This window comes from Chlamydotis macqueenii, chromosome 19 (genome assembly GCF_036417535.1).
Source record: "Chlamydotis macqueenii isolate bChlMac1 chromosome 19, bChlMac1.mat, whole genome shotgun sequence".
In the NCBI taxonomy this organism is placed as follows: domain Eukaryota; kingdom Metazoa; phylum Chordata; class Aves; order Otidiformes; family Otididae; genus Chlamydotis; species Chlamydotis macqueenii.
In genome coordinates, this window is record NC_141574.1 from 1,409,798 (window position 1) to 1,669,435 (window position 259,638).

Here is a 259,638-nt window from a genome sequence, read left to right on the forward strand (position 1 = left end):
AGCTTTTACGGTATGTGATGTGTCCGGTGCCATTAAGTGCTGGAAAGCCCTCTGGAAAGCAAGCCAGGAGGATTAAATTGTGTATTTGTGCGTGCCTTCTTCAGGATTGCTGGTGTTCTTTTCTTTCTTTGAAATAATTTCATTTTGCTGCAGTGCCTTTTCTCAGGCAGTAGCATACAGTTACCTGCCAGCCCCGGGAAGAGCTGAGGCTCAGCGCGTCCCTGTGCCACTCACGCGAGGTGTTCAATCTGGTCTGCAAGCCCTGGGAAGCTGGAAAGGTGGATGTGTAACGGTGAGCCAGGAGCAGCGCTGGGAACTGCAGGGTCCTGCATGTCTGCCCCCCTCCTGCTCTGTCCTCGGCACCAGTCTGAGTCAGTGCTTCTGCATTTGTTTTTGTTAAGAACTTGGGAATTGAGTACCTGGGAACAGCCAAACCCCAAGAGAGGTATAGAGAAGGATGGAGTGTGTGTTGTTAACTGCATTTAACAACTACTGCTCGTGTGCAAGCTGCTCAGCTGTGCAGCCTTCCCAGCCAGGATTTGCATCCTTCACCTTCGTGTCACGTGTTTACAGAAATCCCCTGCACCCCCCAAGGAAGATGGAGCTCCTGTCCCTGGAGGCAAGAGCAGGGCTGAAGCATCTGCGCCAGGGGAGGGTGGTGCCTGCTCCCTGCTGTGGGGTGCTGGGGCCGTGACACTGGTACTGCTGCCATTACTGATCCTTCGGGGTCACAGACGGGGCCTGGTTTAGGGGAAAAGGGAGCAAAGAGCAGAGGCAGCAGTAACCTGCACACACCTGTGTGTATCCACCACCTTGCACCACACTGTAAAGAAACCAATAAATAAAGCCCCTAAAATAGTTTAAAAAGCTTTTAATGGACTGAAAGACACTAGTTAAAGAAAAATCTTGTAGGAAAGATGCACTGTAGTAATTTATTGATTGCTTTCCAGGAAATAGAATTTTTCTAATCGGAGCAAGTTCTTTAGTGGTAAAGACTCCTCCTGCTTTGTCGCCTCTCCCACCTCAGAGGCTGCTCCCCCTCCTGTTCCCCCCCAGGAGTTACAAACACCTGCAATGCAGTACAGGAACCAAGGGTACAGAGCACAGTGACAGCACTTGTTCTCCAACGGTCAGTAAAAGAAGCAACGCAGATTAGCACAGGGCACTACCCATGACAAACGCGCAAGGGACTGGGCTCCTCTGTCAGCACAGGGCGGTGTGGACTCTGCACCAGGAGCTGTTCCACAGCTTAAGCTGCTTGGGAAGGACATTCAACTGTCGGCCACCTCTTACGTGCTCTGTGACCAGCCCCGGCCAGGGAGCAGGCGCTGGTCACTGCCAGCCACCACGGGACGTGGCTGACAGGAACGGGGCAGAGGATTTGTTTGGTGGCATCTGCCATCAGTAACATCCATTGCCAGCAATGGAAGCTCCCCTGGCAACAATCTCAACCAGCGTGCAAAAAAGTAAGTTAGGAAGGTATTAGGCATTGGTTTCAGTGCAGTGGGAATTTTAGCTTTTATTTAAAACCCCACCCAGGTGCCCAGTAATTTCAGGTTCTGGGAAACCTGTGATTCCAATCTGGTTCAACTTGCCCATGAGGTTAAAGTGCCTCAGCTCTGTGGTGCTGCTGCTGCTGCAAATGAGACCACGTCCCTGGTTCTGACTTTTCCTCCCCCCTTAACAGAGCCACCAGTTCCTGCTACCGCACTTTAGTCCAGAGCTCATGTGGTGCCATCGCCAGTCTCGCCTAGGCACTGGGATTTCCATTGTAATGGAAGTTTGTGCGCTTTTTTAAACATCAAGCCCTCGCTCTTTGGATACAGTATCCTAAGTTACTCAGCTGCAAGCAGAGCAGAGAGGTGGAACTGTGAGTATCATATATATATATATATCTCTCTCTATCTATATCTTTACCTTGAAAATTAGAATGTGAATGTTACAAAACCCCACTGCATTGCCAAACTGCCAACCAAAAGTAGAAAAAATGGTTGAAGGAAGCCAATGGCTCTCTCCTGATGTAGAAAACGCTGTACATTCCCCCGCGTACACACACACTGCAGGCTCCAGTCATCTGAGCAACACAGATACGGCTGCTTCATCTTCCTTAGCACAAACTGGGAGAGTGATGGGGGGAAAATAAATCTTTTGGCTTGGAATCCACATTTTACAAGAATGCTGAGCAGTGGCTGGGGCTGGTTTCATACTGTTTTAGCAAAGCAGTGTCCTTAGTCAACATAAAAATGACCTGAGAAATGTTACATACCTCAAGACAGTTCATTTGGAATTCATATGTACAAAGTAGAAATAACTGCCGACATGCGCACACACAACACGTACACACACAGGCACGAGCCTCGGCTGCGCTCACCTAGGATGGGTCTCGTATGCTGCTGCATCCCGGCCACCTTCCCCTTCGCGTGGCAGACACAAGCTCAGTCAGACAGACTACATTTCTCAGATTTCTCTCTTTGCATTGTGTATTAATTGTACCAGTGCAATAACATTGTCAAAAAAGGAGGAGCTGCTCCAGGGGAGTCCGAGACCCTGGGTCAGATTCAGAAAAGGGTGGTTTAAACTTTTTTTTTTTTTTTTAAGCGAGGTGCACATTAAGCAGAGCTCTGTGTTAAGGGGATTGCAGCAGAAGGCATGCTTGGCTCAGCCTCTTTCTCCTCCACAGCTTTGTCCTCTGGTTCCAGCTGTTCACCACTCTTTATGCTTTCCTGGAGCTGCTGGCGTCGCTGCACCTCTGCTTTCAGGTTCTCCAAGTCTTTTTGGCTGAGGGGGGAACCAGGAAGGGTACAAACATTAGACAGCTTTAGGAACAGTGTGAAGCACATGTCCAGGCAGCCTCCAGTGGCTTCTGGTGAGTTTTCAGCATCAGTGATTATTCACAGCATTAGAAGAATTGAGTCTCAGCTCATCTTTTCCCACCGCCACCCCAATCAAATTTTCAACTTAAAAGTCTAAGAGTCAATTTATAATAAAAGGAAAAAAAACCAAACCAAACAACAAAACCACCCAAAAAAAACCCCACAACCAAACATTGAGAGTACTGCTGTTTAGAGTGGCCTTAAAGATGCTGATGGCAAGCAGGGCTAGTATTAGGGGCACTGAATCCTGCTGCTGGGGCGACAGGCTGAGGCGATGCCAGCTCCTGGCTGCTTGCTGAGTGACCTATGGGGCAACTCCCACCAGTGTGGCACTGCCTGCTGGTGTGTCAGCGCTCCAGGACGCTTGCCTGACTTCCTTGATCTTCACGGAGCAGTGTGGGGCTTTATGAGATCAGATTGCTGCAACAAGCTCAAGGTTACAGTTTTGAAAGAGACCCTGACATTTCATGCAACATTCCTGCACCCAGGAGCTTTCTAGCGCCGCTAAGGACTGCCCAGGGATCCCACGGAGCATCCCTCTGCAAGTGTTCAGGAGGGGCCGCAGGGGATGCAGTGCCTTCAAAAGAGGTTTTATGCAGAAGTGACAATTTCTGCCATTATTTGCCTAGCACTGCCTGAAGGGAAGGGGTACCTACGCTCACTGGAAACTCCACATTTTGGGTCAGTGACTCCTAATGCAGAGGGAAGCGTTGGGTTTCTGCTATCTCAGGAACAGAGATCACACAAAAACACTACTTGATTTCTAGGCGTACACCACACAGAGGTATCACTCTACCTTAGTGGAATGAAGAGAATTCCATTGATAATGTTGAGCTGCTCCAGGACACTGGCCATACTGGGAGCTGTGAACTACAGCATAAGAGGAAAAAAGTTTTTAAAGTCAAAACGCAGACAGAACAACCCAGAGTTCCTAAGCAAGTCCAGACACCATTTACAAACAGCTGAGAAAGAGCTGGGTCTCATGACACAGCTGTAAGGTGGCATCATTTATATTTTTTACCTCTTTATGCCTGTAAGTTGAAAAGCAGCATCTAGAGGCCCCCAGTTACTGTGAGCAACCCCCCCCAAACTCCACAGGGCTTCCGTTAAATACAGTGTATATGCGAGTTCAAAGTGCGCTGTGGAGTTTCTGTCTCCCTCACGTGTTGTAAAACAAGGGTAAAATGTTCATTACCATCTCTTACAGGTTTGAGCCTCTTCACTGGGCGCTATTTCTTGACCACTCACCCGCTTCAAGGTCCTCACGCTCAAATTACTGCGCCACAAACTCCTCGGTTCTGTACCCAGTTCTTTGCAGGGGGAATAGAACCCAAGCACTATCCTGCTCTGCCCTTCTACTGGGAGGGTCTCGCAGCCAGAAGCCTCTTTCCCAGCCTGCTGGCTCACAGTCCTCTGGCAGCCACTGGTGCTGGCGGGGAGAGCACCCAGCGCCCAAGTCAGTCTGCTCCCCTGCACACACCACAGACAGGCTGGTGCCGTGTGCCAGCTGCGCAGGCAGGTAACGGCAGCTGGGTTGGCCCAAGAGGCCAAGCCCTTCCTGCTCCATGTAAGGCCAGGCAGGCAGGTCCCGACGCTCCGCTCTGCTGCCCAGCCTCCCTACACTACAAAATCCTTGGAAGGAGAACAAAGCACCTGATGAAAGCTGACACCTTTTTTTAGGATGAGGAAACTGAAGTACTTTGGGATTGAGCAACCTGCCTGCAGCCAGTGAGTCAGCAGAGGGGCAGGTTGTGCGTAGGCGTCCCAGGCTCCCACACTGTGAGCTGCCCAGCACATCCTTACCAGTTTCCCTGGCTGCCCTGCAACGCAGTCAGCTGTGCTGAGCTGCCTGAGCTCAGGAGAAAGAGCCAGAGCCCAGAACAGCTCTGTTCAGAGGAGAGGGGACAAATGCTCACACTGTGCTGTGTCTGAGCCTCTGCCTTTGCAGGGACCTCCTGCCCGTGAAGGGTCTGCAGCTGGCACAGCTGTTGCCCCTCCTGCTCAGGCACACTCTGCACACGCGCCCTCAGCGACCTTCAGGAGCAGCTAAACGCAGCTCTGCGCCTTCCCAGCGAGTACTCGTGATGGCTCTCCTTGCGCGAGGTTACCTTCAGTGGCATGATGTTCGCGTTGGAGCCATTCTTGTAAATCTCGTTCATTGTGCGTTGAAGAGCGACTGCTTGCTGAGTCAGGTATTTCAAGTACTCAGAGCTCTCTTTGGTCTTTTCATGGTGTTCTCCAAGCTAACAGAAAAAGGAAAAAAAAAGGCCGAACATTACACATCAGAACAGGACCCGAACCAGGGTGCACTCCGAGTCTCTGCTAGCTCAACATCCTCACAGAAACTCATCACAACTGGATTGCACTCGCCTTGGCATTCAAAAAGCAAACAAACAAAATTCCTCAGGGAGCCTTATTATCAACATTACACACTTCCATCAAGTCGGAGCACGTTTGCAGGGTGAGCGGCATTCCCTGCGCCAAGCTGTGCTTCCAGCCGGTGAGATGGCGCTGAGTCACCGCGTGCAACCGCAGGCGAGCTCAGACAGAGCCTGGCCCGGCCCGCCCCGCAGCTTCACTGTGCATCAGCAAGGGCTGTGAGCAGGAGACAGTGCTGCCCACGGAACAGCGACTACCAAACCAGCTTGGACCTGGTATTGAAAAGACAAATTGTGCAAAGGACCGACCAGCTCTTTTAGTGCCCTGCCACAACGCGGGGCCGTGCCACCAACAGAAGCTTCTGCCCAGTGGCAGGGGTAGAGCAAGAACAAGCTTGCAGGAAGTCTGTTCAAAGACTTTTGGCATAAAAGTGGTCAGTTACTGTGCAGGGCAGCAATTCTGCCTCATCCCTCGAAAGAAGATCCCCTGGCACTGCTCGGAGCTGTAAGAAAGGCCTCCCCAAGCTGCGGCGCTGTCTGGCAGCGGTGCTGCTGTTCCTGGCAGGACAGCAGTCTGACACAGACGAGCAGCGCACGCTCCTTACCTGGTTTTTGTAGATGGTGTACCCTTCCTTCTCATGCTGCAGAGCAGACCGGAATTCTGCCTTGCTCTCGTACACCCGGGCTACCAAGTGGTGGCTGAGGGAAGGAAAAGGGGTTAGAGGTACTTCCATGAAACTTCTGCACTACAGCGAGCGAGACTTTCACAGAACAACGTCTGGGCCAGGAGTCCAAATACCCGTGTCACAGGAGGGACACAGCACCCTGGCAGTTACTTCTCCCCATCCTGTTTGGGGCTGAATATAACACACGGATTTGAGTTGGATTTTTGTGGAAATGCCAAGAAGTGACCTGCAGAAGTAAAGGAACTGGGGATTTCTCCATCCTGCACCCAGGAAAGGTGAAGGCCACAGCGGGGAACTGAATGGAGGCAGCACATCCACACAACTTCTCAGGGCTAGATTTGTTAACCAGAGAAGAAGGAAGCAGCCATACACCCTTACCCTTCAAAAAGGGTCTTTTTGTTTCTTAGAAAGCAAAGGTGTGAATTACTTAATTATTCACAGCCAAAAGTAAAATAAAAATAAAAATTCTTCCAACACAGAACCAACCAGCATAACAGTAGCAGAGCTGGGACCAAGACACCTGGGCTCTCTCCAGTTGGGAGAGCTGCCTTGGCTTGGACTTTGCTTCCTCAGTGTTTCTGGAATGCAAAAAGATTCCTGTTTCTGGCAGTATTAGTCTGTGGGATGTGATGAATCTCATCAAGCAGCCCAGTGCTACTAAGGGAAGGCAAGATGCTTTCTACAGAACGCATATCCATCAACTGCTGGAAAACAAATCAGACTCTTGTGGGTGCTTACTAAGATTTATTTTCACCCTGACGAAGAACAGATGGGTTGCAATGTGGTCGTAGTAATTAGAAGTGGGCCACTGCTTGGTTGATAGCGAGCCAGTTTTGCATTCAAGGACAATGCAGACAGTGCTGAAGAGCAGTGGGTACCTAGAGCAGGTCCCAACCGTGCTGACCGCTCACAGCTCCCTCGGAAACACAAGGGAGCCACTCATTATTTTATTCAAATACAAAGCTTTATAGTAAAGGACAAAAGCAAGTTATATGCTTCTCAAAGACAGCTCCCCGAGGGCTGAAACAATTAAATACAAGTGTTTACATATCATCCCAGTCTCACAGTGTAATTACATTAGCCTTGCTCTCCACCCTTCGCTTGCCACATACGTTTTTCTACTGAGAGTCCACAATGACCAGGGTAATCTTGACAGATTTTGGGGGCAACGAGCATCACAGCAGATCCCACAATGAACTTTAAGAACAAGGGATCTCTGTCTTTCGAGACAACAAACTTGGATGTTGCACTCTGACCTTGACTCAAGCAGCCCAGCAGTCCCAAGGAGCTTGACAGCTGGGACGAGACCAAATCTGGAATTTAACAGGATACAGCTGGGCACAGCCGGATCAGATCCCTCCCGCGTGAGCACGTGGTGAACGTACTCACTCTAACAGCACAGTGACCCAGCCCAGCACTGCACCATGCCTCACCTCAGTGCAACTTTCAAAGACTTGGAGCCGTGATACTTGGAGCTGATGGCCAGCGCGTTCTCCAGGAACCGGAGGGACAGGTCATACTCCATAACCCCATGGAGCACCAAGCCAATGTTGTTCTGCACAAAGAATTTAAGCAGGCATTCAGAAAGCAAATTCGAACTGCACATTTATTGCTTCGTAAATACCAAGACCACACAGGTGTTTCACAGCGGAAAAGGCTGCAGCTGCCACAAGTCCCCAGCGTGTATCTCTGTAGCACACAACACGGGACAGGAGACCGCTCTCCCCCTTGGGAGCTCAGTCCAAACAAGCCAGACAAAAGAGAGATAAGGAACTCTCTCCATTCTATGGAAGGGCAACAAGAACAGGCTAAATTAAGGAATTTGCCCAAGGGTTACAGGTGCTCAAACCCATGTCTCCAGTGTCTCAGTGCACAGCTCCAGCCACAGAAGGCCAGCCTTCCCAGCTAGAGTCAAACTCCTTTTTTCCCTTCTAACAGCACTAACTGGTAGTAACCCAGGAAGGAAAAAGTAGTGCCTAAGTTTATTTTAAATATCCAACACTACAGGCATTTTAAAAGCCAAGGTTTCTTGGAAATTAGAAGCTTGAAGACTCTAGAAGATTACTTACATCCAAGAGCGCCATTTCTGGGTGATCCTCCCCAAACACCAGCAGCATGAGGTAGCGTGCGCGGTACAGCAAGTTCAGCGCTGTAGAGAGCTGGCTGTTTGCAAAGCAGTACAGAGCAAGGTGCATCTAGAACAGAAGTAGTAACCCAGCATTCATGGTTTTTACTTCCCACTCTGTAAAGCAAACTCATCTCTCCTTTCTCCTCCTTTCCTCTGCTGCACACAAATAAAAAGCTCTTCCTTTATGGTTAAAAAGGATTTCAACCCCTCAGGAAAGTCCCAGTCTGCTGGCTGATTTACAGCTCCACTGAGGCACGGCACTGAGGAAGCTGTGGAGCTGTTTCATTCAGTTCCTTTTATACACCTCAAGGAATATTTCAAAACTGACCTGTATGTATACGGTATTCTAATTGCACTTTTTGGGCAATTCTTGCTCTTTCTTCATTTTTGACATAAGCCCAGGGCAAAAGCCAGCAGAATTAATAAAAATATATATTCAGTAGACAAACTCCCCCAGATTATAAATTAAGACAAATACTGACCATGCAGGAGGCTTATAACGCAAACATTTCAGTATTTGGTTCACAAAATCGTAAGATATAAAACTTATGATGAAAGTGGAAGATTCTGGGAAGAACATCACAGCAGGAAGGAGAACTGCAACTGTTTTCTAGATGCAGAAACAGATTGAGGCTCACAGACTCCAGGAGGACACACGAGGTGCTGCTTCTCCCCCAGCACCTTGTACTTACGTATTCTTGAATCGTGTTGGGATGTTCAATACCCAGGACTCTCTCGCTCATTAGCACCGCTTTCTGCTGATTACTTAAGGCCTAAACAGAACAGAAAGACCCACGAGCAAGTCACACAATGCCATTCACTTGAGCAAGCACGCACAGGGAAGAGCGAGAGGACTAAACCGACGCTATGCGAGCCCTTGCTCACCTCTGAATAATCTCCCATGATATAGTTGAGACGAGCTAGCAGCCTCAGGCAGGCACAGATTTCTACATGCATAGCACCATACACATTGTTGAACAAGTTTAAGGCTTCATTGATGAGCTCACAGCCCTCCTTCAAGAAACCTGAAAAAAAAATTAATATATGTATGTTAATAACCCCTAATACTACTGGAGAAGTGCGCTGCCCATGAAGTGAAAACTGCACTGGGACGTGTAGCCGCAGGTCACTGCCTTGTGTAAGGACTAAAGCCTAGGAGAGGAAATGATGCCGTACATCCATCGTGTTCATCGTTGGTAACTTCATAGCACATGTGTATGTCAGATGGTCTTGGAGACCACGATCTTCCACCACAGCAGGGTGGGTGGGGGTGTACCAGTGGAGGGCAGCAGGCTATGCCACACAGACCCTGGTCTTAGCAGCAGCCACCTCAAGAGGCAGTGACATGTTGGGTCTGTACCTTGCTGAACCTTTGCTTGCCCGCTCTGGAAGAAGTGGAAAGCATCTGAGGCTTTGGGGTTTACATGCTTCACTACAGGGAAGATGTTGAGAATATCTTCTTCTGTGAAGGTGGGCTTGTGCCTGTTGTCAAAATTGTACTCCTTCAGCAGGATCTGGAGGAACCGAAAAGAGCAGAGGTCATGGTCGCCACTTTCACAGGTCTTGGCAAGAAAAGAGGGGAAAACGAGCCTTGAATTCCACATGCAGATTCACAGTCAAAACATGCCGTTATCTGAAAACTCTGTCCCCAGGTATAGGAAGGTGCCGTGTAGGCATGCACCACCACTCCTGGGTTGCGAAATCACACTGCACTGCCAAGGCATGGTCATGCCGGTACCGGAACCCCAACAGGGAAACCCATCCAGCCAAACTCCCGCACCCCAGAGGAGGGAGACAGCAGAGCTGTGGGGAACAAAATCCCCTGCTCTTCAAGCAAAGGCAACCCCAAAGTCCTGCTCCGCTCAGCCAAAGAGCTGCTTCTCTTTGCATGGGGAGTATGCGTGTGCATGAACTGCAGATGTAACTTTGGTTTGCTAGACAGAGCAAGCTACGGGAATTGTACTCAGGCTGGCTGATCTGCCAAGGGAGATGCACAGCAAGTTCACCCTAAAAGGGAACTGGGTTGGAAATCTCCTTCCTCAGGACTGGAATCTGCATTCCAACATTACCACCACAAAGAGCTTTATGGGTTCACGCTGTCTGAAAGGCTGTCCCTGCAAAGCAGTTCACACCTACTCTTCACATTTCTCAGGCTAGAACATCACAGGGAAGGGAGGGAAGATATGGATCTTACTTGGACTCCAGTTTTGAGGGAGATTTCACGAAGTAAGGTGATTTTCTGCAGATTATACACTTCAGCTGCTTGGTCAGCATTCTCACTGCAAAAAACACACACAAGCTTCAGCTCTGAGGTAAGTTTCTGCTCAGGACATCCCTGCACTGTGGTGTAGCTGAAGCACAAGTCCCCGTCCAGCTAGGTGCTAACTGAAACCAGTGCCTACCATTACAGTGGTTGCTGATGATCTATTAAAGCTTACAGAGAGGCACAACAGTACTTTTTACTGAAATCCTTCTCTTCAAAGCTCACTGCAGAGTTTAGGCAAGAGTCTGAAGGCTTTCAGCTCCGGGTAAAGAGCAAGCTGTCCCTGACATGAAGGGATGATCACTGATCTACCCAACTAGTCACGGCTTTTCTCTTGGGCCACTTTGCTTGTACTTCCAGTTTAACACTCGCTATCTGCACCTGCCAGCAGCCTTATTCACCACCTCTGTTTCAGACCCAGCAGCAGCTGTCCTCGTTTTTGGAACATAAGCTCCCTCCAGCCTATGTCACCATCTATATAGACAAGTATCTTCTGACTACACTACTTCAGCTTCTTGCCTTCTGCTGCCCTCGGCACCACTAAGGAGAGACTTCCCTTCCTCCTCTGGTTTTCCTAGCTGCCTTTGCCTTATAAATTTCATCTTATTTCAGATGTCAGTTACACTTCCCTCTGTTGCTCTTTGCCCAATTTCTTTCCACTATAAGCCTGTAAAACTCCTTCAAGAGTGTAAATTTCTGTTCCAACAGAAAACAAGTCAAAAAGGCAGGTCCTATTAAAAACAGTAAGAGCTACAAACATTTAGTGAGAGCCCAGGCACAAGCGAGGGTAATTCGCTCTGCTTACCATTCAAGACTAAAATCGAAGTAGTTCTTTGCTTCTGAACAAATATTCTTCCACAGCTCTTGAGGGGTCATGCTGGCCCACGCAGTGTTATCAGCATTTCCAAGGTTTCTGTTTTTCCTTTTCTTATTCTTTTTCTTGGACACCAGCTCATCAGCTGGAAGATGGGCAATGGGATTTGGAAAGGAGCTTAGAAAGCAGTTGAGGAAGTGGCTGATGGCTGCTGATAAACCTGACAGCTCCACGCCCTACAGCAAGACACCAAAATCAGTCCAGGAAGACACCTGCCATCACACAGGCACTACTCTGACCCTGAGCCTCACACAAATCCAGTCCTACCAGAAACAGAAAGCCTTCCAGGAGAGGGAGGCAATATTTGCAAGTGGAACTAGCACAAACAGAACTATGTAGATGTAAGAGGTAAGTATATATCTCTACACACAGAAACACAAATACAGAGTTCCATTTCGGGCTGCTACCTGGGACAGAGAAACTAGAGAGCGTAAAGAAGATTTTGACACTGGAATAAAGCCAGGCATATTGCTATGCTATGTACGGACAGGTAGGAGGATGCACTACTGTCCGTGCAATTAAAAGAGCTTGTTAGAAGGGCAAAAGCAACACTGTTTAAGAGGAAAAGGTATTACAAGGAATATAAGCTGTGATTTCAGTTTTAAAAGCCTTAAACACTATGAGTAAGAACCTGGGAAAGAAAAGCATGAATGATTACTCTCCGGGAAAGCTATCTCCAAGTGGGAACTGGTTTTCCCTTACATGCAGGCCTGTACCTATTTTAGCACTAATGAGATTGTACTTTCTGTTGCTAAGCAACCCCCACGAACTGCCTAACAAGAGCAGAGACTCAAACAGCTCTCTATTTGTGGAAAAAGAGTCGTTAGAGAAGACACACAAGGCAAGAGGTTAGACTGCAGGTCATACCTGGAGGTACGTCTTGAAGATGTGTTTAGCCGATCGAGTGATCAATTCACTGATTCCTATTTTCTACCCAAAGGAATAAAGAAAAGAGACTAAGAGTCAGTTTGCAACAACAGTGAAAAACACACTTTGCTTTTGAAGTGGGCTTTTATTGAGGGCTGCAGAAGAGGCATTCCCCAGTCCTCATCCTACAGCTCAGAACTGTTTTGCATTTGACAGCCAGCGAAGAGCCCCAGCACATCCACACACGGTGACCACAAGCCACGCGGTGAGGCACAGCTCAGCTCTAACAGCGCGTCCAGAGCGACCACAGCACCAGCCCTGCGCGTGCTTGCAGGCTGCCGCGCTCACAGCACTCTCCAGTTTGATCCAAAGCCCTGACGGATCTTAGAGCCTTAAGAAATGTATGGCTTAAAATTCAATTGTGTGTCACCTGCTATCACACTTGGGATTCCCTGAAGCACTTCTCCATCCCAAAGGACACTTAAGTTCCCTAACGTTATGAAAGCCATTAAGGATTTGGCAGCAAAACTCCCCACCCACCGCTTACAGGTCCTTCTCTCTCCTTCTCTATTTTTGAAGCTGTTTATTTTTACAGAGAAAACAATTGGCCAAGCTGAAATCTCCACAGGGCAAACCATGCCAGGGCTGTTTTAGCTGACAGTGTGAAGTTAAGGCTGACACTTACAAAGATATGATCCAGCTGAGCGCGGCCAGGGGTCTTGGTGATGAAGTTGATCACTTTGCCTAGATAACGCATGTTGATGCCCCTCTGGTGCATGGCCTCTGCTAAGGTAGCCCCATCCATTGGGAGCACCGTGTGATCCAGGCAGTCTTTGACCTGCAGGGTACATACAAACTTCAGTTATAGAGAGCAAACATGAAGGAAAGAATCTCAATTTTTAAAAAATTAAAAATTAAAATAAAAGGTATCTGGCTGGGGAGGGGAAAAGGCGTTGTCTGACAGAGAAGGCAGTTTTTCCAGGGATGAGATTTAAGTTACCACCCCAGCAAGAACTGGCCAATACAGAGCACTGATCGGCCAGAGCCAGAGCTGCCAGCTGCTCCCAGGCTCAGGCCGCAGGCTCCACGGCGGGCAAGGCAGATAAATTCAGCCTGGAGAGACTTCTCAGGAGCTCTGCTTAGTGACTCCTTGGCTCTGCTTCTGGGCTGGGACTGCTGCTCTGGGATCCAGCACACAGACGACTTGCAGCAGGCAGCCCAAAGCAGTTTGCGTGTGCTCCTTGCCACCTCTACCATTTTTACTCTTATGTCTCAGTGGAGAATGAGCAGCACCATGCACTCCCAACAGGCACTGGGCAGCTGAGGTGTGGAGAGATCAACTGTCACAGTGAATCAGCTCAGGCTTCACCCAATTCCCTGTGCAAAACAAGCAGAGGCAAAAGCCCCGCAGAGGATCATAATCAAGTGCTGAGCATGCAGCCTTTCGAGCAGCCCAAGGAGACCAGCAAGGGTGTCCAGCTTCCAGCGGTTTGCCCGAGGCCTCGCAGGAACTCAGCAGCAGAGTAAGGACTCCGGGGACTCCCGTGGCTCAGGCAATAAGAACCACTTTCCCCCTGGCATGGATTATTTAACCAATGCTTGTGGAACCAGCAGGCTAACCCTCCTTTAAGGGCCTCACAGTCACTAACCAAAACCATTTCCAACTAAAACACTGAGTTGTATGCACTTTGCTGATAAGTGAAAATGGCACTTGCATTTTAAGTTGTGTTGCAGTGCTGATAAAGAGTCACTTAATTCACGTCAAAGAGTAACACCAGTTATTCTCCGATACGCAGAGTACGGAGGACTGCCGGCCCATAACTAGCCCTCACACATGCTTGCGCAGCATTTTGGGTTTATACACTAGTGTATCAATTATCTTGTAACACAACAGTCACCAAGCCCTTTTCTGATTCACTCTTCCTCCTTTTTAATATGAAGGCTGACTAGCTGGTCTTAAAGGTTACGCTGACTACAAAACCAGTGGATTTAGAGTTCAGAAGAAACTTTCCAGCAAGGAAAATCCCCTCCTACATAAGACCAACAATTCCTGAACCTCTTGGAGTGGAGATCATCAATTCTGCCCTCCTAGTTACAGTGCCTGCTGCAACAAATGCATTAGTGGTCAATTTAGAGAGCGTCTTGAGAAGGGAAAAGCCGGTATTTCTTATCTAGCCAGGTGCATGCGTAAGCATACAAAATGCTTAAGACTCACAGAGGGAGTTTTTACAATAGATATTAGTAAGAACAATTTCCCAGTTCACTCCAAATTGTTAGTCACCAATTGAGTCACAATCAGGGTCAGATAATGCAATAAGTTGTGCAGGATGCCCAGGGCAAGGGAGGATGGCTTACGTGGTCTTTATTGTCCCAAACTCCTAGCAATAGCTGTTAATTACTAGTGTCAAGAATTCTTTGTTGGATCGAGGTGGGAAAATCGTGCCACAAGGTAAGACAGGAAATGGAAAACCCCTCTTCACTTGCACCAGAGATGCTTGCGCTGTTCACTACTGCTGACAGAACTCATCTGCCAGCAGGAGAACGCAGCGCTTGCTCGGGAGGAAAAGCTGACGTACCGCTGTGTCAGTACTTGCTCAGAGCGGCCAGGCTTCAGGCAAGCTTTCAGAGAGGACATTACTGCTGGCCCTCAGCTCCTTACCAAACCTGGGATCTGGCACGACAGCAAGAACGCAGCAGCATCCTTCAGCAACTGCTTCTGATCCTGCACCTCCTCTTTGCTAGACTCAGGAAAACGAACACCTAGCAGAACAAGAGGGAAAAAAACAAAATACATCAACTCGAAGAAACAAGTCATACATAGAAGCGTACAGTAATAGCAGGTAAAAAGTTAAAGGGATTCTGTCTCCCTGGAATCAAAGATAATGCCTCAAAAACTCATCTACTCTACAGCCCATTTCAATGGAAAGAGCATTAACTGCTCTGCGCTGCTAGGTTAGTGGCTGTGCTGCTCTTGCCCACTCATTAACTCTTAATGCAGCTTTTAAAAGCCCAAATTCTGCTCTTTATCTGGTCCATTCTACCTATTTCAAAGTGCTGTGTACACGGCCAGTGCAAAAGAGTCAGCTGGCTAGACTGGAGTGGGAACACTTCAGCAAATACTGCAACTGCAAGAAACTCAGAGCCTTTTGCTTTTGCATACCAAACTTAAAAGAAGGTTTTAAGTTCTGGCAGCAAAGTCAGCACCACAGCACTGATCCTCACCACCCTTAGAAGATTCTGGGGCATTTCAAAACACATGCTGCTTCTGACACATTTATTCCAAGTTAAATTCAACTATATGGCCATTCCCCTGCAATCTGCATGCATACCGCCTCAGTGTTGACCCCCACTAACACTGAGAGCTTCCTCTGTATTTCCAAATTGAAAAATACCAATTCTAGCCATGGAAATCTATGTACAAGGCCTGCGACTGATGCATGCATTTGAACGGGCGCTGTGACCTGCTTACCGTAGTGTTACTGAAACAAACCCTGCTCTTCACAGAGAATGCAACATCAGTCATTGAACTGCAACTGTTGGCTTTTTGTGTAAACTACTACATTAGGATCAAATTTTTGCCCCTCTCTGTTTCTTTTCATGTGGTTTAGCAGCTGGGATGCTAGACAATTGCAAGAAGATTCTTGGCAGCAATCTGCAGACCTCCCCCGAGCGCAGCGGTGGGAGACAGCTTACTGCCTGCATTTGGTAGTTCCAGCATTACAATCAATTACACTCCCTTCTCTTTTCTGTATCTTTGTGCTTCACAAAGAATCCTGCACCATGCCCAGCCAGCAGCATTCTCAGCTAGAGATCACAATTTTTTGTCTGTAGTTGGTTGGACACAGCAATCCTCTGAAGGAGGACTAAAACCAGCTCTTCATACACATACCTGGTGAGAAAATATCTGGGTTAAACCGAATGTCAAACGACGTGTCACTAATGGAGCCTACAGCCTTGCAAGCATTTCGAATCACTTCTCTGCTTTTGGGATCCACTGGAGCAGGAAGAAAAATAGAATACAAATGAATGTATTTCAGAAAATGACAAGCCTAGCCATTAAATGAAGAGTTTTGTTACTAAAAGCAGCAACGATGGCACATTCTATAGAAATCCATTATAAAAACAATAATTGTAAGATGTTTGGAAAGGACGATGGCTGCAAAATGCAGAGTCTGAACAAAAGCACAGAAGATGACCCAGAAAACACAAGGACCCCACACCCCAAGCACAGATACTCAGAAATCCAAGCCTGGGAATCCCAGAGGTGCCTGCGCATTGCACGCCTCCCAGCCCTGCCACTGCGCGCTCCCCACACCTGCACTAAGCCTCTGGCAGCCCAACTCTGGCTGCTGGCCCCGCAGCCAGGCTCTTGCTCCCTGCGCCAGGGCTGATGGGCTTGCTGCATTCGTTCAGAGACCCTCGCCCACCTAACCAACCGGCCCCCAGGGTGATTGATTCACTAGTGTGCGAAAAGCTCTGCGCAAAGAGCTAAGACAACATTGACAGGAGCAGCCAGTGCTTGTCCTGTTTAACAACAAATAATCCCCGACCACCCCCAGGCTGGCACAGCTCCTGCCAGTGACACAGCCCACCAGCTAGGGCAGGAGGCGCTGAGGACAAAATACCTGTTCCATCATCAGATGCAATGGTCTCAGCAAGCTCTTTCACCTGATCAAGTCCAGTCACGTTATCGTCTACTTTACCATCCTCTGACTCAGGCTTCTCGCTGTCTGCAGTACCGTTCTCCGGAGAGGCGCCATTTTCCAGCACACCGGAGCTCTCCTGCTTGTTTGCTTTCTGCTGCATCAGCTGCAGCGCAGCAAGCTTCATGAATAAGAGATACCTACAGTAAAGGAAAAGAGGAATTCAGCACAGCAGAGAATCCAAGAGGGTCACACTGCTCTGTGAGGAAAAGCCTCACGAAGCGAGCATTACAGACCATACAGCTTCCCTGTGGAAAGGCAGGGTGTACACCCTCTTCCCATGAGCTTTTCAAAATCAAAGGAGTGCACATTAGTTTATCAGAAGAAGCAGAAAAAGGGGGTTTTCACTACCCATCACAATGGGAAACTAATCTTGGAGTGGTTACAAATTGCTTTCCACAGGCAGCATCGGCAGAGAGCTCGCAAAGGGTCTCACTGCCAGATGCACAGGAGTAGTCAAACACAAACCAGCAGCGATTCTGCCCGACCTTAGCAGGGAGAGGCCCAGCCTCTGCTAGCCAAGGAGCAGCAGCAGCACCCTACAGCCACGGTCCTGCATGCTGCTGGTCTGGAAGCTCTCCAGGGAGCAAAGCCTGCCTGCAGGCAAATGGCAGAACTGGGAAGGGCGCTGGCTGCAGAACTGGTTGCTCAGCAGGCAGGGCTCCTCCCTCAGCAACTGGAGGGCTCGTCTTCCCAGCAAGTGAAGCACAGGCTCCTGACCACCTGTGACAGCAGAGCACCCACAGCCTCTCACATCAGAAGCAGGACCGTTAACATCCCCACCACCACACAACTTCAACATGTCCTGCTCCCAGAGCTCCTACTTCCTCCCCTGCACGAAGCAAGCCCAAATATCAACACATCTCAACACAAAAGTGCCTACAGCAGCTCCCATAGGTATTTTTTTTCAGTCTCTAGTAAAAAAAAAGTTAGCATTCAAGATGTCTGGAGAGCCTTAAAAAGATGCATAAATCCTTCCCATTCCCTCGCCATCAGACACGCACCGGATATCCGCAGGGAAAGAAGAACTTGTGTTTGGACAGGAAACAACAAAACCAGATCTGGAGACTAAAAAGCAAACCTCCTCTTTCCCTGGCTCCCTCTAATCCTGTCAGAATCCCTACTCTTTTCAGCTCTCGTTAACAAAGTTTCTATAATTGTGCTTGTATGGCCAAGCAATGGGGAAGCTGGCTGCCCATTTCTGGGAGCTCTGGTGTGATGTCCCTGGGAACACGCTGGGACTGGGACTGTTACCAGTTGCAGATGGAGGAAGGGGGGAGCACAGCTCACCTGTGTTCTACAAAGGCATCAACAAGCTCTTGCCGGAGACAGCAAAGCTTGTGTCTGTGCTGCTTGGGGAACCCCATTTTCTTACATTCCTCTGGCATCTCCTCCCCTTCAACAGGCAGGAAGTTCAGATCTGGAGGGAAAGTGCGCAGCAGGTCCAGGATGTAGTGACGCCCATCGTTGCCAATAATGCCTTTGCATTCCACTGAGGAACACAGCTCCACCTCCTCATTCTTGTCATTGAGGACTTTGTGCTTCTGGATTTTAAGTGGCCTGCTGGTCTTCTCCAGCAGCTCCAGGTACTTGGGGTGCGAGACAACTGTCTTGCCAAAGTCTATTGACCCATAGATGACACTCTGTTCCTGCTCCCGTTCCAAGATGCCAGGAATAATAGACTGAGCTGTCACCCTGTAACCTCTGTAATCCACCACTACAGTCCCCAGCGTGTACAGCCCTTCTACATCCACAGCATTATAGGTCCGCACACCATTGAGATCATTGGTAGGAGCTACGTAAGCAGCAACATCTCCGCCAAAGTCCTTGTAGTGGTCACGGACATCAAAGCCCAGGCTGAAGAAAATGTTGTTCCAGATGAACATCTGCATCTTGGTCTCTTCACTGGGGTTGATGGCCATGACGTTGCCATCAATGACAGCCATAGCACCTCTTGTTGCTGCTGCAGTGAAGTCGCTGTGAACCTGGAGGTGGGTGGAGAGAAAGCTGGGTAAGAAAGGGCTCCCACCCTCCCAGCACTTTGCTCTCAAAGCTCCCTGCAAACTTCTCCTTCATTCCTCTCCTACAGCTTTCCAGCAGGCAGGTCAGCTAGCTTGTATTTCTGCAAGCCTGGCTGGTGGCTTGGATACAAGCTCCAGGAGCCAGAACACGGGATCAGCACGGCTCAGACTCATTAGCTCTCTGCAGGGTAGGGCTCAGGTGTAAGTGTGTCCCCACAGCCACCCAAAGGGGGACAGATCAGACAGAACAGCAGAGGACTAAGAGCAGGCTGCCTTGGGTTCAGCGGGGAGACATGGGGCCAAGGAGCACAATTCTTTCCCGTGGGGCTGGGAGCAGAAGGCAGATATGCAAGACAGAACAGACCGCTTAGCTTACAAACAGGGACCCTCCTCTCGCCGTGTCTAAAGGGTAGCCCGGGTGAAGCGCCCAGCTGCAATACAGGCAGCAGAGAAGGGGCTGTGTGAGGAGCTGCCTGCACATCCCAAAGTTACCTTGAAAATGGCTCGTTCTCTCAGCAGCCTCTCAGGCAGATTCTTGCGTGGCAGCTCTCGTGTGGTCTGCAACTCCTCGTTCCAGTCTCTGGTCTGAAAAGAGTCAAAGTCTTGTGGGAAGCAATGCGTTGTGTAGGAAGGGGCTGGCAAATCAGTGGTTCTGCTTTACGAGGTGTTTTGGGAGAGAAGGGAGGGGAAGGGGCACAAATTCAGGCTGCTGTGGAGTTCAGAGGAAGTGAATTAGCAGCAGGAATGGACACTCCTCAGGAGTGGACTTTATTCAACAGCAGTTTGGGGTACATCTTACATTAAACTGCGGTGCATAAGCTGGGCTAACCGAAACAAAGCTTGCTAGCTCTGAAGGAGCACGGTGCAGGTTTCCTTAGCCAGCACACTGCAATGCGGTCACAGCGCAGGGTTGTTGCAGCCCTGCACTGCTCACAGCCTGCAAGATTTTATGCCACAAAGCTGCAGCTGAAGCATTTGGAATCATTTGCTCAGAGACACAAGAGCCATTCCAGGCCTGACTGGCACAGAGGAGTGCTCTGCCTTCTGCACGGTGGCACTCAGAGCGAGGACACGGGATTTAAAAACACCCGAGCAGAAGTTGCTCCTCTCAGACCTTTATGTGCTCAGGGAGCCACAGCCTGAGCAGCACAGCCCCTGTAGTCAAGCCCTTGTCAACAACAAGGCCACTCACAAGTTCTCCCTTGACAAGCAAAACCCTTCCACAAATACCAGAGGGCTACTCGTCAAAAGTTAACTGGTCCCCAGCGCAGCTGGCAGCAAAACTCTTGTCAGTGTTCCCAGGCAGAGCAAGACTAATACCTGTCCAGGTATGTGCTCTTCATAGCCCAGTCTAGAAGTGTAGGCATCTTCTGCCCGGACACAGTCCATGGCATGCTCTGCTTGCGGCGCTGTCCAGCTGTACACCTGGAAAGGGGTGGCTATCCTTTCAAAAGGGTGTCTCTGAACCCTAGTGTGGGAGGGAAAACAGAGACATTTTCAAAAGGAAGATTTCTTTCTATTCCAACAGAATCTTTTCTCTGCTGCAACATCAGCTTCTGACAAACAACAGAACAAGACCAAGCCTCACGAGCAGCACAGTGGACTTTCATTTTATGAGTACTACAGCCCAGGATGACTGACTGGCGCAGGCAGCATCCCTCGGCAGCAGGATACAGAATTACCCGGGCTCTCCCCATCCCCTTTTCCCCAGGTTTATCTTCAGTTGTACCTCTGGAGATTCCCCACCACCCTCTGCATTCAGAGGCAGAGAATGCCCATTCCCACCCAGCCACCCCTCTCAGACTGGCCCTCAGCTTTCACACCAGTCCATACAGGTTGCATTATAAAACCGGTCTACAGCACACATCCACTAATGAAGTGAAAACCAAGCTTCGCTACCGACCGCTTGTGTAATCTGTCTGCTCCCAGCAGGTGCTGGAGTCTCATCTGTATTTACCTCTGGCCCAAGCAGCAATACGGTGTAATGGTTTTTAAATGGCCAGTCACAGTGGTGGCTGGAGGCCACTGCTAATTTCCAGTCCCTTTCTAGTGTCACTTTCATCTTCTTAATGAGAGCAGAAGCAGAGCTCCTGAAAGCCACACAATGTGCCTGTCAATTTGCACCCTGCTGAGCTGAGACAGTTCATTAAGTGGACTCTAAAGAATGACAGGCTTTTGTGCAGGACCCACTGTCCTGGAGAATAAATGGTCCCTGCAGCAAGGGCAGGAGAACAAAACAATACATTATTGGTTTTTTATTATTCTTGGAGCTAGAGGAAATTAGAGAAAATTAACGTGCACAGATATGTTCAAAATAATTATTTTCTCCACCATAAGCCTACCCAAAGCCCTGATGTGTTACTTTCCCTGATATTTTATGCTTGTCTCTTCTTTGGATTCAGGGAAGAAGTACATACTGATGAGGTTACCAGCCCAGTCACTGTTGTAGCATGTGGCCATGCTTCACCTTAACTCTTTGCTGCCTGGCTAGGACATCATCAGGTCTCCCACAGGGCATGCAGCCACCACTCAGCAGGGGCAGAGCGCACTCAATTCCAGGTAAGCTCCGTACCTGATACACCCCTGGCAATAGAAAGCTGTTGTCCCCTCACTCTTTGCTTCAGGCAGAGCCAAAATCCATAAATCTACATGCTGTGAACAAGAGTCATCTGGGAGTGGCAGCCAAGAGAAACCATCCAGTGGATAAAGACTGGGACTCTGAGCTTCCACTGGCCGCTGTTACTGTCGTGCTGACCAAGAGCAGACAAGTCACGTCAGCTCCGACAGCTCCGTCTTCCAAGCAAGGGAAAGCCAGATACATCAGGGTGCTGCCATGGCATTCAGTCAGGGGTTCCGTGGTCCTTGCTGCATGGGCTCGCATGTCCCAACCACTCCACCCCTACGCGAGCTCAGGGAAAGCAGGCACTGCCATTCGTGCTATCCCAGTGGCATCCAGTTCCCACAGAACCAGCCACCTATCTGAGTCTCACCAAGTGACTTAACAACAGACTAAACGCAACCAGAAAGGAAAAAGTGCTTCTACCTTTTCTTCTGCAGAGCGGAAAAGTTTTTTTTGAAGGTAGGGCTGATCTGGTTAAGTAGTTCCACCAAGGAATGACTGAGAAAACTGGGGTTTGCAGGTTTGGGATTGAAGTTGTATGCAGTAGACCTGCAAGAGGAAAAGACACAGACACGAGTGAGAACTTTCCATGTAAGCACTGCAGGAAAGGCCTGCACAGTGTGCCCTTGCCTGCAAAACAGACCACGTGGCACACGGGGAGATGGGCTGTGAGAGCCCTCTCCAGTCTCTCCATCAGACAGACACAGTTAGGAACCCCGTACGTGAGCCCTGATGGATTGCACAGTAAATTTAACTTAGACCTTCTTCAGCCACCACCAGGCTCAAGAGAGGCTTATATTTTATTTTTACAGCTGGGAAGGACTGATTTCAGAGAGCTTCCAAAACACACCAAAAGGGCCTTTGCTTAACAGAGAACCCAGCAGTAATAGCACCAACTACAGCAGACAGTTGGTGCCCTCTCAAGATACCGCGTCTCTGGGCTGGAAGGCTGAGCCCTAGACCTGCCAGGAACACACCGACAGGTCCCCCTCTCCAGATCTCATTTTGCCAAACTCCAAAAGGCCACTTGTTTCATGTTCATTGTGCCCCTTGGTCTCCTGGGACCCACACTCAGATGTATACCCTTAGACTCATTACTTTTACCATTTTTATAGACCTAGGGGGAAACAATGGACTACAAAGTATTTCTTCCACAAGCCAGTTTAACACGGAGCACTTCCACTTCATAATGGGACAGAAGGTGGAAATGTGCCTTGAATTGTATCTTATTTTAAGCTCGCCTTCTCTTCAGGCAACTTCATTCTCCCTTCTGTAAATTATAACCTCGTATTTCAAACACACAGTTATGGTTGCCCAGGCAATTATCTGTATTGCAGGATCAAGGCCACCCAGAGATGTTTCTGAGCTGATGGCTGCTCAGGTACAGCAGGGTTTGTTGCTCCGAATTTCTCTCCTGCCCACCCTCAACTCAAGGGGTCTCTGTTACAGGGTACTGGGCTGGATGGACCCTGCACCTCCCTCAGTACAGCCACTCTGACAGGCACAGCCGCTTTAATAGTCTCTCACAGTCACTATTTAAAGAAAAAAAATAAATAAAAAAATCTAGTCAAATCTGTGCCCAGTTCAGGAAGTTCTGACAGGCTGTGCTTTTGCTTTAGGGCAAAATGAGATAGTTGCAATGGTCAGGAAGGAATTCCCTTTTAACTCAAAATGCTCTAATTAGCTGATGACATGGGATATTTAAACTTTCCCTAAAGCATCAGGCATTTATCCTCTGTGGAGAAATGGTACCAGACATAACTGAACAGCCCAATCCAGTAGAGCAACTCCTACAAACCCATGTGAGCAGCAAATTAGAACAGGCTATTCTCCACTTTAAAAAAAAAAAAAAAAAGAAAGCAGTAATTTTTTGTTTATGGCTTCTTTTCCAGTTGGCTATCCCAAGCTCCCTGCTGCAGGGCAGGGCAGGAATTTTAGTTACTCACTGGTTCAAGTAAAATCCTCGAGTGGACGCAGTGATACTGACGTGCCGATCCTCCACTGTGATGACATACAAGTACATGAGGTCTCCATGCATTTTCCGGTTTCCAGGGGGAGGGTTCCAGCCACTCATCGTCAATACCTTTAGGCACTGCAAAGGCTGCAGAAGAACACAACAGAACTCCAGTCAACAGGAATTAATTCTCTTGAGTTAGAGCCATCCGACATACATGTCAGATTCCTTTTACCTGCTGCCCTCACGTGGTTCCAGAAACCGAACTTACAAAAAAAAAAAAAAAAGGACATAAAACCACAAAGCACGCTGGTCTCAAGAGCATAGCCTTCCTCAAGCCGTTCGCAGCCCGCTAGTTTGCCTCTGTTTGCTGCCTTTCACACCGTAAGACACCAGTAAAAACAGACACCCTGGGCCTCTGGGCTGCAGAAGGCACGGATTTCTTGCTGTACTGGTTTTCACACGGCAGCTTCTAAAGCAGAATCCAAGTGGGAGGGCATGGGAAAGCTAAGGGTAATTTGTAGTGATCTGCAGATCCTGCCTCCAGGACTTTGCAGGGAAGTGCAGTTCTCTCTTCCTGGCCACCCCTCCCAACAAGACTGGCCATTTTACACTCCAGATGTCCATGCTCAGTGTCCAGTGTTTTGCACACAAGCTCCTGGACTTTATTCCTTTGGCTAAGCAGTGCTATTCCAGCACTCATTAAGCACCAAGCAGAGCAAATCCCAAAGTCCACTTCAGTGCAGCTTTCAATCCCTGACCACCCATTTGCTGCAAGGAACGTGCTGATAGGTGTTTAAAAACACAGGAGAACTCTACCTTCCAGTCTCTGTTCTGGGGCTGAAGGGCACACAGGGGTCTCTCTTTGCTACCTGGCAGGATATGTTCAGGAGGGGTGCAGTCAATTTGTTCCATTTCTGTACCTTTCTTCTTCCGTTTTCCACTGTCTAGAACAGACAGAGATAGAAATCAGTGCTGACAAACGCAGCATTCCCTCCTCCAGTAATGATTCAGGGAGGAATGCAGAAGCGCTCCGAGTGTTTCTCGGCACTCCTGAATGACGTGGGACAGCTGATTGTTACTGTGTGTTTTAACGAAGCAAGGAGTCAGGAGAGTGAAACACTGACCCACCACGGAAGCCTTTGTGCCCCATACCTCCCAGGTCTCCTTCAGTGAAGACACTCAGAAAGGACAGCGAATTGCAGTCCACACCATTGAAAGCATCTGATGGGTCAAGACTCTTCAGAAGGTCCCGAATGTGACGCACATGTATCCTGGCTTCTCGCACTGTGTATGGCTCTGACGAGCAAAAAGGGAGGAAAGAAACTGGAATTACACAGTTGCTTAGTCCTTTGGCACACAGGTCTCAAAAAGGAACCTCAGGAAAAGGCTGCCAGGTGACAAAAACCACTCCCTGCGAGAACCCTCACTCAATTCCCTCCCGAAGTCTGAAAGAACTTGCCTTCCACCACTTTCAGTAGTGAGCCCTCCTGCAGTCCTTCAATAGTTTTCAGCTCAGCAAAGTTATCGAGGACATTGCCATCCAGCTGCAGAGAGAAGCAAGTTCGATGGCAGGTATCCTCGCGGTCCATCAAAACTTGGTGGATCTCTTGCACCATCTCTTGAGGAGAGACCTTGAGAAGGGAAGAACCCAGACAGTTATTCTCAATCCGCACACGTGTTCCTGCCAAATTTTGTCCCTCTGCTGCAAAATATAACACCTCCTGTACCTTTCCAGGCTTGGAAAGGCAGACTTTAGCTCTTCCCTCCCAGGAACATCATTTCTGTCCCTGCTGGGAGGGCACTGCCACCTCTGGGAGCGTCAGCCACCCCCAGTTCCAGCCCACACGGCTTGGCATGCAGAGGTGTCACAGCCTGGTGCTGTGCCAAGCACTCAGCATGGGACAGAGGTGGCAGAGAGGGCAGTGAGGGAAAGAGGGGGCTCTTCCCTTATCCACTCACATTGCGCATTTGTGGGGAGGCTTTGAACGATGCACACGGAAAACAGACCATTTCCTCCACTCGATCTGCTGCAGTACCCACAGCGCGGTGTGGTGTCTACGTGCCAGTGCCACAACTCCAGGGCACGCCGCCTGCAAGCGTGCAGCTCCTATGACGCAAGAAACTGCCCCAGCTTGTGCACCAGGGCTGCTCTCCCACCTCCCAGCTCTGGCGCCAGCCCCACTGACACTGCTCTCAAGCTAGGAGGACTCTGGGCAGTTTACATAAGCTGCTGTAAACACCACGGCCTGCTATTATTAGCCTATTAAAGCTAACAGCCAAGGGGATTTAAAGGAGAAAAAAACTTGGTTGAGACACTGCTAGTTCCATGGGGGAGGTGATGTCACTGCACTCTCTGCTGGTCTTGGGGAGGTAAGACTTCCCACTGGGTTCAGACTCCAGACACCTCCTCCTGAAACTAGAGACACTTCATCCAAACAGCTTCCAGTGAAGTATCCAGCTAAATCGGAATATCAGCTGGGCATGTCGAAGCCCATCCTGACCCAGCAGCACGCCCCACTGTCCACATGACACACATGGAGCTCTCTGTGCAGAGGTGAAGTGGGGACTGCATCGTTCCTGGATCTTCAGGCTGGTGCTTGAGTTCCCTGAGCTGTGCTAGTGCCTGTCGCTGTACCAAACCCACGTTAGCCTGAAGGAGCACCATGCCAAAACCGCTGAACAAGCAAGGAATTTTCCCTTCCTGAGATCAGACCCAGAAATCATGTTTCCACATCCCTCCTTTAAAACAGCCCGGAAGTGGGAAGGCCATCTGCCCCATGCTCAGCTCCACGCCTGAGCCCCTCTGCGATGGACAAAAGGAGCTACACCTCAGCTAATTCCCCCTCTCCTTGCTCCACACCTGGAATCCAGAACAAAACACCCTCCCCACCCTTGCAAAGCCTAGGCAGGCCTGTGCCAGACAGCCTGTTGCTCAGGACTCTTCTCCCTGCCTTTTTCCCTAGAAGCAGGTCACACAGCTTCTATCCTGCACCTTCCACGCTTTGCTGCCTTCACCCCCATTTAATCCCCTCAGAGGATGGACAACTTGGGGAGCCCCTCCTCCTTCTCCAGCCCCACCTCCGTTCCCTTCCCAGCCGGCAAAGGGAGGTACCTGCAGGGAAAAGGGCTCTATCCCTGGCGCACAGATCTTGACGGTAAATCCCGTGTCCTGTATGACAATGACCTCCTGGTCATTCCCATCTTCTCCTGGGTCAGCCTCCTCGTGGCCATTCTGCCTGGCATCCTTCTCGCCCTTGAGGCTCTCGTGCGGGCTGCTGCCATTCATCAGTGCCACACCAGACGGGTGCTCTGTGCGGGAAGAGAGGGACAGACAAGGTATGAGCAAAAGGACAGTCCTCTCCGAGTGGCTGGAAAGACCGACTGGGACACCGCCACCGTCCTCCGGCCACCCCGAGCGAACCAGGGGTTAAAAGGCAGCAAGGGTTTTATTCTGCACTTGGTATTTACTAGACATAGGTGTGCCAGGCCCTTCCCTCCCTCCGCCTCGCAGCATAATTAACACATGCTTGCTTGCCCGCGGGGTTTGCATCTTCTACAAACTGTGCCCAGAGAGAGGAGGGAAGGAGAGCAGGAAGGATGGGTCAGCGTACAACACATCCAGATTAGTCTTAAGCAGCCTCTTAATTAAAAGCAATGGGTGTGTGGTGCTCTGCGGCCTGGAGGCAGCTGTAACCTCTGCACCAACACGTTACGCAGCTCCTAACATACCTCCTGGTACGCTACCGCTCAGCCAGGAGCGGAGGGAGGGGAAGGGACGGCAGTTGCATCGCTAAGCTGTGCATCATGTGGCAGTCAGGTTAATCCACAGGCACACAAACAGCTCCCACACCCCTGCCTGCATCTGGCCACCCTCCGCATTTCCAAAATACTCCGCAGCGATCCCATGGTGCCAGGGCGAGGCCTTGTCTGAGCAATTTTATTCAAGGAAAAGGTGACGACATTTTAAGTGCTCATTTAGACAGATGCATCACAGAGGGCCAGGGAGCTCTCTGCACCTTCATCACTCCCACAGCGGTTTGTTTTCTTTTCCAATGAGGCAGGTACTGTCAGAGAGCCAAAAAGGATCTCGGAAGGTGCAGGTCTCCTAGCGCAGCCTGCACCCACCAAACTGGGCTGGGGACCATGCTAAAGGGTGGTCTCTCCAGGGGAGGTGGCAGCTCAACCTCCCTCATTTCTGAAACGCAGACTGGTGCTGTGGCTTGCAGACCTAAAGCTATCACAGCTAGTTCTCGCCTCAGTCCCAGCTGCTCTGGCAGCCCAGAAAAGGCATCCAGCCTTCACCAGGTGTAAGAGGAAGGATGGAAAGGCTACATCCCCTGCACGCCTCCGGAGCACAGTGCCAGGCTGCAGCAACAAGCCTTGAGGCATCCCCGCAGGGTCACAGTCCTGCTCCAGACTACAACTGCCAACAGCAGACCAGCCTCAGAGACCCCTGCCAAGGCTCAACTAGGACACAGCGAAAGAGACAGAAACACGAGGAAAGCAGACCCGTTCCAAAAGGCAGCAGGTAACAGAGCCACCTTAAGCAGCCTCTGCTGCCTTCAACATCTCACGGCTGCTGCTCATGTTCCCTGTCATTCTGCGTATGTCCCTAACACGAGCTGCTCATTTCTCTGACAGGTGAAACCACGGGCAAGCCAGCTGAGAAGCCTGGCTCCGGTAAGCTGCAGTCATGCTAGAAAGGAGGAAGAGAAGCTCCACGCAAGAGCACCTCAAGAGATGTGGTTTCAGAAAAACCATGCCATGAGGGCTGGGGAGAGCCCCTTGTCACACCCTACAGCCAGCACAGCCACGGTCCTCCTGGACTGCCCGAACACGTGGGGGGGGACAAGGAGGGAGACAGCAAAGCTGCGGCAGAAATGCTACACCCAGGGCTACCAGCACCGCAGAGAGGACGACCCACCAGGCTCCAGAGTCAGCCTTGCTCCAGCGCCTGCCCACCCAAACAGGGACAGGCTTCACACGAGAGCTAACCCATGCACACGCTGGTCTCGAGCACAACAAATTCCTTCAGCTGCAAAACAAAGCAAGACAGGGAAAGCCCACGCGCAGCAAGGAAAAGCTACCAGCCAGGACTACACTTCCGCTTCTCGCTACTCAGTGGTATCAGACCCCAAACCACCGATTACTTCAGAAGTCAGAATACTGTGTTTTGTCTGCAGAAATACAACATATTTGCACTTTGCATCCCTCTCCCCCTGCTTGAGCAAAGATGGGGCTGGTACAGCTCTGCGCTTTACGACAGAGGAGACATGTAGAGGCAACACCTTCATGTCTTCTTATGCCAGAAGATCCAGCTCCAGCCAGCACTGTCTAGAAACAGAAGTTAAGCCTGGACTAAGAAAGACCAGCTGCCCAGTAGGTTAACGCTCTGATTTAAGGCCAGCAAAGGCTCTCTAGCGGGGTTTTTACAGAACGGGTATGTTTCCATGAGAAGAGCACATTTCATTTCAATCCCGGCTGGCAGCAGCGCAGGTGAGCTTGCCTGGGGGACGCGCTGCCTGCCGAGTGCTGACTCACCGCATGTGCGCTCCCAGCAGGGAAGCGGAGCTTCACCCGCCTGCCTTAAAGTGGGTCACCGGTTCCCACCGCCCGCTGCAGACCGGCTGCACCGCGGCCTCAGCAGCGCCGGCAGGGAGAGCGAGGCAAGAGCACGGGGCACTTGATTTCACCGTGCTCCCGATGGCAGGAGGTGACACGGACCCCCGACAGACACCTGCACAGACCTCTCTGCTGCCGCTCCTTGTCAGTTCCAGCCCCAAATGGGCCAGCAGCCGTGTTTAGTGCAAGCTCTCACCCGCAGGAGAAAGCGCCACGCGATGCACTCCGAATGGTTTCGCGAAAGGCGGCTGAGTCACAGGGAAGCGGTCCCACCCGCTCCAGGGGCACTACCCAGCCGCTCCTCCCGCTTACTGCCCTGCGCACGCTGCTGGAGACAAGCAGATCCCTCCTGGTACGCAGCGGCCTCAAGACACAGTTTCGCAGTCTCGAACAAAGGCCGTGACCTCCAGTCTCCCCTGTCACTGCAAGGGATGCACCAGCGTCCCAACAAGGACCCTCCTCCTTGCAGCCCTGGGTTTGTACCCGCGGGCGCGTCGCAGGCTGCTAAGCTCCAGCCTGTGCTGGCTGGCAGGCGAGCTGTAACACGATGTTCTCATCGCTGCTCCAGAGCACGGAGCGAACAAACCCCGAGCACATGCAAGACTAGAGCGTCAGGAGAACAGGCAAAGCAAAACACTGAAGCGGGGAGGAGGTGGCACAGGCATCACCTCACAGGAGAAGCCGACTGCAACTCGGATCAGTAAAAGGATTAAGTTTCATCTTTGCACTTGGGCCATGAGAACGCACACCAAGGCGACAGCCCCGGTTTTCATCACGCTGCTGCTTACAGCGAGCCTGCAGAGAAGGCAGGAACGCGAGCGGTTAGGATCCCGCAGTGAGAGGGTGCACACCTGAACATCGCTGGCTGCGCACAGTAACAGACAGCACACATCATGGAAGTGTTAGTAACTAATTAACGTTCAAACTAATCTTCTAAACCAAAGTCAGTCACTAATCCCTTTCTTAGATTATCAGCTCAAAAAGACGGCAACATTACGTCGCTGTGAGTTAGCCTGCTCTGGAGGGACGGCTCTGCAGACAAGCAGCTTCCTTCCCTGTATTTAGTAACAGCGGGGATTATCAGAGGCGCAAAAACTGGAAATTAAACCCCTGCCTTTCCATCACTGCATTTAGGAGTGCATTTCTTATTATCGGCTCCACTGTCGCTCTGAGGGCCCAAATTCTGTCTTTCCCTCCCTCCTCAGAGAGAGGAATTTCAAATTCTGAGCACTGCAAGACAGTTACCCAACCAGCTGTGCCCGCAGCCTAACGCCAGCCGCTGGCAGGCACGACAGGCACGTGGAAAGCAAACAAGGCGCTAAACCAGAAACCAAGCAGCCAGCTCGGGTCGGGTCAGTCACCCTACAGACATCCGGGTGCCACCAGGCACACCAAAAGACAACACCCAAGAGCAAAATGCAGTCACTGCCCAGGGACTGAGCAAAACCAAAATATGGTGATAGAAAAGTAGAATGCAACCTTCAGATGTAAAAAAAAAAAAAAAAAAGTTTCTCATATCCTTGAGGTCCTGGTGCGGGCAAAAGCCACTCCAGCTGAGTCACCATTTGGTGTCACATCAGAGCCGTGCTGTGCCAGTTCATGAAGTGGAAGAGGAGGAAAGCAAGATGCAGCCGAGCGGCTGCTCCCCTCCCACGCTGCAGCACCTGGCTGGGGCCCCGCTGTACCTGCAGCGCTGGAAAGATGCACTAGGCGAAGCAGGAACATCCTGCTCCTGCGCGCAGGGCGGCCGTGGAGCTGCTCCGTCCCTGCAGCTCGGGCATCTCCTCCCACCCCGCCCGTCAAAGGCTCCGAGCAAGAGCAAACGCCGCCGCGGTCCCTCACCACCCCGCTCCTCTCCGCACTGCTGCAGGCCAGGTCCGGCACAGCCACTCCCATCCCTTACAAAGGCCACGTTTGCAGCCACAAACAAGAGAAGGATTGGCCTTATGAATTAAGAAAAAAAGATAAGCAAAACCCCCTTATGTTTGTTTTGCTAGCACAGACAAGGCCCAGGCAGGTCTCTCTGGTGCACACCGCAGGTGGAATATCTCACCACCTCCCTCCTTTTCCTGCTGCCACCTTGCCTCCTCTCTCCCTCGTCCTGCCCCGTCCCACAGGCACAGGGCCATGCGCCCCCGTTACGGGCACACAGCGTTTTGCCTACACAAAGCACGACAGAGTGCCACGCTGCTGAGCACCTAGAAGTGCGAGCTTCTTTTTCTTCCTCCTCTTCTTCTGCTGGTGCTGCTTTGAGGGCAGCACCTGCGCCCGAGAGTCAGGATCACAGCCTGACCTGCCGCCGGGGCAGGCAGCAGGGTCCACCGCTGCAAAACCAGCGCTTGCATCCCAAGCCTTAGCTGACAGCTTGCCGGGGGGGAACGGTGGCATGACTGTCCTTTGGGCCGGTGGGGTTTTCCCCACGCTTGCTGACGGAGCAGAGGAAGGTGTCTCAGGGCTCCCCAGGGAGGGAGCAGCACCTTCACGTTTCGGCACACTCTCCGGGTCCACTAAGGCTGTATCTAAATGCAAGGCTGCTCGTCCCTCACCGCAGCCCTGGCCGGTGGGACGTGCTCCAGGGGCCACATCCCCCCTGTCAGCTGCTGCCACGTGCTCGTCCCAGCGGCAGGATCTATGGGCTACACTGCTGTCCTCAAGTTTCACGCAGCTCTGGCAGGCCTCAAGTGACTGAGCATGATCAACCAGCCCTGCCGGCCCTTCCCCAAGGTCGGCGGGAAGGACAGCCACCACTTGGTATGCCTCTGCCTGCTGGAGCGGGCCGGCAGTGCCGACACAGGGTCTCAAACAGCTCTTATCACAGACCATCACCATTCCGTCTTCATCCTTGGCTTCAAATAGGTCTTGGGTGTATTCGGTGCACTTCTGCAGGCTTCCAGTCACGGCCTTGCTGGGGATGATGTCTGGATACAGCCCAGCATACTGGGCAGCTTCTGGTACCTCCGGGCAGACGGCGCAGCTCGTGGGAGGCTTTGGTAAGAGGGGTGACCTCTCATCAGGTGAGTTAAAGCTGTGCGTCTGGAAGATTAGATCGGTGACATGCCTGCAGCAGTTAGCAAAGAGGCTGTTCCCCATGATCACAAGCAGCCTGGCTCATACAGCACTGGATTAGGAAGTTAGTTTTGCTTGCAAACCTCTTGTGTGCACACATATATTGACGCCCCCACAAGGCAAACTCCTATGCAGCAGCCCTTGTCCTCCGCAGCTGGGACCTGCTCGCCTTCTCATGCAGTCGGTCGCCTTCTCCAAAGAAAGTCCCTGCTTGGCCCCAGAGTGGTGAGAGGCAGAGGACCAGCAGCCAACTCCGCGTGGTGTCCTGCGGACCCTGAGCTCACGTCCCGCGTGCTCGCCAGAATCAGATGCTGGGCTTGTGGCAATTCTCCCAAAGTCGCTGCCCAGCAACCTTCATCCACCCTGCACCCCTCTCCCCGACCGCCACGCTCACAGCGCCACAATATCCACGAGGCAAAAAGCAGCTCCCAGCAGCTGAAGGTCTCCTCTCCCCGCTGCGGCAGAACAAAACCAGACGCGTATCTAACGGGTTCTCCAGGCGCGCTGGCGGAGGGATGCCGGCCCGACCGCCCCAGCCCGGCGGCAGTTATAAATAGCCCGACGGAGCGCTGCACCAGTGCAGCATGGGACGGGTGCTAGAGTGCTCACAGGTTTGGCAGCGCTGAAGCAGTGAGATGCCTTGAATGACAAGGCGCGGGCAGTTACTATGGCACGCCCGGGCCCCGGCACAGCCATCCATACTAAGCAGGCGGGCACAAAACAGCCAGGCAGTGAACCAGTAAGCAGTTTCCAGATGAATTTTCTGTCCTCTCACCCTGCTCTGCCACATCAAACGCAAACAAACCACAAAACCACACATGCAACACCCTAACACCACTCCTCCCTCTGTGCTAATTTAAGAAATCTCAGCAACTGAAGCAGGGATTACGGAGCCGAGATCCCTGCACGCACCAGGTGCCCTGGGGAGGCCGGAGCCGAGCAGGCCGCAGCATGCCTCCAGAGAGGCCTCGTCGCAGCCGCCTGCTCCTTGCCTTCCCCCGGCGACACGAGCCAGGCATCAGGGCCCCTCCGCGTGCCGGCACCATCCCAGACCGACACACACACAGCGCTCGACATTCAGCCACTTGGGTCCCCTCGGCGGTCTCTATTTCCTGGGACACGTGCGAAGAGCGGGATCTTTCAGACGCGATGTGCTGTGCAAGAGCTGCAGCCTGAACCGACCAGCCTTGGATCCACCCAGGAAAGCCTTTGCGTTTGGTGAGCAAACCTGACAACCCCCTCGACTCCTGGGCAGCTCGAGTTTCAGCACAGGCTTCCCCAAAAGTCTCCCGAGTGCTTGACACAGCTTCGCATACAGGAAGGGGCCCAACTCTGCACTGAGCAGAAGAAAAATACATGCCACGTCCCTAGTACAAAAAAAAAAAATCTCAAAACTAGAACAAAGTCAAGACCACACAGCTCACATGAGCGCTTGCTCAAGGCCAACACAACACACACAGAGGAAGGACAATCCCTTCTTCAAAGAAGGCCCTGGGAACGCCCAGAGCAGCCCCCAGAGCCTGCGTGCCAGCAAGGCACCTGCCAGGAGAAAGGCAGACCCCAGGTGAAAAACAGACCAAAAGCTCTCCACAGGAGACCCTGGCTAGCTTCTGTTTTCTTATTAAAGAGAGGAATGAGAAGAACAGTCACTCCCAGCCGTTCCAGCTCCTGCCCCAATAAGCAAGGAGCTCTAAGCACCCCCATGGCTGCTCCTTTGTCCAGGAGCCGCTGGGCTGCGGAGCTCTGAGACGAGGCTCCCCTCGAGCTCAGGAGCCAGCACCAACTTTCAAATTGTATCAGCACCTGTAACTCATGTTATTTCGGTGATTTCTGAGGGAGTTTAAATCTCTTCACAGCTTCAACTCTTCCTCCTTGTCAAGAGAGCTCTGGGAAGAGGCGAAATCTCCCCCCAGAGAAGTACCTGGTCAGGAGGTCTCACGAACCTGGGCAGCACTTCAGCTCAGGCCAAAGCCAGTTCAGAGCAGCCGGTATGTGCTAGCTTTAGCATGTGAAGGCTGGTGTCAGTATAGCAAATGCAAATTAAATTTCAGCTGAAAAATAAATTAAGCAAAATAAATAGTTTAATGAATGTAAATAAATTGACTAAATGAATAGGCATGAGCTCCAGAGACGGCCCTAGTGCAAACATTTCTGCAGGACAGCCCGTCAGGGGACGGAGGTGCCTCCTTCACCTCCCCAGCGGAAACCACAGCTTCCCAGAAACTCTCAGCACTGGAGGTGCAACAAGCACTTCTTTTAATAAAGGCCCACAGTGAAACGGCAGAGCTGCTCTGCTGCAGTCATTAAACTCAAATTGGTTATAACCCATCTGTGGGTAGCGGTATAAGCACGGCATTTATTTTTCAGCAGCCTCACACCACCAGGGACTGACGCGCACGGAGAGGCGGCAGGGCTGCAGCGTGCGGCTGTCTCGACAAGGCCCTCGGCTGGCTGGCCTCGTGCTTTGCATTCCGCACCCTGAGATACCCACGCTGTGCTCTCCACATCTGGGAGCCATGTTTAAACCCATTTGTAAACTTTCTATCTGGCCAAAACTTTGGCAACTCGGTCCTGAAACTGGCTGGCAGGGTGACCCTGCTGCAACAACGTGCAATTCAAACATCACAGACACCGGGAGCAAAGAGTAGGCCCTAAGGCAAAGTGCAAAGATCAACACCAACAAAAACATCAACTGTGGCTGGAAGAGCATGTTTCTCAAATTTCAGGAGACCAGAGCCGGAGCAAGGAATCGCATTTCAGACAGATATCAAAACCAGTCAATAATCCTCCAAGTACATGTATTTTACTCTGGCACGTACCTTCGTTTCGGAAAGCTACGGAGACAGGGAGAGCCCAAGACCGAACTATCCCGTTAGACCGCGTGCAGCAGGACAGCAGGCTTGCAGACAGAAGCTGCCACGCTGGGAGGCAACAGCCACAGCTCCACAGCGTCGCAGGGAAGATTGCAGCTTCATCCCACACTACCGCTGATGCCCGTCACCACAGCGGCTCTGGAGAAAACTCCACACAGCACAAGCCTGGAAAGACCAACTCTGCTGGTCCGGAGAGCCCTACGTGAACCTTAACGTGGCCAAGAGCCCCAAGACCCGCAGAGGCGACGGCGGGGAGCTCAGGGTAGGGTTTGCAGGGGACATCCACTGCTGCGATGCATCCTCAGCAGCTCCCGCCGCCTTCCCACAACCTGCGGCAGAGATGTGCCGATTAGCCCGCAGCTGCCCAGCCAGCCAGCCCTGCGCCAGCGGCCACCCCAGGCCTGCTCAGGGCCACACAGCCCCAGGCAAAGAGGCTGGGTGGCTGCTCCCCACGGCCCTTCGAGAGGGTGCTGCAGGCAGGAGCCTGGGAAACTCACCCGCCCCGCAGAAACCCCTCTGCCAGGGACATCGAGCACCCACCCTACCTCACACAGCGCCATAACCCGAGCCGGCACCAGAGCCCACCTTGCCCTGCACGCGGAGCTGCCAGGCCGGCGGAGGCTTCGCAGGCTTCAGCGCTGCTGACAGTGAAGATGGAGTCTTACCCCCAGCGCCTGCCCACATTACCACCTCCAGCTTCACCCAGCCGCGACGGCGTGAGGTTAGCTAGTGGACAGCCCGGGAAGGAGGGCTGGCGGCAGGCTAATCTGAGGCACAGGAGCTCTGGGACAGCAGGGCAAGAGTCACGATCCTGCAGTTTCACGCTGTTGGACAGTAGCCATACAAAACCCCTCTAAGCCTGCAGCTTTGTCAAAGGGTTGCAGTAGAGCTTTTCTCTTTAAGGTGAAAAGGAAAGGCAAACTAAGAAAACTTTTTTTTTTTTTAAAAAAAAAAAAAGTGCCATTACTCTAATGTCCCTTAGCTGCAGGGAACCTCACTTCAGGGGATTTTTCCCTCAGGACCAGTCAAGCAGCTGGTGAGTACCACAGCAGTTATTTCTTCAGCTTGAGAAAAGAGCTTACTTCTGCGAGCGTGGATCTATTTTCCCACCAGAGAGGGAAGGTTTGTCACCTGTCTACGTGTCTCTATGCCAATTTGTCAGGAGACTGCCAGATAACCACTCGTCCCAGACTCAATAACATCAAAAGGTAGAATGGAACAGAAAGCTCAACTGCCAAACAGGCACGCGTGAGCTCCGTTGCACCAACCACACGCTTGCGCGAGGCGAGAACCAAGCGCTAACCCTGAGACAGCCTTGCTACTACTGGCAAAAACCCGACCTGCTTCCAAAATCCAACGGCCACCGCCATGACGGCAGTAGCCACACTGATTTTCATCTTTCACACTCCGTCCAAGCACTGCCCTGTGGACTGGTTTTACTTCTCAAATGCAAATTTAAAAAAAAAAAAAGCATGAACTTTAGACCTTTAAAGGTTCTGGAAATAACAACTTTCTAGTACAACCAACGGAGCGCGACGCAAGGAAGCAAAGTGAGCACTGGGAAGCTGCGCCAGGAGAGGGGTGCGCTGCCAAGTTCAGTCATTTACAGACGACGAAGGCAAACACAGGACTCTGCAACACAACGCGTTTTTTACCGCGCACGAGGCAGTTCTGCGTCTGCGGGTGGATTTATCTAGGTGCATGTTCCTGACCTACTTACTTCTGCTTTCCAGCTGGGAAACCCACGAGTAAGGTTGCTCAGGCAGAGCAGCGAGCTTCCAGTGGGAGCGTGACTCTTATCCCTATGGCAGAACCGCTCCGGACACGATTCCCCGGGTTCCCATCCCCCATCTTGCCACACAGATGCTGTGTTACCACACACATCTTAACCTTGTAGCGGTGATCAGATTTCTTTTGCACAATATTCCTCTGGTTCTCCCCCAAGAGTCTGCTAAAACTGCATATAAAAAAAAAAACCTTGACTGCCAGCAATTCAGCCCTTTCCAGAGCACCAGCAAACCTCCAAGGTCGGGCGACAGACAGCGATAGCAGATCCCGAGATTAAGAATCAGTCTTCTGACCTTGTTACTAATGCACAGCTACACTTGCCTCCACAGCACTTTTCCATCAACACCTGCACTCTCCTCTTTTTTAACAGAGGACATGGCTGAAGATATGGGTGGCCTGGAAGAATAGGGACAGAGGAGAACAGGGACCTAGCTAGAAAAAGTAAATCTTTGAGCAAGGCGAGGTTGAAAAGCATTTTTTTTTATCTTAACACTGCTAAACTTACACATAAAACAAACTTGTTTAAGGCAGTGACAACTGTAGGAACAAAAATAATCCAAGAAATGCTGCACACAGTGGCTGCCTCTTGATCCTGCGCTAGCTAATAAGAAAGGTAAGTTAACCTATAACTGCCCCCACCAGCAATCGTTACAGGAGCCCCAGCTGCCCAGGCTTTTGTGCATTTCTGCACTCAGAAGGATGGAGAAGCCCCAGCAGTTTTATCTAGCTTGGAGGTAGAGAGCAGCAGTCATCAGCCCTCTCGCCTTTCAGAGGCACAGAAAACAAGCCCCAGGTCTCGCTGCCTGGCAGAGGGGGGCATTTCCTCCGCGAGGAGCCGGCTCAGAGCCTGCCCACCACGCAGCAGTACCAACAGCCTCCTTCAGACAGAGCGGGCACCTGAGGTGGGTGCTCCATGAGGAGCGCTGGGTACGCAAGAGCCAAGGCCGATTTTCCCCGGCAGAAAGAGAGGCCTGGGACCCAAAGCTCGTAACACTGCCGATGCCAAGGCGGGCAGGCTGCCCCCAGCTCACCGCAGCACGGCATGTCTGCCTGGGAGCCATGCGGCCAGAGGCACCGCCTCAGCCCCAGGCTCCCAGACAGGCCAAGAGCCTTCCTCCTCCTCTCCAGACCCACAGGGTGCCTGAGCAGTCGTGCCGTGCCAAAACACGTGGAGGGTTTTTCCACCTCCTTCAGCAACCAGCTCGTGCCCTGAGAGGCAGGGATCACACAGCGTAACTTTTTAACCCAGTTGCTGGCACTGCAGGCCTGACCCTGCTTTAAAAACCAGCGTGTGGCGGGAGGGGCCCGCTTTGAGCACCACGCTCCCCACTCTTGAACTGCGGCCAGCCTGCTCCAGCACCAAACGCCAATGAACTTTGCTTTAGGTGACAAACTTCAAAAATTCACCTTGCCACCATAAAATCAGAGGAGGGAGGAAGTGGCGGGCCACTCGCTCAGAGGACACGAGTGCCTCAGGACGAAGGCCGGCCGCAATCCACCTCTTCCACCCTTTTTTCCTGTATGTTAAAGACCAGAGGAAAAGGCTGAACCTGAAATGAGCACTCAGGACCGCAACCTCTTGAAGATACAACGCACTAAACTCAGAAAAACCCAGAGGGGGGGCAGCCTCGCAGGGTCTGCGCGCAGAGGCCCGGGGCAGGCGCTGGGGACGGTCGGAGCGGGGCTGCACCTCGTCCCTGGCCTGAGCTCCCCGGGCTTCGAGCTAACGCCAGAGCAGCCAGCAAATAACTTGTTAAAACACGTAATTTCCAGCCGAGGTCTCCAACACGCCATCTGCCCTTCCCGGGAAAAGCCAAGTTCTCGCATGTGAGCATTTCCTAACGCGCCGATGGATCCCGTACCCCACGCTCCCGGGACGGCCCGGCCCGCTCCCGCCCACCGCGGCAGAAACACCAGTGCCCGTACCGCCCGGGGTGCACTCTGCGGCCTGGCCGCCGCTCCCGTCGCGCCCGGCCCCACCGGCGGCGGCCCCGCAGCCGGGGCGCGGGCACCGGCCGAGCCAGCCGCACGGATCCGCCGCCCCGGCCCGCACCGCCGCTCGGGCTGCGGCGGGGACGGCCGGGAGAGCGCGCGGGGCCCCGCAGCGGCCCTCCCCCCCGCGGCCGCGCGGTGGTGCGGCCCGGTGAAGGTGACCTTCACCGGGGCCCGGGGCTCCCCGCTCCGCCGGGATGGGACGGTCCCCCGCCGCTTCCCCGGGCGCCTTCCCTCGGCTCGGCCTCACCGGGACGCGGACGAGCGGCGGGAATCACGCGTCCCGGCCCCGCTGCGAGCGCCGCGGCTCCCGGCCCCGGCAGCCAGCGCCTCCCCGGGGACGCGGCAGCCCCGCGGCGGGCTGCGCGGAGCCTCCCCGAGCCGCGGAGCGGGCGGCGGGCCCCGGCACGGCTTCCCTGCGAGCAATGGTGGCCCCAGGGCCGAGGGGGCCCGGAAGCCCGACGGCACGGCGGGGCAGGCGGGCCGGGCCCAGGCCACTCCGGCGGCGTCTGCCCCGGCGGGACCGAGCAGCCCAAGCTGGCAGAAGCGCCCCGGCTGCCCGCCGCGGCCCCGGCCCCCGTTCCCCCGGCATCCCGCGGCCTCCCCGGCGGGCCCCGGCCGCCCCGGCGCCGGAAGGGGGCGGCGGGCCCGCACCACCGTGGCGGGCACCCCCGGGGCGGGCACCCCGGCCCCGCCAGGCCCGGCCCGCGCCCGACCGCAGGCCCCGTCCCCGGCGCCCCCTTACCGGGGCGCTGCTGGCTCTCCGCCGGCCTCCTGCCGCGCGGGCCCGGCTCCTGCTGCTCGCCGCCCTGCGCGGCGGCCGGCACGGCGGCCGGCGGCATCTCGTCCGCTTTAATGACCATGGGGCCGCGCCGAGCCCCGCGCCCGCCCGCCCGCCGCGAAGGACAGCGCCGCTCCGGCCCCACGTGGTGCCGCGGCTCTGCGCGCCGCTACGGCGCGCCGCCCGGGACCAACCTCCGCAACCCGGCGGCAACGCCTTAAAGGGCTAGCGGCGCGCGGCCGGCTCGCCCTGCGCCAGTCGCCCCTCCGGGCCGCCCCCGCCGCACTTGGGACGGGGCCACCGGCGGGGGCACGGCCCAGGGAGGCCCCGCGGGCCAGGGGAAGGGCACCGACTGCCTCAGCTCCCGCTTGGACGCCTCTGACCTTCCCGGAGGCTGCAAGGTCGCCGGCCGGGCGGGCCGCGCCCGAGGCGGGGGGTGACAGCGCCCGGGCTGCCCCGGCCGCGGGCCTGGCCCCCGCCTCGGGAGGGCCCGGCGGGGAGCCGGTGCCGCGGGGCCTGTGCGCCCTGTCCCGCACGGCCACCTCTGCCCCCGCACCTGCCGGAGCTCCGGGACCGGCCCCGGGCCCGCGGGGCGTTGGGGGTTCCCCAGGGCAGCGGGGAACCGGCGGACACGGACGGAGGCCTTTAAAACCGGGCACCTGCCCTGCGCTGGGGTCTCGGGGACAGGAGGGCTGCGGGGCGCAGGCGGGACAGGCGGACAGGGCACGGACCTGGCACCGCGCAACAACGTGCGGCCCAGCAGTTCATAGAATAGGTCACAAAATGGTTTGGGTTGGAAGGCACCCTACAGCTCACCCAGTTTAGGGACCAGTTTGGGTTGTTTAGGGACTCTAAAGCTCACCCAGTCCCCGGCAGGGACCCCTTCCACCAGCCCAGGGCGCTCACAGCCCCGTCCAGCCCGGCCTTGGGCACGGCCAGGGATGGGGCACCCACAGCTCCTCTGGGCACCCTGGGCCGGGTCCCACCGCCCTCACAGGGAAGGGTTTCTTCCTTACGTCTCATCTAAATCCACCCTCTCCCAGTTTAACGCCATCGCCCCTCGTCCTGTCCCCCCCATCTTTCCCGTAGTCTCCCATTAAGGACTGGAGGCCGCTATGAGGCCTCCCCAGAGTTGTGGAGGGGCTCTGGGAGCTGAGGCCCCCCAGCCCTAAGAGGGAAGCACAGGTGGTCACGGTTGGTGGCTGGAGGTCCCGGGCGCCGAGGCAGGACATGGCAACGCTCTGCAGGTTTCAATCTCTTTATTAACAAAAAGGCGTATTACAACGACTCCTAAAGTACAGCTCCATACTCTAGTCTCTGGGTAGTAACACATTTTGAAAAGCACTTGGTTAAAAAGCAAAGTCGACATTAACATCATCCTGGCCAATAATATCATGTAGCAAAATGAACATTCAAATAAAGCAGAGCAGTGTCAAACCTTTGGCATCTGTCCCACTGCAATGGCTCTCCCCAGCACGAGGCACAGGCTTTTATTGTTCCCAGCTGAGCTTCGCAAACTCAGCCAAGCAGAATATTTTTGCTCCGACGAAGCCACAGCTGCTCTGGGAGCAGCAGAGCTGTACCCAGGGGTGCTTCCTTCCTATTCCCTCTACCAGAGCCTTCCCCAGGGTCCGGAGCACAGCTCTGGCCGGGCAGAGGCGATGTTACAGCCATGGCAAGGAGTGGGATGACAGCGACCTTCTGCATGACCTTGAAACACCGGAGCAAATACAGACGGTGCTCGGCCCTGCAGGGCCGAGGGGCTGCGGCTCAGCACCTTACCCACGTCCCCGGGGGAGAAAGGGCCTGTTTTTTCAGACATGTAAAGATTTAAGGGATTCCCATGGCCTGATGGTCTCATTCCTGCTGTAATTGCAATGGCAGGAAAGGGGATTTTTTCTGGAAGCCACAAGATCAGTGAAATCTACTGGAAAGAGGCGGGAGGCATCACCACACTCCACGGAGGACCAGGTGCCGCCTGGGTTTGTGTTGGGTGCCCTCCTCGCGCTCACACCCGCAGCTTCACCACCCTGTTCCTGCCCAAAGGCCCGAGGGGAGGGAGGGGGAAAGGAAGGGATCTGATAAGGTGCCAGTACCGAATACCGCGCTCTGTGTCCCCCTGCCCACAGGCGCCGGCCCCTCGTGTGCCCGCGGCCGGGACGGCAGCGTCCCTGCAGGGCCAGCCCTCGGGCAGCGCTGGCAGAGAGGAGACAGTGGCCTTGGGGAGCAAACGGCAGCTTTAACCAGCGAGGAGATGCGGCGCTTTCATCTTTGTGCTTTTACAGGCCACGCCGTCTGGCGGGATCCTCCGTGGCTGCTGCGCTCCTCGGTCCCAGGTTTCTCTGGCTCACCCAGCCCTGGCACGCCAGCACTGCTGATCTTATCCACAGCGTGAGGCAACCTAGGGCGTAAGGGAGTTTTCTCTCCCCTCCTATTGCGTTTCCCGTCGGATTTGGCAGCCAGGCACCGACAGTGCAAGAGGGTGACAAGAACAGACGTGCAGTGAGGCGGCTGCAGTGTCACCGCGGCTGGACTGGCTCGTCAGAGCTGCTGGGAAGCGAGGGCTGGCATTCCTGCAGAAGGGCAGGACACCGCGGTTTTGCTGGGGCAGCAGGAGCCACTGCACAAGGCTGCACACGAGGACCCCAAAGTGTTTGCCCAGGTCCCAAAAAATGAAAGTCCATCAGCGTGTTGCTGGTGGGTGAGCTAGCCAGGCACCGCTGCGGTGCTGCCACTCCTCTGCCTCCCGGGAGCTGATTTTGGGGAACTCGTGCTCTGTGTGGAGCAGAGCAATCCCTGAGCACTGCTGGCTCCTGCTCTCCACCCACTTCAGGCGGGACGTTTCTAGCTGCGTCGCTGCCAGCTTTCCTGGGCATCCAGGAGCGACCACCCCTGACCCGTTGGCGGCAGCCGCCCCTCTAACACCCCTCAGCTGTGCCCTGCGCCTGCACCAAGGCCGTTTACGGAAAGCCTTGGCTTTGCCTCACGCAAAGCCTCCCCAAGGCAGCCGGATGAGGCCCCGCTGCGGACAGGTCTCTGGGCAGTGCCCAGCAGCAGCGGGGCAGGTCCCGCAGCCTCCCCAGGGGGTTTTTGGGGGCGGCTGTGCTATTCAGGGCCTCGCAAGGGGATGGGAAGGATGCAGCCAGGAGCACTTAGATCAGCCCCAGCAAGCACATTCAGAAAATATGGCTTTTTAATTAACAGCGTCAGGAGGGAGAGCTTCCTGAGCGGTCTGCCCAAAGTTAAGGTCCAGGGGAGCATGCACCGAGTCGCCAGGACTGGCTCTGCCTCCCGGTGCCGCTGGCTCCAGCACGGGTGCAGCCGGAGCGCGTGGAGCAGGCACATCTCCTCCCCACCCGCCGCTCGCCCCGCGCCTGCTGCAAGGCGGCACAATTTGAAACCTCGCTTTAGCATTAGGAAAAACAATAAGGAAAAGAGAGATCAGCAAACCCAACATATCAAATCCACGGGCCCCTGCGGAACGAAAGGGGGCTGCAGAGGAGAGCAGCCCAGCTGTTGTTCCGTCCGCAGAGAGCTCTGCACGTTGTGGTTTACACACACAGGACATCGTTTAAGAACCGAGCGTTATTGCTATGCATCCATTTCCAGTCCAATCATTAAGCTTTACGAGCCGACATGAAACACTGCTTGTTCCGAACAGAGCTGGTGGGTGTCAGCGGTTACGCTCCTGCCCCACGCGCGTCAGGCACGCGGCGTGGGTCGAAGCTGCGTGCGTCCTCTGGGCTCCGGCAGCGCTGAACGCGGAGCCCCGTTACACCACCCAGGCCACGGGCCGATCTACGCCCCGAGCGCGGGGGTCTGCAGGGGCCCCACGCCCAGGGAGGGCAGGGCAGGCACTGCCCGGGCTCCGGCCGCTCCCTGGGGCTCATGGCAGCCCACCCACTGAAAAATAGGGACACTGTCTTTTTGTTCTTTTTTTTTTTTTGGATCATTTTGATCTCTTTGATCATTTTATATAAATACAAAGATTAAAATAATTTATCTCAACATCATTTCTATTACAATCATTCCCTTCAAAACAAGTGCGTGTATGTATATATATAAGTGTATATAGAGTATCTCTAGAGCTTCCCCCCCTCAAGAAAAGCAGCAGTGACTGAAGCAGGTACAGCGCACAGGAGCTGATCTTTCCCGCTCGGGGGCAAGGGTGCCCCGGGAAAAGCGCAACGCTTGCCCCGACAGCTCATTTCCAAGCACGCCAATCGGCACGACGGGGGAACCGGGGGTGGTCCCGCTCCATCCCTTTGGGAAGCAGCCCCCCTCGCCGGAGGCGGCTCCGCCTGCACGTCCAGGGGCCGTGGGGCTCGGGGCCTGCCCAGCCACCCGCAAGCACTGGGATCACCATAAGCAGGGAGAAGCAACCAGGGCACTGGAAACGAGATCGATTCCTTGAGCAAGCTGCTAATTAATTAGTGGTTAAGGGAAAGATCCTGCAGCTCAGACAGGGTTGCTTCATTTACATACTAGGCACTAAAAATGATGATTGCTAGGAAGGTATTTACAGAGAAGAAGGATTCTACCCCTCCCTCCCCTTTCCAGTGCTCAGGCCAGTCGTGAACAGCATGATTTTATCAAGGATTTTGTAATAAAAATGCCACATACTCTGTTTATCAGGATTGTCTGGGAAGGAGAGAGGAGAGTAGCTGTGCACACCACAGCGAAGGAACGGCCAAGCAGCGCGGAGCCAAGCGTTACCCTCTCGGGGTTCTCGAAAGAGAACAGAGACAAATCCTCAGCAGAACCTCTCTGAACCTGAGAGAAACTATGGTTTCCAGAGGCCCAACGGTGCCTCACCCGCACGGCCCCACCGGGAACCGGGTGGCTGCGATGCTGCAGCCCTGGGTGCTGCTTGCGCAGTGCGGCACGAACCGCCCTCACTGCCCTGCTCTGCCTCCGCAGGGTGGGTGACAGCGGGACCCCCTGCTCACCCGAGAGCTGGGGCCTGGGCAGAGCCTGCCCTTAATCACGCTGCAACGGGAAACGGGGGAAGCATCCCGCAGCCGGCAGCTCCAGACGCATCAGGGGCAGGGAGGAGCAGGAGGGGTCTTGCCCTCGGAAGCCTGACGATTTCAGGGAACAGTTTCACATCACAGCCAAAGAAAAGGCAGAAAAGCTGCTCATTTCTGTCCTGCTAGTGCAGCTCGTATGCTTGGGGGGTTGCTTTTACCAAAGAGCTGGCCTAGGGACTGTAGCCGAGAATCTCATAAAAGCATTTTAATATAGCGTATAAATATGGAACTACAAAAATAGACACCTCTGCATGGGCACGCTGCGGGTGAGCTCGGGCAGGCTGAGCCCGACTGGTCTACGAGGGCAACATTTTTGAAGAGGTTTCAAAGCGAATTGGAAGGAAATGGGGTCCGGTCGCAGCCCGTGGCTTCCCCCCGCCTGTGACAGCCGCGAAGGCAGCGGGGGTCCCGCGGGAGGTGGCCGGGCAGGGCGCTGACTGCGGGCAGGGGCCAGGGCTCCCAGCTGGGCATCGCCTCCCCAGCACACCTGCACTGGCAGCCCAACTGCCAGGGCAAAACCTGCCCCTCCGTATTGCCCCGAGCAGCGCAGGCATCGCTGGCGCCCCAGCAGCGAGACCTTCGCCCTGCCCGGTGGCGGGAGCCCACCGCTCCTCTCCCTGTTTCTGCTGTTTCAAAACATCCAGGGAACAGATGTATGGGTTAGGTTTGGAGACTGGGCAAGGCTGCCTCGGCGGGGCGAAGGTTGTGCGCTGTACGGCCGCTGTGCCGGGAGGGACTGGGATGCGGTGGGAGAGGACTGGAGGGCCCAGCAGCGGCTCAGCCCTGGGGGACGTGGCGAGGGACGTGGATGAAGTGGCTTTTCCAGCCTCTGCTCCCCATGGAAGCGGAGCCCGGGGCTGGTTTGGCCCCAGCAGAGTTTCTGTGTATCCTGGTGCTCACTCCCCTGCGGGAAACCCAGACCTGGCCATGGACGCGACCGAGAACCGAAATGCTGGTGCCGAGGTGAGACCCGCCCAGCACAGGGGGCACGAGTCACAGCCCTGCTCCAGCGGCACGTGGGGCAAGGCTGTGGCAGGCGAGAAGCCGTGCGGGATGGCCACCTTGTCCGAGTCCTGCGTGTAGGGAAATGCACGTCAGAGGCAGCCAAACCGCTGTGCAGGAGAGCGGGGGCCTAGCACCTGGCACGCACGGCTGCACCGTTCCCGTGGAGGGGGCATCCCTCCTGCACCCGTGGCACCGGCTGCCGTCCAGCTGCCTGCGTCCCGGAGGACCCTCCTGGTGACGGCTGGGGCCCTCTGGCCCCGGTGCCGGTGATGCCGAGGGCTGGAGGCGCGGCTGAGCTCATCCCGCTGTACCGAGCCGCGTGCCGCACAGCCGTCGCCTGCAGCTGCACACCCACCTCCCAGTACCCACTCCGAGGGGCGGCAGCAGGAAGATCTCATTGCAGAAGTGCTGATTTTCTTTCTTTTTCTCGCTCTCTTTCTTCCTTTCTTTCTTTCTTTCCTTGGAAGCTCTGGGCAGCCGCTCAGCCGTTTCCCCTCTGCAGACGCCGCGCTGGGCTGCCCGCCTGCCCCGCAGCGCTGCCGGCGGCACCCCCGGCTCAGACCCTCGAGCAAGGGGGCTCGTCCGCGGCTGCCTGCGGGCAGGAGGTGCGAGCAGGGGATCCGCTTTCCGCTGCCCCTTCCCCTCCGAGGGGACGGGGGAAAGCAACCTCAGCCGGCGCCCACCCCGGTGCCGCCGGGCTCACACCTTCCCGGCCGGTTGGGCCATGCCATCCCTCTCGCCACCTACTCCTGGGCCCGGGGGGCACCGTGGGGACTGGATCCCTGCCTCTTGCTGGGCTCGCCCTTAGCTGACCTGGCCCTCGACGCCGGCTCCTGTGCAGGCTGCCGAGGGGGCCTCTGCACCCGGGGGGCCGTGGCAGTAGTGGCCTGGGCGGGGGGCTCCGGCGGTGGGTGCTGAGGGGCATGCGGCCGCGTCGTGTAGAGGAAGAGGGCCGGGTCGGGCATGGCGTCGAGCTCCTCCTGCGCGGGGTCCCTGGGGTGGCCGCCATCCCCAGGCAGGCGCCGGGGATGCGCCCTGTGGCTGCGACGCCGGGGCCTGCCCTCAGCCGGGGGGCCGGTGGGGGGCTGCTCCCGGGGCAGCCGCCTGCTCGCCCGGGGCCCCGGCAGCCGCTGGGCAGTGGCGTGCAGCTGCAGGGAGAGGTAGGCGGCCGCCTCCGTCTGCTTCTGCAGCTCGGTGTCGAGGATGGTGACGCGGTGGCTCCGCCGCTTCAGCTCCTCCAGGAACCGGCGCTCCTTGTTGCGGAGGCTGGACCGCAGCGCGGCCACCAGCGTCTCCTTGTGCCGCAGCTCCTTGCGCAGCTCCAGGTTGTCTTTCTCCTTCTCCTGCAGCTGGGCCTCCATCGCCCGGCACTTCTCCTCCAGCTCCCGGTCCAGGACGTCTGCGGGGGCAAGGCACACAAGGGGGTCAGGGGAGGCAGTGGGGGCTCAGCCTGGCACCGTGGCCTCAGCCCACTGCTCCCAGCGGGTCCCTGCACGCTCCCAACGCGGCTCTGGGGCAGGGGTGAAAGCAAAGGCAGTTTGAGTGGAGGATGCCGTTGCCATGGAACTTGCCACCTCTGCCTCACTGGAGCCTTGTGCTGCAGTTTTTAAATTTCCCTGGGTAACTAGTTTTTCACCCTAAAAGTGACTTTGACTGTGTGCAGAGGGCACGGGGGAGCATACGGGCTGGGACAGAAAAGGAAACGGCGACAGTGAAACCATCAGCCCAACTTAGGAGCAGTTGTCAACCTCAAGTCCCGAGATGCCACAGCCCGATTAGCGAGGACGGAGGTGCTGACCCACGATTACAGAGGAGCTGGGCTCTGCTGCGCAGGGAAGGAACCTCCACCCCGGGCAGGAGGAATGGGCTCAGGTCCTGGGGCCAGGATGGCCAGGCAGCCCCTCCTCGGCTGCTGCGTGCTCACCATGCCGTCACCGCTGGTTTCTAATGCCTGACCTGCTCATCTTTCTGCTCCTGCCAGCAGCCGACTGCCAGCGATAGGGTGTGGACAGGGCTTGTTAAAACAGAGCCGCTGCATCGAGCGGCAGGTTCCCCACGGCTCCCACCGCCCTCCCTGCCCTTCCCACACCTCAGCGGGTGATGGACACCCTCCCTGCCCTGGCCCTTCTGAATCACACCACAGGCGTGACACACCAAGGGTGACTTCCCGTGGAGCCCTGCACACTGCTCCTGCACAGCCTGCACCGCTCCGGCCAGCCCGCCTGGGCTCCCGTCCACTGCCCGCAGGCAGATAACACCTGCCTGACACCCATCCCACCATTCATCCCATCATCCATCCCACCATCCATCCATCCCGCCATCCATCCCACCATCCATCCATCCCATCATCCATCCCACCATCCATCCATCCCATCCATCCCACCTGCCATGGTGGCATCAGGAGACTGCACTGAGTAAAGCGGGTCCTTGGGGACCCACTTCTGTGCACCAGGGGAGGTGGCCCCACGTCCCAGCAGGACAGGGCTGGCCCAAGCACACCCCCCGAGCAAGCACTGCTGCAGGCTGGCGCGGCCGGGAGCCCGGTGTGCTGGGGGCCCGCAGTCCTGCGCGGGTGGTGGCCTTGCACTCGGGACAGTGAAACTGTCTTGTGGGTGATGCATCGGGAAGGATGCTCCGGAACGGGAAGGAGGAGACTGGAGTGTCAGTGGCAGCCGGATTTCACATCCTCCCCGCACCTCTGTGTCCCCCTGGGTGGGAGGGAGCGGGGGCGGTGGCTCAAAACGCTCTGTCCTCGGCCAAAAGCATTGTCACCTCTGAACGGAAAGGCACGCCGCTCGCGGGGGCTGGGACCCGGGGGACCTGGCCCAGGCACAGATTTCCACCTGCGGCTGCTGCCAGCTCGTGACCGGCTGCATGGCCTGCGTTCAGCCCTGCGAGGTGTTTGGGGACGGGGGCTGCCCGGGGACGTGACGTGTCCTTCCCGGGGGTGCGAGGTTGCAACCGGCACGGGGGATTCGCACCCGTGGGGTGAGCAGGCCGCACCCAGCGGGAGGGCTGGGCTGTGCGGGCACGCCGTGAGCCTGGCACGGGGGCGCGGGGGACTGGACCACCCCGGGGAACCCTCCCTGCCCGCGCCCGGACCCCCGTCCCGGCAGCCGCGGCTGCCAGCTCCCACATGCAGCCCTCGGCGGGGCGCAGGTTGGGGAGTCAGCGCGGCTCCCGCCTGCGCTCCCCACTGCCTGCCCAGGCCTGCCCCGCCGCCTGCCATCATCTCTGCTTTGTACGATGCGATTTGAACGACCCCGCAGCCTCAGCTCCTAATGCCTTCTGTGCTCCCTGGCACACATGGTCCGCGTCCCCGCTGCACAGCCCCCATGGGCCCCGCACACAGCCCACCACCCCCGCGCCCGCTCCTCCTTATCTCATCTCCCGCACCGACCGGCGCTCTTACCTTGCTGGCGGGCCTCCAGCTCTTTGATTTCCAGGTCGTGGGTGAGCTCTGGAAGAGAAATCGAACAGGAGTGAGGAGGTGCGGCCTGGGGCAGCTGCCGGCGCCCTGGCAATCACCGCGGCTGCCGCGCTGCCTCTGCCCGCCAAGGGTGTCAGCCCGGTCGACCCAGAGCACCAGCCACAGGATGAGCCAAAAATAGACAATTCTGGCAATCGGTATGGTATTGAGCGGCCTCGAGGTGTGACACCCGCCATGGCGCTTGCCCCTGCGACGTGGCCGAGGCAGCGCCTACAGGTCCTGCCCCGCGGCGGGGGGAAAGCCTCCGTTTCTCCGGCAATGCCTTTTCTTTTCCTAAAAGAGTTGCTGAACCACTTTTGTTGCCTTAAATCAGGACAAAGAGCAGAGCAACGGACTGAAAATAGACCAAAGTGTAGGCTGCCGCCTGAAGTATTTCACCATTTGCTGCTTCCAGGCCGACCTCTGCCCCTGCACGTGATGCAGGCGGGATGCCTGCTCCCCGCACGCTGTGCCCTCGGCAGGGTGCTGCCCTGCAGCAGGGGCAATGCGTGCCCTCCAAATCCCTGCTCAGCCTGCCGCAGGGCGCTGCAGGTGCTGCAGGTATCGCCCCGGGCAGAGGGGCCACAGCCGCGGCAGCGCTGGAGAGGAGCTGCTGTTTGCGGGACACGGCCCCAGCCTCCCAGGGGAGGCAGCTGGATGCAGACGTCCCACCATGGGATGCGGGCTGCAGACCTCGGGCGCCACAACGTGTCCCTGCAACTGTCCCACCTCCTGCTGCCGCGGGCCCAGGGCAGGGCGGCGGTGCTGTGGGTCCGGAGTCGGGGCGCAGGCAGAGCTGCCCATGCCGCACCTGGGAGCAGCAGCAGCAGCGTGGGCAGTGTCCTGCAGGGATGAGCCCATCACAGGGCTGCGGACCCCGCCCCAACGCGCTGCATGCACCCTGCCTGCGCCCTGCCCACCCCCAGGCTACAGAGCCAGCTCACAAGGGCAGGCAGGGAGCTCAGGGACTTTCTGGAGCTCACTTTAGCCTGCACACCCTTACGGACAGTCTCTTCTGAATTATCACAGCCCACTGAACGCCAGCAGCTCTGAGGGGAGAGGGGCAGCAGCAGTATTTGGTTGTTTGGGGGCTTTTTTCCCCCTGAAAAATGAGCCCAAATGGTTAATCTTTGCCCTACATTTTCCTTTTAATCTGCTTTCCTGTTGACTCTAATCCTCACAACTGCCATCCTTCTGAAACGAAACGCCTGGCTCAGGCTGCTCTGCCCGTCTGTCTTGGAAAACAAATCTGCGGCGAGAAGGCAGAAGTAACTGGGAACGTAATGCAGCTTCTGGAAAGCTTTCGGCGCTCCCGACTGCCCCACTGGAAATCAATGGCAACTGTGTTATTGTTCTGAAGCTAAAATAACAGGTTTGGAGCCTCAGACACATTTCAGATGAAAACTAAAGCAGTTGCCCGTTTCCAAAGAAGACATCGTCCGGCTGAGCGAGTGCAGGGCTTGGGGATGATGCCCGACCCCGGGTCCCTGCTCCTGTGCCGGAGCCACGGGGGCTGGTGGGAACCTGCCCCGGTACCGGGGTAGTCCCACGGGGCACAGCCGGGGCAGAGCACCCCGCAGGGCTCTGGGGTGCTCCCGGCCCCTGCGGGATGGACCCGGCTTGCAGGCAAGCCAGAAATGGGTTTATTTCTGACACGGCTTCTCTCAACGTGTCAGCCTTCCCCCTTCACTGCCCCGGAGGACCGTCCCGCCGCCCCGCCGCCTTCAGGGATTGCCCCCGCGCCCTGCTCCACTCCCGGCACCAGCCTGCCCTCCGCCTGCCAACACCGTGGAGCCGGCCAACCACCACTGCAAGGCTTGAGCTTCCAGTAAAAGGAGGAACAGAAGGGTCAGAGGAATCCATCGCTATTTCTGCCGTGTTTATACCTTGCACACAGAGCGGGGGTGGGAGGGGAGCCAACTCTCCTGGTTCCAAGAAATGAATCGCAGCACGGGGCTCTGGGCTGTGTTACCTTCCTACAGCCTCCGACCAGGAGTGCAAGGGGCTCATTCCTGCCCCCCCAGCCCGATTTTGGCATGAGAACTCTGCTGTCTCGCCGATCTGGAGAGGCCGTAGGCGAAGGCATTAAAACGATGAAAGAGAACAGCAAAAGCTCGGAAAGGACAGGGGAAAATGGACGATGTTATCAGTGCAGACATGTCTCTGTTTCCCAGGAATCAGGGAGGACGAGAGGCTGGAAGACAAGGAGTAATTAGCTACGGCTGAATTATTGATGAGAGCGACAGCCCAAGCTGGAATGAGTTTCGGTGGCGAGCAGGAGGCGGGGAGCTGTCGCTCTCACGAGGCTGGCTGGTGGGGAGGGAGGCGACACCGCAGGGCCACAGATCAGGGGGCTGGTGGCTGTGTGCCCCGCAGCCGGGCACGTCCCCAGGCCCTGCACCGGGCTCAGGGCTGCACGTCCCGGGGCCAGGCAGAGCCCAGCCGGCCGCTGCAGGGGCTGCTGTGACCCCGGGGAGCAGCTCGCCCCCTTCCCGAGGGGCCAGGCTCCTGCTGACAGCCCCCGACCCTTCTGAGGTCCCGTTACCAACAGCGTTCAACCCTCCCTTCCCCGGTCTACTGGCACCTGGGGGAAGTGATGAACTACCTTTACATTTTCACAATGAAAACACCTTTGTGGGCACAGATCGCGGGAGGAAAAGGCAGGACGTTGCTGGCTAACGCTGGGTTTTCCCTCCCTGACACCGGTGAGTCCCTGGGGGCAGCGAGCGCTGCAGCCAAACTACTGCAAGGTGTGGGAGCACGCAGCTACCAGGGCTAATCTGCGTTCCGAAGCGTGCCCCGAGCAGGGCGTGAAAACAAAGGCGGGGGGTTTTAATGATGGATTATCAGCAGACTCCCGTCTTATCACTCGCCCGGCCAGCTGATGCGCAGAATAAAACTCGCTCTGGCTCTCCAGTGCTGCAGCTGGAGGAAACTGCTGGCACCCATCTGCAGAGCAGCAATTTCAGAGGGTTTCACCCGCACCAGATTTGGTGGCCACGCAGCGTAGCCTGGGGAAGGGCTGGTGGCACCCAGGCCAGGGGTGCAAGCGGGAGGCAGAAGGGGATGGGGATCCCCTGACCCCACAGCAAGCAGGATGCCCTGCGGCTTGGCGCTCGCCTCCTCCGCATCCTGCCGGGCACCAGCTCCCGCGCGGGACCGGCTCTGGGCCCCCGGGGTGCCTGGAGGGTCACTCCCGGCCAAGGTGCTCCGCAGGCACGCAGCCCCACACGCCGCGGCCACCCCAGCGCTCACCTGAGCAGTGCTTCTGCAAGCGGAGGATCTCCAAGTGCAGGTCGTGGAGCAGCTCCATCTGCTCCTTCTTCAGGAAAGCGATGTGCCGCTGCACACTCTGGATCTGGTGCTCCAGGGACACGGTCTCCATCGCAACCAAATTCACAGTCCAGGCCTGCGGGGAGCAGAGATGGCTCGTGATCAGACCCGCAGCAGCACACAGAGCTCGTGAGCCCCGTCCCCAGAGCCCGTGCGAGGGGCAGAACCCGGCGGGTGCAAGGCGGGCGACGGCTCTCATCTACCCCGACCCGGGGACGTGGCTGTGGGTGAGGCCGCTCTGCTCGGAAGATCCCTGGGGAATGGCACCCACACCATCCCACCAGCCCGGCGCCTCTCGGGGCCGGTTCCCATCCCACCTGCGCTCGGGCTGGGAAGCTCAGAGACTGAAGCACGAGCAGGAACTGCTGCTGCACCAACCCTGGCGTCGGAACGGCTCGTTTCTATTTTGAATGTGGCCCTAGGAAATGTTTTAGCACTGAGCAGGATTACATCTGGGCCAGGATTGCTCCCTGCAGTCCCAGGTGGGAGCTGCACCGGAGACAGTTTTGGCTCTTGCTTGACAAGGCGCGTATCACGAAGCGGTGACTGCAGCGAGAGATCCAACACATGAAAACACGGCGTGCTCCAGCTAACCCGATCGGCGTTACGTGGCAAGGGGAGTTGTGTTCTCCTCCAGGAGAAGCCACATCTTCCCTGGCGACTCGCCTGGCAGACAGGAGCTCTGCCAGTGCCAGGCCGGGCGCTCAGCCCGCGCGGGGTCCATCACCACATGTTAATTAACAGCTTCAGCAAAGCAGCGGCGCGAGCTGCCGACCTGCGCCACCACACCGGGGAGATCAAAATAAACCCCTGAAAGAACCCTGCATCCTGGGAAACGCCACTTCGGACGGATGTGGAGCCCGTCCCCCCTCCCCGCGCCCAGCACAGGAGGGAAGGCTACGGCAAAGCGTGGTGACAGCGGCAGACGTTGTGGCAGCAAGGCCGAGGGACAGCGGGCACCGTCCTGTCCCTGGGAAGCGGCTTCCCTTCCCTCCTTCGTCCCTGAGTTCAGTTTTCTTTCTACAGAAACTTCAGAACTAAGCAAGCGCCTTGGCTCGTGCTGCCGGCACGCCCAGCTCGGCAATGTAGCGCATTTGAAGATAATTCCCCCAACCAAAATCGAATCAAACTGCATTTACACTTGATTCCACAGCAAGCGATCTTGGTAGTGCCCCGAGTTCAAAGCCTGGCTCTTGCCAAAGCCCCTCCTGATCTGGGAAATCCGCAAAGTCAGGTCTCCGTACTCCTGCCCTTCCACGGGAGGGGACGGGGTGCAGTGAGGGTCCGATGCTAACGGGTTTGGGATGTTTCCTGCCGTGCCCCGCTGCCACAGCATTGCCCCACACCGGCCCCAGCCCGTCCCCGGTTCCCAGCACCCGTGTGACCCTTCCCGCCAGTGACGCGGCCACTCCGCTGACCCCTCTCGCGTGGCCGCAGGAGAGGACAGGAGAGCTGGCATCTGTTCTTTGTATGGTGAGAGCTGGAAATGTGGGGGTTCCTTGAAGGCGGTGGGAGGGTATTTACCGTGCCAGCAACAGTTATGGAAGTTACTGGGTGTCTGCCCTTGGCCAGGAACACAACCCATGTGAGGAAGACCACAAACCACGCGAGGAACACAAAGCACGCGAGGGCACAGAGCCTCCCGGCAGCCCGAGCGCGGTGTGGGGGGCGCTGGAGCACTTCCCCACCCGAGCTGTGGCACCGCGTCTCGGGAAACCTCTGAAAGTAGGTTGGACGAGGCCCGGGGGATAGATAGTGCTATTTTCAAACACTTTATTCTGTCTAGTTGAGATGTCTTTAGTAGAAATGGCTGCAAATTTTCCAGTGAACTTTCCCTCCTCCCTTTAAGTGGGAAATTACTCTTTTTTTTACCAATGAAAATGTTTTCCTTTAAAAATAAGTAGTTGATAAATACCAAGCTGTAAAGAAAGTCAAAGAAAAAAAATCTGGAACTGAGATTTGTTTGTTTTCTCTGCCTGGGAAGATGAAAAGCCTGCATAATTTACCCGTGGGGGAGGGGGAAGGTCTGTTCTCAGCATTGCTAGGGGAAATCCCTAGTGGGTTGGGATCCGCTTTTCTACCCAGCGTGCCTTTCCCCGGCTCCCTCGAGGAGCGGCTCCCAGCTCACGGCAGGACCGTCGGCAGTATCGCGCCTGGGGGAGAGCATCTCGTTTGCCCACACATGGAGCAGCAGGGGCAGGAGCTGCCTGCACGCGCAGACGGGGACATGGCCGCTGCCAGTGACGGTCGCGCTGCTGCCTGAGAGCAAAGATGGGGAGATGTCTCCTGGGGCTCCTGTGCAACAGGAGCCGGGGGGCAGCGGGCGGTGAGGCTGCCACCGCTTCACCCGGAGGCAAAGGGGGAATGAGCCATTCTGCCCCACAGCCGTTGGATGGCGTAGCGCAGGCAGGGATGCAAGAGCCAAGAGCAACTAAAGAGGCTGCAGGCGAGTCCCGAGGTGTCGGTGGCATCGGCCAGCCCTGCGAGCGCCTCTAACGTCACCCGAAGGCGGTGGAGGAACTGTCGCCTTCGCTGAGGGTTTCAGCACAGAATTCTCAACAACCCATACCTTCCCTCCGTTGCTTCTGGAGTCAAGTGGAGGTGGCAGCAGCACTGCGAGCCCACAGTTTGATGTGTGCCTTTGGTCATTTCACACCGCAAAATCACTTGGGGTGCTGGGAGCTAACAGGGGTTAGCTGGCTGACAACACTTCAGGGGCCATGGCACCTCCCAGCCAATAACGCCAAAGCTCTCCTGCCGTGCTCAGCTGCCCCTGCCCGCGCCACCCGGCCCGGTCCCCGGGCAGCGGCTCTCCAAGCCCACACCACTTTCCTCACGCCTTCTCTTTTCACTGTGCAACTGTAGCCTTTGGGACAAACGTGCTGGGAGTCCTGATCTCAGCTGTGTGTTTCAACGTGCTATCAGAAAACCTCAGTGAGATTCGCAATTTCATGCTAATTTATCCAAATTCTTCTTTCTCAGAAACCACAGTGACTGAAGCAACGCCTCGCAGCAGCCACAATGACTGATTTGGTTGCAAGTCTAAGAGCTGGTTTCCTCTGCACAGAGATTGTCTGAGAATTTGCTTCCAGGGCAAAACCATACTGAAGTCTGTTTACTGCCAACCAGAATCCCAAAACTTTGACCCAAGAAAAAAATTCAGTTCCTGGTGCTGCATTCAAAAGGCAGACACGGTATTGCACGTACACGTACCCCAGCACAAAAACCATCACAGCAGGATCTGGCCCTTATTTGCGTAATCATCTTTCCCCACAAATGGCAAACTAACGGGGCACACACAGAGGGCACACACAAGGTTTGCAGGAACATGTCGATAATCTATCCTGCTGCGCTTGCCAGCAACCCCCTCTCCACCGCATTAAAACATGTGCAGGGATGAATGCTGACACCCGTTAGCAATCTAAACCGCTCGGTATTTACGAGCTCAAAGGACGCGCACACAAACTTTGCAACAATGCCATGAAGCGAGTGTGTCTTCAAGCGTAAGGAAAAGGAGGCGGCGGGGAGCTGAGGAGCTCGCAGAAGGTTACAGAGGGAGCGGTGACACCGGGAACAGGAGCTAGAGGTGAAATTCCAGCCTCGGGAAAGTCAGTGGGAAGCCTTCCTTGATCCCAGAAGCGGCAGAACTGCCCTGGAGCCCTATTTGCTGTTCGCTATCTACTGCTATCTATTTAAAGACAAAATCGATGCGAACGCAGATGACGAAGGACGGCGTTTTCTCGCAATTCTCCGGACGCAGCCGCCTGACCGACGGCCAAGGCCGACGCTGGGGCGGCGGGCGCCGAGGGTGAGGCCGGGTGTCCCCCCGGGAGCCCCCCGCGGGTCCAGCCCCCTCAGCAGCGGCGTGGCCCGCCGCCCGCGCCCCGAGCCGCCGCGAGTGGGGCCCTCCCGCGCTCCGGGAGTTTGGGAGCGACGCTGTCCGGTCCGCGGCCGGGTCGGCTGCGGGGGACAGAGGGCAGAGCCCCGGAGCCGCTCTCCACGGGGGGGCAGCAGGGCCCGGCGCTGCAGGCAGCCCCGCACCCCGGCCCCGCGTCCCCCCCGGGGCCGCCGCCGTCCGCCCCACCGCACCCCCCCCGCGCCAGTCCCTTACCTGCGGGGAGCGGCGGGACCCGGCGGGGCGCCCGCTGGGCGTCATGGGGCGGGGGCCGGGGCCGGGGCCGGGGCCGGGGCTCCCGCGCTGCCCGCGCTGCCTGTGGCGGCCCCGCCTCGCCCGGCCCGGCCCGGCCCCGCCGCCCGCCGCGCCGTAAACAGGCGGCAACGTGACCGGAACTGGGGAGCTCCGCGCGGCGAGGGCGGGCAGGCGGGGGCCGCGGGGCCGGGACGGGCGCCTGCGGGGCCCCCCCGCCCCGGGGCTCGGCTCCCCCGGTGGGACCCGCGTTGGGCCCGGGGCTCCGTTCCCCAGCCCTTCCCCAGCCCAGGGCCGCGCTCCCCCGGTCCCCTCAGCCCCCCCCCAGCCCGGGGCTCCGCTCCGGCGGCCCCGCGTCTGGCCCGGGCCGCCCCCCTCCCCCGCCGCTGTCCGCGGTGCTGAAGCCGCCGGCGCGGAGCCGCCGCCCGCGGAGCGGCCCCGGGGCGCGGGGGGCCGGGGGCTCGGGACCCGCTGGCGGCCCCTGCGGGGTCTGCGCCGCTCTGAGGGGGAGGGGGGGGGATGCCCGCCGGGTGGGGGGCAGGGCCCGCTGCGGCGAGGAAGCCGGCGGGAGGAGTGAGCCAAAAGGGAGCTTCCCGGAGGCGGGGGTGGGGGAGCGGGCGGGGGGACGCTGTTCAGTCGTGGGGCTCCTGACTCTTGACGCCCCGCTGTCCGTGAGGCCCGGCTGCGGCCCCGCTTCAAAGGTGACCGCATTCACTGCGCCTCCGTTACAGCAGGGGAGCTCGGGCGTTCTGGCCTGTTCCATCGTGCGTACCGGAGAAATGGTGGCGTCCTCCCCGTCAGCTGACAGCCTGCCGGCTCCCGGGCCCTGAGACCGACACCTACGGAGAGCGCAGTCCTCCCGGTCTGTTGCGCGGCTGGGTTGTGCTGCTGTCCTCGCATTCTAACTGTTCTGCTGTTGTGCGTGTGTCAGCCCTCCGCACACAAACAGCATGAGAGCGTGTTGTAAGGCAGCGCACAGGGTGTGGTTTGAGGTGTCGTTTTGTCATCCCACACATCCTTATAGAACCACAGCATCCCAGAACGGTTTGGGCTGGAAGAAACCTTAAAGCTCACCCAGTCCCACCCTCTGTCCCGGGCAGGGACCCCTTCCACCAGCCCAGGGCGCTCACAGCCCCGTCCAGCCCGGCCTTGGGCACGGACAGGGATGGGGCACCCACAGCTCCTCTGGGCACCCTGGGCCGGGTCCCACCGCCCTCACAGGGAAGGGTTTCTTCCTTACGTCTCATCTAAATCCACCCTCTCCCAGTTTAACGCCATTGCCTCTCATCCGATCTTCTGCTTGGATGTTCCAAACCTCTGACAGAGCGCCTGTGCCTTGCAAAGCCGTTGAGGGAGTGCTGTGGGAGATAGCCCTGGCCAGTGCCTGTGAGGGCGGGTGGAGAGGAGCATAGCCTGGGTGCGGTACGGTGGGTTTGTAATGTCCCTGAGCCCTGACAGCCGAAGAGTGGACCCTCACCTGATGCCAAGCGGTGTGGTACAGCGTGGTGGGGGAGGCTGGCCTTGGGGTCAGGGCTCTTCTACGGAGAGTGAGCTTAACTCACGCTAAACGAGAGATCTTTTCATCAGGACGAAAGGTGACCAGTGAGGTCTGAAGGTCTGCACATGCACATGCAAGCTGCCAATTTGCAATGAATTACTCAGACACCTCCGCTTAAGGTCCCAGCCAGAGCTTCAGAGCTTCCTAACGCTCACCCAGCCACGCTGACCCCTGCGTGGGCCTCCTCCCTGCTTGTTTGATCTCAAAAAAAGAGTTCTGCCTGCAATGACAAGTTACAAGGAGGTGAAGGATTTTTCTGTGAACGAGGACAGCACAGACTTTCTTATTCAGAGAAGTGCTCTCTCTTTGGGAGCACCTCTCGCCCGTGTGTAGCCACCAGGGCAGCGCCTGCCAGGGCCCCATTTGTCCCTCTGGGTGCGGTTTGCTGCCTTTGGGGGGCTGTTTCAGGGTCTCACTGCATCTTCCCCAAACTCCTCTGCTACCCTGAGCAGTGGTGAATTGCAGATGGGGAGGCGGGGGGAAGAGGCAGGAGGGATTTCTGGGTGCACCATGTTTCACCCGGTTTGCACCATTTTCATCGATTTTCCACCGAACAAAAGACAAGCCTGCAACGGCCAAGGTCAGGCGCTCGGGGATGGCGGGCTGCCGCTCTAAACCAGGGCATCGCTCCAGGGAAGTGAGGGAAGGCAGTGGAGCACAGCGCATCCCCAGCACCCTGCATGGCGCGGGATGAAGCCGGCTGGCTCCACGGCGATGGCCTGGCAGCTTGGCTTCAGCCACAACGCGCACACGCTGTCAGTACTTCCCATCGCCTCTCGCGCTCGCTGCTGCACCGTGAGCCTGTGGAACGTGCCCTGCACCACGGTTACGCTGCGACCCTTCCCCACTCCCGCCTTGTCCTGAGAGCCAGATACGGCTTCTCCGACGGCCAGGAGTGGTTTGTGATCAACGTGACGAGCGAAAAGGGGCACAAGTGCTGTCCCAGCCTCGAGAGGGGCTACGGGACCCCTGCCGCCAGCCCGGGCGCGTGACCAAGCCCCAGAGGCTGCGGGGCTGAGCCAGCCTGCTCCTCGCCTGCTGCACACGGGTGGGGAGACACCCAAGGGAAAGAGGGGACCAGCAGCACCCGCCATCTGTGACCCCGCGGACACGGCAGGCGCCCGAGCGCTGGGTGCAACGGGCCGCTGGCAGAGGCGACCGACACCAGGACGAACCAGCTGCTTCCTGAGGGAGCCCGCACCTCGGCGTGTGCTGAAGTGAAACCTGCATCCTGCGCCTTCCTGGCTAGCTCAGTGGAGTGCCTTTAGACCACCGCTTTCCCCTCCGCCCCGCCTTATCATCATCAGGGGAACTTTTGCATTTAGCTTAAAAACGAGTTTAACTTTGCCTCAAGTATTATTTTTCAACCTAATTGAAACGTAGCGTGTGTGCGTGTCTTCTAATCGCTTTGAAGAACCTAATGAGAAGCTCCTTAAAGTGATGGAGCGCTAAAAGCTAGAGGGGTTTGAAAAATTTAACATTAGCTTACTATTTCCACAGGGATTTGGAAATATCAGACTTGTAAGGATATTTGCTTGAGCTAAGTAATGCAATTTGTCCTTCCTCAAAGCACCGTTGCTGTGCCGGAGGGCCGCACGTGTCCCAGGGAGGGAGGGAGGGGAGCGCAGCCCGATCATGCCCAGCTGAACGCGACAACACGTTGGGAAGTGACCAGACAAATCTGCCAGCCCGGCTCTGGGGCGTGGGCCTGGAGAGGCACCCAGCTGGGATTGGCACGGCTCTGGGAGCACAGAGCGGGGCGTGGACGATGCTGGATGCATTAGCGTGTATGTGCTGTGCGAGTACTCCACTTCTTAAAATTTCTTGTTATTTTAGAACTTTTTTCAATTTTTTTTATTAATAAAAAATGGTTTGATTTTTAGATCTCCCACGTCTGCAGAAACCGGCGTGCTGAAACCAGTGGCTCAGTTCCCAGCTCTGGGGGCAGAAGGGAGAGCCTCCGTGTACAAGCGTGAAATTCAGCACAGCTGTCGGGCTCTGTAGGGTGGGTGTCGGATTTTTCGTCTGCCCTTGGCTCTCAATCTGATGGTGAGCGGTGCTGATCCAGGCAGAGCTGGTGCCTGGCGGTAGGCAGCTGATAACGGGGCCTCGCTTGCCGCCCGGTGCATTAAAATGGGATGATTTAGATATCAGCAATTTCCTGGCCACATTTTCAGCCGAAGCATCCAACTGAGGACCAAGTGACCAGCCCCCCGCAGCGGCCACAGCCTCTCTGGGTGGGCTGGTTCCCAGTAAGAGGTGTTGGCCCTTCCACGGGGCAGGTCACAGCCCAGAATTTGGGAGCTCCCAGCTGAATCCCTTTGTGCGACCCTGGCAAGGCACAGCCTCTCTGTTTGGCGTGGCAGAGCCTGGCAAGGGGCAGCTGGACCGGGGACGTAACGCCTCGCACATGTGCTGGAGCCCTGCGAGAGTGGGACTCTGGGGTTACCAGTAACGGGTACTGACTTGAGTAATTAGTGTTATTTAATTTAAGTGAAGCTGTTGGGCTGCGGGTGTGATGGTTGGGAGTGCTGAGTTGTGAAATTAGGTGCTCAAAGATTGGAAAAGTTACAGATCTGAGGCCAGAACATCACTTTTGAGAAGACGCCTTGGGTGTGGTTTGAAGCCTGTCCCAGTAACACCTAGGCATGCTCCCAGCTTGTTCCCCAAGCACTGTGGGTCACTGGTTGCTGGGCGCACCCCACGGCTTTGGGGGGGACGCCCCACGGCTTCAGGGAGATGCCCCACTTGGGCACGCTTCAGCTTAGAACTCACACGAGAACAATCGCTCCCCGGCGCCCCCGGGCCCGTTGTGGGGGAGTCCTGCAGGGCCGTGGGTTTATTTGGGGGGGGGGGGGGGGGGCAAGGACGGGAGACAGAGCCAGGGCCGGGAGTGGGCTCCAGCCCCCAGCCTCGGCCGTGGGGACGGGGTGGAGGCGGAGGGGGGCTGTCCGGGGGGCCCCTTTCCGCAGGTGGGATCCCCCCCCGCGGGGTCTGCAGAGCGGGGGTCCGGCGCAGCTTTGCGCTCCCCCCGCGGCTGCCCGGCTTTGTGGCGCGGTGCGGGGACCCCCCCACCGGTTCCCCCCGGTGCCGGAGGGGGCGGGAGCGCGCAGGAGCCGGCGCAGTCGCCCCAGCCCCGCGGGGACCGTGCGCGAGCTCCGGTGCGGGTCTGCCGGCGGGGCCCCTTCCCCGGCCCCGGCATCGCCCCCGGCCCCGGCCCCGGCATGGCCTCGGGCAAGGCGGCGGGGGAGCGGCGGTGGGAGCTGGTGCGCTGGTGAGAGCGGGGCCGGGGGGGGGTCCGGTCCGGTCCTGGGCTGGGGCTGGGCTGGAGGGGTCGGGTCCGGGTCCGGGTCCGGTCCTGGGCTGAGGGGTTTTGGCGGCTGGAGGGTCCAGTCCTGGGCTGTGGCTGGGGGGGGGGGGTCTGGGCGCTGTGGCTGGGGGGGGAGGGTCTGGGGGGCGTCTAGCCCTGAGCTGGGGCTGGGGTAGGGGTCAGGTTCTGGGCTGAGGGAGTCCGGGGGCTGGAGGGTCCGGTCCTGGGCCGGGGCGGTCCCGGCAGGCTCGGGGAGAGGGGACCCAGGCGAGCGGTCGGGGGCGGGGGGTGAGTTTGCAGGGGGATCCCGGCTTTGCTGTGGGGAGGGGTGGGGTGAGGGAGTCCTGGCTGCTGAGCGGGGAGGGGGGCGAAGAGGGGAATCCCAGCCGGGGAGGGCTCCAGGTGGGTTTTGAGGGAGGGGGCTGTGGCGGCGTAGCCCCCGCACCCTGGGGCCCTCGGGGGCACCCAAGGAGGGCAGCGTGGTCCCAGGTGTGGGGCTGTGGTGGATCTCCGCGTGGGGAGCACAGGCTGTGGGGCGGCAGCTGCTGCGGGGCGGTCTCTGGCATTTGGGGTCTAGGGGAGGCAGAAGAGCGGGATCCCAGAGCGAGCCCCCGCTCCTGGGAACGGCACGGGAGAGCGCGGGGAGCAGCCGCGTCCTGGCCCCGGGCCGTGCTTGGCCCGGTCCCTGCCAGCGGGGAGGCTCTGGGACACACGGGACGCTTGGGGGCCACCCCGGCCACTTTCCTGGGGGGCTCAGGCTGCTCCGGGCTTGGGGACACGGGGACACGCTTCTTGCAGCTGGGGAGGGGGTGCTTGCGGTGGCCGGGGCGGCTGGGACGGGCTGACATTGAAAACAGGCTTTCTCTGTATTTTTTTTTTATTTTTAATTGTGTAGTGTGTGACGTCCGAGGCTTGTGACTTTTGAGCAGGGCGCTGCAGCGATGCCAGGCTGTGACGGGGTGACTCCGGTGACGGCGCGGTGCTGCCGCTGCGGGAGCTGGAGCGGGCCCAGGGCTCGTCCCGCGTCCTAGCGCCGGCCGGGAGCAGAGCCAGGCTGGGGGCCGGGGCTGCCGGGCGGGGATGGGGTCCCCGCAAACCCGGCTGCGCAGCCGGAGTGCAAATGGCCAGAGGACTACTCTACGCTTGTGAAACTTCTTTTTTTTTTTTTCCCCGCTCCCCAGCAGCCTGGGGCGCTTTTTTCTTGCACACTCAGACCCGAGCTGTTACGATGGCCCCTCGGCTGGGCCGTTCTGCCATCCCCTCTGCCTCGCCCCCTCGTCCTTCCCAAAAGTCCTTCGGGCTCGCCTGCCGCTGCGGGTAACGGTGGGCACGCACCCAGCGTCTGCATGCAGAGGAGGGGGCCGCGAGCTCGCCCCAGCCCTGGCCGGGCCGTCACGGATGCCGCAGCTGCGTGTGCCTGCGTGTGGCTCCCGCCAGCTCTACAGAGGCTTTAAATAATTAACCTCTTGCTGATGAAATGTCGTGCTCAGAGGAGGGGGTGTGACGTGTAGCTGGCCATTGGGATGGAGGAAGGCAGCAGAATTGTTCTAAAAGACGGGAACAACTGCGGTAACCGACATCTTGCTTGCGTAATGGAGAGCCCGAATATCTCTAATCGAAATAATAACCACCATCGCTTGAATATTATTTAATAAGCCTCAACATCTAGCCTGGCACTCGAAATAACGTTGGAATGGTGTTAGGCTGGCCTTGGAGCCGGTGGAAATGTTTGCTCTGCGCTCTTCTGCGTGTGGGGGTTATGGGGGTCCCACATTCTCTGTAGTGCTCTGCGCTGGCGGTTGGGGCGGCCGCTGCGGTGGTGGGGGTGAGGGTGGCCGAGGGGTCACCGTCCCCTCCCCACGGGACACCCCAGAAGGGATCCCGGTCCCAGCCGCGGCTGCGTGCCCGCGGGAGCATCCGCTGGTGGGCAGGGAAGGATGGGGACAGCGCGGGGATGCGATGGACGGGGCTGCGATGTTGTTTTGCTGCTCCCACCCAGGAAGGCGCTGGTGTCGGTGCTGCCAGACTCGCAGCCCCGCGCAGCACTGCTGAGCCAGCCGCCCGCCGCGTCCTGCAGCTTGCTCTCCGCAATCCTGCGCTAATAAATATTTCAGCCTTTCTCGCTGTTATTTTTAGGTATGTGAGAGAAGGCCGATTTCGGATCGAGGAGCGGACGCTGACGGCTTTCCAGTGGCTGTACTCGCCCCACCAGCACCGCATCGTCAGCCGGGCAGACCTGGGCTCGCCCAGCAGGTAAGGGGGGCTTGGGGCTGCAGGGAGCACCGGTGCATCCCCCACCAGTGCCACCAGCAGCCTGTCATGCTGGGGGACCTGCCCGGTCCTCCCGTCACAAGCCCCTCCGGTTTTGCTGTGGGTCTCCTGAGCCTCAGGCTGTCTCTGGAGCCCTGCAGATATCCCAGCGCCTTGGGGCTTGCTTTGGTGTGAGGCTCCGGACGCAGCGGTCGCAGCCAGGGGCTGGGAGCGTCACATAAGCACCCCTCTGGTTTAAAGCTTGGAAAGGACAAATTACTGACTGCCCCCCAAACTCTCCTTGTTAAACCCCGTGCGTTTGGTCAAGTATGCAATCTTTTGAGGAGCTGCTTTATGCATGGATTGAGATTTACTCAACAAACGCACTGGGAGCCGGGGCTGCGTAGCTCCCAACCATAAGGGATCTCTGGAAAAGGTTTGTTCTGATCCCCCAATTTCCTTCCGCTCTAACTCTCCCTTCTTGGCTCACCAAGGCGTGGCTGGTTGCCCCGTCCCTGGCACATGCCATGCTGATGCGCATGCAGCGCTGCCCGTTCAGATTGCAATGCTTGGTGATGAAACGCCGTTGATACAGGAGCCTGCACGCATCAAGACACGCGTGGCGCAGCGTCTGCTTCCCTGCCTGTTAAGAGCATGGAGACGCCCCGAGTCGCAGGTGGCTGCGCGGCTGAAAGCTTTTCCCTCTTTATTCTAGCAGCAGTTGTGTGCGAGAGCCCTTACAGCCCTGCGGTACTTATCCCCCCGGAATCGCGTGTACTGGAACGGCAGCAGGAGGGAGGGGGTGCCCAAAACGCGGGGAGCAGGGGCTGCACAGGCTGGCAAAGGGCTGCGGGGGCACCCTGTGGGGTGTGGGTCCTGGGGGTCCCCAGGAGGGCCCTGCCGTGCTGTGGGGAGCCGGAGGGGAGGCTGCATCTGGACTCAGAGATTTGCAGGAGCAGGAGGTAGGTGCCCCACGTTCCTTGGCAGGAGCTGTGGGGTGTGTGCTGCTTCCTGGGATGGCGATTCCTCCGCCTGCAGCCAGAGGCTTTCCAAAAACTGGAATTACTGTGCTGGTTATTGATTTTAATGGATTTTTGCAAGTTGCTATCAAAGGCTGTGTTAATCTCACCTCTGATGCACTTAGATCATGCAGCACGTGGAACTTAAATGTGTGCAATGTCATTTATTATTGATGATAAGCACCACTGGGTTTAATTCCACTGGACTCATTTGATTTCCCAGTGCACTGGTAGAGCGTGTGGGACATCAGCGGCCGGTTACAAGTGGTGCCCGCATCCATCTGAAAGGGCTAAAATCTTTACCTGGATTGCTGCTGGGGCTGTGGCGCAGGGCAAAGCCCAGCTCAGCAAGGCCCAGGTTTGTCTGACGCCGACTGTGCACGCGGAGAGCAGAGCAGCTCGTTCGGGCAGTGCCTGCAGCTGGGCAGCGGAGCCGCTGGCCCCGCTCGGGATGCAAAGATGTGCCGTGCCATGCCGTGCTGTGCCATCTGCGTCAGCGGCTGCTCTGTGGGGCAGGGGTGGGAGGAAGCTCTGTGAGGGACGCGTTGCCGGCTTTAGGCCCTCGTTTGGTACAGGCAGCGGCGAGGCGTCCTGCACTGCTGGCGGGCGAGGGACGGGCACGGGGAGCAGGTGTTGCTGCGGAGGCTTCGGCTGGGGACCGTGTTAGTGCCTCGGGTGGCATGCTGACACCTGGACGCTCTGTGGCATTTCAGGCTGACACGTTTTCTCTGTCACTAATCAGATCACTGCCTCTGTTCTGCACTCGATGCTTTGTCTCTGCACAGTGGCAGTGCCACAGCTGAGCGAGGGGATGGTTGAGCTGCGGGAGGGGTTGGTGCCACAGGTGTATTGTATTGTTTTTATTATTTCCACACCTTAACGTACTCGTTAGTCCTGCTTGAGTGGACCAGGGTGCGTGGAGGCAGCTGGCTGGGGGAGCAGCTCAGTTCTGAGCCTACTTGGATGTTTTAGGGCTGTTAAACTGGTTTTGGGGCCACCAAAAAAGGGAATTGCACTGGTTTTGCTGGATCCCTGTAGGAGCCAGCAGGCCTAGAGCGATGCAGCTTTGCGGTGAGTGGGCTGAGCTCTGTGGCGCAGCTCATCCGTTGGGCTCGGCTGGGTGACGGCGGTGCGGGGTGGGCGCGGGTGCCCTGTGAGCTGTGGGGAAAGGGACATTTTGCTTTCCCTTCCAGTGGGTCTGGATTTTGGCCCTGGAAGCTGCTCTTTAGTCTGGTCCGGCCTGCGTCATCTTTAATTCTGCTGTCCCGGGGGAAGGGGCTCACACGCAGGACTAAAGGCTGCTGCCAAGCTGAGTCCAAGGGGCTCGCTCCATTTTCTGTCCCAAACCAACCCATCGCTCCAGCAATGCCGGGTGTGTTTACTGGGCGGGGTGCTGGGCTTTGGCTGCGGGCATCGCTCAGGCCGGGGTGCCCCCCGCCCGATCCCCCTCACCCGGGGGCCCCTCGCGCCTCCGGCCTCCCGTGCTTTCCTCGTGTCCCCCCACCCCGGGACCCAGCCCCACTGTCCCCCCTCCCTTTGCCCGTGGGGGGGGCCGTGCGGAGAGAGGCGCGCGGGTGCGCAGCGGCCCGCGCACGCTCCGCGCAGCGCGGGGAGGCGGCGGCTGCGTGGCCGGGGCTCCGCGTCCCCCGCCCCCGCCCCCGCGTCCGGGCGTGCGGCGGCTGCGGGCTCCAGGCAGGGCGGGCGCGGCGACCGGCGGCGTCCACGGCGAGCGGGCAGCGGGGCGGCCGCCCGCCCAGGGTGAGGGGTTCGAACCCGCCTTTGTCCTTGGCGTGTCCGCCTTGGGGGCCGGGGGTCCGTGGGCCGGGGGGGCGAGCAGCGCGCTCGTTACACGTTGACAAATCAAGGCGGCGGCTTCGGCAGGGGCTTTGCGGGGCTCTGTCCCTGCGCCTGGGGGCGGGGAGGCGTCGGTGCGCACCGCGGGGTCGCGGTCCCGGTCCCGCCGGTTTGCGTTTTTTTTTTTTTTTTTTTTTTTTTTTTTTTTTTTTTTGGGTAGAAGCCGGGGGAGGGAGGAGGGTGCGTGAGGCCGCGTGCGGGGTGACCTCGGCCCCACGCCCCCGCTGGGGGGTGGTGGCTCCCACGCAGGTTCGGGGCAGGGCCGTTGCCCTCGTCCCGCTCGCCTCCGCGGGCGGGGCACCGGCTGGCCGGGGTGCGGGATCCCACCCTCGTCCCCGGTGCGTGCGGGATGCCGGGCGGACCCTGCCGACTGCGGCCGTGTTTCCCTGTCCCCCGGGCCCTGCCGGTGTGCTTGGCCCGGTCCCCCGGCAGCCCGAGGAGCACCACGTCCGTCTGCCCGCACCGCGGGGTCTGCGGGGGCTGGGAACGCGCCGCGGGGTCCAAATGCGGGTGCGGCACGAAGCCTCGTCCCAGCCAGCGGGCTCACGCTCCGCACACCGGCTTTAACAGCCACGTCCTTCCTCTGCTGGTCCCCCCCGAAGGGTGGCTCGCGCTGACCGCAGCGGCCAAACTGCCCTTTCTTTTTGCTGACATTTGTTTTGTCATCCATCCTTCCTTGTGTCCGTGTGGGAGCGGGGTCCTGGGGGCTGCTCCCAGCCCCTCTGCTGTACCCAGAGTCGGACGCTCTGGTTGTTGTTAGCGGCTGCTGTGGAAACAGGAACAGGACTTCAGCAGCAGCGGTGGGAAGAGACATCTTTTCCAGGAGCTAAAAACAGCTCGCTCTCCCCAGACCTCTCCAGTTTCGTGGGGGTAGATGAATCCCTGCTGAGAGTTAACATCTGCCTCCGTGCTGGGTGCCAAACCAGAGCTGTTTCTTGCTTCTGATCTGAATCTAGCCCTGCTCCTTCAAAACCTGCCCAAAATGGTGGAAAAACACAGGTGGTGTTGGCAAGAGGTAGCAGGGGTCTGAGAAGCCGGAGTCCAAATTCTGCGTGTCTTGTTTGCAGTGTTTAGATGGAACCACGTACGAGCTTGGCCTTGAGTCTGAGCCCTGACTGCTGCCTAAATCTGGTCCCGCGCCGGCGCGTCCTGGCTGCGGGCGGTCGCTGCGTGGCCGTGAGCTCCTGAGGGGCCAGGGTGGAGAAGCCTTCGCGCAAGGTGCACACTGGTCTCCGAGCCCAGCTACCCTCGTCTGCAGGCACTGTCTCCTGTAAGGTCTTCACACAGGCGTGAGCGGCTGTTAGGGTTTTTTTTTCCTTTGCTCCTGTTGTTAGGAACCTGTTCCAGAGACTGGTGCTGGTAGCGGTCAGAAGCCTCCTGGTTTCCAGCTGGGGCGTGTTCAGGTCTATCTGGTACCCGTGCTTTCCTCCTGCCCCCGCGTTTCGCCAGCCCTGGTTTTTAGTTTAAGCTGTTCTCTTTCTGTCCGCTGCAGTTTCTTCACGGGCTGCAGTCGCACTCCCCCATGCTTGCGGTGTGATCTGGGCCAAATGCTCTTGGGTTCCTCTCTCCGGCTGCATGCCGGCCCCAGCCTGCGCCCCATCTGTGGGACCCTCCGGCCCTTGGGGCAGGCGTGCGGCAGGCTCGCTCCCCGGGCTGGGGGTGACCAGACACGTAGGTGACAACCAGCGGGAACGGGGTTTTGTTGGTTTTTGCCTGATGCGTCCTCCCTCCCAGCCCCTGCCGTGCCTGGGCGCATAGGCTCTGATGTGACCAGGGGACAGTGGGGTGACACGCACGGCAGAGGTGCAGGTGGCTGTGGTGACCGTGCCAGGACCGTGGCGCCGGGCACGGCCCGCTGCCTGCAGCAGGGCTGTCCCGGGTGCGGGATGGGGCAAGCTGTGGCACAGCGCGGCGCTGCCTGGGGAGCGTCCTGAGCAGGGCACGCCGCATGTGTCACAGCGCACGCAGAGAAACCTTGGTGTGGGGCCTGGAGGGAGGCGCGGTGTGGGCTTGTCTGAAGCATCTGTGCTCAGGCTCAACCTGCTTGGGAAGAGATGGTTGGGAAGAGATGATTGGGAGAGGTGGGGAAAACAGGAACTCTGTGTGCTTGAGCAGGTGCTTCCCAAAGAGAGAGCCTCTCTAGGGAGTTTCACTCCCACGCTGGCAAGAAAGAGCCCTAAAACGGAAGAACCTGAGAAAACAAGGAACTCTGTACGTTAAGTTCATCGTGGGCTGGGAAGAGCGTAACGAGCCTGGAAGGCTGTGCGCTGACTGTGCGTGGTGCTGCCATCAGAGAAGGTCTGTGTCCCTCCACCGTGAAGAGCTGGGTGATGCTGGGAGAAACCAGCTGCTAAGGTGTGTCCAGCTAGGCAGAGAGCACATCCGTGTCCAAAATGTGAGTGCTGCCGACCTTCTCTATGCCACAGGGTGCTTGGCAAGCCCTGTTCCTGCCAGGAAGCCCGAAGGTGGCAGCTGGGGACCCAGCAGTTTGTGTCCGACTTCCTGACGCCAGAGGGATGGGAGCCGCTTGCTCCGCGTGGCAGCGAGCGGGGTTTGCTCCAGAACGCGCAGCCCGGACCGGGCTTTCCTCACCTCCGCTCTGCGCTGCCTGGAAGCAGCGGGATCGATAGTGCAAAGAAAAGACCAATTAACATCGGTGGACTTCAGACTCATCAACAGTTAAACACATTGATTTCCGCTGGTGCTTTTCTCCCGAACCAGCCCAGGCTCCGCGGAGCGTGGCCTTGCTTCCCCTGCAGCCGTCCCGCAGAGGTGTTTGCCCAGAGCCCCGCTCCCGGCTGCTGCCAGCGCTCAGGGGACGTGCGTGACGGGGGGCTCAGGGACAGCCCCTTCTGTGGTCGCTGGCTTGGCCCATCAGAGATTGCTGGTTTCGATGAGCCGCCTGTTTGGGGGATGGAGTTTAGCGAGTGGCTCAGCTGCCAGCTGTCCCGGGGCTGCTGGAGGGAGGCGGTCAGGGTCCCCTGCCACGAGCAGCCCCGAGACCGACGGAGGTTCAGTATGGTCTCTGGATGCTCTCTGCGGCTTTACTGGCCGTCGGCTGAAGCTCGCCCTTGGGTGTGGAGCGGCGTGCCCCCTGCCCGGCGCGGCAGCCGGTGGGTGCTGCAGGCGTTGCTGTGGGGCAGCGAGCGGCCACGCGAGCTGGGCTTGGTGGGAAGCTGCTGGTCAAGGCACCGAGTTTCTTGCTTCGCTGCAGCAGCACCATAAAGGGCAGAAAATGCTGTTAAAAATATTCCGTGCGCTGACTCAGAATTAATTCGGACACTGTTTTCCTTTACCTTGTACGTCGAGGCTGATGATATGCACAGCGTGTTCTTCCTGCCAGGACAAAATCTAATATTTCTGGGTGCCTGCAGCCTTCCTTGGAATCATAATGGGAAGATGAATACCCTCAGCGTGCCGCATGCAATATTAAAGCCCTAATGATGCAATCAGTCTCTCTTAGCCCCAGTAACAAAGGAAAGAATTACGCTGCCCTTCCTGGGCACGGTTCTGCTCTGCGGCGTGGGCGCTGAGTGCCGGGGAGACGGCCGCGTACCGCGCCCGCTGCTCGTCCCTCAGCGGGGGCTCGTGCGCCACGCCGGAGCCCCTCACGAGCAGTTCCCCTCTCTGCCTGCCCAAATTGCCAGGCTGCCGCCGGAGCGTGGTGCAGTCCCCGGGACCAGAGCAGCGGGTAGCACCAGTGCTGGGCCAGCGAAGGGCATGGTGCCGCAGGGAGCAGGGGGCTGTGCCCGGGGCCGGTGGCCTGGCTGACCCGTCCTGTGCTGTGGGCTCGTGGACCGGGCTGCAGCCCCAGCCGCGGGGAAGGAGGGTGCCTTTGGCCCCTCTTTTCTTCTGCGTTCGCCAGAGCTGTTGGCAGGGACCTTCGGGTGCCCTGGTTTCGGTGGTCTCGCTGGCAGCCGCGGGTGTGGTGTTGGGGCGACTGGAGCCCCGGTGACCCCCTGGTAGGTGATGGGAGAGCTCCGGGACGGGCTGCGAGCGCCCGGTGCTCCTGCAGAGTTTGGCTTTATTAACGGGCTCGTTATGGTGCCGCTCGTTGTGCCGCAGCCCCTGCCCGGTGTTCCGGGGGGCTGGGGCCGCTCACCGCGGAGGGGAGTGCGGCTGGGCGACGGGCACTCCAGGCTCTGGCGGGAGCTGCTGGGAAATGTTCATTTTGTCTGGTGCAGCTGGTGCCAAGGGGGCATCCACCCCCGGCCTTTGCTTCTTAATTCGGGCTGATCGGCTCTGATCTGGCTGCGCCTGCTCTGAAGTGAGGAGGCTTTTTTTTTTTTTCTTTTAGTTTTTGAGCCCAACTGTGTGAAATACCTCAGGGGGAAGCGGGGAAGCGAGAAGATGTCATTGCAGACAAACTATTTTAGGATACGCTCCTGTGCGGGCGCGGCAGCACTGAGCAGGCGCTGCCGTCGTACCCTGGAGCGGAGGGAGGCTGGGGGCCTCCAGGGAGCGGGGTCCTTGGTGTCGTTTTGACCTTTCCCTGGTTCGGATGCTGTTTGTTCTCCGTGTCGGTGGTGTTGATGCGGTCCCGGGGGGCTGCATGGGGATGGGGAGCGGGGGGGGCTCCGCTTGTGCCCCTGCCAGCACAGGCGTCCCTGGGCACCCGCCCTGTGGGTGCGGGGTGAGGTGGGCTTGGGGCGGGGGCCACGTCAAGGGCTCCCAAACACGGGGAGGTGTGTGGATCACTCTCAGTGCTCTGGTGGGACCGTCGTGCCAGGCAAGCGTGCGGAAGACCTGCTGGGGCAATGGTGACCCGGTGACTGATGGCCCCCCGTGGAAGGGGAGCCTGGCCCTGCCTCGCTGCGCATCTCCCCGTCACCCTTCCTGCTTCCACGTGGGGCCCGGCAGCTCCGAGCCAGCGGGATCGCGTCAGGGCTGGAGCGGCAGAACGCGGCGCGGTAATTGGCGCTGGCGGCGCTGCAGGAGTACACGTTTGGATGATGAGCTGCTGTCCTCCTGCGCCTCGCCGGGCTGTTCCCGGGGCGATGCTGGCCGCGGGCTGATGCTTCCCGTGGCTGCCGTCGGTACCTGCCAGCACCTCTGCGCGCAGCGCTGCACTGGGGCCGCGGTGGCTGGGCCGCGTTGTGATGCGCTGCAGAGCTCCCTGCCTTTGTTGTCAGGAGTGTAAATCCCGAGCTGCTTGGTAGAGCCCGGCGGAAATCAACTGGTACGAGCGAAGGGAAGGCATGACCCGGGGGAAGATGGAGCGAGAGGATAGCGTCGCACTGCTGCCGATGCAGAGCTTTAGCACGGAGCGCGCAGGCCGGAGACAACTGCGCTCCAAGCAAACGTCTGCTCTAGACGTTTCATGGTACCTGAATTACGGCTTTCAAGCCTGCGGCATGTTTGGGATTTTTTTTTTTTTTTTTTAATTCATGTCCTTAAGAGCTGTAGAGTGCAAAGGATTTCCATCGTTTTGTCCCTCTAAGGAGAGGTGGCTGTGGGCAGAAAAGCAGGAGCTGAAGTAGCTGGATTGTCATCCACGCTTTTTCCCTGGAGTGCAGTGATTTCTCTCTCCAGCTCCTGTCCCCCCACTTCTTTCACACATCAGACAGAATCCAAATGTCTCTCTATTTAAAGCTTTTGGGTGCTTGGATGAGGATCTGACTCCCGCCCGTGCCAAGCGCTGCGCTCAGAGCTGCCTCGAGGAGCCGGTGGGCGGCCGGGGGGCACCGTGCCCGGCCCCTGGCACGGGCTGCGTCCCCGTGGGCCCTGCTGCGCCCTGCGGTGTCCCAAGGCTGTGCGGGGGGACGTGGCCTCTTTCCTTGGGACTTTGTGGTTGGTGGGTGGAAGCCCAGCGTTGCCGTTGAAGTGGGGTTTCTGAGGCCGGGCTGTGAGGGGCGGCGGGTTTTTGGTGGTGGTCGGGCTGCACGCTTCAGTGTTACCGAGCTGCCAAGGAACCGGAGCTGCCTGGGGACCGGGATGCGGGAGGTGCCTCGCTGGGCTGTGGGGCGCCCGGGGAGCTGGTTACTGTGAGAGGTGAGGTGATGGGGCTTCGCTTGCTGAGGTTTAACGCTGTCGGTGAGCCGCCCGTGCGATGCTCCAGAGGGTCCCCTAGCAGGGAGCCAGGCTGGCGCGGGGACCGCAGCCGTGCCATTTCCAGGATGGTCCCGGGAAAAGGGAGACCTCGGCACTGCCTCCGGTGATCCTCTGGGCGGGGGCAGCCCCACGGCACCGCGCTTGCGGGCGACGCCATGCCCGCCGCCTCGACGCCCACGCTGCCCACGGCTCCTGTCATTAGGAGAAATACGATATTTGCAGTATAGGGTTGTGGAAAGCCTGAGGCCACAAAAAAAAAAAAAAAAAGGAAATGACTTTTCTTGTGTTTGTATGTGAGCGAGTGTGCATGCGCTTCTGTGCTCGGGGCAGCTGACCGCGAGGCGCTGCGTCCCCCGCCCCGGCACAGCGCTGTGCGCGCCGCCAAGGAAGCACCGGCCACCGCCTGCCCTGTGGCTGGCACGCGGTGCTGCCGGCCCTGTCGCCGCGTCGCGCCATGGCCGGAGTGCCCTGGCAGCACCCAGCCGCCACCATGTTCCAGAGGAAGCGCAGCGTCTCCTTCGGCGGCTACGGCTGGTGGGTGCCTTTCCTTTCTCCCCCCGCTTTGCTACCCAGAGCACGGTGCTGCATGAGGAGCTTTTCTTCTGTGGCTTCAAAGGAGGAAGCACTGCGTGCTGCCCTTCTGGCACAGCCCTTCCTGCTGCCCCATGCCAACTGGGACGTGTGGAGGTCAGGAGGACCTTCTTTCCCCGCGGCCGCGGGGAATCCTGGTGCAGCTCTGTTGGGCGAGTGCTGCCGTGCCCCGGTGAAGCCCCTCGGCCTCACCACTGCCAGGCAGTGAGGGGACCTCCCGGGGGCTCGTGGTGGGCTCTCACGAGCACGTTGCCTGCAGGAGCATCCCAGGAGGACCCGCTGCCCACTCCTCCTCCGCCCGGGCAGCGGTGCTTGCAGCCACCCTCAGCACGTCATGGCACGTGTGGTGAGGTCCCACCTGGGCCACGGCAGGTTCCCGCGGCGTTGGCACGTCCCTGCGTCGTCCCTGCACCGTCCAGCCGTGGCAGAGCACCGCGGCTGCCACCTGCACCCTGGGCTCAGCGGGTCTGTGTGCCTCTCCTGTCCCAGCCCCCGAGATGCGTTCATCCGCAGGGAAACTGCTTTCACAAAGGCACTGCGCTCCCTCTGCCCTTCCCCAGCCCTCTCTCCAGGGTGTTTTATTCCCGTTCCAGTCTGTGCAGTGTGACTGGGATCAGGCTGCGGGAGCCGATGGCCGAACGGGAATTCTGCGATGGCTTTGGCGCTGGGGCGGAGGGTTGCGCGGCCGTCCCCTCACCGTGCCGCGCTGGCTGGGCCCCCGGGAGCCACGGCGGCTTTGGGACCAGTGGGCCGGTGGGCTCGGAGCTGATGAAACGCGCCGGGGGAAACGCCGAGTGCTGGAGACAGCTGTGGGAGCACAGCAGACCCGTCAGAATCTCCTGGGAGCAGGAGCGCATGCTTAGCGAAGGCAAGCGTTTTGTCTCAGTTGGATATTTTTGTTCTTTACCCAGAAATGGGAAGGAAGCACTCCGATAAACTTCTGTACAAATAAGTTTTGCGAAACACAGGCTCATTCTGTGGCAGGGAGAAGTTGCAGCTCTGGGGCAGCTTTGCCCCCCGACCGTGCCGGGTACATCCTGGCGCTGCCGGAGTTGTGATGGCGTGGCCGGGCGCGAACAGAGCTGTTACCCCGCTTTGCCGGGGCGTTCGGGGCCGTCCGGGCGTCGCTCGCTGGTTTTCTTTCTGCGCTTCTGCAGTTGGAAGGAAAGATAACCACGAGCCGGAGAGTCACGCAGGAAAAGTGCGGTCTGCCGGCTGTGACGGGGCTGTGCCCGGGCTGGGGGGAGCGGGGTGCAGGCTGCGGGAGCGAGGTGCAGGCTTTCCGTTAGATATCAACGTTGGCTTGGTGGGGAGGAAGATGAGGGGTGCAGGGAGGGCGAGACCCCCTCGCAGTGGTGTCTGGCCCGGCGAGCAGCAGGCGCAGCTGGGAAAGCGCCTCCCTGGGCGTTTACGGGAACGGAAGGGACCTGCTGCAGCCCCGTACCCACACCTGCGCCTTCTCGTCACCGACCCACCCTTCCTGTGGGCACCGCGCACGGGGTGGCCCGGCACACCCAGCCGCTCGCCGTAGCTGCTGTCACCGTTTCCATCACTGCGCTGCAGTGGAAATCGGGTTTTTTGTTCTGCTGGCTGCATCGCTTTTTTCTGTCTACTGGCTGCACCTGCATCCTACAAGGCCCTGGGAGCAGCGCGCTGGCCCTGGGGCAGTGGACGTGCTGCCACTGCTCTGGGATGCAGGGATGCACGTCGTGGGCGATGCAGAGCCCCACCCATGCCCCTGTCCTGGCTTGCCGAACCCGGTGACCGGTGTGGGTGCCGGCCTCGCGCCCTCTCCTCCCGGGCCGTTGGCACCCAGCTGGCACTAGCCGCTCCTTTCCCGGGCGCTGATCGTGGGAGCAGGGGATGAATCCCCCGTTGCTGGCGCTGCCGGGGCGTGGGGAGGAGATGGGCTGGGGCGTGGGGTGTTTCACTTCACCCCACCCTGGCTGGTGTGCGGGAGGGTGACAGAGCGGCTTTCGTAGCTTAGTCACATTGCAACTGCGGTTTCCTTGTGGAGGCTTTTTCTTGCCGGTTTCTTTTTGTTGTTGCCCTTTTTTTTTTTTTTTCCCCTCTCTCCAAGAGGCCAAATAGCAGCAACTGATTTTTTTCACAGTGCAAAACAAGTGGGGCTTGGGGGGAGTATTTTGGTGTTTGTTTTTTTTTAAGCGCTGCGGGATTAATTCCATGTGCTTTTGCAATGACTGCCAAAAGACATCGTTTTGCATTTTGAGACATTACTCTGATTTGCATTAATGAATACTAATGTGACTTTAACCACAGTGACTCTGTGGAGACAGGCAATTATTGACGGTGCCAAATAAATAAGTGAAGTGACCGGGGCTCCCAGCCCCACATGAGCGGCCGGCACTGGGAGCGATGGGGTGGCTCTGTGCTCCCTCCGTGCGGGGGGCTCGGTGCGGGCACTCGCGGACGGGCGAGGGGGGTACGTAAAAGGGTGAATCGGTGGCTGGCGCGTGGCGGGGGCGGCTCAGCCCCGCGGGGTTGGACCTGAGCCCACGCGGCGAGGCAGCGACCGGCCAGGCGTGGAGATCCTGCACCTCGCCGTCCCCTCGTTCCTGCCCCGTGGGACCCGGCTTCTCGTGAGGCCGCGGGAGGGGTCTGGCGATGTCCCCGGCGCGCCAGGTCTGTCGCGGGTCCGTCGTTTGCGGAGTTGTTCTGTGGGAGGCGGAACGGTGCTTTGGGGAGGGCTTGGAGACGGGTAACGTCCTCCTCTGCGCCCGGTTCCCCGCTGGCGTTTCAGGTGAGGAGGCAGCAGCTCTCCTTCCGTCACCTCTGGGGAATAACTGGGGGTTTGTTTAACTTGCTGCCAGGCTTCTCTTCGGGTTAAATTTGGGTTGATTTTGTTTTCTGGTCGAGTCTTTCTGCTGTGGTTGTCGTGTCAGCCAGACCCACGGCACCTCCAAAGGAGATGCGGGGCTGGGGTACGGGTGTGGGGAGGAGGGTCAGCCCCCTGCCTGTGCCCGCAGTAACGCATTCCTCTGCTTTCTCCCCAGGATCGACAAGACTATGCTCGCCAGCCTGAAGATCAAGTGAGTACCCCCGCCCTTCTCTTGCGTGAGGTGATCTCCCTGCGAGATGTGGTGCTGGGAGATGGGTTTGTGCGCAGGGGACCCTTCCCGTGGGCTGGACTGTCTCCCCCGTGCAGCGGGTCGCACCTCGCCCTGCCATCGCACCTTGCCCTGCCGTCGCACCTCGCCCTGCCATTGCGCCGCGTTGCCTCTGCTCGCTGGGCGCTGCCAGGCTGCTCCCTGCGGTGGGCTGGGGGGTGGACGGCAGCCCAGCCCCCTCAGCCCCGCAGCCGTGTTCGTGGGGTCAGCACCCGCGCTGGGAAATGCTGTCAGCTGGATGGGAAGAGAAAGCAGGAAAGGGCTGGGAACGGCGGTACCTGTGCTCTGTTCCCCGGTGCTCGCGGCTGTCCGGGACCTGCCGCCCGTTCCCGCTGGACCTCGTCCTGCTGGCCATGCGACTGGGGCCACCGATCCCTTCCCTCCCGCCGCGGCGCATCCTCCCCTCTCCCCGGTTTCCAGATGTGCTCCCTGCGTTGGTGGGTTTCCGCGCGAGCATGTGTGCGGCTCCGGCGCTGGCAGCGTCACCGTGTGCTAACACAGAAACATTCCGGCCGAGCCTGGCCTGAGCAGGGTGGTGCGTGTGGGTACCAGCTCACGTGGTTTCCACTGTAATCATTACCTGGGCAAATTACTCATTAACGGGAACGTCTGCGGCAGCCCCGGGGGAACCTGCTGCCGAGTGAGCCTGCCGGTGCCCCTGGTAAACGGCACGGCAGAAACGCTGCTGCCTGGCCCGTCCCGCGGGGTTTTGCTGGAGTGATGAGAAGTTTAGATCAGTGTTTACCGCTTTTGGGAGCGGGGGGAAATGTCAGACTTCGCTCTTCCCAAGGAGCTGAGGATTTAACTGCTCCCTGTGCACTGCCCTGTGCTGTGCCCTGGTTTTGTGTCGGGGCCCGTGCAGCAATTCTGCTGCGGAAATACCGTCCCACCCCTGCCCGCCGTGCCGGCGCCGTGGGGTGTGCTGCCGCGCTCCTGCCCGCGCCGGGGCGAGGGTCTGGGGCCACGTTTCCCTCTCGGTCCCTCGTGCCCCAGCCGGAGGTGAGGGTTTGCTTGGGGCGGCCGATGAGCATCACTGGAGTTGTTTTATCCTCGCTGTTGGCAGCTGATGCTTTCCACTGCTCGTAACGCTTCTGGTGTGTGGACAGATTGCTTCGTTAAATGGTTCTGTAATTGGGGCCCAGCCAGAGCCACATTAGATATTTGTAAAAGCTTTTAAATATATAGATATAAAAAATAGTTTTGATTTTCTAACGCCCTCTTATTATTGCTGCAGCCTTCTGGCCACGATACTGGGCGTAGGCAACTGTCTTTGACTGCGCGACTCGTTAACGAAAAGCCAAGCGGCTTTCTGCACACCGGGGAGCCCCTCGCGCCGCGAACATCAACATTGGCGTGCAGAAACCTGGCAGGGGAGGAGCAGCACGCGGCCGCAGGTGCAGCCCTGAGCTCTTGGCTGTGAAGAGGGGGTCCAGTGTGGCTGGGAGGCTGCTGGAACCCCCTCCTGAGGCAGCCCCTCCGTCCGGATGGGCTGGCGGGGGTGAGGGTGCAGGCTGGGCCCTGTGTGAGGCGGGTGTGGGGTGGAACGGAGCGCTGGAGCGGAGGGTGTGAGCACGAAGCTGGGCGGCGGGACGCTCCCCTGCCCGCTGCTCTCGTCCTTCGTCATAATGAACTGGCGCACGCAGGTGGCACCAGAGCATCAGAGCGGTTTTCTCTCTGCCTGTATCTCCTTTCTCCTTTTCAATTTGGGTTTCATTAGTTCCTATGGTAACCATGAATATGTCTGAGGGACTCGAAACCGGAGGGAGTGAGTAGACGTTGCGGAGTGGGAGTGTCGGAGGAGAGGCGATGGATGGGGAGCTCTGGCGTCGCGGTCAGGGGCTCGGCTGGCCCCTTCGGTGACGGCCAGCGCCGGGAGGTGCCGGGCCGCAGGCGGGGAAGGTGCAGCGGAGGAGCGAGCCAGCACTCTCTGCTCGGACTCCGAAATGCCCAGGAAGCTCTGGTGAGTCTGGGCCTGGCTCTGCCTTTGGGCGCCGTGCCGTGTTGGGGCAGAAGAGCCCAAGTGCATTGGCTCTGCAGTTGGGGAGCTCGTGTGCCCAGTCCCCCTGGCTTTAGGTTTGAACTTGCAGCTGGCAACGGGCCGTCCCTGGCTCCCAAAACCCGCGGCTGTGGGGCAGGACAGAGCCCGGTTCCCGGCTGGCGGGGGGAGCCGTGGGCTGCTCCCTCCTGGCGTGGCGGGGTCCCCTCTTGGGAAGCGTCACAAAGCGCCCACGGGCCGCATATGGGGCCAGGGGGTCTGGGAGAGGGGCTGGAAATACCTGCTCACCGCTTTTGGGGGGTGGCAGCGGGAGCTGGTGCTGGGGGGCTCGGGTGTGGGAGAGGGGCTGGCCCCAGGGTGCTGCGCGATGGAGACCGAGGCACATGTGCCGTGATCGGGACTTGGCGCGTGCGGGCTTGGGATTTCAGCACAGACCAATTCTGTCACAATCCTTGGTTTTCTGTGAAGTTTTTTTTATTCCTTACCCGCTTCCTGGGAAAGCGCTGGGGGCAGGTGAAGCCCCCAGGCTGGCAGAGGAGGCATCGCCTCCAGAAGCAGCCTCCAAACCTCAGCTTGGTGCCAGTGTTTTCTTGCATCCGTGAAGTCTCTGCAGAGAGCTAGCAGCGTCTTGGGGATCGCGAGGCACCCGGAGAGCCCTGAGGGCTCCGTGGGGCACGGCTTCGCGCAGAACCCCTGGAATGTGGCGGAGCTCGGGGTCAGGCCGTGCTGCCAGGGGAGGGAAGCGCTGAACCCCCTTCCTGAGGGAGGGTCACCCTGGAGGAGACCGGCCTGTCGAGGGATCTCCGCATACCAAAAATCCGCCCCAGCCGATCAGTTTGCGCAGTTTGTTTGCTTCTCCCGGCCGCCCTGTGCTGGCCCTGAGTGGCAGAGCAAGTGTGGGGGTCCCGGGGGCCAGGCAGCCACCCCGAGCATCCTCTGCCTTGGGAGATCCTTTGCTGGGGCCGTGGGGATGGAGACTCCTCTGATGGGGATGAACCTGTGGGACCATCCTCCTCCTCCAGCCGGACTCCTCGGAAACGAGCCGGCCGGGTGATGTCTCGCGCGGGAGCTTAGCCAGCCCTTTGCCTGCCGGTGGCCCCGCAGCCCTCCGCGTGCTGGTTGTTTTCTCCTTGGTATCATCATGGGGATGTACTGAGAAACCGTTAAGTATTTAAAATAATAATTTTTAAAAAATCAATAAAAATTAAGTCACTCCTTCAGGCAAAGAGTCACCTCTCGCTTCAGCCTTGTAAAGCAGAAATAGCGATGAAATAATCACATCCCTGTGGAACAGAGCAGCCTTGTACACCAGTTACTGAGAGTCAGCACGCGTGCAGCTCAGATACTCACAGAACGGCGCGTGGTGCTCGTCTGGTGGTGGGGCAGTGGTGCAAGATGAAGGTGGGAAGAGAGGAGATGAAGGATTTACCTGACCTTTGCAAAAGGAGCTGTGCCCAGGCTTGAGGTTTGTATTTGATGGGCCGGAGCCGAGTTAACGGGAAGATGTGGGACGGTTTTGCTCCTCGGCGGCAGCTGCGCCGGCTGTTGAGGTGATCCCGGAGGTTTGTGCTTGGGTCTTGTGAGGACCAGGTCTGGAGAGCAGGTCGTGGCTGAGGAAATTCCTCTGAGGTTATTGGCATCTTTAAAATCGGGTAATTGCAGGCACTGTGCCCCCGTACCCCCGCAGGTATGCTGCAGCGCTGGGGGTGCGCGCCTTACACTGCACAGCAGAACGCTGTCAAAGCCATCGCAGCACAGCCGGCGCAGCAGACGGGGGGGCGGGCAGGCTTCCGATTTTGTTGGATTCGTAAGCACGTACCTGCGGGGCTGCCGAGCCGGGTGAGCCCCCCGCAGCGACCCGCTTTGCGCCGGGGCAGCCGTTACCTCGATGCTGGCGCGGAAACGCAGGAGACGAGCTGTGCGAGGGGTGCCCCGGACCCGGGGAGGCTTCGGCAGGTGCCGGCGCGCTCTGCTCTGCCTTTTGAGGCTCGTCCCCGTCCCGGCTCCCAGCCGAGTGCCGGGCAGGGTCTCTAAACGGGGCTGCGTGCAGAGCAGCGCTAATTGGGTGCCCAGCCGAGGCGCAGGCTGTTTAATAGGCGTCGTCCCGCCGGCTCGGACGCTCCTCTCGCCTCGTGGCGATGCTCTCCCTCTCCGATGTTGCTGTTGTCACCCATGTTAATTTTTATCGATGTGCGCGTGGCTCATCTAATCACAGCAGTTTCTTCGGAGCAATTCCTACGCCAGCTCTCTCTGTCCCCTGACTCTAATCTCACCTGGATTTTTTTCTAATTTTGCTGGAAACGTAAACTGTCCATGATGGGTCGTGAACCAGCCGTCCCCTCACAGGCGTCAGGCGGGCTCCCGCAGCGTTTCCCCTGTGTTCATGCGGTGGCGAGGAGGCAGAGCCACCCTGGCAATGGCACGGTCCCTTCCAAGTGACGGCATAAAGCCGATTTTACCTCGTTTAATGTTTCCCCAGTGAAGCTGCGGCTCTGCCCCTTCTCCGGGGAGATCCGTGTTGCGCAGTGGCAGCTTGGAGACACATGGCCGGACGCGGCATCCCAGGCAGGACGAGTCGCAGTGTCCCTGCTGCCCGTGTCCCTGCTGGGACAAAGCCCCTCGCCAGTGCCGGGGAGGCCGCAGGCCAGCGGCCAGGGACGGTGACACATCCCCGCTGCTGCCGCGGGCGCTGGCTGCTGCCGTCCCGCTCGCCGTCTGCTGCCTGACAGCCGCCTCCCGCGCTGCTGGGCCAGCCCTCGCCAGCGCCGGGGGCTCGAGGGTGCGCAGATGGACGGCAGCCGTCGTAGCGCGGGCGCGGGGTGACAGCCCTGCCTGGCAGGGGCAGGTTCTTCACCAGTTCAGTGATGTTTTTTTTTTTTTGGAGTGGGGTTGGTTGGAGGCTTTTTGCTGTTGTTTAAAAAGAAACAAGCTCCCCTCTGACCGGGTCCGGGCGTGTATCCAGACACAGGCGGTGCGGTTTGTCCTCCTCTGGAGGAGGAGATGGGCGCGTGGGACAGCGTTTCCGCGTCCTCCTTTATTTGCAGCGCAGATGTGAACACGCGAGGTGAGGTGGTGGGGTCCGTGGTGTGGGACCTGCCTTTCAGAAGCCCCTTCCCAGCCTGGCTGCAGCCTGCGGGCGCTCGGCCGGGGCTGTCGATGCCAGGGCTCCTGCCTGGCCCCCCATCCCTGCCAGCGCTGCCCGGGCGTGCCAGGAGTTGGCATACGAGTGCTCGGCTTTTGCTGCCGCTCGTTCCTGCTGCGAGTGGGTCAAAGCGAGGGGAGCCCGGGTGGGGGTCCTGCTGCTGTGCGGCCGTATGGGGGTGGCTCTGCCTCCCTTCGAGGGGCTCTCTGTCTGGAGGTGACGAGGCTGCTGCGGGTCCTGTCCTCCCAGGTCCCACCGGTGGTCACCCCTCACCTCTCACTGCTGCTGCTTTATTTGCTTTATATGCAAAGAAATCAGTCTGTCAGCCACGTTTCGTTGGCGGTTTGGGGTCCGGTGGCCTGTGGCCCAGCCGGCGCTGCCGCGGGTGCCGGTGGGCAGGCAGGCGGTGACGGGGCTGCTGACCGAGCCCCAGCCGCAGCGTGGCGGTGGTGCTGATGCCTCGGTCACCGCAGAGCTGGGCCGAGGGGTCCCACTGCCTCGGGAAGGACCCGTCCCAGCCCCGGCCGCTTCTGTGAAATCTGGGTTTCGCCCTCGTGGCAGCCGCTGGCTGCTGGGCTGAGATAGGGACGGTCCTGTCCTGCGCGGGCACCGTGCCGGGGTGTGCCCTGCCCTGCGCTGCGCGGGTCACAGAGACACACCTCACAGCCCCGAAACACCCTTTGCTGCTGGGCCTCCACTGCCAGAGCCACGCGCTCACGGGGCCGCGCTCATGGGTTTGGGGTGGCCGCAGTCACTGATGCTGGGGGTTCTGCCTGCTCCTCTGTCGGGACAGAAATGGATACTGGGGTTTACTTTGTTTTAGTGCTTTGTTTTTTTTTTTTTCCTGATATCTCACTTTTGTGACTAAAGATAAGCCCAGGCAGGGCGTGTGCCGGGGCAGGTTGTGTCTGCCCCGCGCCCGTGGGGTGAGGGGAAAGGGGCTTTGCCCACCGAGGGCTGACGCAGCGCCAGCGCTTGGACGCTGCGGCTCTCCCGGGGCGATTCGCGGGCTGGGGTCCGTGGCTGGTGGAGCTCAAACAGCCGAGCATCCCGCTGACACCACATTCAGGTGCACAACTGCCCAGAAAAATCGCATCTGTTTGCTAGAGGGGGAAAACCAGCCTGGGAGAGAGGAGCCTTAATGATGCCCTGTTTGCTTTATGGACAGAAATGAATTTAAAAGGGCACAAGGGTTATTCTTTTTGCTGAGGCACCCTATAATTTTAAGAAGAAAGATAGGGAAGGATCTGAGGAGGTTTGGCAGGGTCTGGTTGAGAGGTGCAGCACAGCACAGTGCCCGCCTTCTCCCCGTGCCCCCGCGCCACCCCGGGGCTGGGGCGCAGTCAGCCCTGCCCTGGCCGGCCCTGGGGCTGGCCGGGGATTTACAAAATCTAGCCAGCCCCAACGTCTCCCCTCTATCTCTGGCGAGCAGGCGGGAGTGCTTCCCTCTTCGGGGAAGGGCGGTTATCGCCCCAGAGACACCCACCCCGCGCCGCGTCCTCGCCGCACGTCTCAAAGCCTGTGGGGCAGACGGAGCTTTCCTGCGAGGAGAGGGGTGCTGGCAGCTGTGCGGACTCGCGGTGTTTCAGCCGTTTAACCTGGGAAGCCCCGTCGGTATGGAATTGCCAGGTGGGTACTGACAGAGCTCCGCCGATGCTGCTGCTGCGGGTATCTTGGGGTTTAGGACTGTGGACACCCCCGCTGTAAAGGGGAGGCAGTGGGCTGGGATTGGGCGATGCACACGCTGCTTCCCGGCGACGTTGGAGGTGGCGCAGCGGCACGTTCTGCCCGCATGCTGCCCGGTCCCATGTGGTAAATAGAACGCTGCTGTTGCTGTCAAAACAGCCTGGATGTGCTTAGAGCTGGATTATCCGTGGCTACATCTGCCCAGAGGACTTAGCAACCCCGCGTGGGTCTATTTTTAGCTCTGTTCCAGGACTAATAACCGCGCCGGTTTGTATACCTCTCTCCTCCCGCGGTTATAGCCTGTCGGAATAGGGGCTGTTTGCCGAAAGCCAGAGGGCAGCTGCTGAGAGAGCAGCAGCCTTCTGAAAGCAAATATTGCTGTGGCAGGGGCAGGGAGCCGCGATGGCCGGAGCGGCAGAGCCACCATCTGTGCACGCTCCCAGATATCCGGGTGCGCAGGAGGACGGTGTCGTCTGCGGAGCCGCGGGCGCAGCTGGGGCTGCTGTGGGGCTCAGCTGGGGCAGGGGCCAGGTTTGGGGGTTTTACCCTGCTCAGCGTGCCTGCTGGCCTTCCCTTGGCCACGGCCGTGCCTCCGCTTGCCGCTGGGGTGATGGTGATTTGGGGAGCGTGAGCGGCCCCGGCTCTGCGGAGCCCAGAGCGGGGCAGGGAGCCCAGCATGGGAGTGCAGGCGCTGCGCCAGAGCCTGTGGTTTGTTCCTGACGGTAATTTTGTTAATTACTGTACCGCTCCCGCCGGCTGTCGCTTTTCCTTCTGGTTGGCAGGGTCCTGTCCTCCCGATGATGACTGGCACCAGCGAGCCCCGCGGCGTGGTGGGCACGGGCGGCCGCTGGCACGGTGCCGTGCCGTGGGATGGTTTGCTGCTGGCGGGGCCTGTGGTCCCTGTCCCTGACGCGCCTGGAAACGGCCCCCTCCATCTCCGGTGTTTCATGTCCCGCGGGGCTCAGGGTGCTGTTAGCAGCCTCTGCGCTCGGTTAGCAAACACCGACGTTGAACCCGAACGGTATCCCAGCACCTGGCATCTTCCAGAGGCTGTTGTAAAAGCCTGGCTCCTCTCCAACGCCCGCCCAGAGCAGACGTGCAGGGGCTTGGCAGGCACTCGAGTAGGGCCGGGCCACCTTCTGAGGTCTGCGGACTCAAAGGTCACCCCGTTCAGACGCCATCCCCGTTCAGACGCCATCCTCTCTCGTTCCTCTAAAACATCAGCAGCGTCACGCCAGGGACTGCGACAGATCCTTCCTCCTACAAGCAGTTTGGTGTTAACCCCCTCCAGTTTGGAAAGCAGAGCTGGATGTTCTCCCCCGTGAGATGACGCGGGCTGCAGCGCTCGGTGACGCGGGGGTGATAGTTGGGGGCTCGGACGCAGGGCAGGGTTTCCGTCAGGCCTTCAGCGGAGCTCCAGAGATCCAGTGCAACTGTGCTGGCAGAGCGGATTGCTCTTTGCCGGCACGGTAAGCGTGGGGACGGGGAGGTGTGCTGGGCAGAGGTATGGGATCGGACCAGGGGGAGTGCCGGTGCTCAGGAAAAGACTGAGAAGCGGGGATGTAGGTTGTGTCCTGGCATCTAAGATGCTATCTCAGTCCCCCCACGGGCTCTCCACAGCCCAGAGGGGAAAGGAGAGCTTTTCTGTTGACTATTTCTACCATTGCCCGTGACTGCTGCTGCAGCTGGACGTGGTCATGGCGGCTGGACGTGGTCTCAGCAGCTGCTTGCCGTGCGTACAAGAGATGCTGCCTTGCCCGGGGCTCTCCCGTGCTGCCGCAGGCACGTCTCCTAGAGAGGACGAGCGACCCTCCGGAGACCCTGTCGCCATACGGGCAGTGTGCCCGCGGAGCTGAGTCGGAGCAGGAGCCCCTCTGCCCGGCCTGCCCACCTGCGTGCTGCCAGGCGCAGCTCCTGCCCGCGGGCGCTGTGCCCTCCGCGTCCCAGAGCCCCAGCACGCGTGGCTCGGTCTCTGTTCCTGACTGTTGATGAGGCTGCACAGCAGGAGGTGATTTAATGAGGAAGATGCTGAGTTTCCAGCTAACGACTGCATCATTTTCTGTCTTTTTGATCTGGAGCAAGAGGGAAGGGAAAAACTGTGGAGCAATAGAAACCCATTTCTGAACGTGATTGACTTCAGTACTTTCCCCGTTGCACGGATGTGTCACTGAGATAATACCCATGTTTTAGCTCCACAAATTACACGTCTCTTGACGCCCTCACATCAAACAAGGTGTCGGAGGGAGTCGGGTGATCGAGACGGCGTCTGCTTCCCAGGGAGCCGCTGAGGGCTGGGGAGCTGCTGGGCCCGGCTGCGGCCCCCCGCCACCCCGGGATGCGTTCCCGCACGAACCGATGACCGCCCCTTGCAGTTCGCTATCGACGTGCGCGGCAAAGCTGGGCGTTGATCTCCCCCTGAGGTTTCTGGAGGTAAAAAGTGTTTTTCCCGTCTGCGGCGCTGCCTGGGTGCGGGTGCTGCGCGTTGCAGCGCGGATTCGCAGAGGCAGCTACGATCCGCCCGCCCCGTCACCACAACACCCCAGCATCGAGGGAAATCAATGCCCGGAGACATCATGGGATTTTTCCAGGGCTGCTGTGGACGCCCACAGGCATGCCCGCCCTGCTGCCCCCTCCCCTGCCTGGGGTCCCCGTGTCCCTCGCAGCATCCTGGGGAAGGGGCATCCCTTGGTCGCAGTTGAAGTTTGGATCTAATCCTGAGTTTCCCGGCGGGATGCCGATGGCGATGGGTTGGAATAACGGCTTCAGGGACGGTCTGTGTCCTGCCCGGGGGCTAAGGAGGAACCGAGGGCCGCGCAGGGCGCTGGTGGCGCTGGAAGCGTCGGGCGTGTGGCTGATGTTGCGGTGCTGTGCATCCTGAGTCTGGCTTTGTTAGCGATGTTAATGATAAACGATGACATTTCGTCCACTGATTTGCTAGTAAAAGTCAAAGGATCTGCTCAAACTGCAAAGACTTATTTCCTCTGCTGATTTGATCTAGTTTAATTGAATGCTGAAATCTTGGAACTCATCTCTTCGCAAGGCCTGTGTTCGCAGGGAAAAATACCCAGATTACCAAGAATACAATTTCCATTTGATTGTGCTGCTGTCAGGGGCGTGACTACCCTGTTCTGTGTGCAGCCAGCAGAAGTGACACGGTCGCTCCAGGGACCAAACCGGGATGGGGCTGATGCTGCACCCGGGTCCCGGGGCTCCCTGCCCACGGCAGCGGCGTGACGCGTGCTGGCTTTCTCCTCTCTGTCCTGGTTCACTGCCCGGCCTTTGCTTCATCTCCCCAGGCCACTGTTTTCCTGTCCGCAGAATGGCTGTGGTCTATCACGGTGCTTGCTGGCCCCGTGATGTGCCGAGGAGCCGGGGCCGGCGCTGAGGGGTGGGCTCGGCACCAAAAGGCGATGCTTGTTTTGGAGTCCCAGATGCGTGGGATGGGAAGGCGCTTCCTAAGATCTTCGTAGCAAAGCTGTGTCTGTCCGGAGGCTGCTGAAGGAGGGGTGGTTCCAAAAATAAAACCGTGAGAACCTACAAGCAGACGTATAGACGCATGTAGGTAGGTGTCTGTAGGTGTGCAGGCAGGCAGGTACCTGTCCATCTCCAGATCCGGCTGTCGGAGCCCTCTGCGCTGTCAGCGATGGTTTTGTACCCAGCACAGACCAAAAACTGAACGCTCCCGTCTGACCCCGGAGCGTTTGATCTCCAAAGCCTGGCTGCAGGAGCCCGGGATGAGGAGCGTTGCCCTCGTTTGTGTGGCCTCGCTTGGCTGGCAAGGTTTTCTTTGCACGTCCCGCTTTGGTAACCTTCCTGGGCTGGCGAACCCTTAATGCCACGGGTCACCGCCACCCTGGGGCGGCGATGCCGGCTGCGGGCGCCTGAGAGCCCCCGGAGAGGTGGGACGTGGGGTGATGGCACAGGTCACAGGAGGCTTTTACTGCTGCTGGGGGATGCCGTGCCCCCTCCCCGTGGGGCCTGTGGCCGAGGGGTTTCACCCCAGGACCCTCTGGTTTTGCGCATGCTGCTGAAGGCAGGGGAGCGGCCAGGTGCCGGGATGTCTAACCGCCGGGAACGGCGCTCCCTCTAAGGAAGCGTGGGTGCTGTGGTCCTCTGAGGGTCTGTTCGCCCAGGCTCCCGGCTGCCTCCCGGCTCTCGTGGGCGCCGTGTCTGCGGTGCTGCTGGGCGCCGGGCCCTGCTGCCGCTGCTCTTGGGGGGCCGCTGGTCCGTAATGGCTGGCGATACCTGGCCGAGCCCCAGCTTCCTCCTGCAGCCAGAGGTCGTTTGCTCCTAATGAATTCTTGTTCGTTCGCTGCGGCTTTAATTGCTTTCCCTGCTTGTTTCCTGGGAAGGCCGAGAATTGCGCTGGGGAGATGAAACATGGCAGGCCACGCTCAGCCCCGCGTCGGGCGAGAGGTCGATGCTCGTGCGCGCTTGTGTCGGGGATGGGCGGTGGGCGGGGGACATGCTTGCCCGCCTTGGCACCCAGTCAGCCAGGCAGACAGATTTATTTTTGCACATCAATCCTGCACTTCTGCGCGGGAGCTGCAGTGCCGGGCGCAGGGAGCTGCCGCGGTTCGGGCACTGCGGCGCGGTGGGGAATGCCGGCTGTGTGGGGAGCGGGGTCCGCCCCGCGCCTCGACGCACGCTAACCCCTCTCCCCGCAGCTCTGAACTGACGGGGTGCCGAGGCTGCTGGTGGCGTGCTGCGCTCGTCTCGCGCCGTTTCGAGGGAGAGAAAGCTGCGTTCTGTCTGCATTGCCTGCACGGGGGAGCTTCATGCTTTCTTGGTATTTCTGCTGTGTCTTTCTAACTGAAGCCATAAAATAAATCTCTAATCAGATTACTTGGGGCTGGATGTAATGTAATCTAAGCTCCCTTTCTTGTAATACTTCTCTTAAAACTGGATGCACTCTTATCCTCTTCCTGCAGCACCGCTTGAAACGCTGTCATCGCCTTCTCCCTTGTCTGCAGGCCCCCAAATCCTTTTCTTCCTGTGCCAGGAATGCGCCCGCTCCTTTGCGGAGAGCCGGTTACTATTTCTGTCTTCTGGGCCGTGTTGCTTCGGCTCCTTTTGTTCCTCTCTGGCTCCTGGTCCCCGTCCCAGCTCTCCCACCTGGGCAGCGCGGGTGCCCCTGCCCACCCGCGTCCCCTCACCGGGGTCTCCGGCCGAGTGCCGGGGGCGGTGGGAAGGGTCCCTGGGCAGAGCTCCGGGCGCTGCGGGGACGGGCTGGCCGTGCCTCCGGCAGATGCCTGGCATAGCTGGTGTATTTCTGGCTCTGTCCCGCGTGAGCGAGGGAACCAGAAATATCTCTTGCAGAGGGAGGCGCGGAGTCGGGGACTCACCCGGCGCCGTCTGACGAGGCTGCGCCGCGGCTCTGGCCGGAGAAGCCCTGAGTCACCCGAGGGGCTGCGCCCCATGCGCAGGTGTGAGCGAGGGGGCCCTGGGTCTTTGCCGGGGGAATGTTGCCCGTGAGCGGCTCGGGAAGGTCGACGGGCTGCTCCGAGCCGACAGGTGATTTAGTCTCACTGCAGCATTAACGCAAAAGCCAGAGTTACTCCATAAATAACGGCTGCTTAATAACGCTAATAGTGTCACTTATTCACAGGAGATTCAGTAACACCGGGGATGAAGGCTTGATCTTGTCACAATCTGGCATTTTCCAATCCTTCTTTCTTAGCAGAGCGTCCAGAAGAAAATGCCAGGCTTTGCATAAACGAGCCAGCCACCCAGGTGATTTATTAATCACAGCATGTAATTGTCCTAACCTGCCGCGAGCGCTCTGCAGCCCCTCGGGACCCGCGGCCTAGCTGACCGCAAAACTGTTTTCTTTGAAGCACAAATGTCAGGGCGTGTTTAAAGAGAGGTTTATTTCTTCATAAAACAGGGGCAGCCGCCTAACTGGGTGGTTATTTAGTCACCGCAGAAGTAATACTGATTTTTAAAAGGGAGCATGGGGATTCAGAGGAGCCCGGCAACGCTGACGGCAGGGTGGGAGCTCCGGGGTCTCTGGGCGGCAGGGGCTGGGGTCGCCTCTGTGGACGGGGAGCTGGCAGCCCCCCGGGACCCCTGCCAGGGCTGCTCCCCCTCCCCGGTGTCCCGCGTGTCCAGCCCGAGCCCCTCAAGCTGCAGCTTTCTGCGTCCCGAGGGCTCCTTCGGCACCTCCCTGCAGACCCCAGCCTGCACGGGTGCCCCTCTCTCCCACCTTCGCGGAGCGATGCTCTGGCTGCTGCACTGTGGGAACTGGGGGGCGGCCGGCATCACGCGGGGCTGCGGCCTGGGGCTGGGGAGCCGCGCTGCAGGGGTGTTTGCGTAGCCAAGGAGGGCACGGGCACAGCGCTTGCCCCTTGCTGGGATCAGTTTGGTGGGATCCTCTCTTGGAGAGAGCAGCCGGAGGAACGGATTCCAGCGCAGGCTCGATTGCTGTTTTTGGGTGGAGCAGAAAACAGGGCTGAGTGTGTCTGCTGAAAGTGATTCTCTATTTCCAAATATGAGAGAATAGAACATCTTTAAAAATCAATACAAAGCCACTTCAGCATAAAACAAGAGCAGATTGGTACTTAACTTGTCTGGAAAAGGGGAAGAGAGACGATGGAAAATATCTCAAGGGAGAGAGGCTCAGTGAAATTCAAAGCTGCCTGTTTAATGCGAGAGGTAAAAGGTTTAAAATTAAAACCCCTCCCCCTCCATTAACTGGAAGCTAATGAGGTGCTGGAGAATTGGTATAATTTGGCATGGAAATGGGTTCTCATTTATCTCTGTCTTTTTTTTTTTTTTTTTTTTTCCCCTGCTATGCCTGGGAATTTTGTCAGACTGATGATTTCTGCTTGAAAGGAAGCAGCCAGGTATTTTCTGCAGGAACAAAGGGATTTGTTGGTCCAACAAAAACTTGATGACAAGGCTTCGCAGTGCGAGTTCCCTGCCAGGGAGTGTGGGGGTAGCATCCGGGTTGAAGGGAATTCCTTCCTCTCACCCACAGGTGTTCTCTCGCCCTCCACACACGGTTTGGCACCGCCCGACGTTGTACCCAGCGGGCAGGAGCGCGCTTTGGGGTGTTTTGAGAACGGGTCGGTCTTTTCCTCACGGGGAGGTGGGGACCGCAGTCCTCGTCCTGTGGAGGGTCCTGTGCTGCTTCCGCCTGTTTTCAGGTGTGAACAGCCGGCTCTGGGCTGTGAGTTCAGGTCTCGGCTCTCTGAAGAGCCGTGTAGGTCAATACGCCGGACACGCTCGGTGCCTGCGGTGAGCCGCTCACTCCCCAGCATGTGTGTTCCCTCCGGGGAGCCCTGTGCCGCATATCCCATACTTGGCAGGCAGCTGGCGTGCCGGGGCCATCGAGGCTGCCGCACCGCCTTCGCCCAGAGCATGAGGGTCAGAGCGCTGGAGCTGGGCCTGGGCCTGACTCCAGTGAGAATCGAACTGGGAGAGGAGGGAGGGGAGATGAGGGGGCAGAGGGACCCGGGTGTTTGGTCACCGTGGCAACAGAGACTGGGAGAGATGCTGGGGCTGTGGGGTACATCATCTACAGCTTACCTCATAATAAAAAACAAACAGATATGTGTGTGTTCTATGAACCCGTGATTTCCTGCGTGCCAGCTCCCGAGTGAGAGGCGAGGCAAGAAAAAGTGCTTTCCAGGCAAAAAAAAAGTGGTTTTGAGGCAGGAAAAAGGCGCTTTCAAGGCACAGGAAAAAGCGCTTTTGAGGCAGGAAAAAAGCATGTTTTCGCGGTAGGAAAAGCGGGTTTGTGGGGCAGGAAAAAGCGCTTTCAAGGCAGAGAAAGGCGGTTCCGAAGGAGGAAAAAAGTGTTTCCGAGGCAGGAAAAGGCGGTTGCGGGGCAGGAGCGAATCGTACCCCCGTCGGGGTTTCCGTGGTGGCGGTGCGGGCCGTTCTCGCATCCCGGCTCGGGCCCGGTTCGCTTTGCGCGCTCGGGCCGGCAGCGGCCGGTTCGGGGCGGGGGGGGGGGGGCGGGCGCGGTTCCGGGGGCTCGGGGCGGCGCGGAGGCGGGCGCGGAGGCGGCGCCCCCCGCGCAGGTGCGGCGCCCGGGCGGCGGCGGCGGCGGCGGGGATGTCCCGGGCCGGCGGCGGGGCGCGCGCCCGGCGGGCGGGAGTGCGGGCGGCCGCGGCGCTGATCGGGCTGCTGCACCGGTCCCGCAGGCGCGGCGCGGGGAGAAGGTGAGGGGCGAGCGGGGGGCGGCGCGGTGCCCGTTATTCGGGTGGAGCCGGACACCGGGCGCGGGGAGGAGCGCTGCCTCCCGCGGGTCTGTCCGGCCCGGCCGCTTTGTCCCCGCGCCCGGGAATAGCGGAGGAACGGCCGGGTCGTTCGCGGAACGAGCCGCGGAGCGCGCGTCGCGTTCAAGTTCGCGTTCCGCGGGAACGGCCCCGTACGGCGCTGCGGCCCCGCTCCCCGCGCCCGGTACCGGCGGCCCCGCTCCCCGCGCTCGGTACCGGCGGCCGCCCGCGGCTGCGGAGCTGGGCCCCGCGCTGGTGCCCGACGCTGCGCGCTGCTCCGGCGGCTCGGCCGCTAAAAATAGCGAGAAATCCTCGTCCGGACCTCAGCGGTGTGTGCACCCCTGAGCCGCGGCGGAAGCGGCATCGAGGATTTTTTCTGTTGTATTTCTTTTTTTTTTTTTTTTTTTCTTTTCTTTGGTTCTATTTGTGGTTTTGTACCGAAACCGTATGAATGAAGAATCGATTATTTGGAATCTTTATTGTAAAGTATTCCGCCCCCTCCCCCACCCCCGTGAGCCTGCAAAACCAGAGGAAGATGACTGGGGATGGAGCATTAGCTCTTCGCCACCCCCGCTTTTGGGTCGCAGGGGCCGTACCCAGTTTTTCGGTGCTGCTGCCGCAGGTGCTTTGCCTTGGGCAACAGGTGCCCCGAGAGCAAGGCGTTAGTGGTGCTTTTGTGACCTAACGGTGCCCTTCCCCTGTCGTTATGTGTTGCCGTGTTGTTTCGGGATATTTTGTTCTCCTTTGCTGGGGTTTTCGGTGGACCATCAAAGCAGAGTGTTTGGAAAAACCAGCCCCCGGGTCCTGAACAAACAGCAGAGACGGATGCTCACCTGTGCCGAGCTGTGCCAGGGCTCTGCCGGCTGGGACACGGGGGCTGCTGTGGGGCAGCTCGGCTGTTCCCATCCCTGCTGTTACCCCTTGGGTTTTGTCTCGTTTGGCTGAGGCCCAACCCTGCCAGAGCTCTGCCTGTGGGACGTGGGCTCCAGCAAGTTTGGGAGGGACTGGCTGGCTTGGGGACAGCCAAGGTCCCCGCAGCCCGCAGCGCTCTGTGGTCCAGAGCATGTTCTCCCGCTTCCACGTGCTGCGCATAGGGAGGGTCCGAGCGCTGGAGAGCCCTGTGCTGCCAGAGGGGGCTCGGGGGCTCCTCCGAACGTCGTCCCCGCTGAAACTCGTTGGCCATCCCGTGCTCGCCTCCAGCATGGCAGGGAAGGAAGGGAGTGCTCTAGCAGTCACAGCCGGCAAGACTTTTCCCAAAGAGTTGTCTTTCCTCTAGGTACCAGATTTCTGTGAATGAGCTCAGCATGACACTTGAGGGCTGAGAAAAAATCTGGCTCTGAACTCTCGCAGAAATCTGGCCGGTGATGTGCGAGTCTGGGGTTCTTTTTCTTTTTTGTTTCCACCGTGCTGAGCACAAGCCCTCTCAGTGTAGTTCTTGCTGTGGGGTGTACTGAGGACAGCGAGAGTCGCACAGACATCTCAAGGGGAGGATGAGACTCTGAGGAGGATGTTTTCCTGTCTGCTGTGGACTGAGAAGCCTTCATGGGAGCGATTGCAAGAATTCGAGCAGTGCTTTACGGCGGTCGCTTCGTCTTATGCAAGCTGCCAGGGCCATCAAAGTGACATAATCTGCAGGAAAAGGAAGGGATTGCTAGCGGCATCGTCAAAAAGGACTCTGTTCCTCCACCTGCTCCTGTTTTCTTTTCTTCCTCCTACGTTCGGTCTTTGTTCTGCGTTTGCAATTGAATTTTGCTTTCCATGAGCCATATGCAAGCCTGGCAGGATTGGTGGCAGCTGCAGGGTCCCTGGTGGCCTGCGTCCCTTCCTTGTTACCAGCCCAGCAAAGTGCAGCACAACGAATTGACTTCTCCGGGCTCCGCTCGCAGAGCCAGGGTGATGCTCGCCTTGCTCCTTCCGCCTCTGATCGACCTGCCCGCGCCTGTCCTGCGCTCAAGCCGGAGGGGAGCAGCGGTCGCGTGCACCCTGTGGGGCCGCTGCGGCTGTGAGCTCGGGCTCCTGGCTCCTGTCCCGCTCTGGAAACCTGGGATTTGGCACTGGGTACTTTTATCTGAGTGGGTTTTCCTGACTGTCCCGCGTGCAGGCAAGGGGATGCTATGTGGCCGTTCTCTGGCGGTAAAGCTGGTGGCTGGGTGTCTCGGTGTGGGTGCGCCCCTACATTCGTTAGTCGGTCTCAGCTATGGTGCAGGCAGCTGGGAATAAGGCAGATGCCGCTGCTCGCTGCTGTTGGCTTAGTGTTTGGTTCAGCAAGGGCTGCTCGTGGGTTGTCTGTCTCCCGGCGCCACTGAGTGAGGTCTCTGTGCCGCTGAAGTAAATTTTAATCCCCGTTTGTTTCAGTGAGACGTTCACCGGAGCAGCATCCCGTGCGTTTTGGGCCTCCCCCATCCCGCTCCACCTCTTGGTGCAGATGCTCAGGCAGAGACAGCGTCCCTTTGCCCTTTGGCGTCAGTTCTGCCAGCAGCGGGAGACGCTGGTTTCTGGGAGCTGTTCTCTGCAATTTGCAAATTGTTGAATCAGCTCGGAAGCGGCTGCCCAAGGCTCGCTGGCTCGTGTTTGTCAGGAATTGGATCAGCCAGGCCTTCTGCTCTTCAGAAGTCCCGGAGTGCTTTGGCTGATTTACCCAAATGCTGCGGGAAATCACCGCTCTCTGCTCCTGCAAGTGAGATCAGACGACAAAATTTGTAAATGATAAAAATCTCTTTCTGCTGTTATTTGCATATGGAGCCGTACTTTCGTAGCCAGTCCAAGTGGGAAGTCCTTGGCTGGTTGGAAAGAACCCGGAGTCTGTAGAGGTGCAGGCAAAGCTGGAGCCAGCTCCTCGCCGTCCCAGGACAGGCAGCGCGCGGTACAGCAGTGCCCCGCACAGCCAGCCCAGGCTGCGGCGCCCGCACGAGCGTGGGACGCTCCAAACTGTTCTCGGCAATGTCCTCGGTGTGGAGGAGTAATTAAAGCTGAAGCCTTTGGCAGTTCAATGTCACCTTGCTCTGAGCAGGGCTTTGGTTCCCGCTGGTGCGGGCTGCGCAGTCGGGGAGGCTGCGCGCGCACTGAGGTGCAGGCTGGTGATATGCAAATACGTGATTTATTGCAAGAAATCTGGACCAGAGAGTGCTGCGCTTTTTGCTGACTCTCAGGCTTCAGTGCAGGAAGGTAACGCTTCAGAGCGGGGCTGGCCTGAGCCGGGACTCGGCGAGGTAAATCGGTTTATCGGGAAGATGTTCCACGCAGCGCTCTGCCCGGAGCCCGTTTAAGCCCCGGGGCACCGGCAGCTTCACAGCGCTGGGTACGCGGGATCGCAGCCGGGTCTGGGGGGCTGCGGAGCCCCGGGCCGCCTGGGGCCGGTGGGAGCCCTGCGGCAGCGCGTCCTCTGCGGGCGTCCTCCCGGGATGAGCGATGGTGCAGCTAGACCTCGCCTGCCTGGAGTCCCGGGATGGGGTGGAGAGCTGGTCAAGGGCAGAGTGAGGTGCCTCGTTCCGGCTCTCGCTGCAGATTTCCAGGTGTAAAATCTCAGTGCAGTGCCCTTGTGTCTGTTGGAAAAAAAAATAAAATTTTGGGGTTTGTTTGGGTGCTGTGAGGGTGAAAAGCGATGGAGAAGCTTAGTCCCCTGTGAAGATTTAAGATACCGGGCGTTGAATATTAAATAAACTAAAAAGGGAGCAGCTGGCAAGGTGATGCCCATCAAGGACAAAAAAATGGTGGCTCCAAAAATAGAGACTGTTAATTTACAGGGTGATCTTTGCTGTCCTTCTCAAGGATACAGCATCCAGGCGGGCTGAACTTGTTGCTGCAAGAGTTTTGCACCCCCTTAGGCCAGGTTTCCTGTGTAGAATTAAGTGTAGGCGTAAGCGTAACCTGCAGTGCTCGGTGTTTAAGTTACACAGCGTAACAAAAGGTAGAGCCAACCGCTTAGTGTGCAGCGCCTCGCCGTCTCGGATAATATGTTGACATCTCCCCTTCCCACGCGTAATTTATCTGAACGTACCGTGTCGATTTAGAGCCTGTCTGGTAAATCGGAGGAACAAAACCAGGAGGTGGGATGCATTGGGAGTTTTTCATTAGGCTTTAGACTGAGAAAGCGGAAGGGAAGCGCGTGCCCGGAGGCGGGGGTTCGGCTGGGACAGCTCGGGGGGCTCCGGGGGTCCCGGCAGCTCTGGCTCTGTACTGAACGGGACATTTTAGTCACAATGTCAGTATGTCAGCAGCGTTTACCAAATTCAGAATGTGAATTTGTAGGCACTTTTGGGTTGTGATGATCAGGGATGCTCTAAAGACGAGAGAAGGGCTTCACCTGCCCTCACTGCGTTGGGAAATCGCCAGCACTATGAACCCAGTGCCCGCGTGCTCAAAGTAGGGGGGGAAATCCCCATTTGCTCCCCTTTGGGAGAAGCAGGGGCAGCAGCCCCAGCCACACCGGCTGTCCCTTCCCAGTGGGGGCTGGCGGCAGCAGGGTCCGCCCAGCACAGCCCCATGGCTGCAGCCCCGGCCCCGGGGGAGCGCGGGACCTGTGCGGGACGGCAGGGCTGGTCTCACTGCCCCCGCTGGGAAACCTGCCTAACTCCATTAAGGTATTTCCTTAATTAGATTTACTAAGTATGTAGGATTCTAATTCTTTCTTTTCCTTCTCTCTTAATTTGCCTAATGAGAGAAACGAAGAAATACAATTACAAAAACAATGCTCATGTTGTGTTCCGGGAAAGCTGGTGCCCAGCTGCGTGGCCGTGCAGCTGGAGGATGCTCTCACCCGTCCCACACGCCATCGCCCGGCATGGTCAGGGTGGGCTCGGGAGTGTGGGGGCCGGGCACTGGGTGCTGCGTCGGGGAGCGAGCGCAGCGCCGTAAGCGTTGGTTAGGTTATCTGTCCTCGAGCTGACCCCGTCGCTGGCGGCAGGCTGGATCGTCCCCGACAGCGGCTGCAGGTTAACGCAGCGTGTTTCCAGCGCAGGGAGGCCAGTTACGAGCGGTGGCTGGTGAAGGGGTTTGTTCTGCTCTCCCCGGGATCGCAGGAGCGGTTCCAGCAGTTTGGCCCCAAGGAAGAGCGCAGCATGTGACAGAGGAGCACGTTGTGAAGTTGTGTGAGTGATTTTATAATACTCAGAACACGATGCTATGGCAACCTGTTACAAATCCCAGATCAAATCACATTATTTGTGCGCATCCTTGTAACTTTAATCTTTGCAAAACCGGATCTGTTTGATGCCTTTGAGGCCGCGGTGCAGATCAGTGCCGTCAGGCGGAGCCCGGGGTTCAAAGCGAGGAGAGCAAAGGATGAGTGGTTTGCTCCAGACTGGGAGTCCTAGAAAGTCAAAGAGCAAACAGGAGAAATCTGTCATCCTCGGCATTTTTACAGCAGCGGAGCCACAGTGAGCTTGTGGAGAGGAGAAAGGGAGGGAGCTCGATAAACAATACGGGTGGACAGGACGTCTCTTCTGCTATTGCCCACACACTATCCCCGTCGTCTAATTCATTCTTGTGTTGGAAAACTGGAAGATGCCAAGAGGTTAAAGGAGACCTGATAATGTAAGGCAAATTTGACCTGCCCTGATTTACAAAATAGAAAGAAATGTAAAGTGTCAGCCCTTGGTCTGGATTCATGTTTGGACGCGAATGGCTGGGTATTTCCCTCAGTGGCTGCGGTTGCGTTGCTGGCCCAGCCCAGGCAGTGCTGCAGCCCTTGGTGCCCTGCAGCTGCGATGGGGATGGGGACGGGTGCTGCTGGTCCTGCAGCCGCGCGGCAGCTTTCTGCTCCGCTCCTCCCGCTCCATAGCATTGCAGCCTGGAGGCCAAAAAGCCCGTGTTCCTGCAGCTGCCTGTGCCTCGGGAAGAGCCCCGCGGGATTGTCCGAGTCCAAGGGAAAGAAGTCCTGAGGGCAAGGCCCCGCTGCCCCCTCGCCTGCGCTGCTGCGGGTCCGAGAAGTGCGATCAGCAATTAATTACAAGTACCAGAGGGTTTGGGCGGCTGGGTCCCGGGGGTGCGTGAGCCGGGTCCCCACATGCTGGCACTCAGTCTTGGCCATGGTGCTGCCCAGCATGGCGGTCCATTCATTCTTGCTCCTTGGTTGTTGACTAACGAGACCTGTTGATCTGTGTCCTGTTGGTCCCTGCCTTCCCATAGTCACAGGCGCCGCAGCTTCCTGCTTCCCCTCTCTCCATACGCGCAATACGTTCTCAGCACAGGCCCCAGCACGTCCCCCAACCCAATCTAATTGTGGGGGATGCGGGCTCCGAGGCACCGCTGGCTCCGGATGCTCTCCGCTGCTCTGCCGTGAAGCTGGTCCCGCAGCAGCAGGGAGTGATGCCAGGTCCCGGTCAGGGCTGCGGTGCTGCACAGGGCAGGCTGGGACCCTGCGGCGCGGGGCTGCAGGCAGGTGGGAGGCTGCACTGCCTTCCTGCGATCTGCGACGTGCAGAGGGCTTTTCTCCAAAACGCTTATCTGTATGTGTGTGTGCGTGTGTATGTAGGTGCGTTTGTGTTTGAAGAGATGGAGTCAGGTAGCGTCAGGAGCAGGAGCGGTCTGTTAGCGAGAGCGGCGCACGCGGGCCGCAGGGGCAGGAGCCCTTCGCGAGCGCCCGTGCAGGCTCTCGTTAGCAGGGATGAAGCCCAGCAGCCGCTGCTTTGCTCACCCGGGCAATGGTGGGGTTTTGCCCTCACTGTTGCACCAAGGGTCTTCGCAGAAAACTTGCCTGTGGTGCCGTGCCGTCCCAGGGTGGCTGCCACGGGAACCAGACCTCGTTACTGCGAGATAAACAGTTGGACGTTTTGGCCCGGTTTCTGCAGGACCTGCATCCCTGGCAGGGATGAGAGGAAACAAAATTAAATCTCAGATTTTCTGACTCCCAGAGTAGCATCTGGCAGTGCTGCTGCGAGTGGCGGCTTGGGTGCCTGCCTGGAACCTGTTGGTGTAGAAGGGACGGGGTGTTTTTGTCAGATAATGGGTGGGGGGCCGGGGTTGTGCCTTTTCGAGGCTGGGGGGTTTGTGTGATGCTTTCGTGGCAGGTGCACGGCACGGGGGCTGCTCCCGGCTTCCCTGGGGTCTCGTGGCCTCGCGATGCCTCTTGCTGCTGCCAAACTGCGTGCCTGTGCCTGGGTGCCCTGTTGGCGGAGGGGCCCTGGGCTGGGCCCTGCGAAACCCACGCCAGGGTGTCCCCGGGTTTCACCTCGGTGTCACTGAGCCAGAACCTCCTGTGCTCGACAGGAGCTGCCCAGGCCGGGAGGGTGCCAGATGGAGGGACACCGTGGGGATGGGTTGTCATGGAAACCCAGCCCTGCTGCCCCCCAGCACCTCACCGTGCCCCAGCTCCGCAAGGTCCCGGCCTGGCCTGCGCACGGGGCTCTTCGGGTGATTTTTGTTGTCTTTCTAAGTGATCCGTTTGGTTTGTTTCTCGGATTCAAGATATTATTTTCCAGGCAGCCCGCACGCCTGTGGCTTTGCCGAAGATAAGCCCTTGTCTCCCGCCTCACGCTCTGGCTCGGGGCGCGGGGAAGCTGACATGCCTGCGTTTGGTTTTTCAGGAAACAGGAGCTGCTGAACAGCACGGATGTGACCATCCCGGAGCGGCCGTTGTCCCCTCCGCTCACCGCCCCGCCAACCATGAAGGTGAGCGCGCGGGCGACGCTGCGCCAGGCTGTGGGCACGCGGTCCAGCCGAGGTGCCGGTTTTGGAAACGGAAGCTGGCGAGGAGCGGCACTTCCAACGCAGCGGCTGTACGGATTTGGACTGTTCCCGAGGGAGCAGCAGTAGGTGGTTGCTGGAGTTCAGCCTGCAGCGCGTTCCGGCACCGTCGGCGGCAGCGGGTGCTCGTGCCGGCAGGCCCCATCCCGCACCGCCGCTCATGTTGCACGCTCGGGAGTGGCACTGCCAAGCAGGTGCCAGACCTGGCACCGCCAAACCTCTCTGGGCGCTGCGGCGGGTGCTGCTCGTCAGCGCAAGGCAGACAGTGCGTGCGCAGCAGGCAGGTGCTGCTGGCAGGCTCCAACCCACCGCTTGCCGCGGCTCTGCGCCTTCAGCAGTTTTCCCAAACCCAACGGGAGAAGGTGACGAGCATCTTGGTCAGAAGCTGATCGTGCTTGAGCTGGGGTTGACCGCACACCCCCGCAGCTCCTGTATCTCGCTCAAACGGCCTTGAGCGAGCAGGGAGCGCGCAGCCCTGTGCCAAGCAGGGCGATGTGGGGAGCCAGGGCCGTGACCTGGGGCAGAGCTTCAGAGCAAATTTGGCTAAATAGGGTAAAATGCATCACGGGTTCCCCAAAAGAAGCTTCTGCCAGAGCAGCCGGAGACGTCTCTGTGGTACCAGTTTCCGGACAAAGGCAATCGTAGCTCCTCTCCCCGGTTGCTGCAGAGCGCTCGATGTGCTGCCACCCGGGAAATTACTCATTAAGCTGGAGATGAGATGGGCGTGCGGATTACGAGGCTGCTGAGGCCCTGCGTGAATGGTTGTTAAGAGCAGGTGGGCTTGGAAATAGAGCGTTGAGTTGGAGGAGTTCGTTAGCGGAGCTTCTGACAATTTGGCTCATCTGGGGTTTGTGCATGACCTGGGTGCCCAACGCGGGCAGGAGCTGACCCGGTTCACTGGTGACACAAGCTGTGGCACCTCATTGGGCTGCAGAGGAGGAGGGGTCCTGGACCCTGGAGTGATGGAAGTGGGTGGGGATGCGCTTGTGGGGAGAGCCTGCCGGCAGTGGGGCCGTTGTCCTGGGGGCTCCGTGGGAAATGGTGGGAGGGGGATCCTGCCTGTGGGGCGCACCCGGGGACACACAGTGTGCGGGGTGCGAGGTGCCGGCATCCAGCAGCAGAGCGTGCTTCCCGGAGCGGGGGGACCCAAACCCCCTGCGCTGTTCCCCCGGCCTCGGAGGACACGAAGTCTCCCGGGATGATACTGGGTGATGTGCACCCCTGCCAGGGGCTCGGAGGGGTTTCATCTCAAGGGTGTTGCTGCGTCCCGTGGCGGGATGCCTGGTGCCCATCCGCCTGTTAGGGAAGTGGCCAGCGTCCACGTTCCTGACGTGGGCCCACCTGGGCGAGCGCCGCGGCTCCTCCATGGCCCTGACCTGCCCGCCGTGCCCCTGCGGGAGGAAACAAACTGTCGGTGCCATTTGTTTGGCCTTGCAGAGAGGTGGTAAATTGCTCGGTAGCGCCTGGGTGAGCTCAGGTGGACTTTCTGTGACCGTGGGCACTGCAGCCCCACGGCATCCCTGGGGCTGGTCCTGCTGCCGTGCTCCCTCGTGCCTTCCCAGGCTTCACAGCAGCACCTGCGTCCTGAGAGGTTCTGCCTTTGGCTGCGCCCTTGTCGGGTTTTAAATGGAAATTTGGCTTTTAATAAGCCTGGGAGCTGGGCAGGCTGAGCACGTGTGCCGCGTGGCCCCCGGTGCTGTGGTCTGTTCCCTGGCCAGGTGCTGCTGCAGGAGGGGTTATGGGGGGTGAGACCCCAGGCACGCCGCAGGCAGCGGGTATGGCTGTTCCTCACCCAGAGCCGGGGCGAAGCGCGGCAGCGGGAGGTCGGGCTCTTCAGCGATGTTTAAACTTCAGTCCAAGGCATCCCTCAGCTTGGGAAACTTGGCATGGAGACCTCTGGAAGGCCTGGCGTGGAAAAGTCTGTGGATGCTGCTCCATATGCTTCAGGTAGCGTAAGCTCCCCAGAAGCAAAGGCTGAGGTTTTCGTGAGACGTGAGATGGCCGTTCCTTCTGGCATCACGGGGCATGCGGGCCCGTCTGGCTGTGGGCGCTGTGGCTGGGGGCGAGGCCAGCGATGGCTTTGGCTGAGGAGGTGCCGGGGACCGGTCTCTGCGGGCAAGGCTGGAGGCTGCCTGTTTTACTGCTGGTTCTTCCTTTTTATCATCACGTAATTAAAGCAATTGAAAGGTGATTACTGACTTGTTCTGCTTTACAGCAGGATTACAGGGCTCCAGAATCTTTTGCAGATGGCACGGATTGTCCTTTTGGAAAGGCAGAGCTGGCGTGTGCTCCCTCCCTCCATCCCTGGGTCCCCGTGGCGCTGGTGATGGCCAAGCCTCGGCGGCTGCCTGTGCTGGCACCCCACCGGGCAGCGGCAGAGGGGGATCCTGGCTGGGCGCAGGGAGCTCCAGAGGTGCCAAGCAGCAATAAGTCCGTGTGGTCTCCAGGCCGGGGGCTGTCTGCGGGCTGCGGGGTTTGTCTGTGGGTCTGCTTGTGGGGAGCTTCCCGTGCCCCTGATGCCGCTTTGGGCTCGGCTGCCGTTGGCTCTGGAAGGGTAGGGGCCGGGTGTGTGTGTGCTGATGTGTAAGGGATGGAGCTGGAGATGCCTCGCAGAGGAGATGTCGAGGATTAAGGAGCCATCAGCTTGATGCAGGGAAACCTGGGGCGACTCTATGGTTGGGAGGCGGAGACCTGGTCCTTCTGGAGACATCGGCTTGGCGCCCTGACTGTCACAGTTGGTGCGGGGGATGCCGGGCGGTGGCTCAGCACTGGTGTAGCTGAGCCTGTGAGGAGTTGCTGCATGGCACGAGTGCGTACCGATTTCCAGCTGGAGAGGCTGGATTTTCTGCCTCCTGCCCACTGCCTGGTTCCAGCTGCTGCTCTCCCAGGCCAGCGCCATCCGGAGGGGTGCAGCGCATCCCACCGAGGGGCACAGCGCATCCCACTGCAGGACCTGCATCCCACCGAGGGGCACAGCGCATCCCACTGCAGGGCTCTGCATCCCGCCGAGGGGCACAGCGCATCCCACTGCAGGACCTGCATCCTGCCGCATGGCTGTGCATCCTGGCAGGCGCCTGCCCTGTCCCGTGCAAACCCTCACCCGCTTCCTGCCCAACCTGTTTGGGGCACTTTTCCTCCCAGGGGAGCCACCCTTTGAAATAACAAAGCAGCAGGCCTGCGTGCCTCGGGCCTGGAGAAACATTAACGAAGGGAGGTGTCGGGGCTGGGAAGGGATGGCCGGGCTGGCACTGGGCCGCTCTCGCCGGGCGCCCATGAGGAAGTCTGGTGGCGGCAGCGGCTGTGGCTGCGTAGCTGCCGCGGAGCGGGTGATGCCGGGAAGATGATGGATTTCTTACGGAGCCTGCTGGTGAGTGCTCGCCGACCCGCGGCAGGGTGCCGGGGAGGGTGCTGGGCAGAGCTCTGCCCCACTGCGCTCCATCCTTGGCAGCTCCCGCCTGGCGCAGGGCTTTCTTTCTGGGTGTCGTTTTCTTTGGGAACCTTCAAAGCGAGCACTCCCTGGCCGTGCTGCAGCTCCTGCTCTGAGCGCTCCTCGTCCGCAGGCGCCCGCTCCCTAAACTCGCCCTGGGGTGCTGGGGCGTTTGAACAGGCACCGTGGGCTCCGGCCGGCTCGGCTTCGTGCCCACTGTCTCCAACCCTGTAGTTTTTGGCACTGAAGCTCCGGGCTGTGACTGTCCACCCCCTCTCGTTGCCAGTGTCGCTTGCTCAGCGGCGAGTGGCGAGGGCGCATGAGCGGGGAAGGAACAACATCTGTGATACCGCTTCGGGTCGAGTGTGTGGCGTTTCTGAGGTCTTTGGGACGCGCTATGGGGCAGGTTTGTCCCACGGAAGGTGGCGGGGGACGTGCCCGTCGGCGCTGGTGTTGTCTTTGGGTGCGTTTGAGGAGCAGACGTGGGTTTGGTTTGGCGCGGGTGGTCTCAGCCGCCCGGAGGGGCGAGTGGAGCCTTTCCTGGGCCCGTGGCGGGAGGCTCGGCTTCCCGCTGGGCACCACAAAGGGGTAATTGTCTCCAGTGTAATTACCAAAATATTTGTGGCCCGTAGGGCTGGCTTTAAGCACTCAGGAACCCCTGACGGGAGCAGGCTGCTGCCTGCCCTGTAAACACACCTGCGCATTTTCCGCTGGGACTTGCCTTAGTGGGTGGATCCGGTGCCGCTCGGCAGTTCGGTTCCCTGGGCCTGGCTGCTGGCAGAGCGGGACCCGGGAGTTATTTTAATTGACTCAGAGAGCGCTTGTCCAACACTGGACCTGAGGATAAACCGGAAGCAAGGAAAAGCCTTTCTGAAGTGCTTCCAGCGGTGGGCACAGGCTCCTCCGAGCCTGGGGTTCGTTTTTCCTGCCGCAGGTGCGGCAGATAGAAACGGGGCGTAGTCTGCGGCCAGGGCTGCTCCTGCCTGCCCTGGCAGCGTCCGTGCCCGGTCCCGGCTGGTGTCGGTGAGGGCAGTCCCCAGGCTGCTCGGGCTGTAAAATTCACCTTTGCTTGCTGCAGTGATTGGAAGAAAATCTCTCTGAGGTTTTCCTTCGGTCTTTGGCTGATTTGCATTTCTTCATCTCCTTCTCTGTTTTTTTTCTCTCTTTTTTGTATTTTGAGAAGTTCAGTCTATTCTAAGAGCTCACGAAAAATCAGCCCGACTGTGCCCTTCTCCTTGGTACCATTATCCCTTCTGCCCCAAATCTCACCTCCCTTTTCTGCGAACCGTTTCTGATAGCTGCATCGGAGCTGCTGATCCCGCTTTCTGCTCTCCCTCTGGGACCGACAGCATCACTGTGGCCCCGGCCTCTCCTCGGCCGTGTGAGCCGTCAGCCCTTCCGCTGCGGCTGGGAGCAAACGGGGGCGAGGGGAGAGGAGGGATGGGGCTGCTGTGTTGTGTCTCCAGAAAAGCCACTTACTGGTTTGCTGGGAGTGCCCCAGCATTTACAGCCGAGGTTGACTGGATAATGCATTTGCTTGTACTTGAGAGCAGGAAAAGCCGGACAAGGGATCGGGATCGTCTGGCTGAGGTTCGGCGGTGGCTGTGCCGAAGGGATGACCCTGCTGGTGCCCGGTGAGGCAGAGGCCAGTGCTTGTGGAGCACCAGTTTCCCCGTGGCTGTGTGTGCTGGTGGGGCTGTGCCTGTGCCAGCTGTGCGGGTCAAACTTGTGTCTGCTGCGTCCGACCGTCACGGCAGGACCAAGAGGGACAGGCGGCTGGTGCTGCCGAGCCCCCGAGCAGCTCAGTGAGCTAGGTTGTCCCCGAGCCCCTGCGCTTCCGAAGGCACCGGAGTCTGGTGCGCTGCAGCGGTTCGGGATGCTCATGGGGCTGCGCAGCCCTGCGGCCTCGGGACGGCTGGGAGGGAGGCAACCGCGACGCGATGGGGAGTGGGACGAGCTCCGTGGCTGCAGGGTCGGGCTGCTCTCCTGAGGAGCCACCCAGGGTTTTTAATCACAGCCTGGAGCTTGCTAATCTCTTTAGTTCGTTTGGCAAGGAGGCCGTTAACCCTGCACCGGCAGCCCGGCGCTGCCGGCAGCGGCATTGCTGGCGTTTCCGCAGGCGGTGAAAGGCAGAGCCCGGGGCTTGCACCTTGCGAGGTAAGGGGCGTGGGGAGGGCTGCTGTGGGTGCCTCGTTTGTCAGAGGAGTTGCTTGCTTGTTGGGATGGGTCAGTTTGAGCCCGTTCTGTTTCAAAAGGGGAGGTTTTTGCTGCTCTGTGTGTGTGGAGACGCCCTCCTGCCAGGGGCCCTGTGAAGCACAGAAGGACCATGGGCACCAGGACCCATGTACCCCATCCCTCGGCCCGTGGCAGGATCAACTCTGCCCCACGTCCTCACCAAACCCCACACCCACGGCCTCGGCAGCCCCGCGGCACTTGGCAGCCGTCTGCGTTTTCTCCCCGCCTGATCCCCGCGATCCGGTGCCCGCTGTGCTGAAGCGAGCAGTGCGTGGGGGCTCTCCCCTTCCTCCGTCTGGGCTGTCCCCTGCCCCGCAGGGCAGGGCTGCGCCCGCGGCTCCACGCTCCTTTGGCGTCTCTAGCCCTGTCACTGCGGCAGAGCGCCGGGAGATGCGGACCTTGGGGACCTGAGAGCACACCCGGGGGAGGAACGGAACCCGAAGAGGTGTCCAGCCAGTGGTGCCAACAGTGCTGTGATCAGCAAAGAGAAGACCGAGGAACCATGATCCCCCCGTACACGGAGCTGGGGGGGGGTTGTTGGGGCTGAGCATTACTGGTGAAGGTGAGCTCGAGTCCGGCTGGACGGGAGCTGCCATGGCTGGGGAGCAGGACAGGTGCCCGCAGCATTGCTTGGGCTGTCTTTTCGTGCTTTTTTGGAAACGAAATGCAGAGCAGGAGTTATGGAGGTGGGGACCTGCCACTGCTCGCGGCTCCGTGCGCGCTTGGTGTGCGATGGCCACCTGCACTGGGAGCCCGGGACGGCTGTGGGGGGTCCCTGCCCGGCGGGGCGGCTGGATGGGGCGTCTCAGAGGCACCCGCCGTCGGTTACAGAGAAAGAGTCCCTTCTTCTTCTTCCCATTCCTGCTGCGGGCCAGAGCCAGCGTGCCTGGTGCGGGGTGGGGGTCCGGTGCCCCTGCCCGGACACGGCTTGGGCTGGCTCGCTCGTGTCTGCTTTCATCGGACAGGAGATTTCCCTCTTTTCTTTTTCAGTCTGCAGAATTCTTCGAAATGCTGGAAAAAATGCAGGTGAGCAGCAGCATGCATGCCAGTAACGCGGGGCGTCTCCCACCCCAAACCACCCTGGCAGAGGGGCTGCAGAGAACCCACAGCACCTCGTGCATTGAACGTGCGGGGGGCCTTACCGACCGCCGCACGTTTTGAATTGCTGCTGCGGTGCCCAGTGCCGCGTGAGCCCTGCTGAGAGCCGGCACGGCGGGCGCTTCCCGGCTCAAACCGTGCAGGGGAGAGCAGCAGTGTCACAGCGTCTTCCCCCGCGGCTATTCCACATTGCCCCGTGTGGTTTACATTGCCCCGTGTGGTTTACAAAGGGGAATTTAGGGGCTGACGCTCAGAGGCGTGGTCCCGTTGCTCCCTGAGGTCGGGATGCCGCTGCCTGGCTGTGCCAATGGCTGGCTCTGGTGCAGAGCACGCTGGGTGCGGGACAGAGCGCTGTCCCGGTGCCACTTGGGTCAGGGTGAGGCGTCTCTTGTGCCACACAGAAATACATCAGGATCTGCCCGAGGAGGAGGGATGGGGGACCAGGATGTCTCCTGCCATGTGCCTTGTCCCGCAGGAGGGGCGCGAGCGAGTGGTGCTTGCCCCTGATGCTGGGACGCACAGCACTCCCCCAGCGCAATGCTCCCCCAGCCCCGGCGCCGGGACACGACGCGCTTCCCCAGCGCGGCACAGGCGAGCGTGAGCGGGGTTTGCTGTCCCTGATGGACACTGCCGTCGCCCTCCCACACCTCGGGGCTGTGGCCTCCGCTCCGCAGGAAGGCAGCGCAGGGATTTCCTTTGGGAGCCCATCCTGGAGAAGTGAAGATGAGGGTGGAGTGGGGTACGGGACATTTTCTGTTTGGTGCTGTGCCAGCACCTGGGAAATGAGTCCCTGCCTCACATCGAGACATTTTCAGTGCGGCGTTGCTGTGTCCCAGGGCTTGTCCGACCACATCCCCATCCCCCGTGTTCTCCGTGTTCAGACAGGGTCAGTCCTGGCACCCGGCAGCGCTGCCCAGCTCCTCCCAGCCAGAAAACCCGGCCTGTCGTACCACCTGTGTCGAGTGATTTCTGTGTAGCAGAATACCCTTGTGGTTTTGTCTGTGTTGCTGAAAACACCTTAATTATTCACTGTCTTCGTTTTGTTCCAAACAGGCACCAAAACTTGAAGAACAGAGGACTGGAAGCCAAAAACATAAGGTTGGTTGAATTTTGTTTCTTGCGTGGATCTCTTCAAGTGCCCCCCTTACCTCAGGGCTTTAACGTGCGGTCAGAGACAGTCACTCCAAGGGCTGAACAGGATTTGAATGTTCTCTGAAAACAAGGCACTGATTGAATTGCAAAGATGAGAGCGCGGTGCCTGTAAATCCCTAATCCAGCTTTATGTCTGAACCTGTATTTCAGCGGCGAGCTGTGTAAAGTGGTTGGGCTCTGCCGCAGAGCTGAGCGGCTTATGCCGATAGCGGGGACCCCTTACCCTGCAGCGGTGCCTTCCTGCGGGGCCAGAGCAGGGAGGGGTCCCCAGGCCGTGTCCCCGGGCAGCGGGGGGCTTGTGCCCATCACCGTGTGCGGTGGCCTCGCCCGATGGGAGCATCGCTCTCCGTTACCGCCTGGCACCGGGCGCAGGGATGGGGGGACCAGCGCGGTGGGAGGCTGGAATCGCTCCCCGGGGTGGGTGTGCGAGGCTCTGGTTCTGAGGGACGGCTGCTGGGGAGCAGATGGTCATACGTGGTGTTTTGATTCCTTTCTCCAGGAAGACTACATCCCGTACCCCAGCATCGATGAGGTGGGTGCTCCGGGCCACCCTGAACGCCTTCAGGCAGATGCCTTCCCAAAATTGCCCAAACAGGGGAGTTGGCAGAGAGCCTGTTTCCGAGAGGAGCTGCACAAAGCGCGTCCCCTCCCCGCCTCTGCGGCTGCTGCTTTTCCTCGCTAGCACATGTCCTCTGCTGGGAGAGAGAGGAGATTTTAGAGAGGGGCTGGGGGCTGCTGCGGTAGTGTGGGGGGACAGGACACAGGGTGACGAGCCCCTGCACCCCGCATCTGCACACCCTGGCCCTGCCCGAGCCATCACGGGCGCGTGTCTCTGCAGATCCTAGAGAAGGGCAGCCCGTACCCGCAGATCATCCTGCCCCAGTTCGGGGGATACTGGATCGAAGACCTAGAAAACCTCGGCACACCCACCTCGTCCGACAGCAGCATCTGCGAGGAGGAGGAGGAGAACCTCAGCCCCAGCACCTACGGCTACAGGCTGGAGTGCAAAGGAGAGGCCAGAGCCTACAGAAAGCATTTTCTGGGGAAGGTGGGTGCCCCTGCCGCAGGGGATGAGCAATCGGCTGGAAATCGCATGCCGCCCCCAAGAAAAAAAAGAAAATCTAAAATTGTGAGCAGAATAACCAAATTTTGCAGCTTCCTGCTGTGCAAGGAGAGGAAGGGACCAGGGGATGACCAGCCATGGCAGCGATGGCCATGCACCGGCTCCGAGCCCACCCCGTCTGCGGGACCTGGGGCTCGGCCGGACTGGGGGGACCCGGGGCGGCAGCCGCCTGCCCGCCCCCTCGGTCACAGTCTTGTGATCCTCTTTCTCCCTCCGGACAAGGCTGAGGGCAGCGTGCTGGAGTCCATGGGCCGGGCGATTAAAGCCCTGGTCCCCGTGAGGAGGGGGTGCGAGCGTGTCCCCGAGGGGCGCGAGGGTGTCGGGGCGGCAGGCGATTCCTCTGCTCCCAGCCGGGGCGCGGGGCAGTGTCCCTGCCATCGCGGAGCTGCCTCCCCCGCCGCTAACACTCTGCTTTCTATTTTTAGGATCATTTAAATTTTTATTGTACAGCCAGCAGCCTTGGAAATCTGATCCTTTCTGTTAAGTGTGAGGAGGCAGATGGCACGGAGTATCTGAGGATTATACTCAGGTATGGACAGAACCCCCACTTTATTTAACAAAATATTTTCTCTCTGGGCCTGCCTTGTTTTGTTTCTGCTGTGAACGCTGGAGCCGGGCTGGCAGCGTGCAGGCAGAGGGGCTCGGGGTAGGGTGGGAAGCAGCGGCACCATCCTTTTGCTCTTTCTGCGCCGGGACTTCCTGACCCCCGATAACGAACGTGAGACTTCGATCCATTGCTAAACCCGCTGAAAGGGAGCGTAACCCCTCCGAGACGCGGGATGATGCCAGGCACGTCTGTTGCCATCCCTCTGTCAGCTGACAAGACCCAGCGGTCTGAACCGTTGTGTCATTTCCCTCCAAACTGTGAATATTTTAAGAGCTGCAGAGATGGGAAGAAAATTTGAGCCTTTACTTTCTAACTGGGCCCAACAAATTCAGCAGAACGTCGTTTCCCAGCAGCTGGTGAGCATCGCTGCGTGCACGTCGCAGGGCTGACGAGGGGGGGCTGCAGCCGGCGTCTCCTGGCCTTAGACACTCCCCGACATCTGCTCGTGTCTGTTTCTTTGCTAGGTCCAAAGTGAAGACGCTGCATGAGAGGATCCCCCTGGCAGGATTTAGCAAGCTCCCCAGTATCCCCCAGATCGCAAAGGTAAAATGCCGGACTGGGCTGGGATGCCTACGGCAGAGCCCAAGCTGCTGCGCCTTGGGTGGTGTTGGACAGTGTTGGACGGTGTTGGACAGTGTTGGATGGTGTTGGGCGGTGTTGGACAGTGTTGGATGGCGTTGGGTGGTGTTGGATGGTGTTGGGCGGCGTTGGACAGTGTTGGATGGCATTGGGCGGTGTTGGATGGTGTTGGGCGGCGTTGGACAGTGTTCGGTGGCATTGGGCGACGTTGGGCAGCAGGGCTTGGGCTCTCTGGTCCAGGTGTGCTTGGTGCGTGGCAGAGGTATGCACTGGCCCCGCTGTTGGTTTCCTGCTGATCCCAGCAGGTCACGGGTTGATAGCTGGGGGAGAAGTTGAGGAAGCGGCAGCACCTTTGACCCATGGGGAGACCTGGGGCTTGTCTTGCTGCATCCTCAGTTGGGTACCAGCCAGGCCACAGGGCATCCGATTGAGAGGGTGCGGAGAGCGGAGCTCCTGCTCTCGGAGGCTGGATTTGGCTCCTTTGTAAGACGTTCACAGCCTTGCTGTGGAGTTTCAGCAGGACAGGGGTATCTGCTCCGCGCGCCGGGGACCCGGCACTGACTGCTCTTTCCCCTTGCCTGCAGGCCTTCTGCGACGACGCCTCCGGGCTGAAGTTCAACCCGGTTCTGTACCCCAAGGTGAGGTAACACGCCCCACGTCGGTTGCGTATTCGGCAGAGAAGGTCAGACAGGGCTCATTCTCACCTTTTCTCCCAGATCCAATGGCTGCTCTGACACAGAGCGTGGCTGTTTGTACTGCGCGTTTCTGGCTCGGCTGTTGCACCCGGCTGCAAAGGGGATGTGAGCAGGGTTTGCTCATCTGGACGTTGCCTTTTGAGCTACCGAGTGAAATAATGGGTACTGTGTGTCACTGCAGGCTTCCCAGATGATAGTGTCTTACGACGAACATGAGGTCAACAACACGTTCAAGTTCGGTGTGATCTACCAGAAGTTCAGGCAGGTGAGCAAGGCCCATGCCGTTCTCGCGGAGCACGTCCCCGCGTGCCAGAGGTCTGCGATTCATGAGTGCGGATCGGCCCTGCGGTTCGTTCTGTCACGTGCAGCACGTGTTGCTGGGTGTCCTCACTAATCACGCCTGCCTTATTGCTCGGGTGTTTCCCTGACCCGTTAAAAAATGATGTGACTGAAAAAATTCAGTATGCAAATTGGCCCACGGGCTGCTGCAGGGAAACTGGCTGTGAAAATGGTTTTTAGCAGGCATGGGAGTTTAGTCAGATACTTGTTCCGACAGCGGAACAGTTACGTTTGTCTTGGAGGACTGGGCCAGGAAGACGTGTGCCTGCTGAAGATGCTGTCGTTAGCCCAAGGACTCGGGTGGGGAGCGCGGCGGCAGCTGGACGTTACAACTCACCAGAGATCATTGTGACAGGCGCGCTCATTATCTTTACATATCGTGTTTTATTTTGGATTGAGTAACTCATGCAAGTCCATAATTAAGGTCTCATTGCTTTGAAATACAGCACGGGGTGATTAAGACTTGGATTTTCTGATGAGGGATTCATTTGCGTTGTGGTGTTTCCTGAACGTTGTCCTAAGGTCCCTTGCTGTGGGCAGGAGTCGCTCTCAGCACCGTGACCTCTGGTGCCTTAGTGGCGGAGCGGGCTGTGAGCGGCCGGTACCGTGGCGAGCGCGGTGACGCCAGCTGGGAGCAGAGGCGGGGAGCAGCCCGCGGCTGTGCGCAGCACCCTGGGACGAGGTGCTGGTCGCGTCCCCGGGGGGTGCACACAGGGAAGGAGGTGGCCTGAGCTGAAATCACCATCGGAGCTGGGGCGAGACAGGTTCCTTTGTTGCTGTGGCAGCTCTCGCTGATAGCAAGGTTGGATTTTAAGAGATGCTCAGAGCAGGGTGACGCGCGTTTCAAAGGGATGGTTCTCGGTGGTGGTGTCCGTGGTCGCTCTGTCAGTACCACCTGCAGTGTGACAGAGGAGCTGCGCCGGGAGGGCCCCAAGGGCACAGGGCTGTCCAAGTGCGTGGCGGCCGCGGGGGACCGTGGCTCTGGTCACGCTCGGCTCAGGTGGCGCGGAAGCCTCTGCGGCTCCGTCAGACTGACGCCGCGGTGTCAGAGCCGTGGCCGGACCCTCCTCAATCCCCTGGGAGCCGGTGTTGGTGGGCGCTGCATGGCTGGGCGTGCGGCTGCTGGAAACGGGGCTCTCAAGAGCTGCGTCCTGTGTTTTGTAGACCCAGGAGGAGGAGCTGTTCGGCAATAATGAGGAGAGCGCCGCCTTCAAGAACTTCTTAAGTTTTCTAGGAGACACCATAACGCTCCAGGACTTCAAAGGGTGAGTTAAATAGAAAGAATGATTTTACAAATGCATTTAGTGAGAGACCATGTCACGTGTAAAAATATCTAGTGTGTGAGAAGCCATCTTGCTCGTGAGCAGGATGTACAGAGCGGGAGCAAATACAACCTTGGCTTGTTTTTCAAAGCTGGGGGAGTTTTCTGAAAAAAATTCGAGCTGCCAAGAGAGAAATACTTCCTTTCCCACAGTTCTGAGTTTGTGAGAAAATCTGGCTATATTCAGCCATAGATGAAGGGAACTTCATGTGGCAACGCGCCCTGTCCGGTGTCTGGGCTCAGCCGCGGTGTGCCTCTGGGGCGGCCACTGCAGCGGCTACGGTGCGGGCAGCGATCCCCCGCGGCTGGTGGGGGCTGTGGGCCGGCGGCACGGGCAGCCCACGTGGCACTGCCAGCACCGCCGGGCCACGGCTGGTGCCCAGGGCTGCGGTCAGCCCCGGCCCACCGCACTGCCCTGCCGCACACCCTGCGTTGCAGGCTGGTGACGGCGATGCTTGGTTACAGTGCGTGACGCACAGTCTGTTCTCTCCCGTTTGCTCGCTGCTAGATAAAGATAAATGAGCTGGTTTGTTCCGTCGCCCTGTCCCCTGACAGCCGCCGGCAGTCTCTGCTAAGCTTTCAGTTATTTCTTCGTTTCTCCCTGCCTTTCCTTTCATCTCCAGTTTTCGAGGAGGTCTGGATGTCAGCCACGGGCAGACGGGAGCGGAGTCTGTGTACACGGTGTTCAGGGACAGGGAGATAATGTTTCACGTCTCTACAAAGCTGCCTTTTACCGAAGGAGACACACAACAAGTAAGAAGATGAGCTTCCTCGCAGAGGGGCGTCTGAGCCGGCCTGTGCCGGTGCTGCCCTGCCCAGCATCCTCGGCTGGCGGGCGGCCGTGTGGGTCCCTGGTGTGCGGTGGCCTCTGCGCCCGGAGCTGGTGCTTGCTCCCGCGGGAGCAGAACCGCCTGGCTTTGCCGACCAAATGTTTTCCCTTTCCGCTTAGCTCCAGAGGAAGAGGCACATTGGCAATGACATCGTGGCGATTATCTTCCAAGAGGAGAACACGCCGTTCGTCCCAGACATGATCGCCTCCAACTTCCTGCACGCCTACATTGTGGTGCAGGTGGAGAACCCCGAGGCGGATAACACGGCCTACAAGGTGAGGGGACCCTCCGCTCGCCCCAGCCCATGGCTGCTGCGGCATCTCAGCTGCCCTGCCTGTCCGTGTGCTCGGTGGCACAACCAGCTCTCCGAACGGGAATAGGGGAGTGTGTTACACATACGTGTGTACACACACGTGTTTGTGTGTGCACTGTTACATAGCGTGTGTGCGTACGTACATATGCCTATAAAATATGTGCGTGTACAATAACATGCTGGTTCACTGAAGGTTTTTGGTACTGGTCGGTGTGTGAATAAGCCCCAGAGCAGCTCATACCCGTCTAACACATCGCTGCAGGGCGGGTAGCATCAGCCTTGTCATTTTCTGTTACAAGATCCCATCAGACGTAATTTTTCAAACGACAAGCACATTGCTTACAGCCACAAAGGAAAGCAGAATTCGTAGGAAGTGGATGTAAGAAGCTGTGCGTGGCTAACGCTCTCGTGAAGGCAGGGGCGAGGACGGGTGAGGGCTGGAGGGGAGCGGTCTCTCCACAGAGCGAGGGCTCGGGGATGCCCCTTGGCGCTGGGGCAGCCGGGCTGGGCTGGGCAGGGGAGAGCATCGCCCGCCGCACACCAGCCGCCCTCGGGAGAGGGATGTCTGCGCTGGGGGCTGCGCGTAATGACGTTTCTCTTGGCTCCGCAGGTGTCCGTCACGGCCCGGGAAGACGTCCCCTCCTTCGGCCCACCCCTGCCGAGCCCGCCGGTGTTCCAGAAGGTAAAAGCTGAGAGGGGAAGCACGTTCCCAGCCATAAAGTAATCTGTGTGTGTGTGAGATGTTTCCAAGCACGCCTGCCTAGGGAAGACGTAACTTCTGGAGTTCATGTGTGTTTATTTTGATTTCTGGTAAGGCCCATAGGGTCTGTGGAGGGGTGGGAGGCCGTGCACCATCGCACAGCGTAACTCGTGCCGGGCACCCCTGTCAGCGTGGGGGGGTCAGTGCAGGAGGGCACCCCAAACCCATCCAGGGTTTCCCACCAGTGCTCCCACATCTGGGGGGGCTGCAGGGTGCTGTGAGCTTGGCTTTTGGGTTGGTACGGCTCCGATACCAGGCAGAGTCTTTGGCTGGGGTTTGCCACCGTGGCTCTCTCCCCAGGGCCCCGAGTTCCGGGAGTTCCTGCTGACCAAGCTCATCAACGCTGAGAACGCCTGCTGCAAGTCTGACAAGTTTGCCAAGCTGGAGGTACCGCTGCGCGCCCGTCCCCATTCTGTGCCGTGGCCGGTGCAGGGAGGCTCTCGCCATTCCCGCTCCAAGCCACGTTTCCCAGGGCTGAGCTGGGTCAGCGCTTGCAGGGATGAGGGACTGGAGCGGGCGCATGTCTTGGCCCACCTGATGGCCACGGGGTCCCGTGGGGGTGGGGCGGGTGGTGCCCTTGGGGAGGACAAGCCAGCTGTCCCATGGATCGACGCTGCTGCCCCCTCCCTCGACTCAGCCCGCTCTCGCTCCCCCAGGACCGGACGCGGGCCGCCTTGTTGGACAACCTCCACGACGAGCTCCACGGGCACACGCAGACCATGCTGGGGCTGGGCCCCGAGGAGGACAAGCTGGAGAACGGGGGTCACGGAGGCTTTCTGGAGTCTTTCAAGGTAAACCCTCGGCTCTCGCCAACAGCGGAGTTAAAATGCAGCTGAGCTGGCAAAGCACATTTTAGGGAGGGGTGTGGATGAGTGGTGTTGGGGGACGACCAGGCGAGCTGGTCCCAGCAGGCACAGGCTGACGTGGTTGTGGTGCTGGCAAGTGCCCCTGTCAGGGCCGCCTCTCCAGAGCCCCGAGCAGCTCGTCTCCCGCCAGCGTGCCGCGGCACTTGCCGTGTGTCCAGAGGAGTCTCGGCCCAGGGCCAGCACCCTGCCATGGGCTGTGACTGCAGTTGGGCTTCGCTGCTGCAGGGCAAGTCCTGCTCGTGTCCCCAGGCTGCTGGCTGTCCCCACTGCGCCACCCCGGCTGCGGGACGGGGCGAGGGGTGGCTGTCGTGGCAAGCAGGCAGGAGGCGGTGGTTGTGTTAAATGGGAGACAGAAGGAGAGGTGCTGGGGGGTTTGGGGGGTGTAGGGGAGAGAAGGGAGAGTGGGCTGGCAGAAAAGAGAGGAGGAAGAAAGGAGATGAGATAAAATAACGTGGATGAAACTGAGCAAGCGTTGGAGGTAGGGCCAAGACCAGCTGGGCAGTGGGGCACATCCCTCGAAGTGGAGGGGCAGCGCTTGAGTCTGGGGGGCTGAGCCGTTGCCAGACGTCTCTGGTGAGGCTCCCCTGCGACAGTGGTGGGGAGGCGGCTGGGCAGGGCTGGACCTGTAAATCCGGGCTGCTTGCACAGGGTGGGTGTTAAATGGAGCCCCCAAGCCAGGGCACCGCGTCCCTGCCGTTGGTGATGCCAGCAACTGCGCTTCGGCCCCTGCGGCTCCCCAACGCCTCTCCCCATCCTGCCCTGCGTGTCGGCGCTGCTGGGCAGGGGCAGCTGCAGCGGGGACAGGTGCTGGTGCGGGGTGGCCGTCCCGTCCTGGGCCGGGGAGCTGCCCTGGCTGTGGCTGTGCGGAGGCGTCCTGCAGTCAGCGTGCAGGCACTGTTTTCTCTGTAGGCACTGGGGGGTGCGTCACCGCGTCCTGCACCCCGCAGCGGCAGAGAGGGGTGAGCAGCTCCCTGACCCCGCTGCGGGGGCTGGCGGAGGCTGAGGTGTCTGGGTTAGGTAGGAGGCACGTGGAAGTTGGGATGCTGTGCAGTTGTACATCACGGCGTTCACATCAGGGTCTGAGATGAGGATGCTAGATAATCATTCTTTTCCATGCTTTCTGTGAACGAGAAAGTGGACTGTGCTCTCCTGGCGTTGCAGGGAGTGCCGGGGCAGGCGGTGAGTTACGTGGGCCAGGTTGGGCTGCGTTTGCCCGGCCGCCTCGGGACCGCGCTGCTGGGCTGCGTCCTGGCTTACGTCCTCCACCGCGCGCTGTCAGAGTGAACGGGGGAGAGGAGAGACGGTAAATAAGAGGGCTGGGAGGGGGCGAGACCTGGCCCCCACTGTTTCCTTTTGCCCGGTGCCTCGCACCTGTGACGCAGCCCGCAGCCCCTTCTTCCCTGGCCGTGTGACGTGGAGAGCGGCCGCTCGAGGAGAGCAGAGCTTGTTTCTGCTGGGCCCTGGGTGAGCCAGAGGGGTGCCGTCCGTCGCCTTCTATTCGCAAACACTGTCAGATTTTGTATGGATTGCTGACACTAATAAATCCGGTCTGATGGACTCTTGCTTGGTGTTTGTTACTGGACGGGCAGGAGGGGACGGCGCGGGGCCGTCAGGGTGGCCGTGGTCCGTGGCACCGGCTGGGGCTCAGTGAGCTCGGGGCTGCAGCTCCCGCTCGCCCGGCACGGGTCTGCCTGCGGCTCGGTAGCCCTGGGGCCAGCAGCGAACCGGTGCCTGTGCACCATGGACATGGTGCCGGGCACCTCCAGAAATCTGGCCCTGGATGGCCTGTTCCCCCCAAAATGTCGTTACCTTGAGCTGGGACTCAAGGGGCTGACGGAGAGGAGGCCACGGCGCGGCGGAGAGCGCCGCAGCGACTCCAAAGGAATGGCTGTGAAGAGAAGCGTTCCCGTCATTGGCATGCTGGCGTCACGGTCCGGTTTGGGCTCCCGTTTCTATGGGGACTGCAGTAATTAGAGTAAGGGTATAGGTTTTTTTTAACTTGTGCATTTCGCTGCTGGTTTTCATAGCGTGTGCCAGACTTTCAGAAGATCTTGTGGTCGTGTTTGTAAGTGCTCGGGACAACAACTGAGAGAAGTCTTCAAAAATAGCTCGGGTCTCGTTTAAACGCTGAGACGAGCGTTCAGATCAGCAGGTCTCTGCCTCCGGCGTGCGCAGCTCTGCTTGCAGCGGTTTGAGTCAAAGCAGGTTACAGCCCCACTCTTTCCCAGCTCCTGCAGCCGACATCCCGGCTGCCGGCCCTTTCCCACGCCGGGGCTGCGTGTCCCGCGGAGCAGAGGCAGCCTGGACCTGGCACCTCTGTCCGCGCCCGGGCGAGGTCGGCCCAGCCTGGGCATCCCTCGGCGCGTGGTGCTCTGGCGGCGCTCCAGCTCTCGGGGCGGCCGGAGGGAACAGGGGCACGACACCTTGCGCTGGGCACCTTGCTCTGGGGAAAACAGCCTGTGCCACAGTGGGCGTGGGTGGGAGCAGGCTGCGGGGTGCCAAGTGAGCGGGTTGCCAGAGGCCGTGCGGGAATCGCAGCCCCTCTGCCTGGGCTGGAGGAGGCCATGGCTGCATTGGCCGGGGGCTTGGCTGGCAGGAGTTCAGCGCAGCAGCAGTCGTGGTCGTTGGTTTGCCGCGTCTGGCAGCAGGGATGCAGCGCTGGCGTGGAGTGCGGTGGGCCAGAGCGCGGGTGGGCTCTGGGCTGACGGCTGCGCCCAGGCTCGGTGAGGTGGTCAGGCAGGGTCATTCGGAGGGAAGTGTGCCCGGAGCCCGGGGGATCGTGGCTGATGTGAGGAGCGAAGGAACAGGGCTGTGTGGCTGGGAGAAATGAAGAGGGAAGGGAGCAGAGCTGTGGCTGCCGTGGGGACGGTGCTGCCCAGCTCCTCGCCGTGTCCCTTACAGAGGTGGCTGGGCCAAAGCAGCCGCAGAGGGGTCCGGGCTGAACGTGTTCTCAGGCATACACACACTGAAGGGCAGAAGTGGTTTTGTGAAGAGGCTGAAGCCTCTCGGGCAGGTTAGAGGTCCCTCAGCACGCAGGAGAGATGCAGGCAGGGCAGAGGCTTCTCACGGAACCTGTCCTCGCATAGTCCAGGGGGAATCTGGGGGGTGTGTGTGTCCAACGCTGGCTCTCGACTCGGCTGTGGTCCCCGTTCCTGCGGAGGGGCTTTGGGAGGTCGGGCAGGAGGCAGGGCTCTGGGGCTCGAATCCGCTGCTCCCGGTCCCGTAGCTGGGGTCCTCAGCCCTCGCACCGGCGTTGTGGGGGCAGTGGGGGGGAAAACCTGACCTTGCTGTGGCTGTGCGGCTCCCCAAGGGGCGGCTCATCGGCCGCTGCTCTTACCCATGAGATCCTTCTTGGGGCCTGCCGGCTCTCGGGGTTGCACTCCGGTGTGCCTGGGGGGACCTGGGGCTGGGGAGGGGGTTTGGGGTCGGCGGCCCCACAGGATGGCGATGACCGGCCATCCCCTGTCCCCTCCGGCTGCAGAGAGCCATCCGGGTGCGCAGCCACTCCATGGAGACGATGGTGGGCAGCCAGAAGAAGCACCACGGTGGCGGCATCCCGGGCAGCCTCAGCGGGGGCATCGCGCACAACAGCGGCGAGGTGACCAAGACCACCTTCTCGGTGAGCACAGCCACGTGTCCCTCTGCCCTCTGTCCCCATCCCTCCCCAGCCTGGCAGGGCACTGCACCGCGCTGACGCGGTCTGGCAGTCGCCTGTGCAGGCAGCGGACGTAAGGGCGAGGAGATCTGAGCAGAGCATGGTTTTGTGAGTGCTGTGTTCAAGCTGGGCTTGAATCTGCAGATGAGCTTCCTGGGGTTTTCGGCCCCAAAGCACAAAGGATATAGAAAAGAAATTCTGGCACTGCACATTTTCTAGATGCACAGGCTCAGAATTTCACACAGCACAATTCCTGGTAGGATGTTTAGTCTTAGGAGCTTCTGGGAGGGAGCTGTGCTCTCCAGCCTGGGCCGCTCTGTGCTTTCAGCCCCCCGTGCCGGCAGCTGCCGCCAAGAACCAGTCCAGAAGCCCCATCAAGCGCCGTTCGGGGCTGTTCCCCCGCCTGCACACGGCGTCGGAGAGCCAGGCGGAGAGCAGGACGAGATGGTGAGTTGGACATGGCCCCGGTCCCCCAGGTTACAGACTCCTGTTGCCTGTTAAATGTCAGGGGAGCCATGGGTGGGTGCTGGGGATCTTGCCTGGGGCGCAGCCTCCCTGTTCCACGCAAGCCGGCAGTGAGAGCTGCTTTTGCTGTGTTCGAGGAATGGTGCCTTGGATCCCTTCCCCCTGTTTTATGCTGAAGTGGTGGTATCCAGAGAGCATCTGTTGCTCTTACAGCTTAGCATTTGGCGTTGGGGAGTATAATTTGACCATCCTTTTTAAAGCTCTTGTGTAACTCATGCAACCTGTCTCCGTGCCCTCAGCGACAGTGTTTCTGGAACCCAGAAGACACCAGATTTGGGACATTCTTCTCAAGAGATGAAATCTGAAACCTCGTCCAACCCCAGCTCCCCGGAGATCTGCCCCAGCAAAGACAGGTGAGCCGGGAGGAGCCCCGTCCTCCTCCCTCTGGAGCTCATCACCCCATAGCTGGCAGACCACCAGCAACTTTGTCAAACAAAACCATCTCCAGGTTTCACTATAAATAAGTTTGATATTAAGGGAGGAAAAAAAAAGGTTCTGGTGATTCATGAGCACAGCTCCTTTATGGCCTGAAAACAGCTGTCTTTAAAAAGAAGAGGAGCAAAGAGCAGTATTTGACAGAAGCTGCCCAAACCCTCACGGGAGGGTCTGTCCTGCTGTCGTAGCCTGAAGGACATGGCTTTCTGAGTGACAACCATGGGATCTCCTGTTTGTTTCTCCTGTCTTCCTAGGCCGTTCATTAAGCTGAAAGAGAACGGGAGGTCAAACATCTCCCGCTCCTCCTCGAGCACCAGCAGCTTCGGCAGCACGGCGGGGGAGAGCGAGACCCTGGAGGAGTACGACAGCGTGGTAGGCACCAAACCCGCCCTGGGGCGTGCTCGGGCTCAGGACCCCGCACCTCTGCACGCCTTCCTGCTGCCTCCGCACCCTCGGGTGGGCTCTGTGTGGGGGGAAGGTGCCCCGCAGCCCCCGGTGCCTCCTCCCCGCTGACCCTGAGGGGCTCAATCCATCCCCGGGTGTGGGGAGGCAGGGGTCGGGTTGCCCAGTGGGACATCCCAGCGAGCCTTGGCGTGCACCGGGACAGCGCTTGGTGCTCCGGGGCTGGGAGTTGCTCCGAGCTCTCCTGCGAGCGGGCGCAGTGCAGGGCTCCGATGAGCAGGGGTGTAACGAGGCATCAGCAGGGCACGGGGGACACAAGAGAAAGCCGTGTCCCGGTCTGTCCCCATGCAGGGCAGCCAGCCGTCTACGGCCTCGCCGTTCAAGCAGGACGTGTTTGTCTACAGTGCCTCGCCTGGCAGCGAGAGCCCGAGCGTGGGGGCCGCGGCCACCCCCGTGATCATGAGCCGGAGTCCCACAGGTGGGTCACGGGAGGGCTCGGGGGCACTGGCTCTGCCTTGGCTCCTGGAGCCCCGGGAGGCTGCCGGGGTCCCGCAGCAGTGGGTCGGGATGGGGTCTACAGCTCTGGGACGGAGAAGCCCCCTCCCCAGCTTCACCCAGGCTGCTGGCGACTGCCGAATGTGGTGGGGTGAAGCAGAGGCCGTGCTCGCCGCGGCAGGATGGGCATCCCGCGGGATGCGGGGCAAGCCTGCGCTCCTCCTGAAACCCCGGTCCAACGGGGCTCTTCTGGAGAGGCAGCCCCATGTGCTTTATTTCTGTATTTCCACGGGGAATTTTTTTCCCTGCTAAATCAGAGCGCAGAGATGGCTTTTGCTGGGCTCTGTTTCCTCCCTTCCCTGACAGACATGTGCAGTAGTCGTGGAAACTCGCCGTCTCCAGGGACCGAGCCATGACTCACCAATTATTTAATAAACAAGCAGCTTCCCTGGGCCTTGGCTCCACTATCCCTGCTGCTAACTCACTCTGGCACCGATGCCATCCGTTTCAGCCAGATGATTTGCAAGATGGGGGGCAGTTCAACAGGGTGGGGTTGGCAGAAACGGCCCTTGGCTGGCGCGTCCTGCGCTGACGGCACTGGTGACGGCGCCGGGGGGGCTGGGGCTGGGGATGGCCGCAGTGCTCGCCCCTCGCCCGCAGACCACCGTGGCTTTCCTTGCCTTGTGCAGCAGCCGTCCGCCGGAAGGCAGCGCAATCCGAATGAAAACGCACATTATGCGCTTGGGAGCTGTTTGCGGAACAGCCGGGAGCCGCAGATCCGCCCCGAAGAGCCCCGTAACGGGAGTGACGCGGAGAGCTGGGCTGCGGGGTGCGGGCTGGCTGGCTTTTTGTGTCCCAGCGCCACGCAGGTCCTCCTCCTGATTTCATTAGCGATTTTCTGAACTATTAAACCAGCCCCTTTTAATGTTTAAAGTGTTTATTTTGTATTTTTCCTGCCAAGAACATGGAAATCCACCCATACATTATAGGGATCAGTCATTTCTTGTAGCCTTTTCAGTGGCATTTCCAGTAGATAGACTGTGAAATGTAATTAAGCCTCAATTTGTTCCATCAAAGCCATTTAATGTACGGATTTTGCCAAACATCCAGCCAAGAGAGACTAAATATTGGTAGTGCTCCTGACAGCCTATTGAAGCGCCTGGCTGTCATGCTGGCCGAGCGGCAGTCGGCACTACAGCTTCAGCAAATATTTTTGTTCACAGATTATTATTTTTCTTCTTTGCTTTTCCCCTCTCTCCAGCAGATCTGAAGAACAGAAACTCCCCACGGTCAAACCTGAAGTTTCGCTTCGACAAGCTCAGCCACAGCAGCTCCAGCGCGGTAGGTGCCGCAGCCCCCGCCGGGCGAGATGGGGGCCTGGGGTCTGGGGGGTTGTGGAGCAGGGGCAGGGAGGGACAGGGGAAGGGGTCTCATGACGTCTTTATTTGCAACCCAGCCCGTGTTCTGTTTTTCATGTAGAGCCACTAGCAGGACGAAGTTGTCGGGAAGGTGTAAAAGGTGAGCGTTTGTAATACAGTGTGCAAAACGACTCGTCTCATCTGGGGTCAAGTGCGTACAGCTAACGTTGGCTGATGGCACTGCTTATAATTAAGTACGTGATCAATAATGTATTTTAAAGGATCCTAAACGCTTTTGTAAGACGAAGGCATTTCATTTTTTCCCAGTTACCTTTGTGGAACGCTTGTGCCCATCTCTGCAGGGAGGCTGGAGTTCGCTGGGCTTTGCTCTGTGCACTGGGGGTGGAAAAGCAGAGCAGGTGTCCTTACCCCTCTCAAAATTAGATGGGAAGAGCCAGTTCACGAGGCGGATTTTATGGGCAGAGGTGAAGGGAGTGCAGCGTAAGGGCCGCCAGCACAAGTGGCTGCTTTCATGCAGAAGGCATTTGCAAGCCACGAGGAATTTATTTACTGACTTTCTTGCAGGCTCCACTTCCTGGAGTCCTTCTGTGTCAGGAAATCAGGCTTTTCGTTAGGAGCAGGGTGCCCAGAGGAGCTGTGGGTGCCCCATCCCTGTCCGTGCCCAAGGCCAGGCTGGACGGGGCTGTGAGTGACCTGGGCTGGTGGAAGGGGTCCCTGCCTGGGGCAGGGGGTGGGACTGGGTGAGCTTTAGGGTCCCTAAACAACCCAAACTGGTCCCTAAACTGGGTGAGCTGTAGGGTGCCTTCCAACCCAAACAATTCTGATTCTATGATTCTAAGTTTATAGCTGAGCAGAAGAGCCCAAAAAACATAAAAAGAGAGGAATTTCCATTTCAAAGGCATGGATCTAGAAAAGCCATGGTTTTGGGCCCCTCACTGAGTTTCCTCCTCTCCCAACCTGGGGCCGGCAGGCGGCTTGGTGTCGGCAGGATGGGCACTGCCGTGCCTTCATCTCCCTGGGACTGGCACTTCGTAGCTGTCACTGCAGGAGTGGGAATATGTCCTTCCACAGTCTCTCACACTTTTATCCTTTTCTTCTTTGCAGAGAATTTTTGTTTCAACAAAGGGAAAACTCTTCAACGCCCCGTGGGAAAACACACGCCCCGGCCGCGGGCAGCCAGGTGCCCTCGCCTCCCGGCTGCGCCCCTGCGCCTGGAAGAAGCTCTCACCTTGCTGCAATCTCTGCCCCGCCGGGGACCCAGCCACCTTCCCACTGGGTGAACCCCTCGCTAGCAAACGCCCCTGCGCCCCTCGCTCTGCGCCGCGGGAGGAGATCGTCTCCAGCCATGCGTGCAGCCAGAGGCCTCGTCCCTCTGCGGTGCCGTACCGTGTCACCCTGCGGGCGCTCGTGTGTACCGCAGCCCATGGGTGCCGGGCAGGCACCGTCCGTCCTCCTCCCAGCTCACTGCTGGCTCCCCTTGGGCAGAGGGGAAGCAGGACGAACCCCCGCGCGGTTTGGGTGCCTCCATGCTTTATTTGCAGCTACCTATGGGGAAACAGGGTTTTTGTGTTTGTGTTTTGGAAAGGTAACGGGTCAGGGCAAAATTCCGTGTGTGCTTGGCCCCGGGGCAGTTCCCCTGCGCCATCGTTTGCTGTCACTCTTCTCTGTTTGGAGACAACGGGGCAACATCTGCCCTGTGGCGATTGCCGGGCGGTGATTCCGGGCGGGGGCGGCAGCGGCTCCCCTCGCTGCCCGCATGGCAGAACTGGTGGGGCGGATGCAGCCTCTGGCTCCGTGCTTGCGTAGCTCCTGGCAGAGGAGGGGGGCGTGTGAACCGGTCCCGGGGGAGCAGAGCTGGTGACTGGGACCGGCTCATCCTCTCTGCAGCTGGGGACATGGTTTATTCGGCCTGCCGGCCTTTTCCCTGCCTGAAGCTGCGTGCCGGCCTGGAGAGGATGGCCCAAAGCTGAGGCTGCAGTATGGCTAAAGACCAGACGTGCTCGGAGGGAGCCTGCCCGTGGGCTCGCTTTGCGCTGTGGGCTGGATCGCCGGGCAAGCAAACGCGTGAACCCCGGCGAGCTGGATGGCGTTAGGCTGCTCCCCCCTCGCAGAACCTGTCCCTCTGCTTCCGAACGTACTTTTGGAAGACGAGGATTATGGATTCTGCCAGGTGACTTCCCTGTAATGCCCTTTTCCAAAAAATACCTCTCTCAACATGCCAAGAAATCCTTTTGCTCTCTTACGGAACTTCGCCTGAAGTTCACTGGAGTCTGGCCAGGAATTTCATATTGCTCAAAGATTTCCCATATCAGTTTTTTGAAAGATACACAGCAATTCTGCAGAGATGCTCCCCCCCCTTATCACAGTCTGTGACCTTTGCAAACCCCCTGTGAAGTAAGGTTCTCAATCTCAAGTGAAAGCAATTCTTTAAGTTCGTGATTCCTGATGAACATGGAACGTGAAGTGCCAAAGTTAACCTCACACCGCTGGAGCTCGGCGGGGCACAGAGGGATCCGGCAGCCGGTGTTAGGAAGTGCTCGAGGGATCACACACCTAGAAAGCGGCTCAGGGGCTGCAGCCGCTCCTGGGAGCTGTGCCCCTTGGGGGCAAGGGCTGGTAGAACCCACCCGTCACCTCCCCAGGACCAGCGCCGAGCCAAACCGGCTCCGCTGAGCGGGGCTCCGTGGGCGCTGACTGGCACCCTTGCTGTTGGGTTCCCGCTTGCGCGTGGAGTTTGAAGAGATCAGGCCGTAGCCCCAGTGGAAGAGGAGCCAGCGTGAGGGAGGAAAACGCCTCTGGAAAAGGCAGAGGACAGTTTCACAGGCACCCAGTGCGCGGTGAAAACCAGGACGCATAAATACCAGTAAGCACCAGTGGGACGCTCCCTCCTGCTTTCAGTGAGTCGCATTTCAATAGGGTTTAAAGCTGGAGGTTTTATTTGGAGAGGAAAGGCGCGGCGTGCGTAGCCCAGTCCGTAGCTTGCTCTCCGTGTCTCAGGTTCCACGCACTTGGCTGTGCAGCACTTTTGTCTGAAGATGCTTCGGTGGCACTTTCAGTCCCACCCCCCCCCCATCCCTCCTAGAAGCTTTTGGTCTGGTTTTGTTATGCCGCGCGGTGAAACGCTGACTGATGCAGCGACTTGCTTTGGGGGTCTGTCCTGCCTCGGCTTGCTTGCCCTGAGAACTCGCTTGGTTCTGTAGACGTCGTCGTTCGCGTGGGTGTTGATCTCCGTGAGATCTTTCAGCAGAAGATGCAGTGGCTACTGTCAGCTGGGTTCTTCGTTTTTGGGTTTGGGTTTTTTTTTTTTACTTGAAGCTGTGACTTTCCTTTTTGACCTGGATTGATTTGTAGAGTTCTTTGGGTTAGCAGGCAGGCGGGACGGCGTGAGGCCGCAGGGAGCGCGATGCGATGCGCTGGACTGACCTTTCCCCGTGCCAGCCTGCGGTGACGGCAGCCGGGCACGAGGTTTGCCAGCGGCTCTGCGTCCTCTGGGACAACTCCAGCAGCCCTCCTCACACGGGTCGTAAAACCTACACGCCCGAACAGCAGCCGGGCTTTCGGGGCTCCTGTCCCGCTCCGCCGGCGGCTGTGTGCCTGCCCCATTCCTTCCGGCCCCGCGTCGTCCTGGCTGTCCCATGACAGCGGTTGTGTCCGACCTCGGAGGCGTTTGTGCTTCAGCAGCGGGTGAAGGTGTTCTGTATATACTGCAAAACGTTTTGTGCTTGTGACACACACACATATATACATCTATAGAAGGGATTTTTATATGTATAAAAAAGGAAGGATCCTCAACTGACACTAAAGTTGTTGGGCAGTGCGTTCCCCTTTCTGATCCCCATCGTTTCCATGCGCGTGGCTGCAGCCAGACGCGGCCATGGCTTTGCGCCGGGAGCAGAAGGGGCTCAGAAACGCAGCGGGGCGAGGATGGGGGAGCCCTGGCTGCCTGGGGAGGTCTCTCCTCTCGTGGGGGTCGCTCCCCTTTCTGCCAGCGTTTCGGACCCCTGCCTGCTCCTGCTGCGCCTTGGACCGGTTCGAGGTCCGGGTCCCCTCCGCAGTGCAGTGCGGGCTGCACGTCCTCGCCGCGAGCGGGGAGACCCCACTCCCCGCTGCCAGCCTCTCCCGCCTGGGCCCTGGGGATGAGCTGCGGCTCCGGCTGGGCTCTTCCTTGGGAAGGCTCGTGGCCCGTACTGGCACCCTGGTGAAACCGAGCCAAGCACAGGATTACACCTAAGCACAACGTGGTTCTGAGCAACAAGGCGGCTCCAAGCACAACCTCACTTTCTTTCCAGAGCTTTGAGGGTCTTCAGGGATGGCGGGTGGAGGGGCCAGGCCGCGTCGCTGGCGTGAACGGGTGCGTTAACCGGGGCCGAGGCTTCTCGGCCGCCTCCAGCGTGGCTGCAAGCGCTCAGCGCCCGTCACCGCTCACAGCCAGTGGCCGGTCCGAGCCCGGCACCTCTGCCGTTGTGCCTCGCGCTTGCCGTGCTTTGTGATGTTCCGACTTCTGTTCCGCAGAGCTGGCGCGGTCCCTCGTCCCTCGTCCTACAGCATGCTTGCGTTACGTTTCAGTGAATGTAGCACTGCGTATATCCTGCAAAGGGAAATGCCGAATTTATATCATTAGAACGTGAAGAGAGTTTATAGAGTGAAAATAAATCCTGAAGAAATGTATCTGACAAAGTTTATTTTTTATGTAGAGAGGCGGTGCTTTGTAGTTCCCGGTGACCTATGTTGTAAATAATGTACATTTAATTTATTGCTATGGTAGCAGATTGTATTTGTTATGTATAAAACTAAAGGTTCACAAATGTATATTTTGTTGCTTAAATGTGTCTTTGCAAAGTTCACAATAAATAACATATTTTGTGTCCATATGTGTACTACACCGTGTGTCCATGGAGCGGCAGCTTTGGCTGGGCTCTTTGGGAACGGCCCCGTAGAAGCCGTGCGGCGGCACAGGGTGGGCCCAGCCTCTGCGCTGTGGCTCCGGTCTGCTCGCGGAGTCCCAGACTGGCGCGGGAGCGTCCGGGTGCGAGGAGGTGAAAACTGGGACACTGCTGCTGGCGCTCCTGGCACTGGGGCCGGGTTGGCGGGGACCCGCCGTGCACAGCGGTTTCACCCCAGTGACCGGTTCTGTTTCAACTGGAATTGGTGCCTCACAGAGCTCAGTGTGAACTGGTCCCAGTCAGCAGCCAGCCCACACACGGGAAAGAAAATAAACAGGCAGCGGTTTGGTCTGAACCAGCCTGGGTCGTGGGTCTCCGGCGTCTTGGCTGCCTCCAGGCATCCTCCGGAGCCAACGATGAAATGGGATTTTCTCTCTCCAGCTCCTCAGGCTCCTTTCAAATCCCCCTGCTTTCCCAGATCTCTTCCTCCCAGGATGCGAAGAAGAAAGCTGTTCTTGTTTGGGGGCAGCCTGTCTGGTCCATTTTCCCCACAGCTCAGGCTGAATGAGGCACAAAGCTGTTAGACAGTGTTATTTTTTTAACATTTTGTGACGAGGGGAACAAATCCATTAATTTATACCCGTGAGAACAAAATACTTGCCTTTGCCAGGAAAAGAATTCCACCATGAGGAGTTTTGTTACCCTCTCTGCCATGCAGCAGCCCGGCCCAGGTGCCTGATGCCCATGGCAGCCCCGGCTCCGCGGGACCCTCGGCAGCCCTGGCTCCACACCGTGGGGGCTGCCCGGGCAGGACCCCAGGCTGCGGGTGCCCAGGGAGCGCTGGGACGGCTGCGGTGGCAGGGATGCGCTGGAGCTGCTCTTGCCAGCAGGGCCAAGCACAAAGTGCCCGGGAAAGGGGCTGGGGCAGCGCCTGAGCTGGTGCCAGCGCTCGGGGAGGTCGCCCCAGCCTCTGAACGTGGGTCCAGGCCTGGGGTCCTGCCTAGGGCGAAGCGTGAGCTGCAGGACGCGTTCATCAGAGCTGCTGGCTTCCACCAGGAGCGGCAGAGCAAGGGCAAAACAAAACCCAAAAAGTTCAGTTTCTCTCAAACTTTATTGGTGTAAAAATTATTCTCAGTTACCCGACCCAAAATCCTCCCCTGCCCAGACAGTGACGAGCCAGCACTGACCCTGTGTGTCACTAAATCCTGCATCTGGCTGAAGCAAAGTGAGTCCAGCCCAGGATGCAGCCACCTCTCTCCTCCAGCCGTGGTCAGGTCTTGGTCCCCTGAGGAGAACAGCAAACCGGCCGGAACAGCCGCCAGCGCGGTGCCGGGGGAGGCAGCGGCCAGCGCTTCAGTCCTGCCATGGGCACACACTAGTGATCGGTGGGCGTGCACTAGTGATCGGTGTGCCCAGCACAGGGTCTGTCCCACCGCAGCCCCACCTCCTCCAGGAACCAACGCTGTCCCTTCCGTCCTGCTGCTCCCGGCTGCAGCATCCCCACTGAGCTGTGGGGCTGTCCTGTTCCGGCTAGGACAGGGTTAATTCTCACTGAGCTGGGGCTGGGGACACAGCTGGGATAGGTCACTAATTAGCCAACAGCTGGGATAGGTCACTAATTAGCCAACAGCTGGGACAGGTTACCCAAATTGGCCCAAGGGTTGTTCCATCCCACGGGACCTCATGCTCAGGGTATAAGTGAGGAGGGTGCTGAGGGGAGGGTCCTGCTACCCTGGAGAAAGCTGGCTGTCAGGATCCACTGTGAGCTTTTGTGCTGTCAGTTACGTGCTTCAGGATTTGCGGTTACTGGGTTTTTGGTTGGTTGTTTTTCAGCTCTGTTTTCTTTTCCTCTGCTGTTCTCTTAAACTCTCTTTTTTTTTTTTTTTTTTTTTATCTCAACCCACGAGTTTTGCCTTCACTTTACCAATTCTCCTCCCTGTCCTGCAGCAGGGACGGTGAAGGTGAGTGAGTGACTGTGTGGTGTTTTAGCTACTGAGTGGGGCTAAACCAGCATGGAGGCCTTGGGACTTTGCCTGGGAGCAGGGGATGGCTGGCTCCTGTGACAGTCAGGTGTGGGAGGGGACATGCTGTGTCACCCAAAATTGCTTTTGCAAGGTGATATTCCTAAGTCTGAGGACAAGCCTTCATAGTCAAGGCAGCTGCTAATAAAGAGGAGGTTTGGTGTTGGTATTTAAATTTAGAACTAGGGACAAGAAAATCCAATTCAGGGATTTTTTTTTTTAATGCCTCTAAACTCTTGACACAACATGGAAAGACTGTCCATGGCAAACGTTTACAGCAGTCATCTGTGTGCGCTGTTGGGTAAAGCCCAGCCCTTGAGGGCGTGGGGCGCGTTCCCAAAGCGCGGGTGCCGCACTGCGGCCCTAAGGCAGGGTGAGGGAATTGGAAATCACTTCACACCTTGCCCGGGGGAGAGGCTCGGGCCGACACAGAAGAAAATCCACTGTCCCTGGTAGTGTGCTTTAATTATGGTCCTGTGGATCCATTTAGCCAGAGGCTTTGGTATTTATAGCCAGATTTATACTGCAGTTTCACTTTTATTAATAATGGATGTTTATGTCTCTCATCCATTACATGTCACCCCAGAAGCTGTATGAATTTATGGAAAACACAAAGTGAAGTTGATGTACTTTCTCTGTAAAATTAGAATTTTTGGCATGTGTGGGGGTGTCAGCACACAACTCAATATGCTGTTGAGCTACTGGAGATGTAAATCTTTCAGTATTTAATTTCAGCAGTGACTGTGTTCCCATGTGGGTGGGGAAGAATTCTCCAGTCTCACTTCTTGGAGCTCCTGAAACGCAGCGGTTTCCCCTTCTGTACAGAAGATGGCACTGGAAATACAGGAATGAAAGCGTGATCCTCCGCTGGCTTCCACAAACCGGGCGTGTGTTGGAGTGGCATCTCAGTGGGCTGTGCTCGCCTTTGGGGCAAGGAGCCTTCCCTTCTCCCCGTTAGTGAGGGTCAGCCTCTCGCAGAGACTGGTTTACAAGGTGCCCAGCACTGGTCTGGGCGAGAATTCTGCAGGTTACAGAATGTGCTCTGGTCCGGTCCCAAACCGGCATCGTTCTGGGAAATGTAGGGGTTTCCCAGCCTGTACCACAGAGCTTTTGAACAAAGTACAAAGGCTGATGGAATTTATCACAGAACACACTAAAATATGTCTGAGCCCCTCAGATGAATTGGCATCCGATACACCGGCCACAGCCCTGGAGGGTCAGGGTAATGGGACTCATGCAGAAGCGATGTTTCAGTGGTAATTCGATGTCTCTTGCTGCACATCAGTGGTCTTATTTAAACAGTGCTTTGCATACCCATGCTGCTTTCCAGGTGTGTGTACAAACACACACACACTTCCTAGGCTCCTTCTGCTCCCGTAAAGTTAGAGATGGCGACACAGTGAATAGTTTAATCAAAGGAAGGAGATCAGTAATGGCTTTCTTGTTGTTATGTTGCTGGACAACAGGAGTACACTGGCAACTATGCCTAGCTGTAGAATTTTTCAGCTTTAACTGAACTGTGGTTTCCACTACTGTGACACTGGTGTTACTGGGCAGTTTTTAGATGAGTTGTTATGGAGTTTGGTGCCATGTGCAGGAAAAGCAGTCATTATGCCACTTACATTACGTTACCGGTTTAATGAGTTGGGCTCTGTTCCTAGAACTGGTGGTGGTGGTTTTGCTGCCCTTCCCTCGGATGGGGATGCGTGGAGAGGCATGACATCCGGCAGGAAAGCAGGTTTGGGAATTGTGTGCTTGTGGATGTGGCGCAGTACTCTTGGCCAGTGTCATTAGCTGGGGGACAAACGCCCTTCACTTTAAAACAGAATCGTGTCTCGACTGCTTACGGCCTGGCCGCTCGGTGGACCGTGTCCCATCTCGCTTTCCAGGGAAGCTCCTGCTGCTGCCGGTGGGCTTAGGAGCGTGGCTCTGCCCTGTTGCTGCCAGCTGGACAGCGGCGGAGGTGGTTCTGCAGCCGCTCATCTCCCGCACCGGCTGTGGCCACGGCGGGCGCTCCCCCAGCGCTGCGGGCGCTCCCCCGCTGTTGCCATGGAGATGATGCTGCCGCCGCCGCCTCTCCCGCGCAGCGGCCCCGGCTCCCGCCCGCAGCCGGAGACGGGGCTCGGGGCTGTGGAGGGGCCTCACGCCTGGCCCGGGCGGCGGCGGGGCCCTCCCCCGCGCTGTCAAAGCGGAGTGTTCACAGCGGGTCAGGGCCGAGCCCTCGCTCCGGGAGGCAGAAGCTGCTTGTGGGATGTCTCCTCTCTAAGCTGTTTGCCGCTTCAGTGCGTGAGGGCAGCAGAGAGCGAGGGAGCCGAGCTGTGAAAAGAGCAGGGGAGGAATGAAGGGAAATGGGAAACGCTTGCCAAAAGACTCAAACCCGTACTCTCCACCTCAAGTTTTTTTTTTTTTTTTTTTGCGTTTGGCAGCGCTTTGCCTGTGTCTGTGCTGGTGGTTGCTGTATGAGCTGGGGATGGGGCGCTGCTGTAGCTCCTGGCAAACAGCAAGGGCTGTCTGGCTCGGTCTATAGCCCCTTGGTGCATGGGGCTCTGCAGCCGGGTGCAAGGCGGGCACTGCTGCCCGAGAAAGCCCATCTGGAATACTGAAGGCAAGGTGGGAGTGATGTGGGGGGAGGAGGAGGGTGTGTGTCACCTGAAAGCTGGCACAGACCCCGGGTCTCTGATGCAGGGGCTGGTCCAGGCACAGGACATCACCTCAGCGCAGAAAGGGCTTCACTGGGCGCCTGCAACTGCCCTGAGCTCGAAAACAAAAATCCACACATGCCCTGGAAGGGAGATGCTGAGGATAAAATAAAAATAAATCATCTTAGTTATAGGAGGTTCAAGCTCACATGCTTGAGTAAAATGGGAAAATCTTTCTTTGCAATGTTGGAGATGCTGCAAGAGACCTCAAAAATCATACACCATGAGAGCGACTTCTCAGAAACTGAGAAGCTGTTAGAAAAGTTTGGTGCCAATGGTGTGCAGCGAGCTGGAAAAGGCAGGTTTGTTTTTGTAGTGTTAATAGTTTCCTTTACAACTTTACCAAATTCTACAATTTCAAAGAAATTTTTTTTTGTCCTAATTAGAAGAAACAAATGAGGCTTCCTTGAAATTCTTCTGCTGTGACCCCACTCCCATGTCATGCGCAGGGACGTTGCAGGGCCTTGGTGTTGGTGCTGCTGAGAGTGTGGGTGTCCCCCTCGCTGCCCCATGGCCGGGACCGGGGAGCCTGCGCCCCCACCCTGCTTCTCCCAGGGCCTGGAGCCATCGCTTGAGCCCAGGGCTCTGAGGAGGCCTCCGGCCCTGCTCTGGAGACATTGGCTCCAGGCAGAGGGACTGCACGGTCCGCTGGGCCAGCACCATCTCAAACTGTACCGTGCTCTGGTATGGGTTGGGTTGGATTTTTCAAACAGCCTTTTGGAGCCTTCTCCCCTTGCATTGTCTGCCAGTTCACTGAGCAGAAGCCTTTGCAGTTTTGCAAAGTCTTTCCCCCTGCAACAGTTCGGAAGAAGATTGGTGACAGATTCATATGAACTTTGGTTTTTCTGAGGAGTTTGGTTTAGAGGTTAATCCCATAAGCAGCTCAGCAAAAAGGCAAAGTGATGGGAGGGAAAGCAGTTACATCCTGAGAACAGATTTAGGGAAAAGACTTCCTGCAAAAACCAGGTATTTTTTGTACTTAAGATCCTCGCAGCTTCATAATCTTACACTTAAGAGCCCCGCTTTGCCGGCAGCGAGAGCATCCTGCCTGCACCCAGGTACCCTGTGTGTGTCTGTAGCACGTGCTGAAGACCAAATGGGCCTTTTGGGGGAATCTTCTCCCACTTCAGCAACTGGTGCCTCGTTATTAGTGAGGGCTGAGATGCTGGAGCACAAGCTGACACTGTGGTGGGGCTGGGCTGCCGGCCGCTTGCGTGGGTGGTGGTACCTGCAGCCCTGCTCGGCACGCCTCGGTCCCCGGGCACTGCAGAGGAGAAGCCGAGGGCATGGTCGGGGTGTCTGCCAGCTGTCGCCATCCCCATCTGCTCCCCTCTTTTTGGAGGTAGCGCACACATCGTCCACCAAAAAGAGCAGGCAGTCTGGGTCAGACATCCAAGCTAGAATGTGACCCGGGTTGTTGAAGGTCCGAGGCTCCTGACACTGGCTTTCGCGGGTGGCTGCCTACGGTGATGTTCAGAGGACCGGAGGAAGCAGACCCGGGACTGCCCGGTGCTAGGTGAGGCTGGCCATTGCATTTGTCACAAAGATACAGAGAACAGGCTGCGGGATAATCGTGTGCCTCCAATAACGCCAAACAAAGGCCTGGCTGGGGCTCAAGAGCTGACTGAATGTCTGGCAGTTCCCGTCACCTTGCGCCCAGTGCCACAGGCTTTAATTTCCATGATGTTTCTGGCTCTATTTCATATGTCCAACAGGAGAGGAATGCTTGGAAAGGAAAACTGATCGATCTGTGCACACGTGGTCCTGAGACCGGTCAGACAAATTGTGCAGCTCTGAAGCACTGGGCAGTGTGATGAATGGCGCTGCTACATCACGCGCTGCCTGCTAATCCATCTCCTTTTGGGGCCCCTGTATCGCAGCCCCCATGCCGTTTCCATCAGCCCAGTTCTGGGAAGGACCCCTCCACCTCTGAGCTGCAACAGAAACTTCTTCCTTCACCCTCCTGTTGCCGTTTCCCCTCTGTTACCCGGAGTCGGAAGTCGGCTGTGATTTTGAGTACGGAAAAGGCCACTTTGGGACGCTCATGTCATGCCCGTAGCTGTCCGTTCTCTCTAACGAGGATCGTGTTGCTTTCCTTCGCTCTGCTGCGCTTTCTGGAAACGGGGCGGAGGAGTAGAGACGGGGCTGAACTCGGCATGCTCCATTCTCCCTCCATCTGCTTTGCTTGAGGAGTGCTTGGACTTTTTTATCAAACAAATTAAAGTGTTGGGAGTGAGACAGAATTGTTTGCGAGTAGTGTGGAACTCAGCCGCGTACCACGGGCACCGGTGGGGATCTCGGCAGACACCAGCGAACAGCATTGTGCCCAAGGAGCGGGCTCTTCTGGGGTGGCTGTGTTTCTGAAGGAACACCCATGTTTACTGACAAGCAGAATTAATCTGTTGGGGTCTGCTCGCGTGGATTTTGCAGGAGTAAAATCCAGCTTGTTTTCCATTTCTGCACCATGAGGAGCACAGTGATTTTTCTTCACTTCTGATTGTTCACATTACTGGATTGCTTTTAAACAGTTGACAGAGAGATCATTCATTTTCCTGCCCCAATGTATTTTACAGTGCCTTTCTTGTCTTGTGTGTGTGTGTGGGTTTCCACAGCCATACATCATATCGATCCCAGTTTGCAAGCCGCAGCCCGCGTGGGAGCGGAGCAGCTGTTCCTCCGTGGGCTTTGCTGCTTTCCTGCCTCCTCCCCAGAAGCTTCAGCATCTGTGTTTCAGGTTCCTGGCTTGGGAGCTGGAGGCGAGGTTCAGGAAAGCCTCTGAGCCAGGGACAGGAAAATGCTGAAGAAGTAAAATGCCCACAGATAATCTATGGAGTTGTGGGAGGCGTTCGTTAGTGACTGAAATAGCGAGGGTGGTGGCTCAGGTTTTGTCACTGTAGCGGTGTGGGGTGAGGGACGATGTGCGGAGGGATGACACGCTCTCCGGGGCACTGTGCAGCGTTCGTTCAATCCAAGAGATGAGGAACCCTCTGGGCATTTCTCCAGTGCAGAATCCCGCAGGCGCTGAAACACTGTCCTAGCCCAGTGTACCCCAACGCCTGTGCAGGGTGCCTGCCTTTGGATGCGACGCTTTGCTTGCAGCCACAGACTTGTTGTAGCCCAGCAGCAGGCCAGTTAGGGGCTGCAGGGAAGGAGAGCAGGCGCTCAGTCTTGTTTTTGTCCGAAGACTTGTGTTAGGTGAAGCCCTGCTTGGCTGTTGGAAAAGGACGCAGCTGAAGCGGCAGTGTGTGTTTGAACGTGCTTGCGTGTTACCTGGATGTGTTATTTCATCCCTGCGTGCTGCCCCCACGGTGTGGAAAAGTGTAATCCTTTGTGTTTGCAGTGACATTAAAACCCAGGCCTCCTCGCATATGCAGGCTCATCCTGCGTGGAATTTGTCTGTCTCAGCGGGAACTGCGTATATTGCACAGAGATTTGCCCAGAAACGTTAAAACCATTTTGTCTGTTCAGCAGGACCGCGATGGAGCTGGAGACAGCCTCGCTGCCTGGGGCAGGGGACGGCAGGGGAATAGCTAAATCGCTGTGTTTGTTCAGAATGGAGTGAAAGCTTTTCTTATATTGTCTTATTCTTTCCTTGGGTTTTTCTGGCCTCTTATTTTACCCACCTTTTGCTTTGAGTATAGATCAGCAAACTTTGTGGAAAGGGTTATTTATTTCTTGTAGCTCTTTACATGGGAAAAACAATGGAGCCTGTTAGTGCTCCTGTTAATTGTTATTAGTATTGATTAAAGCATCATCGCTACTGTCAGTCAGCACTATGACAGGAATGCGCCGTGGCTGACCGGCGCCTCTCGTTGCTGTTCCACCTGCGTGATGGCGTCCCCGTCGCGGGCTCTGCCCGGGCAGCTGCTGCCGCGTCCTCGGTGGCGGGGCTCGCTGTCGCGGCGCAGGCTGCTGCGGTTACGCGCTCGGTACCGGTGAGTTTGCAGCACAGACAACCCGGAAAATCACCATCAGCACTTCATCGGTCTGATTCATGCCTTAGGTGTAGCTGTTGGCTAAAAGATGCTTTTAAATGGCATTTAAATGGCATCCTTAGCTTTCAGGGTGTTTGCAATGGGCGTGAAAGGCAGAACAAAACTCCCAGAGAGCTCGTTACAAATTTGGAGCCATGAGTGTGCTAATGAAGGCTCACAAAGCTGCAGGGGAAGGTGTGCTATGTGCATTTGTAGATGTTTATGAATGAAAATATTTTTTTCTGGGGGCTAGTAACATGTCTTCCCCAGAGAAAGTCAGTAGTCTGCAGGTGTGTTCCTCCACTCTGTCTTTGTCAGGTCTCCTCCTGTCAAATGAAATGAAGCATCTAGACCTGTCTCACCACACGTCTTCACTAGAGGAACATGGATTGGATTTATGAGCAGTCCCACACGCTCTGCGCGCTCGTTGCTTTCTTCCTAGGGCATTTGCCAGTGGACAGATTTGATTCAGTTCAACAAGACTGTGCTGGAAAGCACTTAAATAAAACGAATGGCTAATACAGCATTCCCCAAGAAGGGAGGGTGTGTGTCTGAGTCACGTTCCATCCCGTCAGCACTTCCCTGCTGCCTGCTTTCCTGCCGGGGGTGGGAATTGCCGCGGACCCAGAGCTGTGGAGGTGCCACTGCCCGTGCAGCAGCCGTGTGGTGGAGGTGCGCTCCTGCCCCAGGCACCGCTGTCCTGGAGGACCCTGTTATTGTCACCTGCGTTTAGGCACTTGAATCGGTCCCGAAGCAGTCAGGCTGGCGTAGCGGTAGGACACAGCAGGGGTAACCGCGCTGTGCCGGAGCCCGTCACTGCGGGCTGAGATAAACCTTTGGATGCTCCAGCCCAGGGCCAAGTCTGGTTGCAAGGTGCTGGGTTTGAGGGCACTTTCACCGCTGGGGGACCGCAGTAGGCAGTGGTGAGGTAGTATCTTTTGAGGGTCCGTCCCGTCTCGCAAGTGCGGCGGTGGCTTTATGGTTCAGGTGCAAAGCTGTCAGCAGCTCGAGGTCCAGGCTCAGTACGAAGGAGCAGCATGGCCTTGCTTTGAGAGGACGTGGTGGACGCAGGGATGGTTGGACCAGCACAGAAAGCAGCTGAGGAGCTGGGGTAGTGTTATGCACCCCATACCCCACAGTCTACTCCTGCCAGAGGACAGCCCTGTCTCAGCTCCGTCACCAGAGACTGGACCTGGCTCTTCGCATCCCCTCCCCGGCTGTGCTGCCTCTTGAGGCTGAAGGCCCCTTGGGAGCAAGGGCTATGTCTCCTTGTTTGCTTATTTAGTACCTAAGGCAGTAGGGTCCTGATCTCAGCGAGGCTTCTGGGCAACAGGACAACAGTGCTAATAATGAGAATTAATAATTCATTTATCACTTGACTCCCAGTGAATAATCCCCAGCAATCGTGTACAATTTGCTGCTTCAGGGAACGCTCTGATAGCAAACGGGGCGGGTAGAATAAAGTCATGGGAGTGAAAATGCCATGTAAAAGGCGTGAGAAAATGGTCAGGACTAATTAATTAAAAAATTCCAGGGAACATTTGTGCACAATTGTTTGCAGTATTTGCCCAGTTCCAGTCATGGCTTGGATAAAGTAGGCGCATGGGGAGGCAGACAAAAAGAACAGGGCTGCTCAGTCTCTTACAGGGCTCTGGTCGGGGAGCCCTCTGTCCTGCCGTGTCACCCCAGGGACAGCCGGTGCCCTGCAGCCATGGGCTGGACGGTCTGGGGGGGCTTTGCCCTTCCTTTACCTCGCTACTGGGCAAAGATGGTGCAGGAAGAGAACACTACTTGCCACTGCAGCAATTAGGTAGGAATTAAATACTCATGAGGTGAAAATGATTGGGGCACCCAGACTGCAGGTCAAAACCAGTCCTGCGCTGGCGATGCAGGGAGAATTACCGTGTCACGTGGAACCGTGTCCAGCACGGCCGAGGGGGAGTGTGCGCGTAACTCCCATAACCACTGAACGATGCTTCCCCATTTGCTCCTGCCCTGCCTTTCACTGGGACTACCGGAGTGCTGCTGCCCGGGGCCGGGCCGGGCCGTACCCCGGAGACCTGGGCCGTACCCCGGAGACCTGGCCCTTGTTTTGTTTGTTTATCGCGAGCTGGTGGCGAGAAGGGCGATGCCGGTGGCAAGGTGCTGTGTCGGGCGGCGGTGCTGCTATTGGGAACTGCTGAAGCCCTGTCACTGGTACCGAACGGAAACCTTTCAGAAACAGATTCTGCTCGAATGATATTGTTTTAATCGTAGCACGATGTTTGCAGTGCCTGCTTGCATTATCCCCTCACTGATGTGTGCTGATGAGGCGCACGTTAGATTTCACAACGCTGAGAAAATTAACGCTTCGGCAGAACGCATCTCGCCGGTTACTGACGTTCTGTCGGTAGCAGCACTGATATTCTCTCCAGAGGAGCTAATGGCACTGACAAAATTCACTGAACTCCTGCTCTCATCCAGATATCGAGAGAAAAGGTGGCATTTCTGTGTGCCAGAAGCATTATTTTGTGGTACCCAACTGTTGGCTGTTTCCCCCTTTCAGTTACAGGGTACTTGTTAAGTTTTCTGTTTTCTGGCCTACTTTGAGAGACGCTATGGCAGATGTTGTTTGCTCGTGCTTTGCTCTCTCTCATCTTTTTCCACAGAAGTATTACAGCACTTAACTTTCACTTAGGCCACCAGTTCCCGTACTCTCAACTAGCAACAGCACGACTGGGTGCTGGGAGGACCCGGGTCCCTGTGCTGCCCTGGCCGCACTTTGGGTACGGCACAGCTCCGGCAGCAGCACCGCTCCGCCGCCGTTCCCTGGCACCGAGAGCGCCAAGCCCATGGGACTCTGATCTCCAACGCCACGTGCAAGCCCTCCCAAGTCTGGGCTTTGGAGAGACAGAGTGCGGTCAACAGCCGGATGCAGCCTTTATCCAAAAAGGGATCCGGACTTGAGGTGAGACTTTATTTTACGTTAAATGTGATCAGAAAGGCTTAGACTTTCAAGGCATGTGAGGAGTAAATAACTTAACTCTTGTCAGGTGCTTTAAGCTTCTTTGAAGATGCCGTGCAGAAATGAGTTTTTGGGAACAGCCAGACCGTGACCCAGAGTTCATAATCACAGGGTGTGCTTGCATCCCTCTTCTCCCACTGCACGGTGAGCTAGAAGCCAGCTTTGGGGTGAAGTCTTTTTGGAGCTTTTCCCAGTGCCTTTCCCCTATTGGCAATGTGCCTGTGCAGACCAGAAGCTCCCTGTGAACACGGCTGTGAAATGTTTGCAGTCTCTGGGGGGCTGAGAGTGGATGATTTTCCCACATGGTGCAAATGGACTCTCGCAGAAGTTCTGCGTGAAGCAGAAGAGCGGATGGGTCAGACTGGGGCATCGCCTGGCAAAGTCCATGGGGGAGGAAATCGTGGGGAGGAAACTTCAGCAGGGGCTGTGTGGACGCTGTTCAGCCGCTCTGACCGCAGCAGTAAGCGGGTCTGTTGGACGGGTCTGTCCAAGGGAGTGTTCAGCCTTGCGTACTGGTGAGTTGTGAATAAAGCCGTCGGTGGGGTGCACTGTTTGTAGCTTTCCTGTGCGCAGAAAGCATGTGCATTTCTAGGTATAAATATGAGAATATAACATTTTAAAGCCATAAAGAACTAAATTATTTAATGTTTTGGACAGCTGATTCGAAAGCAAAATTCCAGGCAGGGATTTACTCATTTTCTCGTCAAGCCACCTGAAACAAATCACAATGGCTGCGCAAGATGCTGCCGTTGAAGGATGGGGACGTGTGCCAGCGTCAGTCAAAACGGCGTGGGCTTGGGAACGCTGCCGCTCGCAGACATGGCCGAGCAGCGGGGCAGGCAGCCAGGGCCAGTGCATTTGCTGGAGCCACTCCGCCTTGGAGCTGGCGGGGGATGGCGTGTGGAGCTATGGCAGCCGAGCATCCCCCGACCGAGGGATCCAAACCTTCCTCTGCAACGCTGCCGTGCCAGCCTCATCGTTGGGCATGGCTTAGGGCAAGAGCCGTGGTGGGAGGCTGGTGGGCATTTGGGAACCCTCTTCTCCAGTGCTGGTGCCAGCTGATGCTCTCAGACCCACAGCGCATGATCCAGAGCCTCACGGTCCTGGCGATGCCGCAAGCCTGCAGACCCAGTGCCACCCACCGCAAAGTGAACAGGAAACCTGCAGCTTACAGGCAAGTCAGGAGCTGTAACGGATGCTTCTGAAGGACTCTGAAACCCTTGGATGCCAGCAGGCTAAAATATTCCCAGTCCCTGGGGAGCTTTCCACTTCAGCGAGGAATCTGTAGTTTTTTTTAGTGAGCAGAGCTGTCTGAGGCCTGCCCTGACAGTGATTACTTGGGAGGCGAAGCAGCTGCACATTCACGAGGGGCTGCTGAATTTTAAGTAGATTCCAGTTCATCATTGAAACACAGAACGGAGCAAACCATCCCCGTCGCGCCCCGGCAGCAAGCCTGACCTGAGCCTCTGCCTCCAGAAACCGCTCGACAGCTCGGTGCAGAAGAGGCACACATGGAAACCACAGCGCGGGGCGAACAGTTTGCGAGGTCCCACTTTTCCTCCCATAGGCAAAAACGTACGGAGCCAGGAAATTCCCCTGTTCTGTAGGAACGTGTGCTTTGCTCTGCGCCTCCTGGTTGGGCAGCGATCTCTTCTTGCACCTCGCGGGAGGTCTGGGGCGGCTCAGCAGCACTGATAAACAGTGTTACCGTAGTGCAGATTATGTAAATGCACCAGCTTTCCTGCCATTTGTGTGCCACCCGTGGGAGCGAGCATTTCTGGTGGGTGAGCAGGCTGAGGAGCTGAGCCCTTTTCCATTTTAAAAATGCTTTACAAGAGCAGAAATGTCTTCAGAGGCTGGCTTGTCTGGTACCCGAACCAGTGACTGTGAACACAGCAGACAGCACACAGAAGCCAAATAACCCTCCAGGAATTCTTCCTATTAAAATAATTGCTAGGGCAGAGGAATACTGCAAGCAGCTGTGCTTCATCCCATAAACATATTCTCCCTCCTCTTGGAGCTGCTACTTCCAGCGCCTGCCAGCTGCAGGAGCGGCGGAACATATTTCCTCTGCAGAAGTGAAGCAATTACTGCTGAATAAATGTGTTACGTTGTGCAGAGACCTGAGCTATCCGGTGAGTACTGCATATGCAAAACGGAAAAAAGTGGCGGTGTTTCACGCCGAAACGAGCCAGGCGACAGCTCGTCTGCCTCACACGGTGGCAGTGGAGCTGCCTGGCGCTAGCAGCCTAGCAACACTGAGCTCAATGAAAAAAATCCCCGGAAATCGGTGCAGCTCTGAACGGCACCATCCTGCCATCGCAGTGCGCTCGCCCTGGCTGGGAAGCGGGCTGGAAACCATCGGGGGATGTGCAACAGAGCTTCCCCTACAAACCCAGTGTCCTCCTTGTGTCCTTCGTGCTCCTTCCCACAGCAGTGCGTGCATCCCCCCGGGGACGCTGACAGACCGAGGTATCCGGCCCCCTGATGCCTCCCCGGAGCTCCAGCTTCTCAGGACCCTTGCACTGACTGTGGTCGAGCATGCCTGGGCAGATTTACTTAGTTTTGATATGCCCCTCTTCCCCCTTTTTTTATTTCTCAGATGCCAATGCTTTGAGGAAGGAACTCTCTGAGCCTCCGGCATTGTGCCTGTGGCCGGGTGTCTCGGCTGGAAGAGCTGCTGCGCAGTAAAGGTTGGTGATGGGCGATGGTTGGCCAAGGCTGGAGCTTTGGGGGCAGCTGCATGTGGTGTTGCCTCTGTTCCCCCAGTTTAGGATGTCCCATGAGAGAGCGTGTGTACGAGGGGGGACCTGGTTGGAAGGTGGGAGCTCTTTCACCTGGCTTGGCCGTTGTGGCCGATGCACCATGAAATAAAGCCCTCAGTTGCAGGGAGCATCTGGAATGGTGTTAATGGGACATGCTTCTTCAAAGCTTTGTCAGCCTCTGTCCCCAGGTCTCCTGAGCGTGGTCGGTGTCCTCCAGCAGCATCGGCTGAGGCTGTGAGTCCTCCTCCTGCAGCAAGCACTGGGGTCCCTGTGGGTGGGACCGTGTCCAGGTGGCCTGGGGGTGCCCATCACTGCTGGCTCCTGCTGCAGAGGGAGCTGAGGCAGGGGGCTTCGCCTCAGGACGGGTGCATCCCAGCTCGCAATGCGCGGTGCATGTGCTGGCATGCAGGCTGGCACAGCCCCAGCACCGCTGCGCAACCTGGGGCCACTGCTTTGGCCAGAGCCAGCGCTCGGAGTCTGACTGCTCCCTCTGCTTTTCAGCCTGGCCACAGAGTTAGCCTGACAATGCTTATTTTCACGCGTATCAGTAACCTTTCACGCTGGTTTTTTTTTTTGTTATTTTGACCGTGGACTTTGCCAAGAGGTAATCTAATCCTGAATAATTTGCAGATGGGCATCGTTTCGATCTCAGCCCTGTGGGAACACATGTGATTCTGTAGCAGGTTTTGATTGCCTGGCTGATTTAGAGCACGACGTGAAGAAAAGCTGCGCTGGGGAAGGGCTGGAGCTCCAGGCTGGGACTGCCGGGTGCTGCTGGGCTGCAGTTTGCTGCTGGAGCTGGGTGAAGCTGGAGCCCCTGACCCAGCCGGGGTGGCTGTGGGGGGCGGGACAGGGCAAGGCGAGCAGAGCAAACCCCTGTTTGTGCCTCCAAAGGGACTGCAGATGTCAATGTCAACCCTGTTTGACGGGTTCTAGGGGCGTGGTGTTGGTCTGACACCACGAGCCCTCTGCCTCTGCCAGGCCCGTTTGCTTCCGTAAGTCGCGTCTGGCTGGAGAGGATGAGCAATGGGCGCTGCCAGCCCTGCACCCGGCTACTGGCGAGCTGCTGTCGCCCTTACTGTCACAGCCGCGCTTCCCACTCGCTGCGGGGAAGGGGAAGGGCTTGCGGGGAGCGGCTCCGCCGTCCGCCTGTCATGCTGCTAGAACAGACTGCACCGTATTTGCAAAATATTGCTAATCGAGAGCCACAGTTCGAGGCGTTTGACTGGCACCCCCTGTCAAGCGATAGCGAACGCGTTGTAAGCTCCCGCGCTGAGGCCACCTTCCTAACGAGCGCGAAGTGGGAGCCATCCATCAGCCTGGAGAGCAGTCAGCGCTTGGCTCCCTGCATCTGCAAGCGCAAAGTGAATGAACCGTAATGAGTGTTAGCTAATTAGTCCCCACAGCTGCAGTGTTACAGCCCCACATAGGACAGACCTTGTTAAATTTCACGGTGTCTATAACAGAGCGTCCAAGTTGGAATGATGGAGATCCACCACGGGCGTGCCTAGGACAACGCAGGTAGGTAGATTCCGACTAACGAATGCCTTCCCCTCAGCAGCTGGCCCCTGGATGGACCCCTGCAACAGTCTCTTCAGCAGCGAGCGGGCCCAAGTGCGAATGGGCCAGCATGGCACAGTTGCCTGCTGCGTGAGTGTCTCGCCCAGGGTCACTGGTTGGGGAGCAGAGACCTCGCCATCGCAGGGCTGGCCCTCAGCGAGATTTGTCACGCAGGAGCCTTGTTGCTCGGTTTGTGGGGTCTCGGGGGAGGATGGGGCAGAGAGCTGCCTCGGGGTGCTGTGCTGCGGGGAGCTGACGTGTGCATGAAGGCATGGCTGCTGTCTTCAGTCGGTGGTTTTGAGCTCCTCTGGAAGCCATGGAGCCCCATCCTTTGTAAGCAAGCCTCCTCAGAAGCAAAGACACCTTCCTCACCCCACATCGTAGGGGAGCTCTGCTGGGCGCAGGCTCACGCTGTCCCCAAACGCGCTCCTCAGCACCAGCCTCTGTCTCCTGGTGTGAGGTGCAGAAGTTTTTCTTTTGCATCGTCCGATGATCTCGGTGTTTTGAAGCACTTGGCATGAAGCGATGCTGGAAAGAAAATGACCGGTGATTTAGGACCGGCAGCTGAAAATGCTCTCTTGGGCAGCCCTCGGTTCTCTTGGGCAGCGTTTGAGCTGGATGCACACGCTGATCATCTGCAGGGCTTAGGAGTCCGAGTCGCGTGTGGCTTGGTCCCGATCGGGGTCGTAGTGACCTGTTCACCTGAACTGCTCAGAGCACCCTGCACCTTTGGGCTCCCTGTCAGTGTCCCGTGGAAGAAGGCGCGTTCCTGCGGGCAGCTCAGCCTCCCTCCACTGGCTGTATGGAAACCTGAACCCGCAGCCAGATGCTCAGAAGACCAGCCCAAGGACAGTCCTGCCAGGCGTCATCCAGCAGTGCGCAGAGGCACCCGGGCCAGCTCTCACCGAGCGAACACGTCCAGCGACTGCGTCTCCGGTGGGAGCCGCGCGTGGGCTCACTGCGGAGCTGCTCTGGCTGGAAATGGGCACGCTGCCTTCATCTGGCCATCACCTCGCCTGCGCGGAGACCAGAAACCCGGTAACAGTAAGAGGGAGAACACCTGGGGACAGATTTATCCCCAGGACAGTTTTCTTCTAACCCGTGTCAGAAATCTGGCCAAAGAAGTGTTTCAGGCAATTCTTGTGTCTTCGTCACCTCCGTGTTCAGCAATATCTGCTCCTCCCGCAAAATCTGTGGTGACACTGCCAGAAATGGTGTTTAAATATTGATGCCTGGCAGCTTATGTTTTTAATACATTTTAAATTATGCATATCCTTATTGGACTTGCAGGTTCATCGCCAGGTGAGTCTCCTCTCTCTGCGCAGCAGGGTGTTTAGGAGCGCTGTGTTGATTTCTGCCTCAGTTCTTGAATTTTTGTGGCTGGATGCATCTTGCTCCTTGGCAAGGCAAACAAACCCGCAGGCCTTTCTCTGAGCGCTGCTGGTCGGAAGCCACAAGCGCGTAATGAACAACCTGATGTCCTTGGAATTGGATCTTCTTAACAATCATTAGCGTCCTCCCTTGCCGTTTTAATAACCTCTTGGTAGCAGGCCAGAGCCAATTAGACTTGTGCTGGGGAAATTATAAAACAAGGAGAAAACCAGTGTGTTGCCCCAAATGAGAGAAAATTTTAACTGACCCAAGACTGTGACGTGTATGGGACTCAGCTGTGGTCTGTCAGAGGCTCAGAATTTAGTACTGCAGACAGTGTTAGGGGAGTCTGTATTTATTTTGCATGTCTGTGGTTCTTCCAGCTGATGGTAAGGCCACACCGGTGTGCCTGTGCCCACCCCGCTGGCTCCCCATCCCTCGCGTGGGCTCGGCAGAGCCGGGATGCCAGCCCGGCAGCACCCGACGGCCCGGGCCACGCCGCCAGACTGTGCAGCCTCCGTGAGCCCGCTCTGATTAAAGAGCGCCTTGTTGAAAGATCTGTGGCCAACCACCCACCGAAGTCCTTGGAGATGAGGACGGCAGTCGATGCAGTGGCGCAGTCGTCTGAGCGTGACAGAGAGCCGTGGGCGCCCGCCGCTGGCGCCCGGCCCGGCAGCATCAGGGGGTGTGTGCTGTCCAGCGGGGCTTCTGCGAGGTGCGGTGGGAGGAGATGTCTGCCCCAAGTACGACTGCTGTGCCAGCTCTTCCTACCAGAAAATCATCAATAAGCCATCCATTCATTCTTCTCTGGGCGGCTCTTACGCTGTCATGCACAAGACGCATCTTTCAAGCGAGGTGATCAGTTTCTGGGACGCGACACGGGTTTTACAGTAGAGCTGTTGGCATCGGTGAGCGGAGAATGGTAACACAAACCGTAAAAATAACAGATGGGAGGCGGAAACAATAAAACGGAAGCCCAGGCAAATTATAAAACCATTCAAATTGTTCATGCAGATAAAAGAAGGAAACGAAACCACCTCTGAAATGACAAGGACCGAGTGTCTGTGTCGGGAAAAAAAGTTCATTTATTGTTTTAGTGTTGTTTGCAGCAGAGGCACTGAAGTTCAAAGAGCTGCAGGAGCAGCCGTGATCTGTGTGGCATGGGGAGCGCCGGCTGCAACGCCGTCGTTTGGTGAGGATGGGTTTCAGCGTGGACGCATAAAGGTGGTGGGTTTTTCTCAACCCGCACGACAAACGTTCACGTTCAGCTTGTGCCAGTGCGATTACTTTATTGCAACAGTAAAACATCATCCAAATAATTTAAGAAACATGAAAGGAAAAAGAGCCCTCACAAACCTACAGGGCAGCTGAACGTGAGTGTGGAGACAAATCCATGCCGGGATGTTCTGGAGCGTTCCCGGGCGCCTGGCGGGACAAGGCTGAGGCGGTGAGCGTAGGGATGGCCAGGGGGACGCGGCTTTTGGCACACACCCCGTGCCGGGCGGCGGGCTGCGCTTTGGGAGTGGCTTTGCAGATAACTGTGGTGTGCGTGTCTCGTTGTTCTTTACAGGAGATTGTGGTCCTGGGGTGGCTGGGAGGCTGCCGTAGAGCTGGGCTCTGTCTGGGATGAGCGGCCCAGGTCATGGGATGCTTTTTGCTGGTAAGCAGGAATTCTCCCATTTGAACAGGGACACTCCGAGCACCTAGCCGTGTTCCCAGAGAGGTGAGGCCGCGGGCGGTGCGGTGCGGTGGTTGTTGCTGTGCTCCGGTGACTGGGCCGATAACCATGGCCAATGCTCCTGCTGCTGGGCCAGCGTGCCGACCCAACCTCGCTGCCCGCGTGTGTTTCTCACGGTGCACATTGTGCTGCTGCGATTTCGAGAGGGACAGGAACTGGTCCATAAACCTCTGCGGTCGAACCGCCCTGTGCAGAGCCGGCTCTGAGGGCTTCGCTGGCAGGAGATGCCGCAGGGATGAAGGATGCTGGAGGCTGCAAGTACCGCGATGTGTCTGGTAAGGTGATTTTTAAAAGACGCAGACAAAAGTCTGGGTGCATTGGGGCATCCAAAATCAGACAGCCAGTACTGTCTCCTGCAGAAACTGGACAAATACCAAGTGATCTGTGCCTACTAATAAGCCTCCCAGTTTCTAGTAATTAGCAGATTAGAGACTTTCTGAGCCAGAAGTTGCGTTGGGACCAAGGGTTTAATAGCTACAGATAGGTTTCTCCTCTGAATTAATTGAATCCCTTTTTGAACCCATTTATCCTGCTGGCCGTCATGCATATCTCAGTTCAATTACGCAGCACTTGATGGTTTGACTGGGTGCCCCTTCCCGTTGTATTGAACACCAGGAACAGCCATCCATAGCCTCACCTTCTTCACACCATCCATCCAAAATCTCACTGCAGGTTTCTACAACATCTGATGCTTGTCTGTGCCTAGCTGGCTGAAGACATGACATGGGAGTCGTTTTGCTTTTCCTTAACGATTTTATCAGTGTGTGAAGAAGGAGAGGATGAGATCTGAGTACGTTCTGAGCTCTCTGTCCAGCTCCAGCCCTTTCCACCTGCCACCCCCATTTCTGGGGGCCAGCCCGAAGTTATCCCTAACTGCGCTCTCCAAGCAGGTCTGACCCGAGGGGCCGTACGCCCTGAGCTTCAACAGCGCGCAGTAGAGAGTGATAACACCAGCCAAACCCAGCAGCCTACAGTGGCGGCACGTCGCAGACAAAACTTGGACAGCGGGGAAACCTGGATGAGAAACCGCAGGGGATGATCTCTGTCCCACCCAGCCCATGCAAAGGGGTGACAACGCTCTGAAACTGGGTTGAGATGTGCTGTGCAGAGCCAGGGGAGCCGGTACACAGCACGTGGTTTGGCACCTTGGTTTACTTTTCAGTATGCTTGAGCTGTGGAATTGACTCCTTGGCCTGAAGAATTGGCATTATTACTCTAAATTTCATAATTCTTCCCGCTATAGAGCTCCCTTCAGAATCAGCATTTGGAATATTGCTGTGAAGCACGTCGATTGTTGCAGAGGAGCTGGGTGTTACAGCTCGCCGTTACGTTTTACTCTGTGATGGGTGCAATTAGAGACACAGCTTCAGAGTAAAACGTGGGAAAATACGACTACTGGGGGGGCGCAAGGCAGGAGAGAAGAAACACTGCCTGGAGCTGGTTCCGCACGGAGAGCAGGAACGAGGTGTGGCTGGGTCACCGGGCTGGCACCCAGAGTGTGCGGACGGGGCAGTCTGTCTGAACGGGGTGTTCTCAGCACTGCGCCTGCCGCAGTGCCTGTGGTGGGTGTTGGGGCGGGGGGACCCGCGATGGCTGCGGGGTTCGGTGGGCGCTGCCGCCTCTGAGCGCACACGGAGCTGCAGGCCTGCGGGGGGACCCAGGCGTCACGCCCCTCGCCGGCCCTTTTCTTTCTCCTGCAAGGCTGGAGATACCCGAGCGCTCGCGCAAAGACGTGCGGTGTTACATCGTGTGGCAGCTGGAACAGAAAACAACTGCAAGTGCGGGCTCAGTGGGGAAAACTGAGAGTGGTTTAACTGTCTGACGAGTTGTACCTCAGAGAAACACGAGCGCTGCGTTCCTGCGCATCCCCAGGACTGCTCCAGCACCCCTCGCCCATCCTCCTCTTGCTTTTCTTGTGGTTGGAAACATTTTTAATATTTTCTCTGCTTGATTTTTGAGAGGGAGGGCAAAGGACTAAACCTTTCGAGCTGCTCACGATCTCTCATTGATTTTATGCAATGATGTTCTCATTTGTAACAGCGTCAGGTCAGAATTAGGGTTTGTCTGCTACTGTTTATGATGATGCTGGATTTTGAGTCCTAGTCTCCAGAGCACATGAGTGATTAAAGTTCTCAGTGACCTTGTTGTATCTACAGTTTCCTGCATTTCACTCTGGAAAATCTGAGCAAGAGAAGCTGTTGGCCTCGCTGCAATGTCAGGAGGAGGCTGGATCTGCCGGTGGGTGGGTGGTTTTGGCTGGGATTACCAGGATAATACTTTATCAGAAATCCATAGTTTCCTGTAGTTCTTAAAGCATTCCAGTGTGTTTTACATTTAAATAGAAATGAGGCCTCCTTGAAACAAATTCATTCCGGTTGGCTTTGCACATTGATGATTAAGGAACGTGGCTCAATTTTTTGGTTTCACTCTGAGCAATGTCTCATTAGATTTGCTTTTTATTGCTTTTCATATCCATCATGATTTGTGTCAGCAGAATGGTTATGTGGATGGACAGCTTATTATCAGCTTTAAGTGGAGAAACAGAACACAAGAATGGTTGCTAAAAAAAGGGAAAGGTAATTAACGTTGGGTGCCAGAATATAAATGAAGCTTGACATTTTCACTTTGTAAATCCAAATTAACTCCTGTCTTAATGTCACAGAGCGCAGGAGGGGATGCTGCGCCTCTGCCCGCACCTCCCCGGTGCTGCATGTCCTGGCGCAGCGTGGCGCTGCCCAGTGCGGCTTCAGCTGCTGGTGTGGTGGGACCGGATGGAGACAGGGAAACAGAGCTGAGCTCCTGCCCCAGAGCTGAGCTCCTGCCCCAGAGCTGAGCTCCTGCCCCAGAGCTGAGCTGCGGCCAGCCCGCAGTGGGAGCTACTTCTCAGGTGAGAACTCAAGCAATTGCTTTTTTAGAGCGCTTTGCTGTCCCCTCCTTAATTTCCTCATCCTAATGTGGAATGTCTGCGAAGCGATTAGGCTTAGTTATTTGATGTATAAAGTGGGAGTGGGAGGGAGGGTCAGGGAGGATGAATTAAAATGAATTGGGAATCTGTAAGTGAAGAGCAAAGAGGACTGGAGGGAGCCATGATAACTCTTTACCAATATTTAGAGGGACATAATAAAGAGGACAGGGACCAATTACTCTCATTAGTCAGTGCAAACTAAACGAGAAGTAATGCCTTGTGCTGCAGAAGGGAAATGTAGATTGTGATGGAAAGGTTCAAAGCTAACATGGCAAAGCGAGCGGCCCCAGGAAGGCGCTGGTGCTGCGGCCCCTGGCCGGCGCGGGGGCTTCCGGAGGTGTGTGGGTGCTCGGGGGGGCTCGGGTGGCCCTGCACGTCGCGTGCCCAGCAACGCCAACCTGCACCTGTAAGCTGCTGGATATTCTGAAAACGTGGTGGGGACTGCTCTGTGCCCCTCTCTTCCCGTTCCTGCTGTCGGTATGGAAAAGGATGAAGGTCTGTCTAATGCTGGAAGTGGCGGTGGGGCAGATCCCTGGCATGAGCCTCCAGCTGCCCACCCTGGTAAGGCTGAAAATGCCCTCAATGCCTCTGAAAAGCAACCAGTGGAACCACTGTATTGCCTGGTAACGGAGCAACTACCTTGTGTCACCAGTGTTTCTTTTGCCGTAACACAGAGATTTCAGAAGAAAATCCACCCTGCCAAGCATCGTTACATGATGAACCTCCCAAGCAAGCAACTGTTCCGATTTCAGTGGCCTTGCCTGAAGAACGTGGTAGAGCTCAGACAACTGGAAAAGGCCAGCACCTGGCCAGACTCCAGACAATTTACCAGTACATTAGAGATCATTTTTTTGCTGGCTTCACATACACCTGGTGATTCCTATTGAACTGGGCACATTTTTCCTGGACTTGTACACGTCCTTGTTGTTTGAGGTGACGCAGGAGGTATCAACCTGCAGTTTGTTCTCCTGCTCCTTTGGGTCATGTGCCTGTCATTGAAATGGAGGTGACAAGAGAAACTTGGGAGAAACTGGGACTCACGGGGAGTGTATTAGCATTTGGTGAGCTGGGCACAAGAATCACTCAGGAAATTAAAAGGAGGATGATATTTCAAGGTGATAAAACATGAAACTGTGAAACTTGCATTTGATTCAGATCCAGCCTTAATCTTTCCTTTTTTAAGCTGCAGCTTACGAAAAGGTTGAGCCGGTGCCAGTGACGGGTGAAGCGTTTGGGCTATTGCAAGAGGGAGACGGGACGGTGGCTCAAATGCTGGTAGAGCTGGGCTTCTGTGTGCCGTCCTGATGAAATGAGAAATGCAGAACCAGGTCCACGGACGGAGAAGGTGCCCATGGAGCTGAAACAAAAGGCGGGCGAGCCCCCTTACCTGGGGTGTTAAGGAAGGCGAAGCAGTTGTTGCCGTCCCTGCCGGGGAGGGTCACCCAGCAGGGAGGAGGCAGTGGCATTGTCATCACGTCCTTGGTTACGAGTTCAGCTTGGCTGGCTCCCCCGCCGCTCCAGCTGCGTCTCTGGTGCATGGAGATGGCCCTTCCCTGCAGGCAGATCCGCAGCGACGCAGCGCTGGCTCAGGTGGTTCTCCTGCTGCTCCAGCAGCCGCAGCGATGTGCTGATCGAGGATAGCGGCAGCCTGGCTGGTGTCCGTCTTCAACTTTGCAAAAACATTTGATGGGGTGCAGGATGGATGCATTTTTTTTTTTCTTTCCTCTTAAGTGAAGCCTCAGTTATTCATCGCTAGAAACCTTTTGCTTTGTTGGTGGTTTTTTTTTTTTTTTTTTGGTGTTTTTAAAACTATTTTTAAAAAGTAGACATACGTAGCTCTGCTATGGCCTCTTGGAAACACACATGAAGAGATTAATAAAGCGTGCTGCACAGGCAGGAGCATGTGGAACATCCCAATGCACTGTAATACAAAACCCCAGGGTTATTTTGTGCAGGTTTGTCTGTTCTCCCGGGGTGTACACGGTTCGGGGGTAACAAACAGTACCTGTCCTCGTCACGTGCAAGCTGCAGCCAGCTCTCCCCCAAGCCTGAGCCCCATCACCCTGCTTGCAGGTGTGGGTCATATGGCCAAACAGTGTTATGCACACAGAGCAAGAGAAATCCAGGCACGTGATCCCGCAGTCCCTGTCCCCACGCTGAGGCCCTGCTGGTGCTGGCTGAAGGATGCGTGGTGGCTGGCCAGGCTCCCGCGTCCCTGCGTCCCTTCCCGTGTGTGTTTGAGTTCACTGAGCTCCACGGCAGAACAAATCCCTGAGCAGGTGATCACTTTATTGCTGGATTTTTCCCATTCTCTTTTGTGGCCATTAGTGAAGGCACGTGCTTCATCACATCGGTTCTGTGGAAAGGGATGATAAAAACCAAAGGGGAAAGGCAGGAAAGCACCATTTAAGAAATAAATGCAAAGTTATGACGCCTCTGTCTGCCTGAGAAAGAGACACTTTTTAATGCAGTTTCTGGCATTTACAAATCCTTTGTGAAAAGGTCACCCTGTACTTGGAATCCTATTAATGAGCAGAATGGCCCAGAAAATGTCATCTCTTTTTACCGTGATATTTGCACAGACCGGAGTGACTCAGCGCACCAGGGCTCATGCAGGAGGCCGTTAACGAGCCGGTGCCGTGGTCGGGCTGGGGGGGGGCTAAGTGGTTTCGGCAGCCCGCCGGCCCAGGAGGGGCTCCCAGCGCCGCGGGGTGACGCTCCCCTTGCTGGCACTGCGGACAAGGGCACGGCCGGGGGGGACGGGTGCTGATGGCCGGGGTCTGGGGGACATGACAGCGCGGCGCTGGCCGAATGCACACACATTTTGTATAGTTACGGATACAGCGTTGGGGACATGGTCAGATCTAATACGTAATTTTATACAACATATGCACATGAGGAGACACCTGCATGCACATGTGCATTCATACAGACTCTTGGTCTTTGTGTGCACACGCATAGACAAGACACAGACTCTCTCACTGGCCCTCACACAGTGTATACGTGTACACACTCTATACATACACTTACACGCTTCTGCGCGTGTCCTTGCGCACGCACACTCTCTCTCCCCCCCCCATAGGTTATAGACACTGCACTTTATACAGTACAGAGTCTATACACTACTGACTTTGTACCTTTCGTGTACAAACACATTCCTGCTACACATAGCGCACACGCGTGCACACACACACAGTGTCTGTCTCCTTGCCCCGCTCCTCTCTTCCATACACAACATATGATATGCTGTTACATACTGTAACTCTATACTGCGTTATATAGTGTATACAATGCATGCTATATAGAGATACATGGAACTATATGGATACGCACTACACTGTGTGCGCGTGTGTGTGCGCGCTATATACACCCACACACACTGTACACATGAGCTTTTTGTCTCCACCCACCACTGTACATATAAAAATATAATATACATTTTTAAATGTATATACTATACATTTTGTTAATCTATATATGAAAAATTATACTGAATGTTCTGTATCTGCAGGTGCACTGTACATACACTGACAGGTAGACTCTTGCTCTCCCCCACTCTGTCTGTATATATTTTTTTACATATAAATACAAACCATTATACACTCTGTATTACAGAGTACATAATGTATTCTATTTGTAATCATATAATATATAAAAAAAATATAAAAAAAAACCCCAGTATTATGTGTACACACTACTCTCCCCTCCTCTAAGAACGCACATAGGATGTTGTATACTGTACATCAGATGGTGCAGTGTATGGTGGGAGGGTGGGGGTGGGTGGGTCGGGGGGGGGGGGGGGGGTGTGTATACATACATGTGCGTGTGTCTCTGTGCGCGTGTGTACACAAACACAGACCAGAGTATCTGCAGTCACACACTGTGCACTATATGATATACACTACGCACATGGGCTCTTGCGGTCCTCACACTGCAGTCACACTATAGCATAGATACTGTATATAGTATACATATATATGAGAGAGACAGAGACAGAGAGACAGAGAGATAGAGACAGAGAGAGACACAGAGAGACAGAGAGACAGACAGTGTGTATATACCTTCTATTATATATACATATAGAGTGTGTGTAACTTCTATTTTTTTTATATATATATATAGTGTGTGTATAAACCGTCTATTATATATAGAGAGTGTGTGTACCTTCTATTTTATGTATATAGATAGAGAGAGAGAATGTGTGTACCTTCTATTAGAGAGAGACAGAGAGACAGAGAGACAGAGAGAGACACAGAGAGAGAGAGACACAGAGAGAGAGAGACAGAGAGAGTGCTGTCTATGAAAGAGAGAGAGAGCGAGAGCGCATGCCGTCTATGGGAGAGAGGGAGTACGGTCTACATGAGAGCGAGCGAGCATGCCATGTCGGGGTGGGGGGGGGGGTGGGGAGAGAGAGAGAGAGCGCGCCATCTATTATAGAGAGAGTGTGTGTATCTTCTATGAGAGAGAGAGAGAGAGAACCTTCTATTTTATATATATATTTATATATGATGAGAGGGCTGGAACATACACACACCGCCCACCCTCAAATTTATGTGATATCATATATATATATATATATATACACATCCCCCCCCCATATATATATAGTGTGTGTACCTTCTATTTTTTATATATATATATACACACACATGCTGAGAGGGCTGGAGCAGCTCTGCTGTGCGGCCGGGCTGGGAGCGCTGGGGCTGTTCAGCCTGGAGAAGAGGAGGCTCCGGGGAGAGCTGAGAGCGGCTCCCAGTGCCCAAAGGGGGCTGCAGGAAAGGTGGGGAGGGACTCTTCAGCAGGGCCTGGTGTGGTTTTTAAAATGGAGGGAGGCAGATTCAGACTGGGTAAAAGGAAAAAGTTTTCACACTGAGGGTGGTGGCACACTGTCCCAGGTTGCCCAGAGAGCTGGTGGATGCCCCATCCCTGGAAACATTCCAGGCCAGGTTGGCCGGGGCTCTGAGCAACCTGATCTGATTGGAGATGTCTCTGCTCCTGGATTGGACTGGGTGGGCTTTGAAGGGCCCTTCCCACCCAAACCATCCTGTGAGGCTCTGATGCTCTATACTCTGGAGAGAGAGGGCGCGTGCACATAGCGTGTATGTAACACACACACGCTATAGAAGACGTGTGTACTATACACGTGTGCACACACTCGTACGCTATAGCTATGCTACAGTATATGCTCTCTCTGTACAGCTGTATGCCAGTATATACAGCACATGTACACCACACTGTACACTACACAGCCTATATACGCTACACAGGCTACGCACAGATACTGTAATGCCTATGTGCCTATACTATATAGTGTGTATGGACTATATATTATACTAGCTCGAATACATACACCTACTATATAGTATGTACTACATGTAACAGCTGTGGTGTGTGTAGACAGAGTGCACGTGAATAGTGTGCACATATACACACTGTATACTATACATGCAAACACACTTTTGCTATACTATATATACAGTGTGTGTGCATAGTGTATATATATACACACCCACTCTATATAGTATATACACTATATATATATGCAGTATACATACACTATAGAGAGAGAGAGTGTGTGTGTGCGTGTGTATGTGTGGTTTTGAGCGCCAGTCTTGCTGGAGTGAAGGCTGTGGCACACTTGGTTAGCAAGAAAAGAACTCTTTATTGGGGGAAAAAAGCTCACATTTAGCATCTTTTCGTTAAGGCAGCATCAGCAGAAAGCTCCTCAAGACACGCTGCGCGGCTGCAGACAGCTCCTGCGGTCAGGACCGCAGCGGGGCGGGGGGCTTGCACCGTGGCCGTGGGGCCGACCCCGCGCCCCCACCCCACCAGCAGCCCCAGACCCTTCTGCTGCACCGGGGCTCGTGCTCCAAGGGGGCTCTGCCCCAGGGCGGCCCCCCCACTAAGTTGGGCTTCGGCTGTAAAATTTCCTTGAAAAATTTATATTTTAATCCCAAATTTCTTTTTTTTTTTCCCATTTGAACAGGACAGACAGCTGCACATGCCCTGGGCTCGCGCCTGGGTAGGTGATGCTGCACGCTGCGGGAGCGGCACAGAGGCCATGTGCCCCGAGGCGGACAGGGAGCTGTTAACCACAAGGTGGGCTTTCACAAATAAAGAAAACGCAACTGAATTTTTCTCCCTTCTCCTGCAGATGCTGCAGCTCAACACCAGGGATTGGGGGCCGGCGGGACCCCCCCGACTCTGCCGGGCCATGGCCAGCCTGCGGCACACAGCGTTTCCTTGGAGCCCGGATACACAGAAAATCCGGGACTGCAAACAGCCTTGTTTTGGCCATTATCCATTACAGTCTGTATAGAAGAAAATTACTTTTCTTAATCATAATCACCACATAACAACCCTTCCATGAGACAGACCAGAAAGAGAGGCCTCTCTTTAGCATTTCTATTATTAATTTCTCATTTCCACAGCAAGAAAGAGGAAAAATAAAAGGTTTTTCCTCCTTCTCTGCTTTTTGTTAGCAAATAGATGATCTGTGGGCTGACTGCAAACACCGGCAGTGCCCAGCCGTGCGCGGGGGCTGTCTCCCCCCAGCCCCTCTCCCCTTCCCACGCCCCGGATCGTGGCTGAGGCTGCGTGGCCAGGCCATGGTGGTGCGCGGTGGGACGGCACTGGTGGGCGCTGGGTCCTTCTTCTACCGGTGGGGTCCAGCTCCAGCTGAACCTGACTGAGCCCAAGGACGATCGCGCCTCTGCCAGCAGCATCGAGGGGCGGCACTGGCGGCTGCGCTGGGGCCGCAGCACCAAGGGGATAGGGGCGGGAGGCCAACAGCCGCCTCGGAGCAGATGGAAAAAATGAAAAGCACCACGGCTGCTTTCTCTCAGTTCCCGCAGTGACTAAGGGAATCTCACAATTATTTTGTGAAGCCTGAGTTGTGTTTTTTTAAACACTTGGGCCATCAGTGCCAAGGAGCAAATATTATGAGAAAGGCATTGATTCCTCAGCGATTTATCTTCTTTGATTTTAAATAATTGCCCTGGACACCCTCTTACCTGAGCAGCAGCGTAGGGCTCCTTCAGAAACAATATCTTGCTAATTGTGCCAGAGTCGTTTTGCTGCATAAAGCATCTTATTTCCCAACGATGAGAGTGGGGCAGGATAATGAATGCTTGCCTGGGGAAATTAAAGTAATCAATTGCCAAGGCCAACACATTTTACAACAAGTACAGAAAAAAAGTGTCGATAAGGGCTTTTAAGCCACGGGGTGGAAAATACATACATAATTCTTTTTGAACAGTTTTAAAATATGAATAAATGTAATTTCTTCATCAGCTATGGAAATAAAAAATCCGGCTACATGGAGCAGGGACTTCCACTCTCTGTGGGAAACTGTCCCTCGCCAGCGGCCATGAAAACCAGTTCCATGGGGAATGCCAGCCCGCCGAGGCACGGCCACCCTCTGCAGGGCTGGTGGGACAGGGCCGCTCCCCCCGGCCCACCGGAGGGAATACTGATCTGCGAGGTTTAATTAACGCTTGCAGAACTCTCACAAGCTGAAGTCGTGCTCCAGAAGCGCCGGCGTACCGCACCGCCGTACCTGGGTGCGGTTTGCCCAAATGACGTCTGTGGAGCTCCCGGGGTAAGGGGTGCCAGGGCAGGGCAGGGGCCACCGCCCCACCGACCCCTCGCCCGTGCCGAGCTGCAGCTCCGTGGCTGCCGTGGGGCACGTGCAGCGGCCGCGGCCCTGTGTTGGCACGCGCCCCGCGCACAGAATGGCTGAGGAACCGGCTCTTTCCAGTGAGCACTCACTGTTTCTTCTTCGTGAAATGATTTTCATTGTAACCGCGCTGGACAACTCAAACACAGCAGACTCTTTAACAAAGGCACACGACATCTGTAAAGTCAGTGGCTGGCACTGACAGTTACAGAGTTTTGGCCATTTCTCTTACGAGCTTCAGCTCGCGGCTTTTTCACTCCTGGGCAGCTCCAGAAGCTGACAGAACGCAGGTGGGCTCCGAGGGCTGGAGAGAAAGCTCCTTGTCTTTGCCCGGCACGGCCGCGGCTGCGAACCTCCGGAGACAGGAGCAAACGCCGCTGGCTGCCGGCGCCATTCCCGGCTGGTGGGATACTCCTATTCCTACGTCCTGTTTTAAGGAACTCGCGTTCTGCTCACTCACTCACAGCTGGGGCTTTGGGTGCCGCACTTTTGTTCACGGCTCTCGAACAAGAAGCCAAGTGGGAGCTGCAGGCTGGGCTCTTCGGAACGGTTGACGCAGTTTGTACGAAGGAGGTTTCTGAACAGCAAAGGACAGATTGCTTTACAAAAAAAACCCAACAGCACAACCTAATCGAGACGATATTAAATTATTAGAGCATGGCACCTGGCTGTCCAAGTCCTGACACTGTACGTGTTCCTTCTGACGCTTTAAACTTTGTTTCGAGCCTGTTTAAATTAATTTAAAATTCATTACAGGATGTCCTTTCGTACAAGGTTTAGCTGGCTTAAGATGTAGTACCGTTCCTCCAGGTCCTGGTAGCTCCTGGGGCTCCGCTTGTAACCAAACCGACTCACGGGAGCTCTCTGCAGCGGCAGCCCCGGCAGAGCCCTGCGGCGAACGCGGCCGCGACCAGCCGGCACGCCCCTCGCTGCTGCGCCGGCTGTACAGCGGCCACAGACACTGTGACACGCAGCTTTTTAACTTTTTCACAGAAACAATTCATGCATTCAAATCAAACTGACATCTTGGCTCTGCACTTCTTCTCAGTGAACAAATTAATTGGAAATCTTTGCTCTGTGGCCGATCCTCGCCGCAGCGGCAGGCTGGGCTGTCTCTGGCGGCACCAGATCCCCCCTTGCTCCAGGCCAGGGGCTCGTCCCCTCCTTCGCCCCCCCATAGCTTTCTCTAATCCCTTACAACATTTTCATTTTACTCTTCTCTTCGTAGCAGTCAACTGCACGCATAAGAGCTCAGAGTGGGTTTTGATAACACATGACAACAGCAAATGGCTTTCAAGGTACGACACCTCTGACTGCAGAAAACTCCCAGTAGTCACCATTTCTTTCATGTTTGTTTCCTCTGGGATTTAAGATTCCCACTGTGCTGTCCCACCTTGTGACCCGAACATCGATCTCCTGTTAAGATACAGATCTAGTCTGAGTGCTCAGGAAAACACACATCCTTGCTTTGTTACTCCTGCACTGCTGTTCGCTTACAAACCGACCAAATCCTGCCCAGTCACTGGCAGAGCCGCTTGGCAGCCACCTCCACGACCAGCACCGTGCCAATAACGGGCTTTATGGGACTGACACCATATTACAGGCTGAAATACCACCACCGCGGGCTTTAAGAGCTGCATTTGGTTCTTCAGGCAGGTGCATTTTCCTTCCACTGGAGCTTTACAGCCTACATACCACATCACTTCTCAAATCTGTTTTTAATTGAAGTTGGTTTTGTAACGCAGCTACGAGTGCGTTAGTTGATAGATGTGCGTTGTAGTAAATGCCCTGAAGCCAACTCTTTAAAACTAGAGTGTTTTATAAATGTGCTTCATAAACAGCAATATTTTCTAATTTCATAGAACAAGAACAAATCTCCAGCTTCTTTCAGAGATAGATTAGTTCCCTGTAGACAATACATTGATCCTTACAGATTTCCATCTATTTTCCAGACTTTCAAAGAACAGCTATTAGCATTCAATTATCATGCTTCATTAAACAACTTAAAACCTATATATTGCATGCTTTTAGTAAAAAAAATGTTCAGTAGCACTTGTAATGCAGTGTTCGTTCAGAGAAATCTGGCAGAGCAAGCGTGCGGCCACGCAGCATCGCTACCACCGCGCGCTGCGGGAAGCTCCCAGGGCAAATTGCCATGGTCCGTGCCCCGGGCAGCCAGCGCCCGCCCTCGCCGGGCTCTCACACCCGTGTGCCTCGCCGCAGGGAGAGACGGGGCCTCTGTGCGTGACACCACGCTGCTCCCCGTGCAACTGCCCAACTGCAGCCGAGCAGGGGAAAAACCCCAGCCGCTGCCCGTTGCTGTCCCCGGAGCACCAGGCTGCCCAGCGGGAGCTGCAAAACCTCTCCAGAACGTGACGTTGGCAGGGGCTTCACCAGGGAAACATAAATGTTCTTCCTCTGCCAGCGAGCAGGCAGCCTCTGACACGACAGCCGACCGCGACGAGCGCCGCACTCCTGCGGATCCCAGGGCGACACTGGGTTTTACTGGGAACCGCGAGGCACTGTGTAAAACTTCACTGCCCCTGCGCGCTGTAAAGCCAGGGACCGATCTCCAGCTGGCGTCAGCAGCACAGCTCAGCAACTCCTCTCTGCGCTGGCTCCCACTCCGACAAGACGATGATGGTAACGTTTAATTTCCCCCGTTCTCCCCCCAGCCCATCTCTGGCGTATCTCACCATCGCCCCTCTGCTCCTCGGGGAGAAGGCTTTGCGGCTTGGGGGTCCTGCTGCCGCCATCTGCGATGCTCAAGGTTTTACCTGAAATAAGGAAATTAATAGGGAAAATTAAGAGAGACAACAAGCAAACCCATGACTCCCGAACACGACTGCAGAGCCCGAGCTGAAGGTCACCACTCGCCTCTGCTCAGAGGTTATTCGTTTTCACATCTGTACGGTCCCTCACGAGCGTTAGAAGCGATGAGCAACAACAGCTTGTGTGGATGTGTCTGCATACACACACACACACATACACACACCCTTACATCTGAACACTGTGCCAAAGAAATTATGTTTCACATCATTTCTAGTGTCATCTTTGATTAATTCGTATCTCTTTTCTCATTATGGCTCATCCCTCATTTCAAAGGTGTGCTTCAGCTAGGGTGCTGGGAGAGGGCCGAGAAGTGAAAACCAGCAAGGAATAACCCAAGGGCAGAGGCTAGGGAAGCCTTCGAGGCAGTCGCACCTCTGGCTTAAACCCTCCCACCCCCACATCGCTGCTTCCCACGTACGATGGCTTCTGTAGCAAATTAACTTTGCCCAGAACCAATTCATCGCATCCCAACGGCCACAGGTCGGGGCTGTCCCTGCTCCGTGCAGGGGGGTTGGACTAGAGGACCTTTGAAGGTCCCTTCCAACCCAAACCGTCCTACGATTCTATGATTCTATGATCAGCCCCTCGTTAAACCCGACTGCGAGCGCTCCTGCTGAAACGGAGCCAGCGCCAGAAATCCAACTGGACGTCTTTGTCAAGCCATGTGAGCGAACAGTTTGGGTCCCGTTACAAAGACGCCTTTTGCCGACGGGCAGAAACCTCGCTCTCTGACCTCGATGCATTCGCCGTGAGCTGAACGGGGAGCTGCCTTGTGCCACGTTTCGTTTTTTGGCCCATATGTATTTTTGCAACAGATGAAATAAACCTACAGCAACAGGAGACCTCCCAGAGGGCCGGCTGAAAAGAACATCCTTCTTTTTCTGTTCAAAACCTCTTCTGTGTCTTTTTTGGTCAAACAGACATTTCACAATTAACATTTTCATCAGAAATGGAACATTCTTTCCAGCTTTGCAGAGAAGAAAACAAATGCTATTGCTCGGTGGCACAGGAGGCTGCTCAGAAAAGCAGCGCTCGCCTTTAAGCGTGTAGGAAGCCCGAGAGCGTGATCGTGCAACGTGGAAACAGTTTGTTCTTTGCTTAATACAAAATTAAACATTATGAAATTTACTGAGTGATAAATACCGTCCCACAAGAGACTAGCTCCAGAAACAGAGAGACAGAAAAATACTCATCTTTCATCATCACGCCAGGTTTTAAACAGCTGGGAAATAGCACTTCTTCCCCAGCTGAGCAGACTAGATGGAAACAGTGTTCCACCCCAACAACAACACTTCTCCCTTTTCCCATGGAAATTTTCCATTGAAATTAAATTTCCTTTTTATTACCACTCTACTTTTTTTTTATATTTTTCTGGCACATCTTTTCTCGCTATTAACCTTTTTTCCCCTCCACATCTATTTTTCATTTTCTTCTACTGCGGAGAGCAACAACACGTACAGGGCGCAAGTGCTGGGGGCAGGAGGGGTGAGGAGAGGAGAAGAAACAGGAGAGAAGAGAACAGAAAGCAAGAAAAGGTGGGAAAAATAATCTGATAAAGAACAGCTGCTGGAAAGACCAGCCCAGCTGGTTGAGGAGTGACTCACGAAAACAGTCTCCCTGTTTTGCTGGACGCGGGCTCAGCCCACCATCCCTCCTCCCCGGCTGTGCCCGGGCGCCGAGGGAGCTCGTCCCCGGCTGCTCCTTACAGCCGCCGCTCTGCGTTCAGAGCTTTTTTTGCAGCGCACAAAACAAGCGGAAACAAGCCATTTCTGCTTCCTAAGCCACTCTCGAGCTGTTTTGCCGACAGCTTTCCGCGTGCTGCACCGAGGGGAGCAGCCCCCTGCTATCGGCGCGCTGGGTTTGCGAGCGCCACGTTACCGGCGGCCGCCCCGAGGGGAGACCCCGACTCCTGTGTTTCGCCGATACATTTCAGTGCTCACATCTGCATTTACAATCCAATGAAATATTTATGACTGCTAAACTTATCCTGTATGTCATAATTAAACACAAACAATCATTCCCAAATAACTGTTTACCATGTTGCATATTCAATTGTGCAATTAATCTCAATGACTCCTTCTCCTTGTAAATAAATGTAGGCGGTGGCGTGCTCCGCCGTAACCACTCGTAACCGCACCCAGGGACGATGAAGAGTCAATCTGACATTTCAAGAGAGCGCGGTTATGTGCTTAATAAATAGATTGGAAACCCTGTCATTTGCAAACAGATGCCTTGTTCTCCTGCTAACTATTTGTTCTGAGGAAAGCCTCCGAGAGAGATTTATCGGGCCAGTGCTGTTTAAACATTAATCTTAATACACCGGAAGAGGGAAGCAGGCTGTTCTTAGAGCTCTGCCAAGGGATCCGCCGCCCGAGGGAGGACGCGTGCCAGCCTGGCCCTGGATGTACCACCAGCCGTGGCTCCTCGGCCAGACCCCGTCCCCCACTGTGCCTGGGCCGCATAACGGCGAGCGGCGGGGCTGTGGGAGAGGTCGGCGTCTGCAGAGCCACCCACAGGGACCCCTCACCCATGACTGGCTCCTACGACGAGCGGGTGAGGGGACGAAAGCTCCAGCGAGAACTGGCAGCAGCCAGAGGCGTTGGCATAACGAGGACAAACCCCCGCAAAGGGACCCATCTCTGGGCGTACCTGTCCTCGCCAGGCGTACCGTCCTCTGCTGGCAGAGGCTGGGGTGGCCAGTGAGGATCAGCCTCGCCCAGTGCAAACCGGAGTGCCACTGGGAGCCGAGCAGCCGGTCACGATGAGCCGCCAGCCACGCTGAGCCGCCAGCACTGTGAGCCGCCATCGTTAGGATTCAGCAGCAGCCCGTTCCCTTTCAGGGACAAAAAATGAAATAGCGATCTGCTGATGGGTTCCGATCAGTAAACGGCTTCACATGAAACAGCATTTGTCCCAAGAACAAGGTGAATAAAAGACTTAATGGAGTTCAGCGATGCAATACAAATAACGGTGTCCCCTTACATTACCAACGACACACAGCACGCTCCCGCCGGAGCCCTGTTCTCCTGAATGCTCCGGCAGGAAGATGTTTGTAAATAGGACGTCTCCCTTAATGTCCTCTCCCAAACAGCGCATTCATCACCCTTCAAGAACGCATGGTCTCGGGGAATAAGGACTGCACCGGGTGCAAGGAAGACATTGCTCCTCATTCTAGCTCTGCGTTGGCTTTCTGCAAGCCCACGCCCTTTCCCCACGGCCGAAGCGAAGGCTGCAGTCCTGCTCTGCTGTGGACGTCCCTGGAGACGTCCCCGGGAGGGCAGTCACCACGCGTGCCGGAGAGCCGGCATCGCTAGCCCTGACCGCGCTGCGGCCCCGGGGCCTGCGCACAAGGAGACATGCGCGGCTGTCCAGAGCAGGAGGGGACGGAGGGGATCTCCTCTTGGGGCCCCTGAGCTCTGCAGCCTCTGTGGGCAGGTAGAGGGGAGGCTGAAGCGTACTCGATAGCTCCAGACACTGCTAACTGGCTGCGAAGGTTCCTCCTCCAGACCGCGGGTTTATACGTCCCTGGGTTGGCGCCAGTGACTGGGAGCTATTTCTGCCCAGAGACCTACCTGAACTGGAGCCGAACGTGGCCCCAGGCTGCGTCCCAGCAGGCCAGCTCCTGCGAGCTGCCGTCAGTGCCTACGCAGAGAGGGAAACGGCTTGAAGTGCGACTGCAGAGGAGTTCACAATCCTCCGTCACGCAGGGCCAAACGTGTTCCAGGCAGCTGGTGAGGCCGAGGATGCTCGCAGCGTTACCCCGCGTGCTCGTCCCTTGCAATGGCCAGGAGATTTCAGCTCTTGGGGCTGTCGCCTCCCCAGCCTTCACGAGCACCGAGTTCCCTAATAAAACCAAATTCTTTAGAATTATTTGATTTTGCATATGTTCAGTTTTGTGCCAGCACTACCAGTCCCACATTCGCAGTTGTTTGTGTTCAGGGTGTTTACCCACTCTTCACTGTAAACACATTTTTAGAGGTTAAAAGCAAAGCATGAAAATCATAAAAAAAAAGATTTGTATTGTGAAGATTTATGGTTCTACTGTAAATGCAAGGAAGGAAAAGACCAGTTTGGGAGAAACAGAAGCTGCAGGAAGGGACCTGCTGTTCTGACACCCTTGCTGCCCCACGGGCACAGGTTAGTGCCGGAGAAGTGACCAAGCACGGTGTGGGCGTTTGCACCCTGCCATCCACACCACGCCCGGGTATTTCAGCCGACCCCAGAACAGCCGCCTTCACCTTCAGGTGGGACACGTGTGGTGCCTGGGCGGTTACGCGCCGGACGGAGAGCTGCAGGGAAGGCACCGTAACCCTATCTGGACTGCGCGGGATCAAAGTGCTCCCACTGGGGACCCAAAACGGTGTCAAACATGCAACCTACCGTCCTTTGCCTGCCTTGCAGTGCCTGACAAATCTGTTTTCATTATCTGGGAAACCCCCGGTGAAGTGTCAGCATCCTAAGCAATCCCTGTAAGTGGAACCAAATGAGGAAAGCCAGCCGACAACCCAGGCAGAGAAAGCAGATTTCATTTTCTATGTATCAGCCTCCATTAGTTTCAAAAATAGGTCTCTATTACTCCCACTGTTCGTCCATGGCCAGAGTACGCTCAACAAACTGAAACGTGTCTGCTGCTGAGACGGACGCCGTTATTCGATGTACCTATCAGTCACCGGCCGAGCGCAGTGTAGCGCAATTCGTGAGGTACCAGCCCCAGGGACATGCCAACCCAACGCTGTAAGCCACACAGAGCAAAGCTCTCTGCGACCATCACCTGGCTCACAAACAGCTCACGGGGAGCACCTCCAGTACGCACGCAGGTTATATTTTTATTTTTGAGAATTCCTCCTGCTGCTGGGAAGGTTTCCTCCTGCCCTGCTCCTGCACTCGCTTGTGCAAAATGCCTGCATCCACCCAGCGCTCTTCCAGCACCTGCAACACAGCTCTGGGTAAACCGCTCAACAAACACGGCGGCGGCTTGCACGCTCCTGGTCACAGAGAAGCCGCCCTGCAGCGGCTCCCTACAAGGGGCTGCAGCCGCCAGCGCAGCCATTCCCCTCGGCACATCGCCCGCCTGGCAACGGGGGCTGGGCCCGAGCCGCCCCCCACTGCGATGGGGGAGGACGGTAGGGAAGGAAACCTACCTCCTAACTGCTAACGAACAACGTCTTTCCCTGCTAGCACGTACACAAGGAAATGTGGCTCTCCTGCTGCTTTAATGCCACGTGTGAAAACTAACTGGCCAGGCTGGACGTGTTTTCCAGGGTAGGACAACGTTCCAATTATCAGTAAATGGCTAGCGCTTGGAACGCCGCTGCATGTTAATCCAAAGCAAGTGAATGCTCATTGAATTACCCAGAACAGTAAATAGCTCTTGGCGGGCTGTGTAAATAATCCCAGGGTCTCTAGGAAATTGGGAAAAGAGATTTTTAAAACTAATTTGCCTGGGCAGAGTAAAAATTTTTAAGGAAATGAGTGCAAGAAGGGATTATCAATAAAATTGTTATTTTGATCGTTATGAGCTGGGTCGTGTATTTGTGACTAGAGAACGCAGCCCCGCGCCGCCCGTCCCACGCGCCACGGGAGGCAGCCGGCAGTGCCGGGCCACGCAGCCCCTCTCCTCAGCAGCGATCATTTCCAGTTGGCACAGGACAGACCCACCGCGCGCAGACCTTCCTCAGCCGGGGAGGACAGGCAGCCCCAGCTCTGCCCCGCAGCCCCCATGCTCCCCGCGGCAGGAGAGGCACAGGGTAAATGCTGGGGTGAAGCGGGAGGTGAGTCACGGGTCGCCGTCCTTTCCCCACAACGACCAAACTCTGCTGTCCCTCCAGCTTGGTGGCCGTTGGAGTCACGCTAACGGACTGAGGGTTTAATAAACGCACATGGCTTCGGGGTTTTTTCCACAATATTTCTTTCTTTTTTAATTCAGCTCCCTCATCACTGAGCTAATGCACTAACGGACACTTACCACATTACCTAACTTCCGACCTAATGGGCACAGCAAATAAGTGAAAGGCTCATAAAATCAGATTTACTGAGCATCATTCCTTTTGCTGTCCATTAACCAAAACTATTTATTAGGTTAAACAGATCTAGGGTATGGAGTTACATTTGTCTTGTACTAATGCTGTTACACGGACATTTCAGGATGCTGGAAGCCCTAGCGATTGGACGGTTGCTCTGGTGGCACTCGCCAGCCCTTGTCCAGCACTGAAACCATTCCAAACGAAGCCAGTCCATTTGTCCACTTGCCTCCGCAACCCGGGCACCTGTGGCCTGACTCCGCTGTCCTGCTGCGTGCGCTGTCACTTGGCTGCCCCGATGGCGATGCTGCTCCCGGGAGCAGTCGCCTGCGCGGTCCCGCTGAGGTGACGTCCCAGGAGCAGCCGCCTGCGCAGTCCCGCTGAGGTGACGTCCCAGGAGCAGCCCCACCCGCACACACAGAGCTGGAGATGTATCTGTATACGTACAGATCTCCGTACAGATCTATCGATCTATTTATGGGGGGGTCTGCTATAACGTATGATGGCAATGTGCCAAAAGAGACGAGCACCAATGATGCCTTCTGCTTTCCACCGAAAGACAGAAGTTCAGTTTATGTTCTGGCACTCAGCTCTTTGCAGAATTTCAATTTAACCAGCTTTCTGAACAGCAAAGAACGATCTGCTGCCCTTGATGGGCAATATCCTCTGCCATCAGGATTTCACTGTCTTCCATAAAGAACAGTTTTACTGGATCATCAATGAAAAGAAGGGCTGTAACAAAAGATGGGTTGATGCAATTTTTTTCCTCTAAGTCTGGCAAATTCCTTTCACTGAGACAACCGCTTACATGAAGTTCACGTGCCCTTGCCAAATTCCTAAAGCAATTCTGGAGCCTCACCCCTGCAGCCGGCTGGGACTGGCCGTGCCTCTCGCTGCTCCCCCAGCCCGAGTCGCCGCCAGCCCGCGGCGGGCCCAGGGCAGAGGTGCGGTGGGCTCTCCCCTTCACCACCCTGCAGAGTCCGGAGAAGCCTCCTCAATCGTTCACCCTGCAAACTGCACGCAGGGACAGGAGAGCACACGCAGCTTTTCCTCACGCGCCATTCGCGTGTGATGCAAGGCGCAGCAGAACGCAGATGTGCCCACCGACTCCAGCAGCCCGAGACACGGCCAAATACATTTCAGAGGTGTAGAGAGGCTGGAGAACATCCCTGGTGCATCCCCAGGCCATAAAGCATCCCGAAGGCTCCCTAGCGAAGGGCGGGCACAAGGGCAAAAGTCAAAACACCATAAAAATGACGCAACGCTACAAGAAGGGCGCAGGGAAGGTCATGACCAGAGGGCCCTGAGCGGGAAGACAATTTGTGAGGCGAAAACGCCCAAACGGTGGCGAAGGCAGAGCACCGCTCCTGACGGGCTGTTCTGGAGCAGGAGCTGTGCCCCAGCCCCGCCACCCGGGAGGGTCTGTCTGCTTCGAGAGGAAACCTCCTCTACTCAGAGCCAGGCACGACAGAGCTGCAGCCAACGGACAGCGGCAATATCCCCGGGAAAAGCGCTGTTAACCTTAACGGCAGCATCTGGTTTATAAATACCCAAACCAGAGAAAGATTAGATGAACTTTGAAAACTTTCATATATATATTTTAAGAGATCTTGCTTGCTAAGCTTTTTTTTTTTCTTTTCTAAACTCCCAGGGCCCCAGTAAAGTCAGTCAATACACCATTGCAATCATTTGGGGAACTGTAAAACTTTGAAAAATATCGTTTGCACTGTGGATTTATAGAAACCATTTGAACTAGAGTAAGGCTCGAAGATAACTCTGAAACATATTTTGATTTCTCAATAATTTCTTGAGAATCATTAAAAGAAATGAAAACTCTGCACCCTGGACAGACAGAGGGTGGGAAAGCACCGCAAGGAGGAAAAAAAATATTGTCAATACTTCGGAAAGTAAATAAGGAATGTCCCAAAAGAACCGTCTCGCTCAGCAGGAGAAGGGCAGCTGGAGCTCTCACGTTTGCACTGCTGTAACACCGAACGCCCACCAACGCGCCTGCACACCCCGCACGTGGGCAGCGCCACGCAGCCGGCACGCCTTGACGCAGACCCACGCCTCCCGGGCTGCAGCAGGCGCTGCCGCGGGACCACCAGTGCTGCTCGGCCAGCGCCAAGGCGTGGCCGCCCCAAACCACCAGGAACGGCTCGTGACAACCGACGGCGGCTTCCAGCTCGAAATGGGCATTCGGTCCCCAGAAACCTTCCCCAAACTGCCCGCTCTCCTGTAGAAAATCCACCTCGGCCCCTTCCAGCGGAGGGGGCTGCCCTCCCCTGCAGCGGCAGCTGGAGCCAGGTTGTGCCGCAGGGTTCAGGGTGCGTGTGCGGATGCCGCGGTACGGGCAGGTCGGTCACAGCTCTGTGTGGCTGGTGAGCTGGGGTCACCACGCCTACTAGGGTCAGGGGCTCTCACCAGAGTTCGAGGATTTTGTTTTTGAATGTCAAACTGCTGCTACATAATGTCAACGTAATCGTTCCTATGGGCTTGGCAACGCAACGTCAGGGGGATGGCATTAATCCCGGTGTACAGGACGACGCTGGCGAGGGATCGGAGCTGTTCTGATGTGGGACGGGCTGAGGGGTCCCTCCCGTCTCCTTTCTCTTATCAATCAGTCTATTCGATTGTTTTCTAATCCAGAAATGAAAGCAGCAGCTCACGTTGCATCTGAGAAATGACATTTCAGGCTTAAAACCAGAGCTGCACCCACAGGTCACGATGAATCAAATGGACTCTTCAACATCTCCTGACCTACTTCTCGGATCCTTTACGGCATCTGCTTGAGATAAACCCCTTGCTAGCGATTAAAGTATTCGTGGCAAACGTCCGAGGTCAGGACAGGCCACCCTGTAACCACAAACCAAGAAAACTGCTCCTGGCAATTTCAATGTTGTACTTTACCTGTAGGACAAGAACAAAAACTTTTTAAAACAGGGAATTACCTTACACGCCGGCGGGAAGAGCTGGAGCCTCTGGCTGAAGAGGGGAAACCAGCCTCTAAACGCGCTTTCCTTCCTACAAGGTGAGAAGAAAACATCAAGAGAAATTAGGATCTATTTTTGCTCTTAAACCTTTTGATTTCCTTCAGTAGTTATGCTGTAAACAGGAATTAAGCTGGAAAGGATTTGAAGCCATTAAACAATTGAACACCCAGCTTTCCCACCCCTCAGCTGTGGCTTTGTCCAGTCTCCAGCGCCCGTGCCGCTGTGCAGCTGGGTGCATGTGCATCGGCAGGGCTTCTGATCTGTGCCCCCCTCCTGCTGCTTCTCAGTAGGGTTTTTTCTGTTCTCACCCTCTGGGGCCAGGCGCTGATCGCAACCCATGCTGGGCAGGTCCCGTCTCCAGTAGCGCCTTCTGCTGCACAGGGCAAATCTTGGAGCTTCCCAGGTGCGTGACGCGGGGCCGGGACAGCGCAGAGGCTGCAGCCGCTCTCCCAGCCAGCACGTCCCTGGCTGGCAGGCGCTGGCACGACTGCCTCTGTCCCTCGGCACCCGCCAGCCCTCCTCGTGCTGTGCCCCACCACCCCGCTGCGAGCTGGGGACCCAGAACCAGCCCCTGGAGAGGCCAACAAGGATGCACAGGGTGCTCTCTCCCACAAGATGCTCCATGCAAGACGTGAGAATGAATTCTGGGTGAACTGTCGACGCCGGGCACTCAGCCAGGTGCCCTCCCAAAACGCGCTCCATCCCAACGGGTCGAATGGGAACGCAACACACGCACGAGGTGCCTTCTGTGCAGGGAGCTCAAAGCTCATCGTGAGCACTTGTTAACCAGCTGCTCCTCGCCACCCCCAGGACGAAGCCTCAATCAGAAAACCCCGCAGGTCCCCATCGCGGGGAGGAGGGTGCAAGACCACGGCCACGCAGCGCGGCAGGAGCAGGAGTCGCCCCTGCAGTATATGCATCTGGATAAATCATTGCTTACCATTAAATTGCCAGGAATTTACACCGTTTCACTATCCTGCATATCTTTCCCTTCTTTACGGTGTCCTTCATTGCCATTCAGATCTCTGTCCCCCAAGAGTGGCGGGGAACAACCTGAGACTGAGTTTGGCGTCACACTGGAACTACGGCTGCCGCGACCTGCCCGGCTCAGGGGTGCTGCTCCGGGCAGAGCTGGGCCGTAACCAGCAGAGCGCGTGAGGCCCTGACGGCTCCCAAATCCCTTCCAGGGATTCTGGCTCTTGCCGTGCTGCAGCTCACAAGCCAGGTTAGCGATAGCTAGGTGAGTAGCTAGGAGCACAGTGCTAGCAGACTTCAGTTAATTCAGCAGATCGGCAGATGCACGTCGCAGGCTGTTTAACGCTCTCCTCCATTAACCCCGATACAACGGATTGTACCGCTGCACCTCAGACACCATCCATCAATCCCCCACGACTCGCAGCGACACCACTTTCTTTCCACTGATGGCGACAGAGGAAGATTTCAGCTGTTTCTGCTGCTTTCCCACCAAGACTGGGTCAGGGCTCGGGAATGCGGCGATGCAGCGGCTGGCACTCAGTGCCAGCACTTGGGCTGGGCTGGTGCCCAAGCCCGCGCCTGGTACTGGTGCACGCCAAGCCGCTCGGGAAGGCACCTCGCCGGAGAGCTGAGGAGTTGCTGTGCCAAGTCCTGCGGGCCTTTGAGAATGTTAGTATTTGTATGTAATGATACTTTTGGGTGACAGAGGAGCCTGTGGAGCGGAGGTGGAGCAATGGACTCGGTGAGCGACCCTCCTGCTTGGGTGGAATAAGTCAAGAGCAGGGAAACAGACGGTTGACTCCTCACCGGCTGGAACCGGGGGAACCAGGAGGAATCTCCGATCGCATCCCCCCGGGACCCGAGGGCCACAGTAACCACAGCTGCCTGCGCCCCCGCGGCATCCCGCTCCATCCGAGTAACCATTCCCACGCGCTTTTCCCCAAGTCTTATCAAAACCTCTTCTCTTCGGTAGATTTCCACGGCCAGCGCATCCTACCAAACCCAGGTTGTTCCCCTCATTTACGAGACAGCCTTTGACTTATCTGCGAAGCGCTCCGAACACTGCAATATAAAACTGTTCTCATCACAGTGTTAAATTAGAATTTAGTAGAAGATGCACAAAGCAGAATAAACTTTCAATTAAAATATAAACACTGTTACTGGGAAAGAAAACTGGAGGGAGCTCCTAGGCTTCTTCGCATTAAAAATGCCTGAGATTTAATTTCACTGTGACATCTCCTTGGAATTACACTGCTAATTGATCAAATTTTGTCTGTCTGTTATTTAAACTTTCAATAAAACTTAGATTAATGGAAGGTGTAATCCTCCCGGGCAGAACAAATATTCCCATTGTTCCTGTCAGGTACGGAATAGCAATGTCCCTGCTAACAGCTTCCGCATTCAACCTGAGAACACGAAGTTAATAATAAAAGTGCAGTGATTCTTTAAATGCCTGAATGAAATTATCTCTGTGCGTCGTTTCTCCCTCCTGCTCTCCCCCCCCCCCGGCCTCCACTAAACACCGGTACAGATCTCTCAAACCAGCTAGGGATGATTTTCAGGGCTGATTTGCTTTGTTCATGATGCAAACGGAAAAACAGATTGTGCAGAAAAAAGGAAGCAGGTTTTTTTACCCCTCGCCCTACCTTCCTCCTTCAATTACAGGGTCAAAACTTGCGGCAGCTGAAATTGGCTCACTCGTCCTCTCCCACACACGGTGCCGGCTCCCCAGCCTGAACCAGACCGGACTGGGAGCAGCTCGAGCCCGCTCCACCACCCCAAAACGGCGCCGAGCCACCTCCGCTGCTCACCCCGCTCTGACAGCTGCGAGCCATGCAGCAAGCACGGGGAGCTGGGCTGAGAGAAAATAACACCAAAAAAGGGAAAGAGGAATTTTTGTCAAGTGAGCGGAGAGTTGAGGATGACAGGCAGAGGGTCTGCCCTGCGACTCCAGGAGCCCAACAACAAACCGCTGGTCACCTAAGCCTCCTTCCCCAAATCTACCCCAGGATGGCATGACAAGGTACGAGGTCTTGGGTCAACCCAACAGCCCAGACGATTTTCCAACACTGGTCTCCTGACTCAGCAACAGCTTTATAGAATCACAGAATCACTTAGGTTGGAAACGACTCTTCAAATCACTGAGCCCAACCATTAACCTAACACTGCCAAGCCCACCACTAACCCATGTCCCCAAGAGCCGCCTCTACACATCTTTTATATCCCTCCAGGAATGGTGACTCCACCACTTCCCTGGGCAGCCTGTTCCAGTACTTGACCACCCTTTTCCACGGAGAAGTTTTTCCTAATATCCATCTAAACCTCCCCTGGCATAACTTGAGGCCATTTCCTCTTGTCCTTTGTGACCTTCTAGGGAGAAAGTCCACTCCAGTAAAAATTAGACCCCATCTCTGGCATCACAGAGGAGGGAGCCCGAGCTGGCAGGCGGGCACATCCCACTCTTCCCGGGGTGCCCAAGGAACGGCCGCGCACCCCTCCAGCTTCTGGACGGGCCTGGCAGGCCCCAGAGATTCACATTAGGCTTTGCGGCAATTACTATTTATGAGACTTTGAGCTCATGACATTGGGACACTGACATTCACCGAGCATCTGCCTTCCACAGACATCTGCAGGCGCTGCAGCATCAAATGAGCCCTTCGTTAGCGCAGGTGACCTTTACTTTGGAGGGTTTGATGATTTTCCTACAAAATGTGCATGCTAACACTATATATTTTTGGATAACTGGGGTGAAGCCACTTCTCTTTTTCAAGCTGAGTTTGAATACATTATGTAAAGCCTCTCCAAGATTCGGGATGTTTTCCAAATTGGTTATTTTAGTTTTCCATCCCAGCGAGGACTAAAATCTCTTGCATTTTTAGAGGAAATGACTGAAAAGTCAAGGTGCCATCTGTGGGCTGAAGCAATGCCTGCTCCGTAGGACTTGAATCAATCTTGGACGAAGGACACACCACACAGACGGAACAACACAAGTATGTCTCTGCAAACACCAATATTAGCGTACTACAAAGAATTAGAGCCTGGTGTTCACCGTTCGTTTTCCACTGGGAGAGCAGTCTATCTGTGCCAAAGTGTTAATATCCACAAGAGGAGGGAATAATGCAATACTTTTTCCTAATTTCCACTTTTCAGCAAACCGACTATCGGCCAGACCAAGACCTGCTGCACCACACGGAACAGAGGGGCGCTAACACGAGGGAGAAGTGGGGACGCAACATCTCTTTTGTATTCCTTCCGCGGTATGGCTTGTTGCGCAGTGCTAAATTAACTCCCATTAATTCACTGTGAAAACAAGTCCTGGAGAATAGCAAGGAACTTACAGTTTCTTCTCTTGAATTAATGTTCCGTGGTAACACTTTATTTTAAGAATAATTAACGATAACTCAACAGTGGAGAAAAATACATCTTTTGATCCATCTGAAGTGCGTCAGCGGTAGATGGTTGCTGTTGTACCTGCTGTGATTCCTATTTAAAATACAACCGAACACTTTTGTAGCTGTGATTCATCTTTTCATCCTCCTAGGCCTGTGTTTACTTCAAATACACTTTTGGGAGAGAAAAAGGAATAATTGAAATGGGAATAAAAGGGTCAAGTTCAGGCAATCTGCTCACGCTGAGCCATGCGTTATTGGGAGAGAGGAGGTGGGATGAGGTGGCTGCCGTGGTGTGGGAGCACGTGTGGGTGCTGGTACCTGGATCGAGCAGCCGATGATGCCCACAGTCGCACCTGCGTCCCCCGCTGCCCGCGAGACCCCATGATGGGCCAGGAGGGGTTCACCGGGCAAAGCCGAATGCGCAGCCACGCCAGCTCCGGCCCTCGGCTCTGACGCGAGGGGCTCTCTCCACACAAGCATCTCTGAGGCATCTCTCTCACTGGAACGGCCAGTTCCACCGTTTCTAAATAGAGATTTTTCTGGTACCACTTAAAACTTAATCATATCCTTGGTGATTCATGCAGGAAGATGCTTAGCTAGATGGCTGCTGGATTGAAAAGAACAGGGACAAACACAGTTAAAGAAAGTTGCTCTATTTTTCCACTCCAACCTTTTCTCAACCAAATTACCGTTGGGAGATGATGCACAGAACGCACCAGTCCGGGCAGCACACCCGGGATCTGCCGCTGCTGCTCGTCTTACACGGTAGGTGCTGCGCTACTCGCGTGAGCAAGCGGCGCTCAAAACCGCACGGTGCAGCGGCAGAGGGGTGCTGATCTGCAGGTCAGGTCACAGCTCCCCGGACGTCCCACCGACGTGACGAAAGGCTGCAGTCCTCGCACCCCGGGGAGCTTGCTCCAGCGCGCGGCTCCGCTCTGCGCAGAGCCCCACCAGCCGCGTCCACCTGAGCTGGAACACTCAGCACCGCGCTTCTCAAACCAGCTGAGACAGCTCCGCGGTGGGGGCTTCGCAAAAACCTGCACAAGTGATTTGTACAGGTGAGAGGCACGCACCGTACTCATTAAAGCACCAGCGCGGGTGGAAATGAAAGAGATTCATATCTGCTGCAGGAGGCTTTCAGGGATCAGTATGCTCCAACATATGTTTTAACGCTTCCTAGGCTCTCACACATGTCTCGGGAGATTTCTTTATTTATCTTTTTTTTCCCAAGGTTATGAAGCCAACTGTTTTCGTGTGTGCTCTGAAGCAGCGACCTGCTTTTCATCACAAATCTCTTCTGCAGGAGGGGAAAGGCATGGAGCTGTGCTGCTTACTCAAACAGTCCGTGGTGAGACGACGCTGGGCACAGAGCCTCGGCCCCGCCTGCTGCGTGCGATGGTATTTAACTGCTAAGCGCACGTTTGGGGAGATTATTTTTCCAGGAAGGAGCTAACCACCGCTTTCGCTTGCCAGTGCTTTCGTTGCATTTCCTCCCCTCTTCACCTCGCCTCCTTCTTCCCGAGGGCGCCGTGATTTGACGTCTCCGTAATAAAGATCATACTGAAGCTGGTGGGGGAGCGGGCTGCACGGGTTGGCATTTGGAGTGGAAAATGCTGTCCTCTTCAGCGCTGGGGGTGAAAGAGCGCAGCCCACAGAACAGGGTTTGACAGGAAAGAAAAACAAGGGGAAAGCCTGAGAACCAGCGATGGAGCACACAGGAGATGAAGCCCGGCACCGGCTGCGCTGGCCGAGCGGCTGGCCCGGCACCACAGACGGATTCACAGCCTGCTCTGCGATTCGGCTTTCGAGGCGTGCACGCTTAGTAACTAATCTGACTTCTCATCAAATCCAATAATTAACAGAGAGAGCCCAGAGGTCTCCTCGAAGTCCGTACGCGGCAGGAGGCAGTGAACAACCTCCCTGTCTACATCCCAGTGCAGGACTCAATGGCCCAAACCTTTCAGCCCAATGCCCCCCGCAGCCTTTGCAGGGCTGCAAAAATAATTTGTTAACACCTCCCACGCGCCCACAGAACTGCTGTCCACTCGGCGCAGCCCATTGTTATCGGGTGGGAAGGGAAAACAAACGGTTTTCACACCCTGGTTTTATGAGCTGCGTGAAAGCTGCTGCTCTTTTCTCTCAGTGTCCTTTCCCCTCTCACAACCAAACTCTGCAGGACAGCAGAGCCATTGCTGGGCTCCCATCTGTGATGAACGGCCATTATGCAAGAAAACATTGTATTCCAAAAACCATATCACAGGGGCCAAAATAATAGTATAGAAACAATTGCCTGAAATCCAAAACCAACAGAAAAAAAGAAAGCCTTTGCAGCTGCAGTACCCCACTCCAGACAGCCCAGACTTCGGTGGTACTGCACTGGGAATGCCGTGGGTAGGGCTGATTGTTGAGGTCCCAGGAATCAGAGGGCGTCTGCTCTTGTTGGAAGCAGAGGTCACAGACCGAGCTGCAGCACCGAGCAGCACGAGGACCTGCTGCTCTGCGGGGCAGCAGCCCCATGGCGGAGGTGAAGGGAACCACAGCCAAAGCCCTGGGGCACAGCAGCCTGCCAAGCGGCACTGTACGCGGATCGGCACGCGGGCTGGAGTCTGGAAGAAACACCTCAGGACCAAGTTGCCCATCCTTTGCTAAACAGCTGACACAAGCGTCTGCTAAAACCCCAAACCAGTCACTGTCCTTGTGGCAATACTGCGGGACCTCAGAGCAAACGTAAAACTCACGCTTTTCATATCTGTCCCTGGTCTCTACCGTTCGGTAGCAGAACGCGTGCCTGCCCGTGCCAGCTCACCAGATAGGACCCCACTGCGGCTCCCGTCGCACCAGACGGCACTGGCTCATGGACACGGTACTGTGCGAAGCAGGACCATTGGTACCCAGCCAGGTCGATGCTGCCCGAAGTGCTCCTGGCCGTCAGGGCCACATCCTGAAGTCACAGCGGTTAGGACAAGCAGCATCGGAGTGGCTCACGCTCCAGACGGGCTGCAGGCTGGCCTTGCCCCACGGGACCTGCCTTTGCTCGGCACACGCTAAGCAGGCATCACCTGCTCCTCCTTTTCATCCTTAACAAGGCGGTCTGTGGTCCGTCCTGAACTTTGCCTTTCTCTCGTTTGCGTGGCAAGTGATAACGGAGCCCGGTGTGATGACACAGTCATTTTCACAGCTCACGGGCCCTGGGAACAGGGACTTCTTTTGGCCTTGCTGCCTGAGAGCCCATTTGAAAATAATTAAAAGATGGAACCTTTTATGTAGTTTATGATGCTTTGATCAAGGTTTTTTAATTAACCTATCTTGCTTTAAGCCACTGTGAGTTCATTTTGCCCTCGTTGACAATATCATAATGGAATTGATTAGAACACAGCAGAGAGCATGAGTAACACGTGCAGCGCGGCCCGGGACGTGCAGCCTCCTTAACCCCATCAGGCTGGAATTAGTCAGCCCGGTCCCTACAGTCAGACACGGGTCCCTCTAAACGGTAACTTGCTCCATCAGCCCGTACAGAGACATCTAACCACTCACGTGATATTGAGCCAGTGGGCAGGGAGATACGAATATCACCCAGCATCAGCTTCGCTGGCGCCTTTCCTTAGGCCGCCCCTGCGCTGCTCTAAAAGTAGCTCAGGGCAGGAGTTTGCGGAGGCAGGGAACGGGGGAAGACAGAAGGCGACCACAACCCGTGACGGTCCTGCCAGGACCAAGTTGGAGGCACCAGCTGTAGTAGGCGTGACTAGCTCACTGCTGACTTTCCCCCGTGTAACGGGTTATCTGTGACTATTTGGGACCGACCGGCAGAAGTGGTAATGCTAGGTCTCTCGGTCCTTCCGCTCAAGGTCAAACTGTCTAGGGAACTTGATATTGAACAGGAGCCTGAAACAAATTTGGGCAAGTTAAGAGATTGCTGTGCCAACAGCTTTCCGAGAGGCTTTTTAAATAGGCTGTCCTAATAAAGCCTACACAGAGCACGATCACATGTTGGGAAACGCTGAATCATTACTGTTCTCAGCTGAGCGGCCAGAGCGCGCAGCCCCCTCAGGCGGGATAAATCCATTCTTAGCTACTTCTTCAAACCAGTGTTTTTAACCCAAATTTAAAATTCTGTTCAATAGCATCAGTTTAAGGGCAGACTAAGCCCAGGCTGCTGGAATGAGTGTTTCTCCCACCCCGGTGTTTAGCAGGACTGGTGGCAGCAGCCCGGCGCATTTCACAGCCATCTCAGAGCCTTGGTGCGACCTTGGGCAATGCTCATCCAAGGGTCGCTGAGGAAACCGAATGTCTCTGCTGTGACTGATGGCTCCCTGCTACACTCACCCCTTCTGCTGCCCTCAAGAAAGAAACAGGACAGCCGCCTTCCACTCTCCCCTCATTTGTCTGGGCTATTAAAACAACCAACCAACCCACAAGTGAGACAGTGAAATCCTCAAGCACGGCAGCAGCAGGCAGCATCTGGTGTGAATTGAGAGACCCGTACATCTGAGAGATTCTCTAGAACCCAAAGATTCCTAGCACTAGATCGGTACCTCTGCTGTTTGCTTCAGGTAACTCATTACTTTCAGCTGCGCTGGGATCCCTGTCCAGATTTAGTGCTGGAGCACCTGCCCGTCTTTTTAACATCCCTGACTACGGTTACTTACAGGAGCAGATGGAAACGCCTGTACTTTAGACATTTTATGGTACTGTTCATAGGCACAATGTCTCTTTTGAAGTAATGAGTTTGTGCTGTACAATCCCAAATTCCTGCAAATTACTATTTCTTCCTGAAGATCTTGTAGTAACTTAGGCACTTGTGCATGCAAGTCAACCAGAGCACCACCTAGAGAAAATTAACCCAATAATCCAAATGTGATACGTATAAACCTTGGGCTAAGATCTGTTCGACCCCCACGCCCCGGTCCTGCTGCCCCAAGATGATCCCATGGGCAAACAGCCCCATCCATTTTTTCTTCCCTGGTTGGATTCACCAGAAAAATCCCAGAGGAGACCAGGACTGCTACCCCACTGTATTTTCACACCTGAGTCACTTTTTAGTGCCAGCAATCCTAAAGAAAACAAAACGCTGGCGATCAGAAAGCATCTCACCTTTTTATTGAGGAGGGGGAAAAGAAAAAAAAAAAAAAAAAAAGACTTGAAAAAAGCAAAGGATAAAGAGGAAGGAAAAATTAAGTCACTTATATCAGGTACTTTCCTTAAAGACTTGAATACCTGCGGAAAATGTGAGAATGAAATAAGAAAAAGATTTATTGAGTCTCAAAGCCTCCAGTTAAAATTAAACGTGGTGAGAAAAGTGGCTTTCCACATTTAATTGTCTTTTCCACAGTAACTACGTGTCAGTCTCTTCTAAAAGCCTATTAATTCTGTAATTTAGTGCTAGCAAGAGCTGGAGACAGACAGAACCACCACTGGGTTTTTTTCTCAATCCATTGACTAACTGTCATCAGGTATCAATGTTAGGGGTGCTTTCTCCTTGAAGGCTCCAAATACTAAAAATTAAAACCTTTTTATAGTCTATTTAATAAAAAAAGTGCTGGCACATCAGTTAATAAAATGGGTTCTATGACATTGTATGTTAGGATTTTAATTATGGCTAAAAATAACCCGACACGTCACAAGAACTATAGAGACAACATTTTTCCAAGCACGAGGGCGAACGAGCTCACCTGACTTCTGCACCTAGATGCAATTTATTTGTTTAGCCATAATTTTAGAGTTTATTCTGAAACTAGCTAGAGCTGGTAATAGAGTTACTAACGCAGAGATGGGCTGGGAGGTGTAGTTCTTCACATTTGAGGCAGTATAACAAGTTAATTGCCAAAAAAAAAACCATTACCTCAGCGGCAGCAGCAAAACAACGCTCATATTTGAGTCTTTACAAATCAATAGGAAAGATACTCAAATAAATGAGTAAAGCAAAGCCATCTGCCTACCAGGAGCACTCTTGCTCGCCGGCCGCGGTTTTGCCCTGCTGTGGAAGGCAAGCCCATCAGCACTGCAGCCCCTCCTGCTCCCTCAGCTCCGCGGGACGGCAGGGCCTGCTCCACCAGCCATCCCGCTGCACGGCACAGACACATTTAGCAGCTGCAAAAACCCTCAGAGCGGCCGGTCAGCTCCCCGGGAGGTCCAGCGCGCGCAGCCAGCAGACGTGGGCTGCAGCCCCACCAGCCACCCGCTGGTACCCAGGTCTACTTCGGAACCATCACTTATTTGCAACTAGATTAACGGGGTGACCCCGCGTTGCTCTTCTGCCTGAAACAGTACCAGCAATGGAACTCAGGAGTCAACGTAAACATGGGCTGGCACTGACAATAAGCACATGAAACTGCTTATGTATGAATGCAAAGGTTCTCCCCCAGTCCAACTCATCCATTACAGTTCTGATGTTACTTCGAGTAAATCAGGATGCAATTCCCTGCGTCCCTCCCGCAGTTCAGGCAGAAGCTGATAGGAACATTTTTCATTACCAGCTGTTTCAGTTTCTCAGGCCTGCTGCAAACCAGGGTAGGTTTTACAGCTGAGATTCAGACAAATCATTCACTTATTTTAATGTATTTCACACAGTACTTCATGTCATTTCCCAAGCAGAACTTCCATGTAACTGAAGGGAAATTTCCCCTCGCCATCTGCTGTTGGGCTCCTCCTGGAAGGTGCCGAGATCCCAAGCGGAACGCTGCGCATGGTCCGCCTGAGCTGCTCCTGCCCACAGGGGAGGGGACGGCACCGCAGCTCCCACGCAAACCCCCTGCCCGCAGCAATACAGGGGACGCAGCCCGGTACCATCGCCGGGCACAGACTGCCTTCGCTGCCGGGATGGCGGCACACGCTGTGGCTGGCATGGTCACCTTGCCCTCCAGTGCCACGTATGCAAACAGAAAGTCTTAAAAGCTGCCTGGCAATTTATTCCCCAGCTATTCTACCAGAAGAGAGAAAGAAAAGAAAAAAAAGTCCTTAGATTCAAGGTTTCCCAAATTCAAGACCAATTTTCTTATTCTTGTTTCAAACTTCAAAATCACCAGGTTACCTTTCTCTTGGAGAAAATAACTGAATTTTAAACCAGACCCAACAGCAAACACGACATTGTGAAGGACACACCAACAGTTGTCACCTCCCCGGATGAGTTGTGAAGTATTTATAGAAACATTTTCTCCCTGGCACAGCTTAAACTGCTGTATCTAATTTCCTCTGGAGAAACGTGTTGGAGAAATCAGTAAGATAAGTCTGTCGTCATAAATAGTAATAAATAACTACTCTGGCATAGTTGCTTATTTAGCAAAGTTACTTGAATATTAATGGCTTTTACAGGTACACCTACATGGTAAAAATCCACAACGGTAATGTCTCAAAGCTATCAACAGGATTCCACAGTCTGGTCGCAAGGCAGAACTTGGATGAGGTTGGTTGAGACAATTCCGTAGGAAACCAGGTTTCACTGGTGCTACGGCTTATGAAATTACCGGTTAAACCACCGTAACGAGACAGAACACGCTGGAAACACAAAGGGGCAAACCCTGCATTTGCCACTCAAACCGCATTGATCTCCACTGCAGCTTGGTGCTGGGCTACGCGCCGGCAGGTACGCAGCCCCACGGCTCTCACCGCCCAGGGACGGAGGAACGCTCACCGTTTTCACATAAAACCTTGCTTTTTGTAAACAAAACTGTTGAGAATTTCACCACCACTTGACGGGCCCAGGCTTTCCCAGAAGCAGCTCCAAATTTGAGCTCCCCTACAGAGCAGGCGTGCCATACTGCTGTCCCAAGGCGGGCGCTACACAGGAAGGGCTGTGCGCACGCAGAGCGAGCCCAGCGCCGTGATCTGGCCGCAGTGAAGGCGAGGGAGGGAAGGAGCAGCCCTGCGGCGAGGGGCAGCCCAGGCAGTGCTGCCCCTGCCTCCTCGGGCAGCACGGGCTCCGGCCCGCGCGGCGAGATGCGGCTCTGGCCGTGGCCCATGCGGCGAGATGCGGCTCTGGCCGTGGCCCACGCCCTGTCCTCTCTGGCACAGCAGTGATGTGCATGGCTGCTTTGATGTTAGCAGCATGAGACATCACAGCAGTGCTGAGATGCTTATTATCCCCTTGGGTTCTTTTCTTTTATTCGTCATGGATTTCAGCCGGCTGTATAATACACATTTTTCAAGTTAAGTGTCAAAACAATGAATACAAATGAGCAAGGAAGTGTTCGCTCGCTGAAAGAGTAGAATTACTAAGAGCAACATCGCGCAGTGCTATAGTGCATTTCTGCTACCACACCATTTGTACGAGTGTATTACAGACATCTACAAAGACAAATCGCAGCTCGGTTCAAAGGGAAGAACACTCAAATGTCTGCGGAACACCGCAGGCTGCTATCGGAGACGGGCTCCCTGTAACAACGTTTGCGTTCCCAGCTCTCTCCTGGCAGAAGGGACCATGCTCTCCCGCTCCCCCTCCTCCCAGCCGCGCTGGCTGCGCACGGTGCCTGCGTGCGCTGGGAAGGGGACAGCCCTGGTTCCCAGCCAGGGACGGAGCTCAGCCAGCCTTGCCCCTCTGTAGGGCACGGACGCCGGCCGGCACAGCTTACGGCACTCCGTTCTCCAGGGCAGACTGAGCTCCTGTGCACAAGGCATACTGAACGCGTCACCATAAGCTGGGCTGTACAGCTTTGCTAGGGAGGATGCTAAGAGAAACCCAGCCCTATTGTACTTTGATTCTAATTGTACAAGCCACAAAAATACCTGGAGCAAAAACATGGATAAAATCCCACAACAGCAAATTTGCTGGAATAAAACCCAAAGGAAAGACTGACATCAATACCCAGCCACACGCTGTGTTCTTTATGTATACATCACACTGAGAAGAATAAACCAAGTTCCTATTACCCAACACGATTTAGTTCTGCCAGCCTTACAGTATTTATTTGGTTTTTAAGCCAGACAAGGACCAAGGTACCGGGCTTTTGGAACTTTCGAGGGCGCATGTAGAATTGGTGGGTTTGAGTGCACATTCACACAAAGGAAACAAACGTTTAGCCTTAGAAGAGGGGAGGGAAAAAAAAAGCAACAACACTTGTTCAATGAAAAGATTAATTTCTACAGCCTTCCCTATCACAGAAGCTTTTCCACATAAATCAATACAGTTTTGCCACAGCTAAGCAGTCTTGCAGAAAGTTATTTGCAGTGAGACAGCTAGAAACAGAATAGCAGCAAATGCAAGATGTGCGAGAAGGGCTCTTTGCAACACCAAGGAGCGGGGCACATCCTCTCCCTCTCCCTCCAAGGCATTGCTTACTAGCTGAGGAAACGCTAAGGCCATTGTAAAGCTTATTTCTTAACTCGGCAGGAATGGAAAAATTAATTCAAAGTCTTCTATAAGAAAGGAAAAAAAAAAAAGCATGCCAGCAATAGGCACTGAATGATATTAACTTGTTTAAGGCTGCTACGGTGAAAAAGGCCCCCATGGCACTGCGAGGGCTGTGGATGGAGACTGGCCCCACCATGAGAACATTGATGCTTTGGACACCATCATCAGAGGCACCGAACACGATTGCTACCAGGATTTCTTCCCCCCGCCGCGCTGGAGCCTGTACCAATGCAGACCGTGAAGCACCCAACCTGCGCAGAAGCCCCCTCCCCAGCCCCACCAAGGCGCAGGATCCAGGGCTGAGATGGCTCTTGACCGCCCCAGCCCATCGCCACAGCTCTAAACCACCAACCTGCCGTCGGGAGGAGGCCACAGCGGATACCAGCCACTGTGCTCAGAAGCTCACGCAGAGGGCCACCGCAAACGCTGCGGTGAACTCTCTGGTTGCCGCAGTCCAAACCCCACAGCCAGGCTGAACTCAAAGAGCTGGGCTGGGAGAAAACCTGGGTTTGTGGGCTGCGTGTGGCCAGCACTAAGAATCCAGCTAGGAACTCAGCGCCGCTGAGAAACGCGGCCCCCGCAGGGCTGGGCGCTTATCAACGGGCTGCGAGCCCCGGCAGAGCACGGAGCACGGCCAACGACTGCTCTCCATAACCGCACAGGCGCCAGCCGCTCAGGAAGAAACCAGCACTGCCACGCTTTTTGTCCCAAAACACTCGTTCTAACAAAAACCAGGAGCACGACCTGGGATGGAAGCCCTTCGGAGAAGGCAACATAGTAATTAGTATCCACAGGCATAAAATGCTACTGAACTTTAACTCTGAAACCAAGAAACAGCCAGAAAGGGTTGGACTTGCCTTCCCTTAGGCTGAGAACACAGCTCTAGCAGTAAGAACAGACTGGAGACATCCGCCGAGAAAAAAGTGGAGGGGGAAAAGCACTTTATGCTATTTTTGAGGCGTTTTCTTCAGAAATCAGTAACACAGTGGGAATGTAGCGCTCCAGTCTGTAGATCTAACCCAAAGCAAAGTAACGCCCGAGGGTCCATCCCACCAGCACGGCCCCCTGCTCGCAGGAGCCATCGCTACTGCCATGGGCATGGAGAAACCCAGGAGGAGCCGGAAAGTTTGTCCTCTCACAGCACCCTCCCCGGACCAGCTCAGGGGATCAAGAAAGCCCAACAAGTCATTAAAAATTACACAGTATCACAGACTCATCAGCTTACCTCAGAAGCAAAGGCAAGGTGTTGGGAACGAGTCTCCAAATTTTCCTTCTCAGAGCGGGAACCTGGCCCGGCTGCCCCTGGTTTGCTGGCAGCTGCGGGGAGCAGGGGTGGGATCCGGGGACCCAAACCCCCCATTGCTCTCAGCTGCAGGCGTCGGCACCGGGAGTTTTTCACTCGTCATCGTGTTGGCCCCACTTTGACCAGCTAGATTTCAGCAGGCTGCTGGCTGCTTAAATACTCTAAATGGAGTTTACATCGTTTGGTAGTTGGCTGCTGCGGAGCCCAGACTGACCCTCCGGAGGGTGCCACGCTGAGCTCTACCCCTCCTCCTCCCCACCTTCACCCTGCCCCTCGTCAGCGCAATTAGCGCTGCAGACCAGCTCTGCAGCTGCGCAGGCCATGATGCTTGGCTTTAGCACCATGAGCTGCACCTGCAACAAGCTCTGGGTCCTCAGGCTCCACCGATTTCCGGCTGTCTCTTCCAGAACAGCCTCTCCCACTGACAGTTACCCATGAGAAGTGTGTTATTATTTCACACAGAGATGGAGAACTTGAGGAAAATCTGCCTGGGGAGCAAAGCCACCTTTGAAGAAATAGCTCCTAAGAAACTAACGGAGGGAAAGGAGGAGATGGAGACGGCAGCCCAGACATCACGGCACAGGGGCTCGAGGCCGGTTCCTCTCCCTGTGAACGCCATTCACATTTTCACTCGGCGTCAACGTGGCCCGCCCTGCACTGCGCCGGTTTTGGAGGAGCAGAGAGAGCGGAGCAGGTGTTAAAGCTGCGCGTGGTGACCGTAACCTGCACTAACCAGAGTGCTCCCTGCAGCCCTCGCCCGAGGAAGGGCATTCGCATGGAAAAGAGGAAAGAAGGATAAAAGTTCATTTTTCAGTTCTGACTTTCCAATGGGGAAGAAAACCAAAACAAAAAAAACACCCAGGAACAAACTTGGAAAAAAAGTTTTAAAAAGCTGAAAAGCCCTGTTCAGCCTTGGGTGAGTCATTGTAGATGCGTGTGAGGAGCAGACAGCTTCACGCACACAAACCCACAAACCCCAGGATGACGCTCGTCTCCTTCCTACCAAATTTACCTGGTTTGACTTCTGTGTGATGCTGAGCGCAACCTCGTATCTCCTCAAGATCTGCTCGCACCTATTTATCTCATGGCAATTACAGAGCTACGGTTTGCTCACCTCACCTGAGGTTGTTTCCCCAAGGAAAGTGCCGGGAGGGAGCGCAGAGAAGCCCCAGACTGATGCAGCCTCTGCCGGCGGCGGATGCGGAGGCTCCTCCGTCCTCAGCGCGGTCCGATCCCTGCAGCGGAGCCCGGGCGTCCTTACCCTCCCGCGCTCCACGCAGAAATCCTGCTCTGCCGCAGCCGGCGGGGAGGCAGCGCACAGCACAACTGCAAAAGCTGCACAGAAACCCACTTTTTGGGCAGCATCATCACCTAGACTCTCCCTGCATTATGAGCACATAAAACACACAGTAAAAAGTACCCGAGTGGATACGATAAAAGTGAATTTAATGACACACACCATTGAATCTAAGCACCTTTTAAATTCTCTGGCTCAACATACAACAAACAAGTCTTGCCATTGTGAACATTTGTTAAAATCAGTTAATGATGCTGTTTTCATTCTCAGTCTGTGAAAACAATACAGCAGACCGGTAGGTCGTTATAATCGCAGGGCAGGATTAACGACTGACATCACCATAAATTCTGGGTGGTAGAAGGGATTTTTTTGTTTTACTCAACTGGACTTACCACTCATAACAAATCAAATATTCTATGACTTTTTTTTTTTTTTCTTTTACTGCATGCTATGGGATACGACCAGCAGTAACGGCTGAGAATAAAACTGCTGCTCTGCTGCAAGCTGCTGGGCGCAGGGAGGACACACGTCGCTTCCCCAGGCTCCGGGAGCTCCCCACCGGCCGGCCATGGGCCCCAGCTTCACAGCCCGTCCGCAGCAACCAGTTCATAACCGCTCTGGGGGGCTCCTGCTGCCCCCAGCCAGGACGCTGTCCTTCCCAGGGAAAGGGGGGGATTTTCAGGAGAACAAGATTTCTCGCGCCTCGCTAACGGCTTTTCCTGCTCCCCCAGGTTTTGCAGGCACTCAGGCATTCCCCATCTGACAGCCCTGCCGTGGCTCAGAAGGAAATCCCCCATTTTGTGAAACGCCCTTTCCAGTTGCAGCAGTGGCCGATGTGGATAAACAGCAACACAACCGCTGCGAGAGAAGAGGTCACCGCACGTGAGGAGATGTCTGGGTGAGATGAGTCAGATGAGCAATTTTCTGGACATTAAGACTGTTTACAGATCCAGCCAATTTTCTTTTTGTTTTGAATGAATTTGTGTACACATTTTTTGTCCCCTACAAGCACAATCATCCCTTCTTATCTCCTTCCATCTCCCTGGCATATGGCATTTTCATCTCGCTAATAGGATTACACTGTACCCTGCTAGGCTGTACCAACCACAGAATATCATTCCAGACTTTCACTGCTTCCATCACAAACTCACTGCCATTAGCAAATGTCAGCCCTGTAGCATGAAGGTGTGAAAAAAGAAAAAATAAAACATGAAAGGAGAAAAAAAAAAAAAGGAAAAAAAGTGCTAATAGCAGCTGTTGAAAGGCCCAGAGGAGCAGCTGGTGAATTCCCGGGGCTGGAGCCTCCGGCAGCATCTCGGGGCGGAGGGGCAGGGCCCATGGCCACAGCCCCGAGCTGCGGCAGGAGCAGGGGGACCCTCTGCCGCAGCCGTGCCCGCGTCCTGCTGCTCCCACGCGGGGGAGCATCGCCCGCTGCGGCTCAGGGGGAGTGGGGAGCAGACGGGGCACCAGTGGGCATTGTAGCAGCTCAGGGGTCTACACCCTGGCATCGTGCTGGGTGGGAGGGGAGCGACCAAATAAATGGTTTATTTCTCCTGGATATTTCACGTTCGTGAAAAAAGCAGAAAACTAGCTCTGTTATTTCTTAGGGTATCATCTACATCACTCTTTGTGCCAGCTAAAAGAGACAGGACAAATTCAACCATCCTACCATAGCTGGGTTTTGCTTTCGTTTGCTGCGTGCCAGGTCCCCATCTCAACCAGGACACCCACCATCTGCCGGTGCCAGGGAACACCACGTGCAGATACGGCTAGTTTACAAACACAGACATGCCCATCCTTTCCTGGTAAACCTTGCAAGAAGAATTAATTAGTTCAGATGATAAAGCACCACAGGGAAGGAGGATCAAGGTTAGTAACATTTATTAATAAAATATCAGCGAGGAAAAATGACTAGCTGTGTCCCAGCTAAGCCATCTCCGCGACCACAATATGTCCCTGTCTTTGCAAGTGGTTCTCTCTCGATAGATCAGGAGGGAAAAATAGCAGAGATTAAATAATGCTGTGAGATTTCAGTGACAAGTGGAAGCTCTGCCGTCGCTCGGCTGGTAACAACCTGCTGCCACAGACGGAGCGAGCTTGGTGCCTGGGAGCACGAACCAGCCTGTAAGCTGCTCCTGAGGTTTGCTCTGAGGGAGGTTCTGCCCTGGGGTAACACTGCCTACAGAAACAGCGAGGGCAACCCACAAGCAATTGTTTTTCATTTCCTGGCACTGGGCAGCACCCTAGGGCTCGGACGGGTCTGTGCGTGGAGGGAACCGTCCTGTGGGAAGTGGGGCAGCAGAATAACGCGTCCCCAGAGGCTGCGTGTGAGACCCCCTCGCAATGTCCCGCAAGAGGCGTGCAAAACGCTTTTTCCATCAACTTACACCATCAGAAAGGAACTGGAAATTCACCTCTCCCTTCTCCATCCACCCAAACTCGAGGAAAGCCTCCATGCAGAGCTTTGCTTCTCCAGGAACAGATCTCCCACAGGCAGCGGGAGCCAAGCTCGTATGCACTTGACAGCCTGAGGTGATTGCTTTTGTTTCATAAAATAAAGAGCACATTAAAAAATGGTAATCCCTCCCAGTACAAACAAAGCAAGAACCTGCTCTGTTCCATGACTTGTATCCATTTATGTCACTCCAAAAATCTCTCACCAGACAGTCTGTTAATACCGTAGCTGTAAAATGGAAAGATGCTTTCACACTATTAAAGGCAGGGTAATGCATTATGAAGAAGAGTGTATTTGCATTTAATGACTGAATTTTTAAAGCTCTGCTGGATTTCTTGAAGGCTGCCTCTCAAAAGTTGATTCCTGTACAGAGAAAAGTTTATTTTAAATAAGCGTGTGTAACAGTCCAGTAAAACCAGCCACAGGAATCACACTGTCCCGATCCCTCCCCCCTCCACCCCAAAGTACAGGACACTCAGATAAGCATCGGACTTCAATAAACCTGGGCTGGTGCAAAACAAGGAATCACTCAGATGAACAACTGTGGGTAGCAGCGCCTGACTTCCCCACCGCCCCACGCCAGCAGCAGCGCCAGGCTGGGGGCGGCTCTGGGGATGTGCTGGGACCCACCGAAGGAGAACGTCGAAGGAGCAGGTACGGTGTCAGTGCCCACGCAGCTCCAGCGCTGGGGTGACGAGTATCCTCGCTCCGCACCGTGGTGGGTCACAGACTGGGGAGCGTTCTCCCCGTCCCTCCGCAGCCAGCAGCGACTCAGCCGCCCCATCGCCGTACCCCGGGCGAGAACCAGAGCCCAGCAGCAGGCAGAGCAGAGGCGTGAGCCCCGGACACCCAGGGTGGCCGAAGCCCAAACGCCGGCCAGGCTGGCGGCTGCTCCGCTCCCGAGGCTGGCAAACCACAGGGAGCACGGCGGAGAGAGCGGACACGCACATGGCTTCTGAGGGCTGTAAACGTGTCTTCCCAGTTTACCAGCTCCTTCAATTACGACTGCTGTAGTGTGGCTTCAACACATTAACTTTATGCCTAGCTGAATAACAGTAAATTTTTACTTTTCCTCTGCAACAGACTCTGTGACGGCAGTCCTCCTGGAGCCAGGCTGTGCCAGGGATGGAGGAGCCCGGCCGGCTGCCCGCACCCCGCGGCCAAGCACTGAGGGGGGAAATGGCTCCCGGGGAGCAGTGGGGGTGACGGTGCCTGCACCCAGCATCGGCGGCTGCACCATCCCCTCCAGCCGTACTGCAGCCCCCTAACCACCCACAGCCGCCGAGTAACGCCGCACAGCCAGGGGTTACGACTCCCACGGTGATCTACGCTCCCACTCTTATCTTCCCATATCTGCAAGGAGAGAATTTCAGCGAAAAAGGGCTTTACACTAAGATGACCATAAATCTCAATGTGTTTACAACAGAAGACTGACCAGAGGAGTTTATTAAATCTCTAAAGGATTTGATGTATATCAAACTGTTACATAAAGTCAATACTTTGGAAAGAACTAGACAATAAATACTCTACAAGAGGCAATATTTCTATCACAGGGAAAGCAATCACATAAAGATTAGGAGACCAATTTCAATACTGAATGTCAGTCTGCTGTAAGGAGACATTCATTGTTTTTCTGAGTTATCACAGAGGAGCGAGATAAGCTGGAACAATATTTGGAGCCAAGCTAATCACGCTATCAAAGGTAGAAATACTCCTTCACCTTTTAAAAAAATCACTTCTCCACTTTGCAAATAAAAATAACACCCTCTTGCAGGTGTGAGGGGAGGGAGGGAAGGAGATTTACTATGGCAGGCAGTGGGAAAAGTCCGGCAGCACCGGCCCTCGGCTGTGGACCCAGTTCAGGGTCCCCCTGCGCTGGGCTGTGGGTGCACAGAGCTGGGGCAGGGGAGCTGGGGAGAGGGGCCCCACCGCGGGGACACTGGCTCGGCCCCAGCCGTCCGCGTTGGTGCGACAAACTGGAGCATGGCTTTGTTACCAAGCCGGCCTCAGTGAAGGGTTTGGGGATTCGTTTTTCTGACAGATGGCTGAAGAGCTGTGACAAAACTATCAATATTCTCCAGGGAAAAATGCTTCTGGTTTTATTTCTTCCCCTATAAGCAGAATTTTAGCTCAGATTAAAAAAAAGGAAAATCTTAACCAGTTCAATTTCAAACAGAAACCAATGAATAGATGTCGCTGGGGGAACGGTTCTTTTTCAAGCATTGACCAACGGGTATTTCAAGGGCAACTGCCTTTTCATTCTCATTCCCTAATCTCCCCCTGCAAGGTGCTGCCTCCCACATCAGCGCCCTCCATCTGTGGGTGCTGGCCCAGCCCAGCCTCCCAGGCAAAGCCCCTGCTCTGCCCCGCACCCCCGGGACCTGCGCCCCTGGACACACGCCACCCCACGCTGCCCCGCACAGCAAAATTGCAGATTTGAACAACAAAATGGGAGCTTAAAAAATGCGTGTTCTGTTTTGGCACACCATACCTTTCACCCACTGCCATGCCAACAACCAGCAGAGCTTGTGCTCCGCGGAGCAGCAGCAAGACAAGCCCTTTACAGGAGAGATTAGATGACAGTCTGAGTGAACACGGCTATTAATAACGAACCCCCATCCAGAAGGGAATCATAAATTATGCTTATCATCTTTAACTTGTATTCCTGGAAAGATGAATCTAGCAGATTGTCGCGCACAGAGAAGAAAGGAAATGACATGGAGCAGTTGCTCATTATTATCAAGAGCTGAAACACAATGAAATTAACTTAATTACAAGCAATTTTAACATTGCTGTGCCAGATGCATCAATGCTGTCACACAGCACCAGAGGGTAGGAGTCACCTGCGGTACCAAACATGTTTTTCAGTCTAAAGTAAACTCTTTCTTTCATAAGATCTATGCAGAGTTGCTCAGAGGCCAAAGTTTTGGAGAAAAAGTGATACATGTGGTTGCTAGCAGCTCCTCAATACAGGCAAAAGACAATCAGACTAGGCAATTTTTAAATAAAAAGCAGTTTGGGGCTTAAGGCAATGAGCTGTGCTCTTCCTGTCTGTCACAGACCCTTCCTGGCGCCCTTCCACCAGCTCGCTGTAGGGAACGGATTTTCCAGAGCAAGAGCTCCAGAGAGAACACTACTGGGAATGGGAGAGCCGAGCCTGGTCCTGAGGCCAGGAGCTGCTGCTGGGCAGGACCTCAACCAGCGGGAAAAGGGAACCGAGCCACGGGAAGAGCAGCAGCGAAGCAGGCAGGGTGTGGGATACAGGCACCGACGCGAGAACCGGCACCGAAACGGCAGGGTGAGCGGGGGGTGATGCTCCCGTCTGCAGAGCTGGGCACAGCAGAGAGTCAACGGGTTTAGTCTGTTACCAGTCATCATCTGGGGGGAAAAAAAGGGAAAAGGCCTACAGAGGATGAGTCCTGGAGTGGGGGGAAAGCGTAGATGGGAGTTATGCAGCAAAAATCCAAGTCTCCTTGGCTGAAACTCCCTACTTGTGCAGATGGATCTAACAGGGGATATCAAGTCCGAGTCAGCACATGAAATACATCCCAAAATATTTTGTAAATCCTTTCTGTGACATTGAGATGTACTGCCAGACAGGATTGCACCAGAACGTGATGTACAGCAACACAGTCCGCTTGATGGATCGGTAGGTTGTGTGACATCCTCTGACAAATGATCTCCATCTTCCAGCGGCAGATTAATTTTCTAGGTCACTTAATAAATTATAGGAAAAGAAGCTGTTTGAGGGGCAAAGAGTAGAATGGAGTTCCAGTGACATGATACCTCTCCCTGGCACTTTTTTTTGTGGGGTTAATGAGAGTAAATGGCTCCTCCTCTGCCTCTTTTTGCAAGGTGATCGTAATTCCATGACGACAGCACCTACATTTTGTCCTGTTCTGTGCAGGGAAATTGGGTTTGATGCAGAAGAATCAAACCTCCTGAGGAAGGATGTGACCATGGCATGAACGCCTCTTTATGACACAGACAGTGATTAATTCCCACCAGAATGATACTAAAAATACATCATTATCCCAGCACAGTATTTAGACCTGAGCTCCAAGTGGGCAGCAAGACTCCGCAGCTCTGATGAAGCTTTCCAGTTGACCGGAGCGCAAACAGAAAGTGGCCCGGTCAAAGCGCCGAGCGCAGCGCTTTGCCACTCGCATCCTCTGGGTCCTTGGCAGAGTTGCCCATCACAGCCCCAGGCCCAGCTTTTCTAGTATTTGGGAACTTAGACTCACGGGAAGATGTCAAAGTGGGATTTAGAGACGTTTGGGAAAGGGCCTTGCATCTCTCCAACAACCCTGAGAGAAAAGCAGGACTGGCTTGGTGTTACTGGACGAGTCCCCCTGAATCCGTAACTGCATTTTCAGTCTGCATCCAGCTTCAGTTTCCCTGGCTGCAAGATGGGGACGTCTACATCAGAGACATGTCTGGGAAAAAGTTTGTTAGTGGCCCTCGCACACCCAGTGACCTGCGCAGCGGATCATACAAAGCGTGGACGGACGCAGCCGCCTGCCTAAGCGAGCCTGGCTCTGGCACAACTCAACTCCTGTTACCTCGACACACTCCTGCTTTCTCCTGTCCATGCTGGGGCTACAGCTGCTGCGTATTTTTAGAACAACAGAATTTAAGAACATAAAAAATTAAGCCTTTAAGGCAAAAAAGGGAAAAATTACCTCTGCTATTGGGCAGGACAATGACGGCGCTCATGCAGCTACCACAGAGGAGAGAAAAAAGACTTTTTAAAATCAACTCTGAGCCTACAAGAGTGGAATATTAATAAAAGCAACTGGCATGAATAAGCTAAAATTCATTATCATGCTTTTCATAGACTGGCTACAGAAGCATTATTATTATCAAATCCCTCTGAAAACCCAGTAATACCTTCCCTCTCTCCTCTCCCTTTGCATACAGTATCCTGGATTAAATTATAACATTAATCAGAAAACAATGCAGCCTCCCATGGTTTGACGCGAAGAACCGAGGGCTATTTCCTACAGCAGATGAAAAGCACTGCTGCTGACAGGCTTTTCTGAACCGTGCCTTCTCTGGGGGGTTCTGAAGGGCTTCCGAGCAGCTAACGCCTTTGCCAGCAGAGACGCAGCGCCGAGGGAGACAACCCCAGGCAAGGGGAGCAAAGTTACGCAGATGAGCAGCTGCCTCCAAGAAACCCGCGATGCTGCAGACTGATTTTGAGGGAGACGTGCCCGCGCTCGACGCACCGGGGCAACCCAGGCTTTAAAGGGCCTGAAATTCATTTGAAAAGAACAGTAAGTTAATTTTGCATAGCTGATTTCTTCAGTAAGCCCTGTATTTTTCCTTTGCCCCATTAAGAACAGCGAGCCGCTTCCCCAGAAGTCGCTCTCACAGTACAATCAGACCTGTTCTCTCTAATTGGAGTTAATCAGAGGAAGCTGGTCAGAGAAAGATGGTCTCAGTGAGCGATGCCGTGTTGGAGTGGCTAGTTAATAGGGGTTAGTCCTGCAATTACTGCTCAGCAGATGGAGCACGGGAAGGGCTCTGAATGCAAACGCAGCCCTGGCCGCAGCTCCTGCGAGCCAGCCGCCACGGCAGAGCAGCCTCGGGAGGAGCTCCCCAGCCCGAGAGTCATCAGTAAAAGCTGTTCAGTAGCACAATTCAGCTTCTCGGCACGATGACACTAATTTCTTGATGACACTGATTTCTTCCTAGGAGCCCAGCACCAGGACCGGTGACTGGCGGCTTCCGCACAGAGGTCTGGCCTCTGCCACCTGTCACTGAACTTGCTTCGTCCTCAGTGACTCCCTCGCCCTCCTCCTGTCCACAGACACAAGCTCGGGTGGCTGCCCGGCCACCTTCCCCCTGCCCGATCTGCGGCCTCCACTGCTGCTCCGTGCGGGGCTCCCCAGGCTGCGCCGGCCAGGCCCACGGGGCCAGAGCTGCCAGGCGGAGGAGACAGGCAGAGCGGTCGCTGGTGGGGCGGCAGGTCACGTCCTCGCACGGCACCTCGCAGCCGTGCGGGGTCGATCGCGCCAGGGCGAGCGGTGCCAGGAGCAGCACCACCGCCGAGGCTGGGCTCTGGCCCCATGCTGGCCATGCTGCAGGCACTCGTCCCTGAGGCTGGAGCTCCCGCGGGCTCTGGCTGACGCGGCCGTGGGGCCTGCCATCCGGGCTGGCCTTGGTCAGGGCAGCAGAGATGGGAGCTCACGTCCTGCCCCACTGTGCAAAGCCTGGGGAGCTTTTCTGGGCCCCTGTGACTGAGAGGCCAGCACGTCCCTCACCGCTTCAGGGTTTGATTTCCTTGGCATGTTTGTGCATCTAAATAAATAAATAAATACATTGCTTTTAACAAGGCTGGCAGGTTACCCGATATCCTGTCCCAGCTCTTGGGGGGAACATGGCAAAGCCTGAACCCATTCTACCCGCTGGCGCGCTTCGCAGCTGCTTCACGGACTCCAGATCCCACGGACACGGGAAGCAGACGGGACAAGGCGGCGAGTGCTGCAAGAGAGCATCCCCCGCTGCCACCAGCCCGCACAGCCCTGCCGGGGCACGGCACAGCCCTGCCCCTCCCAAACCGGCGCTCCTAACACCGAGGCCATGAGAAAACACGCTCGTTCCACCTGTTTCCCCAAGAACTGCTCTGATTTATTTCCAATGGAACAATAATCCGCGGTCTTACGGGGCTGGAGAAGTTTGGTTTCTGAGGGAATTTGACAGCAGCTTTACTAGTTTACGGCAGAAAAGAAAAGGCACTTAAGGGGATTTTGTTTGTCACTTGAAAATTAGCCTAGAGGAAGGAGAATCTTCAATTCAAATTTAATTAAAAACTGATGAACTGAAAGCCTTGTAGTGGCTCTGTGAAGTCCTATTCTTACAGCACAAGAACACAGCGCTGATAAGCAGCAAGAAGAAAATTAACACAAGAGATTTAAAGCTAAAATCCAAACAAAAATGGGCCAAACCGTAATCCAGCGTCACCAGACCATCACCAGTGCAGAAATTGTCCCATTGTGCTTAATCAGGGGTTTGTGAAACGATGCAAAGGAAACTGCTCAGTGGCTGTGTACGACTGACGGCAGCCCACTAAAGTGACTGTCAGTTCATCCGTCTCTTAAAATCCCGAGGCCAAGCCAGCATGCCTTCCAGGAAGGTAAGCTTTCTTCAGGCACAATCCACTCCAAGCCTGTGTAACTACACGTTACCAGGGTCAGCCTCATCCCCTCAAACATCAGAGCATGTTAATAAACTGCTAATAAACCTACCAATGAATAATGACTTTGCACAAGAGAAGGAGAGGTTACAGCAGCGCTCAGCCCTTTCGGGTTGCTTGGGAAAGGGAAAGCGAACGGTCCCTGCGGTGGCCTGAGGGATGTCACCAGTGTCACTGGAGCCAGCTATCGAAAGGGCTGGCAGGGCACAAGGCACACTGCCAGCGCGGTCACACAGCCCCGAAAGGCACCACGCGGATGTGAACCCCAGCAGAGGAATCTCTGAGGTCAGAGTATATGGCTTCGCTTATCCAGCTGGACCAATGTAATTAACTACGAGAACGTTAATTATTGCCTGTTGTTGTTTTTATTTCAGAAAACCTAACTGGCGTTTTACCATATCAATATAATGCAAAACAGCCACTAAACCCAGCCCAATCTCAGGCCCCAAACATGTTAGATTGATGAAAATTTCTTTGCAGCTCTTACTGGCAAAGAACAGTTTTTAAAATGGCCCCAAACACCAACCGATAACCAGCCAGAGCAATCCAGTTTCTCAGACACTTGAGACCCCCTGTTATCACCCCACGCAGGACGTGATAGACACCGTACATTTTCTGCCACAGGCGATTTATGAGTAAAGTGCACTGCTCAAATACGCTCCATATCTAAAGAACCGAGGCATTCCGTTACACAGACTTGAGGAAAGGCACAATGATTGTCCCCCCCACCTTTGTCTGAACCTCCCACCACTCTCCAAAACGCCAGAAGAGCTGTAGGAGGTCAGCGCGCTGCCTCTGCCGCGGGACGGCCGCGTACCGCCTCCGCACTGCCACCGCCGAGACGGGGCTCCGTCCCGGGAACCAGAGTTCCAGCCCCCTCGCGTGTGACATTGCCACGGAGTCACCTCTCTGGCGCCAACGCAAGCCCAGAATCACCTTCATTACGTGGAGGGGACGGGCACAACAACGCATTAGCATGAAAAGGGTGACTTTTCCCCCCAGAATCAACGTGCAGATGAGTGAATGCAGCACATCCAACAGTGTCTTCTCAACAAAATCACATGAAAAAATACTGAAGTATTGCTGTACTATTTCGAGACCAATCAGGCAGCAAACATGTTCCCAAAATTAAAGTTAATGTAATGGGATGCACATTAGCTATTCTACACAGCCATTGCAAGTATTATTAAAGGCAGACCACACTCGTTTATTTCAGTTTTTCAGTGTTTTGGGAAAACATCCACTACATAAAGCAGCCCACCCAGCATGATCATTTATCACATCCCCGGGAAGACGGAGCGTTATCCATGGGGAGGAGCAGAGGCTTCCTCCTCACAAAGAGACGCTCACCAGGCTCCAACATGGAGCTCAGGTTTTTTCCCCAGATTTCTGTGGGTTTTGGACTGGCAATTTCAGTGCAATACTGATCAGCTAATCCTAGTCCTAAGTACGTGTCCAGCTTTCCTTAGAGGTGGCAGAATCCCTCAAAACAGAGCCTTAATCCTTGCCTGAGGCTTGTAACGCAGAGCAGACCTCCAGCCAGGCTTTTCAGCCATTTCTGCCTCCCCCCAGCCCCAGGACCGAGGGGCTTGCTGCTCACGCAGGATCTCAGGATGACGGTGAAGGGCATCGTTAAACCATGGCACGGATGCAATGGCATTTCATTCAGCAAACTAAACCACTCTTAAACAGAGCCTTAGCTCTCCAGCAGCGAACTTTACTTCCACAAAACCTAACTTAATTCCTCTATAATAGAAGGATTTCTTGGGTCTTTTGTTAGCTCTTGGACCAGTGCAATCGTTAACATCGAAGAGAGGATTTGACAAGTCTCCGGTGGAAATCACGTACAGCAGGTCCCTGAAACAACAGGCCAGGCCTGATCTGTGTTTCCCAGCAAGAAATGGATATCCAGTATCTTCATTTGCTGAGATGAATCCATTTCTGGAAACATGCATAAAAATCAAGAGCTGATTTATGTTTAAAGCATGAGCTGCCTCATGTTTAAAGCAGCCTTCAAGTCCAGCCAGAAATACAGCACACTAACACAAGAAAACAAGTAAGAGTCATTCATTTGATGTGTTCCCTGGCAGGGTTTTTTCTCTGCTTCTTCAGGAAACGACACCTTTTCCCCTCCTCAGAACCCAGCAGCATCAGCGCTTGCCCTCCTCCCAAAGCATTCACCCCAAAATGAAACCGGAACAAAACAGAACAGCAGCAGCTCTTCCACATCAGGCTGATGCAGTCTCACTGCTAAGTGCTTCACTATTTCAGAAACAACATTTCCAGCCAAACACTGAAGTTACGTGAGAGCAGCACAATTAGGAAGGCTCCAGAGTTCCCCCCCACCTCCTTAAAAAAAGGAGGTCAGTTAGAAGAGAGGTTGCCAATGTCCTTGCACAGTTCCAATCCTCTTTGTAGCTCTGATAGTACAGTTCAGATATATCTCTGAGTTGGTACAACTTCTGACTTGCACTAAAAGAATCTTTCAGAGAGGAAAGAGAAAGTCAAAAGAAAAATAAATTGGAAATTTCAGCAACTCTGTGGTCCTTAAAGAAGTGGGAAGGATGAAATCTCCTGCTTGAGCAGTTTCTTCATAGGATTTGAACACGGAAATAAATTGCGCTTGGTTCTCTATTGCTTTGTCCACTGACAGCCACTGAAGCTAAGGCAGATGAAGAACAACGTGGGTATCAGACGATACCTGCACCCTCCGCGTCTCACCCCCGCCGTGCCGAGGCTGCACGGGCGGGCGTGGGGTTGGCAAAGGGTCTGATCTCTTGCACACTGCTTTTCAAACGGCGACACAGAGCAAACCCGCTTCCCCTAACTACTGCATTTTTCTTCTGATGATTATCTCATTTAAAAAGGCACAAACTGAAAATGAGATGCAGAGCCCGTGGCCTCCTTTGAGCTACGGTTATTAGCAATGTTGAAGATGAAAGTGCTATGGCTCCCTGGATAAATATATAGTTCATTAAAAGTGTTATGGATCGCCATATCCCATGATCAAAAGCCTAAATCACACAGTTAGTGACACCAAGGAGCTATGTTATGATTTGAGTTATACCTGGGCAGAACGCCTCAGGAGAACCAAAGGGAAGCCCCGGCGCGGCTGCCGGGCGGTGCGGTGCCGGGAGCCAGGCAGCCGCGCAGCGATGCCGGCCACGACCCCGGCACACACACCCCAAGGCAGGATTTCATCCCCAGTTTCCAGCAGGTTAAACAATTCACGCTGAGCAGCCTGCGCACACGGAGAGCCTCACAGAAATGCAGGTTGTTAGGTTCTTCTCACTCGGATTTTAAATAGGCGTGCAAAGCCAACCAGCACCGCACTACTGCAGAAGTATTTAAAAAACCACAACTAAGAGATGTTTCCAGCAGCAGTCCACTGGAATGCTATGAATTTGGAAAATACGCATATCGTTGTGTCATGAACCTTCAATTTTTAAAGAGCATTGTGCTACGAAATTTGCAGGTCTGAGGAAGCAGGCTGCAGGAGAAATGCGACTGACGACGTGTCCGCAGCCATGTGAGCACAGAATGGCTGTCTCACCCCAAACCCAAGAGCAGTCCTGTCTGTAATGCGGCCCGCGAGCACCCAAACCCACCCTGCCCACGGCCCAGCCGGTCTCTCCCAGCCGGGGATGGCGGGCAGACTTGCTGTGCAGCCTGGGCTCGCAGTGCCCACCATCGCCCCGGGCACCTCTCCTTCCCCTTCGCCCATCGCCGTGCTGGCCCTCGGGCACGCGGCCATCCTCGCACAACCGCCCGGTCCGGGTTGTACCCGCTGCTCCAGGAGAGCACATTCCCTCCTGTGGTGTGAACCAGCACGGCAAAGCTCTGCTCCGGTCTCTGGGGGCCCCAAGAGGTGTATTTTCAAGAAATACTTTCTCATAAGAGAAGTATTTTATTTTATGGAATCACTGGTTGCTGGCTCTCGCCATTGCGTGCAGCAGTCACGTTTACTGCTGTAAAAGTGATGCCTCTCGTACTCGCGGCACAGGGCAGGCTTTAGGTGCCGTAGTTCTGGGGTTAATTCAATCAGCAGTATTTAAATCATGCCTGATGAAATACTAATTCCAGAGAACAACTGCATGCTGATTTACTCTGCGCTACTAACATTGACTGAAGGTGATTTTCCCGTCTCTCTCGTACTATGGGTTCTTTACAGTACACAGCTCAATAAAGACCCAGAAATCAGAAAGCCACAGAACCTCCCGTACGTCCTGACTGTGGCAGTCATCTTCAGAGATCTCTGCAACACCCAGCCTAACCCCCAAAGCCTCTTCTAGAAATGTGCCATTCTCCCATTTCCGATCACTTCAAATCCGGCTCGATAAAAGCCATCTGAGACAAAGGACACAAATACCGACGACAAGTTTTGCATGCGAATTGTCTCAATCAGTCCATTTTAAAGAGAGACAAGTCTCTCGTCCAGCTTCAGGCCTCTTCAAGGACATTGCAAAGTCCAGGCGGCCCTGCTCCCCTGCGCTCCCCTGCACTCCCCTCCCGAGCGCCTGCGGAGACGGTGAGGGGTGCCCGGGCCCCACAGCACCCACGGCAGCTCCTGCTCCCCATCTCCGCTACGTGGTGCGGCAGGGACACACGGGCCATTGTGCCCGCCCGTCAGGCAGGAGCTCGCTCTCCTCTCCTGGCCGTCCTCGCTGGTGTGAGTCCGGCACGACACCGGGGGGCTGAGAGGGGCCATGCTGCTCCCCCCAGCACCACCAACCTGAGCCACAGTTCCCACCCACACCTCGGACCCCTCCTCCAACCACCACACCAGTGCTGCGGCTAAAACCGTGACGCTGCTCACGTGCTGTGGTCTGGTGCCATTTTCCGAGTTGACAGACCCCTAAGACACGCCCAGTGCATATCCACAGCAGCAGGACACATCTCCTGAACACCCACAGCAGCAGGACACATCTCCTGAACGCCAGAAGCACAGAGGCCACCTGGGGATTGCCGTGCCCGTTTCCATCCCTCTCCTGCCCTCTGCAGAAAGACAGCTTCCATCTCCCGCTCTCCAGGAGAACCACAACCTGCTCTTCCCATCTCCTGTTTCCCTTGTTGCCTTCCTGCAGTTCAGTTTTACGGTGCCTGATCCTTTTTTAAGGGATGTCGCTGCTCACCCCACCCCTCTCCACCTTTAAGCGGGACAGCCACAGCTGCAGGAGCTGCTGCATCCAGGTGTGCTTGCGATGCGTTTGCAGTCAGACAACAGCTTTGCTGATCAAAGGCAGGAGAGTGCCAGTTGTAGACTGCGTCTCCCTTCCCCCTGTCCTCTCCGGGAGTTCTCGTCCAGGCATTGACAAATTAAACCAGGCATCTCCTTTGACTGAGATGGATGGCAAGCTTAAATGATACCCACTGAACAAATGGCTGATTTGTGTATTCTTCCATTCAGGATTAGGCTAATAAGATGTTCATTTATGGATCTATTACTCAGTCATTTAACCGCTTGAAATAAGAGGACCGGGCAAATTCCACCATCCAAGGATTGATTTCCATCTTCTTAGACCACGTGTCAGTGGACAGTTTGCTACGGTAATTAAGTGGGACATATCAAAACATTCATTAGGCTGACACAGTACTTCAGAACACATTAGGAAAACTTGGGGTGTTTGAAGCATCCAGGTTTAAGGCAGCTGTGTGCCTCCTCACCTCGCTTTTCCTTTTTGCGGTTGCTAAAAGGATGCACGGTCCGGTTGGTTTAGACCAAGAACTGAAAGGGCAAGCTGAAGCCACAGCCAGTGCCTGGGCATCCGTGGCAGGCGCCCCTGCCCGCTGGGACCTCTGGGGAACCGCACGCGGCAGCACGGTCCAGGGCTGGCCCGGGCTGAGCAGCTCACCCTGAGGCTGTCAGATTGCAACGCGCAATTTCAGCATCATTTTAGGGGCAAGTCTGCATCCGCGCCAGCGATGGAGACAAGGTCATTCACATCTGACTCTTACGGAGGCATTAGCCTTCCTCGTGCCTCTCTCACCAACAGAGGGGAAGTGGTTTGTGCAGACCCGCTTGCAGCCGCTCAGCACCATTCCCCCCGTCGCCCACCCAAGCACGCATCGCGGCGGGGAGAGGCAGGCTCACCGACCCAGGGCCGCGGCGTGCGGCAGCTGGCTCCCCTCAGGTCCCTGATTCCCTGACTTTGGGGACAAGAGGAAATTACACAGCAGATCTCCTTTTAGCATGAAGATTTGCAATCACTAGTTATCCACAGCCGGTACACGGGGGCTTTGTGTGCCCACAAACAAACGGGCTCTGCAGCGCCCGTGAGGGCAGCCTGCTGTGCTGCGGTTATTCGGGGGCAGGCTTTCTGCTTGGTGAAAAATTAAAAGCATGAGCTGACCGGTTCTGCTAAATTAAACCAGGAAATAACTAAAGACTCTGATATTTCAGCTGCTGTCATTAGGATCCAGCATTAACATGAAACAGCTTTTCGCAGCTCTCCTTCCCGCAGGACCCTCCCAGCCGTTTGCCCCGCACCAGCGCTGCCCGGCTGCCAGACCCACGCTGCGGCCGGACGCCACGATTCGAGGGCAGCGACAGGATCATTCAGAGCCGGAGGGCAGAGACAACCTGACCTCAGCTGCTGCTGGGGAGGTTTTTCAGCTGATACTTGGTGTAGTTCAGCCCCGCTCAGGACCAAACTACGCAGTCTCTTGCTTGCTCCCCCCGGCCTAGTGGGGCAGGGAGGAAAATTGGGAAAGAAATGGCAGCAAAACTCGTGGGGTGAGAGGAAACAAAAAAAATAAATTGAAGAGAAATAACAGAAGAAAACAAAACAGAGATGGAAAACAAATACAGTACCACAGCTCACAGCAAATCCCGATGCTCAGCTTCCTCCAGGGTAGCAGGACCCTCCCCTCAGCACCCTCCTCACTTATACCCTGAGCATGAGGTCCCGTGGGATGGAACAGCTCTTGGGCTAATCTGGCTAAACTATCCCACCTGTGGGCTAATTAGTGACCTATCCCAGCTGTTGGCTAATTAGTGACCTATCCCAGCTGTGTCCCAGCCATAGGGGCCACCAGCTCCAGTTCTCCCAGCTCAGGTGAGTGTTAACTCCATCCTAGCCAGAACCAGGACAATACTTCAGGCTGGAGACTGCTGGGATTTAAATGCAAATACTGGTGCATTGCCGAGCAGGGAGAGTCACCAGGCAGGAGGGAGGTCTCCTGGACACCACATGTCTTGACTAGAGCAAGGGATCACCACGGGTGGAAGATGCAGACACCTGGAAGGCGCAGGGCTGGTGGACGTGCACTGGGAAGGAGCAGGAACTGGCAGCAGCAGACACGCTGCTCCTTTCTCAGCCCCACACCCGTGTTTCTAACCCACTGCCGAGCTGCTCGCGCACCTTCCAAAGCTGAGGTGAGGTTAACGGCTTTACCCAACGTGGCTGCAAGTCGATGGAAACCTCACTGACTTCAGGGCAGCAAAGACCAAGCTGGAACACGCTCCACAGCAGTCACGCGGGGAATAGCTCATTACCCAAGACTCTGATAACACTGCTGAGTGTTAGAGGTGGGAACACGATTGTCCTCCAGCTGTATTTACCCAGCACTGTTGTCCTCTTGCCTAACTGAACCACGACGAGCTCTGAAGGAGCCCTTTCCTGTGTACGATCACTTCAGGAGACAGAAAACAGGAGGGCGTGGGGGAGTTCTTAATTTGTACTTCATCTACTGGGCCTTAGCTAATCTAACAGGTCCCTCCATTCACACAACAAATTATCCCTCCAGAAGACTGAGCCGGTGCCAGCACAGAACGGTTTCATTTAACACACCGCGGCGCAATGAAGGCCTATCTCCTTATCCGTGCTGTCTCGTACCTTACATTAACAGAAGTTCTTACGCCTACTAGTGCTCCGTTCCCTCTCAGCAACGTGCCATTTCCAGCAGACAAAGAAGAAAACACAAAGGTAGCCTCAAGAAGCGCACTTTCATCTAGTGACACGCTTTCTTTCCCGTCTGCTAAGGACGGTAGGGGCGATGAGATCGAGCGCGGGGTCAGCCGCAGAGAGCGCAGAGCACGGCTCCCCGCGCACAGGGCAGCCGCCGTGCGGCAGCGCCAGCAGCACCGCTTTTCGATTCCACGCGCTTCCGAAAATCGGTGCAGACCACTGAGCTGTGACCAAGTAAAAAGCTCAGACCTACATTAATTTTTCTCTTTTGCACAACGCGTTTAGGAGCGTATCTATTTTTTACTGCAGGATAATATGCCTGGTTTATATACTGGCACCTTTTTTTACGAGATTCTGTGCAAATGCACTGTTCATCATAGGAAGAACTAAACAAATAGCACCATGGCCCTGTTTCACAGCCACAATTATGATCTTTTCCAGGTACTACTTGCTTCATTACCTGAGTGAACAGTTTTCTCTTACCCACCGGGCAGACCTTCCAAATTCAGAGCTGGGCGGATATAACCTTGGTTATTTAACTCAGTCTAAACGGTAATCTAATATTCCTCTTAACTGCTGCTCTTAAACAGTTTCCTCCTATGGTTGTTAATCACATTAAAAGGTATTGGATATATAATTTCCTTTAATTATGTGAAAATATTGGTTGCTTCCTTTCTTTGGAGCACCATGTACAGAGCAGCAATGACTGATGCCAAGAGCTTCAGAAGGCAGTCAGAGAAAGCCCATAATTGTTGATTTATGCGTTAATTGGAAGACACCTGCTTTTTTTTTTTTTCCCCTTTTGATTTTTACTTTGTTTGAGTCCAAAATTATTCTGCATGTGTCATCATTACATTAATCGATACATGTTTTGTCTTCCACAAATCTGCCTAATTGCTTTTCTCATTTAGACAACCCTGGAGTCGTTTGCTAATGAACATCGTCACACGCTAATACGGCATGGCGGATTTACATGTGGCACTCTAAGCAGATTTAGAAGGAGAGACATCAAGCTCGTCATTACAGCTGCCGCAGCCGTCCTCAGCCGTTAGCATCGTATTGTCATATCGCAGCTTGGAAATTAAGGTTGGGCTCCAGTCCTGGTCTACACGGTGCTAATTGCATGGTGAGGAAGCCGCTGCCCATCCCTCTGCAGCCAGAGCACGCTCCCATCTGGCACGGATGAGACTCTTCCATGGAAGTCCAGCGCTCAGGCTCCGCACATGGCCGCTGCTGTCCCCGGCAGGGGGAACACGACAGTAACGCGCTGGCATTGCCGCACAACGGGATGGTTTACACCTCCAACCCTCTCCTACAAACAGCGCTGCCCCTTCCCCATCGCCTACGCCGAGCCCCCCTCCTGAAACCAGCCTTTGGGTATCGGCAACACGCCCAGCCCCCGGCTTGGAGGGTAAAGGTGGGAAAAGCGCCCCACCTCCTGCTCGTCTGCAGCCTCCGCGTTTGGAGAGACGAACGCTGGGGCTGTACGGATACTGACCTCGGCGAGCCCAGCTCTGCGGAGGAGCCAGGGACCGTGGCACGCAGGGCTGAAGCACCAGATGTCCTGGCAGCAGCTGCCGGCAGCTGAGGAGAAGCTGGTGCTGCACAAGTGGGATCTGCTCCGACGGCGAGGGGAAGCATATGTGTTTCCGTGGGATCTGAGCCCAAAACGAGGGCTGCTCAGTGCTGCAGGAGGACAACGAGGGGCTGTGCTGTGGAGAGCAGCAGTGGGAGAACCCCCACCTCCATCGTGGGACAGCAGGCTTGTCCAGGAAGGGACATGGCACGTGCTCCTAGAAGTAGTCACGGCAAGATAACGAGCCATCTGTTGCAATCTCCACTCGTAGCATAAGTGGCTGCTGCCCGGCGCGGCTGAGGTCTGTTCGTCACACCGCAAGCCCCGTGAGCTCCTCTCCAGCCGGCACGTCTGCCAGGGCACGGGGGACAAAGCTCTGCTCCCACCAAATCAACCTTTTTTGAGAGAGAATAGCTAATCTCTGACTCCGCGCTTCTGTTCTCATATTGTCACAGCACATTTAAAACTCTGCCAATCCTCAAGAATTTGCAAATACTCCACATCTTTCCTTCACACCAGCAGGTCCTTCTGAGATCGCTGCAACACATGCCAACCTCTGCTACTATCTGGTAGGAAATATACAGTATAAAAGACTTCAGACCAGGAAAACGCAGCTGCTGTTGGACACTGAAATGCTCTCAGACTGCAGGCAGGTGCTCGCCCTGCCCTGCTCATGCCTCGCTGAGACGCTGAATTCGGGGGACCTTTGCCTGAGAAACAGCCCAGGCTGCAGGGCAGGGGCTCATTCAAACCCACGAGCAAGAAGGGCAACACGAGAAACTGGAGAAATGCAAGGAATAACTGAGCCTCTCTGATGAATTGCTCTAATTCTCCCATCCTCCCTTCCTCCCCACCCTGCAGCAAAAGTTAAAGAGGGAGGAAAAACCCCAGTGCCATTCCCAGGACGGCCCTCCGGCAACCCAGATCGTGTCTCCTGGGATAAACACGATGGGCAAACACCGAATTTGTGAAGTGGTTGGAAAAAAGAACACAAAGCAGTTAAAAAATAAATAATCTTAAATACAGTGCTAAGATTTTCTGCAACCCATACACAAACGCGTGCTTGTGTTTTCCCACCATGGCTCCAGAGCCCTTATTTTGTTTTGGAGGCCACAAACGACACTGGGCCTTGCGTGATGCTGTAATAGGAAGTGCCTGCAATGACAAATTAAGAGAAAGAGTGTTTGTGACAGTGATAAAGGGAAAGTTTAAGGCTTGTATTTAGATAAATTGGCTGGAAAATTTGATCCACACAGCCTTTCAAATACGATTATACAAACATAATTTGCATAAATATTATAATTAAAATTCTGCCTATGGCATAATAAAAAAGAGAAAATAGTATTAAATGATCAAGGCATTTGAATGTTTGAAACAGCACTGTGTGATGTTTCATGCTATCCATTAAATAAGTAATTTATTGCAAAACCTATCAAAGCAAAAGGAAATTAAGTCAGATAAGGCTGGCTTTTTATTTTGGAGGTTTTTTTGCAGAGGATATCGTTACTTTCAGAGCACATTTGATTTTTCCAAGGTACTAACTCAGAGTAATTATAACACTGGATCTGCTTTAGCGCGCGAGGCTCCGGGCGCAGTAACCGCTGCGCATGCTGATGAGCAGCTCACGACAGTCGGGGCCAGCACTGCTTGTTCTCTGGCAGAAGCCCCATCCCCAGCGTGCGTCCCCCCTCAGTGCCACCTCCCGCAACGGCCGCGCGGAGCCCGGCGCAGGCGTTACCTGCAGCCTCTGCCCAGCCGGCTGCAAGGCGCACTGCCTGCGGAGCGGGGCAGGGCTCCAGCAAGATGCCAGCACCCTTCTCGCCAGATGTTCCTCCGTGCTGGAGCACTGTTATTTTTCAGGAGCCTTTTCCAGGCAGGCTCTCCCGCCCTGCCTTACACTGACACATTTTTATACAAACAACAGATTGTAGTGCTGCTAAGCTTCTCTGGATGTGGAAGAAACAGTAATATGCTGCCGCACCTCTCTCTTCAGTCGCTGTTCTCTGCCACCCACGTTGCTTCCCACAGCCCCCGGCTACCTGGGGCTTTCTCCCCTGTGCTTCCCCCACCTCCCTGGGCACCATCCTCCCTTTGTCCCTGGCCTCGGATCACCGCGGCACCGCCTTCGCCCTGCCGTGCTTTGCACCGCACGCTCTTGGTACTAGAGGCTACAGGAGATGGGCAGGCCAGGTCTGCCGGACGCAGGTGGGATGTGGTCTAAGCGGCTACTCCGATCACGGCTAGGAAGCATTAAAAATGGTTCTCAGCATCAAATCCAGCTGGAACCGATGGGCAATGAAACCGATGGGCAATGAAAGCAACCACTTTGCCTCGCCGGGCACGGGCGCCCACCCTCGACACTGACAGGATGAGGCGGGCCCGGATCCTGTGCCCGGCTCAGCCCCGCACGCTCACAGCTGCTCCGTGATTTCTGCCAGGGAGAGTGGGGACCCGCGCTCATGGCAAAACCCCGCCGCTCAGCGAGCACAAATCACGCCGTTCATGTAGGCTGTCCGTTGTCTCGACCTCACGGAGACTGAAGGATGAGAGGGCAAGTGGGAAACGCACTTGGAAACGCGCTGGGAAACAACCTCACTTGTCAGCCGCTGCTTCATCCCTGCTACCGCAAGGATCTCTTTAAGTAAACTGGAAAGAAAAATAAGATAATAAAGGAAAGAAAACTGAAGAACAGTTTACAGAAGCGTTCAGAGTAAACTGCTGCAAGGTACGCTGACCCTTCCATAAAGCAGCTCCTATAAATCCTCTGCCATTCCCACCTGCAGGCCTACCAGCTACGCAGTCTCGCTCCTAACATCGCTTCCACTGCCGAAAATTTGTGACATCAATAAAATCCTGGTTTGCCAGTACAAATGGAATTTTAAATTGAATTCTTATCAAATTAGCCTTTCATCAAGGTCATGCAGTATTGTGTGAATAACCTTTTCAGAAGCTGTGTACATGGCTGCCGCCGGAGGTGAAAACCAGACAAATTCTAATGAGATTACTCAGCCGGAGCACTCAATAACACGCGATGGAGTAGACGGGGTGACATTAGGTTTATCCATAATTTAAGTAAATGGCTATACCGATGCTCAAAGCACAAGGCTTCGCCCCCTCCCCACCTGACTGCGAGCGCGGGCACGTGCAGCGCCTGTCCCACGGTTAGTACTGCACGGCTCCTCAAAGCCAGACCCAAACAGCATCGTCTGGAGGGAACCGGCACGAGCCATAGATGTATCCCCTCTGCTGGCTCCCTGTTGCAATAAAATTTCTCCTAATCTCCAGCGCGTCGGCCCCGGGAGCCACCCGAGGATCACAACAGAATAATGCAAATAAATGAGTGTGAGCTGCTGCTGCTGCTGTCCCTTCGGATAACATCTTGCAATCAAATACGTAGATCAATTTACATGATAGAGAAACAAAATATACAGCTGTCTAAAGACTCTTTCCCAAATAACAAAATAGATGCATATTTGACAACTCCAAAAAATATTTCAGCAAACAGAATAGAGAAGATAATGATAATTAGGCCAGTATTTTGTGGCATAATGCTCTTGAATGCCTACAAAAATACAATATTTTCAGCAAAAGATAATTGAAAAGATTATTTGGCTTATCTAAAATAAGTTTTTCCAAGCCTCAGCACATCTGTTACAAGAATTCATGCAGACATATGGCGTAGTGCTGTCGGCTCAACGCACAGTTTATCACTTTGAGAAAAGAGGGGGATAATAACGTGGAGGTTTTGGATCACGACGGGGTCCTTTGGCGGGAAATGGACACAGTTGCTTTTGATCAGACCCACAGAAAAGTGGAACCAATCGAACAAGGCCAGGAAAACAGCACCCAGCCACGCCAGAGGCGCCAGGCGCCTGAGGGCCGCAGGAGGGGGCCCAGGCCAGCGCGGGAGGGCTCCGCTGGGCAAGGCGGGGTGCTCGCTCTCGCAGGTACGAGCTGATCTAAAGATCGCGCTCTGACATTTCCTGCAAACCCTCCCGTCTGGTCCTTGTTGCTAAGTTACGTGTTTATCTGGCTCTGAGCGGACGCCTCCAACGCTGCACATAAGGCATTTTTTGCAGTCAGATACAGACTCCTGTATTCATTCCTGTGACTACTAAAGCCAAGCATTTGGGTTTAGTGTGTGTTCTTGCTGTTAAGAGCTGCAGACTGAGCCTTTGCAGGAAAGACAGGTCTCACTGAAAGCCACTTTCTGCCCGCAGCAGGCGTTTGTAGGGAGAATCCAGGCTCGGTCACAGCGGCACAGCCGACGCTGAAGGAGCCTGCGGTACCCAAGGGCTGTGGATACCGCTGAGGGAAAGGCAACATTTCTGAGGACAGCTGGAGATTTCAAACTTGAGCATTCCAAGCAGAACAAAATCTGAAGGTGCACGAATTCCCTGTCTGTATCCTTCCCTGCTTGTCCCACTCCCCACATGCTCCGGCTCCAGGCAGACCGAGCAGCGCCTTTTGCTTTCAGCCAGGTCTGTACCGCGCATGGCGGGTACAGCGGTGGTCCCTCTGCTGACAAGAGAGAGGGAGAGGCAGCCTCACGCCTTGTTTTGGGGTCCCTTGGTTTTCTCTCTCATGCAGACATGTCCTGCCACGCCCGCCGTCTCGGCCCCGCTGGCCTCTCCCGGTCTCCTGCAGCCACAAACATGCCTGTTCCCAGTGAGCAGCCTTGGTTTTCAGGGATCTACTACGCTTTGTGTGAAGCTGCTTTGTGATGCGGGGTTAGGTTTGTTTTTTTTTAAGTCTCAGCATTTCTAAAAATATTTACCCCCACTCAGGCAGTAACTGCAGCTGACTGAGTAGAATCTGGAAAACGGAAGGGTTTTCTGCTGGCCTGCAGTTCAATCCGCAGCATTGCCGTAGGAGCCAGCTGTGTACAAACAGAAGGGCTGGCAATGCTTGCTTTGTAGGGCACCCGAGCACAGAGCACGCAGAAAGTCAGTGTCCAGCGCTGCAACTCTTCTGCGCACGCAAAGCGAAGCAGCATCTTACTGAAACGCAGAGACCTGAAGCTGGTCCTCAGCTCCTCAGCAGGGCCGCACCTCGCAGCTGCTCTGCCGGGCGTAACTGGGCCTCTGGCATCAAGGAGGTTTGCCCAGCGTCACTTGCGTTCAGTATTCAAACACACCAAGCACAGTGTTTGTGAAAAGTGTCAAACGCAATCATATATTATTGCGTTTCACTTCAGGCTACTCCTTCTCCAACCACACTGAAAAGCGTTAGAATCGGACAAGATTTCCCAGGAGTAAAAGAAATTCATGTTCATGTGCTTATAAAGGCTGACAGGTGAACAAACTCCTCTATGGGGCAATCGCAGATGCTCTAAGTGACATTTTAAATTCTTAAGATTTTTCCATTTGCAAATAAAAGTTGCCTTGCAGAGTGACAAGCAAGTCAAGCAGACTTCCCAGAAACTGGCACTTTCTGCTGCCTTTTAATTGTTCTGTTTTCCATCAGTGGTCAGGGGAAAAAGCCCGCTCAGAAATGGATTTTTGCATCTATCCCTTTTCAATCATTCATGGAAGAAGAGTAATAGGCCAGATACAGCACTAATTTTATTGTAAACTGTGCTGGGAACATATTTTGCTCAGAGCCATTAGCAGAGAAAGCAGATAACTGGAAAAGCTAATGGTATAGTGCAGTATAAATATTTACATAAGTGTTTGACTAAATCCTTTATTAACAGGTCACATTTTCCCTACATTTTTCACCTTTTGTTATGAGATTTTTAATGGGTTGCCACCTTTCCAGGCTTTACAAACCCCTCAAGGAAGGAGGAGACAGCCCCAAGGATCCCCGCTCTCGCTGCTGCGCTCTTTCCATCGCGGTGGCATTTACAAAGTGGGAGCACAGGTAAATTCCTGCGCCTCCAAACGGGAGAGGGGCACCTCAGCAGAGTGCAGCCAAGAGAACTCGCAGGCAGCAGAAGCCCCCAGCTCCGTCCCCGCAGCAGGTCCCGGCCGGGATGCCAGTGCTGCTGCCGACCCCGGTCGCACGGCGCAGGGTGGGATCGGACGGCAGGCACACGGAGTGAGGGCGGCTCTTAGGAGAACAGTGAGTGTTCTCTTGTAGCATCACCCATTTCTCCCTCCCTTTCATTTCTCATTTTCCCCTTACATAATTCTGAGGTTAATAATGATCACTAAACACACCAAAGATCAATATCTTCCAAAAATCTCTGAAAACATGTTTTAGTTCAAGAAACTGGAGGTTGCTCTGGGTTCCTATTACAGTTTTACAGCCTTGAATTTACTGGAGAGGGTTTCAAGTCAAACTATACGCTCAGACAACAGAGAAAGAGAGTCTGGGCAAACCATAAAAAAGAAGTTTGAAATTTGTTTTTAAAAATCATAAAACTATTTCAACAAACTATAATGAATTTTCTAATTCTAAACTTCATTTTACAAATTACCCATTCTTACATCCTGTAGATAAAAAACTTCCATACACTGTTCCCTGCTGGATAATCATCCGTTCAGCCTGATGCTAGAAGAGGTCTTTGCTATTTCATTCATGCTGGGATGATAATAGGTGAGGACTCCAAATTCATTTGAAGGTCAGCAAGATGACGACTAGTGTCTGAGGTCTGTTTTATCTCCATCAGGGGATGTTCCCCCTCCATAATACCAATTTGCTAAGCTAATATAACGATGTCTATCTTTCTGATGAATTAAATTATAGCTGGTCGTAACGCATACATTTTTGATGGGAACCTTAATGTCTACAAATCAATCAAACATGTATGAACAAGATTGGTAAGCCACATAGACTTACTTCCCCAGAAGATGGGCAAGTAAGCGAACCCTAAATACTGATTTTGTAAAAGAAAAAAACTTAAGCATAAACTACGGCAAAGTGTGAGGCATGGCACAGCGTGTCTGCAGAAAGGCAAGACAACTGGCTTTTATCTTGAAGAATGGGAGTGAGGTCAACAGTGCATCGTGGACAGCAAGAGATCTGTGGGAAAACACCCTTATCGGCATCCTCAGCGATGTTTAACTGCGGCAGCGCAGAGCCGAGGAAGACGTACGACTGCCTCTCCCCTCTCCTGCTGCTCTAATCCAGCCTCCGATGGTAGAAGGTGCTGGTTTTCCACCGGCAGTGTGGGAACGATGCTGATTTACCCCAGCTACACCTCGCACCCAGCAAACGCTGCAAGAGCCTATCTCATGGTTCTCCAGCCATGCAGATGATCTTGCCCTTAATTAAACAATGCCACAATGACAGCTGGGAATTAGCAGGTATAGTTCGACCAAGTATGGTATCTCCTTTAATTAAAAGAAAAACCCTCAAAATTTCCCTAATGAAATTTCCACTCTTATAAGACAGAACAGCTATGAATTCACAAAGCAAGAAATAACTGAGAAGCACAGCACTTCAATGCCATTTTCTTGCAGGAAAAGACTTAAACTAACAAGAAAAGAAAAAAAGCTGTAGAAGTTGCAAAAAGTCAACTTTCCAATTGATTTTCAGCTTGGCTAATAATGACTAGAAAAATGTACAGCATCCAAATTACGTACAGGAGCACGACACTAGAGGTATGGAACGCAGATTTAACTGTGATAGCTCTAAGTATGTCACACAATTTATTTTATTTCATAAGGAGGCAGAGACCTGCAAAAGAGGATATTAAGCCACCAGAGATTCAAATCTTTGGCTTTTTTTTTTTTTTTAATATTGTCTCTTTTGCCAGCCTCAGAGCTATCCAACTTATCAAAGTTATTTACACATTCTTACACACCAGACTTTCTCTCTTGACAGATAAAATATGTAACTCTATTTAAAGATGGAGAATCTCTCTCTGGATTTTTTCTAAATAGCATCAGATATGCGAAGAGGCTGCCACTGGAATGAAATGTCCTCCTACTCATTCGACTCAGTGTCACCCCTCTGGACCCAGCCATCAGAATGCTTTCCATGTTGGGCGAGGGAGCGTCGAGGGCTCCGCGCCCGCCTCTCCTACGGCGGGATCGGCCTCTGTGGCCGCGGGACAGAGGAAAACGGGAGCACCACGAACCATCACAAACCTGTCACCGCCAGCGTATGCGCATCGTACACAAACAGAAGTGTCTTGTCCGGTTTTCCCTTGCAAAATAACACTGCACTCAGACACACTGCGACCATCAGCAAGTGATTCAGCAAAGCTACGGGAGTGGAAACCATCAGGAGCTCGTGCAAGGAGCAGCCAAAGGAAGCAATTATTTCTGAGCCGAGGCTGCTGCCATCTGAAACGGGTTTTTCTCCTACTTTCATAGTCTTTATGGGAATTATCATTTGCCTCCAGACAATCATTTCACGATAAATTTGGAAGAGGATACGCATCATCTTTGATGTCTTGTGGGCTCTGGGTTTTGCCACAGGGAGTAAATACACGGAAAGTGGAAAGTAGGTCAGGTTACTAAGGACACGTATGAAACCGTGAGACAAACGTGCAAGGACAAAACCACAAAAGCCAGGAAGATAAATTAACGGCAGAAATCCAGGCTAAGGAAACCATTCCATCGTACCGTCACCAAGAGACAGCCCGGGTGGCTGAATTTGTACCTGCAAAAAGGGGACAACCGCTCCGTCTCGAGCAGAGATGGGGTCCTGCGTGCCCACAGGCCACCTGGGCTTGCAGAGCTTCCCCCTGCGCTGGCAAGACCCCCGCCTGAGGCCACCCCACCACATGCGTGGGCGGGTGAGGAGGCGCCAGCCTGGCCATGGGGCTGCCCCAGGTGGGTACCGGGGGGGAGAAACGATGTAGTCTATTAGAATATCTTTTTTGTAAAAAATAGTCTCTGCTGAAAATAGATACTCAGCTGGTACAACGTGACTTGGTTCCGTGAACTCTGACTGAACACCACCAATCACTGCAAGAGCAACGAACGTAATGGCCAAACCCCCAGCCCTTGCTGGAACAACAACCCTTTGTCACAGCACGTTCCTCGCCACTCCAGAAGGTATTTCCGTGCGTTTGCAGTGTGGCCGGCCCCAGTGCTCCGCTTGCCTCGCGTCTGCGTTGTGACTCTCCACGTTAATCCAGCTCCTGGGCCCCTGCTGCAAGGCACGGCGCACGTTCCTGCCCTCTTTACGGAGCGCTTGGAGATCTGGGGTAGCAACGTGCTGTTTGATAGCAGAACTGCCTTTTGATCATCAAAGCATACGTTTAAAAAAAGATCAACAGGATCGTGCGTGAGCAAAATCAGAACTCCCCAACGCTCAGCACCCTGGCTCTGGCATACAATCCTCACCCTTTTGTCTTCGCACCAGTGGAAGGGGTAGGAAAAAAGCACCGGCAACCAAGCCCGCTCCACTGCAGAAAGGTCAGCCTGCCCACGCCACGGTCCGAAAGGCTGCGGCCGCTGCCCCTCCTGCCTTTGTACTGACAGGAGGGCAGTCCCGCTGAACTGGGACATTCTTCTTTCCAAAGCACACCACTGTGGCACCAGCCTTTCCCACACACACGGCCGGGTTCGCACCGCAATAACAAACTCCGAAGCAGAGGACGGGGTTGCACTCAGCTGACTGTGATTTGCTGGTAAATAATGAATCAGCTCAGCATTTTCCAGGGATGCAGAGGATTCAGCTATAAGCATAAGGGGAGGTGGACTCTCCGAAAGGCCATTTGCAACAGCCTGTTTTCTCCAGAATTTCCCAGCCCAACACAGGCAACTGCTCGCTGGGGAAAGAGGAGCCCTGTCCCCGCTCAGTGCCGGGTACGGTGCCAACTGCCTGCCACAGAGCGTTCCCACAACTGGGATCACTGCTGGGATCTGATAACACAGCTTTTATCCTATCCCATCTCCTTCTTTTCTCATTCTTTTGTTTATTTGTTTTCTGTTTCAGCATGACCTACTTTTCCCTGCAGAGGAGCTGTGGTTGTGCCTGTTATCTTCCTCCTTCCCTCTCGTCCGAATGACTAACCCCAGGACCGAGGGCTCTCCCAGGGCTCAGCTTTTACGTTATTTACTTACGCCGTGATTGGTACAATGGGGCTGTGTGGCCTGGCGAGACTCTGCCAATTCTCCTGGGGCAAAAAGCGACCAGTATGAATAACTCGGGTTGTTTGGAGAGGCCGCGGTGGCAGGCGATGCTCTCAGCCATGGCTCCAGCGCTCTCCCATCCGTGTGCCAGCTCTGCTCCTGGCACCACTGCCCCCGCACCCCAGCACGAGAAGCCCTGGCCCCAAGCCGCTTCCCGCTGTCCTCAGAACGGTTTGAACACGAAGGTGGAGGCCGAGGGCTGGCTGCGCGCTGGGCTCAGCACCAGCACACCCTGCTCCCTGCTCCTGAGCCCTGGGACCCAGCAGGACAGGGGCTCTGGCGAGGCACTGGGACAGGTGACAGCACGTCATCCCAGCGTCTTGCAGCCGGGCCCAGGACACCTGCAGCTGGCACAGCGATCTGCTGCCATGGTTCCTCTTGTTTTTCCTAGCTGGGGTGGAGGAAAGAGCTTTTCCTCTTAAAGCACGCGGCAGCTTCAGCAGTGCCCAGAGCACCAGTGCATTCAGCTGGGCTGGGGTCTGGACCTAGACCTTGCTGGGCAGCGATGCCGACAGGAGCACAGCGGGAGAAGAGCCCGCGCAGAGCTGTGCCGTGCGCTGCCGCCAGCCGGCCATGAATCCCGGGGCAGCTCTCCCCGGGCACGCAGCAAACTTCACTGCCACATTTACCACTTCGCTATTTCTGCATTGTTCTCAATGGAGTGCACCAAATCCCAGCGATGTATTATTTATGAGCAATAAATATTAATCAGTATCAATAAATATGTATGCATGCGTGAAAAGAGAACGGCAACAGATAATGGCCAGTGAGCGGCAGTGTGTGTCCTTGTGCGGGGGGAACTTGGCAAACAGCATAAATACATGAACCAGACAGACAAATACACTCTGTTTCTGGGGCCCAGATATAACACCAAGTGTAAACACTCTGTGAAAACCAGCTACATGACAGTTTTTATAACGGCAGTGAAATAAGGCCTAGTGACTCAGGGGGCTGCTCAGGCGAGTGGGATTTTAAGCTGCCTCATACACCCAACTGTTACCTTCCAACGGAAACGCTTCCTTGTGTATGACCTGCTGGTCTTTGCCGCAGTTCAAAGCTATCTAAGCAGCTGGAGACTCCTGGCACCTGCAAGCCCAGGGTGGGTCAGGGCACCCTCTTTGGGCAGGACGCACCCAGAACGGCCCTCCTGAATCCAGCCGGGGCCTCTGGCTCAGTAATGGTGACAGGAACACAACGCGAGGCACGGAGGGGAGCTGATGCTCTGCTCGGGTACCCAAGCCTGCATTAGGACTGTGGGGACAGATTTTCCACGCAAATCACCCATCTTCTCATGAAATCACACCCGAATATTGGCGAAGCTCTCCCCGGATCTCCGAGCCAGGTGACAAACCACACACAAGGTGGTACTGGGTCAGGACTGTCGCACTCCCAGGCTGCAGCCTGCGCTGGAGTGATCCAATCCATCGATTGGACCTTTTCCTTGATAACTGCTGGACAGTTCTGTTAAACCTGCATGGCACAGCATCCAGATAAAATGCCATGAAACAGCAGATTAAAATTTTGTCCACCTATACAAAAATTGATCAGCCAAACGAGCCCAGCCCTTCTGAACTCAGTTACAAACATTACTTTTTCAGCCTCTTTACCAGCATGGAGAACCCATTTCTGAGGTTTGAGCAATCTGGACTCCGACCCCTGTAACGTCCTGCGGACGGTAAGTCAGCTGGCCACCACCTCCCAGGGGCTGGCGGTCGCTGCCCTCCCGTCCCACGAGGCAGCGGAGCCACCGAACAGCCCTGGCAGCAGAGGCACCGCTCTGGCCCGGGCCCCCTCGCCCAGCCAGGCCCTGCGCTCCTCTCCTGGCCCCGGTGCCCTCCTGCCATCCGCACGAAGGGATGAGCCACTCCCGAACAGCACCGCAGCCCCCCCAGAGGCGCCTGTGCTGTCTCCTTTCAAACTCCCAGGAGTGGCGATACAAAAACTGCTTTTGAGCAATCTCAGATTTGTTCTTGGTGGGGAACACAGCGGTTTCGGTACTTGTCTGACAGGAGCAGCCGACGGTGCAGCGAGCAGAGCAGGTGTTAGCCACCCATCCCAAAACACCACAACACGATCCAGCGCAGCACGTGAGAGGTGTACGGGATGGCACGGCCATCCCAGCGCCTGCAGTCACCGCCACCGTGTAGCCAACAACAAGGTGTATTTGGTAAGTCCCCCGAATGCCATTAATGGTTCCAGAAGCGATGACAGCGCAGTCACTAACCGAAGCCGCTAAGCCGGCTGCGCCAGAGGAACACGCCTGGACCAGTGCAGACAGACCCCTGGGTGCTGGTGTCTGCTGAAACACCCCTTTGGTGTTGTGAAACGAATGCTCATCTGCTTAATACAAGCACTTTTACTCATTAGGGCTATTACTTAAAACTACATTCAAGGGTTGCCTTCCCCTTTCCTCACTCTCAAACTAATGTTCAAGGGAATACTTCAGACACACTGCCGGTGAAAACCTCCCTGGGAAGTTTACCTTTCGCACTTTCAACTCACCATGTCTCCAACATTAAGGTTCTTTTCATCACAACGAGCAATACCTTTTTGGACTCCACAATTTCTGTGCCTTTGATTGCCTTTCTGCTACCCCATCTGCACAGCACCAGTGCGTTCTGGAGAGGGCAGGGATCTGAACGTGCTCCTCGCTTCCCCATGACCTGCTCCCCACCTCGCAAGTAAGCACGGACACAAGAAAGAAGCCATCGCCATGCTGCTCCTGTTTCCTCCCAGTGCATCACTTCCTAGGCTATTAAAATAATAATTAAAAAACTTACCAACTGAAAACATTGAGAAAGGTGGATGGGAAACATATGCAGCAGCCTTTATCTATGCAATGTCACGTTGATTGCCTGTCACAGGAGATTTACTAAAGGAAGAGGGGGAAATAGCTAACCAAGTGGAGAATACGTAGAAAAGTTGAAAGCTGAAGAGAAATCAGGGCTCACAGCCACGGTAGGAGCTGTTGGTAGTCAGTATGTGCCACCATATGTTTTAATAATTTCAGATTTCTCACATGTCTCTAGGGAACCTCAGAGGGGTTTTCAGGCTCTTCACTCAGTTTTCAAACTTACAGCTGTTCTCATAAATAAAAGATGTGGTTTACTCACTGTGGCAACTGTATAATGAAAACCAGGTGCAGCTACGTAATATTTCTCTTTAATTACTATTTGTGGGGTGAAAAAGAAGAACTAATTATTCTGCATTGTTAGAACAGAATGAACAACCTACTAATTACAATCTTGATTTTAATTCAGGTGATATTGCACAACATTCCATTAGTCCAAGCAAATATTAGCATGAGTTTTAATCATTTTTGTCTGCATGAAACATCTACCTGATGGGGACAGACACACGCAAGTTGCAGAGTTACAGCTTTTTCCTCTCAAACACCTAATCCAGAGATATAAACCATGTTTTTTTCTTAGAATGAAAGAAGATTTTTTTTTTTCTCCCGAGGAATTTTCTTGAGCATCAAGTTTGTTTTTATGACTTATGGGTGAATAGTGTGAATCCAAAGAAAACCTAGTCTTCCATTATTTATTCATACTACCCTTCAAAGTCAACCCACTCAAGAATTCACAAACATTTCTTTATTTTAAAGGTGTGTATGTATGAATGGGTATGCCTGTTAAACACTAGCCCTGCTAACAAGCTTCCTGACAGTCCATTTTTAATTCCTGGCAGAGGTTTGATGGCCAAATGGTAGCCAAAGAGAAGAAACAGAGAAATCCCTACCCGCAGAGGAGTTGTGTTAGCACTTACTGAATGCGCGCTTGTGATGAGAGGAAGGTTCCAGCATCACTGAATTATGCACGTTTGTGCATTCAGCAGATCCTTTGCTGTATCTGCAAGAGCTTCTCTTGCCAGAGCACTCCAGGGAAGAAGGGGAGGCTCTTGTCAAAACAAATACAGTCAACCGAAGCGAGAGGCTTTCACCAATTAACTGGTGAAGCTGCTTTATTCCTCCCCGTTCCTCTTTCTCCCTCTCCCTCACCCCGTTTCACCGGCCTCTTGCTGGAAACAAAACTCTGTTGCCTGCACTAGTGAGGAGTTTTAAGATGTGTTTTGAAAAAACCCTCGAAGTAGAATACCTTGGATTTGCCAAATTGCTCTGGTGTGGCTTTATTGGAGAAGGCTGGCTCTGAAACAGTTTCTTATTTTCAAGTTAATTGTGCTGTTATTTATCATTCAGATCATTAGAGAACGCACAATCGTACAAAATAGCACCGTGTGCTGCACAGATATCAATATTCATGTGAAATACAATCAAGTGAAGCACTGATTTGCTTTAACAGCACGATTTTACTGCAGCAAAGCAAAATCATTTGAAAACATTAATAGCCCAGTAAATCTGGTTTTTTGTTGTTGTTTTGTTCTAAACTGGAACAAAATTTCAAGGCTGCTAAACCCACACAAAATCAACTCTGTTTAAGCTGTTTGTTTAAACCTTTTTTTCTTTTAAAAGTTAATTGAATTCCCAGGCACATCCTGAAATGACTATCAATCAATCCACCACTCCAGTATACTCATCAGCTATACGGGATGCTAATCCCAGCAGTTCAAGGAAATAACTAGCTGTTAAAAATCATTTGGAAACCTCTCCACAGCCCTATACCAATCTTCCTAATTGTTAAGAATAGAGTCATAACCTGGCTGCCTCTTCTGACATCATTAGACTTAAAAGAGCAAAAAAATCTATTCTATCAACTCAGAAGAGCTGCAGAGGGCAGTTAGAAAACAAAGCTTTTTTCTTCCTTTTCTTTATCTGTGCCAGCACCAAAAGGCAGGGAGGGTTCTGGCCGTACCCCTCAGCCCAGCACGATTCCTGGTAGCAACGCGCACGCCGGCTCCTGCAGCCTTGTGCCGGGCACCGGCCACCCCAGGAGCCGCACCGGCCAGAAACGGGCACGGAGGCTTTTGCAGGCTCTTGGGAGCAAGGAGCTGTGCGGAGCAAGGGGATGGTCAGCCCCGGCTGGCGGCAGGGTTTCCCCGCAGCCCCGAGCAGCAGCATACCCACGGGCTGCCCTCACCCACGGCGCAGCCGGCCAGAGCGCCCCAGAGCTCTGCAGCCGATGAACCCCCTGGGCAGCCCAGCTCCAGCCCAGAGGCAATAAAATGTCAGGGCGTTGGACCTGGGGTAGACAGGAGCATGCAGACCTTCTCCAGGGGCTACCAGACAGGTGCAGGCCAAAGTCACGCACAACTGGAGGGCTCTCATTTGGTCAAGCGAGGCACACTGTGAAGAACGGTTTGCATGCAGTGCTCTCCTGACATCTCCCCACGACCCAAGGTAACAGTGGACTGCCGACAGAGATTGGCCTCGGGACGCAGGAAACCGAGCCTCAGCTCCCCACTCTGCCAGAAAAGCCAAGTCTCCCCGATTTTCACTTCCCCATCCATTAATGTTCCAGTTTCACAGCTGCTCTGCCTCCCTTCAAACCGCAGTCACTTCAAAGCAGGGGCTGTCCTTGCAAGCCGTGCGTTTCCTGTGATCTCGGTCAGGGATGATCCCGTTGCCCCAGGTTCACACCTCGCAGCAGGGTTCAGAGGTTTTCTCTCCCAATTCCACGTTCTAATCCCGTTTCTCAGGTGACCCTAGGTGACTTGCTGCGCTAGATCTCCTCCCACCTCACGAGTATCAGGGCCCCAGCTTCTCAGCAGTTTGTACACCTCGCTTTTTTGATCCGAAACCCTGATGGGATGTTCCTGGCGTTCCCCACCTCCCACATGGCTACTGGGGCTCCAGGTTCATCTCACACTGAACCCAGCAACTCGCTCATCAGCCCTGAAGGTCCTTCCCCAAAGCCCCATTCCCACCTGTTAGCCACATTTCCTGACTCGGATCCTCAGGATCCCCTCCACCCCAGCCCGCAGGACAGGCACTGACAGAGATGGAGCCGATTTGGATCCACTGCAGCTGTCCTCTCCGCGCCCGGCAGACGCAGTTTGTTATGGCTGACTAAGATGAATGCCCATCTTTGTGGAAGTCTCCTAAGCACGGTACCTGCGGCAGCGCCAACCAGATAAGATGCTTGTACACAGTGCATTACAGCGTGTCGCGCTGGGTCTGCCAGCCCCTCATCGGCGATTCAGAAGACTGAGCTGAAAATAATTAAAAATGTAATGGCATGGCTCTCTTACCTGGGAATTGACACAGAAAGGAGATTAGAAAAAGGAGAAAAAGGCTATGGGAAAAAACATGAGGCAGTTTACAGCCTCAGCGTTCTCCATCCGAACTAAGCGTGCAAGGAATAGATAAGCCCCAGCCTGATCTCGCTCCTGCCACCACAAAGCGCCAGTAAGTCACCAAAACCAACAGCGGAACGTCCCTCAGGTGCAGGGTCAGCTCTCTGCACCTCCAGTTTTCCCATTTGCTCCCACCAGTGGAAATGACTCTTCTGCCAGCTGCAGCAGCAGAGAAGTCGTGCCTGGCCTCAGCCCCGCAGTTCTGGTGAGCTGTTTAATCTGCACAAGGGACGGTGTCCAGCCAGCGCCAGGCAAATTCCAGTTTGCACCGACAACCCTCCTTCTCCTCTAATGCCTCCCCACGGGATAAAGCCGACACAGAAGGCACGGCTCTCGTTTGTAGGGCAGGCACTTCAAGCTGCTCTGCCATAAATCTGACACAGGGTTATTTAAGGAACGATTTGCCACTCTTTTCAGTGGATCAGAACGATGTAAAAAGGCTTTGTTACACTAGGCTCAGCCTAGTGTTCTTACGAGGTCACCAGCCAGGATAACAACGCTGGGCCCAATAACCAATTTCATTTCATAACGAGACACATGAAACCCTCTGACAGCAACAGCTGGGAGCATGGTTCTTAGGGGTTTCTCTGTTGTGGACTTTTTTGTTGTTGTTTTTCTTTTAAAAACATACATACACACTCTGTGCTGCCCACAGGGACCAGTTGTACCGGCCTTGCGTACTCCACCATGACTGCCTGAAACTGGGCTCTGGGCGAATCCCGCCTAGCACAGCGTGCGGAAACAGAGGGGAAGGCACCAGCCATTCCTTTGCCATTGCTTCTCTCCTTTGCCTCAGCTCCTAGTGCAGATTTCCATGTAGAACCCTAAGAAATGCCAGTAAAGTAGGGGGGAAACCCAAGTGCTCAGTGATGGTGTGAAGCACAGTATAGATTAATTGCAGCTCTCCAGTGCTGGAAACGCTAACCTCTGAATACATAATCATCACAGATAACTGCTGAACAAAACAGCTGTTCAGGCACCCCAGCACGTGTATTGATAGCAGTGGCAGTTCAGAAAAAAGAGACTCCTTTACGGAGAGAGCGGAGAAGTGATGCCATTTGCAACACACACACATTAAACCCCCATAAAGCTTCCCCGCCGCAGTGCCACAGCATTGTAATATATGTTGGCATTATGTCAGGAAAAGCTGTTTCCTAGATTCAGCCACATTAATGTTCATCCTAATGAACTCTCTGGAGGAACTGTCATAAATGACAGACTATCATAAAAGAGCTTCGCCTCCAATAAAGACCAGAGATAGCATACACTATGATTATATTCAAGGGACGAGCTCTGATCTGTGATGTTCCGAGGCAAGGCAGTGATATTTCTGGTTTATCAGTTATTCATTGCGTTAAGCTTGTTCCTTTCATCTCTGCAGCAGCATTTGAAGTAGGATTCATGGAAAAGAACTTTAAAGATGTCCTCCAAAGTTGTTAGAGATAATAATTGAAACAGTCAATGGCTAAAATTATTCAAGCTTTTAAAATCAGACAATAAATTAAGTTTCTTCCTTCTAGTAATCAGCTCATTTGGTTGCAAAGATCTTAATAAATTCAGATTTATTAACTCCGGTCTAGTTATAGGTTATTCGGTGTTGTGTAGTTTATCTTTTGTGGGGTTTTTGTTTTGTTTATTTGGGTTTTAATGTATGAGCGCTAGGGAAGAGGAAGAGAGATGGGATGGGACCACATTTCCATCTGTTGTCAGCTGCCATACCTGCTTTGAACTCAGTTAGGCTTTCTTAAATAGTTCAAATGAAAAAGACAGTTTCTCCAGCAGCAAGTTCTCGGACTGAACTATTTTGCTGAGAGACAACAGCTCCCCGAGCAGGATGACACCAGCCCCGGACCTCACGCCAAGGCAAGTGGTGTCGCCCTGCGGCTCGGCACAGGCCACGCACGCCTGCCCGCAGCAACGACGCACTGGACCGAGGGTGCTGTGCAGACTCACCTGGGCATGGAATATTTCTCTGCTCAGTTGCTACTTTTATGCCACTCAGGGAGGTTCACTCACAAGAAAGCATTTACCCTACAAAATACTCACGGACCTCAGGAGCAGTGACCATTCCTAAGCAGATGATCTGCAAAGCAAGTCCTACCCGGTGACACGAGAACTTTCTCTCTTCCAGCATACCTTCCCCACATACCAGCACAGCAACCACACCTGGGGTGCTTACAGTCAAACTACAGCTCTTACTGCCATCCTTTTGGCAGCGACATCCAACAGGAGATCTTAACTCACCAAGCAACGAATAAACATCACAGAAATCACCAATAGCTCACAGACTATTTCCTGCTTCATTTTAGGAATGTATTTTCTGCCTCATTTCGGATGCCTTCCCATCCACAATGAATGTTATCTGGGGACAGCTGCATTTGCTGTATTGGTTGCTCCTCACACAAAACTTTCCCCTTCTCCTGTTTTGCTTCATTCCTTTTTCGGTGCCTTCCTCCCTAATTTCTGCTCCTTTCGATATTTTCTGCCTCCTTCTCCCTCCACCTCCCCAGCTGATAACAAATGGAGTGCATGGGATTTCAAGTCACGCTATCGCACCAAAGATTTTTGAACGACTCTGTAATTAGTCCAAACCAGTTCCATCATCTCTTTTTGAAAAGAGCAATTTTATACAAATTGCAACTGCAGCCTAGTTTCCAGAGAAACAGATACTCAAGTTTAGGATCCAAATTCCAGCCCCCATGCTGCAGCCCTCTCCTCCCTCGGTGAGGAATACAAGCCCACACAACAGAGTACAGGAAAAAGCAGCCTGACACGGAATAACTTCGTCATCGTTCCACGGGCAGCAAGGGACAAGGCACCGGACGTGCCACACACGCCAAAGCTAAGAGCAGTCCCCAGGAACCAGTACGTGGTGGGATAAATTCGATCCACCCTCTGCCTCTTCCCCAACCAGCACAGCGCCAGCAGCGCAAGGCGCAACGCCCACCCTCCTCCCTGGGCTCTGCTACAGCTTTTCACTGCTGGTTTTTTTGCAGCCATCCCCACCCCCCCCCCCCCCCCCCCCCGCCCCCACCTTGGTCTTTGTTTCTAACCCCTACAAGGGGGTGGCCAATATGAGCTAATTATCGCCTCCTGTGAGATTAAAGCAATTTAGCAAGTAGAAGATGTCCTCATTTAATAATCTCACCACCTCCATCATCCTGACAGCATGTCTTCACAAGCCATTAAGGTCTGAAGCTTAGTGGGGACGGGCGGTAGAAAGGCCTAGCACAGCCAGCGAGCCAGTTCCACGGCTTACCTGTCAGCCCCAGCCAGGCATCGGGAAGCTCCTCTCCTGCAGACTTAAAAAAAAAAAAAAAGAAAAATCAATCACCATCATTGTGATGTGAGAAAATCCCCAGTGCTCCAGTCATGCTGGGCAATTCATCACTTCCTCGTCACATAAATCAGTCCCTTGCCCCTGATCGAAGATAAACCCCCAGCAACTGAGCACAGGAGGGCAGCGCTGCCTCCCCGGAGCTCTCCCGGCCCCTTCCCCGGCTGTCCCAGCGCGGCCCTCCCCCGAGCCGAGCGCGCTGCGGCCGCCACGGGAGCAGAAACCGGGCTGGGGACACAGCCCTCGAACAAGGCTTCTCCCGGGGCCAGGAGCCAGCGAGCTGCGGGGACAGCCCAGGGCTGAGTCCTCGAGGAGCTTTGAACGGCGCCAGCCCCCCGCCCCGCGAGGCAGAGCCCCTCGTCAGGGAGAAGCCGGGGTTCGGCTGCGGTTACCCGAATCTCCCAGGGAGGCTCGGCCAGCGACGGGCACCCAGCGCACACAGAAGAGGCGGGGGCGGCCACCTCCCCGCTTTTATCCCCCGCCAGCCCACGCCCCTCCGCGCCCATCACCCCTCCGGCCCCGCACCTGCGGCGGCGAGCGGGGCCGCCCGGGCCCGGCCCGGCCTCCAGCGCTGCCGGGAGGGGCCAGGGCCGAGGCCGGGGCCGGGCGGGAGAAACCCCCGACGGGCGCGGGCGGCAGGGCCCCGCTGTCCCGCAGCCGGATGCCGGGCCCCGCACCCCTCGGCGGGCAGCAGAGCGGGCCGGGTCCCGGCTTTTCGAAAGCAGCCTCTCCCTTTTTGAGGCTCCCTAAAGAGCAGAAATACAAATGCAGGCACGGAAAATGGGAACGCTGCCGCGCCTTCCTCACGATTCGTTTCTGAGAAATAAATCAGAGTCCCTCAATAAATGGTCCTGAATCCACGGATTTGCAGCTTTTTGTCACTGCCTGAACAAATGCCGTGCCCCCAGAACACGCTGCCATCTGCTAAATGCTTGCAGAAGTCTTGGGTTGCTCTTTGTTTACCATCTTGATGAATTGCCCTGAAGCTTACCTTTCACTTCTCCCCTTTCACTTGTTTATCAGCTCTTTCTTGCCACGTTCGCTAATTACTGCAGGCATTTTTGTCTAAGGAAGATTTGCTCCTTTCCTGCCAATCTTCTCTTTCTACCTGACCCTGCAGTAGAGTTGCTTATCAAGTGAACAGAATCTGCCTGGTTTGCGCAGTAAGAGCAAAGACGGGCTGTGGAGCAAACGGGCAGCGTTACAGAGCCGGGCGTTCCTGCTCTGCGCGTTCTCCACCTCTCCCCTGCTCCAGGGAAGCGGTGTTCAGTTAGAGGAGAACAGAAAGTACGGCCCTCCTTCCTCGGCCGCGCCGTGTTGACATAAGCAGCGATTTGGATGGGGAACACCGTTATGTAAAGAAGCAGAGGTGGAATATGAGCACCGTTCATGTAAAGCAGCAGATGGTGGAATTACATAATTTGAAATGTTATAGATATTTATTTATACATCAATTTCACTGGGGCTATAGGAAATTACATCTCAGAGACAATGCCTGCTGGTGTGGGTCTATAAACTGTGTGACAAGCTGAACACATCGTTGGCTGCTATGTCTCAAGAACAAAAAGTTTAGGTCCAGATTTCTGTCTCAAACCTTGCCCCAGGAGAAACCGGTGCTGTAGCCCGCTGGTCAGGCGCGAGACGGCATCTGCCAGCAGCACAGCTGGCAGCGCTCAGAGAGCAGGAGCAGCGCGGTCCGTTCCCCATGGCTGGAGGAGATGGTCGAATTGCCGCAGAAAGAGGCCCCGGAGTCCACCAAGGTAATTCTCTCCAGCAGCTCCCATGCTCTTACCAGGTCTGCGTAGCGCCAGAGCTGCAGACCGTGCGACAGCAGCACTTCCTAGCACCGACTCTGCTATTGTCATAAAAGTCTGTAACACAGCTGGTTAAGTCTAAATGCCACTCAAAGGAATTACTGTAAGGAAACGCTTTGTTTGACCTTCCTTTTGCAGCGCTTCAGGCTTTCAAGGCAGCACAGAAAGAGTACGGTCGTTCCTGCCTCCTCTCCCTGCGGCCGACACTAAGAGGAGAAATCCTGCCTGGCCGGGGCGCAAACAGCCGCTCACGATATATCAATGAAGCTGACGCAGGAAGCGATCTCGAAGGCACTTAGGATAATCCTAGTGATAAGGACCAAACTGGCTGCTGCACGTTTGCCAGACTGGGCTTTAAAATAGCATTTGTTTAATGTGTAAGTGTATAGCAGGCTTTGATGAGTAACTGCCTGGGGTCAGACCTAAGGAGTCACTGCCGGGTTCAGCTCCGGTGAAAGCAGTGATATAAATAGCCAAATCTGTAAAAGAATGTGAAATACCAGGTATGTACGGCATCCTGAAATTGTTTAAAAATTCGGCCAAATCTGATGACGCTCTGAAAAACCTACCCTGGAAAGGTGCTGCTGCAGTACTAGGTAGGTACCCAGGACCCGCTGGTTTCTGGCCCAGGTGCGAGATAGGCTCTGTCTGAACCCGCTGCCGCGTGTCCTCGGCTGTGCCGCGCTGGTGTCAGCCGGCGGAGGCACCGCGGGAGACCCTGCGCCATGCAGGAGGGCTCTGCCAGGCACTGCGGTGCACACCGCTGCAGGCAGCCCATGTCACACGCTGTTGGCACGAAGGAGCAATACAGGACCGTACGGATCCCAGGTGTCCATGCTGAAATGACCATGGTCACCTGCTGAAGGTACCTGGCTTCACCTATACAGGAGAAAGAACAATTTTTACTCAGGTTTTCAGAAAAAAAATGGCATATTTCAACGCTGATGTTTGACTTGTCCCCCAAAACAGAGCAAGCTGGGTCTCTCCACCAAAGTGACACACATTGCGATGGGTACAACAGCTGAAGGCTTGCCGAGAAGCTGGCCCACGTCACGCAAAGGCCACGGTCCCAGGAGCTCCCTGGCCCTCTGCGGCAGGAGCCACAAGCCTGTTGAAACATGACCTGTTCACCTGAGAGTCACTTGCTCAAAACCGTCAGTGAGGTGGCGGCTCCCCGTCCCCAGGAGGGCGATTACCCCGGGATAACCGCGCCGGCTGGGGACGCCTCGCTCCTGCGCCGACGCTGCTGGAAAAGCGTCCTTCTGCCTCTGTGCTCCGCAGTCACACCGATATCCTACTGATTAGCTCTGTGCATCACCAGTAACCGCACACCTTTGCCATGGGCTGCGTCCCGGCCACATGCGGTGCGGGTGCACGGCACTGCCCTTGTGCCACGTGGCTCCTCGTCTTTTGACGACAGCTGGCTGTTTGAAAGGGAACGTGGACATCATCTCTGGAAGGGGCTCATGCTTGAAAACGGCTGTTGGCCTTTAAACACAGAAAGAAACAAGAGCAGGCTTTGAGTGCACATTCATTTAAAATGTAATTTCCATCCTCTGCCTAGGACTCACGTGGGATTTATGCCATTAAATATTAAATACCAAGACCTTTATGCAATGAGGCAGCTTTATTGAATAAAATTATGTCAAACAATGAAATCACAAGCTTTGCAGATATGAACCGTGTAACAGATTTCAGAAAGCGTTGCGGTGTCAGGACCCAGCGGACAGGCGTCTTTCAGCCCGGGACTCTCCGGAGACCCCCGGCTCAGGGACGGGTGCGTAACCGCATGCCACGCGCACTGGTGCCTGTCGCTCTTCACGGGGACAAGACTTCCACTAAAATAAGGTGTTTCTGAAGTTCAGCTCATTTTCCAATTTGTCTAAAATCCAACAGCAAATTAGAATTTCTTTTTCTTTCTTACACTGCACTCCAGGGAATGATTGGGAATATTCTGAGTGAGAACGGTGATTACTTTGCTGAGACCGGCTGTCAGAGTGACATGGTGCTGACTTCACTCCACGTCTGGACGGGAATACAAGCACTTCTCGAGCGATCACAGAAATTGACTTCTAATTAACATTGGTGCCGCTAAATCTCAGTTCTCCTGGGCCTGCAAATAAACAAGCACTGTAGAGCCCCAAATAGGGACAAGATAGATGTGCTACACTAAATAAATATTCACCAATTTCATTATGTCTATCATATTTGGGAGGGAGGAGGAAACGCTCTCCAAGGCTCAGTGGTGTGACTTCAAGGAATTCAGTTTCCCTTCTCCTTGGTCTCAGCCCTGGCCCTCAGCATCTCCAAACCCGGGTGGCAGGTGAGTGCGCAGCAGACCACCACCACGTTAACAGCAAAAGGGGAGGGGGGCAGGTCACCTCACTCTGGTTATAATGCCATTCTGCATTTGATTTTGCCATATTCCTTGCAGGGGCGTTGGCCTAGATGATCTTTGAAGGTCCCATCCAACCCTAACCATTCTATGATTCTATTATATTTAAGAATAACTTAAATAGCAGATGTAAATTATAATTTTGATACATTTAAAATATTTTATATGCCTTTAGAAGGAAACAATTTTCCATTTCAGTAAAAACTTCCAATTTTGATAAATGTCAAAACCTGCTTTGGAAAGCACTCTGTTAAGAAAATTATTATTACTGTTATTATTTTACCTAAAGAAGACTTAACGAGTAAGCAGCTGAAATTCCTCTGCACTCCAGTACCGTAGATGGAAAGATGTTACTCTGATGAAACTCCTTGACAATTACAAGCGCTCTAGCTGCTGTGTCACACAATTAATAGCACTGACATTTCGTTTTGCGCAGAGCAGCGCTCAGCCACTTCTGCCAGCCGCGTCTCAGCCCGCCTCGGCTGGGATGCCAGCACCGCATCTGTAAGCGCCCGGCTCCCTTCCAGCTCCACGGCCACGTTTGAAGCAGAGGAGTACCTGGTATTTCCCGGGCAATGCCACTGATCTCTTCTGGTGTCGTGGGAGCAGCAGCAGCGCTCTGGGAGGCCTTGCTCTCGTGCTGTAAGCCCCTTTCCCCTCATCATGCCTTTCTGGAGTTGGCTCGACAGCCATCTTCCCGCACTTCCCACTGGCAAGGAAATGGGAAAAGACCGTTCTGGGGCACAGCACGAGAAGTCGTTACTCACGGCTGTTTTACAAACTAGTCTCAGAACTATCAGGTAGTGAAAATGATCCTTCTGACATTAGATCTTGCTCTCCAGTTGGTGGGGAGGACAGAGGTTCTTTCTTCAATCTGAAATATTCGTTCTTATTACTATGATACACCTTTTCACTTGAAGTTTCCCAAATGTAATGGATATTCAGTTTACTCCTAGCTCCTCTCAGGATTTAAAACAATGGAATATAATGGTTATTATCCTGCTTCACCACCCAGATGTGACACCAGTTAATTCACCTCTACAGCTGTGGCAGATCCAGGGACCAGTAACGCTGACGAAAAGCCATTTATTGATCTGTTAGCCCTGGTCTGAGAAAACCTGCTTCAGTGTAGTCTGGAACACGGTTCAGCACGAGCACAGATTAAGCACCTACTCAAAGTGACTTAAAATGGCACTTCTCATTCCAACTGAAGTTCACGTATTTAAACATTTTCCTAACCCAAAATGTTCAGGTCTCCTGTTAGAGGAGTGCCACGTGTCAGCAAGTTTCCAAGGCACAAACTGGGAGCGGGTGAAAGCACCTTGCTATTCGGGCAGAAGAGGCTGGTCCTATTTTTGACGAATTCACTGGGGTTTTCTTAGTAAGAGAGAGGTTTTGGAAAGGTCTTTAATAAACACACTACCTTACAAAAATAGAACAATAGGAAAAAACCCTTTCCCAAGTTCTCAAAATGGACTCAATGCTCAGAGAGACATTTTTAGAACGAAGACTAATGCGGTGAAAAGTAACTGGAAACCTGTTAGAACTGCTTTTAAAAGATTTTTTTTGGGGGGAAAACATGCATTTACGAGGAAACAAAGAGCCTGGAGGCTACGTAATCTTCAATCAAGCAAACGCTTGTTTCTGCGACCCAGGTAGCCAGCCCTCCCTGGCTAAGCCTGGCACCCCGGCAGCGCTCTGCTCCCGCGGCCCAGCTCAGCCGTGTGCTCAACGGCCAAGCACTCCGTGCTTCCCAGCGGCGGGAAAGGGCCAGCGAGGAGCCCAGGCAGCAGCACAGGCACCACATCACCACGCAGATGGCCATTCGTGTAACTTCTGTCAGAACAAGGGGCTGAAGGAATTCCTGTGGTACCGTACGCAGTGCCAGGTTTCACCTATGCCAGAGATCTCAGCGCGCTCACGTTTCCCACGTGCCGTGGAAGAATGCCATGCACCTTTGAAATTAGCTGGCTCCACCGCTTCTGCTGCGCCTGCCATAGCCCAGCAGCCTGCCAAGGGCGCAGCTAGCCGAAGCGGCAATAAAATCATTTAAGAGGCCAAAGGACTGCATCCCGCTCCGGGCATTAAATGTCTCAGCCTTGTCCTAAGCTGACGACCGGCACCAGGCAGCCGGCAGCACCTTACAGCAGGTCGCTGTGCTGCTCTGGGCCCGTATGGCTCGCTGATACTTGGCTCGTTTGTATTTTACAGTTGGAGAGGCTGGAGTTTTCCTTGAAGAGCTGGCAGGCAGAGCAGACAGCATTCCCAAGGGATTTTCCCGTTCTGGCAGAGCGCTGCATGGAGAAAAGCCCCTCGAGGGCTCTCGCGGCCGCGAAGCAGCTGGAGCGGCGGTGGCGTGCCAGGGCACAGCTGCAGCGCGGGCTGGAGCACAGCTCCTCGACGGAGCGCTGGGGCAGCGGGAGGGGAACCGCTGGACAGCTAGCCCATGGAATCGGAGCTGAGCACAATGGCCCCTGCTCCGCCAGCCAGCAAATTTGGCTGTGCCCGCCCTGCAGAACGGCACCCATGCCAGCGCCGACGGCGAGAGGAGATGATCCTGTGCCCCAAAGACAGGTGACGGTCCCTTCAAATGGCAGGAGGGGAAGTGCCATCAGGCCTCTGGCAGAGGGTCTATCACACACCACTTCCCAGGCTGGTTTATCTGTTATACAGGCTCCCTCTGGCTACTTTATAGTCACCATTTCTAAAACTGGATTAAAAAAATAAATAAATAAAGTCAGGCCAAGCGATTTTGAAAGCTTGGCATCCTCCTGTGCACTGAGAGCATGAGCCAGATCTCAGGCGTCGAGCCTGGGAGAGCCGTTCCTCACAGCCTGACCCGCGGCACAGCAGCACCACACGAAAGGCTCCCGCGGGTAACGGCCCGCGACGCGATGCACAGCCAGCTTGGCCAGGGACGCAGTAACGCACCGAGCAGAGCTGCCAGGAGACCCCCTGACTTGGGCTGGGGAGATGTCGAGGCACAAGGACAACGGGGAAACGCACAAGTCCCTCGCTGGATTTTATGCAAGCGTTGTATTTTGTTCAAATGCATAATCACGCTCCTCTTCAGCAACGCCATGTAATACTGTTTGAGGAGGCAGGGGATTATTTTACAAGTGTTCTTAAGAGAAGTTAAAAGCCAAAACCACTTGATTGCTCAGAATAAATGACTTTTGCATCCTTCTGTCCCTATGTTTCACTGTTTGCAGACTTCTAAAATGAAGAATTAAAGCAATTGTCTGAAATGAATAATAAAACAACATTTTAAAGGCAATAAAATAGCTTGAAACAGATTAGAATGAAATGTAGAATTCATACATATTTACAAAGGAGCACCTGGAGAAGACTAACCCAGGTTCAACGAGGGAGAAGGCTCCTCAGTGAAAGGGAGCTGCTGAGCAAACAAGGAGAACTCTGGACAACCTGATGTCCCCAAAGGCGCGTGAATGCACCGGTGAGGTCCAGGCTGGCACCCCCTCCCCTCCCACCCCAGAGCCAGCGGCCACACAGTGGGAACAGGCACTGCCTCCCGATGCCAAAGCCACGGGCCGACCATCGGCATCGCTCTGCGTTGGCACCTTGTTCTCAGAGTACTTCCAAAAGCACACAAACCTCTTAAAACCAAGGGGAGCCAGCAAAGTGAGCGTGGCCCGGAAAGCCTGGGGATACATAGAAAAGATGAACGAGTAAATATTGCCACATAAATAATGACAGCTGGACGCTACGGCTATGATTTTTCTACTGATATTTTGATGTTTTCACTTATGGTCATTATAAATTACTTATTCCCGTCCCTACCCAGCAGTCAGGGCTACCATTAGTAATATTCCAACCACAGGCAGGTGCAATAAAATTGACCAAGATGTTGACACTTAAAGATAGAAGCAAACGAACGTGATAAACTGCCAAGAACTACCAGCAAGAAACACAGTGTTCTCTCTTTGTAAAAGAACACCTGGCGGGGATGGTTATTTTGCCTCTGCTTTTGTGCAATGGCTTTTCAAATTACCCAGGAAAACCACTTGGCCCCTCGCAGCAGAGGGTCGGCAGAACGGCATTGTGCCCTTGGAGGCAGGGTGTCCCCGCGGGCCGCTCTGTGCTGTGGGGAGATGCGGGGCCACGACGTGGCACGCGTTGTAACTGCGAGGCCCCGCAGACAGACACCGCGCTCCCCCCGCAGCCGGCTCGGGCAGGGACGCGCGCGGAGACCACATCCCCTCGTCCCGCCAGGAAAACCTGACCGACTGTTAGCAAGCGTCCTTACCCGCCTCAGCTGTGGCGGAGGATACGTGGGTTTCCTTCCCTTCTGGCTTTGTATTGCAACATCCACTCCAGCCACACAAAACATTTACGTTATTTTACCCTTCTGCTACTTAAAAAGTAAATAAATAGATAGCGGCAGAACGAAAACACGACAGTGCAGGAGCAAAGGTAGGAAGCACATCAGCTCCCACAGCCGGTGAAGGGTGCTTCCCAAAGGCAGCCTGAGAAGAGCGAGCCACCGCGTCAGAACGAGATGGGGCTCGGAACGCCTGTCTTTGCCTTGGTAGAGCTGAAAGCCCAGGGGCTCGTCCTCACTGGCTGGCTTTCCTGGCCCCCAGCACCACGAGAGCAGAGCCCGCAGCCACGGGATGGGGCTGACCGCCCAAGGGCATCGTGGCCGCAGCCCGGGAGCACTGCCATGGCCAGCACCAGCCACGGGCCACCATGGCCACCTCCCCTCCCAGGCCACCGCGCCCGCTTCGCCTGCCGGGACAGCAAAGATCAGGGGAGCGGCTCAGCTTACCTCCATGGAGAGGAGCACGGCAAGGCCGCGGGGGCACAGGTCCCCTTCCAGCCCCTCCTCTGGCTGACAGAAAGCTTCCACTTCTCGCAGCAGCCTTAGGTTTGCAACGCGCTGCACTGAAGAAAACAAGGAAGACACGGTTGCCGAGTAACATTTTTCCTGGCAAACCAGCATAGCAGATTCCCTGGAAAAGTGAACAATTCTAATGGGCAGTGCAAAATAATGCATTGCACCAAGAGAAATCGTTTGACAGCAAATGTTTGATTTGAATTCAAAGAGAGAAAAACCAAAACGGCTGGGCCTAAACAAGGCTGTTGACCATGAAGCAGACGTTGCTGTAACCAAAGTGAAAAGGCTAATTCATCAAGCTGTAATGAGAATCTCATTGTCACTCATCTTTTATGTGATCATTTGCAGGCAAGAGGCTGGATGTCAGGGGAAAGCCCTGCAATTAATTTATCTCTGTTGGGTAAAAGGTAACAGATCTGAACGGTGGGTTCTGTTCTAGCACAGCTGCCTCAGATAAAAATCAACAAGATTATTTGGGTCTGTTTTCTACTTTCCTTCAAAGGAACAATAAATACCTGCTGAAAAACTGGAACCGTGAAAAAGACATAGTTTGGAAGAAGGAAAGAAGCAGAAGCCTACCTCCAAGAAATCACATTGGTGAGAGCCACTGGAACCCTCGAGGGAAGGAAAGAGGAGAAAAAAAAAAAAGAAAGTATAATTTGTTTGCAATGGGAGAACTTTATAATCTAGCCTAAGCTATCAAGTTAGGATTAAGACCAAATAATGGAGGCAGTGATCAAAGTAATTTGCTCTGGATAATTTGCCCTCAATGTATTCAGAAGACAATGTCACGGCTCCCTGCAATTACCATTTGTGGGCTCACTCTCTGTTGTGATCGCTTTTATCAAGGTCCTTTATTTCTCTGAAAGCACAAGAGGCACTGCCGCCTTCAAATCTCAGAAAAACCTGTGTGCTTAACAGCGCCTTCTGCCTTTTGGCTTTGCTGGCTCCAGCGGCTTTGGTTTGCAGTGCGAAGGTAGGAGCTGCGCTAAAACCACCCGCGTGGCTCTCACGCACCGCCACGCCCTTCGCGCTCACGAGGGCGAGACCCGCAGCGTGCCCGGAGCTGGGGAGCCCTCCGGACCGCTCTCTGCTGCGGGCAGATGCCTGCGCTGCCTTTTGCACAAATGCCACCGAGACGGTTCTTGCCCTTAGGCAACACAGAGACAAACTCGTGCAGGGTCCAGGTCCCGCTCAGCGAGTGCATTCTGGGGCGGGCACGGGCAGGCAGCCCTGGTGTCAGGGCTTCCCCTTCCGCAGGACCAGACCTCAGGCGGGACAACAAGTAAGTGAGTGGAGAAGGGGAGCAGGACAGCTGGGTCTGCATAAATGAGTAGCCAGAGCAGATGATGTATCGGTACGTGGAAAGAAGAGCAAGCAGCCTGAGTCGCTGCTTGCAGCCGATGCATTAGGTGAGCTAATTAAAGAGACAAGAAGGAAATTACAGTCAGTGGGAAATGAGGTAGCTGACGTCTGGAAAATGAAAAAACATCCTGCTGACCGTGACAGGGCTGCCAGGCGTCTCTCCGTGGCCATCGCCACGCTCTGCACAGGGATCACACGGGGCCAAAAGGCAGAACTGGCTTTAGGAGGAGGAAAGCACAGAAAGGCAGAAGCAGAAGAGGCAGAGGAACACTGATGAGCCCTGAGAAACAAAAATAAGAGCAGTTTGGGTATGTTCCTAGAGTTGGGGATCATATTTTTTTCCCTACTTCACATCATCACGCAACTCTTCAGATTAAAGCAGCCAGGGTGCTGGCCAATACACTGATATAACCCAGGAAGATATAGGTCTCCAGTGATTTTTATTATTTTTTTCTTTCCATTTGCTGGTGTGCTTGGAAGTCAGCCTGTAAGGATGTTCGTGCCAGCTGGGAAATCCCAGAGGACATGTTCCTTCCTCTGTTTTGCTGGCAACCATGAGCAAAAATTATAATGAATGACCTCTTTTCTTTTTTCCTTCTGCACCAGCTGGCTCTGATGCCCTTTCCCAACTTCCACTCGCATCAGCTACCAAAACAGACTCTCATTTCCTAGATAAACAGACTTCTTCAGGCTTCTCAAGACAATACTTAATGAAAAAACCAGTACAACCGAAATACTTTGCATGGGCTTTCCTCTTTTAAATGCACTTATATTTTACTTAAAGAGCTATTGAAATAAGTAATTTTCCTCTTTCCTGTTAATCCCAGCTCTCTGCACATCAAGACACATCTTTCTAAACTGGCCATACTGAAATCCATTAGATAACCCTCAAATGGCAGAAATGGAGCTCTCTGGGGTTTCCCTGACAAAATAGTTTGCCAGAAGAAAAATACTGAACCGGTCTTCTTCAAAACTGTGCAGGAAAAAAAAAAAAGAAAGAAAATCAGAATGTTTTTTTTCTTTAACTGTTTCTTCTTGATTCTTTATTTCAACAGAGAGGAACATGGCCCTCTCTGCTGGCAGTGGGACAACGAGCGCTGTGGTTTGGCGCTGCCGGTCGTTGGCAGCTCCAAGCACGGGCTGGGGAGTGGGGCCGGCTCAGGCCCCACAGCGCCGGGTGCTGAGCACCGCGCTGGACCCAATCGAGCAGCGCCTGCCACCTGCGCACGGCGCCTCACGGCCACCGAGGCCGTGGCCCAAAGCCCAGGGTTAGCAAAGCCAAAGCCTCCCCGCTCGCCAGAGCGTCAGCTCCTCAGCACTCACGAGAGGCGGCACGAGCACGGCAGCAGCTGAATGTTTTTGACATGAAAACTGCCTGAACAGAGAAATCTGTTTGACCTTTTGAGATTCAGCCTCTTACTAACTCACACTGCAAGCAGAAAACCCTTCCAGACATCACCCCTACAGCAGAATGAAGGTCACGGGTTATCTCCGCTTTGTTTTTCTTTACAATGATGACTTGTGAACACCGAGTGCCAGGAGATTTGAATAGCCACCGAGCCAACCAGCTCTGCTCTCGCTTGAGATCCCCTTGCAGCAGCGCTGCCCACGATCAGCATCTGGCGCCGAGGAGGAGAGGCTGGGGTCTCAGGCCAGAGCTTAGGGCTGGAGAAAAGACACAATGGCAGCGTTTGAAAAAGGAAAATCTTGGTTTTATCTGAGCCGAGAGGATGGTCCTGCAGAAACCGGTACACAACTGATGTCCCCCCCCACCTTAATATCTCCTTTTCCACATTCAGTTTTCTCAGTTTTCAGTTGTTCTGGTTCCAGTCCAGTTTGCTCTGTAGGGATGATCGGTTACTTAGCAACTGAAATTGAAGTTCGATTATTGTATTAATATTGATGCTATCATTGCACGAATCATGATTCCCGTAGGAGGAATCATTTCAGTTTCTTTAAAATATTGATTCTGGAAAGATGCCAAAGCGCAGGCACAGGGGCTGAGTTCCTGCTGCCACAGCAGCTCAAGGAGAAGCATCCCCAGCCGCACGAGGGCAGGACAGAAATCGGGAAAAGCAGAGAAGTTCTGGGCTGGCCCTGTAACAGACTCATCCTCGGCTCGGCGCACAAAGTCAGAACAGCACAGAAATGTCATTGCGTCTGAAGGAGTTATGTTCTCCTCATGCGTACAGGAATATTTGACGACAGAGACCTATCAAGGTGTCACTGTAACTCACGGGATAGATGGACTCACCTTTCAATCTTAGGAATGTTTTCAAATATAAATTTAGGAAATTAAGTTCCAATTTTCTCTTTTTCCACCTTTTTCTTCCTTCGCTAAAGCCTGTCACACATTTCAGTTAATGTTTCATATCATCTTCTCCACTTTCACAACAGTTTCACAAACTAATCAATTTAACTAAAAAAGCAATAAAAATACCCCACCAACCAAACGCATTTTCTATCAGCTTTTTGTTGCCACTAAGCGTGCTCTCCTTTTTCTTGGAGCTTTCTGGGCTTCACTGAGACCAATTCCGAAGACACAAGCTCCAAGCACGTACCAGGCGATGAAACAACGATTCTGCAGTTATTGCAGGCATCACCCCAGGCTAACGGGCTGAAGTGGCCCAGGCCAGGCAGGTAACCCCAGTGACAGGGCCTGGCCAGAACCGGGACTTCAAAATCTGGAACTGAAGACAGGGAAATCTGTCTGCTCGCACACACGCATCTCTAAACAAGGCTCTAGACATCCTCCACCTTCCGCCCCAGACAGACAGCAGTTCCGGGTGCACCCAAGCACATCCTCCTCTTAAAAACATGCAAGAGACTATGATGGAGCTGCATCTTTTTTCCAAGCTTAAAGGCCTGCAGCTGGGCACATACTTAATATTATTAAGCATGTCCGCTTTGCACTGAGAATGACTGGCTTTTGTCTCAGACTGCCACCGATGTGCCTGCTGCCACGCTGGTTTAGGAGCATGGAGATCCTGCTTCCTAGGAGATGGACGCAAAACTTAACTTGTCCTGAACAGAACCCACCCCAGCTTTACATTTAAACGTGAAGAACGCTCCCAGGTGAAGTCAGGTGGGCTCAGCACAGTCAGCAGCTGGGATACCGATCCCCTTCCACATTTAGAAACCGTGAATTCCCCACACCCAGCTCCTGCAGCATCTCCGCTCCCGAGTTCCCACCCTGCTAGCATCAGCACATTTTGGACAAGCAAGCCACCAGTCCTGGCGCAGGACGTACCATGAAACCTTGAGATGGCCACCCTCCCTTCCTTCTCATACACTGCCCCGCCAGCTCCTCGTTACATTGGAGGCATACTTGTAATATATAGCTTTCTATGATTTTTCTGAACTTAAGGCTGTCATCCCACGCAGATATTTTTAATGTGCTGGGTGCTCTAACGGTACTCCTCTCAAAGAGCCGTCCAGCCCCCATCCTCTGCCATGTTTACAGTTGGTACTCGCAGCTTTTTTAAAACGTAGTTTTAAATTACATGACAGAGTTTTATGTTTTTCCATTGGTAGAATAATTCTGTATGTCCTCACCTAAAAACTGTTCCCCACCGCTTGCTCCTCAAAGGACTGTAGCAGTTCGGGTGGGTCCATCCCATCTGGAGGCCAACTCAACTGCATCAGCAGCCGGGGAGATTTCTGAGGCTATGGATGTGAGGGCTGGAAACCTCATGTGAAGTTTCTAGAATAAGGGCAGAAATAGAAAGTAGTCAAGAACGTAGAGTTCTGTGAAGACTCACAATACTTGCTGCATGAAACACAAAAAAAGGGTTATATAAATAACAGTCTGCGAAAGTGTCTCTAATGGTTGTGCTTTGACACTTCTTTAAGATCATAAACTTCACTCTTTTTAATGTTTTTTTTGTAAGACTTGTAACGAGAAAAGACAATTCTGAAGTCCTGACATTAATAAGTCTACTGTAAAAAGGTCACCTTCCCCCAAGAATGGTTTATTATCAGTGGAGCAGAAAAGCGCTGAATATGTAATGACTTTTATCCGATGAGCACCCTGTATTCTTCTCTGAAGAAAGAAGGCTTCAGATGTGGATAATTTACATATATGTCTTGAAGTGCTTGGCAGCAGAAAAACAAACTGGTTGAGAGAAATTAATTATAAAGCAGCTATAGAAGAGGCATGAAAATTAACTTCTGATCTTCCTATGTCTCTAAGAGGTACTAAAAAGCACCGCAGGACCGACTGCCCTCCAGGACACCGCCGTACATCGCATCGCTGAAGTGAAACACGCCGTGGAGATTCACTCTGCATAAATTGCTGTAAAGACTCTTTCTCATTCGCATTTGTTTTTTCCACTTTGGTGTAGAAACTCCACCACTCACATTCAGCAGCGCATAAAGCACTGGGAGGTACGCAGGGAGGATAGACGCTAATGTCAGTGACAACGGGCTCAGAGCAACCACTCGGACCCACAACCACGTGCAAAACCGGAGCCGCCTGAAGGTCACCGTCCCCAGTAGCCTACAGCCCGGGGGGACAAACGGGAACCGTGCGGTCAGGACCAAACCCCGTGCGCGGGACAAGGGAAGCTGTCAAACCCCCCGCACAGCCGCCTGCGGGCACAGCAAGGCGTGCACCACCGGGGGACGGAACCAGTTCCGCACAGAACTGAAGCGGCTCTGCAATGGGGAGATGCTCCCCGTCCATCTGCCATGGGAGAGAGGCAACCCCCCGAAAACAATGCGTGTTTTGTACTCATTTCAAATTAGAAGGTTTCCCCAGGAGACCTGCGTCTCCATAAACAGCTATGCCAAAGCTTGTTGTTGTTTTGAGTCATTAAATTACATTGCACTTAATTACTCCCAATCTACCACCAGTGAAGGTTTTCCAACAAAAGCTGCCTCTGTCAGAAACCATTTTTATCTACTAATGATCTTATCTCAAGAATGCTTTTCAAAGAGCATTCAAACAACATCATGCTCCATTTACCAGGGGGATGCACAGTGGAAAGTAAGTGTATTTTTTAAATCATTTTTTCAAGAAAAAATGCTTTTCTAGGAGCGCTATCTAGGACAAAGGCTTTGCCTGAGTGGGAAGGCCATTTATCCAGGGACCAATTAGCTGCTGAATTTCATCAGTGAGAAACCTTGTGCCAATTCATCACTATTTCAAAGGAAATGCTATGGAAATATTAACAGAGGATGGTGCTTTGCTGCAAACCGACAGCTCCCGACCCCACGTTAAGGCCATTTCATGACTCCACAGTGGGGGAAGGAAGACAGGCGCGGCTGGATTTGGGAGGGCTTGCTTCAGTTCATCGCAGCGCTTGGACATAACCACGGTACAACTGGCAGCACCAGCTGAAGAACATCTCCCCTGTACTTTCTGTTTATCCTAGGAATATGCGCTTCCAGGCTGGCTCAACGATTACGAGCACAGCAATGTGGTCCTTTGCTCAGAGAGGTTATGGCATCTCCAGAAACCAGGTCCTTCAGGAAAGTAAGAGGTTTAACTGGTCTGGCGTTAGGGAGAGGGGCATGCTTGGGACGACCATGGGTTTTCGGCAGTATGCCGCCTCTCCTAACGGTGTCAAGTTCTCTTCGCGTGCCAGGGCATCAGAGGACAAACAGAAACGGTTCTGGGGATAAGCGGGAGCCTGAGAAAGAGGATGGAGAAGAATCAGAGGAGTGAGGGCAGGACAGGCAGAAATGAAGATGATAGAGAAGCTGGTGAGATCTGAACTGGAAACAGGACTCAGCTAAGCAAGGAGAAGCAAGGACAAAGGCAATTTAGCCTGCCGTAAAAGCGTGAGGATACGCGACTCTCCTGCAGCTCTTTGAGCCAGATTAGCTGAAGTTAAACTCTGGAGGTGCTTCCAAGCATGTCCTGTGCCATTTGCACCGATTACAGGGCTGCTGTCCAGCCTGCCCTCCAGTTTGGAGCTTAATGGGAAACAGGAGGAGCCTTAATATCTCTGTGTCAGGAAATGGGCATTTAACCTAATTTTTCCAAATCCTAATTGCATACTTATTCTTCCTAATACTGAGCAAATAAATGAGGCATTTCAGATTTCACCCTGCCATTTCAGCACACCAAAAAAAAAAAAAGAACACACAACAGATTAAGCAACCATTAGATATACTGTTCATTCTCAGCCAGTGCAACTCAAACGCCACATTTCACAGATGGGTTTAGCGACTGATGCTCTGTGTGGGCACGAGCAGCAGGGTGGGCTGATTAAACCAGAGTAACAACATAATTTGGGGCTGCTTCTTCTGTTTTATTGCAATAAGACTGAATTGGTTTGTGCTTTCTCCTTTCTGTCACCAGTGCCTCTTTTCAGATGGAAGAAATCCAGCGACTGCATCCCCAGCACAGCGTTAGCCCGTGAGTGAAGCGGTGACATTTAAGGCTGTGAGCACCAGGGTGTTTGTGCTGAACTATGCTCCCTCATGTCTCCATTAAAGAGCGAACAGCTGACGGATGAAAATATTTATGGCTTCCATAAAACTTGCTTCGTTTTTCATCCTGTCATGGATGAAACACTTTCTTAATGTCTTTTACATCAAAGAAATAATTTCTTTATGTGGTATCATCCAATCTGCTTTCCATTCCCAATCTCTGTTCCCTAATAAAGCTGAACACTAATTGATATTCAGTGAATAAATTGTCATTACTTTTATTAATTATATCACATTGTTCAACACCCCCGATAAGGGAATTACTGTTCTCAATAGCAAAGAGAGATGCCGTTCCTGTCAGGAGAGAGAGGCAGAGAGGAACAGGTAAACAAGTCCAGAAGTAACCCCTCACCAGTGAAAGATCCCTTTTATTGGCACGCCTGAGCTCTGAACCCGCTTACAGCCCTGGCAGGAAAGCAACGTGTCCCCAGTGTGTCCCTGCCTGCAGCAGGGAGCCACCTCTGCAGGTACCGCTCTGTCCTGGCATGTCCCCGTTGTGTGTGTACACACCTCACTTATCACTGCCGCGTCAGCGTGCACCCCGCTGCCTCCCCGCCTCTGACATCGCCACTGAGATTTTAAAAATCACAGCTAGGAGCTCACCAAGCTCCAACTAACCTGTATGTCGCTGTCCGACAGAGAGAGAGAGAGAGAGAGCGTGTGTGCGGGTAAGGTTCCTTTTGCCTTGGTTTTTCTTTTTTTTCTTGAGAGGAATAGGCTTGGAGGAGGACGTATCTGTACGGCCCGGTTCCCAACTGCACATTTCAGTTTGAAGTCCAGCGATGAACAGGCTGCAGCGGTGCAAAGTGTTACAATAACATTAAAAATTCAGCAGAACTCATTAGCCCCAGTTTAATTGCTCCCTCTGAAACTGTCAGGCTCATTATGTTGGTTCCCTTTTTGACATAGTTTAAGCTCCTCCAGAGAGCAGCTGCACAATAGCAATAATAATTATTAAATTGCTGTCTAAAGTTTCACTGGACATCAAAAATAAGTAGACTAAATTCACACTTACAGCCACTTTTTAAAGAAAATGATCATCGTACCAAAATGGTGGAGCGTACGATATGTCCTTAGAGAGCCAACTGAACACAGGCTCAGGGGAAACACGGTCTGCGCCTTACGAACACAAAGGGTCTGCATTGCATCATCGAGGGGAGCCTCGCTACAGAGAGCAGCAAAACTTGTATTTTGACAAATATAAACTACCTGAAAAAGAGTTTCAAGAAAAACTGAAGCGTTCACAAATCCATACTGGAGGCGGCAAACACAATTAACCCTAGCATTCTGTCAGTAAACTCATTTGAATGCCCAGCAGGCCCGCCGCTCCGCCCGCGGCACACGTGGACCACCCAGAGCGGTCCAGGAGAGACCTGCCGCTTCCCAAGGCTTTCAGGCACCAAGGGAGGCTTTCCGAGTCACTGCAGGTTTCAGACTGGAGGTGGTGGAATTCATTCACATCTTTTGCAAGTCACATTTGACTGGGATCCTTGCACTTCTCAGAGGGCTGTGCTGTCAGACAACGCACAAATGTTATGCATTTAAACAGTCTGCTTTGCAATAACGTGCCCATTCAAGCTGGCTTTATTGCACTGCAAGGTATTGTACACAATCAGCGCGATTTTCTTCTCACAGGGTTTCATCACTACAGAACCCAGTCACTGCACATCTTAACCCTTCTGCCCGGCCACGTCTGAAAACTCCTCTGCAGCAAAGATCTTCCCTGCACAACAGCACGGAAAGCACAGCTCTGCACAACGAGGGCACAGCCTTCAGCTGCATCCCAGACCTAACCTGAGGGTGCCATTTCCACCACACAGCAAATTTCGCAGGCAGGTAAAGCCCACCAGCACCCCCAGCCGCACACAAAGGTCCCTCAGGGCCCCGTTCTCCTTTTGGGCTCACGTGGCTCTGCCTCTGCCTGCTCAGCACATCACCGGCCCTCTGGCCCCGCTGGCCCTCCTGGCCCCTGTCCCATGATTTGGTTACCGCGTGCAGCAGGACCCCAGAGCTCAGCCCACGTGCCATGGGAGGGCTTGGAGGCCCCGGCTAGAGGGTCCCGCTCCGGGAGCTGGGGACATATGTCGAGGGTCCCACTCTGGGGGCTGGCTGTCCCCAGCCAGCACTGCTCACTGTCACACCCCAAGTCCGAGTCATTTCAGGAAACAGCATCTGCCACTACCCAAAGGTCTGACCGCCTCCAGGTCCTAAGCTGGGTTTTCAGAGAACAGGGGGGTCCATCCTCTCCGTCCCTCCTCTGCTGCTACTTCAGCCACAGCCAAGCCCAGCCTGCCCGCCCCTCTACATCACATTTCGCCCTCTGACTTGGGAGAGAACAACCAACAAAAACCAGGGCGCACAGAACACGGCGCTGTACCACCCGCACGCACACTCATTCTACTCTGCTGATTACCAGGCTTTGTTTTATCAAGCAATGACAACCCTGGGCTTATTTCACCTTCGCATCAGGAAAAGAAAATGCCAGAGGAAATACTTATATGGATCATTAACTGAACCCTAGGACCTGATCTGCACAACCACTTTATCAGAACGCAGTCAGAAAGATCCCGTAGGCTGATGCGTTATCGGACCAAGAGGAAATCAGGCTCTGACTCCACGGATGCCATTATCTTGCAGGGTTCCCCAGGAATTCCCCACAGCCCCAGGGCAGAGCCATTGTGTGCGCATGAACAATGGCCAGCAGGAAGGACATGAAACAGGAGGTGTACAACAAGCTGTGAGTTTTCCATGAGGTGCCCCAGTGCCATCAGCCAGGAGCAGGGACGCGGCCCCCCACCCTGCCCCGAGAGACCACAGGGAATCTCCATGCAAAGCATCAGCAGGAAGATGTAGCTCACCTCTATCACTGCTCCTCCCTCGAGGAAACGGATCATCACCTGGGAAACTAAGGAATAACGCAAAACAAGGCTGTCTGCCCCAGAGCACAAGCTTTGCAGCCGCCCCAGTGAGCTCAGAGCCTCTGCATGGGATGCCTCACCCTCCCACCAGCCACTCCGCCCCAGGGAGCCAGGCACAGCCACCTCCAGCCCCTCTTCACCTGGCCCGGGGTCTCTCCCAGGCTCCAGGTGCTCCCACTCGGGCAGCCAACGAGTGGGAGGGGCCTCAGCAGGGGCACTTTGGGGAGGATGCTGGAGCCCCAGCCCCTGCAGACAGATGCGATCGGCGGGGAGCCTCCGCAGAGCCTGTTCACGGCACTTAAAATGCAATTCATCGAGCGCATCCAGGGTCTTGCTCCAAGGGGACTGGAGGACCCCAAAACCATCTGTCTTTGCCCGATGTGTCAGTAGACCTAAGAAAAAATGCTTCTCCCTTCAAAACTGCCATAACTTCTGATCTTACATAGTTACTTCAGACACATCACCAGACATAGACACCCATGTTTAAGAACACATCTTAAAGCACATCTAAAGACAATACCTCTTCTCAACAAAGGACCCTGCTGAGACAAGTGAGATTTAATCGCGTACTCTAAATTGAAACACAGGTCAGAGTTTTCCTGAGGACAAGTCATGTAAGCACATGCTCACTTTCTGGAGGGGGGGGTTAAATAGAGCTATATATAGGTATCATCAACCAAATTTGTAATTAATTCCAGCAACTCATTAACTGTAGGAGTGAAATCACTGGAGCTTCACTGGTTTATGAGACCTATGGATGTGTGTCCATGTACTTACTAAAGTACGTAAATCATGCCACCGTTTTATTGTGTGGTATAACAACTAATGTAGAGACGCCGTCCATCAGAGCTGCAAAGAACCAGAACAGCATTTTAACTGAAATTCCACTTCAGCGCCCCGCAGTTAAGGGGGACATAAACAATAGATAACCCTTGTGCTAATTTCTCTTTAACTTATCAATATTTCCACTGAGAATCAGTGAAACTGCCCTTCAGCTGCCCCGGTAAGTCACGGTTAAAGAGCAGAGAACCTGAGGTACATCTGGTCCGTGCAAAGCGCTTGGTCCTCTGAAGCGTGCTGGGTATGTTCCAGTGTGCATCACTAAATAAACCAAAACTGAACTGAAAAGTTACTTTGAATTATTATTAACAAGCACCGCACTATTTTAATTGGCCCCCTGATGAATACCAGCCTAAGAGTGGGGACAATAAATTGCCTTACCCTGTGAAATATGTGTTTTGAATCCAAAGCAAAAAAAGCCTCTCAAAACCACAAAAACCACCGAAGTCCATCGCTTTCCCTCAGAGCACACGGGGAGCATTGACAGTACCGGGTCTGTCAGGAGCTCTTCAGAGCAGACGCCGAGCTCAGGCAGCCCTCGCAGCTCACATCGTGAAATGAAGTCGTTCATCACTTCCTATTTGAAAGGAAGAGCTTGATGAGCAAGGTATAATTAATTCAAGTGTTTCTGAGAGCCCCAGTTTAGATGAAGACATTCAGCTTCAAATTTCACCAAAAAAACCCCGACCCAAACCAAAATAAAACAAAAAAACTCCAACACTGTCTAACTGCTGTGCCACCAAAGCACATCGTTTCTCTCCTAGCCTGGGTAAGAGGGGTTTCCCCAGCTGCAGCGGTTGCCTGCCCTCCCCGGGGCATCCAGGCACCGGTGGAGCGGAGGCTGAGCTCCCGGAGCTGGAGTGGCCCGCGCCCCGCACAGCCGAGCAAGCCCTGCCAAGGAGCCTGCCGCGGTCACCCTGGGGTGCAAAGGGACCGGGGAGGGAGGGGAGCACACGGGGCAGCTTCCAGTCTGAGTGGGGTGAATCCAGGTCACACGCCCAGGCCGTTGGTTTGGCAAAATGCCTTCTGCAATCTGCAGATAAAGAAAATCAGCACCAGAAGAAACTGAATCAAAACCATTAGGGACTAGTTGCTGAAAGATGTACGAATGCAGAGATAGCGGAGTCTGCAAGAGTGGGACTGGAAAGCAGAGAGAGCCACAGTGCTATCAAAGGAAAAAAATGCTACTGGAAGTAATTGTGTATTTCCAGGAGATGTTAACCTCTCTGGTCGCGTCTGTGAAAATGCTACCAGCACGGGTACAGTCAAGCATCCCTGCACGCAGTGGGTAGCTGGAGCCGAGCCAGGATGAAGAGATGCCATTCTCCAGCCAGTTTTGGAGAGCACTGGGTTGGTTTTGACAAAGCTAAGTTTTGGTTTTGACAAAGCTAAGTTTCAGACTGAAAGAACTGTTTGATCAAAGAGGACTGAATGATGTTTGGTTCAGTTTCCTGATCAGGGTAGAAAACAGAAGAAAAAGATTTTTTTGTAGTTGATCCCAAATATTCTTATTCCAACTTTGATCTGCAACATATGCTAATTCCTATTTTTGCACCTGAATGATGGCTCAGCTTTAGACACAAGCCAGTAACACTCTGCTTACAGATTGCTTGAGAATTTTGTCAGCCCTTTGAAATACACGGCCTCATGCAGGCCATGTTGTGTTGCCCTCAGGTTTATTTTAAACATTAGGTCCGTTTCTCCAGCAGAAACTGCTGCTCGAGGATGTTCCCCGGTGCTGCACCAAGACCCAGGCACTAACCAAAACCAACCTCACATGGCCTCAGCAGTCAAAAAGAGCAGTAGTGATCAAGTATTTGAGCTCAAGACTAAAAAGGTTCTGTTTCTGTATATCTAATTTTTTGAAACCATATTACTTTAGCTTCTACAAAGGCTGTTTCTTTGCTGGATCAGAGCAAGAGCATCCTGCAGGAAAGCACCAGGCCACTGCAAGAGGCGCGTGATGGATGGGATACATGGCTGGCATGAACCAACCGAGGCCCCCTCAGCCAACAGGGTGGGGCTTGGGGACATCAGCAAACAAACCGGCTCCATAGCTGCCATAAAAACTGAACTTCACTCGGTTAATTTAAAACGGCACTGGGTTGTCTAACAGCTGCTGCTTTCTCTCCCTGACACCAGGGTCAAAACTGGTGCTGTGGCTCCATAAAGGAACAGACCCATAAGTCATGCAAATATCCTCACCCAGTTAGCAGCACAAGGATGTTCAGCGCATTCTTCATTTTAAGGACAAAGCACATTCCCAATTAGTGCTTAAAAGGCAGCTTGAGTCCTTGATTCATCAACTGAAACAAATTGGAGGACTTCTGAAGAAAAAAAACCCAACATCCTAGAATAACGTAACACCCAAGGTTAAAAGTGAGGAGAGCGGAAAAAAGGATAAAGGAGAGCAGAGTAAAAGGACAGAGCACAGCACAACTGGTCCCAGTGGAACTGCTCTGTTGATAAAGGTACGAATGGATGTGAGGGTGGTTGGGGGGTGACGTGGACACAAGGCAGTCATGTCCCAGGAGCCTGTACAGACATGTAAGGACAACCAGATTCATTTCTTAATAAGGGCTTCTTTTTATTTTGGATTAACAAATGGTCCTGCACAAGCCATTTATACTTTAACATCATTAATTTTCAGTGGGAGACTTTTCAACTGCCTAATCACCAGCTCCTCTACGAGGAGAGGCATGGAGAGGAGACAGGATGTCACCACAGGCATCTCCTGCAGCCCCCAAGGCAGCCGGCCGGTACCCGCACAGGTGAGAGACCCCAAGGAGCAGCTCCCGGACACCCCGTGTCCCACCCCGTTCCCTGCAGAGTCCCTGGAGCTGAGATTAGTGCCTGAGGTAGGGGAACAACAACAGTACTCACTGGACGCACTCAGAGACTCCTGTGGATTCTGCAGAGCCCTGCTGGATCCACTGCACCTTGCGCTGGATCTGGGCTCTCCAGCATCACTTGGAAGTCAATGCAGCACAAAAAAAGAGAAGAAACAATAACTGAGCCAAATCCAGCTCCAAGCAGGCTCCACCAGTGCTGCTGCCACCCTCTATTCATCGGGAACAATGTGTGCAGGCATCGAGATTCCACGCTGGTTTTATAAACACAGCACTGCCTTTTTAGTATGGCACATTTAGGGGAGAGAACAGATTCTGGCTGTAAAATAAGTACCTGTGGAACCTGCTTTTATAGTTCTTATTTGAAATACTTCTAAACAGTCCTCTCATCACAGGCATTTAGACAACCCCAGCCCCAGGAGTACAGTAACTATCGCAAACACGCTGACTTTTCCAGAGCACAAATGCAGGTCTTACATGCAGGTCACAATTTAATGAGTTCACAGACAACAAAGGCCCCAGATGGAAGGGCAATCAATGCTAATTACGGTGGGAATCCCAGTGTCTCTAGTGCATCTGTAGTGGCACTCACCTGCAGCCACCAATTTTTCACATACTGATTTTAAGGTCAGCCTCAGGCACAGCACCTTGGTGTGAAACGTGTCCTCCTGCCCCCGGATCTGCTCTTACAGGGAGCAGCCAGCCAGCAACTGGTGGGGGGAAACATCCTGCACTCCCCGTGCACGGCTGGAACAAAAGAACTCGGATCCATGAATATTCAGCGAGTCCTCACACTCTTATTCCTGACAGATGTATTTTGGTTTCAAAGAATGTCAAAACCATTCCCTGCGACTCTCTCGTGCAATCAGAGCAGTCCCTGTCCCGGGAGCACGCAGTTTTGCTGCTCCGTCCCACACCTGCTGCCTGAGGGCTGGACCTCTTCAGAGGAAAGCGGTACCCATACAGACATCTTTTATTTGGAGACTTCTCAACTACGTTTATCTTTGATCTTTGAGGTTGTTTACATCTGCTATATCTCTGCCATGAGTTCAAGCAGTCCTTGGACACTGCTGCCATTATTTCTTCAAAAGAATTACCATGACAATTACCAGGACGGAGAATAGCAGTCTCTGCGACCAGCAGGTCACAGCACAGGACAAGCCTTGCTGCATCCAGACCAGGCTGGCTATGCGGAGGACATGCGGGCAGAGCTCTGCTGAGCCCCAGCCACCCCGGCGTCCCTGAGCGCAGAGGGACCCCGGCTGCCTGCCCTGCCACAGGGAAGGGCTCCGGGGGCTGCGTCCCCTCTGAAGCCGGGTGGCTGCCCAGCGAACGCCTTTCCATGGGGGAGCCCATCTTTACTCCTCAACTGGGAACACACGGCTGGAGCCGCCAGAAAAGCCGCACGAGGGACAGAGGTATATAAAATGCTCCGTTAGTGAATTTAGTGCCTAGCGATAAAACGTTTTATCCATTCTGGAGGACAATATTTAAACAGATGCTATTAGTGGTTGTATTTCAAAAGTCAATGGGGCTAAATAAATCTAACATTTCCTTCTACTAAAAATGTTATGAGGCCAAGCTCTTTTTTTTTCTTTAGGTGTTCAATTAAGCAAAAATACATAGATCTCCCACAGAATTTAAGACTGCCATGAACAGGAAAGCTTTTTGGTTAAGCTTTCATCTCTTCATGTAAAGAACTATATTGATGATTTTTAAATAATTTACATCCCAGAAGTAGTATTAAAAAATGTCCCAAATGGAGCTAAAAGCATCGTAAATATAATTTCCTGTCAGATTATACAGAATACTCTGATGAATGAACAGTTCCTAAAAGGACACTAAGTGTAGACTTGGAAGGTCTGACTCCAGTCTCTGAAAATGCCAGCTGTGGGTAGTGTGCCATTTGACTTAACTTTTGCTTGCCTTGAGCAAGCCCTTCGAGATACGTAAGCATGAGTGCGCACTTTTTTCCTCTCTCTCTCATTACATCAACACTTATGTTTTGAAAGCCTTACCCATCCGAGAAGCAAAGGGAAACTCGTCATGAGCCCGGATCTGGGGAAGGGGAGGGAAGCACCACTCTGCGTATGGGCTGGATAAAGATCCTTCTGAGCACATCACCAGCTTGCCAATGGATCCAAACGTCTTTCATTTTTCTTTCAGGGTGAGGGTGTGGGAGGGGGAGGAGACAGAGGAGGGAGTCAGTGTTCTCTCTGCCGTTATCACGCTGAACTAAGACAACCACCTGCCCATCATTTATTTCCCCATCCCTTTTGCCTTTCAAAGATGACTGACATTTCACAGCCTCCCATTGCCCATCTTGCTAAATTATTAATGCATCCAAAGGTTCAGATGGCTGCAGCCATCCAGGACAGAGAATCAGAAATTAGAAGCAAACAGGCAGAACAAAACGCAGTAATGAACCCTCGGTTCTGAACCTGCCATTGAAAGAGGAGGGAGCACGCATTCAGCTTGAGATGGGAGTGAACCTTTTGTGTCATTAATGCAGTATTTATTAGCTCTGACTCCTCTCCTTGCGATTTCCACCAGCTCTGTTTTCACACCACGTTTGCCAGCACAGCTTTTCGGTCTCTGCACCCAGCCGGGGCTGGCCAGCCAGCTCTGCTGCCGGGCTCCCTCCATGCTGTAGACCCTCAGTGTGTAAACAGAGTGGTTTTAATTGCTAGTCTAAAAATAAGATGGGCAATTTTCTTGTCTTTTTCTTCTTAAACAGGGACAGCCTGAATATTTCATCAGCAATATATGAGTGACACAGACTAAGATTTTCCTTCCCTTTCCCAACTGACCATGGTTAATATTAATGCGAACAAAAGGCAGGTACGAGGCATGGACGGTGAGCAGATGCCCTGAACGGCTGCTCCAGAAGAGACGCTAATTGGTGTGGAAATACAACTCAGTAACAGTGCCAAGGGTTCAGAGATCAATTATTTTGCCCGTGCTGTAATATAAAACCAAGTGATGGCACCTACACAACGATAATCACTATTGTCCAGAACAATAATCTCAGGGATGGGTGTGGTGCTGCTGGAGGCACAGGTAAGGACAACCTCTGCCTCCACAGCTGTACCCAGCCAGGTCTGACGGACACCGCAGGGTGCAGCGCAGAGGGGCCTGGGGACTTCACGGGAGCTGAAGGGGACACAAGGAAACAGGCTTGGGTGACAACAGATGCATTTGGCAGATGGTCTGTGAGGCATTAATCACAGCTCCTGGCACAGGTGTTTACATACACAGCTCTGAAAATCAGGATAAATGCAGTCAAGAGACTGTGCGGGATGTCACTTTCCCTTGCCTCAGGAAATAATTCTGACAGATGTTTATAAACGTATGAGCAGTGCTTACTTTTGTCATCCAGCACTACCTTCCAAAATAATATTGTTGTGATTGAATTACACCTGGTTTAATTGTGTTATGGAACAGCATTCTTGTTTTATCTATTGGCATTTCTTTGACGCAGAGACTTTGTATAGATTTGGTGTTCATCACATTGAAAGTCCAAAATGAATGAAGAGAAACTACCAAGGAAATGTTTCTTCTCCTACAGTTTATTATAGAAAAGCTCTTTTCCCTCGTCCCTCTTCACCTTTGAGAGTTTCAGGTAGATTTCACATGCAAACACACTAGCAGAGGTCTCCTAAGAGAGGAGCAGGGCAAAGGAAAGGCAGCAAACAGAAAATAAACTCTGTTGCCCACTAACCCTACAGAAACCCAATCCACCACAGCACAGTCCCATACCAAAGCACTGAGCCCAGCGTTGCCAAAGGGAGACCACCCTCCCGCAGGACAGCCAGGCACATGTGCTCCCCCGTCTTGTCCCCGGAGAGCCAAGACAGCTCAGGGCACCTGGAAGAGCTGGCAGGCAGGCCAGGGCCGCGCGGCAGGACCCGCCTCAGCGCCCACATTCAGAGGGCGCAACGGACCCGCAGTCAGCCTGCTCTCCGGCTGCAGCAGCAGCTGGGCTCTCGAAGGCAGGCATCCCTGCCCCCAGCACCACACTGATCCTGGTGCTGGCTTGTTGCCTTCGCTATCACTCTACAGATCTGGGATATGGCTCAGAGACACTGTCAGCCATTTCTTCTTTTGTGGCTGTGTGTGTTCCTAGGTGATGGGGCAGCCCTGGTGAAATAATAAGTGGCAGTCCATGACCAGTGTTGAGACGCCGTCGTTTCAATGTTTAAACAGACGGCGTTGGCACAGATCTGATGCAGCTCTTCAGATGCGCTGAACAGCTTCAGCATGACAGTGGAACTGACCTCTGTGCCCCAGACAGAGCGGTGTCGTTTAGAACACAGGGAATGACGCAGTGTTTCACACCATGCCACTGCTTGTCAGCCAGCGATCGGGGTACCGCAGGAAAGGGCTGTGCGCCTGTGCTCAGGAGCCCTGATGCTGGAACTGCTGCTCCTTGTGCTTCTCAGCAAGGTGCCCGGTCCTGCGCATGAGGAATGGCCTCAGGCTCTCCCACCAGCCCCCTCAGACCACCTGCCACCCAGTGTTGAATCTGCACAGGAACCCGACCCATCCCTACAGGGGCTCACCCACTGGTGTGTGAGAGCCGACAGCACCTGGGACCAAGACAGAGTTGTCTTGGTTTCCTACAGCATGCGACTGCATGGCTAACACCTCCGTCACTGAGCTGCAGCAACTCGCAGCTCATCAGGACGCTTACAACCCACTTTGTCTCTCTTTGAATTTGGCCAAGGCAACCAGATGTTATTCTGCCTGCCACACAGAAAGACACCTCGCTATGACTTCCTTTTGCCAGCAACGCGGCTGTCCTCCTCATCTGCTTCTCTGTGACACCCTGCTCTAAAGGCTGGTCTGAAACCCCAGACAGCAGCAAGAGCCTTTGATGTTTTCAGAGGCAGGAGGAGTGCCACATGGACAGCTGAGGAGCACCACAGCCTGCGGAACTGTCATTAAAACCTGAAACCCTGCCTTGGCAGGAAAATACGAAACAGACCTTCTCACTGCTTTGATGATAAAGGCTTGTATTACACAGTGAACTCTGGTTATTTTGCAGAGCCACTTCTCCATCCCCAGCAATTTAACAGGTGTGAGAATTCACACCCTTGTGTGTACAATTTGGAAAGTTTCTAATTTGCTAATCAAGGGATCAGGACACAGCAATCATCTTCCCGGTATTTATTACCAGCATTGTAAACATAATTATGTGGAAGATGTCCTGATATTGATGACACAGAAAAACTTAATATTGGATAGAAACTAATTACCAGCAACAGTTCTGTACTGTGCCTTTGGGAACGCGAGTGACGTAGAACGGCTTCAGCTTCCCCCAGGTGACAGCCCTCACATCACCCATGACAGAGGTGCTCCACGGGCAGGAGCACGGAGATTGATGCCAAGCTGGTGATTGTGCCCAGGGAGGGTCACAGGTAATCCTGCCAACCTTGGTCAGCAACGTGGGAGGACTCACACGGAGGCAGGGCGCAGACGGCTGTCCATTAGGCTGAAGAGGAATGGGAGGCTGCCGTTAGGTGAGCAGCAGCAGTTTAGTTTCCATGTCTGAGGGGAACATCCAGCAAACCACGATGGGAGCTGAGAGCAGACACCGACCACTTCTATGGCACCGGCCCTGCCTACCACAGGAACCCACCCCTAACTCTTAGAAGAGGAAAACTATGTTCAGTGAGGAGCAGAGGTAAGACAAACGCAGATGTTACGGGAAGCTCTCACAGTTCCCTTCCGCTCAGACTGAAATTCAGAAATGGTAATGGCTAAACCCTAAGGAGAGGAGGATGAAAGGGCTTTGCTCCCAGGCATGCAACACTATTCCCCTTTGTGGGACCAGATGCGAGGAAAGAGAGCGGAGAAGAAAAGCAAAGCTGGAGCTGAAAGACTTTTTTTTTTTTTTAAGAAACAAGAAAATGAAAATGATCCTGAAAGAACAACCGTTCCTTTCAAAGCTGTTAGTTGGGAAGCTGGCTGTAAAAGGGTTCATTTTTGAAATGTGGCTGCGGTTACCAAGCAACAGCTGAGCCCCTGCTCTGCTGCCAGTGGTGCCTCCGAATTCAAGGAGGGAACGGCGGGGGGCCAACCCGACATTGGACACGGCCCCACAGAGCTCACGCAGCTGGGCCGGCCGGAGAGCCGGCAGAGCCTGCGGCGTGCGGAGCTGGGGATGCTCCGCAGGGAGCGGCCGCAGCCCAGGCGCTGCTCCTGGAACACACCAGAGCTTTGGAAGGAATGAGGATGGAAAGCCGACTGATGCATTTCACTTGACAGAGTCTGATGGAGGAACAGGGAGAAGAGGAAAATCTGAAACAAACCCAGTAACTGCAGCAGAAGAGCTCTAGTTTTACACAGGTGTAACTATGAGCATAATTTGATATATGTTACTAAAACTAAGGGAAATAGCAAACAAAATTCTAATTTAGAGTTAACAGTTCTCACACCATTGGACACAGTGAAGCGTTTTGGTAGGATTTTGTACAGCTCAGGGATCTAACAATGCAAAGAAGAAAATAAATCCTCCTAGGACCTAACGTTTCATGGCTGCTGAAAACCCACAACTCCGTCTGGGTCCAGAGCCCCTAGTGTTTCACCCCAGCAGCGCCAGAGAAGGGTATCATTACTTGTCTAAGCCATGAGCTGTTTTGTTACCTCTGTTACTGTTCTAAATGAGAATTAGGCACAATATGCTGAATTTAGGCTATGAGTTGAGCTGGCAAAAATCTAAGCTTATATCCAAGCTGCACAAAGAGCTGAGGGCTTTTATTTCCACCCATTTGCTGAAGAAAGCTGGCCCCAAAACTTCATAGCCTCACACTGCCCAAGCATCTCCCTGGCAGCACGCAGCCCCAAACGCTCCAAGCTGCCTGGGGCTGAGGTCTGGGTTCAAACATCTTGGCTTGAAGCATTAGCAGAAAGACAGCGATTAGATGTCATAGAGACTGCTGAGAATGCCAATACCAAAAATGCCCATCTACATCTGCTCTGCTCATCACGTAAAAAATTAGGACTGGGGACATAAACCAGTTGTCCACACAATTCAGCATCCTGTCCCTGATGCTGACTACTTGCACAGACTTTCTGAGTGCACAGGATGACCAAGAAAATAAACGTTTTGCTGTACTCCTCTATTTCATTCTGTTACCCATCAGTAACGGGACTGTTATTATGTCCTTACATAGATCTATTTCACACTCCTGGCATGCCACCAGAAAGATGTGCAAACAGTTTTTTAAGTCTTGAAACTCACTTTGAGCATTGCTGAACACCTGCTTGTTCCGACGTTACAAGAGAAATGAACATAGCACCTCCAGCTCACTATTTCTCTATTATTCGTCTTCCTACATTTCCCTGTGATGTTGCCCTTGTCCTTCCTGCATGATCCCCGACTCTTTGGACTCACCTCTGACAGTTTGCCATGTTTGTTGTTTGTGATGCACTTGAAATTGGAGGGAGGGGGCAGCTGTTGCCACAGAAACCCTAACAGCCAACTTGATAATGCTGCCCAACAAGAACCCAACTCACAGGCACCAAAGGCAGCAGGCTGACTGCTGTGACTCCACTGTTTCTCCTTTAAAAGCCTGGAAAAGGTGGTGAGCGTTAACTGCCCGGCCAGCTCGCCAAGAGCACTGTATGGCATCCCGACTCTCATTTAAACTCCGAATCAGTGTGACCCTCCTTGTGCTGGGTGTTCAGGGCTCGCTAATTGTTGCTATTGGCTCCTGATAATGAATGACTGAGCCAGCACAGGACGAAGCCCCTGATCTAATGCCCCAACAACCTCACTTTTCTCCACAGAATCAAAGGCAGGCTACACAGGCTTATGAGAGGAGCTGGTCTGCTATTTCATGAGATGGGCAGACATTGGAGACACTCAAATATTTATGGCCCAGGTGACTTTATCTACTCGGGTTTATTATGGCCCACTAAAAATAAAGAACAAGACATTATTTATACTTGTCAAAAGCCCAGGCCTTCAAGCAGAAAACAAAAGCAGACTTATTTCATTGAAGAGTTCAGCTGGTGTTGCTTTGTGATTATCACCATGTAAGGTCTTATCATCCCGATTATGCTGCCACAGGGTCTGGCCGAGCAGCTCCAACAAAGCAGCCCTTGAAATCCAGCTCTGGGTCTGAATGGGAAGGGGGCAGGCAACATCTCAAGGGTTTGGTGTGCTGCAGGACCCACTGCACACCTAGGACAGCAAGGTGCTCGTGAAACTGCAGATACATTGGCCTTTCTTCTCTTCAACAAACAGCTGCGTTTAGAAGATAATACTAGTCAAGAACATCAAAAGGCACCACTCAGAAAAATACCAGTACTTTAAGCTAAATGTGTTTTCTGAGGCTGAAAAACACTCAAATAGGAAGGACAAAGATAGTAAGCTGATTTGGCCAAGGACTGTCCATCTCCCTTGAGCTTGGCACAAAGGGATCCCGCAGTCAGACACACAATACCGGGAAGGAATATACATTTGGGTTACATTTGAAGGCACTTGAATAGCAGGAAGTGCTCTGCTTCACGCAGCACAATTGCAAACACGCTGTTTTCTTCTAGCCTGTGTACCTTCACAAACATCAGTGTTTACGCGCTCCAGGCCAGGACGCTCTGCATTTACGGTCATGCAGGGTGCTGCCGGCCGTGCTGGAGACACGGCGCAGCAGTAAAGGCTCATCTGCACCCCAGCTCCCCCAACACATGGCCACCCCAGCAGGACAAAGTACTTCTACCAAGGCAAGGAAAGGTGGACTTCACCAATCAACAGAAACACGTGCAGAACAGAGAGGACTGCAGGAGATGTCACCAGAAGCACTGAACAGATTTTGAGGCCAGAAAGAATGAAGACCATTTAGTCTGGCATCCTACAGAGCCCATAGACCATTAAATGGTCTAAGATTACAGGTATATAAAACCATTTCTGCACACACACTGCAATACGCTCAACACATTACAGACCAGAAGTGCTACTGTGTTCTTTGGTTCTGAATCTCTCGGCGGTGCTTTCAGCACATTTACCTTTAGCAGCCACTTAGAAACAATTCATTTGTATCACCATCATCTCTAAGATGAGGACAAACTGTACTCTCCATTTAGGTGCTGTTGCATGAAGTTGCAAGCACAAAGACCAGCAGAAATCAGCAAAATGTTGATTTTTACTCCAAAACTAACAATAAATTCTACCCCAGAACTCATGTTCACACGCCTATCTACTCTGCTCAGTGCCTGCAGCTGATTCCCTTGAATCCTCTCCTGTCTACTCACAACAAAAAGCTGTCCTGTTCCTCGCTGACAGTACAGAAAAGCCATGTTGTCTCTTAATTTTTGTTCCACTAGTTGTATTTCTTTTCCCAGGGATGCTAACCACACCACCAATACTTTCCTGTGCAGCAGTATGTGCAATTGCCATCTGTGTGGTTGGCAGTTCTTCAAAAAATATTTAAATATCTGTGGAACTTATAAGAGTGTAAATGAAACATGACACAAAACGTAACACAACATAATGTATGCCTGCAGTACGGGAACACCAGCAACCTCACTGTGTTTGAATCGCGAAGAAGAAACGCAGCACAGGTGCTGCACGAGCCCCCTCTCCCACCCGACTGCCAGAACTCCCTCCACACCCACTCACTCCAAAGCCAGCCTGTTCCCAAAACATGCACATGGTAGCTGCTCTCCGCAAACCTTTTCCGTTTTCTGTGGCTCAAAGCAGTGCCACATGTCAGTGCTAGCGCTAGGTGACGATGACTGAAGCAGTGAGGAGCTGCGCAGCCCGGTCCCACACAGCGCACAGAGCCACTGCCAGCTCTTGTTTATTTTGAAGCTTCCTCTCAGCATTTTATGTGATACCACATTAAATGTGAGAAACAAAATCCTGATAACCTTTAGGCTAGCAACATCCTGACCAAACCTCATCCCATTCACCTGTTCCTTTTCCACAGCACTCTTCAGTCTTTAATAAACTGGAAGTTGAGCAATAGGAACAACTACAGCTACAGCGATGCTTATTTATGCTGAAAGTCCCCCTTCACCTTTCAAATCCCTCCTAAACTTGGAAATCCACTTGGCCTTCCTTTATTACATCTCTTACATTTTCAAATGTTATTTCGCCTCTGCTCAGACACTAGAAATGTGTTTGAGACCCTCATCTGTGCTACCCTTGTGTTCAATGATCTTTTACGGGGTTGTTTCTTCAAGCACTGGTCACCGGGAACAGCGCCTGTCCTTTCAGGCCCCCAAAGCGCTAAGCGCTACCAGCGACCCACCCCAGCAGCAGTGACAGCAGGAAGAGGAAACTCTGGAGCCGGATGCTCCAGACCCAGACGGGACGATTTGGGTTGCACCTTCCCGCACCTCTTCTCATAGTTTTGAGCCACGCTCCGTCGCTGTCCAAATCAGACACAGCAGTGTCCCCGTGCTGCACCGCAGCACTGCTACACAGATTAGCACCAGTTTAGCATCTGCCTCTCTTCTCAGGGCTGATGCAAGCTCCGAGAGATGTCTTAGGGACCTAAGATCCTTTGCTGATCTACACAATCTTCATCAAATGCTCTGTGCCTGGCATTTGACATACTGGGTGCTCCAAAACCATTGGGAGTTTTGCCAGTAATTGTATTAGACTCGATAGTTTCCCTACGTTACACATAATACGGCATTTATGTTATGAGGCCAGTCATTCTGGAAAAAGGAATGACGTCAGCCACTGCACTAACCAGCTGGTTTGCTAAGTCGTTTCATGAAATAACGGGAAATTGTAGGTAGGCATTACATGGAATGCCTAATCCCCGAGTATTTAGGACTATTAAATCAAAAGGACCAGAAAACTATTTGCTACATTGCATTCATTTACGAAACCACACAGTCTTTCAGATGCTTCTTCCTGAAACCACACCAGCAAAAACTCACTTCCCTGAGCTGATCTTTACTTTTACAATTGAGCCTATTTTCTGAAGTGACTGAAAGTTTGAGTCATTTAGCTCCCACAACAGGATTCTAAACGTAATGCCACTCATTTTGCAATTTCTGTGCTGTATTTTGTACAACAACCAAGCAGAACCATCAAGCAAAGAAGGAAAGTGCTTCAGATTTTACCGAGACATAGAATGCCTCCAACTGCCTCTCGTTCCATCAAATGCCTGATTTTACAACATGACCACAATGCATACAGGCTTTATTTTCCTAGTTTTGCCCCTCTTCTCCCAGTGTTACTAGATACCATTTTTCCATGTCTGCATCCTACTCAGCTTTTCACCTAGTTTTCCTTTTCTCTACTCATTCTTATGCCACTTTTGCAATGTAAAACATCCAATTGTCCTTCGAATTTACAATCTGATCCATTTTCCTCTTAATTTAACAGGAGCAGCAACAGGCACTTACACAGTTCTCGCTGAGGTGCAACTTCTCTGTAGACAATGTGATGACACAGACGAGAAAATAGCGCAAGTAAAACAAGAATAACATCCTCTAGGTCTGAGTCTGAAAACACGTGAAACAATCTCACACATCGCTCTTCATAACAACCACCACTCATACCTCTTCCCACCAGCACATCATGTTTTTATCCTCTCCTTCCCAGCAGCAGCGTTCCCAGAGCCCCATCCCATGGGGCGGCTGGAGAGGTAACACAGGTGAGCGCTGAAGACCATTACTCACCATCATCCTAAGGCTTTTCAGGTGGGCTTTCTGTGCTGCCCCTTGTGCTGGCTTGGCTTTGCCATGCTAGGACTGCGTTAGCACTTCAAACACAGAACAGGTATTTCTCTTTAAGGCAATTAAACCGCAACTGTGAACTAAACGTTGCAACAAGCACCCTCTCCAGTCTGGCTGCGTTAAACAGAGCTCATCAGCTCCAGCTTTGAGGCAGTGCCCATCGCAAGATCGACCTCTGCTCCTCGTGAGGGACAGAAAAATTCCCCCGGCAATGGGAGAAAAACAGTATTATTAACCAGACAGGAAATTAGGGAGTGGAGGGGTTATGGCCAGGACTGTGTATTTAGGCTTCCATCCCTGTTTGAAACCTATAAAAGGCGTCAGAAGTCTCCCTGTCAAGGCTTTTAGGCTCCGTATCTTAAGACCACGTGATCAGTGTGTGGCAAGGCTAGGAGCTGAGACCTCGCAGATTCGATCTATCTATAGATACGCTGCACAAGATGCAAAGCACACCTGCTAACGTGGCCTCCCCAAAGCCACCGTGGATGTAATCCTTATTTGATAGCCTTGGGGAAGGAGAGAGCAAAATTAGTGTCAGTTCACAAAGGGCTCCAGCGCGGCTGGGGCTCCACTGGCACTGGCCACCGCCCCAGCCCTGCCCGCCACACTGGGGACCGGGAGCCCTGCCGCTGCCGGGAGGGTTGCTTTCACGGCTCCAGCGCTGAACAACGTGACGTCACGGGTGCACGTGCCGTGCTGCTGGTACGCTGTTGTGCAAATTGGGAGTTTGGTACATTTTCAGCATCGTTTTTCTCACTGATAATGTTGAACTTCATTTCCTGCCACTGCTTCACCTGGGCAGATTCCTGTAATTCTATTGATTTAGGCCCCAACCCAGAACAATGTTTAAAAATGTCATTACATTAAACTTTTGATTAATTTAATTTCAGTAAAATTAATTTCAGTCTTTTGCAGCCTTAAAGCTGTATGCCTACATAAAGGTTGGCTGGGTTGCAATCTAACGGATGCACAACTTCTCAGGGTGAGAATACATCTCCAGGTATCAGTGTTTTAAAATCTGAATGTTCCATCGCTAAGTCTCAGGGTTCTCCATTTATCGAAATTCACAAAATCCCTGTAGAACTGCAGCCCTATCAATACATTAAGTCCCAGAAAACATTTGTTAAGAGCAAAAGCATTTTAGCTGTTCATTTCACATCTTACCAAGTCTGAAAGATCATCAGATTTATGTGAATGCTGTAACAGCTTGAAACACTTTCTATTTCCTTCCTGGATTTCTGTATATGAAAACTATTTGCACCTATTGCAAATTTGTTCATAGAAGGATCTTCTGCCAGCAACCACATTTTTTTTTTCTGATAGAGAGAGACAGGCATATCTTGCAGCTAAATGGATTTGCAGTTATCACAATGATTTTATATTTTCAAGTTCTGCCACGCGAACCCCAAAGTACACGCTCACAGCACTGCGGTGTGTAGCGGGACGTGGCGAGGGATGCGAAGTGCAGGACGAGGCGTGCCACGTGGGGAGGCACGCACGGTCGCTGGGACCTCGGGGGGAGAGCTGGATGGGCCCATGTCCCAGGCGTCCCCTGTGCCGGTGCCTGCCTTGCCCACTCCCCTCGCCCCTTGGAAATGCGGTAAAATGCGTCCCTTGATGCTGGCGCCAACTAAAGATTGAACCTTTCCAGCATCACTGCGCTATGTTTTGCAAGGTGGTG

The 259,638-nt window shown here is 54.8% G+C and overlaps 3 protein-coding genes and 2 long non-coding RNA genes across 17 annotated transcripts; 1 reads left to right on the forward strand and 4 right to left on the reverse strand.

Annotated features, from left to right (window-relative positions):
* Positions 1-856: 856 nt before the first annotated feature.
* On the reverse strand, positions 857-39,605 carry CLUH (CLUH binding protein of NUMT mRNA). 3 transcript variants are annotated; one of them, XM_086762810.1, is made up of 26 exons: positions 39,457-39,605; positions 26,483-26,679; positions 24,830-25,001; positions 24,523-24,666; positions 24,187-24,314; positions 23,360-23,514; positions 21,837-21,962; positions 20,114-20,261; positions 19,286-19,378; positions 18,063-18,757; positions 16,695-16,912; positions 15,959-16,063; positions 14,729-14,829; positions 12,755-12,907; positions 12,070-12,132; positions 11,134-11,378; positions 10,260-10,344; positions 9,426-9,579; positions 8,951-9,090; positions 8,758-8,838; positions 8,007-8,132; positions 7,371-7,492; positions 5,857-5,950; positions 4,982-5,116; positions 3,670-3,743; positions 857-2,778 (listed from the first exon to the last, which is right to left on the reverse strand). In XM_086762810.1, exons 1-26 carry the CDS (start codon positions 39,572-39,574, stop codon positions 2,610-2,612), a joined length of 4,041 nt encoding a protein of 1,346 aa, XP_086618936.1. In that variant the 5' UTR covers positions 39,575-39,605; the 3' UTR covers positions 857-2,609. The 3 variants fall into 3 exon arrangements, with proteins under 3 accessions (XP_086618936.1, XP_086618937.1, XP_086618935.1); XM_086762811.1 differs by lacking the exon at positions 39,457-39,605 and adding an exon at positions 38,127-38,363; XM_086762809.1 differs by lacking the exon at positions 39,457-39,605 and adding an exon at positions 31,191-32,473.
* A 1,129-nt stretch (positions 39,606-40,734) lies between these two features.
* On the reverse strand, positions 40,735-56,557 carry CCDC92B (coiled-coil domain containing 92B). The gene is made up of 4 exons (XM_086763291.1): positions 56,441-56,557; positions 52,252-52,405; positions 48,940-48,987; positions 40,735-46,926 (listed from the first exon to the last, which is right to left on the reverse strand). The coding sequence occupies exons 1-4, from the start codon at positions 56,483-56,485 to the stop codon at positions 46,271-46,273; spliced, it is 903 nt and encodes a 300-aa protein (XP_086619417.1). The 5' UTR covers positions 56,486-56,557; the 3' UTR covers positions 40,735-46,270.
* Positions 56,558-61,216: 4,659 nt separating this feature from the next.
* RAP1GAP2 (RAP1 GTPase activating protein 2) lies at positions 61,217-125,231 on the forward strand. Of its 11 annotated transcripts, none has more exons than XM_086762762.1 (26): positions 61,217-61,308; positions 63,481-63,597; positions 76,124-76,159; positions 98,810-98,894; positions 105,622-105,657; positions 106,783-106,827; positions 107,381-107,413; positions 107,720-107,929; positions 108,430-108,533; positions 109,076-109,154; positions 109,775-109,828; positions 110,067-110,150; positions 111,389-111,489; positions 112,169-112,298; positions 112,495-112,650; positions 113,299-113,370; positions 113,749-113,835; positions 114,105-114,239; positions 117,796-117,933; positions 118,298-118,416; positions 118,734-118,847; positions 119,184-119,301; positions 119,683-119,809; positions 121,088-121,167; positions 121,306-121,344; positions 122,310-125,231. In XM_086762762.1, exons 1-25 carry the CDS (start codon positions 61,259-61,261, stop codon positions 121,312-121,314), a joined length of 2,319 nt encoding a protein of 772 aa, XP_086618888.1. In that variant the 5' UTR covers positions 61,217-61,258; the 3' UTR covers positions 121,315-121,344; positions 122,310-125,231. The 11 variants fall into 11 exon arrangements, with proteins under 11 accessions (XP_086618888.1, XP_086618890.1, XP_086618889.1 ...); XM_086762764.1 differs by having other exon boundaries at positions 121,091-121,167; XM_086762763.1 differs by lacking the exon at positions 122,310-125,231 and adding an exon at positions 121,512-121,714.
* On the reverse strand, positions 88,907-89,831 carry LOC147598306 (uncharacterized). The gene is made up of 2 exons (XR_015260589.1): positions 89,627-89,831; positions 88,907-89,484 (listed from the first exon to the last, which is right to left on the reverse strand). It is a non-coding gene; the product is annotated as an uncharacterized LOC147598306 (long non-coding RNA).
* A 28,998-nt stretch (positions 125,232-154,229) lies between the features above and the next one.
* On the reverse strand, positions 154,230-225,413 carry LOC147598307 (uncharacterized). Its single transcript, XR_015260676.1, has 5 exons — positions 225,161-225,413; positions 222,700-222,742; positions 167,667-167,739; positions 158,560-158,640; positions 154,230-155,319 (listed from the first exon to the last, which is right to left on the reverse strand). It is a non-coding gene; the product is annotated as an uncharacterized LOC147598307 (long non-coding RNA).
* Positions 225,414-259,638: the final 34,225 nt, after the last annotated feature.

What these genes read in the sequence shown, in the direction of transcription:
- CCDC92B (XM_086763291.1), bottom strand. Translation starts at nt 56,485, where the DNA reads ATGACGCCCAGCGGGCGCCCCGCCGGGTCCCGCCGCTCCCCGCAG. An exon ending in GGTCCCGCCGCTCCCCGCAG is followed by an intron (nt 52,406 to 56,440) that starts GTAAGGGACTGG and finishes TGCTCCCCGCAG; the next exon opens with GCCTGGACTGTGAATTTGGT. An exon ending in GCTGGAGGCCCGCCAGCAAG is followed by an intron (nt 46,927 to 48,939) that starts GTAAGAGCGCCG and finishes TTGCCCCCGCAG; the next exon opens with ACGTCCTGGACCGGGAGCTG.
- RAP1GAP2 (XM_086762762.1), top strand. Translation starts at nt 61,259, where the DNA reads ATGGCCTCGGGCAAGGCGGCGGGGGAGCGGCGGTGGGAGCTGGTGCGC. An exon ending in CTCGCCAGCCTGAAGATCAA is followed by an intron (nt 76,160 to 98,809) that starts GTGAGTACCCCC and finishes TTGGTTTTTCAG; the next exon opens with GAAACAGGAGCTGCTGAACA. An exon ending in CGGATAACACGGCCTACAAG is followed by an intron (nt 112,651 to 113,298) that starts GTGAGGGGACCC and finishes TTGGCTCCGCAG; the next exon opens with GTGTCCGTCACGGCCCGGGA.
- CLUH (XM_086762809.1), bottom strand. Translation starts at nt 32,082, where the DNA reads ATGGGGAACAGCCTCTTTGCTAACTGCTGCAGGCATGTCACCGATCTA. An exon ending in CGAGGATTTTACTTGAACCA is followed by an intron (nt 21,963 to 23,359) that starts GTGAGTAACTAA and finishes TTCCTCTTGCAG; the next exon opens with GTCTACTGCATACAACTTCA. An exon ending in CGTGCCAGATCCCAGGTTTG is followed by an intron (nt 12,908 to 14,728) that starts GTAAGGAGCTGA and finishes TGTACCCTGCAG; the next exon opens with GTCAAAGACTGCCTGGATCA.